Source organism: Corythoichthys intestinalis, chromosome 15, assembly GCF_030265065.1.
Source record: "Corythoichthys intestinalis isolate RoL2023-P3 chromosome 15, ASM3026506v1, whole genome shotgun sequence".
Classification (NCBI taxonomy): Eukaryota; Metazoa; Chordata; class Actinopteri; order Syngnathiformes; family Syngnathidae; genus Corythoichthys; species Corythoichthys intestinalis.
In genome coordinates this window covers 22,508,585-22,759,721 of record NC_080409.1, presented here as the reverse complement: position 1 = coordinate 22,759,721, position 251,137 = coordinate 22,508,585, and the positions used below count along the sequence as shown (strand labels likewise).

General features: G+C 38.6%; 3 protein-coding genes across 3 annotated transcripts; 2 read left to right on the top strand and 1 right to left on the bottom strand.

Moving 5' to 3' along the window:
• Positions 1–29,959: 29,959 nt before the first annotated feature.
• mrpl33 (mitochondrial ribosomal protein L33) lies at positions 29,960–34,875 on the top strand. Its single transcript, XM_057859709.1, has 4 exons — positions 29,960–30,102; positions 30,356–30,374; positions 31,634–31,740; positions 34,526–34,875. The coding sequence occupies exons 1-4, from the start codon at positions 30,081–30,083 to the stop codon at positions 34,573–34,575; spliced, it is 198 nt and encodes a 65-aa protein (XP_057715692.1). The 5' UTR covers positions 29,960–30,080; the 3' UTR covers positions 34,576–34,875.
• rbks (ribokinase) lies at positions 33,399–105,459 on the bottom strand. The gene is made up of 9 exons (XM_057859708.1): positions 105,406–105,459; positions 100,871–100,932; positions 88,035–88,167; positions 86,643–86,706; positions 85,629–85,691; positions 83,533–83,697; positions 69,237–69,328; positions 60,958–61,146; positions 33,399–35,217 (listed from the first exon to the last, which is right to left on the bottom strand). Exons 2-9 carry the CDS (start codon positions 100,930–100,932, stop codon positions 35,044–35,046), a joined length of 942 nt encoding a protein of 313 aa, XP_057715691.1. The 5' UTR covers positions 105,406–105,459; the 3' UTR covers positions 33,399–35,043.
• A 217-nt stretch (positions 105,460–105,676) lies between these two features.
• Positions 105,677–218,696, top strand: babam2 (BRISC and BRCA1 A complex member 2). The gene is made up of 12 exons (XM_057859411.1): positions 105,677–105,781; positions 106,111–106,266; positions 112,550–112,626; positions 116,830–116,924; positions 128,142–128,336; positions 137,319–137,393; positions 177,414–177,523; positions 203,234–203,333; positions 214,416–214,486; positions 214,607–214,689; positions 214,790–214,943; positions 216,583–218,696. Exons 2-12 carry the CDS (start codon positions 106,130–106,132, stop codon positions 216,644–216,646), a joined length of 1,161 nt encoding a protein of 386 aa, XP_057715394.1. The 5' UTR covers positions 105,677–105,781; positions 106,111–106,129; the 3' UTR covers positions 216,647–218,696.
• Positions 218,697–251,137: the final 32,441 nt, after the last annotated feature.

Below are 251,137 nucleotides of genomic sequence, written 5' to 3'. Positions count from 1 at the left end.
ATACAGTATTGAATTACTGCACTTTATTGTTGTCTGTCACTGGAGTTTTATTATCAATCCCATCCAACAAAATGACGGTCATATAGTCAGTCTTTTTTTTTTTTTTCATAAAAAAAAAAAAAAAACATAACATTGATGTGAAATTTTGTTGTTTAATTTTGCTATTAGAAATGTGGTCTTTTTTATATGTTTAAAATACTGTACAATCACACACAACAAATGATTACTATCGTATCGTTTTCACTCTTTATCAAACCGTATCGTTCTTGAACTGTATCGAATCGTATCGAATCGCTCAGCCGTAAAAATGTATCGTTTTTTAATCGAATCGTAACCTGTGTATATAGATACATATCGAATCGGCTTCATGCCAGAGATTCCCAACCCTACTTTTTATTCTGCTGTGAATTTTAATTATCTCTAGTAGTTCAAATGGATTGGACGTCTATCGCTGTCAATGCCAGCCAATGAGTTGAATCTATTTCAAATGTTTCATTGTTGCCTTTTTAGTGATGTACAGGATTTGTTTCTCATAAACATACATAAAATTTGCAATTCCCTTGGCTTCAATTAATACCAGAGACGGTGGTTAGAACAACAGAGGGCAGCAGTGTTTTGTGGAAGAGACTATCAGCGTGTCCACGTACACTAGAGGTTCTTCCCAATTTATTGCCTAGGACACAATACCGTATAATAAAAGCAAGAGGAAGCACAGCATGCTGCGGCTGGCCTCGTCACTGGCTTAATGTGGAAATGTTTCACTGAGAGCGACAAAGCCTTACCAGGGTTGCCAAGATGAATGAAGGCAGGTGGGCCACAGGGTGCTACTTCCTCTCTTTCCTCTCTTGGCGCTGGCATAATTGCTGACGTTGCCTAGCGACCGGAAGCATGGAAACAGAAGGTGTCACTTGTTACCTCAGAGCTGGATTTAGCAAAATTGTAAAATACCCACCAATACAACAAGAGAGGAAATGAGTTTCTAAAGATAAAACCATGCAAAAACAGCCATTTTTAACATCAAAAACAATTTCGAAAGTGTGAGAAACAACATGTGTCTCTCATCGACAGAGTTTGACTTTTGGGGCTGGGGAGGGGAGGGGGGTGGCGCAATATGTTGATGACCCCAAAACGCAGTGTCAGCAATAAAATTAACTTATAAGAATATTTATAATAATAAGTTGACAATGAGCGTTTTTTGTTTGTAATCATTCTTGAGGGGAATTCTAAATCAGGCTGCTTAGGCAATACTTTTCGCCAAGATCGTCATCCATTGAATTTGGTACGCGTGTCGTGCCAATGTGGTTACCCCAGTCAAAAACTGTATCCCTTGGGCAGAGCCATATGGAGGTAGATTTGTGTCTTTATTATTCAATTTTTTAAAAAGTTGCTTTAATAAAAAAATAATAATAATTTGAAACTCAAAAAACTCCACAAAAAAATGCAAGTGAAAGCTATTTTTCTTTGATTTATTTTTATTCTTTTTTATTTTTTTGATTGAAGTGTTTTTTTTTTTGTTTTTTTTTTCATTGAAGCAACTTTTTGATTGAAGTAATGTTGCTTGTGTTCGGGCCACATTTTGGCTAGGACATTTTTCTCTTTATTATTCAATCAAAAAATAAGTTGCTTAAAAAAAATATAGATTTTCAAAAAGAAAAATCACTTCAGTCAAAAAAAAAAATAAATAAAATTCCAGCCATAGAAAAAAGTTTATGAATGCGAAAAAAGATTTGCGATTGAAAATTTTTCATTTGAACACTTCATTTAAAAAGTTTTCTTTGATTTAAGCAATCCTTTTTGTGTTTGGGCCATATTATGGTTAGGACATTTGTGTCTAAATCATGCAATCCCCAAAAAGTTGCTTCAATCAAAAAATACATATATTTTTTCAATCAAAGAAAAAAAGTCATCTTTAAAAATATTTTTTTCCGAAAAAAAAAATAAAAAAAAATAATAAAAAAAAAAAAAATATATATATATATATATATATATATATATATATATATATATATATATATATATATATATATACATATATATATATGTGTGTAAATTAGGGGTGTCAAACGATTAAATTTTTTAATCGAGTTAATTACGGCTTAAAAATTAATTAATCGTAATTAATCGCAATTAATCGCAGTTCAAACCATCTATAAAATATGCCATATTTTTCTGTAAATTATTGCTGGAATGGAAAGATAAGACACAAGATGGATATATCCATTCAACATACGGCACATAAGTACTGTATTTCTTTATTATTACAATACATCAACAAGATGGCATTACCATTATTAACATTCTGTTAAAGCGATCCATGGATAGAAAGACTTGCAGTTCTTAAAAGATAACTGTTCGTACAAGTTATAGAAATTTTATATTAAAACCCCTCTTCATGTTTTCGTTTTAATAAAATTTGTAAAATTTTCAATCAAAAAATAAACTAGTAGCCCGCCATTGTTGATGTCAATAATTACTTACACAATGGTAATGGGTGCTGAAGCCTATAAAATCAGTCGCACCCAAGCGCCAGCAGAGGGAGCCAAAACTCCGAAAAACACAAGTACACGTTTCACTGTGCTGTCATTGTAATATGTTTGAGCGGGGCATTTGTGCGTTAATTGCGTCAAATATTTTAACGTGATTAATTAAAAGAATTAATTAACGCCCGTTAACGCAATAATTTAGACAGCCCTAATATTTATGTGTATATATATATATATATATGTTTATATGCAAAGCAAATGACTGTCTAAGGTGCTCGAAAATTCATTTCGACCAATTATGAAAATATTATGTTTTTGTTAATTTCATTCATTTTTGTTGCAGTTTTTTTGCTTTACAACTTTTATTTCTATATAAGAAAGTCAATTACATGCAATGACGTTTTTCGGCCACCAGACATTCCCCGCCCCCCCCCCCCCCCCTTAAAATACGCTTCTTAAAATCTGCCCCTAAACCAGAATTGGTAACTGCGTGGAATAGTTTAAGGAATAATGGAAATAAGACCAAAAAAAAAAAAATAGCAGTAAGCAGTGGAAGAATCTGATATGCAAGGATAACTAATTGCTTTTCTAATTTAAACACTGTGGTTGAAAAATTCTATCTGATCATATTTATTGTGTAACTTGGGTGGCCGTTAGTAGGAAAACTTTGTCATTGGTTCTCAATTGTTGCGATTTCACCAAATAGTGACCCCGACCCCCCCCCCCCCCCTTTTTTTTAAGAAAAAGTTCTAACAGTAAATTAAATGTATAGTACAGAAATAGTCTTTGACAATATAATGTATGTACTGTATATAACATTTTTCAATATATTTCCACGATACCTTTGAGAGAACCTTACTGACATACTAGACATACTACAGATAAAAATGACAACGGCACGCACAAAACTGCTTATTTTGGCAATGACTCAAGAAAATTAAGAAAACAGAGTGTTACAGTTTTAACAGTCTGTATTCATGTGTAATATATATGTTACACCAATCTGTGAGGCTGTTTAAAAGGAAGTTGCAATTATAAAGAAATATAGTTTAAGTCAGGGGTCAGGAACCTTTTTGGCTGAGAGAGCCATGAACACCACATTTTTTTAAATGCAATTCCGTGAGAGCCATACAATATGTTTAAAACTGAAAATACAAGTTATGTGTGCATTTAATGTAATTTCAACATTTTTAAAGTACAAGGGTTTGGCTTAGTCTCTGAATTATTTTTCATAACATTCTTATGCTGTTGCTAATCAATAATGAGTATTTCTTACCATTGATGTGACTTCTGGTGGTGCATGGTTTTGCTGATGGCTTTGTTGTCTGGTTGATACTTGGTGAGGTTAAGCTGCATGCAGGCGTTGAGAAACTTAGGATGCGCCTCTTTTCATGTTCACGAAGCGCCACGAATCCTGTTTTCCCCACCACGCAAGGAGCACCATCAGTGCACACCGAAAGAAGTTTATCCATAGATTTTTTTTTTTTTTTCTTTAGCGAACTCAGTGAAGGACTTGAATAAATCCTCCCCTCTTGTTGTCCCTTTCATAGTCAAAACCTTGCAATCATGCTGAATTGGTATATTGCTTACGTCTGTTGACTCTTCCAAAGCGTCCTTCACTCGCGTTGCCTCAATTTGATTTGATATCATGACGGTCTTATCCGAAAAGCCAAATTCCACTGTCAGTTATGCTGAAAAGTAAGATACTCCCCGTCTTTTTTTTCGTTTTACCATCTTCTCAAAAGTGTTTCTAAAATTAGCTGACAAACGTGGAAAACGAAACTAAAAACGAGGGAAGTGTACTTCACACACATGCGCACATTGGCCGCTATTTTCGACAACAAAATACGGCGACCCCACTTGCCTCATCTGCATTGCCTTGCAATTGATAGGCAAATAATAATATAGATAGACACAACGACACGTATGTTTGCCACTTTCCCACTAAAATTACTGCGAACCAGCTTTCTGGTCGCCGTTGGTAGTATACGGACAACGTATCCCATAATCACCCTGGGCTCACGCAGCCAATTGCATGGGACTTGGGGGAATCTAACTTACCACATCTAGGTTGCTATTTGAGGATATCTAGTGCAAATTGCGGGAGTGTTGTCAGAGTTTTGAAAAAATTAACATATGCAGCAAAAGTCACGTCTGCTCATTACTGCACAAGACCAGCGTATGACCGGTGACCGTCGCCGTTTCGCGTAATGCATAAAGGAGTATAACGAAACTTTTTATTTATTTATTTTTTTTTAATAATTAAAGATTTGTCTGCGAGCCAGATGCAGCCGTCAAAAGAGCCAGATCTGGCTTGCTAGCCATAGGTTCCAGACCCCTCATTTAAGTGATAACATCATTAACCTTGTCATGTTTTTTCACTCAGAAATTACATGTAAAGTATAGTTGCATATTAATAGTTCCATTAAAAATGATTATTAAAGTAACATTCAACAACAAATATCAATAAAAATATTTTCATTGACTTTGTTCTGTCTTCCTCCACAGGCATATGACTTTGTTTTTCAGATTTTTAATAATTCTCCATGATTAAAATAACCCTCGGCTGTTCGAAGTTACAAAAAATGACGAGCCAATAAAGTTTGTTGTGGTCACAAAACTTTATGAACCTTGTTAAAATAAGCCACATCACAATAATTTTATCTATAGAGCTCCCATTACAAAAGGAAAAAAACAGTAATACCACACAGTTTCTATTGTTAATAGCTTGCTTGCTGAGGTTAAAAACAAGGCAGAGTATAGGTGGGAGTGAGTTCTCTTTTTCCCATTTGTGTAGTAGGTGGAGACCAGCTCTGTTGATGTTGATATAATATTTGTGGGCACACAAATATATAAAAAAAAGCCAACTCGTTTATCTGTATAATTACTGTGCTTACGCCAACAGTTTAGCAAATTAATGTAAGATACCACAACCAGCAGACACTTCATTAGCCACTCAAATGACATGCAAAAAAAAAAATATTTATTTATTATTTATTTTATTTATTTTCCAAAGCTTATTTTGGAATAATTCAACAACAATTACGTGCTCATTCATCCGTTGTTTTTTTTATTATATAGTAGTTGTAGTTTACAGTATTATAGTATCGGTTTACTACTCTCATAGCCAAACATAAATTTTAGTGACAGCATGGAACATTTTGTTCTCTGTACAACATTTTTTTCTAAATAAAGACAAAGTAGGTGGGGTTGATGCCCCATATTGAGAGACTTCATCATAATATTTAACCCTTTTGGGCCACACCATTTTAATGTAGCAGACTAAAAATACACTTCAGGTTTGTGGCCTTAAAATCTTTTGTTGCATTTCTAATATTTGACTGTTAACTGTCTTTTTAAAATGATGCACTTACAAACCCTTTCCCTTCTTTGAAAGTGTTTTTGGGGGGCAAGGATCTGTATTTGCAGGAATCCTTGACTGCACTTGAGGACACTTTTATTACAATGCTATAATTTACAACCGTCTGTATTTTTTTTTTTTTAAATTGTGACCGACACTGCATCCGCCCTAGTCTTTTTGCTAAAAGTAATCGCAATGTAAAAAAAGAAATATTAATAATAATTATTATTTAAAAAAAAAAAAATGTGATCAGAGCGGTATAATTTTTTTTTAATTGTGTGAAATTCAGAAGCAGACAGAGTGTAATGCATTCATTTTGATACTAAAGGATATTCGTGTAAAAACTGTCGAGTGAGCACAATACTTGTAGCAAAGGTTAACAATAAGTCACGTAATTGATTGTAAAAGTACGTTTGAGTTTTTGAATTATCAGTTATTGGGCCAGTATTTCAATAGTACCATTGGCATACTCAGCCTTGACAAACAACACCTATTACGGACTACTGCAAGTTTTAGAATATAATAAACATACTTTTTATGTAATTAACGTACTAATCAGAGGTGCTGTTTGTTTGGTATTCCTTTAAATTAATTTATTACTAACATAAATACTGTATATTTAATACATTTTATAATTATATAAAAACAATGAATTAATTATTATCTTAGACTCGCTCGGCATGTTTCTGTTTTCAATGTCTGTCCTGTCTGTATTTTGTCTGAGAAGCGAGGAATGCAATTTCGATTCTTTTACGTGGCAATGTACAGTGGTATGAAAAAGTATCTGAACCCTATGGAATTTCTCACATTTCTGCATGAAATCATCATCAAGTGACACAAAAAACATCAAAAACAGTGTCTGCTTTAACTAAAACCACCCAAACATTTATCGGTTTTCATATTTTAATGAAGATAGTATGCAAACAATGACAGAAGGGGGGGAAAATAAGTAAGTGAACCATCACATTTTTATGTTTTGTGGCCCACCCTTTGGCAATAATAACTTCAACCAGACACTTCCTGTTGCTGCAGATCAGTCTGGCACATCGATCAGGACTAATCTTGGCCCATTCTTCTCTACAAAACTGCTGTAGTTCAATCAGATTCCAGGGATGTCTGGTATGAATCGCTGTCTTTAGGTCATGCCACAGCATCTCAATGGGGTTCAAGTCTGGACTTTGACTTGGCCACTCCAGAATGTGTATTTTGTTCTTCTGAAACCATTCTGAAGTTGACTTACTTCTGTGTTTTGGATCATTGGATCAAACTTTTAAAATCATTCTTCCATTAATGATTGCAAGTTGTCCAGGCCCTGAGGCAGCAAAAAAGCCCCAAATCATGATGCTCCCTCCCTCCACAATGCTTCACGGTCGGGATGAGGTGTTAATGTTAGTAAGCTGTTCAATTTTTCCTCCACACATGACGTTGTGTGTTACTCCCAAACAATTCAACTTTGGTTTCATCAGCCCACAGAATATTTTGCCAAAACTTCTGTGGAGTGTCTAAGTGCCTTTTTGTGAACATTAAATGAGCAATAATGTTGTTGTTTTTTTTTTCCAGACAGCAGTGGCTTCCTCCGTGGAGTCCTCCCATGAACACCATTCTTGGCCATAGGTTTACATATAGTTGATGTGTGCACAGAGATATTGCACTATGCCAATGATTTCTGTAAGTCTTTCGCAGACACTCTAGGGTTCTTTTTTACCTCTCTGAATATTCTGCGCTGAATTTTTGTAATCTCGTAATCTTTGGTGAACTCCCACTCCTTGGGAGAGAAGTAACAGTTTTAAATCTCCTTAGGCAGAGGGTTCACTTACTTAATCCCCCCTCACCCTTCTGTCATTGTTTGCACGCTATCCGGTTAAATGTGTAAACCTATAAATGTTTGGGTGGTTTTAGTTAAAGAAAACAGTTTTTTCATCTGTGTGATTTTAACAAAGATCAGATCACATTTGATGGTGATTTAATGCAGAAATTTGAGGAATTCCAAAAGGTTCAGATGCTTTTTCATACCACTGTACATGTGGAGAATTGACAAATAAACTCTTGAATCTTGAATAGGCCACCAGGATCCATTATCTTAGGTTGGGATCATAGGACGTTAGCATGAACGTGCAGCTTTCTGACGTGCATTTAAAGGCTTGAAGTGGTTTGAAAAGGTGTTTCCTGTCCGCAGTCGCTTCTTTCATTATCATACACGTTGGTCACCAGCTGTCCATGTTCTGTTTCATCACTCATTCTTGTCTCTTTCACAATATACTAATAATCTCCATCAGTCACTTGCCTTTACCTCATTCCATCCCTTTCCACTTCACTCTTGTTCAAATGCGTCCCCATAGATGCACCCAACCCCTCCTCCATCTACTCCTCTCTATTGTCCTCCATCGCTGCCTCCAACTCCAGTGCCTGCACAGCGGATGGCAGCAGCCCACTCAGTCCTCTCAGAGAGCAGAAGGTTTATCCACTCCCACTCAGCCTTTGCGTCATGGAACACAGTGAAATAGAGACAGATGGGAGGAGGACATATTAGCTGCCTGTTTTATAACATTACTTTTTATAATTCCATGGACATCTGGACTGTGTATGGTACAAGCGATTTTCTGAAGGGAACTTCTCCTTTTCTGATAAAGGTTTCTTTAAAAAAGTAAAATAAAAGTACACAAATAAATCAATGCATAATGTTAACACTGGTCCAATAGTTGTATCTTGCAGTTAGTTTTGTTGTATGTAATAAATTATTTCACAGTTCAGGTGAGCAAGCTTCAAATCACACTTCTACTTCCCCTGCCAAGAGCGTCACTATGAAAGCGTTGCTGTAACCATGGCAACCTGATACCCATCAGTGAATGACATCATACGTGACAAAATCACTCACATTTATGCAAGTGGAAAGGACAATTCACACTTTCACAGCTATTGCAAGTAACGCACAAATAGGTTCCTATCTTCTTTGGATGCAAATGAGGACTGCTCAAGATTCTGTTCTTATGACTATTTCTAAATGCATATCTCATAAATGGCCACAATATAATGCAAACAAGAACATTTTCAAATGCAAATACTGGATTAACATGTAAACAAAAATGTGAATAAGATTTATAGCAGCATGTAAACAAGAGATTATATCTCTTGTGAACAGAATATAAAAATGTCAAATCTGGGTCAGGAGCAAACAAGCAGTGAAAATAGTTTCACATTTCCCCAGAGGGCATTCACATGTTGCTTCAAAAAGGCCATACAAAAAAACACAGAGTCACAATAAAAGATAAACAAACGCCAATGAAGTTGGGATATTGAGTGAAATTGTCATGCCTTGAGCCTGGTCGTTGTCCAGGTTCTGTTCGCATTCTTCTCTACAATGCAAACAGAACCTGGACAACGCCCATGTCCGGGCAAAACTTTCAAGTCTGGATTTATGGAGGATAACTGGGGAAAATGGCGGCCGCTGTGTCTGACCACACTCAAAGTTGAGGACGTCGAGGACATCTACCTGTTCATTACGCTGATGGCTATGATTCTTCTGCAAAGGCTCGGAGCCCACTGGATTCGTAGGATCATCATGAAAGTGCTGGATGCCCAAAGAAAATCAGTGGAATTGACCACTACGGCCATGAGCACTATCAATGGAGTACACGCCAGCCTCAACAAGGCCTGTGATGACATATCACAGGTGAAGAACAACCTAGCTGCATCCAACATTGCCACAACCAGAATGGTAATGAAAATTAACACGGAGCTGCGCAACCTGAAGATGAGTGTTCGTCGGAACGCAGCAAGGAATGAGGAACGCGCCGAGGAATGAATCGACTAAAGGAGGTGGCGGACGCGGGCTGCCATCTGCCCTCAGCTATCCTCTATGTACTGGATCGAATCAACAAAATGAGCTCACACTGAACTATGAACAAATCTACCGGATCGAATCAACAAAACGAACAAATCGCGGTGATTGACAATGACTATTGGGAAGATGAACATTTACACAATCAAGGGGAGGGGAAAAAAAAACCAAAAACTTGTAATCACCAGACAATCTGAAATGTCAAAATTGTTTTTCGATAATTTGCGTCCTATGGTATACTGGGGACGGGATCTAATAAGCTTCGGCTTCTCCCGTCAGCCCTTTTCTTTTCGGGTTTAATTGAATGTAAACACAAATGAATGCTGTACGTATAGATTGTTGCCTGTCCACGCCTAAAAAAGGAAATAAATAAATAAATAAATAAATAAATGGGTTAGGTTTGTGCCCTAGTGTGTCTTGTAAAGTGATTATCCATTGATTTCACCTGTTGTGGGTTGCTCCTTGTGTCTTGACCAATCAGCTGCCTCTTGTATCAACCACCTGTGTCTCATTGTCTCGTTACCCCATGTCTGTATTTAACTTCCCCATGTTCTGTCTGTTCTTTTTCGGTCATTGTCACTCCGTGTGTCTATTCAAGTGTTGATCTTAGCGTCTTATCTGTTCTTGCATCAAGTCCTTATGTTCTGATTCACCCCTTTTAAGTAAGTTTTGATGCCTTTTTTTGATCACCTGACCTTTTGTTTGAAATAAGCTTTTTTGGACTTGTGTTTATCATCAAAACCATTTTGAGTTCACCTCCACCTTGCCTCGCCTCCCCGTCCCCCTGCTTTTGGGTCCTCCATGCAGCCCCCACGTAACAGAAATTAAATACAATGATTTTGTGAATTCTTTTCAACCTATATTGTTTAATATATTTTCATATACAAGTTATTTAATGTTGAAGTATTTGCAAACATTCTGGAATTTTGAGTTGGATGCCTGCAACATGTTCCAAAAAAGCTGTGACAGTAGCAACAAAAGACTGACAAAGTTTAGCAACGCTAATAAAACTCCTGTTGGGGCCATTTCATATGTGAACAGGTTAATGGGAAGTAAGTGAGTGTCATGTGTTTAAAAAAAAAAGGCTCAATAGAGTACCACACGGAACACGCCACCTTTGCTCATTGATATTCATGACGTTACCAACTGTTGTTAGGTGGGGTAAAGCTTGTGTTTGTCCCCCAGGCTAGATCAGTTGTTCTTAGCCTGGGTTCTATTGAACCCCAGGGGTTCGGTGAGTAGATCTAAGGGGTTCGGCGAAGGTGAAGAAAAGCAGAGCCCTATTTTTGTATGCTGATTGAATCAAGGCAAAATGGCTTTTTAAACCAGGTTTGCCCCCAATTTACAGGCTTAATCCATTTCTTTTAGATGCTAGTCCTTTATCTGATGGGAGGAGGAACTGGTTTTCTCATTGGGAGCTGAGTGCTAGCTTGCTAGTGCAGATTAGTTTTGAATTGGATAAAAAAATTGTTTTATTTTTTAATTCTGAATGGTTCGGTGAATTCACATGTGAAGCTTGTGGGGTTCGGTACCTTTAGCAGAACCACTGTGCTAGATGCAAGTAAATAGTGTACAAATGAGATGTTTACTGAGCTAAACTTACCAATTCTGTCCGAAAATGATGTTACTGGTGCCAAATTCACAGGTAAAGATGTGGAAGAACATACAAATGTTCAGTTAAAGAGATGGCTTGAGTGTTGAGGGCTGAAAAAGAGCTGAACTGATCAGAGGTGGCTTTTTTATCGACACCTTTTTCTTGTGTGCGTTGCCTTACACCACTGACAATGGCATTCTCCTGTTTCAACAATCTGTCCTTTACCACCATATGCCCTGTCTTTCTTATATATTATATGCTCTGGTTGTCTTAAGTCTTTGACCGTTCTTGGGGGTAATTTATTTATATTGCTATTTTTATGTAGCGATCGCAAATTCTACTCAGTGACATTCAACGAACACTTTTAATTTTTTCATTAATACCATATCTTAATTCTATTTATGTACACTTACCCCTTACTAAAGGGTTTAGGGTCATTCATAGTCAGAAGCAGCATGCTAGAAATAAGTAAAAATATCAAAATGGCTTACCTCTTCGGGGCAGGCTGCGGCAGGCAATGGATCAGTATTGTCATCTGTGAGGTCTTGGCCCCCAACAAAATGTTCACTGCATATCAAGGTGAATGGCTTCACCTTGCTGGCGTTAAACTGGTCTTTTAGACGTCCGCACAAGTATATCCATTGTTCTCATTCCCTCCGAGTTTTTGGCTTCGGGAAACATATGTAGAAAACAATTCTTCATATGTCGTAATGTCTACAGTTGTTTCTACAAGTTCCATAGCAGCAGTGTTTAATCGGCATGTTCTTGTTTTAAAGATTACCGGCAGAAAAAAAGCAGTACTAGCATGGGTTGTATGCAAGTGCGCTTCTATGTTGACCCCCTTCCGGTTCACGATGGTGACGTTAAGCAGCCTTGCGATTTTAAAAATAGTATTCGTGCGGTATGCTATGGTTCACAAACACATACCGGGCAATGTTCACTATTTTACAACATGTGAGCAAATAACCCAACAGTTTAAGAACAATAATATTCAAAGTACAATTTCAAGGAATTTGGGAATTTTAATTTCTCATCTATGGAGTATAAATCATGAAAGGTTTAAGAGAATATGACAAAATGTATACACACGGAGAAGCAAGCCAAACCCCCCCAAAAACAAACAACAACAACAACACAAAACGCTCATGACCTTCAGTCTCTCGTGTGGCGTCATTGTGTAAAAAATATTGGCACATGTTAGCAGGAATTCATTTCACATCTTTGAAGGCATGAATCCTGAAAGGTACCTACAGGTTTTGCTACATAGGCAACCATTCAACCCAATGCTTTTTCACCGACGCATTCATTTATTTCAGAAAGATATTGCCAAGCAATATTTTGCATGTGTTAAAACAGTGTGGTTTGTTGTAAAAGAATACTAGTATGTACATGACTCAACTGACAGAAAGGGAAACGCATCACAATTAGTGCCCTCAGTTCCTCACTTAATGACCGTTCTTAAAAGGAAAGGTGATATAACACAAAAGTGCTTGTCCCAGTTTTTTGGAAAGTGTTACAGGCATCAAATAACTGAATATTTGAGAAAATAAAGCTGCAAATGAGTCAGCTTTATGAATCATTACACTACCAATGACTCAGTTCTAGCCCCCCCTCCGAATAAAAATAGCGACAGTCCATTCATAACATACTCCAGCACCATCCATGAAGTAGGAGGAAGCTTTCTAACAAACACAAAAATGTACATCCTTGAACGTCCGCTGATCATTCAAACTCATTTTAGGTCTGCTTTTTTAGAAGCAATGAGATGCTTAAATTAAGCAGCATTGGTGCAGCGACTGGTAAGTGCAAGTCTCGACATTAAACAACATTCAGTGTCAATTTAAATTGGGTCATGTTTCACCCAAAACGAGGAAAAAAACTGATTTGAAATAATGTTTTGAACGATATCTATTCTTGAATAAAGCACATTTCTGACAAACAAGCTTTTTTTTTTTAGATTAAATACAATAATTTATTGCTTAAAATAAGGCTCTTAAGCTTATTTTCAGATAGCTATTTTTCTTCACATTTGATGTGGAAAAAGCAATAAATTCTTATTTTTGTCAACCTCTGGCATTATGTAAGGTCAAATCAAATATACAATATATAATCCGATTGTCAGTACTGCACTTCCTTCTATACAGCTTCAATTTACTGATTATACTTTAAACATGGCATTGTGCAATGTTTCGTACTGCCTCATCTGATTGTGATTGGGTATGATAATAACTAGGACTGTCGCGATAACAAATTTTAGTAGGCGATATATTGTCTCATATATTAGCACGATATGCGATATTATTGCCTGTTTTGTTTTTTACCTATTCAACCACAAATATAGTGACAATACATCCTAATAAATCACCTATTGAAATGCAATAAATTGTTATTAAATAAAACACAAACTATATTAAAATTTATAAATCAAATTTAAAAGAAAACACACAATGCATAATGAGTCATTTTAAAGCTAGTTCAGTGCAGAATATGAAATAGGTGAGAAACCCACAGTAATTTTCGTTTTCTGGCAATTAGAGCCCATTAAAAGTATTAATTTTATCCAAAATGACTGTCATCTTGTCCTGCAGTGTGCATGCAACAAATATGAAGCTAAATTATTATCATTTTTTACATCATATAATCATTGCCAATCAGATTTTTCATAATGGCTGTCATTTTAAATGTATAATTATTGTAGGATCTGAAGTATATACGATTGCCTCCAGAAATCTGAACATGACATAACTTTGAAATGTTCACCGGAAGTACGTTTGCTAAGCCACTGACCGTAAGCTTTACACTCAGTAAAAAGAAACAAAAACAAAATGCACTTCTCTTTCGTCATGGATGTTGTATCAGTAATAGATTATTTTTCTTTTGTTCGCATCGCTTGCAAATTTTTTAATCCAGCGAGTTTTCATGGTTGATGTGTCTCCTTTTAACTGCAATTTTACATTGTGGAGAAGACTGTCAATGTTTTACAGCAGACTAAAGTGGTTAGTACATTGTGTTTTTTCCATTAGCCTCAATGTAGCAATGCTAACATTTTACAATGTTTAATATAGAAGTGTTTCCTTATTTTGTATGAACTTTAATTCCACGGCGTGTTGATGGCCAATAAACATCTGTGAAAGCTACTGGAGTCTCATATGTAATCAACACTCAGGTGTGCTGAGTGCACGCAGCACACGCACGCACATACTGTATGTATGCACGCACGCACGCACGCACGCGGCAATAAATCGCAGCCTGGAAAATTACCGCCCTCATTTTTATTTACCGTGCGATAATTTGACTTATTGTATTTCGCGACAAGCTTAACAGCAACAGATTCATTTTTTGTCTTTTAAATTTTTTTTTTTTTTTACATTACCACAATGCAAATTAAATTCCCAAAATGTGAAGTGTGCAGTTTCTGCACTGATTGAAGAAATTTCCCTTTAAAAAAATCACAATGGGGCTTTGCTTTGGTAGATACAGATCTATCAGGTCACCGCTTCCTTTTTATTTTGGGATATTGATATATAGGAGAAATAATAATAAAGTTGAGGAATTTTACTAGATGGGCGTTTACATTGCCTTGCAAAGGTCCATCTAATAAATAAAGGAACAATAGCCATTTTGGGCAAAGTAATGCCATTTTAAAGGGCTGAAGCTATTTGCAAAACTAGAGAATGTTTATTGGGCTTCTTTTTCTTAGCTGTTTTGTACCGTTTATACATTATATATATACATATGTGAATGTAAAAAACGGTGCATCTTGAGTTTTTTTGCAGGTGCCCGGCTGCACTTGTCCAGGATTTCTGCTGACTGCTCTGGATCTAGGTTGTTGGTTTTCCGTCTTAGCATAGATTTGTCCATGTTTGTAAAGGATACAGTACATCTACTAAATCCCAGTGCAAGAGCTCTAACATAAATTTTGGTGAATTAGATAGGGACACTTTAGCATGGATGCCATACGGATTTCATTTATTAATGTAACAACACAGAGAAGCAAACCCTTAGAATGATTGTATAAATCCTTATTATCATTGTTATGGCAGTGATTGGCAGCACTGTGGGTGACTGGGTAGCATGTCTGCCTCACAGTTCTGTGATTAAGGGTTCGATCCCGGAATCCGTCCTTCGTGGGTCTGGAATTTGCGTGTTCTCTTCATGCCTGCCTGCGTGGATTTTCCAAAGGTATGCCTGTTTCCTCCCACATTTACAAAAAAAGAGGACACTCGGGCCGGCCTCAAGATACGTGAATTTTACTCGAAGTTCACTCAAAGGTGCCTATATCACTTAATATATTTAAAGTGTGCCTCCTCTGTCTGGATAGAAAGATTGTGTTATATATATATATATATATATATTAGGGCTGTCAAACGATTAAAATTTTTTAATCGAGTTAATTACAGGCGGCACGGTGGCTGAGTGGTTAGCACGTCTGCCTCACAGTTCTGAGATCAAGGGTTCAATCCCGGGCTTCGGCCATCCTGTGTGGAGTTTGCATGTTCTCCCCGTGCCTGCGTGGGTTTCCTCCGGGGACTCCGGTTTCCTCCCACATCCCAAAAACATGCATGGTAGGCTGATTGAACACTCTAAATTGTCCGTAGGTATAAGTGTGTGCGTGAATGGTTGTATGTCCCTTGTGCCCTGTGATTGGCTGGCAACCAGTTCAGGGTGTCCCCTGCCTACTGCCCATAGTTAGCTGGGATAGGCTCCAGCACCTCCGCGACCCTCGTGAGGAAAAAGCGGCATGGAAAATGAATGAATGAATGAATGAGTTAATTACAGCTTGAAAATTAATTAATCGTAATTAATCGCAATTAATCGCAATTCAAACCATCTCTAAAATATGCCATATTTTTCTGTAAATTATTGTTGGAATGGAAAGATAAGACACACGACGGATATATACATACAACATACTGTACATAAGTACTGTATTTGTTTATTGTAACAATAAATCCACAAATGGCATTAACATTCTTTCTGTTAAAGTGATCCAAGGATAGAAAGACTTGTAGTTCTTAAACAATAAATGTTATAGTTACAAGTTATAGTAATTTCATATTAAAACCCCTCTTCATGTTTTCGTTTTAATAAAATTTGTAAAATTTTCAATCAAAAGTAGAGTTAATATAATAATAAGAGGAATAAAAATAACAATAATAAAAATTGAGTGTCCAAAGTCTTAAGTTTTACATGTATTTTGCATAGCTATTTTGATATGGAATGCCAGTTCATTTTTCATTGTTGTTTAACTGTGTGTCAGAATAGGGCCTCATTACTATAGACTGAAGTGCTTTTCATTATTTTTTTGGGGAGAGATAGGAATATTATTTTTGTTGTGCTTTCACTAAACGATACTTACAGTGGGGAGAACAAGTATTTGATACACTGCCAGTGGGTTTTCCCATTGGCAGTGTATCAAATACTTGTTCTCCCCACTGTATGTTTGTTGTGAAGGAGTTGCCAATAAACGTCACAGTCCAAAGAATGCCTGTGTCCACTCGCCTCTACTGTATAACATATATTTGTACATATCTTACCCAAAATACAACAAGAGACACATAATTGCCAATTGCAATTTGCATTGCATTGTGAATACAGCATAAACGTCTCTCAACTACTAATTCTCCCACGTTTAGAAGAAATAACATGAGTATGGAACGGCGCTGCCCCCAAGCGGCCAGTGGCATTCTCTTCACTCTTAATGTCCATAAACGGCCTCATATGATGTAATCTGTTTGAGGCAATATGCGAGATGGTCATTCACCCAAGCGCCAGCAGAGGGCAGCAAAACTCCATAACAACAAGTGAGCGTTTCAGTGTACTGTCATTTAAATCTGTCTGAGCGGGACATCTGCGTTAATTGCGTCAAATATTTTAACGTGATTAATTTAAAAAATTAATTAACGCCCGTTAATGCGATAATTTTGACAGCCCTAATATATATATATATATATATTTATATATATTGCCGTACAGTATATATTTTATACTATATGGCAATATATATTTTTCCTCAACAGACTTTCAAAAAAATTCTCAAATAATAAAAACGCAAAAAATAATAATAATAATAAATAAATAAAAATAAATAAATAATGATAAAAAAATAATAATATAATGCAGACCCATGGAAATGTATGTGTGTATACAGCCTGTGACGGCGCACGCATGCGCAAATTTATATTCAAAGTAGAATAAAGGTAATTACTCTTTTGGGTACATGAGCATTTGATTATATACGTACTGACCGCAAAAAAACTCTTAACAACTGGGCAGGCTCTCTGGGAACACGTCACAGGCAGCACTGTATCATAGTATTCTGTGCTAAGTGTCGGTCAATTTTAACACACGCTAATTGTTAAGAAATGCTCCTTCATGCCAATTTGGAATTTCCTTTTATTAACATAGGTGACGGAACCCTGAGGCGTAAGAAACACAGCTGCTTAGAATACAATACTATCATTCAAATAAATACACAAACGCAGAACAATTACTAAGAGACTAATACAATATACTGTATCTCTGTGTACACGTACAACCAAATATACAAAAACACATGATCAACATTAATAGGAGATAACTTACAGATCCTTCCTTCGAGTGGATGGCGAAGAGTATAAAACACATGGACTTTTTATTAACAAAACAGAACCAGCGTGGGACACTGCCACTCAACACGGACCTCCTGCGCACCTTCAACTACCCTGCCACTTTTGCTCTGCCCAATTGCTTCTTCTGCGCTATATTTGTAATGCCAGTCATATTGAAAAACAATACAACAGCATAAACTACTTCTTCTCCCCCTACTAGTAGGAGCCACGTCAACGCAGTCAGGCACCGACCCCCAGCGGCCGGAGGGATTCTCTTCAAATTGGTCCTGTGAAAAATCATGAAAACAGGACTTTTTCATGAATTTATAACACCCGGCCGGATGATACGGACTGGATGTGAAAAGTGGACATGTCCGGGTAAAAGAGGACATTTGGTCACCCTACAAAAACATGCATCACAGGTTAGTTGAACACTGAAATTTGTCGTTAGTTGCAAATTAGCGTTGTAAGGTTGTTTGTTCATGTGTGCCCTGCAATTGGCTGGCAAACAATTCAGGTTGTATCTCCTGCTGTAGCCAGCTAGAAAAAGGTTCCAGCAACACCATAACTCTCTTAAAGATAAGTGGTATGCATGGTTTATAAGTGAATAGTTTATTATAATTATTATTATTTATTGTATAGGTTTCTAAATTATTCCTTCAAAATGTCAGTTGGTGTCACACTGGCCACCCTACTGCAAATTCTCTGGCTCTCTCCTAAAATCAAGACTTGACCCCGTAATTTTTTTACTTACTTAATATACAGTGGGACAAATAAGTATTTAGTCAACCACTAATTGTGCAAGTTCTCCCACTTGAAAATATTAGAGAGGCCTGTAATTGCCTACATGGTTAAAGCTCAACCATGAGAGACAGAATGTGGGAAAAAAACAGAAAATCACATTATTTGATTTTTAAAGAATTTATTTGCAATCATGGTGGAAAATTTGGTCAATACCAAAAGTTCATCTCAATACTTTGTTATGTACCCTTTGTTGGCAATAACGGAGGCCAAACGTTTTCCGTAACTCTTCACAAGCTTTTCACACACTGTTGCTGGTATTTTGGCCCATTCCTCCATGCAGATCTCCTCTAGAGCAGTGATGTTTTCGGGCTGTCGTTGGGCAACATGGACTTTTAACTCCCTCCACAGATTTTCTATGGGGTTGAGATCTGGAGACTGGCTAGGCCACTCCAGGACCTTGAAATGCTTTTTACAAAGCCACTCCTTTGTTGCCCTGGCTGTGTGTTTGGGATCATTGTCATGCTGAAAGACCCAGTCACATCTCATCTTCAATGCCCTTGCTGATGGAAAGAGATTTTCACTCAAATATACATACATACACTCTCGATACATGGCCCAATTCATTCTTTCCATTACACAGATCAGTCGTCCTGGTCCCTTTGCAGAAAAACAGCCCCAAAGCATGATGTTTCCACCCCCATGCTTCACAGTGGGTATGGTGCAATTCAGTATTCTTTTTCATCCAAACAGGAGATCCTGTGTTTCTACCAAAAACTTCTATTTTGGTTTCATCTGACCATAACATATTCTCCCAGTCGTCTTCTGGATCATCCAAATGCTATAGCGAACCGCAGACGTGCCTGGACGTGTACTTTCTTCAGCAGGGGGACACGCCTGGCAGTGCAGGATTTGAGTCCCTGGCGGCGCATTGTGTTACTGATAGTAGCCTTTGTTACTGTGGTCCCAGCTCTCTGTAGGTCATTCACTAGGTCCCCCCGTGTGGTTCTGGAATTTTTGCTCCCCGTTCTTGCTATCATTTTGACGCCACGGGGTGAGGAGGGAGTTGAAAGTCAGTGTTGCCCAACGGCAGCCCCATAACATCATTGCTTTAGAGGAGATCTGCATGGAGGAATGGGCCAAAATACCAGCAACAGTATGTGAAAAGCTTGTGAAGAGTTACAGAAAATGTTTGGCCTCCGTTATTGCCAACAAAGGGTACATAAAAAAGTATAGAGATGATTTTTTTGGTATAGACCAAATACTTATTTTTCACCATGATTTGCAATTAAATTATTTAAAAATCAAACAATGTGATTTTCTGGATTTTTTTTCCACATTTGGTTCTTTCATGGTTGAGGTTTACCCATGTTGACAATTACAGGCCTCTCTAATATTTTCAAGTGGGAGACCTTGCACAATTAGTGGTTGACTAAATACTTATTTGCCCCACTGTAAATAACTGTAACAAAAAAAAAAAAAAAAAAAATCCTGGCTGTATCTGCAGAGTGGCGATAAGTGATACTCAGGCTGGTAAATAAGCCATGGAAGATAGCGCTTGTGGAATAAGGTAAAAGTGCTATGAAGTGGGAGAGAGACAGCACAGCTCACGTCCGGAGTGGTTTCGGAGTGCTGAAAGAGTACAGAGGAGGAGAGCTGAAGCAAGTGGTTTCAACCTCTTTCTTAGAATCAGTCCAGAATGATGTAAGCTCCTTCACACAATCTGACAGCTGCCTGGTTACAGTGCTTCGCCTGTCTAATAGCATCCAATGCTCATTTCAGCTGTCAGTTCCTCCCACTGGGCGCATATGCTCATTTAAGACCCTTTAGATGAATCTTACTATTTACTGTTTGCATCCAATGTATGCACAAGTAGACAGGAATCTCATTTTAAGAAAAAAAGATGCAAAGTAACTCTAAAAGAAAAACACATTATCAATGTCTACAAACAGGACAATTTATATATATGTAGTTCGGACTGTAGGCGTTGGTGAGCCCAAACCATGTTCATTTCTTCATCGGTCTTGTGTTTTAAGGTTACTTTTGAATTTGTCCAATGCAAATGCTCTGGTGGTTGCATGAGCAGCCCTTACAACAGGGGTGTCCAAACTTTTTACCAAGGGGGCCAGATTTGGTGTGGTAAAAATGTGGGGGGCCGACCTTGGCTGACTTTACGTAGAACAATATATTCAAGCAAATTTTAGCAAGCCATTCTGTGTGTCACATTTGTTTTATTTTTTTTTTTTGTGCTGAAACGATTAATCGATTAACTCAAGTATTCGATTAAAGAAAAAAGATTTGAATTAAATTTTGCCGCTTTGAGTATTCGTTTAATTAAGGTGATACACTGCCCTCTAGTCTGCCTCATTTCACATGGCTGAATCCAGCTGCTCCATGTTAAGACTAACATAAGCCAAGTTTTTGTTTGAGCTAATGTTTTTTTTAATGCATTCGTAATTATTTAGTTTATTGGTCTATTTAGCAGTTTTTTGTTTTTTTGTGGGAATATGTGTCCGAACCATTTGTCAAGAGCATAGTAACAAAAAAAAGCGTTAGCATTTTATAACATTTAAGCTAGCAGACTTTTGCTATGTAAGTTAGCCATTTTTCTTTAGTTGATCCTTATTTATTTTTTATACCTTTTGAGGCTCAACTCAGGTATTTTAATCTTTCATGTTGCTTATCAGATTACTCAATTATTCGAACTAACTAATTCATCGATTAATCAACTACTAAAATAATCGATAGCTGCAGCACTAATTTATTTAAAAATTAATAATTTCAACAATCTCGCAACTGGCTTTTGTGGCGTTCTGCTGCTGTAAAATTAAACTAGCTTCAAGTTGCTTCAATTTCTTGCTACGTATCTTCCCTGAAATCTTGTCGTACATGTCAGCGTGTCTTGTTTGGTAGTATCGCCTCACGTTGAACTCTTTAAAAACACCGAACGTCACTTTGCAAATGAGGCAGACACAGTAGTTGCGTATTATGGTGAAGAAGTAGTCCAATTTCCACCTATCCTTGAAGCGTCGGCCGTCGCAGTTTTTTTTTTTTTTTTGACTTGCCATTTTAGAAAATTGGGACTAAAGGGACACACGGGGTAGTGTTACTTAGAGTGCTGTTGCCTTTTAGTGGGTAAATGAGGAGCAGCATTAAGTGTGTAAGCTACCTCATATGCTGGTAGCAGTACTGCTGACCAATATATTAAGTCTGTGTGCAGGCCAGATGTTAATGATTTTATGACAGAGGCTAGGGGCTGGATGGAATTTGACCACGGGCCGCATTTGGCCCCCGGGCCGGACTTTGGACATGTCTGCCTTAGAAGCTGGTCTATGGCATTACCTTAACTAAGCGTACTCAAGCCAGAAAGTTTGCTGTGTCTCTCAGCAACATAAAAGGTTGTTGAGGATGATCGACTACTGCTTCACCAAAAATTTATTTGGGCCGGTGTGGCATGGCATCCAACACCTGACGAATTACAGATGCGTTCTCATTTCACACTTGGAAGTGATTTGCGAGGATGTCCTGCAATATTCTCTGTTCAACTATTTATGACATCCAAGCCATCCATAGGTTTTGATGTTTTAATCTAGACTTTTTTTTTAATAGAAAATTTACAAAAACAGTTGTTTGGGGAATATTTAACGGTCCAACCCCCAAACAAAAGTTGTTACGATAATTTTTAGTTCAAGCCAGTGGCAGTTACTTACATTTTATTTTGTCATTCCAAACCCTCATATTTTCTTCCTTTTTTTTTTTTTTTTAACCAAGACCAGCAATCATGGAGTACGATATGTGGAATTTGATGTACTGTATACATGAAAATCAGATATATCAAATGGCGGCATCTTGTGAAATTTGTTAGCACATCTCTATTACAGAGCTCTGATAGTTAGTGTTGTAATCTAGCCTCCAGCCATCCTGTGAGTTTTTATATTCTCTCAATGTTGATGTTTTTATTTTCAGGTACTTAGGCTTCCTCCCAGTTACCTACAATTTCATTTTAGGACAATTCTATCTTGACTTGACTATTTGTGTGGAAAAGAAAACTCAATAAGAGGATGAATCTGCACTTCATTATTATTCAATTAGTTACATAAGTAGCCACCTTTGGCTAAAACACTCTGGAAAATCAGTTCATCATACAGCGTAATGATGAAGATTAAAAACTTTATTCCAGACACATGGAGGTCCATGACGCAGATACAAAATATAGGGTGACCAAATGTCCTTTTTTGGCCGGATATGTCCACTTTTTACATCTTGTCCGGGGTGTCCGGCGGGGTCTTATAAATTCATGAAAATGTCTTTTTTTGACTGACGATTTGCACGGAATACTACGGTACTGTGCTGCCTGTGACGTGTTCCCAAAAAGCCTGCCCAGTTGTTAAGACTTGTGTTCAATACGCAGATAATCAAATGTTCATTTACCTAAAAGTGTGATTAAGTCAAAAATACCTTTATTCCACTTTGGATACAAATTTGCGCATGCGTGCGTAGTCACAGACTGGCTTTATCATGGCGTGAACTGTAAATTGTCATTCACCAACAAACCTTCTGAAACTCACAGGCTATCGGTATGTACACTTGCTAAACTTACCTTTCGGCAACTGTTGACTTCTGTTGGAGCTTTGTGCAGGTGTGATCTGTAAAATCCCGTTTGGTGTCGCATCGTTACGCTGCCGATGATTGTAAACTTTTACAGCAATGTTTTTTTTTTGCCTTGGCTCCCGGTGCTAGCTGTCAGTGAAGTAAGTCGTGCAAGGCATTATGGGATATGTAGTTTTGAACTGTTGTGTTTGGAAACATGCTGGTTGAATTGTTTGTCAGTTTATTTCGGTTATTGTTTGTGTACAGTCTGGAATACTGAATGGGAATAATAATTGAGTGGGAATAACAATTTGTCAATGACAATTGTAGGGACAGTCTTGATGCTCCGGTTTAATTTACATTATTGTACTAGAAAAAGAAATGAGCTTTTTGTTAAAGTTGGACTTTTCTACAGAAGATGTATTATTAGAACATTGTTTCGGAGTATTTATTTGTACAGTAAGAACTGAAAAGACAGCTATTATTTTGTTCAAGAGTTCGCCAATACAGAAGATGCATTTTTTAAAAAATCAATATTTAATTCCAGTGTTTATTTTGTTTTGGTTTTTTTTGCGTGATTATTTTAGGAATAACAAAGCCTCTTTGGTAACCTCTGCGAATTTCTATTTGTGTCTTTGGTTATACAGCTATTTTTTTTTTTTTTAATATAAAACAAATTTTCTACCCAAACGGAGGAGGCACACTTTAAATATATTAAAGTGATAAGCAGAGGTGGGTAGTAGTAACGAGTTACATGTATTCCGTTACATTTTCTTGTGTAAGTTTTTGAGAAAAATGTACCAATCGGACGTAAGCTTGTCAGTTTGCCTTCACGCCAGCCTGTTCAATCATGTGGTGTCTTTAAAGCACCGTAAAAAATGAAGTATTTGATATAGAGCGCTGCCCTCAAAATGACTCAAAAGCGCGGATTTTAACCTCTATCCCAGTTTTTATTTGGCACCAATGAACCATGGAAAACCGGAGATATGATCCTTTTAATTTCAAAATCAGAATTATGAAGGAACTCTTCAATATTCGAACTTGGAACTATTTTCTCCACCAGAGGGCAGTCATGCTCTTTGGATGAATAATGCTTCCTTCAGGTATTTTTTTTTCTCCCGTCGAAATTCAATGATTTTTTTTTTGTATCCCTTTGGCTTAATGTGGTTATGTAATGGGTTATTGTACAGTATCATTATAACAATAGTCCATATAGATAACTTTGTGCTCAGAAAAAAACTATACCATTGTTTAATAAAAAAAAAAAAAATCCAACAAAAATATAATCAGTTACTCACAATGTTACTCATTACTTGAGTATTCTTTTCACCAAATATTTTTTTTTGCTTTTACTTGAGTACATTTTTTTGGACGACTACTTTTACTTTTGTAATATTATTTTGAAGTGACGCTACTCTTACTTGAGTAAAATTTTTGGCTACTCTACCAACCTCTGGTGATGAGGCATCTTTGAGTGAATTTCAATTGCGTACCGCACGAATGCTATTTTTAGACCGCAAGGCTGCGTGACATAACCATCGTAAACCGCAAGGGGGTCAGCATATTAGCGCACCCGCATACAACCAATGCTATTACTGCTTGTTTTCTGCCGGTAGTTTTTCAAAAAAGAACATGCCAATTAAACACTGCTGCTATGGAACTTGTAGAGAAATTGTGAACAATGGATTAACAAAAGACCAGTTTAACGCCAGCAATCTTTGCCCTTGGTCTTTTTGTATAGTAAGCCTGTTCATGCCTACAGGTAGGCTCTAGATTTAACAGCTTTACCTTTTCTGTTGTAAAGAAACACCCTTAGTAAGGGGGAAGTGTAAGTGTAAATTTATTAATAGTAGAGATGTCCCGATCCTATATTTGGATCGGATCGGATCGGATCGGACGCTGATATGGGCAAAAAAATGCGCATCGGTATCGGATCGGCCGAAACGGAAAAATTCAGATCCAGACTTCCGATCCAGTTTTTTTTTTCAAAGTCCAGTCCGGGTTTTACACCGATTTACATACTCCATTCCAGTTTTTGCTTCGGTTTCCCTAAAATCCGGTCCTTATTTTACGGCACACCTTCAACACACTACATTACCGTCTCCCAATTTACCGAGAGACTTTATCGGTAAAAATGTCAGCTGTGTGGAATCATTTCACCTTAAAGGACGACAAAGACGAAGAGACAGAGTGAAACATACTGTATGCCACAATAAAGTCAAGCGTGGTGGTAAAGCTGTAAGAAGTTTTAATACAACCAACCTAATCAAGCATTTAGCGAAATACCACTACAAACAATATAAGGCGTATGTTGAGGAAACCGAAGACAAAAAGAAAAAGGTCCTACGCAACTTACACTGGCAGAAACTTTTGCTATGCGTGACAAACTGGCACTCGACAGTCCCAAAGCCCAGGGAATAACAAGAGTCACTGCCGAATAATTCATTCTGGATGACGAGCCATTATCTTTCGTGAGTAAAGACGCACCATTCAACGCTTAGAACCACGGTACAACATGCCCAGCCGTCATTACATCCTTGAGCGATTCGGCCGTGGAAGATTCGAGAACGATTCACAAACATCCAAATTCCGATTATTGAAATATGTGGAGTAAAGCGGAACTAATACACAGCGCGGTCTTCGGGAAGCAATGAAAAACGGACTGCATTGCGTCCCGAGAGTAAACATCATGCTTGTCATAAACCCGGGTAATGCCAATGCTCAACTCATGGCTTTAGCTCAACTCATACCGCTGGAAAAAAACCACAAGAATACCTGACTGCTGCTGACAGCCGCTACAAACTACGTCAACATCGTTTTACTGTAGATAATAGATATCATATGTATATATAACTAGATGCAAAATGACAGACTCTAAGGCGTTAGCAAGATTTAAGTATGGAAAACTAGATGCGTTAGTAAACGGCCGCCATCTTAAAGCAGGAGACTTCCCTAGTAGGCTGTTGTGAACCTTCCAAGCGAACCTAATTAACTTTTTATTTAAAATACTCCTAAATCGGCAAAATCTTGACTTGAATCTATCTTCAAAACAGTTTTAAAACTTTCACATGTCGAAAGTAGACAGAAGGGAAATTATGGAATAACGGGAGCAATTTTAACAACTTTAACAGTTGATTCGCAAAATTAAATGAATGTAGTTTAAAGCTGCTGATACAGAATTGGGACTTGAGTATTTTATTTACTTTTTTAAAATGTTAACTTGATACTTATATAGTCGCTTATTTAAACCTGAGAGGCTTTTTATACAGTTATTGTAACTAATGAACGAAACATTAAAAGCATCTAATAGCTTGGGGGGGTTGTGGGATTTTCCACTGAGGCTGTTTGGGTGTTTTGCTTCTTTAAGACAGTTTACAATATTATCTGCACGTTTTACTGACTGACTATGCCATTTCTGTTTGTTATTTATAATGTTTTGTGTTTGTCATTGAATAAACAGGTCAGTTTCTTGTTACCAATCGTTGTGTGTTATTCAAACTCACCTAATTCAGCTGGCTAGTTGTTATCGAGAGTACTAAAACTCTTTTCAACATGAGTCTGACAACTAAGTAGGAGGCTAAATAACTTTAAACTTGAACACATGCTCAGATAGGCCGGTATCGGTATCGGCCAGTATTGGTATCGGATCGGAAGTGCAAAACAATATCGGTATCGGATCAGAAGTGCAAAAACCTGGACATCCCTAATTAATAGATTTAAAATGTATTATTAATGAAAAAATTTAAAGTGTTCGTTGGCGGTCAATAAGTAGCAATTGCATTCGCTACACAAAAATAGCAATATAAATGACCCCCAAGAACAGTCAGAGACACAAGACAAACTGAGGATATAGTATATAAAACAGACAGGGCATATGGTGGTTAAGGATATCTTGTTGAAACAGGAGAATGTCATTGTCAGTGGCATAAGGCAATGCACACAAGAAAAAGGTGTCGATAAAACAGCTAACTCTGGATCAGGTCGGCTCTTTTTCAGCCCTCGACACGCAAGCCATCTCTTAAACTGAACATTTGTATGTTCTTCCACATCTTTACCAGTGAATTTGGCACATGTGACATCATTTTCGGACAAAATTGGTAGATTTAGCTCAGTAGACATCTCGTTCGTACACTATTTACATGCATCTTTTTTTATTATTATTATCACTTTTTTAAATTTTATTTTAGAAACTTTATTTACACAAATACAAAAGAGTGGTGAACAATCACATACAATCAACAATTTACAATAAAAACAACAAAAATAATAAATAAAAGGGTCGGGGTTATTTTCAACACAAGCTGTATTGTTTGCAAAGTCTTTTGGTCCTTATAGCCTTGGGGTTCAAAGAGGAACTTAAATTGTCCAAATATAAAGAAAACATTTTTCCAAAAACAAAAAAATTGGTTTTTGATTTGCATATTTTACACGGTGAATATGAAATTTTGCCAAAATGAAAATAAGATTTATAACAGCTTCTTTTTATCTATTTCTGGTTATTCAGTATTGGATAGGCCAAACAAAATATGTATAAAAATTAGGGCTGTCAAAATTATCGCGTTAACGCGCGGTAATTAATTTTTTTAATTAATCACGTTAAAATATTTGACGCAATTAACGCACATGTCCCGCTCAGACAGTATTCTGCCTTTTGGTAAGTTTTACAGCAAGGTTTTTTGTGCTGTCTAACAGTGAACCCTTGTGGTCGCTTTGCGACATGGTTTATTGCTTTCTTGCCAGTTCAACATGGCTGCACAACGTCTCGGGCTGACGCCTACGTTGTAATGTTGTGCTTATATGATCCTTGGACAAGATTTGTCAGTAAGTATGGTTGTTGTAAAGAATGTACATATTATTTTAGTAAGCAAAATGTTATATTTTTTGTATGAGACGCTTTTTGTTTATGTTTAGTGAACCTGAATAGCGCGCTAAGCTAACGTTGTTGCTTATGCAATGCTTGAGTACTTTTTTTTTTGTAGTTTCACTACGGTCTAAAGAGGACAGTGGTTTGAGGCCATTTTATTAATAAATCAGATGAAAAAGGAAGAAGTCTGATTATTAAGGCGTCGTTCACTAGCTGTCTAGCTTTGGAAAAAGTAGACGCTTCGGAGTGAGGACAGCATAGACAGATTTAAATGATAGTAGAGTGAAATGCCCACTACAGTCCTTATGTACCGTATGTTGAATGTATATATCCATCTTGTGTCTTATCTTTCCATTCCAACAAATTATTTTACAGAATATATATATAATTTACAGAAAAATATGGCATATTTTATAGATGGTTTGAATTGCGATCAATTGCGATTAATTACGATTAATTAATTTTTAAGCTGTAATTAACTCGATTAAAAATTTTAATCGTTTGACAGCCCTAATAAAAATTATTTTCAATGAGGGCTCAACTTTGGGGTTGATAAAATTGTTCAGGTCAACTCAAAAGATGTGAGAGTAAGTACATTCTCAAAACAAATGGAAAACAGTTTCTTCTGCATTTTCACAAAAAGAACATAGCGTATCAATATTAATTTTAAATTTTACCATTGTTGTCTTTACAGGATAACACCTGTGAAGTATTTTGAGTGTGATTTCTTTAACTTTATTTCTTAATATATATTTTCTAGGCAAAAGCCAAGTATGTTTCCATTCAATGTTTTCGTATAAATTGTTCCATTAATAAATTGCTGCAGGTTTGGAAACTATCTCCCTGTGAAGAAGTCCTCTCAAATAATGTTTTGAGGCTTCAGAGCTTAAGAGTGCACATTTATAACCAATGAAAAAATACTATAGATAAAAGACAGGAGTGTAACAATTTCTACCTTTAGGAGAATTTTGTAATAGTCCTCGAGAGCCCTCTGGTATTGCATCAAACACAATAGAATATTCACGAGGTGTAACAACAATAGTATAAGCTGAACACAATTCTTGATATGTGAAAAGTTGACCTTCACCGTTCAATAATTGACCAATAAAATGTTATTTTTGATTGTGTTTATATATCATTGACCATGACATAGGTTGATTGTGGAATCCGGCCAATTTCACTGGTAACTTAGAAATGTTGTAATTACACCTTAACAATATTTCTAGACCTCGTACAGATTTAAAGATATGTGAAGTGATGAAATTCCATGTTGAGTTGGGATTTTTCCAATATAATTTAATCCATTTAATTTTAAACGATGCATTCAAAGAAGTAAAGTCTAAAGCGTTAAAGCCTCCTGAAGGTACATTATTTATCATAACATTCTTTTTTATGTAATGTATTTTGTTTTTCCAAATGAAATTGAATAAAATTCTGTTTATTTTGATACAGATATTTCTTGACACATCAAGCTATTTACATGCATCTAGCATGAGGGACAAACGCGAACTTCACCCCCCCCCCCCCCCCCCCTAGCAACAGTTGCTAACGTCATGAATATTAATGAGTAAATGTGACGTGCTACGTGCGGTACGCTATTAAAATTTAAGTATCCCGAGGCCGGGTCGAGTGTTCTCTTTTTTTGGAAATCAAAATATATGGTCTCCCTACGAAATACATTCAGACTTAAAACAAAACTGGGAAAAATGTAGACATACAAATGCCAGTACTGGAAAGTTTCAGTTTTTTTTTTTTTTAAATACAAAAGAAAATTAGTCTTCCCCGCCCCCCAACTTTTGTATTTTCCCCTTCATCCTCGGCTAAGATTAATTATATGAATACTGCTGGCTAAACAGTTCTGAGAAAAAGAAACGAGTAGCGGCTCGGCGGAAGTACAACAAACACTGACCCGGAAATAATATCTCAATGTGACTTACTCGTCTGGCTGTTCCACCAAAACAACATGAGTTAATACTTCGCGTTAAATTGCTGTTTTTCGATTCTTATCTGGTCAGAAAAATGTTTCTTACTTCGGTGAACTGTGAGTATTTAACGTTTATGCGTTACAGTTAAAGACAATCTTCGAGAAATAGCTAGTTGTGGTGCTAGCATTGTTGTTGCTACTTAATCAAGAGCAGTCGTAATTTGTAACCTTGTCTGTTTTATTTCCGGCTGTTCTAAAGTCACAATATGTAACATTAGCCCAAAAATAACTCCCAAACATAAACATTTAGCTTTTTAGGAATTAGTCTGTTTCTCCTCATCATTCATTGACATTCTCTTAATTTTTTCAGTGGCCAAGGCGAAATCAAAGTAAGTGACAAATAATCGTCAGTATTATTTACTGAGCAAGGCTACCATGCTAATGTTATGTTCAGGGGTGAAAGCGGCTAGAATTTTTTGCCGGAACTCCCCGACGTGAAGGTCGCCACGGAGCCAGAAATTGTATTTATTTATTTTTCATTCAAAATTGTATTTTTTCAATGATTTGCAAAATTAAAGTTGACAAAAACAGCAGTAACCCCAACCTCCATCTCCTAATTTTTATTTTCCCTCATTTTCTCACATTTGAACTACCTAAGAACATAGGATAGAAATTCAAATTGAAGTTAATTTTTTTTTTAAAATAATAAAGATATAAGTATCATACATTCAGAAAAATAAGTACCAATGACTATATTATTGAAAGTGAAATGGAATATATTTTGAAGATCGTGCAAACATTTTTTTTTTTTTTTTTAAATCATTAGGAAATGAATAATTTGGCTTACATAAATCAACAAATGTAAGTCCAAAGTGCACATTGACAGCTAAGATGTTCTGAACCTCTCCATCAGAGCAAATACAACTAAATATGATAAATAAGCCTCCTCAATTCTTTCGTTGCTCTTAAAGATTTTATACATTTTATGTTGCATTGCCCTTTTTTTGTCGCATCAATTCAACAAGCTTTATTTCTTTTTCTGCTGTTCCAGAAAACATGCAAATTTGAACCAATCAGAGCTAACCATCTCTGCTGATCACATGTCAGTATATCAGCCAATGAACGGATAAATGAGTCCAGGCGTTTTGCTTTGCTGCGTGCATTCGCGCATTGACGTGACTCATCATCGTCAGACTCCGATAACTGCAGCAGCTGGGGAAACCTCCATGCCGTCCGTGGAATAAAATCAATAATAAATATTGGTGGAAACGGATTACGCTACACAAACACTTTATTATGCTTGTTGTTAACACTTGTGTATGCAAAACTGATCTTGGAAGATTGTTTTCTTCTTGGAGCTGAACTGCATGTGTGGCAGCTTAGCATTTTATTTTTATTTTTTACATAGCGTTTTGACAGTTGTTGTCATATTTTCGGAATCAAAGCACCTTGTACCGGAACAGCATTCCGCCCCTGAATCTCATACCGGAACTGCGTTCTGGCCCTAAATCTTATACCGGAACTGTGTTCCTGACCGTTCTAGCCCACTTTCACCCCTGGTTATGTTATGTATATATATTATTATATATGTATTTATGTATTATATGTATTATATGTTATGTAATGTGTATTATGTGCCGTCCACCAGGACCATCCTGGTGCAGATGGTGAGCGCTGCGGGGACGGGCTACTTCTTCAACACCAAGAGGAACCGGCTCCGAGAAAAACTGGTGCTCCGCAAACATGATCCATTTGGTAAGTTGCGGCTGCACAAGAACCCATAGTTTAGCTTTGCCATCTCCGGAAAACAATAAATATTGTGTAGATCACGATTGAGAACATTTATGCGGTAGGGAATCACTGTGGCAAATAATGCACATTTATCCTCTGATGAAGGTTCAAATCTCTTATTTAGGAGTGGTGGTTGTGTCTTGAAAATGCAAAGTAGGAATTTTGTTGCCATATGTGACCAGGCGTAGCAAAATGTGTTAGAAGTTGCACAGAGAGATTCTTGGATAGTAAAATGCAAGTAATTAAATTTTCCGCTGACACCTATTTTATTGATTGAAAGTTCAATGATCATGGATTAAACATTTCAAAGTGTAAAAGGTACACCGCCAAGATTTCAGAAATTACAGTATTTCAAAAACCATTGCTTAAAGTTTTTCGTAAACTTGGCTCTAAGCATCCCTAACTCAATATGAAGATAAATATTCCCTTTCGCTAATATGGTACCCACTTTTATAGTTCTACATCATTATGTGCTAAAATTAACTAGGAAAAGTGTAAAGATTTTTCACGGTAAAATCATTAGCTGTTTGCTCAAATATACTGGCCTCTAATTAGTCTACTTTCTGGTATACGAGCCTCTGAATGATCTGTTCTTTGCCCGCAAGTATTGTGTGACACTGAATCCCCTTTCACATATATCTGAACGCCGTTAAAATCCTGGGATTAAACGGGTAGCCCTTGTGTGTGAAAGCAATTTCCCGGTCGACTGACACGGAGATTACTCGGACATTTAACGGGTCGCGTTTTAGTATTATGTCTGGGACTTTCGCGGGATGAGTCATGTGTAAAAGCACGCGTTTGATTCCCGGGTCACAGCTTGATAGCTGATGACGTAAATATCATGGCGGGTCGATAGTCATTTCACCAAGATCCCTGTGCTACCATACTTCTCACCAGATGGCTGCAGGCTAGTAGGCTCCGACATATCTCATTGCTCTGGAGATGCAACGAAAAACTTGCCATCTTGTCCAATAGGGCGACATACACCTTGCAGTTTCTTATAATCCAACATGCTTTAATAGGGATGACACTCTAGAATGTTAGAAAGGACACCTTTCTTGGATGTTCAAAATGGATTAAATCATTATGGAAAAGCATCATCAATAGATTAGTTTGTTTTCTCATTCACAAAAGGCTCTCGAAGTATAGCACAACTGCCATGTTTAGGCAATGTGTCTGCACTTAAGTCACTGTGGAGACAGGAATGATGAGTATTATATACAAGTGCACTTCCCATTGATTTACGTGCAAGAAAATTAACCACTGACTGTAGAAATTAAGAAATGAGAGGAGCTCTGAGAGAGCATACTTCTGCCTAAGCACCCAAATTCAAATTAAGCTCTGTGAACGTTGACCTCATGACTCAAACATTTAAACACCGCTTCCATTTCATATTACAGAACATATCCTACAAGTTTGATTATAATCCTTCATTCATTCTTGAGTTGTCTTGGATACATACATACTGACAAACAAACAGACTGACATACAGAACCAAATACATAACCACTGCCTTCTGTAGGTTTCATCTTCTGGCGGTGGTAGCAATACAGTTACAGTGGTATGAAAAATTATCTGAACCTTTTGGAATTTCTCACATTTCTGCATTAAATCCCCATCAAATATGATCTGATCTCTGTGTCTGCTTTAACTAAAACCACCCAAACATTTATTAAAGGTTTTCATATTTTAATGAGGGTAGTATGCAAACAATGATAGAGGGGGGGGAAAATAAGTAAGTGAACCATCACATTCAATATTTTGTGGCCCCCCTCTTTGGCGGTAATAACTTCAACCAAGACGCTTCCTGTAGCTGCAGATCAGTCTGGCACATCGATCAGGACTAATCTTGGCCCATTCTTCTCTACAAAACTGCTGTAGTTCAGTCAGATTCCTGAGAAGTCTGGCATGAATCGCTGTCTTTAGGCCATGCAACAGCATCTCAATGGCGTTCAAGTCTGGACTTTGACTTGGCCACTGCAGAATGTGTATTTTGTTGTCCTGAAACCTTTCTGAAGTTGATTTACTTCTGTGTTTTGGATCATTGTCTTGTTGCAGCTTCCATCCTCTTTTTAGCTTCAACTGTCTGACAGATGGCCTCAGATTTTCCTACAAAACATCCTGATAAACGTTTGAATTCATTCTTTCATTATTGATTGCAAGTTGTCCAGGCCGTGGGGTAGCAAAATGGCTCTAAATCATGATGTTCTCTCCACCATGCTTTACGGTGGGGATGAGGTGTTAATGTTGGTGAGCTGTTCCATTTTTGGCTGGTTTTAGTTGAAGCAGACACTGTTTTTACATCTGTTTGATTTTGACAAAGATCAGATCACATTTCATGGGGATTTTATGCAGAAATCTGAGAAATTCCAAAAGGTTCAGATACTTTTTCATACCACTGTACACAGAGACGAAAATACTGCTTGTGCCAAAACAAGGTCTGGAATATTTGGTTTGGGATATTCACATTTATTCAGCGTTGTCCTGGTCATTAAATCCACTGACGTCTTTGGTTTCCATGTTTTCGAGAGCAGCACAGCTGTTCTACCTACTGCTTCTTCTAATGTTGTTTGAGCATCGATTCATTTTCTCCTGCATTACTAGTTAGTGTGTCATGACAAGGTTTACACATGAGTAGAACAGATCTGGGTATTGATCCAAAAGCTCTTATGTTAGCTAATTTGGTTAATGTCAAGTTTTATTCACATCATTTATTTTCAACCAAAATTTCAACTTTTTCTTCTTACAGTGAATAAGCATGTCCTATTCTTTGAGAAGAGGAAGATTCGATCCATCTAAAATTGACTTCAACACAAGGACAACAAACCTGCAATGTTGAGAAGAAAACATCAGGGCTGGAACACTGTATTAGTCCCACCCCCCAAAAAACACTACAACAAAAAACAAACAAACTTGCATATGTGTAAAAGTACATATTGTAAATTGTGTCATTAATAAGTCAGTCATATTTTTTAATTATTCAACCACAATTTAAATTAGAACAATCTATAATCACATAAGTACATTACAATGTTAGTTGTGTGTTCATGTCACAAATTTACACAGCAAATCTATTCCAAATAAATGTATTCAATTAAATGTGTGTTACTTCAACTTGCCCAGTTGTACATTCAAATAATGTTAAGGTGATTTTGTTCAGTTCTGTTGGCACAGTTAAGTCATTAGTTCAGATTGCTCAAAAGCAGTACACTCATTAAAATGAGAGTTCATTTGTAAAGTGAGAGCCATCGGTAAAAACACCTGCTCTCAAAAGAGCTCAGCTGCTAAATCCCGTTTATGTGGATACGACGACTGTGTGCCCATGGCCTGCACACTCAAGGCAGCCACATGACCTGCTCTTCGGGCCACTTCCTGCAGTTCCATTTTGGGATAATGAGCCATGTAAAATGCTAGTGCTCCAATGAAACTATCTCCAGCACCCTGGGAAGAAGACATTGTGGAACAATGCTTTAGTCCAAGTTGGCCATCCTGCAAACACGTTTTTATGTATATGAACATTCCTTAAACACATACAGTAGAAAATAAATTTTGGTTTCAATCATTTGTGTTGCTATTCTAGGAAATTGGTATCTTACTGTACTTTCAGAACATGTCACCAGCAGGGGGTGCTCTGGCATTTGACCTTAAGTGCACACAATCGAACCATATTTTACCAGCTGGTTCAACCCTAACAGAAACACTTCCAGTTAACTGGTGTCTTCATTTACTTCATTGAATATTTGTGTTTAATTTATTAGCTGCTTTTGTAATCAGATTTCTGCATTTGGCCTTAAGTTGACGGATCCGAGCTGGGTCAATGTGTAAGGACAGAGCCATTTATCTACTAACAGATAATGCGCTGTCTGCACCCTGAAATATAAGTGCTGGGGGTGGCTGGGAAAGGATGCCAAGGGGGTGTGCTTATGGGAAAAGGCACAATGGCATGTTGTGACCTGCTCGTGTAAAACCGCAAATGCACCCCTTCAACTGATTCTCACAAGTCCTCCCCATTACTCATCACTTTGGCTTTCAAAAGATATCGCACTCTCTGGTCTGGAAAGCAGTGTCACCCCCACACCCACCTCAACTAGACACCATTCAACCTCAAAGTAACCCTCTCAAGGGCCTCACCAATGAAGACATTGTCAGTTCTGTAGGGATGATTCAGTGACGCGAGGCAAACAACTACAAACTCAACCGAAGTCCATAAGGTCACAGGGGTTGGGGCGGTCAGATTGGGGACATGCCCCGTGATTAGTGAGGTTCTGGAAACACTCAGCACCCAACAGAGCAGCTAAAGGGCAGCATTTTAAGGCAGGGTATGCAAATCAAGTTTCCAAAAGAAAGTATGGGTCCGCTCTCCTGGTCAGCTCAATGGGTGTGTTGCTCACGAATTGTTGAGATGCTGGAAAGAGTGAGATCACAGCACAAACATTTTACAGGCCCAATGGATTTCTATGTTGTGTTTGTCTCCTGTCTGGTAGCTGGGCTGACCCCCGACATAGCGCAATGTTAAAGGCATTGATGATGTAGCCTCAGTGGTTTGACTGAGGCCCCTCTCCATACATTTTGACTGTAACAGTGATGCTACTCATTTGTTGACAAAACGAGGTACTGTACTGCCAATTGATGACAAAAAAGAAGAAAATGTCCTTTAATTTGTCAGTTATGTTTTCCCTCTTGTGATTTACCAATTCCATTTTGGTGTGAATACTACTGCTGCTGCAGAAATCAATTTTTTTGAAGAGGTATTCCTATCATTTTATCCGTAGAAAATAATTTTGCTAAGTGTAAAATTACTGTTACTGCCTGAATTGAGTTTGCAGTTGGGTAAACACTTTTTCATTGAATCTAAAATATTTCTTAATTGTTAAACGTAAATGTGCTCAATGCCATCGGTTCTGGTTTTCATTTCAACCACATTTTTGCAACACACTTGACTTGTAACATTATCTAATCACTATTACAATTAATATACATTATTTCCTCACAAGACACTTAAAAAGTGGCGATAAATATAGTTTTAACAATTACAGACCAATTTCTCTGTTGCCCCAGTTTTCTAAAACTCTTGAAAAACTTTTTAATTCTCGACTACAAAAATTTCTGGAGAAACATAAAATAATAAATGAAGGCCAGTATGGTTTTAGAACTGGAAGAACAACCTCAATGGCTATGATTGAAGCAACTGAAGAAATCACTAATGCGTTAGATCAGAATAAATATGCAATTGGTATTTTTTGTGATCTAAAAAAAGCATTTGATACAATCAATCACCACATTCCGATTCATAAACTGGAAACATATGGAATTCGTGGGGTTGCAGGGAATTGGTTAAAAGATTATTTAAGCAAAAGGGTGCAGTATGTCAAAATGGGACAGTATACATCAAAACAACTTGGTATTGCTTGTGGTGTTCCTCAGGGGTCAGTGTTGGGGCCAAAACTGTTTAATCTATATATAAATGATATTTTTAATGTATCTCAATCTCTAAAATTTATTCTTTTTGCAGATGACCCCAATGTATTCTATAGTAGTAATAATTATAATGAGTTGGTTAAGGTCGTGAACAAGGAGCTAATTAAAATAAAAAAAATGGATGGATATAAATAAATTATCATTAAATTTAAGTAAAACCAAAGCTATGATGTTTGGTAGCTTTAAAACTAATCTTGATTTGCATGTAATTATTGATGGTATCGAAATTGAAAATGTAGATGTGAATACATTTTTGGGTGTCACAATTGACAGTAAACTGACATGGAAACCCCACATCAGACATATAAAAACAAAAATTTCCAAGAGTCTCTCAATTATAAATAAAGTTAAACAGTTCCTTGATGAGAACGCACTCCGCACTTTATACTGCTCTTTGGTTCTCCCATACTTCTCATATTGTGTTGAAGTCTGGGGAAACACTTATCAGAGCACGATAAATCCTTTAGTTACCTTACAGAAACGGGCCGTGCGGATCATCCATAAGGTCGGGTTTTTGGATCACACACATAATTTGTTTATTCAATCAAAGCTGCTAAAATTTAACGATCTTGCAAAGTATAATACCTCAATAATCCTCTAATGAAAGAACTCATAACTTGAGAGGTAATGGAGACTTCAAAATAACAAAAATTCGAACAACTCGTAAAAGTTTTTGTGTGTCTGTGTGTGGAGTGAAACTTTGGAATAATCTGGGAATGCAACACAAACAATGCCAAACTATCTACAAATTTAAAAGGTTATACAAACTTATGGTCTGGTCACAGTATACTGATATAAGGTTTTAATTACATCAATAAATTGTCTTGGTATGAGTGCTGGTTGTTTCTTACCATTGCTGGTATATTGTCCGTGACCGTTGTTGGTATAGTTATTGTTGCCATTTATAATTTGTTGTCCTGTGTTTGTGGCCTTTACCATTGTTGGTATGGTTTTACTTTCATTTACCATGTTGGTATGAATTGTTTTTGGTTTGGGTGTTACCTGTGGTAACTTCATCACAAGGAACAAAATTTGTTACAAAAATGTGTATGTGCAAAACTGTTTGGACTGATTTTTTGGTGGCCTACATTTTTGGAAGAAAGTACCAAGAATTTTTTGTTCTTAATTAGATAAGAATAGGGGTGGGATTAAATAAGTTTTCTTCTTCCCACTCCTTTTCAGGCATGTAGTTGATGCTACAATGTTACTTAGCTTTGCTGCTTTTTTTGTTACTTGATTATATGAGCTGTATACATTTGTTGTCTTGACAAGGAATAATGACCTGAAACAAACGAATGAAATGAAATGAATGAAATGAAAAGGTACCATAACATCTCATCTCTCCAGAGATAATGAATAAATTCAGATTTAACGCACTCTAGTGACGATGAAATGCGTAAAACCTGACCAGGACGGTTAACTTCACTGTTTGTGATTTTGGGCATCAGATTTCCACTTGTTTTTGTTTGTCTGACCAAAGTGTGGAAATTGGCAGTTACTGCAATTTAAAAAAATAATTTTGCACAATCCTGCTAACAAACAACGGGTAATCAGAACATTATCTCTTGCCCTTGAGTTTGTCAGGGTTGTTAAAATACTATTAACCGAGCCATGGTCTAAATATGCAACTCTATCCAAAATTGAAGTCATCTGACATCCACGCTCTCATCCAACCTTTGTCTGCCTTTAAACATCTCCTTCTCCAAGACGACCACGTGAGTGGATTGACTGCATGAAGCTCAACAAGGCTGACAAGCGTTGCCCCCATCAGCCCCACTGCCACTGCCCTCGACACACTTTGGTGAAGGTTAGATCTGGAGGCCTGTCAATCAAGTGACACAAGCGCTCGCCGCGGATGAGCAGTGATGCTCGTGCGGGTCGCCTCCGTCCAACGCTCCTTGACCTTTGTGACTTTCTTCTGCCTGCTCTCTGTTGGCACTCAGCCTTAAGTTTGGAATTATGATGGCAGATGTGATTACGAGAAGCTCACCAAAGAAAAAGATTTCTACACAATTTGATGGAGTTGCAAAGTGGAAATACAGTATCAAGTTTAAATGATTTGCTTAGGCAAAAATTTTTGCTCCAACATAAGTTCAATTGCGTTCACTTGGGTTTGGTTAAATTCATACCAAATACAGAAACTGTTGAACTGTTTTTTCTAAATGCAATTCTGAAGCAGAATGTCACAGAAATGTCTAATGTGCCTAAAATAGATAAAACTCTATAAAGACAAGTCAACAAGACTGCCCACACGTCCTGACTGACAAGTGTTATTGTAACAACACAAGCATTTGTTCTTGTAGACCCCCCTTGTGCCCCCAAACATATTTTTTCTCTAATACAAGGAAATGAAACTGTCTGGTTTCTTGTAAAACTCAAACTTGAACAAAATTTTCAGGGATTTGGGTTCAAGCCCGTCGACGGGGGGTTCGGGGTGACAACCGGGTAGGTGGTCCTGGGCCTCAGGACCATAGAGGCTGATTAAATATTATGTTCTACTGGATATATACTTAAAAAACCTTAGGATATTAAATATATAAAATATATATTTTTTCCTTTTTTTGCACAATGCCCCCACCCCCTCTGTCTTAGCAGAGAATGGTTTGACCCCGCTCTGGCGCACTCAAGGCTACACTACGTACGTGCCCTGAAGCGGGAAATTAAAATCTGTCATTGTTATAAACTTGTCATGGCAAGTCGTCATAAATCGGGTGCGCAGAAAAGAAAAGAGATGAAGATCATAGAGCTGAACGCAGGGGTTGCGTTAACTGAATATTTTCCGTCGTTGACCGTTTTTTTAAAACGGTGACGGAAAAAACTGAAGTCCATCCGTCATTTTGACAGGTTGCAATTCACACCCCAGACCACAGGGTGGCGAGTGAGCATATTAATTAGCTATTGTCTCTCTTGATGCATGACGTCGTTGGCCTTACTCGGAAAAATGTCAAGGCAACTCAGCGTCCGAACTAAGGCTACGTTCATAGTACAGGTCTTAATGCACGAATCCGATTTTTTCGTGTTTTTCCGACTCGAGTGAGGCATTAACTTGACGGTCTGAACGTGACAAGTCGCATAGAACGGGACCATTTCAAATCCGATCTGGGTCACTTTCGTATGTGGTCTAAATCCGATCTGGGCCACATTTTTCCAGACTGTCGTGGCGGTCTGTACTGTCCAGTCCCGCAAATCGGATTTCATGCAGCAATTACGTCATCAAAAAGCGAGAGACGGTACAGTAGGTACGGTAGCGATGCAGCTGTGCGTTATTAGCGCCTAGCTTGCCTTGAACACGGCTTTTTAGGAAGGGTCGGACTTGATAACAGTCATAAAAAAATAAAAATAGGTTTGAGGATAAGCCTGAGAATGATCGGTTTTCTCTCTGCTCCATATAAGCAATATTTCAACATTGCTTACACGGCCGAGAGTCGTAGCTAGGCGCTAATAATGCACAGCTGCCTGATGTGTGATGGCGCGGTGTGGATTCTCTGTTAAGCTTGTTCGGACAGAATATTAATTAAAGATGAATGAAAACTAAATACTATTGAATATGTCATTATTAACATTTTAAAAATTTAAGTGACAGGTAAAAAAAGATTATGACCGGATTTTTATGACCCTGTCAGTCAAAATGACAGACAACGAAAAAGTCTAGCGTGACCTCTGGCTGAACGAGAAAAAATTATGACGTTTTTAAAAGGGGGACAGAAGCCAGAGAATTAGGGCTAGAGTTGGCTATAGACCCTACCCACGTGACGTCACAACTCCTTCCTCCTGACTGATGCCGCCCAATTGTTCGTCAACACATCATGTTTACCTGTTACAGCTACGTACATTCCTCCTATTTACGACGTGTTTTTCTGCTCGTTAACATTAATAATCAAAATGGTGAAGGTGTGTGTGGCGGTCGGTTGCAATAACAGAGAAGATAGACGGAGAGACTTCAAGTTCTACCGGATTCCGAGAGACCCGGAGAGAAGAGAGCGAGATGGGCTGCTGCAATTCGACGAGAAAACTGGGCTCCAAACGATTACCACAGATTATGTAGTAGTCATTTTATATCTGGTAAGATGCATTTAATATATATTTAGAGGGTTTTGGGCTGACAACCACAATTAAGATCATTGCTAGGCTAATCGCCGACAACATACACGTATGTATGTAGTGAGAGTGCTATCGCTAAACCATATAAACATTAAAAGCCCTAACTCCATTGACAAACGACATGAAATACATTAGACTTGACAGTGGATGTTAGCAATAACAAAAGATTTTGAATTGAAAATTTCGTAACTCACCTTTCCAAGCACAAGATAGATTCCTGCCGAATTTTCGTGGACGAGGACCTGTTTCACCCAACCAGCAACAAAGTATTTATAAGCCTCCAAGCTCTTAAAGTTTTTCAAACTTTCGTGAGAATAGGCTGATTTTGTGTGGACAATATAGTTGTACATATCAGGGTAGCTAGCAGATGTCAGGCAAATACGGCGGAGACAGCGGGTCGAAAAACATCGATTTAGGCATCAAATATGGATCTGGCGAATGGATAAACTGAAGCTTTTCCACATAATGCCTTTTATGCAACGCATCAAGTGAGTTTACGGCATCCGAAAGCACTGGGTCTTCCATGAAATGCATTATAAATTGCTCGATCAATTGAGACCATTGATAATACAGACACAAAATGACGGACAAGGGGGCGGAACCATACAGCGAGCACGTGATTTTGTGACGTCGGTGGGTAGGGTCTATAGACGGTGATGTTGGTAAGTGAACAACAGCCGCTAACACTGAACGCATCGGCAGATCTACTATTTAGGCGAAGTAGACGATCGCCTTAGGCCCCCAACCAGTAGGGGGCCCCCAACCAGCTGCCCTAGCCCCAACGAGCAACGGCTTGGGCCACCGGAGCCAGCAGCACCCCCAACTATTCGTCATGTATAATTATGTCAGCATACCAAACAAACAGATAACAAAACAAAAAAGAAAGCCATTTGAATGCTGCATTTATATTACCCCCCCCCCCCCCCCCCCACACACACACACGCACTACAATGGACTGTTCCATGACGACGGACTGAGTATCAGTCGCTTAGCTTCATTTAGCGGCGTTTAGCATCGCTTAGCTCCGCTTGGCTGTTCGTTAGCTTGACTTACCTGTCCCGCGGTTTTCATGCCACTAAGCTCGCTATTTTTACAGCTCACTTGCTACTTTGCACGTCGGCTATCGTTTATTTCGAACACATGAGAGAACACGCTCTCCATGAGAGCCAAAGTGCACTGCAGTGAGGGAGAAGTTGAGAACCGGCCTCTAATGCCTCTTTTAACTTTCTTCTTCTTCACGCCGAACATAAAATACACGACAGCACACCCTGTGGCGAAACAATGTAGTACAGTTCCAATCAGTCAAACAATAACACTCAACAGCTGGTAAACAGCAAAAGCACGTCATGTTCGTCATATAAATAATGATTTCTGGAGTTAATCCCACATACTTCAGAATTAATATTATAATATGTTGAGTAAATACTACATAATACAGATTCAACACTAAGAATAGCTTTCAAATGACACTCTTCATGACAAATATGATTGGCAAGGAATAATTATTATACTATTATATATAGTCAGGGGTGCACATAAGTGGTCCGCATGCGCGCATGCGTACCGGACGTAGACAAACGCGCTGGCCCTCAACGACTTCCATACGCTTTTGCGTACCGATGGCTGACCACCGTATTTGCGGCGGACACGAGAAAATAACTTCCCTAAATGTCAAAGAGGCAGGCCACACTGAGTAATTACTTCCGTGTTCCCCCACCCTCGTCAAAAGACAGACAGACGACAGAGACGTCACCGGAGCTACCGAAAAAAAGGACTTTTGCTGAAAAGTAGGAGGTACCATGGCTAGAAGCAAATGATGCTCGCACGGAAATGCGGTACAAAATGTGCTGTGAGAATCCCAATGTCGCCGATAAGAGCAGCGCATTTTATGTAGGGTCAAAGAATTTCAGCCATCCAAACTTTGAAAAGCACGAAAAAAACAGAGAGCATGTGGCAATTAAGCAAACTATCGATGTCAAACAGGACCCCACTCGCCCTATGGACATGTGGCGGAATAGGGCGGAATAAAGGTAATGAACAGCGACATGCACTGACAAACGTGTTTTTGCTCGCATTTTACAAAGCTAAACATGCACGTTCAATAAGGTCTTATGAGGAGGACATCCCACTTTTAAAAAGGCTTGGAGTTAATGTGGGAGCCGCATAATGCCCTTTATTTTGAATTGGTGCTTTTTATTTCTTTACATTTCAAAGTAATGGCAATTTTGTTGTGCCAGTTGATGTTAATCAAGCATGAATTGTTAATATAATTAATTAAAGTTAATTGGCTCTAAGTAAAGCTTGTCATAAATTTATCGCATCAGGCGGGTTGGCTCTCAAGCTCAATGAGGACCAAGTCACATCTCCAGGTCCTCCTCTGAGAACCTGGGCAAAAAAATTATGTGCACCCCTGTATATAGTAGTATACTATAATAATATTGCTAGAATTTTTTTAAAGAATTGTTTTGAATAATGTTGGAAAGGCAAAGTCAGTGTTCTGAATCTGTTTACTTTCCATTCTTTTGCACTAGTAAATGCTATAAGCATTTAACCTCATTGTTTATTTGTGATCAAATATTGTTATTCACGTGATTACTTGTACTTTAATAATTTAAGTGTTCCAAAATAGTTTTGTGAATTAATAAGTGTCAAAAAAAAATTCATTGCTAAATTGGTAAAAAAAAAAGAAGAAAACTATTAGATTAGTCGATTAATCGTAAAACTAGTCGGCTGACTAATCAGGAGAAAATTTGTCGTTTAGGACAGCCTTAGTGTACCAGAACATATTTCCTCCCCCATGAAGAGGGCCCCTGGATATGTTCGCTTTAGGCCCCAAAATTGCCAAGTAAACTGAACGTTTACATTCGCGATCACCGTGACCAAAGCCCGATTCGAGTCTGTCACCGGCCGCTTGAAGCCCATTGAGCTGCGGTATGACAAGACATGCTGCTTGCGTTGAGCCAAGGAGAGAGAAGGTGATGGGAGATCAGGGATATACAGTGGTACCTCTACATCCGAAGTTAATTCATTCCAGGACCTTGTTTTTAAATCAAAATGGTCGTATGTCGAGCAGGATTTTCCCATAAGAATACATTATAATTCCATTAATTCGTTCCACAGCTGAACACCTACACTAAATCCTTAATGCTGCTTTTACTATGGCAAATAGCAATTACAAAGAGCAAAACAAATACATTATTAATAAAAATCGGAATAAAATATAATAATAGTAATAATAATAATAATACCTGTAAAAATGTAACAAATCGGGTTCTAATGTGGCAGTCGTATTTTGTGTGGTGTGCCTGAACGCACCGCAGGGCTGAAGGCAGAGTGAGAGAGAGCAGTTGAGATAGTATTCCTTTAACATTTAACGTCCTATTGTTGCGGGCTGTTGGCGTGTTCTTTTTTTTTGCACAAGTTCTGAAATAAATGATTAAAAACCTGATGAAGCTGGCGATCTCTTTGGCCATGGTTGTCACCTTTACTTATAAAGACTGGCAAACGGAGGTCGGAGGAGTATTGTCAAGCAGTTCACGGAAGTGCACCCCACGCACATATTTTTCCATTGGTAAGCCTCACCTTTTTTCTTTATTTTCACCACCTGCTTTAACATTCTTGGAACCCATGTTGATTTCTTTCACAAGAAAATCCGTGCGTCTTGCACGTGTGCGTCTTGCGGAAAAACAATGAAATTGAGACGCTGTCATAAATCGTCGTATTTCGAGCATTTCGTCGGATGTAGATACAAACGGCGACTCAAATTTTACATCGGATATCGAAAAGATCATGTGTCGAAGCGATCGATATGTTAGTCTGTGAGGAGCAGGTGAGCGAGGCTGAACAGACCGATCCGGCGGCTGGATTTATCTTGGGTTTACAACCCACTGTGTATCATAGCAAACACAGAGGGCAGGCAGGGGATGTTTAGTTATATTATTTTGTTGCTTAGCAGGCAGGGGATGTTTAGTTATACTATTTTGTTGCTTAGCAGGCAGGCATAGCACTCTCAGTTGTATTGTATTTAGCCTAAATGGGACAATAGATGGAAATTGTTTATATTGAGTCACATCACGTTACGGTATGTTAAATTTAACTGTCCATCTCAAATTAAACAATTTGAAAATTTACACTGTCATCGCTTGCAAAGTGTTAAAAGTACTGCCTATGTTGTCGTGACAAGCCGGTGGCAGGGGTAGGGGGGCCCTATAATGGTTTCTTGTCCCCGGCCCCCTGCAAGTCTGTTGACAGCCCTGTATGCATTATTATTTGTTCTGACAGAACACTGAAGTACAAGTATTTAAGTATCACTCTTTTACTAGAATAGCACAAAAAAGAAACCAAAACATTTAAATCAAGAAAGAACTCAATGTATTTTATAGCTAATATTCACTTAGGGAGTCCGATCACAAAATGTTCTGGGCTAGCAAATTTGAATGCAAAGAAAAACACTGGTACAGTTGTACTATGACAGATGCAGTCTTTGCCGCCGTGTTGGAGAGGGTGCTTAGCTGAAATGCATAGCTTTCGATGTAGCTGACATATTTATATGGCAGTTGTCAAGGTCTGCATTTTGCAGATGACACGCAACTCTACATTTCTGTGTCCCCACACGATTATAGTCCTTTAGTCTCCCTGAATAAATGCATTCATCAAATTAACGAATGGATGTGCCAGAATTTTCTCCAGCTAAATATGGGAGAAGTGATCATTTTTGGGCAAAAAAAGGAAAGGTCAAAGATAAGCACGCACCTTAGCACAATGTCACTTACAGCAACCAATCAAGTCAGAAACCTTGGCGTAATTATTGATTCAGACCTAAAATTTGATAGCCATCTATAGTCCGTCACTAAATCTGCTTATTACCACCTAAAAATATAGCCAGAATTAAGGGGCTTCTGACTCAACAAGACATGGAAAAACTTATGCATGCATTAATTTCAGTAGATTGGACCATTGCAATGGTGTATTTAACGGTCTTGATAAAATAAATAAATAAATAAATAAAAATCAGGAAGCTGCAGCTAGTACAGAATGCTGCTGGCAGTCTTTACAAATACAAGGAAATTGGACCATATTACACCAGTTTCGAAATGGTCACATTGGCTTCCAGTGAGTCAACGGATAGACTAATAAAATACTACTGCTTCTTTACAAAACATTGAATGACCTTGGACCAAATAAATGCTTGATTTATTGGATCCCTATGAAACATCTAGACCCCTAAGGTCGTCTGGAACCGGTCTCCTGTATGTTTCAAGAACAAGAACCAAGCAGGGTGAGGCAGCATTTAATAAGTTATTATGCTCCTCACCTCTGGAACAAATTACCTGAAGGTCTGAAGTGTGCTAAAACTGTTAGCTCCTTTAAATCAAGGCTAAAAACACTTTTGTTTATCACAGCATATTCATAACTGTCTACATATTTCAAACTTCAATTTATTTGCTTCTTATTCCTTTTCTGCTTTATTTCCATTTCTGATTTCAATCTAATGCGATTTTCATGTATAATTTCATTTCCTGTTTCGATTGCCTTTGTTTTAATGTTCTTTTGATTTACCGTATTTTTCGGACTATAAGTCCCACCTGAGTACAAGTCGCACCAGCCCAAAAATGTACAATGAACAGGGAAAAAAACCCAAAACATATAAGTCGCATTTTGGGGGAAATTTACTTAATAAAATCCAACACACAGAACAGATACTGTATGTCATCTAGAAAGGCAACTTAAAATATAAATACAACAGAGAACAACATGCTGAATAAGTGTACATTATGATAATGTTACATGATGCATGAACAACGAAATGTGAACGTGGCCGGTATGTTAACTAGGGCTGCAGCTATCGATTATTTTAGTAGTCGATTAATCGATGACGTAGTTTGTCGAATAATCTAGTAATCGGATAAGGAACATGAAAGATTAAAACACCTGAGCTGAGCCTCAAACGGTATAAATAATTAAATAAAGATCTATGTACAACAAAAGAACAATTGGCTAACTTACATAGCAAAAGTCCGCTAGCTTAAATGCTATAAAACGTTAACTTTTTTTTTTTTTTTTTACCATACTCTAAACAAATTGTTCGGACACATATTCCCACAAAAACGGCTAAATATACCCAGAAACTAAATTAGGAATGCATAAAAAAAAAAAAACATTAGCTCAAACAAAAACTTGGCTTATGTTGGTCTAAACATAGAGCAGCTGGATTCAGCCATGTGAAATGAGGCAGACTAGAGGGCAGTGTATCCACTCACATCAATAAAACTGAATGCAAACACTTTCAAATAAACCATTACAACGGCACAATAATTAAACGAATACTCGAAGCAGCAAAATTTAATTCGAATGATTCAGATAATTAGGTTAGTAGCTTCTTTAGAGTACCTTTTCATGATATGCTAATTTTTGGAGAGAGGGATTTTTGGGTTTTCTTGATTCTTTTTTGCCAAAATCATCAATATTAAAACAATAAAAGGCTTGAACTGCTTCAGTTGTGTGTAATGAATCTAAAATATATGAAAGTTTAGTGTTTACCAGTTCATTACAGAAAATAATGAACTTTATCACAATATGCTAGTTTTTTGAGAACGACCAGTATTGTCTTGTATTTGTACCTTACTTCTTCTGTTTCTTGTTATTGGTTAAACCTTTAGTCAGCATCACATCCAGAACGTAACAAAAGTTCCTTTGTCCTTTATCAATATGCAGCCATGTATTAACCAGAAATATTATCCCAAGTTTTCCAATAGCAATTCATTGCTAAATAAAATGCTGGACTCGAAAAATGGTTTCACAGAGGTTCAAGAAGCAACGACTGTATATCTCACCCTCCAGTGCTCTCGACTCCCGCCTTGCTATGACAGATGGTGCAGACTCCTGAAGCCTACAGCCTTTGTCAATGAAAGGCACCCTGGGGAAAGCAAAGACCAACTCAGGGGCGCCGCTGACTCATAGTGGCTTCTATGTCCGGAAGCTTGCAAACAGTCGTGGACGACTTTTCGGAAGTAACAAGGGAGGAAGCTCCACAGATCAAATAGATACCTAATTGGACCAATTAGCCAACTTGTAACTATGATCCATCTGCTGGTTTAATGTTTAACGCTTTTGTATTTCACACTAATCCGCTGGACTGCACAAGACAGACTGGAAATAAACACGGTCAGCATCAAGCTTGCTATACAGCAGTTGCACTGCACACGTGTAATCCATAAAAACAAGATGATGTGGCATTTTTTTCATTGTGTCATCTTAACCCAGACTGTGCTCAGAGCAGGAAAGCATCGCTCAGATGCTAATTTTTCCTTTACCATTGATTTCCAGGAAGAAATCATTCAATTGCTCCATGGTCTCTCCAGTTGTGAGCGAGAGAGAAGAAAGAAACTGTGACTAATTTGATTGTTGAGACCCACCGTGTAGCAGCTGTAATGTCTGGATTAGGAGGGGCTGTCTACCTTTATTAAGTCTTTTGGGGTGAAACTCCTGGGTGGAATAGAGGAGGAAGCTAAGGCCACCCAAGACCCAAAAACGTAAATGTGTGGGCCTGTGTTTTAGCTGCCTCCAAACTACCTACACAGAACAGCCAAGACTCTTCAGCTCATATTAGTCTAAATCATGCATATTCTGTAGATACAGTGCCTTGCAAAAGTATTCGGCCCCCTTGAATCTTGCAACCTTTCGCCACATTTCAGGCTTCAAACATAAAGATATGAAATTTAATTTTTTTTTGTCAAGAATCAACAACAAGTGGGACACAATCGTGAAGTGGAACAACATTTATTGGATAATTTAAACTTTTTTTAACAAATAAAGAACTGAAAAGTGGGGCGTGCAATATTATTCGGCCCCTTTACTTTCAGTGCAGCAAACTCACTCCAGAAGTTCAGTGAGGATCTCTGAATGATCCAATGTTGTCCTAAATGACCGATGATGATAAATAGAATCCACCTGTGTGTAATCAAGTCTCCGTATAAATGCACCTGCTCTGTGATAGTCTCAGGGTTCTGTTTAAAGTGCAGAGAGCATTATGAAAACCAAGGAACACACCAGGCAGGTCCGAGATACTGTTGTGGAGAAGTTTAAAGCCGAATTTGGATACAAAAAGATTTCCCAAGCTTTAAACATCTCAAGGAGCACTGTGCAAGCCATCATATTGAAATGGAAGGAGCATCAGACCACTGCAAATCTACCAAGACCCGGCGGTCCTTCCAAACTTTCTTCTCAAAAAAGGAGAAAACTGATCAGAGATGCAGCCAAGAGGCCCATGATCACTCTGGATGAACTGCAGAGATCTACAGCTGAGGTGGGAGAGTCTGTCCATAGGACAACAATCAGTCGTACACTGCACAAATCTGACCTTTATAGAAGAGTGGCAAGAAGAAAGCCATTTCACAAAGATATCCATAAAAAGTCTCATTTAAAGTTTGCCACAAGCCACCTGGGAGACACACCAAACATGTGGAAGAAGGTGCTCTGGTCAGATGAAACCAAAATTGAACTTTTTGGCCACAATGCAAAACGATATGTTTGGCGTAAAAGCAACACAGCTCATCACCCTGAACACACCATCCCCACTGTCAAACATGGTGGTGGCAGCATCATGGTTTGGGCCTGCTTTTCTTCAGCAGGGACAGGGAAGATGGTTAAAATTGACGGGAAGATGGATGCAGCCAAATACAGGAACATTCTGGAAGAAAACCTGTTGGTATCTGCACAAGACCTGAGACTGGGACGGAGATTTATCTTCCAACAGGACAATGATCCAAAACATAAAGCCAAATCTACAATGGAATGGTTCAAAAATAAACGTATCCAGGTGTTAGAATGGCCAAGTCAAAGTCCAGACCTGAATCCAATCGAGAATCTGTGGAAAGAGCTGAAGACTGCTGTTCACAAACACTCTCCATCCAACTTCACTGAGCTCGAGATGTTTTGCAAGGAAGAATGGGCAAGAATGTCAGTCTCTCGATGTGCAAAACTGATAGAAACATACCCCAAGCGACTTGCAGCTGTAATTGGAGCAAAAGGTGGCGCTACAAAGTATTAACGCAAGGGGGCCGAATAATATTGCACGCCCCACTTGTCAGTTTTTTATTTGTTGAATAAAAAACTGGGGGGGGGGGGGGGGGGGGGGCACAACATGCCTATTACCCCGAAACGCAGTGTCAGCAATAAAGTTAACTTACAAGAATATTTATAATAATAAGTTGAAAATGAGCGTTTTTTTGTTTCCCATCATTCTTGAGGGGAATTCTGAATTAGGCTGCTTAGGACAGCTATACTTTTCACCAAGATTGTCACCCACTGAATATGGTACGCCCGCCGGTGTTGTGCCAATGTAGTTACCCCCGTCAAAAATTGTATCCCCTGAGCGGAGCCACTGCAGTGCATTCAGGGAGGCGGGCACTGATTTGCTTGATTTCTGTGTTTTGGTGATGTAGTTATCTACGAGGTTTTAAAACATGGCCCATCCATAAAACAAAACCAAACAAAAAAAAAAAAACCTTTCTTTTCTGTCGTATAACATAACATACTAACTGAATGTGAAAAAAGGCAATGTTTTAATGTTTTACTCGTAAGATGACCTATAACTGTTATAACTGTAAATCCTGTATGGAGTTTCACCAGTTTAATAAACGTCGATTTCCAAAACATATAACTGTGATTCTTTTCTGGTTTCAATCAATTGTTTAAGTCAACATAACTCGTAACTAATGTGTGTGTGTGCGCTCCCGCAGCCAGGGGATACAATTTTTGACGGGGGTAACTAGATTGGCATGACACCGTTGGTGGCTCTGTTGTACAATTAGCTTCTTTAGTGGGGCAAATTGAAACTCCGCTTACCATTTTGGCGGCGCTCGCTGGCGTTTCATGGTCCACATTTTTAATCCTTGGTTCTTCCTCACTAGTTCTTGCTCAGTAAATTACGTATATACATATTGCCTCTTCAGTCCTCGGGTGGTTTTGACTAAGCAAAGCAAATGACTGTCTAAGGTGCTAGTCACATGATCTGTTCGAAAAATAATTTTGACCCGTTATAAAAATATTTTTTTTGTTGATTTCATTCATTTTTGTTGTTTTATTGCTTTACAACTTTTATAGACAATATTTTACCAGAAAACTCTTGATTTTAAAATCATATATAGGAAAGTCAATTACGTGCTATGAAATTTTTCGGCCACCGGGGGGATATGGGGGCTGGCCCCCACTTAAACTCTGCGTATGTTTCCAACATGTATTTTGTTATTATGTTGTTCATTATGTCTGTATTAAGAAAATTGATGTTGCTGTCCAAATATAGTTTTTAGGGATTGATGACAATGTTTTGTTTAATTCAACTATTTATTTATCTTAAAATTGAAGTTGTCTTTCGGCTGACATTTGTCTTGTTTTAAATGACAATGACATAGCTTTGTTATTAGTTCTTGGTAAATGGATATTTAACTCTTTTAAAAAAAAAATTGCGAACCTTCATTTATTTGTATTTTAATACCACAGCTTTATAAAAACATTCAACACAACCAGTTTCTCTTCTATTTTTAACCTGCTTTTGCAGAAATTTCCTTTAGCCACAGAATAAGAACACCCTCAGTGCTCAGACATTGCAGTAGCTTACAGTGCGGATGGCAAAGAACCTCAAGTGACTCTTTGTGTTAGAATTGAAACACTGTACCGTAAAAGTTTAAGATCAAATCATTGAAAATGAGACCGACAGAAAATAAGCACTGGTGTCGAGAGGATTAGTGAACACTTTCAAACTTGCCACCACTGCTTGGAAAAATATCAAGGCAGTAATAACAGAAGAGTTAAGCATAACCAAGAACACACTCTTTCCCGAACAGGGTTAAAAGAAATAGTAACCAGATAACAACATGGTATTTTTCCCCCACTCCAGGAAAAGAGCAAAATGCCTTTACTGGAAGAGGGATTATTGTGTCTAAAAGAGTTAAACACCCCCAAAGTTATAGGCCCATCAAAGAACAAAAAGGCCGGTGTGAATGTGCGTGTGTGTTTCTGTGGTGAAGGAGGTGGGGGGAATACGTAGCAGGCCCAACCACAGTGAGGTTTGCGCAGTTTTCTGACTGATGAATCAAGGCCCAAAAGGTGAGTCACCGGAGTAGATGGTGGTGGTGGGAGGTGGTGAATAATAAGGGCAGTCATTTGTCTACATCACAATGCAGAGGTTAGAGAGCCCCCAAGAAAGCGACCTCTTGCCATTAATGATTTAGACAAAACAGAAAGACGTGGCCACTTAGCAAAATATTGCCATGTCACCACTTTTTCCTTTATTCATCACGTTTTCATTTATTTATTTTGAATATTTGCAGTATATATACTGTATACGCATATACCAGATTAAAAAGAACTGCAGAGAGCTGGGGTTTTTCTATGTATGCAAGTGGCTGGCGATGAGTCACGAAACATGGTAATTATAGCACAATAAAACTCTCAATAGAGAAATGACTCAGTATCAGAACCAATTACACAAACAATTAAATAGCGTCGTTTATGTACCATTAAAAGTGTTAAAATGAAACAGGAAACAAATAATACACGTCTCAAATGACACACCAGTGCTAAAAACAAGCCGTTGTTTATGTTGTTGTGAAACAACTTGAGCATTTCTTGCTCTTATCAAAAATTATGATCACGGAAACTTATTCAACCAAGTTCTTCATGGTAACCTCACGCAGAATCCCAATTTTTCCCGTTTCATGAATATGATAGTTCAAAATAAGTATGTGACCTGGATGATATTCGTCAATGTTGGAGTAATTGTGTTTAACAAATTCACCCATTTATACTGCTACATTTTAATGTTTGAGTTACAACTCACGTTTAAACTTTGTGGTTTGTGATATACAGTGGGGAAAATAAGTAATTAGTCAACCACTAATTGTGCAAGTTCTCCCACTTGAAAATACTAGAGGCCTGTAATTGTCAACATGGGTAAACCTCAACCATGAGAGACAGAATGTGGGAAAAAAAAAACAGAAAATCAAATTGTTTGAGTATTTGGTCAATACCAAAAGTTCATCTCAATACTTTGTTCTGTACCCTTTGATGGCAATAACGGAGGCCAAACATTTTCTGTAACTCTTCACAAGCTTTTCACACACTGTTGCAGGTATTTTGGCCCATTCCTTGATGCAGCTCTCTACTAGAGCAGTGATGTTTTGGGGCTGTCGTTGGCCAACACGGACTTTTAACTCCCTCCACAGATTTTCTATGGGGTTGAGATCTGGAGACTGGCTAGGCCACTCCAGGACCTTGAAATGCTTCTTACGAAGCCACTGCTTTGTTGCCCTGGCTGTGTGTTTGGGATCATTGTCATACTGAAAGACCCAGCCACGTCTCATCTTCAATGCCCTTGCTGATGGAAGGAGATTTTCACTCAAAATCTCTCGATACATGGCCCCATTCATTCTTTCCTTTACACAGATTTGTCGTCCTGGTCCCTTTGCAGAAAAACAGGCCCAAAGTGTGATGTTTCCACCCCCATGCTTCACAGTGGGTATGGTGTTCTTAGGATGCAATTCAGTATTCTTTCTCCTCCAAACACGATAACCTGTGTTTCTACCAAAAAGTTCTATTTTGGTTTCATCCAACCATAACACATTCTCCCAGTCCTCTTCTGGATCATTCAAATGCTCTCTAGCGAACCGCAGACGGGCCTGGACGTGTACTGGCTTCAGCAGGGGGACACGTCTGGCAGTGCAGGATTTGAGTCCCTGGCGGCACATTGTGTTTCTGATAGTAGCCTTTGTTACTGTGGTCCCAGCTCTCTGTAGGTCATTCACTAGGTCCCCCTGTGTGGTTCTGGGATTTTTGCTCACCGTTCTTGTTATCATTTTGACGCCACGGGGTGGGGTTGGGGCTGGGGGGCAGGGGGGGGATCTTGCATGAAGCCCCAGATCGAGGGAGATTATCAGTGTTCTTGTATGTCTTCCATTTTCTAATAATTGGTCCCACAGTTGATTTCTTTACACCAAGCGTTTCACCTATTGCAGATTCAGTCTTCCAAGCCTGGTGCAGGTCTACAATTTTGTCTCTGGTGTCTTTCGACAGCTCCTGGGCTTGGCCACAGTGGAGTTTGGAGTGTGACAGACTGAGGTTGTGGACAGGTGTCTTTTATACCGATAATGAGTTAAAACAGGTGCCATTAATACAAGTAACGAGTGGAGCCTCGTTAGACCTCTTTAGAAGTTTGACCTCTTTGACAGCCAGAAATCTTGCTGTTTGTAGGTGACCAAATACTTATTTTCCACTCTAATTTGGAAATAAATTCTTTAAAAATCAAACAATGTGATTTTCTGTTTTTTTTCCCACATTCTGTCTCTCATGGTTGAGGTTTACCCATGTTGACAATTACAGGCCTCTCTAATCTTTTCGAGTAAGTGAAGTTGCACAATTGGTGTTTGACTAAATACTTATTTGTCCCACTGTAATTGCAATCGCTTTTTTCAAACACCTCCTCAAATGAGCAGATTGGAAATCACACCGAGCCCTATTCGTACTTCCTGCCCATCTCACGAGGAATTTTGTGGTTCTGACAGAGTGTTGCCGCATATATTGAGACAAATACAAATAATTTAGCCGTGTGAACAATTCCTCTTTATCTGTCATTTCCTATTTGCTATGGCCACCATATAGAGGCACCCTGTTAAATTGTTAAGTGTGAAAGGTCGGTCTCCTTGAGCTGTTTGTCGGTCATTTTTTCCCTTCTTTTATCTCTTTCGCCTCCAGAGGCCAGCTCCACAATGCTCCTGCAGTTATGACTGGCTAGAGGCCTTCCGAGTTAGCCTGACCTCCAGCCTTGACATCCCATCGATGTGGCACCTGCCTGATGTGCGCAAGTCGGTGGGAGATGGATGGCGCAATGCATCCGCGTAAAGTGTCTTATGAAATATTTTGTTTTGGGAGAAATTCACAAACATTTTGGGAAGAGGAATTTATTGTATTCAGGCCTATTACTTTACGCTTGACTTAAGCTTAACTGTAAATAGTACAAAATGTGTACATTTGCGGCTTCTGACAGTGGGGCGCCAAGCTCTGTGTAATTGTGGACGAAATAGCGACGCTTCCAGTCATTGAAAAATGGAGGAGTGATTTTTTCCAAGTCCTAAAAAAAACTTTTACTGACACACCCACTTGTACAATGGGCATTTAAAGTGAACACTTTAAATTTAAATATTGAATAAACAAATTCCAATCAGTCGCATATTATTGAGAATTCAGCTGTTTGTAGAGTCAAGTCAAAAACTGACTAAAATAGATTAAAAAAGGACATTTTGAGGATTTTTTAAAACACATATTGTCTTTTAAACATAATAAAATGATTATCAAAGGTTATTGGAAACATATATGGCGGAAAACACAGACAAGACTGAAATAGCAGTTTCTGCTCTTGCACCCCTCTTTAAATTGCTGTAGTTTAATCCAAAAGAACTGTTGTGTTTGATAGAACAATATGTCTATATGCTGCAATAGCAGATTCATGGCGCATTAAGCCCCCAAACTATTTTTTGTCTGTTTTACCCTGGGATCCCCGTTTACGTCGCGCAACTGCTTTTGTTTCAACCCAGCCATAAAAAGGTAAGTAATTATATTTCTTATTCAAAATATCTGTCATTTTTAGCTTAGAATCATTAATCGATGTCTAATATTTCGTATATTTTTTTCTTTTTTAAAAAAACGACTTTAAAAATTATTTACTCGCATATTTTAAACTTTTAAACAAGTTACGTCACAATGAAAAAATAAAATGGTGTCTGTAAATAAGTCACGGATATCTACCTGATAACTATGGCTTAATTGTATTTTTTTTCTTACTGTCGCATTTCCCCCCGATATGTTAGATGATAAATAATCGATCCAAACAAAGAAAAATTGGAAAAAAAAAACGTTTAAAAGGGCAAATATATGAAAAAGAAAATCTCCACCACTCGTTGATATCTGCGATTTCTGCATCGGGACCCTTGTTATATTACCATGTTTCACCCATAAAATCCCCCCAAAATCCGGCTGTATTCATTCACAGCTGTGTCTGGACACTCAGTGATACATTCTACATGCAGTTTTTGGATCGAAACAAGGTAAGCACGCGATAATATCTCGTTAAAATCATGGGGTCTATAATTCTGCTCTCGCGTGCTCTCACCTCCAGTTAGGGTTTTGCTGTTTAAAAATGAATTAAAAAAAAAAAAAAAGGCCAAAAATTTTCTTCCCCCAGAAAATTGAGATTTTAAGCTTTCCAATGATGCATCACACATGCATATAGGGCAATTTTGAAATTTGGCCAAATTGGGGGTCTCAGAGCGGAACTTCAAGTCACCTGAGTGTTTTCCGCCATGTATACACACACACACACACACACACACACACACACACACACACACACATATATATATATATATACATATATATACACACACACACACACACACACATATATATTATATATACACACATATATACATATATACACACACATATATATACACATATACATTCACGCACACACGCACACCCACACACCTACACACACACACATATATATACACACATATACATACACACACACACACATATACAGTGCCTTGCAAAAGTATTCGACCCCCTTGAACCTTGCAACCTTTCGCCACATTTCAGGCTTCAAACATAAAGATATAAAATTTTAATTTTTTGTCAAGAATCAACAACAAGTGGGACACAATCGTGAAGTGGAACTAAATTTATTGGATAATTTAAACTTTTTTAACAAATAAAAAACTGAAAAGTGGGGCGTGCAATATTATTCGGCCCCCTTGCATTAATACTTTGTAGTGCCACCTTTTGCTCCAATTACAGCTGCAAGTCGCTTGGGGTATGTTTCTATCAGTTTTGCACATCGAGAGACTGACATTCTTGCCCATTCTTCCTTGCAAAACAGCTCGAGCTCAGTGAGGTTGGATGGAGAGTGCTTGTGAACAGCAGTCTTCAGCTCTTTCCACAGATTCTCGATTGGATTCAGGTCTGGACTTTGACTTGGCCATTCTAACACCTGGATACGTTTATTTTTGAACCATTCCATTGTAGATTTGGCTTTATGTTTTGGATCATTGTCCTGTTGGAAGATAAATCTCCGTCCCAGTCTCAGGTCTTGTCCAGATACCAACAGGTTTTCTTCCAGAATGTTCCTGTATTTGGCTGCATCCATCTTCCCGTCAATTTTAACCATCTTCCCTGTCCCTGCTGAAGAAAAGCAGGCCCAAACCATGATGCTGCCACCACCATGTTTGACAGTGGGGATGGTGTGTTCAGGGTGATGAGCTGTGTTGCTTTTACGCCAAACATATCGTTTTGCATTGTGGCCAAAAAGTTCAATTTCTGTTTCATCTGACCAGAGCACCTTCTTCCACATGTTTGGTGTGTCTCCCAGGTGGCTTGTGGCAAACTTTAAACCAGACTTTTTATGGATATCTTTGAGAAATGGCTTTCTTCTTGCCACTCTTCCATAAAGGCCAGATTTGTGCAGTGTACGACTGATTGTTGTCCTATGGACAGACTCTCCCACCTCAGCTGTAGATCTCTGCAGTTCATCCAGAGTGATCATGGGCCTCTTGGCTGCATCTCTGATCAGTTTTCTCCTTGTTTGAGAAGAAAGTTTGGAAGGACGGCCGGGTCTTGGTAGACTTGCAGTGGTCTGATGCTCCTTCCATTTCAATATGATGGCTTGCACAGTGCTCCTTGAGATGTTTAAAGCTTGGGAAATCTTTTTGTATCTAAATCCGGCTTTAAACTTCTCCACAACAGTATCTCGGACCTGCCTGGTGTGTTCCTTGGTTTTCATAATGCTCTCTGCACTTTAAACAGAACCCTGAGACTATCACAGAGCAGGTGCATTTATACGGAGACTTGATTACACACAGGTGGATTCTATTTATCATCATCGGTCATTTAGGACAACATTGGATCATTCAGAGATCCTCACTGAACTTCTGGAGTGAGTTTGCTGCACTGAAAGTAAAGGGGCCGAATAATATTGCACGCCCCACTTTTCAGTTTTTTATTTGTTAAAAAAGTTTAAATTATCCAATAAATGTTGTTCCACTTCACGATCGTGTCCCACTTGTTGACGATTCTTGACAAAAAAATTAAATTTCATATCTTTATGTTTGAAGCCTGAAATGTGGCGAAAGGTTGCAAGATTCAAGGGGGCCGAATACTTTTGCAAGGCACTGTATATATACACATAAATATATATATATATACACACACACAAATATATATACACATATACACACATAAATATATATACACACACACACACACACACACACACACATATAGATATATTTGTATGTATGGTATACGTTTATACAGCAAAACCATAGTGTGAGGTGAGAGCACGTGAGAGCACGCGAGAGCAGAATTAAAGACGCCATGACTTTAACGAGATATCGTCGCTTACTTACCTTGTTTCGATCCAAAAACTCCATGTAGAATGTATCACTGAGTGTCAAGACACAGCTGTGAATGGCTACAGCTGGATTTTGGGGGGATTTTATGGGTGAAACATGGTAATATAACAAGAGTCGCAATGCAGAAATCGCAGATATCAACGAGTGGTTGAGATTTTCTTTTTCTTATATTTACCCTTTTAAATGTTTTTTTTTTCTCGATTTTTCTTTGTTTGGATCGATTATTCATCATGTCGGAGAAAATGCGACAGTAACAACAACAACAACAAAAATTAAGCGATAGTTATGAGGTAGATATCCGTGACTTTTTTACAGACACCACTTTTTTCATTGTGACGTAATTTGTTTAAAATTTTAAAATATGCGAGTGAATAATTTTTTTAAGTCGTTTTTTAAACTATTTTTTATTAATCATTCTAAGCTAAAAATTACAGACATTTTGAGTAATAAATATAATTAATTACCTTCGTTTTATGGCTGAGTTGAAACAAAAGCGGTTGCGCGACGTCTGTAAACGGGTTTCCAGAGTAAAACGGACATATTAAAAATAGTTCGGGGGCTTAATGCGCCATGAATCTGCTATGGCAGCATATAGACATATTGTTCCATCAAACACAACATTAGTTTTGGCTTAAAATACCGCAGTTTCTTTTAAAGAAGAGTGCAAGAGCAGAAACTGCTTTTCCAATCTTGTATGTGTTTTCCGCCATGTATAAATGAGAGGTTCTGTACTCTAAACTCTAAAGGTTTATCTTTTAAAGGACTAGTTGCTAATATAGTTCTGGGGAAAAAAACAAAACAAAACTACTATATATTTTTTCAATCACAGTAAGTGATGTGGATATTAATTTACTTATATTCATTACTTTTTACTAATATACAAGCTGCTTTAAACTACTACTAAGTAGAGATGTCCCGATCATCCCGATCGATCGGGTCCGATCACGTCATTTTCAAAGTATCGGAATCGGCAAAAAAATATCGGCCACGCCTTTTTTTAATATATATATATTTTTTAATTAAATCGTTTTCTAAATGTATTAAACGTTACAGACATAATATGTTACACTCATCCATAGTCTTTAGTTTAGGCTTAAGGTACTGATAACAGCGGTAATTAATTTTTAAAAAATGTATCATGTTAAATATTTGATGCAATTAATGCATGCGTTGCACTACCTACTCACGCATTGTCGCGCTCAATCTGTTATGGCGCAGTTTTACCCATTTAGAGGGATAAAAGGGAGGGTAAAATCAGTAGAGTTCATTTTGGCAGCCTTTGGAACCTTTTTTTAATAGGCTAAAGCCTTACAATCCCTCTCCCTACAACTAGAAATATCATGGGAAGCAATGTAGGGAAGCAAGGTAGCAATTGATCTTTTTCGTAACACCTTATGTTATTTCCCAACGCAGAGAAAATATATCCATTGGTAGCACTACGCACAGTCATGGGTCCACTTCCCATCATGCATTTGGGTTGAATGGCTGCAGTATCATTTACTGAAAGCTCAACAAATACACTAGATGGCAATATTTAGTCACAATATACAAAGTCACAAGCCTTTCTATCCGTGGATCCCTCTCACTGAAAGAATGTTAATAATGTAAATGCCATCTTGAGGATTTATTGTCATAATAAACAAATACAGTACTTATGTACTGTATGTTGAATGTATATATTCGTCCGAGTTTTATTCATTTTTTTTCTTAATGCATTGCCAAAATGTATATGATCGAGAAAAATTATCGGGAATGATTGGAATTGAATCGGGAGCAAAAAAAAGCAATCGGATCGGGAAATACCGGGATCGGCAGATACTCAAACTAAAACGATTGGGATCGGATTGGGAGCAAAAAAACATGATGGGAACAACCCTACTACTAAGTAAAGTCGAATGCAAAAATGAATCATAGGAAAACTCATTTCCAAATGCCATTCAAATAGGTGTAACCGCATATAGTGTGCAATTAAAGCTATCTAATAATAAATGAATATCTTACTCTCAACACTACTAATATTATAAATTACAATGTGAATTGTATATTATAATTTGGAAGGCTTACTTGAAAGTAATTCTTAGAAGCAGATGATCAGAGGAAGTCACACATTATGTTCGTAATTATGTGTCATGCTTACTGTGGTGTCTACTGCAGTGACTGGCGTTGCTGGAACATGTTTCGAGGTAGACTCTTGTGCTTTGAGCACCACACATCCTTGGGCTCCCAAGGTGATAATGACTGTCCTGCATCCTCGCTTTAGCAGCTCCCGGCCGGCGTGATTCGCCTCCTCCACGTTATTTACTGATGAACCTGTCAGCAGCTCAGCCTGGATGAAGGCACAAGACAAGAAATGTTTTAAACTTGTTTTGAGTTCAAATATGAAACAATTGAAGTGGAACAGTGAAGGAATTCATATGGCATTTAAACTTGCATTTGCATTGTTAATCTAGTGCTTATTTGATTTCTATAGTTAATCCCTTTTATGTGAGCCATTCTTGAATGAGTCATCTTGTAATTACACCCTGGGTGCAATCAGACAGATTTGTCGTCTGAGATTTTCTCAGTTTGTTGGACTGTGATATTTTGTGGGAATGGCGTCCAAGTGTGTTGCTGCATCTGGCTGAAAACTGACTAAATACCTACAAAGACAGACTGAGATTCTAAATATGCAAAATTTGGAAAACCCTTACAATTCTTTCAGAATAAGCGATACACAAATGTGCCATTACAGTTTTCTATATCAATGTAATTGTGTAACACACACTTCAGACAACCTGAAAACAACAAAAAATTATGTAACTTTTTAAATACTGTATATTTTTATTTTTTTATTTTATTTTATTTTTTTAATTTGTTTTGCTCATTCTAAATGGTAACGGTAAAGTAAATGTGTGGCAATGTTTTACTTAAAATCCACATCAGTGATGCATTTAATTGTGGACAAATATACTGTATTATAAGAGGAAAGGGTTTTTTTGGAGTAACATAGGCTTTTTTTAAGTGACACTAACTATTTTATAATTGTAAACTCGTGTTTCATAAATTAGCATTTAAAAATATTGGTTAATATCTAATAAAGAAAATAAGGAAGATTGTCATGCAGGCAGTCTTGATAATAAATTGCTAAAAAGCAATTCATTTGGACACTTTATGTTGTGGAACAAATAGCAAATGTGGGTTGTATCGAGACTGCGGGGGAGGGGGGGGGGGAATCACAATGACTCAAAGAATAATGACTCAAATATTGTGTGCGAACACATTAAACCAGAGGGGCAAAAGTACAAAGAAGTTTTTAATGATTTTTGTATGTTTTGTTTTTTTATAACTGTAAATGTTAGGTTTTGTGTTTGGTTTCTCCTTGTGTGACTTGTCCCTGTGATTGCCCATTGATTTCACCTGATGTGCCTTCTCCTAGACTATCCTCCTGTGCTCACCTGTTCCTTGTTGTCTCGTTACCGCTTGTCTGCTTGTGTGTATATAAGCCCCCATTTTCTGTTCACTCCTTTGTTGCGTCATTGTCAATGTCTATGTCCGTCTTTGCAAACTTCAAGTCCGTTCCAAGCCCTCGTGTACCAGTCCCTCTGATTTAAGTAAGTTTTGTTTGAATCTTGCCCTTTGATCCACAGTCCTTTTGTTTGTACTTTGTGCCTTTGGTTAGTTATAATTAAAACGTTTTTTTGAGTTCACCTGCCTTGCCGCTTTTGTTGCCCTGCAATTGGGTCCACACAACCTGCCTTGCCTGCCCGCGTCCCTGACAGAATGACGCAACCTCTAGTGGACCCAGCTGGAAAGATTCATTTTCGGCCGGCACGTCGACACCCTCAACCCACCCACAGACCACAACGCATTTTTTTGGACTCTGATTTTTCAGATTTTGAGGAGGATCACAATTTATATGACCTCCTCTATTCTGACTCTGACTCCGACCCAGATATTTTCTCCATGCCCTTTTCTTCACCCTCTCGGTTTTTTTCAGGCCTCCCTCATTCCATACCACCCAGTCTGTCAATGAACCCTGTCCAAAAGCCTCGGCGATCTCGTCCACGCCGACGTCGTGGGCACGTCTTGACGGCTCGGCTTCCCGCGCCGACTCCCCGCAGTCAAGTTCCTCCCGCGCCGGCTCCACGCGGTCAAGTTCCTCCCGCGCCGGCTCCACGCGGTCAAGTTCCTCCCGCGCCGGCTCCACGCGGTCAAGTTCCTCCCGCGCCGGCTCCACGCGGTCAAGTTCCTCCCGCGCCGGCTCCACGCGGTCAAGTTCCTCCCGCGCCGGCTCCACGCGGTCCTGTGCCTCCCGCGCCGACTGCACCAACACTCCTGCGACCAAGCTGCTGTCCCGCCAGCAGATTCCTGCGACCAAGCTGCTGTCCCGCCAGCAGATTCCTGCGACCAAGCTGCTGTCCCGCCAGCAGATTCCTGCGACCAAGCTGCTGTCCCGCCAGCAGACGACCAAGCTGCTGTCCCGCCAGCAGACGACCACGCTGCTGTCCCGCCAGCAGACGACCACGCTGCTGTCCCGCCAGCAGACGACCACGCTGCTGTCCCGCCAGCAGACGACCACGCTGCTGTCCCGCCAGCAGACGACCACGCTGCTGTCCCGCCAGCAGACGACCACGCTGCTGTCCCGCCAGCAGACGACCACGCTGCTGTCCCGCCAGCAGACTCCGAAGTTCCTGACCCTCGCCCCGACGATGCTGCTCCTCGTTTCCTGCCACAACGTGGCGGTATGGACGACCGAGCACTACCTCGTCTGGGACGCCCGCCTGATCTGCCCGTGCGGTCACCCAATGTCTGGCGCCCCGGGCGCCCTCCCGATCGACCCGTGCGATCGGCCCACGTCTGGCGTCCTGGACGCCCGCCTGACTGGCCGTGACGGGCTGGTGTTGCTCCCTCCTCCGAGCAACCTTCTGACTTTTTGTTTCCTCGGGACGTCTGGGATCCGTCCCTTGAGGGGGGGGGTACTGTTAGGTTTTGTGTTTGGTTTCTCCTTGTGTGACTTGTCCCTGTGATTGCCCATTGATTTCACCTGATGTGCCTTCTCCTAGACTATCCTCCTGTGCTCACCTGTTCCTTGTTGTCTCGTTACCGCTTGTCTGCTTGTGTGTATATAAGCCCCCATTTTCTGTTCACTCCTTTGTTGCGTCATTGTCAATGTCTATGTCCGTCTTTGCAAACTTCAAGTCCGTTCCAAGCCCTCGTGTACCAGTCCCTCTGATTTAAGTAAGTTTTGTTTGAATCTTGCCCTTTGATCCACAGTCCTTTTGTTTGTACTTTGTGCCTTTGGTTAGTTATAATTAAAACGTTTTTTGAGTTCACCTGCCTTGCCGCTTTTGTTGCCCTGCAATTGGGTCCACACAACCTGCCTTGCCTGCCCGCGTCCCTGACAGTAAACCTATTACCTTTGCACTCCCCCTTATGAGTTTGTAAACTAAAGATTCTTAGATTACACTGGAATTGTTTTATATACTATTTGAAAAAGACATTTTGTATCATAAGTATTATTCATTTTTTGTTACTGACTTTTAATGTCAGTGGGCACAAAAGAACATGAAATGATATTATTATAATAAATTGTATCTATATTATAATTAGGGTTGTTCCGATCATGTTTTTTTGCTCCCGATCCCGATCGTTTTAGTTTGAGTATCTGCCGACCCCGATATTTCCCGATCCAATTGCTTTTTTTTGCTCCCGATTCAATTCCAATCATTCCCGATAATTTTTCCCGATCATATATATTTTGGCAATGCATTAAGAAAAAAATGAATAAAACTTGGACGAATATATACATTCAACATACAGTACATAAGTACTGTATTTGTTTATTATGACAATAAATCCTCAAGATGGCATTTACATTATTAACATTCTTTCTGTGAGAGGGATCCACGGATAGAAAGACTTGTGACTTTGTGTATTGTGACTAAATATTGCCATCTAGTGTATTTGTTGAGCTTTCAGTTCAGTACTGCAGCATGCCCCAATGCATGATGGGAAGTGGAACCATGATGGGAAGTAAAACCATGACTGTGCGTCGTGCTACCAATGGATATATCTTCTCTGCTTTGGGAAATAAGGTGTTAAGACAAAGATCTATTGCCACCTTGCTTCCCCACAGTGCTTCCCATTGTATTTCTATTCATAGGAAGAGGGATTGCAAGATTTTCGCCAATTGAGGAACGGCTTCAAAGGCTGCCAAAATTCACTCTACTCATTTTATGCTGCCTTTTATCGCTCTATAAATGTAAAACGGCATCATAACAGACTGAGTGCGACAATGAGTGAGAGGGTCGTGCAGCATATATATTAATAGGGTTACATACTTCAACGTGACACATTTTTTAATAAATTAATTGCCGCCGTTATCGGGATATTTTTGATAACCCTACGTTAAGCCTAAACTAATGACTGGATGAGTGTAACATATTTATGTCTGTAACGTTAAATACAATTAGAAAACGATTTAATTAAAATATATACAGTAAATATTTTTAAAAAAGGCATAGCTGATATTTTTTTGCGGATTCCGATACTTTGAAAATGACGTGATCGGACCCGGTCGATTGGCAATTATAATTATAAAAATCGATTATAATCATTCAGTCAGTGTGATAAAAGGAACACATTAAACAGCGCAGTTAATAATTCCCTTAGGAATTTCAATCACAGTAGGTCATTGAGAATGATAAGGCCGTGAAAGTCCTGACAATTGTTAAACAGAATGTCTGCCTGGAGCAATGACAGTTACATTTTTTTTTTTTTTTTTTTAAAGAGGATCACACTAGTGGAAAATTAAAAATGAAACTATACAACGAAGCAATACACACCCAGACCAACTGTACTGTAGGGCAACTGAAATTTTCCCAATGGTGCTTCCAAAGTCACTTAAGTTCAGAGGCCACACTGACCCCAATTTTATCTCTAAATGGCCAAACCAGCATATTTGTATTCTAATAAACTATAAAGACCAACTTGCAATTTTCCCAATTTCTTTGGTTTTTGGTTCAAATACTGTAATTATATACAATATTAATTTTAATTATTATAAGAAAACAAGTCTATTAACATTTTCTTTAATGAGATACTGTACACATTCACAGTAACAGCAAAATAGAAGCTTAAATCTATATCAATTAAGATGCATTTATGAGTTTAGGTGAGTTTCAGGGTTTCCCTTTCAGAGGTCACCACACTGAGTTATAACTTGTTTGGCACAGTTTTTAAACTGGATATCATTCCTGACGCAAGGCACCCATTTTAATTTGTGGGTTTTAGCAGTAAGTATCTTTTTCTTTTGTGAGTTGGGCTCATGATACAACTCCAGGTTCGTTTTAGCAGATATAATCCTGAGATGGATGTGAAAGACGACATCGGCCCTCTAATAAGTGCTTTAACATCGTATGTAGGCTGACGATCAAAGGGTGCCTGTACTTTGTTTTGCTTAATCCCTGCCATGCCCCCCACCCAACCGCCATCTGTACCGGGGTACAGTGAGACCACACATGCAAACACACCTGGACGATGTGCACGCCAGATAACCTCGCGGGTAAGGGTTCACGCAGGATGACACTAGTGTCAAATGGCAGTCTGTGGATGTGATACTTCATATGCTTTTGTGTACTGCTAAAGTGAACAATGACCTTGGTCAAGTTAAAAAATAAACTACAGTGTATCAGTGCTTTAAGAGCCTGTAGCTATGCAGTTTTAGTCATCGGCTTCACACCAGGGCATTAATCGAATCCCCCACTTCGATCCCGCTGTGTACAAGCGTAAGACCATGATTAAGTTTCTGCCTATCTTTGTGTGTCAGTAAATGCTCTTCTACACACGCATGCACGCCCCTGCGTGCACACACCCACACACACATGCCTTTGTTATAATAGAGGTATAATTAAAGGTGTTTACACAAGAGAATATATGGTACTGATTAAATATACTGTTAGGTGGATGCTTTTATACTAGACTGTAAATTCAGTTAAAAAAAGTGAAAAAAAAAAACCCAACAACTTTGTTTAGTGTTTTGGATTTTTCTTGTATTGTAGGCTTGCTTTTTAATACCCTAAAGAACATTAAGTTTATTTCAAATTGATGTTGACCTAAACTCACTTACAGTAGATCCAATAAAAGGGACACCGAATAATATGCTACGGTTTGGCTCACTCTGTCAATGAGTTATTGATATAAAAAAAAATGCTATTATAAAAAAAATGCTATTATAAAGTATATATATAAATAATTGTTATTGTAACAGTAGTGAGCATTGGTGTAATGCAGGGGTGGGCAAACTATTCCACGCAGTGGGTGCGGGTTTTCATTGCAACCCATCAAGAGGACACCTTTTCACCAATTTGGTGTCTTACAACTGCAATCAGTTGATTGCTGTCAGGCGCTTCTTATTTCCCCGGACCCCTCATTGGTTAAACTGCCTGTGCTGGATCAGTTGTAACAAAAACCAGGACCCACTGCGTCCCTTGAGGACTGGTTTTCTCACCCCTGGTGTAGTTTGTATATTGGTGTTGTCCTGCTACTCTCAAATAAAAGGGTACAGTGAGTACATACAGAGGAACTATATTTTATTGACAGCTATGTGCAAGGATTGTAAATGACTTAAGTGGTATACAATGTTGTTTTTGTCATTCTTCTACAAAAATACCAAATATCAAACAAAATAAGAAGAGCAATGAAAAACGTATTACAAAAAAATCTGAAATTTAATTTTGAGATCTGAATTTAAATTGTGAATGTAAAAAAAATATTGACCAAATTCGCAAACCATTACATTTAATATAGAATCAAACCATTCAGGTTCTGTTTTTCAATGTACCTCTGGTGGTTGCCCCTTATTTAGACCATCACCAAAACAGGGTGAAATATAAATTGTGGTTGAAATTTACAGTGGTATGAAAACGTATCTAAACCTTTTGGAATTTCTCAGATTTTTTCATAAAACCACCATCACCACCATCATCACCATCTTTGTCAAAATCACACGGATTAAAAAAGTGTCTGCTTTAACTAAAAGCACCCAAACATTTACAGGTTTTCATATTTTAATGAGGATAGTATGCAAACAATGACAGAAGGGGGGAAAATAAGTAAATAACCCATCACATTTAATATTTTGTTTATTTATTTTGAGTATTATGCGCTGAACTCTTGGCGTCATCTTTGGTGGACGGCCACTCCTTGGGAGAGAAGCAACAGTGCCAAACTCTCTCCATTTGTAGACAACTTCTCTTGACTGTTGATTGATGAACATCCAGATGTTGAGAGATGCTTTTGTATCCTTTCTCAGCTCTATACAAATCAACAATCCTTGATCGCATATCTTCAGACAGCTCTTTTGACCGAGCCAAGACGGACATCAGACAATGCTTCTCAATAAGACAATTCTTACCAGGTGTGTGTTTTATAGTGGTCAGGGCAGCTTTGAACCACTCATCAGTGATTGGGCACACACCTGACTTGAATTGTTTGGCAAAATATGGTTTCAATTGCTCCTTAAGGCTCCTTAGGCAGAGGGTTCACTTACTTATTTTACCCCTTTATGTCATTGTTTGCATGCTATCCTCATTAAAATATGAAAACCTATAGATATTTGGGTAGGTTCATTTAAAGCAGACACTGTTTTTACATCTGTGTGATTTTGACAAAGATCAGATCAAATTTGAAGGGTCACATACTTTTTCATACTACTGTATTTGGTAGTTCAGTGTTGCTCAGTTTTCCACTTATTCAATGGCATAAAATGATACTTGCCATTTCTCCCTTTCATATCTAAACACCTGGCCATACACCGTTTTTCTGCTCTGCAACACTACATCAAATAGCAGTTCACATTAACCCCGAAGGGGTGGTTGACTCAGCCAAAGAGCACATCTGCCCTGTTGTTGTTGTTACAATGATTCCCAGCAAAGCACACCCACTTTCACTCATCTGTCAGCATCAGACACTTAAGACTTGACGTACCGTGACCGTAAAAGGTTGCAGAATCTGATTCCTATCGTCATACCAGAATGTTTGCATGTATGTCTATAGGACACAGTAGAGCTATTGATGTGCTGCCAGAGGTCATGATAAAGGGGATACTTTATTTGTGAATCACTGTGGAAAGGTGTGTGTAATGGGCTTTCAACTGCTCAAACCCGTATTTCGTTGTGTGCATGCAGAACCCAGTGCCACACAGGTCAATGCTGATAATGAATAAGTTACATTTCTAAAATCTTGTAAGACTACATGCTCAAAGGATAACCAAGTGAGAGCTTGCCAAACACAATGAATTTGTCAAATTTAAAGAGTATTGTGGTTTTTCTAAGTCAGCTTTCAATGATTGGCCAACGATAGATAATGAATGTAAATTACTTAAAAAAAAAAAAAAAAAAAAAAAAAAAAAAGCTCAGTGTTTGTGTGATTCATCACCTCAGACTCATTGCAGCAAAACACATCAGAAAGTCGATAGAAATCAGGATCTAAATTGGGGATAGCCGGCGCCGGGTTGAATATTGTAGTCACTGCAACAAAAAATGAGTCAGTCATTAGTGTTATTGGTATTACAGTGATCCCTCGCTACTTTGTGCTTCAAATATAGTGTGGTCCATCGTTTTTTTTTTTCTTTTTTTTCTTCAATTAATAAAACAAAACAGTATTTTATTCAAAAATGGTAATATACATGAATGTATACATGTACATATCGTAGTTTTATATCTATCTCATCTATATCATAATTATTACATTTTCGGTGTTAAAAAAACATTTATTACAATATATGGTAACACTTTACAATAAGGGTCCCTTAATTAACATTAGTTAATGCATTTTAAGACAATAACTAATGCTTAAGTAACATTACAATTAACAATTGTAACAATTACATTACAATTAATATAATTGCTTAGCTAACATTTATTAATATATTAAATAACATATATAGGCCTATATAGGGTTAGGTTTTTTTTTTTTTTAACTTAAGCATTTATAATTTCCTAGTTACACACATTTGCTACACTTTACAATAAGGGTCCAAAAAGCATTCAGTAAAGGTTAAGGGGTGGGGGCACTTAAGCAATTATAATTTCTTAGTTAAGGGACACATGTGCTACACGTTACAATAAGAAATTATAATTGCTTATGTTCCCGTCTCTTAACCTTTATTAACCATTACTGAATGTTTTTTGGACCCTTATTGTAAAGTGCAGCACATGTGTCCCTTAACTAAGAAATGATAAATGCTTAAGTTCCCCCCACTTAACCTTTATTAACCATTACTGAATGCTTTTTGGACCCTTATTGTAAAGTGTAGCACATGTGTCCCTTTACTAAGAAATTATAAATGCTTAGTTAACAAACCCTAACCCTAAACCTATATAGGCCTATATATATATTTTTTAATTTGACCAAACCATTAGTTACTGTCTGGTTAAGCATTAACTAATGCATTAGATAATGCATTAACTGATGTTAATTAATATATTAATAAATGCTAGATAAGGGATTAAATGAACTATTGTCATGTTACTTAAACATGCGTTATTGTCTAAATATGCATTAACTAATGTTAATTAAGGGACCCTTAGTGTAAAGTGTTACCAAATATACATATATGTGGGGGAGGGGTGGTCCCCATTAACCGCGAAAAACAAGGGATCACTGTATCTCACATTTTCAGCAAATTTAGACAATCAATATGAAGTATACTTTTATTTTTGCATACTCTAAGGGGCATGATGCTTTTGAGACATTTTTCTGAAGCAAGGTAACATAATGTGAGTAGATTCGAGAAATGGGACTTCAGCAGTGTCAGCAATGGTTTAACTGTTGCTAGAAGTGGTTAAACAAATTAATTAGAATTTTTCTAGAGCTTTACTATCAAGGTGGAAAATGACCTTATTTACAGTATACTGTAATTTCCATGGAAGAAGACATCAGAAAGTACTGCTTGTATTGCTATAAAATTAAATGAATGAAATAAGCTTTGGAAAAAAATGGCTTGGAAAATAGCATTGGATTTAACCCTTGCATTCCCCAGGCAGTGTATGTCTAAATGACCTTATAAAGTCCAAACATATCAATACGTGAGTGAAATCTATTGTGACCATTTCTGGGTTTATGTTGATGAGCACAGCGGGGAGAAATTTATAATCCTCGGTGTTTGTTGAACACCACAGTCTGATGCATATTCATGAGCAACAAACACTAATGCATATAAAGCAAAGATTTCTCTGTATAAGTGAGGATAAACCCAGCTTACCGAAGTGATTTAATTCTTATGCCGCATGATGCAAAATAAAACCTCATTCATCTGCGTTTGCACGTCAGTGTTAGGAATATATGTATTCTGGATGGCGATATCAAAGTCAGCTCTTTAAACATGTGTACTCAGTTTGTGAATGTGTGTGTTTGCGTGGGCACATTGGAGAGCATCTGCGTGGGTTTGCATTAGGCTTTGGCCACCTGGCGCTTTGAGGTAGATTTTGGGTAAAAGTGGAAATAAGGCAATGGCTACCATTTCATTCCACACAATCACAATAATCAATTTAGAGAAGCCATGCACCATTTTCAAAATTCTTGGAACAGTGAGGGTGACAGGTGTGTCAGTACACTTATTTATTCAATAGCAAAGCTTAATGTCTTCCTTTTCAGATTTGGTTTTTTTCTTTGAAGAGTACATTATATTAGTTGTTAAAATTCAATGCACTTTTATGGAGGAAAAATGACCAAACCCAACCAGGAAAACCAGCTTGAAATCAATACTCAGTCTTTTTTCTACAGATATGTTTTCTTTCACTTTTTTTTTACTGCCCTTGACAGTGATACACGTTTTTATTCGGGACGGCTAGCATTAAATGATCACGTTTCAGTGCCACTGAAGGTAATAGACGTCCAATCTACAATGTATCACAAAAGTGAGTACATCCTAGGGCTGGGCGATATGGCCTTAAACATGTATCACGATAAATTGAGCAGATTTATCTCGATAACGATAAATGACGATAAATTCGCCCAAGCGTACTGTTATATAATTTGAAAATCTGAATCAATGCATGAAATACAGATTAACTGTTTCTTGTTGATTTATTTACCAGCATTCAATTTCATATACCGTATTTAACAATTGTACATGCAGTCTAAACATTAAGTTTATAAAAATGTATCGTAAGCAATAAGAATTCAAGTATGAACATTTATAACAGCGTGTATGACTTGAACAATGTACATTATCAAAATCAATATGCCTGTGCAAACATGTCATTGTAACACAAATGACTTGCAGCTTGAACAGTACACTTCAAAAAGACAACTTATTGTTAATGGCTGCTGTGACATAATTATTAAATACAAGTGTTTACTTTATGGTTTCAGGGTCCCCCCCCCCCCAGTGCATTTTTTAATAAATGCACGCACAAATGAATCCCCAAACAAACAGAGAGACACACACACATTAAAGCTATATTGATCTTTTTCCAATGAAACGCTTAAGATTTTATGATAGCAATAATGACACAGAAATAAGCACATACAGAAAAATAGCTGGGGCCATTTCTCGGTCATTATAAGTTTCGCCGTTGGATTGTACTTTATGCTGAATGCTTTACCATCACAAAAGCTATCAGAGGAATCACACACAGACAGATACAAAATAACGCCACATAGTAGTTGCTAGATGCTGTCCGTGCCCAATCCACTCATTAAGTTCAGCCGTTTCGACAAGGTTAGAGCCGCTATCCGACTCCATCACGTTCATTTGTAGCGTTAGCCGCTAGCTAGCATTAGCCTGGCTACCAGTAGAAAGCCACGAAAGCACCATCTCTGGAAATCGTGAGAACAAGGGAGGACAGCGGGTGAAAGTCCGTCTGGATGCCACCAAGAGTCTACTAAATGTCGGGTGAAAGTTTGGTGAACCTCCCTTAAGCCACACTCCATCACGTTTTGCTTGTAGCGTTAGCTGCTAGCGTTAGCTTACCAGGCCTTTGTTTGATTGGCTTCTTGATGATCACGTGACTCTCTACGTAAGCCCATTGACTGCTTTCTTAAAGGGGAATGAACATAGATGAACAACAGAATCAAAGCGGGATGAAAAGACTATATTTTCTTGTTTTATTAATTTACCGAATTTACCGACATGGTCAAAATTACGTCGGTCATCGTTAAGAATTTCGGTGACGGTAAATTTTCGGTTTACCGCCCTGCTCTAGTACATCCCTCGCATTTCTGCAGATATTAAGGTATACCAGTATGTTTTCATAGGACAACACTGACAAAATGACACTTTGGCACAATGAAAAGCAGTCTGTGTGCATCTTATATAATAGAGTTAGGGCTGCAGCTATCGATTATTTTAGTAGTCGATTACTCGATGAACCAGTTACTTCGAATAATCGAGTAATAGGATAGGGAACATGAAAAATTTAAAATACCTGAGCTGATCCTCAAACGGTATTAAAAATAAATAAATGAGGATCTATGTACAGCAAAAGAACAATTGGCTAACTTACATAGCAAAAGTCCGCTAGCTTAAATGCTATAAAATGCTAACTTTTTTTTCCCAATGCTCTTAATAAATGGTTCAGACTCATATTCCCACAAAAGATGGCTAAATATACGTAAAAACTAAATTACGAATGCATTAAAAAACATTAGCCCAAACAAAAACTTAGCTTACGTTGGTCTTAACAGGGAGCAGTTGGATTCAGCCATGTGAAATGAGCAGACCAGAGGGCAATGTTTCCAACCTAATCAATGAACTAAATTCAAAATAAACCATTACAACGCCACTTTAATTTAACGAATACTCGAAGCAACAAAATTTAATTTGTATATTTTTTTCTAATCGAATACTCGAGTTAACCGATTAATCGTTGCAGCACTAAATAGAGTTAATTTATTTTTCTCTCAAAATAACTCAAAATATAGCCATTAATATCTAAACCTCTGGCAACAAAAGTAAGTACGCCCATTAAAAACTACATACATCCCTAAATGTCTAAATTGAGTACTTCTTGTCATTTTCCCTCCAAAATGTCATGTGACTCGTTACAGGAATGCTGTCAGCATTGCTTCAGAGATTGAAGAGGTGGGGGTTCAGCCTGTTAGTGCTCAGCCCATACGCCGCACTCTACATCAAATTGGTGTGCATGGCTGTCACCCCAGGAGGAAGCCTCTTCTGAAGACGGTACACAAGAAATCCCGCAAACAGTTTGCTGAAGACATGTCAACAAAGCACATGGACTACTGGAACCATGTACTATGGTCTGATGAGACGGGCGGGCTTTCTGTAACGAGTAGCATAACTTTTAGGAGGGAAAATGACAAGCAGTACTCAATTTGGACATTTAGGGATGTACGTAGTTTCTATGGGGTGTACTCACTTTTGTTGCCAGGGTTTAGATATTAATGGCTATATTTTGAGGGGAAAATAAATTAACTCTATTATATAAGCTGCACGCAGACTACTTTTCATTGTGTCAAAGTGTCAGTTTGTCAGCGTTATCCCATGAAAAGATATACTTAAATAATAACTTAAATGATGGATTGGACGTCTATCGCCGTCAATGGCAGCCAATGTTAATTTATGAAATAAAATGAAGCCGTTTTAACAGGTGGAAGTTTGTTAATCTGTTTCCTGATTTTGAATGTTGTAAGAGTTAAAATGCTAATGTTACAGTGTGGTTAATGTAAAACTATAAAATAAGTAGCCAATGGTTATTATTAACATAATACCACCCCTACGCAGTTTCTCAACCAATGACTTGACAGCTAGGATGTCTGAATTTCCAGCCTGAAATAACCAGTTTGAAGTGGCTGCCAAAGTAGCATTATGCCAAAAGCTCAGCATACCTTCAATGTTCGCACAGTATTAACAGCATTAGCTTTTAATATATTGGTATTGTAATGTTTGGCCAAGTCAATGTGGGTGTCGGGAAGATTTGAGTTTTGGCATCATGCACCACAAGGCTACATTAATTGAAAAGTGGAATTTGTAAACTGGGTGATGTTTAGCATTCATCAGAAAATACAATGAAATACTCATGGGTGATCGCTTTGAGGGCGTTTAGAGTTGGGGGCCCAAGATTGAGTCGTACACGACTGTTACCGCAACAAAGACTGTTAAAGGGGACAAGAAAGTTTGATCATACACCAAAAATATAATATGCATGGGCAGAAACTTCAATGGTTAAAGTGTCTGTGCGGATCGGTTCGAACACAAACCTGCACCCACATCGGCCCTTGAAATTTCATAAAGGCAATTGAGAACTTAAAAAAAGATTGTAGAGATGAGGGGGAGCACACTTGATCTCCTTTCACCACCAACAGTAGGTAATCTAAACTAGGGGTGTAACAGTACACAAAAATCTCGGTTCGGTACGTACCTCGGTTTTGAGGTCATGGTTCGGTTCATTTTTGGTACAGTAAGAAAACAAAATGCCAAATATAAATGTGTTAGTTGTAGAGGTGTGCAAAATTTCCGATTCTTAGATTATTCGCGATTCGGCCGTGGAAGATTCGAGAACGATTCACAAACATCCAAATTCCGATTATTGAAATATGCCAAGTAAAGCGGAAGTACAACACACTCAGAGCGCCGCGCGGTCTTCGGGACGCAATGAGGAATGGAGCGAGAGTAGCTAAACATCATGCTTCTCATTTCCTGGCCCCTCGGGTAATGCCAATGCTCAACTCACAGCTCTAGCTCAACTCATGCCACGAGATAAAAAAACACAACAACATACCTGACTGCTGCCAACAGCTGCTACAAAGTACATCCACATTATGTTACGGTAGATATCATTTATATAGGACTAGATGCAATATAGATTCGGTAGCGTTAGCAGCACATCTACAGAAAGCTAGATGCGGGTGTAAGTAAAAGGCCGCCATCTTAAGGCAGTACACTTCCCTGCAAGGCTGTTGTGTCGAACATTCCAAGCGAACCTAATTAACTTTTTATCTAAAATACTCCTAAATCGATAAAATATTGACTTGAATCTATCTTTAAAATAGTTTTAAAACTTTCACATGTCGAAAGTAGACAAAAGGGAAATTATGGAATAACGGGAGCAATTTTAACAACTTTAACGGTTGATTCATAACATTAAATTAATTGAATGTAGTTTCAAGCTGCTGATAAAGAATGGGGACTGGAGTTTTTTATTTACTGTTATTTTTGTATATTTGTTTACTGTTATATGTTAACTTGATACTGAAATAGTAGTTTGGTTTAGCCTGAGAGTATTTTTGAACAATTTTGGAACTAATGTACAAAACATTAAAAAAAAAAAAAAAAAAAAAAAAAAGGAGGGGGGTGCATCAATAATCGTTTTATAATCGAGTCGGAGCCTCTGAATCGTAATCGTAATCGAATCGTTAGGTGCCCAAAGATTCCCAGCTCTAGTTAGTTGTTTATTACCCACTTTTGTGCTTTCAACAATAGGAACATTAGCCTATACAAAGCTAGAATTCTGCTCAAAAAGTAGCGGGTATTTAAAGATAATCCAACAACAATTTCCCTTTAGACCCCGCGTATTGGTCAGCTTTCTTTCTGAAAGAAAGAGAAGAAAAAAAAAGAAGTCCTGTGCTAAAGAGAAAAGCAATCCCAATGACAAAGATTTTAACATGTATTTTACATATGAAATGTCTCAATGAATCATTTTTTTTTCTTATGAACGGTTTTCAAAAGCTTTATTGGTGGATTTTCTCAAGTTAAAGCGCCACACAGAAATTAATAAATGTGATTGTGTCAGCAGGATCTGTGTATTATTCTTATTATTTAATTACAGGTGTTTTAGCTCATTTCAATTTATTTTATTAAAATGGGCTATTATTTATTTAAATGGGCTATGATTTATTTTATGATGTGTTTGTATTTTACAAATGTGATGTAGTATTCATTTATATTGTATATTTTATGTAGTATAACTTTAGTTCCTATGTGAATATTAGTTCCTATTTGTTTTGTTGGGGTAGGAGGGTTTTGTATTAAAGACGGGGGGCGTGTTGGTTGTTATTATTATAGCAGAGAAGACAACTGTAAATCAACAAAGACAACTCAACTGTGCCCCGATCTACCACTCAAGAGATCTGATGGACTCAAAAAGTGGGTTACGATTGCATATGAGTTTGAAAATCGAACGGATCCACCGTATTTTTACACGAGTGACTTCCGGTCTGCCCGGTGTGCTAGCTAGTAGTATTGACGCAGGAGGGCCGCGTCTCGCGTCAAATAATAAACTCTGCCGTTTTTTTCGCGTGCATCGCGTTTAGCCGCTTCTGGGACGCGTCTAACATGCGGCCACAGTACGACTGGCGTGCATTGGCTGATTGACTTTAACGGCTGCGTTTCACTGCGTTCTCGCGGCGGCCACGTTGTCGCGCCGTTGATGTTTCTTACTGTCCTACCATGTTGGTCCTCATTATAGTAGAGAAGATGGAGTAAATATAATTTACAAAAAGAAATTGTAGCCCGATCGACCCACAGCCTCGAAAAGTAAGGGTTACATTACGTCAGAAACATGTTCGGTACGCCTCTGTTCCAAACCGAGCACCAAGTACCGGAATCGTTCAATACGAATACATGTACCGTTACACCCTTAATCTAAACACAGCTAACTAAGCAAAATTAGCATAATCTTAATTTTAATTCCAAAACTGCTTCATAGTATCCCATTAAATCGTAAAAACTCAGACACTAGTTATGTGAGCTTCACAATGTTGCAAAATTTTCGAACCATTGCAGATTTTTGAAGTGATCAAGTGTAAACTATTGTTAAAAAAAAAAGAATAAGAATTGAGTCAGAAGTATTGTAAACAAATGTTTTGAGTAGTTTTGTCATTTGTTCGAAATCAGGGAATAAAGAAAGGAGTGTCAAAATGTTATCTTCCTCTATCTGTTCCCGTACCTCCCATCTGTGCCGTGATCACAGTGTTTGCACCGAGCGTGATACTGTATTTCCAATGCTGCTGGCAGATATATGAGTCCGGCGCTCATGAAGTGTGCATGTAATAAGCTACTAAGGGACAGCTAAAGATGGAAGCTTATCAATATGCAGGAAAGTGTGGCTTTTGTGAAATACACAGACACATGACAAAATCTTTCTATCCGATGTCGACATCAGATTACGGGGAATGTCAGTCTCAGATTTTCTCAGTTTTCAGTCTCATTTTCTCTCCAGGTGCAGTGAAACCACATTAAGTTTAGCATGTAAACAGAGAAGCCCAGCTGCTGGTACAGCTGTTGAAATTCTGGGATGCACACTAACTGAGTCATGTCTGCTCAGCTAATCTTTGTATGTGTCATAGGCTGTGTCGGAGGTGTGGCAAATAATGGAGGGAAAAGCTTAGTAGCAGAGTAGTTAAAAAAACAGCCACTTGTTGCTGATTTAAGAAAACTGGGGAATGGAAACAAGAAGCTGGATAGTATACACTAGTGAGTCATCACTAAGTACCTAAAAGGGTTTTAAGTGGCACTAATAAAATCTGGTGTTGAAAAATGCAAAGGGAAGAAAGTCCTCTGGTTTAAATTTATGTCATTCCTGTTTAAGTTAAACAATATACACTATATTAGTAAAGTCTTGTTTGTAAGTTACCAAGACAATTCATTTTGAAAGCTGGCATTTAAAGTATGTACTGCCGTGACAGACATTTGCATAATTTGAGCAGTGCTTCATCCTTTGCGTCATTAAGTCTTCACTGCAAAACCCATTAACATCCATTCTCTCCAGAGAATTCCATTTACGTACTACCACGGTGCCACAACGTTGAGGTGGCATCTTTGCCAAACTCATTCACTCGCCTCGTCTCTCTCCTGCCACATGGTCGGCCTGATCACGTGGTATGGTAAGCAAGAGGGAGCTCAGTGAAAGAGTGTGGCATTCCGCGTGGCCATCTGGGTAGCCCATCTGCAACACAGTTATGGTTCTGACGTTTTCGTTCTGGCATTATGCAGCGATCGATTACTAGCGACAGGCCCTGATGAAAAGCTCCCAGACGTCTTTATGACGCCGAGGGCTTCTAAGAATAGGATTCTGTTGAAGATGACAAATTCTCTAACCTGGTCATCATGACACGGAGGAAAGAGACTCAGGAAAGCAAACAAGTATCCTGGTGGTGCGATTGACGTACTGTATGTATTTGCAAATGTCAGACGTGATTAGAAAGAAAACAGTTAGATAATGGAAGACACGTTAGGCTTCTTTTACCCCATAATTTATAACACTTATTCTTGCTCAGATGTAAGTCAATCAAAGTATTTTATTTAGTGGAGGAAGCAGTTCATCCGGTCTTTTTGTATGTTTTTGGCACATATCCCCTGGACACCTCATTGGCTACACTGACCATTAAGTAAACTGTCGTTAATCAGACGGTAATGCTTTTAGCCACTTAATTATTATGTTACAAAGCAGAGGGGTAGTAGTATAGAACTGCTGGCTCATTCACCCGTCTGTATTTAAATTTACAAAATATTCACACTTGAAGGGGTTGTCAGGCACTCCAGAGTCAGAAATATCTGTATTGAAAAAAACAGAAAAGTACATTTCTCATAATACTAGGGATGCAACGATACAGTTAAGTCATGGTTGGGTACAATTAGGGATGGGAATCGAAATCCGATTCCAATTTGGAACCGGTTCCGAGTGTTTCGAGACCTCGACATCACAATGAAAAAGCCTTAACGATCCCTTTAACGATCCCTGAAAACGCATATTGCGTCGTGACGTGTCTTGTTGTCCAGACGCATCAAACTAGCATGCCGCCAAGAGCCACTCGCTCCAAAGTTTGGCTACACTTCACCAGGAAAAAGGGTGAAAATGAAAGGTTACGATAGTTTAGCACGAGCATTGCCGCCGTAAAAAAACAATGACAGCACGTAGGTTCGAACGCTCGAAAGCGTGTCTTCACTTCACGAGGAAAAATTACAACAAAGCGACTTGCAGTCATTGCAAGGTGGAGATAACTGCATCGGGAGGGAATAGACTGCAATGTCCTCACCGAGACGCTAAGGCTCATTCCTGACTATACAGCTAGCTAAACTCCCAAATGACGATGCAGAAGACGTTGGTATAATTTGCTGACTTTATTCAACCATCACTTGAAACTAAAAATAGAAATGAAACAAATCAATTTGGTCCCCAATAACAAACAGGTTTGCATCAACGTAAATCAGCGATGATTAGCTGCTAACACAGTCATAACAAACAGTTAGCATGCGTTCGCTAGCATTAGCACATCGTTTAAACCACTACACAACTGGATTTAAGTGTCCGATCGCGAGTGGAAACACACAACAACAACACAGAAGATGATACATACAGGTGTTGCCTCTGTAGATATTTTACAAACATTAACAAAGAACGTAGGCTCGTGGCAGTGTTTCCCTTTCTCACTAACTTGCTTGGATGCAGCATTTCTTCTTCTGCGCGTGTAAGCGCGTTCTGCTTGGCGTGAGGAAGCGCAAGGGCGCCACCACTTGAGTGTGAAAGCGCCAAAAAAACTAAAAGGTGCGCATTTCAATATACTGGTAAATAAAAACAGGGGTCCCCAAACTACGGCCCGCGGCTCCATATTTGGTCCGGCCCCCTGAACAATTCCAGAGAGCATTTTGAATTGTTTTTGTTTTTTTCTCCCTCAGTAGTGTTATTTATTTCCTGGCCTTTTTCAGTGAATAACTCAGAGAGGGTTATTTGGTTATTATCTATTTAATTAATAGTGCTATTTTTATTTATTATTATTATATTATATTATTATTTTAATTTTATTTACTTTTGTTCTGTGAAGAATCCACAGAGGGTTATTTGATTATGGCTTTCTAAAAAAAAATATATTTTTTTTTACATTTACGCACTCCTGCAATCGTCACACTTTTTCTGTTACAAACTGACCCCGGCCTCTCATCAGAGAAGGGAAAAGTTGTGTGGCCCTCACAGGAAAAAGTTTGGGGACCCCTGCTTTAACACATATTGCAAAAGGCAGAACAATGACCTATATGCCAATATATACCAATATTTTTTATTTCTTTTAGAAAAATGTTTCAGTAAAATGTTACACATTCTTGTGCATTTGCCACTTATTGCCACAGTTAACATTAAGGCTTTGGGCCTCTTTTGACCTTGTTGTGAGTTTGTAAGGTTGTGACTTCTGATTAAACAAACTCGATGCCAATCAAAATGTTTGTTCTTCTTTTTCCCGAAATTAGAATCGAGAAGAGAATCGATAAAGAATCGGATCGTTAAGCAATATCGATAATGGAATCGGAATCGTAAAAATCCTATCAATTCCCATCCCTAGGTACAATTTTTGATACGAGGGACACGATTTTCGATTCGATTCAATACATTTAATGCAACGAAACAAAAAATACAAGTGTTATTATTATTTTTTTTTTTAAACGTTTTTTTATTTTGCTTCAAGCAAAACTAACAATGCCATCATATAAACATGTATTTTAGTGCATAATATTTGTGTGCTTACTTCTTACTGATCTGAAGAAATTTTGTGTAAAAGTGCTGAGAACAATCTTTACTGTTTGTAAAATAAGGCAGGGCACATTGTTGATTACTACAGCTCTTTTAGCAGCTATGTTTACCACACGACCAAAACATCCTATTTGTGGTCCAAGTACATCTGTATTACATACTGAATTAACAATATTTGCAGCATTATTTATAGTCACTGGTATGGATTGATTCGGCCTGCTTAACTTCCATTCAGTCATCGCGGTTTTTAATTCATCGATGTAGTATATGGACTACGCGTCCCATTATCACTTGGGCTCACACAGCCAATGGCATGGGACTTGGGGGGATCTAACGTAGCACATCTACGTTCCGTGTTGTCGGGATATCCAAAAAGTTAACAATCGGCACAGAAGTCACGTCTGCTCATTCCTGCACAACATTTTACAATCGACTTTCATAAACAGGACGAGTTTGAAGTACAGCGCTCTTAATTTGTCACTCATTGTTCATCATGTAACTGTGAAATAGCTCTCTGTGCCCCAGGGTGTTAAGCTGTCTGGTATCAAACCGAGGCTATTCATAGTAGCCAAGTCGGTAACACTATATTTGCGGGCATTGGTGTACATATCCGTAAAGTCAGTCTTTGTTAAAAATGTACGAGTGGGAATAGCACATCAGCAAACCCAAAATGCTGCCACACAACTAATCTGTATGACATTGAAGCTGGCAAGCCGCCTACTTAAGCTTCTGTCTTTCCTCACTGAACCTCGTGCGCCACGGCTCCCGCGAACTTAAGGTAGTTTAGGGGAGGAGTAGAGGGGGGGCTGCTCGCAGGGAGGAGTCTTCTCATAGCTCCAAAATGGCAAAGAGGTGCCCGACATTATAGCGAGAGAGACCACACAAAAAAAGTTCGGAAAATACATTTTGGGAGCTTTTTCAATTGGATCGATTGTTTTTGCGTATTGAATCGAAGAGGGCGTATCGAATGGTTCAATATAAACCGAGTTTTGTTGCATCCTTACATAATACCATAATTTTCAGACTAAAAGACAGTAAGACCCCCCCCCCCCCACACACACACACACACACACACACTTTGAACCCTGCGCTTTATGGTGTTTCCTTTTTGTGGATATTTTTACAGGCTAATGATCTACATGTCTTTTGGTCACCGATACCATTTTTTGGCCCCGATACCGATACCTGGCTGTGCAGTATCGGCTGATACCGATACCACCCCGTTTATACATATATATATATATATATATATACATACATATATATATACATACATACATACATACATATAATTTTTTTTCCCCCCAAAGAGCTACATAATTGGATGTGAAATCATTGCTATCAAGGCTTTGTCAGGCTGTTGCTTACCTTTGCAAAATAGGAAAAAGACTAGTACAAAGTATAATACTAGCCCAACAGTATGAAAGTAAAATAAATTCATAATAATAAACTCTGAATGAACTGAGTAAACTTTTTTAAACCTCTCAAAGGCCCCTTATTTCTTTTTCTGAAAGGTGGCAACCCTACTTTGGAAACAGTTCCCAAATTACTGCAGTATTTCTTTAAGTAACAAACAAAGTTGACGTAGTGAACTGACCAGAGATTGTTGCACCGGTCCAGCGCCCTTCCTCTGGATAGCAGTCATGCTCTTGCAGGCTCAAACTCGTTGTGTTCGTTAACGTTTCGTCTTCAAATGTTTTATCAGGTTCGAGGTATTGAAACTGGCCCATTTAACTCCACATCTCGAAACTTTCAGGCCGCAATTCTTGCATGCAGCCATTGATTTTAATCGACGGGATTTCTATTTTGAAATATTTCCCGACCGCCGCCATTGCTCCTGGTTTATTTTTCCGTCATGTGATAAAGCAGCCTTGTGATTGGTGAGGAGTGGCTATTGGCCCGTTCTCATTGGTTTGGAGCAGGCCAATAGCGATAGCTGCTTGGTGTTCACGTGTCATCACACAACACAGAGACAGAGTGTAGTGAGCGCCAGGGGAAAAAAAAGGCTGCGGTCAAATGTTATAATAATGGACCGGTAAATGGTATCGCCGCCGTCTTTGTTGGTACTCACCGATACCAATACCACCATTTCGGGCCGGATCGGCGCCCCCTGCCGATACTAGTATCGGTATCGGTGCATCTTTAGTAAATGGTACATCGTACGGTATGTTCCCCCGACACGCTGCTTAAATCTGAAAACTCATTATTTAAAATCAATTAACCCTACATTACAGGAGACATTTACTGACCTTTATTCTCTTTAGCCATGTGCAATGCCTGCAAAGACATTTCTGGTGCAATCTCAAGCTGGCAAACCAGTACTTTTGCAGAACGGATAGCTGGAAGAGCATCCCGAAGCTCGTTCTTGGTCAGCAGCATATTGGCACCAGCCACAATCACAATGGCATTCTGACCTGTGTGTTGATAACCACATGGAACAACAACTTAAGAGTTCACAGACTCTCTGAAATTTGAGTTATGTGACATAAAAATAGTGTTGACTGGATTTCCTGCGCATTTTGGCCAGTCAGATCAGATGGATGTAATTTTGTTATCGAAGTGAGGAACATGTACAGTGATATTCTTGTATCGAGCCATCTGTGTTCCAGTTACTATAGTGAAGAACAAATTGATTGCATTTGTGTAGGTGTACTCTATAAATACAGTATAACCTTAGTACCCATAGATTTGAATTACTTTACCCATGCGAAAATATTTTTCAATTTCCAGGACATACATCCAAACATCCATTTTCTATTGCATCTGCATTTTTAACATCATGGGAACTGGACCCTATCCAACATGACTTCTGGCTGAATGTTGGCGTCAGTCAATAACTGGGCACATACAGAGGAAATAATAGGTCTACAGTACATGCTAATGCTAAAATACCTTGCTTATTTTCATTCATCTTCTGCACTACTTATTTTCATGACTGTCACGGGGGCGCTGGAGCCTATCCAAGTTGAATATGGGCAGGGGTAGGTTACGCCCAGAACTGGTTGCCAACCAATCACAGGGCATATGTGCACTGAGCACTAATAATGTGTAAACGTTAACCTGTAAACTCAATTGAGAAAAATATTTGAGAGGGAAAGTGAAAATAAACGGCTGAAAAATTGTAACGACACACATGTGGTTATGTACAGAATTAACTGATCACATTTACATTCATCCTTTAGCTTGATGTTGATTCGATCGATACATTATTAACTCTATGAGTAAAAATGATTATTTAGTTTATTTTGAGTACTACTGACGCCATAAGATTGAATTGCTCTGCAAGACTCCAGCACCCCCCGCAATAATAGTGAGGATAAGAGGTATGGAGGATAAATGAGCGAAATTGTATTAATTCATTTCAAACAGTACGTTCTTTTAATAGAATAGCATTGCTCTTGATTTTCAATCAGATTTGAAAGCCATGGAAAAACAAGTGTCAGCATTTTTCCTTTAGTAAATTCTTCAAAGCAGGCCAATACAGACAAAGTCTTCTGTAGTAATCGGCACACAGTTACACATGCTGAAATAAACATGATTTAGTATAATAGTAAATTTAAAACAATATATTTTGAGAGCGATATTACTGATTACAATTCTGAATACTGCAATAACTACTTCGCATTATAAATATTATAATTCTTAACAGGGTAAATGAAATCAATAGCCAGGTAGACAATCTATGGTTTATTTCCTCACGCACAGTAGAAAGTAGTTATGCATGAAAAAGACCCTTAAAGATTGTTTACTGCGGTAAAGCTCAAGGAGACCATTGGGGAAAGAAATCTGGTGCTTGAGAATATCATGAAGAGGATGTGAGCTATTGCCAATGATGGAAAACAGATTGGTTGGTTACCTCTCCTCAAACATCTCCAGTCAAAGTGTTAAGCGCTACTAACTCTTACCAGTGACACTACAATATTATATAATTATTATTAAGTGTATGTAATATGTAATAAAAGATTAAATGCGACATTTGTGTGTTTCAGCATTTCATAAAGGCAGAATTGTTTGGTAACATTCAACCAATTTTTTTATATGTGTAAAGAAAGGAAAAATGGCTGATACTGCAAATGTGCTGGATTTGGATGACATTTTTACATTAGTTGACTTTATTTGCAGTGGATTTCTTGACATGAGGTGTTGAGGATATGTTATAGTACAACTGTAAACTTTAATATACTGATATTCATGCTTGGATCACTTCTATGTGTGAGAGTGTGTTAACTGATGGTAAACTTAGTAGGAGTGTGTGTATGTGCGTGGGAAAGTGCTTATGTACTTATATTGTAAGTGCTTTAAGGATCTCAGGATTTGGGTAATGACTGGATTTAAAAACTCTTACCTTCATCGGTGACAACGATCGAGGCAACACCTGTAGCTGCACATGAGGTCTGTCCAACAAAGCCTAAGAAATTCAGAAATGATAAGCGAAAGCTATACCTCATTGCAGCGTTGTAGCAATACCAAGATTCTGACTTAAATTCTATACTTTGTTTAAAATACATTGATGCTGAAAAAGGATACCAGGAGAAAAAAAAACACCATTAATGAAAATTCCTAAGAATTAAAACAGAAGCTCATCATTTAAACACAAAATGATTCTCTTGCAGCTGCTGAGATTTATAGGCTTCACTATATACTGCAACGCATGCTCACACGCACACACCCGCCCTCACAATTAATAGCTTTCTCATCAATTAATCGTGATAAACCACGTTTGAATTATGACCCAAGATTTTAGAGATTTCAGTCAAAGAATCAAATTATGGAAACAGACATAAATATTGTTAACAAAGTCAAAAAAGCTATCTAGTACATAAAATTGATCCTGTTACTGTATATTGGACTGCATTCCTTTTTTACCGTATTTAGTTAGTATTACATTTAAATTGACATTTAAATCCATGCTTGACAATAGTTGGAGGACGAAATGCAGCTGCGTAGTTGGCAACGATGGCTTATCTTCAATGAAAGAAATTTACCTTAAAATTATTCACACTCGTTTGGCTTTTACTGAAAGCAAGTTCTGGTGAATATGTCACATTCGCTAACCTCTCACTCGACAAGGTAGTGAACAATTTTTACACAGGGTTTTACATGTTTGTAGGATGTGTAAACCAAATGATTTCATAAATAGCTGAAGCAAAAAGTTATCACAAAAGTCACAAACCTCTAATCTGCACGTGCACTCAGTGGGAACAAGTTAAAATTTAATTTCACAAAAGATATTTAGGTGCAAACTTTTTGGAAAATATACATTGCACCGAACAATTAAATGAAAGTAGAAATGTAAACTAAAAATTGTGCCTTCTTATGTTATCATAAAGAACCAAATTTGGCATGGAAGCTTTCTTACCTGTGTGAACGCCATTGTCCTTGAAATTCTGAATATAACTGTCTCCAAAGGAGTCTTTACCAACCTAGAATAGATAGAAGACAAAACGATTAGAACAAGGAAGGTGTCAAGCAGGGTCAGACTTGGTTAGCGGCAACGTTTGAAAAGTGTATACTTTAAATCTCAGTTGGGTTAGATTTTCGTGTGCCCTGCCAGCATACTGGCATGGTGCCGCCGCCGAAAATGAGCAAAAACGAACACACAAAAGTCAACAAAAGCACACACGAGCAAACACACGACCAGCTGCGCCAAGCCTTGAAGACACGATTACCCCGCCTTTACGCCTCTTCATGCCCACCTCGCTTCATTTTCCTTTCTTCCGTCCACATCTGTAGCTACTTTAGGTTATGGAAGGGGTCCCCACCTTGCCCTGAGGCACCTACTTCTAACCCACGCTTTCCAAAAAACATGCCAAAATACGAGTATTCGGAGCTGTCTGTGATGATGGGTTGGGCTGGTATTGGCTGCTTGGCCCCCATTCTCTTTGAAGAATGGCCTTCTGTCTTGGATGTTTTTGATAAGCCAGGATGTCTATTTTTGGGTTCTCCCCATGCCCGGAGAGCTCCTTCTGCACTGGGTTGTTATCGATCGGGCCTCTTTGTTCTAACAGAGGTGGGGCTCCGGTGCTTTAGTGCTTGGGTTGAAAGGCCACACGATGCTTACTGATCGGAGACTTTGGGTTGAGTCGTATGGGAATACACTTGTTTGAAGGCGTGCAAGAGTGGGTGGCGTATGCACGCAGTCTGGTATTGATCAAGAGAAAATGAGACATGGAGAGTTTAGGGCGTAAAATGAAAGTTTTGGGAGTTGCTAAAAAGTTGTGCTACAGTATCTCTGAATAGCGTACTAAATATTTGAAGTGTATATGCAGTTGAAGTCTAAGATTCCAGTTGTAGTATTGTACAGAGGTCTGAGCAGCCATTCACTTTGAAATTCACACTTCATTAATGGCCACGCAACTGCAATGGTGAGCAGTCGAGTAATAACTGAACAAAACAACAACAACAACAAAAAAACAAAAGTGAAAAATAGCTAAGTGTCATGTTTGTCTTGGATCTGCTCATCTGTTCAGTAATAAATAGGTTATTACCTAGGTCATAGATATGAAGGAAGCAAGGACAGCCTCACAAATGCCATAAGACCCAAATAGTGAAAATACATTTCTAATCTGTACCTTCATCTAGATCCTAACAAAAAATGAATTTCAACAATGACTAGGAATTTTTAAGGATTCATAAATGCACAATAGTTGTATGCATTTATCCTAATATTTTCTTGTTTTACAACGTTAAAATTATTACTTTGGTCACATAGATAAACAAAAGCAGCACAGTTGTAAAGTACTGTACATACCTTGGCGACCATTGCAGTTTTAGCTCCCAGTCTTGCAGCTTGTATGCATTGGTTGGCCCCTTTTCCTCCGAAGCCAATGAAAAAGTTATGACCATGGATGGTTTCCCCTTCTTTAGGTAGCCTTGGTGACTGGCTGACAGTCAAAACAAAAAATATTATTTTAAATGTACATGACTTTACTTTTTCCAGATATTACAGTTACATTTATTGTGTAGTAAAAGCCACGGGGTTCATTAGACTGGTCTACAAAATTTTGTAAAATATCTGCTTCAGACCTAAAAAGGGCTAAATCGTACATGCTGTGGTGACATGGATTAGAACATAAAAAGATTTTAGTGCTGGTTGGCTAAAGTATTCAAGATATCTAATGTTAAAGTTTAAATACAAAGGTACATTGGTGTAAATATATCCATTTTACAAGTTGCTGCATTTGACATGAGATGGAAATATGCCACCGCTTATGAAATGTGCCTAAATTAATGGATTTTGTCCGCTTCCAAATCTCCAGGATTTATGCAATACATTGAAAAAAAATATTATGTCAGAATGCCTGCCTACATGATTATATTGTTCATTATTTTTTAGCTACATATATTTACCATTTCAATTAATACCCATTTTTGCCTAAATTGCTTGGATTGTAACACTTCTTTCTGTTTTGTCTCAACCTCGTAATTTTCTATTACTTTTACCCTGCTTTTGTGTTTGTTAATTTGCAATCTATCTGTAATTCAGCATCCTCAAACGTTTTGAAGCTTGAAATAAAATGTATTATGATTACTATTATTATTATTATTATTATTATTATTTCGGCCAGGTACTGTATCTCAAAAACTATAGCCAATTAACAGTTTGACTTCATTTTTCTTTTTCAGTGATCCACATTTTGTAAGGTCTCACTACTTTTATCCAGGAAGCATTTTGCTTGTAGACCAGTGTTATTTACTGGAATGTAGGGACACAGTGTGTGTGCTATCATTAGCATATATTTCAGGATCAACTAATTCTCTATTTTACTAGTTTTTTGGTGAAATTGGTAGCGAAAAGTATTTCTTTTAACACTTAGTAGAAGGTAATTCATTCTCATTATTTCCTCCTTCCTCACACGCACTGCTATGCAGAAATCAGTCAGATACACCCAAGCAAGTGTCTCCACATTTGCCAAATGATGCAACAAGCAACGCGTTGAGTGGATGTCAAACTTGACACTGGCAACAGCAGTACTAGTTGACTCACCAAGGTTATCTGAAGTAATGCCTCTATTCTCAAATATAATTTTGCCACAGGTGGGTGCCCTCCTGAAAAGCTGTCTGTCCTTCTCCAACCATAGAATGACAGGAAGGTGAGTAATATGGGCAAGAGACAACAGTGGAATCATGCTGTGCGTCAAGTCGTTGTGGTTTGGCTTTAGGCCAGTGGTGCCACAGAGTCAAAGGATCTGTGGTTGGTAAAATGTTGTCATTAACTTGTTTTCCCATCTGTTACTGGACTTTATTTCAGATCTCAGTATGTGTGGGTAATTTTTTTGGAGGCAGGTGTGGTATACACTGTTACAGTAAATTCAATCAATCCCTACATTTCCAGTAACTGAGACAGTGAGAACACTACAGGTTGCTGTAAATGCTCCTTTTGCAATAGTGTATAAAAACAACTGTCAAATGTTACAACAGGATGTGAGGTCCGCAAGGCTGCAATGTGTTGAGAAGGAAACTATACAAAGACTGAACATTTTTATCCCCTGCATAAGCTTGTTTACTCATTTTTACCACCTGTGTCGCCACTGTGAGAGCCCAGCTGAGCACATTATATATGAAACGAATTTCCCGTCAGTCATAAAGGGGCCACAGGAAGTTTTGCGCTCTAACAAGAAATACTAAACGAGATCTGGCATACTGATGCCTCCGTAGCCCTGAAAAGAAATGCTGATTGCTTAGGAGTCTCTTGGAAGATTCAAATTGTAAGGGTTGAGGTTGTAATACAGTACTGTATACCCAAAATGATATTTGAGATATAATGTTCAGGGTCATGCTAAAATATACATTAGATGATTAAAATGACTAAATTTGATGTTTTCATTGATTTAGTGGCTGGTAAACTTAATATTTTGTCACTCTCTTAAAATCTTTAAAAGTAATTTTTTACCATAACTTTTGTAAACTGTTCATTAATATCAAAAAACGATTTAGTGGTTTATTCTTTAATTTTGCTGAAAAATCTGGGAGAAAAAGACTGAAGCAATTATTTTAAGAACAAATCAGTTTTTGATAATGAGATACATTTCAATTTATTGTGTGTATGAAAAGTCTCTGACTACCTTCTGAAGCGAAACAGGTAAAGCACAAAATCACACATAAACACGTGCATCCGTCAATTTACAGAGTACAGTACTATGGTGGTTCCAGTTCCACACATCCACACTGGACTTTGGAACTTTGGTGACTACAGTATTGTAACCAGAAAGGGTCTTTTTCCTTGGTTGATCAGAATATAAATATATTATTAAAGTGATTCATTATTGCTGAACTAAGTCTAAATAAGTGTTTTTTTATGATCTACAAGTGAGTCATTTTTCAAGTCATTTTTTAAAAATGTATTTTTGATACCATAAGGACTGCAATTAAAAAAAAAAATATATATATATATATATATATATATATATATACGTATGTATGTATGTATATATATAATACAATATGCTCAACAGTTATAGTACAAATTTCAAGTGCTTTCTAAAGCACTCTTCAAAGTAGACAGTTGTGGAGGAAAGGTTCGCGATCCTGTCTCAAGCAAATGACTATTACACAGCACGATACTACATTGGACCTCTCATTTGAGTGCGCTAACAACAGTACGGTCTAATGTTACCATGACAACCAGGGGACCATTATGCTGGCGCTAAAAGAAAATTCAAACCTGTACATATATCTTCATATACCTGTATATAAAAGGGGACCATTATGCTGGCGCTAAAAGAAAATTCAAACCTGTACATATATCTTCATATACCTGTATATAAAAATATATGTCTATATATCCACAAGAATATATATAATAGTATATATAAATACAGTGGGGCAAATAAGTATTTAGTCAACCACCAATTGCGCAAGTTTTCCTACTTGAAAAGATTAGAGAGGCCTGTGATTGTCAACATGGGTAAATATTGAATCACGAGAGACAGAATGTGGGAAAAAAACATAACATCACATTGTTTGATTTTTAAAGAATTTATTTCCAAATTACAGTGGAAAATAAGTATTTAGTCACCTATAAACAAGCAAGATTTCTGGCTGTCAAAGAGGTCTAACTTCTTCTAATGAGGCTCCACTTGTTACCTAGTATTAATGACACCTGTTTTAACTCATTATCGGTATAAAAGACACCTGTCCACAAACTCAGTCAGTCACACTCCAAACTCCACTATGGTCCAGGCCAAAGAGCTGTCGAAGGACACCATTGACAAAATTGTAGACCTGCACCAGACTGGGAAGACTGAATCTGCAATATGTAAAACGCTTGGTGTAAAGAAATCAACTGTGGGGGCAATTATTAGAAAATGGAAGACATACAAGACCACTGATAATCTCCCTCGATCTGGGGCTCCATGCAGGATCTCACCCCGTGGCGTCAAAAGGATAACAAGAACGGTGAGCAAAAATCCCAGAACCACACAAGGGGACCTAGTGAATGACCTACAGAGGGCTGGGACCACAGTAACAAAGGTTATTATCAGTAACACAATGCGCCACCAGGGACTCAAATCCTGCACTGCCAGATGTGTCCCTCTGCTGAAGAAAGTACATGTCCAGGCCCGTCTGCGCTTCGCTAGAGAGCATTTGGATGATCCAGAAGAAGACTGGGAGAATGTGTTATGGTCAGATGAAACCAAAATAGAACTTTTTGGTAGAAACACAGGTTCTCGTGTTTGGAGGAGAAAGAATACTGAATTGCATCCGAAGAACACCATACCCACTGTGAAGCATAGGGGTGGAAACATCATGCTTTGGGGCTGTTTTTCTGCAAAGGGACCAGGACGACTGATCTGTGTAAAGGAAAGAATGAATGGGGCCATGAATCGAGAGATTTTGAGTGAAAATCTCCTTCCATCAGCAAGGGCATTGACGATGAGACGTGGCTGGGTCTTTCAGCATGACAATCATCCCAAACAAACAGCCAGGACAACAAAGGAGTGGCTTCGTAAGAAGCATTTCAAGGTCCTGGTGTGGCCTAACCAGTCTCCAGATCTTAACCCCATTGAAAATTTGTGGAGGGAGTTGAAAGTCCATATTGCACAACGACAGCCCCAAAACATCACTGCTCTAGAGGAGATCTGCATGGAGGAATGGGCCAAAATACCAGCAACAGTGCGTGAAAAGCATGTGAAGAGTTACAGAAAACGTTTGGCCTCCGTTATTGCCAACAAAGTGTACATAACAAAGTATTGAGATGAACTTTTGGTATTGACCAAATACTTATTTTCCACCGTGATTTGCAAATAATTTTTTAAAAAATCAAACAGTGTGATTTTCTGTTTTTTTTTTTTTCCACATTCTATCTCTCATGGTTGAGGTTTACCCATGTTGACGATTACAGCCCTCTCTAATATTTTCAAGTGGGAGAACTTGCACAATAAGTGGTTGACAAAATACTTATTTGCCCCACTGTATGTCTGAAAACACACACAAAGCTGAAAAAGCAGTTTCTGCTCCTGCGCCCCTCATTAAAATAAACTGCTGTATTTCAAGCCAAAAGAACTGTTGTGTTTGATAGAACAATATGTCTATATGCTGCCATAGCAGATTCACGGTGCATTAAGCCCCCAAATGATTCTTAATTTTTCCGTTTTACCCTGGGGAATCCCGTTCACAGACACTGCGCAACCTCTTATGTTTCAACCCAGCCATAAAAAAAGAGGCAAGTAATTGTATTTCTTATTCGAAATGTCTGTCATTTTTAGCTTAGAATCATTAATTGATGTCTAATATCTAATTTGAAAAAAAACGACTTTAAAAAAATTATTCACTCGCATATTTTAAACTTTTAAACAAATTACGTCCCAATGAAAAAAAATAGTGTCTGTAAATAGGTCACGGGTATCTACCTCATAATTGTCGCTCAATTGTTTATTTATTTATTTATTTATTTTTTTTAAACTTTCGCATTTCCCCCGATATTTTAGATGATAAAAAAATCGATCCAAACATAGAAAATTTGAAAAAAAAAAAAAAAAAAGTTTAAAAGGGTAAATGTATGAAAAAGAAAATCTCGGCCACTCCTTGATGTCTGCGATTTCTGCATCGCGGCCTTTGTTATATTACCATGGTTCACCCATAAAATTCCCAAAAAGTCCGACTGTGGCCATTCACAGCTGTGTTTTGACACTCGGTGATACATGCTAAACAGGGTTTTTGGATCGAAACAAGTTAAGTACGTAATAGTATCTCGTTAAAATCATGGTGTCTTTAATTATGCTGTCTCATGCTCTCACCTCCAGTTCAGGTTTAGGGGTTTCCTTTTTTTTTTAAATGCCCTCCTGTTCAAAACTTTTCTTCCCCCAGAAAATTGAGATTTTAAACTAAGCTTTCCAACGATGTATCATACATTCATATCGGACAATTTTGAAATTTGGCCAAATTGGGAGTCTCAGAGCTCAACTACAAGTCACCTGAGTGTTTTCCGCCATATATATATGTACAATATCCCCCACGCCCACCACACACACACCCCTTTAAAGCCAGTAAAAAAAAAAAAAAAAACATTTGTTATATACTTGTCAATAACTATGCAAATCAATGCATGAGCCCATGCAGCGTATACGCACTCCCCACAATACACTTCTTCCTGTCAAGAATTTGTTTAGGTGGAGTAACATTCGGGTCAAGGTGAATATTTCATTTTATTCCGGCCATTATCCTTGTCTGCTTGGGGTCCACTTCTCAGCTTATCCTAACGCTAGAGGTGCACGATAATTATCAGTTCGATAATTATCGGTCCGATAATAGGAATTATGAACTCATCCCTATAAATCCAATAACATTATATGTTATCGGGCCTATTGATAATATTTTTGGTGTCGGATTGGGATTTGGATGTGCATTTGTTTCCACTCCTGTTTTGCCAGTATGCAAAGGCTTGTTACTGTTCTAGAAGCCGTATTTTTCCTTCACTGAGTTATAAACCTTACTAGGCAATTAGCAAATGTTTGTATTTTACAGAGTTACGTTTAGAAGTTATTGAGAGGTCTTTTGGTTATTGATAAGCTTGCTGTTCTGTAATTGCCAGGTTAAGGAAGTTGTTTCATAGACCAAGACAACAAAAGTCTCCTCTCCTGTTGCACCAAATGTTTTATCTGCTGACAAAGCACGATACCTGTTGGGTTTCTGTTTGTTTTAGATCAGTGTTCATTGTTCAGGGGAGGCATCGTCAATGATATTGACTGATTGATATACATTAAAAAAATATATATACTGTATATTATCGGTTATCGTATCGGTATCGGCCTTGAGGAGCAGGAAGTTATCGATATCGGTTTCAAAAAATGGATATTGTGCACCCCTACCTAACGCTATCATTTTCCAGTTCTGGTGAACCCAGCTTCTCGTAAATTTTGCTCGCCTACTTGCATATTTTACGATCCTGGTAATTTTTACTGGCAATTAAACATTCAATCGTGAATATTGAAGTCATGAGTTTCCTCCTCACTCCGAAAGCATTTCATGGGTTATTATTCAGCAACAAATCCTTAATATCCCAAATCCCAGATATTTGGGTACAAGAATATTAGCCTATCCAGGGTTGTCAACATGTTTACTTGGCCTTGCGTAACCTGGTCATTGCCAAAAAAAAACAGGTAACGAAAGAATTATTTGCTGCATGTAAACATAGCTTGGCAAGTGTGGGCTGGTTATTTAAAGTTGACGCTGACAAAGTGAAATATATAACAACATTCACACTCTGATTAGCTTTTGACTGTTATGGCAGTGCTTCTGTGTATTGTAATCCAGTAATTTCTTGTGAGAACATCTGTGCTACAAATACATTGGTGGAGGCAGTATTATGAAATGTAGCCGAAAAAGTAAGGCATATTTATTTGGTTGGCACAATTTAACACAAGGTAATTCAAAAATTCAAAATGCTTTACATGACATGAAAATTAGCAAGACAGAAGCCCCTTATTTCTGGCTATATTTTTAGGTGGTAATGGGAAAATTTAGTTGTGAACTTTAGATGGCTGTCGAAGTTCAGGTTTGAGTCAATAATTACGCCATGATCTCTGGCTTGATTTGTTGCTATCAGTGTTGGTGAGCACTGATCTTTGAACTTTTGTTTTTTTAGCCAAAAAATTATTACCTCTGTCTTTCCTTCATCTACCTGGATAAAAATCTGGCACATCCATTCATTGATTTGATGAATACATTTACTCACTGAGACTAAGGCACTATAGTTATGTGGGACACTGAAATGTAAAGTTGTGTGGCATAAGTATAGTAGATGATGTTTTGACATCACAATCAGGTCGAAATCTGAACGGCTTGTTTCCACACATTTTTTTGTTTTCATAAAATGTTCCCAACTCAACATCAATTGAAGCCTGGTCATGCAGGAAGAGGCAACCCCTCCAACTGTGGTCCATTCTCAGTGTTTCTTCTTTTTTACCCAGATGGGTTTTTGAGTTTTGATTTAAGGGATAATGCCATTTTACTGTCACCTTTGGGCATTGGAGACCCTTTGAGACTCATTCTTAAAATGATGAGCAAGACATTTTTGGCCCCATTTGGAAATTTGCCTAACTTTGGTACAACAACTAATGTTCTAACGTTACCCTTTCAATGAATTACTTCACAATGCTTTGATGTTTTTTTTTTTTTGCTGTGAAAATGAATTTGTTAAACAATAATGTGATAAAGTTTTTTAAATCAACTTCTACTGTAAATACAAGAATTGATTTGCGTTTGAATATAGTCTATTATTTTCTGAGTACAGAGGAAATATGAATGTGACTCTGCAAATACTGTACTCTCTAAATACACCATGGTAAGAAAAGCTTTACTTGCCCAGCCTCTTCTGTAAATCCATGTCCCCCCTGTTGCCTACACACCAATAAAATGTTAACAACGAGTTCATAAAGTCTCAATAAGTGGATTTTTGATGTTGAAGTTATGGTAATGGTGTTATACCTGTATAACGCTTTTCCACCTTTCAAGGTGCTCAAAGCGCTTTACACTACATTGCCATCTACCTACTGGTGATGGCACCAGGAGCAATGTGGGGTTCAGTATCTTGCTCAAGGATGGTTGGGGGACAACTACTCTACCACTGAGCCACGCCATATTATGAAAAATGTACTATATCAATAATTGCTGATCTGTATGTAATCTAGTCACATTTGATGTCAGTGCAAACCAACAATATTGGGAAAGGAACTGGACTGCAAGAGTTGAAGACTAATTCTAATGCCAATACTTTTACATTTTGTATGCCTTTTCTTTCTTTCTTTCTTTCTTTTTTATTTATTTATTTATTATTATTATTATTTTTTTTAAATAATGCTGTTAAAATTGTAAATTATGTAAAATACATTTTAAACAAGTCGAGAAGTCTCTACAGTGAACTTTGGCAGTAGGGGGCGCTGTACTTCTTTAACAATAGGTTAGACTCCTGGCAGACTCTGGCCCTCCTTTTTCTTCTGCTCCAGCAGTGATGGCCGTCAAACAAGTTTTTATGGCATGACCTTGTGTATTTGAGAGGAACAGGGACATTTATTTATGCACAGTATTTGTATGTATTTGTGTATCTGTATTTGCAATATATATGTCAGTCATTTGCAGCGACACGCATCTACTGACTTTTAAGGACAACTGGATTTTCCACTTCAAAGCTATGCATATCACTTTGAAGGGCTTGAAATATATTCCTGCTAGCGCTGCTATCCGCTGTCTGACCTCCATCTATAAAGCCCCCCCCCATGACACGCACCTACTTTCCCAACACAGGCAATTTCCCGTTAGCTTATTACAGTTCTAACTGCTGTTCTTGGAAGCAAAATATGTGGCAAATTTGGTAGTTAATTGTTAGAAAAAAGTTCTTTAATGAATTATGGTTCATAACACTCACCTTAAAGATTTTTAATTACATCTCCTAAGATTGAAAAATATAACATTATATAGGAGAAATGTAGGTCATCAGTTCGAGACTCCTAAAGATGACATTTTACCACATGAGCTGATGATCCTGTCATTCCGTCCAAAGTTGACTAAAAACATTGAGGGTGACAAACTGTTTTCAACTACGAGTAGCCTAGCCTGTGACTAACAAAATGTGGGAAAAGATCCTGTTTGGCTTGGAAATCTCACCACTAAGAAGGATGATGCAACTTGAACAGTTTAGGACATACAGACATAATAATTAGGTACAATCTTTAGATCTTCAACCCAACATCATCTCTCAAAGACCAGAACAATTATTTGGTCTCTGTAAACATTTGGACTGTCTTGGACAATAAATCTTACAATAGCAGCTGGCTATTAACTAAAGACTGTTTAGAAGTACTGTAGATCTCTGCTGACAATTATTTTTAATTGATGGCTCCAAGGTTGTGAAGCAGAAATATATCATTGATGAATGTTGTAGGCTTTTAGGACAAGCAATGAAAATCCAGAACAGAAGCCATAACTAAATTTAAACTACTTCCTCTATTTTGTGGCGACAGGAGTCTTGATGGAAAACAGCTAATCTTTTCCACAGAACAAGTAAAAATAACATTGCTGATGGAAAGTTGCAATTATTCTTATTAATAAAGGTTCTTAATGTTAAGCTTGAGAAGTAATTAAGAGCAAAATAAATTGCACCAAACCTGGTGATATGTTGTGCTACCTTTATTTGCTTTTATTGTTGAAGGAAAAAATGATGTTACCGTTATCCAACATAGTATATGGCGGAAAACACAGACAAGACTGAAAAAGCAGTTTCTGCCCTTGCACTCCTCTTTAAAAGAAACTGCTGTATTTTAAGCCAAACCAACTTTTGTGTTTGATAGAACAATATGTCTATATGCTGCAATAGCAGATTCATTGCGCAATAAGCCCCGAACAATGTTTAATTTGTCCGTTTTACCCTGAAAACCCCAGTTTACAGACGTCGCGCAACCGCTTTTGTTTCAACCCAGCCATAAAACGAAGGTAATTAACTATATTTATCATTTAACGTCTTTCATTTTTAGCTTAGAATCATTAATTGATGTCTCATATTTCATTAAAAAACTACTTTAAAAAATTATTCACTCAGATATTTTAAACTTTTTAAAAGATTATGTCACAATGAAAAAAATGGCATCTGAAAAAAGTCACGGATATCTACCTCATAACTATCGCTTAATTGTATTTTTTTTTTGTTACTGTTGCATTTTTTGAAAAAAAAAAAAGTTTAAAAGGGTAAATATATGAAAAAGAAAATCTCGACCACTCCTTGACGTCTGCGATTTCTGCATCGCGACCCTCATTATATTACCATGTTTCACCCGTAAAATCCCCCCAAAATCCAGCTGTAGCCATTCACAGCTGTGTCTTGACACTCAGTGATACATGCTACATGGAGTTTTGGGATCGAAACAAGGTAAGTACGCGATAATATCTCGTTAAAGTCATGGCGTCTGTAATTCTGCTCTCGCGTGCTCTCACCTCTAAATAGGGTTTTGCTGTTTAAAAAACATTTTTTTTTCCCCAAAATGCCCTCCTGTTCAAAATTTTTCTTCCCCCAGAAAATTAAGATTTTAAGCTTTTCAATAATGTATCATACATGCATACCGGACAATTTTGAAAGTTGGCCAAATTGGGTGTCTCAGAGCGGAACTTCAAGTCTCCTGAGTGTTTTCCGCCATATATATTTTTAAAAGTTAAACATTTTTGCCAACGATAATATCAGCAACCTAAGCTTATTACTTTTCTGTACTTCATTTGACCTATTAAAATTAAGGACGGCGCATCTGAATCCAATACAGTGGAACATTACGCATAATAAGGTCATTTGGCCTTGTTTTTTTTTGGAAATACTTAATATTATTGTTACTTCATGAAATGTGATACATTCATTAAAATGTGTGCTCTACTGTAAATAAAGTGTTCATATTCATAAAACAGACCCAGTACAAAAAGTAAAAATATATACATATGAGAAAAAAAACAAAAAAATATGCAACACACAACCTACAGCAAACAGTGCTACCTTGTTTTCTAGTGTGTCACAGTGAATGTTTTTTTTCCCAGTTATATTACCTCACTTGTTTGTTTTTTCTTTTCTTTTCTTTTTTTTTTTTTTTTTAAATTTGTGCTAAAGCCAAAATCTGAGTTAACTTCAAATACATTGCCACTCAGGGGGAAAAATACAAATAAAAAAATAGGAGCCACTGTCTGATGTAATTTTCATATGTTTATTGAGAGGGACTAACAGTCAACACACAAATACTAAGTGAAAATACTCGCGTGGAGTATGGAGAAGACACACCACACAAATCATGTGGTAAACGGCCAACTGGACTGACTCACTCACTAAGCCACGCCACTTAAAGGCCCACATCCTCACACAAATGTGCCACAATGTGTGCATGTAATTTTTGGCTTATACATACTATGAACTGAGTTTATTTCTTAAATTATATTATTTTATTTGGTCTAAAAGGGTTAGGGTTAACAATTAGAATTGCTATTGTCATATATGAGCGTACACTAAAAATGAATTACTGTCCGACATTAGTGTATAATGTATTTAACGTATACTCATAATATATAGAAATCTTTTAAAAGAAAGAATAAAATAATCTGTATATACAAAAAAAAATCACTGTCAATTCTTTCCTTGTATTTCGAAAACAACTACTTTTCAGGAAATGGAACCAAAAAAAAGCCACCTTGATTGTGTTACGAAAAACATTGTTATACATTGTATTATAGTTAACTTAAATTGTTGCACAACATCAACACAATCCGTAATCATGTTCAATCGCGAGTTTAACTTACTAAGAAAAAAAAGCTGCTGATTTATTCCGTAGTGATTGAGTAGAATATTCCAGACAACAGTGCCCATCAAACTTTGATTAAAGAAAAGGCTTTTCTACTTAAGAAATGTTTTCTTCCCATGTTATTTCAATGATCTGAAAGCCATTAGTGACAAAATAAAAAATTATGAGGTGACTCCAAAGTTCAATATGGGGAAAAAATAACCTGCTTGTGAAATCACAGTAACTACCTTCATAGCTGATGTGTTTACTTTTGTAACAAAGCATCTACAGCTAGTGGTTTTTGACAAAACAGAGATACTCAAACATATTCAATCCAACTAATTGCACCTGTATATTTTCTTGAAAAAATGGACACCTTTAGATTGACTGGGAATAATTCCACAAGGTTCCCAGGAAGTCGAGGGGTGATGCAGTTATACCACACTTTTAAGAGGTTAGCTCACAAACTATTTCTAACAACTGAGATTGTTGTATGAATTGCAATAATAACAGGTCATATAGTGACTGAACTCTAATCTTGATTTGTGAAATGCTATGAAATCTTTGGATATACAAAGTTTCGGCCTAAAGTAATAGCACATACAGTTAGTGAATGAAGAAAAATTAACTTACTCACAGAAATTACAATTTAACCAATATGTTTTTTTCTGCATGCCTACACTTTAGAAGTTGATGAGTTTTGTATTACCTTTTATTCTTATTACAAATTTAAGGACTGTTATATGTTGTATTTTATAAGGCAGTACCGTACTAAGATACATTCAACCATAGCCACTAGCCAGTATTTTTTTTAATTATGGGGCTGGGTTTACTCTTTACTTACCTGACCAAGTCAGTCATGCAAGAACCAACCACTATCACTTGAAACGCCTCTTCAGTCATCATCTGATGGGACACATTTGTGTTATTTTGGCTAAAATTGTTCCATCAAAATCATATGTTTCATTTGTGAATGATAACATGATCAGTTATTACTGCTACATTCGGGAATATTAGAATGTTTATACAGCCAGACTTTTTGTTCTTTTTTTTTTTGTAATAATTATAATAAAATAATAATTGATTTCTGGAGATACAGAATTTCAGGTGAGATAAGAAAACTAGTGTCTCAACAGCCAATGAACCTAAATTGATTGATATAATATCCTGCAGCGGCCTGTACATGAAAGGGACTAGAGATGAACAGATTATCGGCCAGATACTGAGCTTTTTGAAGCATACTGGCCTTAAAAAAAAAATGGCCACGAATAGATCAATTAAAAACTTTGATTTTTACTTCGACACAAGAAGAAGTCTGCAGTAGCTGACATAATAAACACTGGCAACCCAGGACTACCTCTCGTCTTTTTTTGTTTGGCATTTACAACAAAGGAAGGTAGGTAAAAAAATTAACATTTCTGTTATACTTTATTGAAATTAAGGAAAACTATTTACGCTACAATATTTTAGGGAGCTATTTAGCTGTTGATATTATCAATTTTATTAATTTTTCGTACCACTTGTCCTTACAAGGGTCGCGGGGGTGCTGAAGCCTACCCTAGCTAACTACAGGCAGGAAGCAGCGTACACCCTGAACTGGTTACAAAGTTCCTTCTCCAAAGTATCTCTCATGGTCTTCCTAGTCCAATTTTAAATAATTAGCATCTGCTCTGAATAAAACTAAAATAAACAAAACACATTGGTCTATCTCACGGGATAACAAATAAGGTAAAAATACTCTTCATCATTGGCTGAGTTGGAAAAGATCCAGTCATGTTGGTGTTTTACATGAGTATGTGTAAGTGGGGTGAGGGTGGGGGGGCCACTTCTATGCTAGATGACATGAACACACCGCAGCCAAGAAAAGTCTTTAATTAATTCAATCCTCTGCTTGTATCAGAGCTAATGCTAGTGTGTTAATCTCTTTAAATCTCTTCCTCGGCAGTGGAGGACTTGGAAAGCCTGGCCGCTGGCTGTAGGATTCTTTACTTGCTCTTTTTCCACATTTCACAACATATTGTCTTTTCTCTACACGCAAGTAAGTGTTAGAAGCAACCAATGATTCTACTGCCGAAGAATATCCTCAGATACTCATTGTCCAATCATTTTCAACTAAGATTTTTTTCCCCTGAATTAAATACTGATCCATCAAAGCTGACCAGCTTCATCTAAAATTCATAAGGTTTTCCTTATCCGCAGGCAAAACGGCATCTCTGCCAAATAAATGATTGTAAACAAACAAGACAACCATTTTAGCAATAGTATTAGAATCTAAGAATACTTTGTAATTTGCTCTATTATGGTTACAAAATAAGTTGAGAACAAGTAGACTAATAAATAAAGAAAATTATAACAAGATAGTTCTTGTCATTCTTTTTTTTTTTTTTTGCCATTGTCTCTTTTGGCATTATTACAATAATATTGTTGTTTGCTTTTCAAACTGTTGGGGGATATTTTAGACCAGTAGGTCACAGGCTCAAACTAATTTAATCTCGTGTGTTTGGTTTCAAGTGCAATATGCGTGCATAGAAATTATGGTCCGTTGAATTTCATTTAATTGAGTCAAAAGTGAAAGAAGGCAGCACAGTGGACAACTGATTAGCACAGGGTTTAAACCCAGGCTCTGGTCTTCCCATGTGCAGTGCACGTTTCCTCCGATCCTGTGTGGGTTTTCTCCGTGTACTCCGGTTTCCTCCCACATCCGATATGGTATGTTAACTGAACACTCCAAATTGTGTATATGTGTGATGTGAGTGTGGATGTTTGTCAGTCTATTTGTACCCTTCAAGTGGCTGACAACCACTTCTGTTGTAATAGGCTCCTGCAACTCTCGTGAGGATAAGTGGTAAAGCTAACGCTATGGAGTTGTAAATTAAATACCAGTGGTATAAAGAGTATTATTATTATTATAAAAAAATTTACAGCTCATGATGGAATTATAAGTGGTAAGGAAAGCTTACTTTTTGAAGAAATTCTGAAACTGAAAGGGCAAGACAACACCTCGCTTAAATGATATTCATATAAAAGGAGCTGCGCAAAGTAAAGAGTATGAAAATTGTGAATTTCTTAGACTTCTGATAATGGGGAATATAAAATTTTAAACACAAAAAATTACAATTTAAGGGTGAAGCCATTTTGTTGTGTCACATATACTACCCACGCATATACACAGTAACTGACTGGAGCACAGGGACATGTTAAAATGGGTATTGATGACATAATGAGAAAGGATGGGAAATTTGGATTACTTACATTTGATTAGCTAAAATAGTGGCTTTTATTTAATGTTCTGACACGCCTCCACAACATCGCGTGGACATCGGGGACAGTGCCTCTGGATTAGCAGACCGGGGTGGTGGTCCCGCTTTTTAAGAAGGGGGACCGGATGGTGTGTTCCAATTATAGAGGGATCACACTCCTCAGCCTCCCTGGTAAAGTCTATTCAGGGGTGCCAGGGAGGAGGGTCCATCGGGAGGCTGAATCTCTGATTCAGGAGGAGCAGTGTGGTTTTCGTCCCGGCCGTGGAACAATGGACCAGCTCTAAATCCTCGGCAGGGTCCTCGAGGGTGCATGGGTGTTCACCCAACCAGTCTCCATGTGTTTTGTGGATCTGGAGAAGGCGTTTGACCGTGTGCCATGGGGAGTCCTGTGGAGGGTGCTCCGGGAGTACGGGGTACCGAGCCCCTTGGTAAGGGCTGTTCGGTCCCTGTACGACCGGTGTCAGAGTTTGGTCCGCATTGCCGGCAGTAAGTCGAATTCGTTCCCAGTGAGGGTTGGACTCCGCCGAGGCAGGCCTTTGTCGCCGATTCTGTTAATAATTTTTATGGACAGAATTTCTAGGCGCAGCCGAAGCGTAGAGGGTGTCCGGTTTGGTGACCTCAGCATTGCATCTCTGCTTTTTGTAGATTATGCAGTGCTGTTGACTTCATTAAGCCGTGACCTTCAACTCTCACTGGAGCGGTTTGTAGCCGAGTGTGAAGCGATTGGGATGAAGATCAGCACCTCCAAATCCGAGACCATGGTCGTCAGTCGGAAAAGGGTGGAGTGCCCTCTCCTCTCCCCCAGTGGAGGAGTTCAAGCATCTTGGGTTCTTGTTCACGAGTGAGGGTAGGAGGGAGCGGGAGATTAACAGGCGGATCGGTGCAGCGTCTGCAAAAATGCGGACTCTGCACCGGTCCGTAGTGGTGAAGAAGGAGCTGAGCTGAAAGGCGAAGCTCTCGATTTACCAGTCGATCAACGTTCCTACCCTCATCTATGGTCATGAGCTGTGGGTCGTGACCGATAGAACAAGATCCCGCATACAAGTGGCCGAAATGAGTTTCCTCCGCAGGGTTTCCGGGCTCTCCCTTAGAGATAGATGAGAAGCTCGGTCATCCGGGAGGGACTCTGCGTCGATCCGCTACTCCTCTGCGTCAACAGCAGCCAGCTGAAGTGGCTCTGGCATCTGGTTCGGATGTCTCCTTAACGCCTCCCCGGAGAGGTATTCCGGGCATGTCCCACCAGCAGGAGGCCCCGGGGAGAACCCAGGACATGCTGGAGAGACTATTTCTATCGGCTGGCCTGGGAACGCCTTGGGATCCCGCCGGAGTAGCTGGTTGAAGTGGCTGGGGAGAGGGAAGTCTGGGGTTCTCTGCTAAAGCAGCTGCCCCCGTGACCCAACCCCGGAACAAGCGGAAGATGATGGATGGATGGATTATTTAATGTTTTTCTCCACTGTACAGAAGAAAAATAACATTCTGTGCCTTTTCTTCTATTTATTGGAAAAAAACAAATCTTTCCGCTGTGGTGGACATGATAAAGATGTTGTCTTTTCGTGACTAGTATTCAATTAAATTGAATTTGTTTTGCATTTCTTGGTGATTTAACAATGAACAGAAGCTAATTTAACAACAAACTAAACCTGTTGCCCAGTCATTATTGATGTTATTTAGCATGATTTAATTATTATTATTTTATTTATTGATTGATTGATCACTTATTATGTTAAATTATCATGCATCAAAAGTTGCTCTGTGAAACAGACGTCAAACAGACTGGAAATTAGGTCACTCCTCATTTGCGAAATGAAAACTATGCTGTGAGTTTGTGATTTCAAACGTCGTTCACTTTAAAAATCCGCTAATTATTGCAAGGTTTAGTCTGACTTTGGAATTTAATGATTTGTCACTGGTACCATACTTCATGAGTTTGGATTTAGTACCTCAGCATGCAGATATAATAGTACTGTAAATCCTTAACCAAAAAAAGTAGTATACTACTAGACTATTACGCAGAATAAGTGCCAGTAGTAATGTGACAACCTTAGAAATATGGTAACCTTGTGTAGATAAAACAACGACAATATTTATGAATGCAACCAAACTTACAAAACACGTTTACCTTTTCTGATTGCAAAAGAAGATGATGCAGGGCGAAGTACGTCGCTAGAACGGTGCTAATTGACAACTACAAAAATTATGCCTGAATGATATAATTGAGTGTTCAACGAGCTTACTCATTTTTTCTGACAAATAAAAATCTTTAAAATAAATTATGTCACTAGCTGTGAAAATTAAATGTGTTTATCATGGCATGTATGTGGACTTGGGAATTATTGCTTAGGTTTTTTTTAAACAGGCATTATGTTAGACTACTAAGGAAGGTCTTTTGATAGGACCTAAACAGAGTGCACCCGGAACTAATGCAGTATGAAGTAAACACAGAAGTCAAAATTTAAGATTTAAAGAAGACAGACTACATTTCCAGCTTTTGACAGGTAATATTATTTACACAACATGAAAGTTGAATAAAAAAAATAAAAAAAAAAGAGTGCGTGTTATATAGAGGAACATATATTCATTTAAATCTTGATACTCTAGAAAGTCATAAGCCAAAATGCTAACAACTGTCCTCTTGGATAAAACCACTCGTTTCTGGAACTGTGTCAATAAATAAATGACTAATGAAACTACCAGAATGATTTATTTTAAACCTTCACCGTATTCGTATGCTGAAATCTTGTCCGTCAGACATGTTTTTAAATAGTGCACTTTTAAGACCAATCAGACCAAACACATTTTTATATTGGATTTTGCCTATTTTCAGATTCCTTAAGGTCGATGCAATGAACAACATGTCGCCGGAAGTTGCACTGCACAGGATCTCACCAGAGTTGCGACCCTTACTGTGTAGTGTGGTGCGTAATGGCCGTGTGGGACTCGACGCCACTAATTGCCTCAGAGTCACAGACCTCAAAACAGGGTGAGGGTTAGTTTTGAAGTGTTGTCACAGATTCCTTCAAATAGTAATTTAATTACTGATTACTGATTAAGCCTCAAAGAACTAATCTAGTTACTTCACTGATTACTTCATTATCAAAGTAACAAAGTTACTTTAAAAGTAATTTATAAGTTACTTTTTACCAATTTTTCTCCCGTTGCCGCCTCAATGTAAGAATGACAACAGAAAAAAGTAATCGCATGTAATTGAGTTTTCGGTAATTGAATTTTAAGGGGAAGATTAGAATTTTTCACACAATGCTTAAAGTGCATGTGACACGAAAAAGCATGTTTATTTCATAATACACGCTGTATTTTATGCTCCTGAATGATATGGACCGCTTGGATGCGTGTGGAAGCGATCGCTATATTTATTTAGTTTTTTGAATCCCGCGCCATGAAAATGAGTGACTTCCTGCTTCGGTCTTGCATTGAGGAGGAGGGCGCTGTGACGTGTACGGGAGAGTCCTCTTCACTATAAAGCCGTACTGTTGTGTATGAGGACTAAGGATTCAGCAGATTTTTCGGATTAATATGTTTATTTTTCGCATCACGCCAGCCAAACGGCTGCAGAAAAATCTTGCTGTATAAGGGAGAGGCGTGTGCGCCTTTTTGGAGTTTCAAAAGGTTCCCATTCACCGTGATATAGGGCTGGGCGATATGGCCTTAAGTACGTATCACGATAAATTGAGCAGATTTACCTCGATAACGATAAATGACGATAAATTCGCCCAAGCAAACTGTTATATAATTTGAAAATTTGAATCAATGCATGGAATACAAATTAAGTTTCTCATTAAATTTATTTACCAGCTTTCAATTTAACAATTGCACATGCAGTCTAAACATTAAGTATTAAAAAAAATCTTGTAAACAATAAGAATTCTTGTGTGAACATTTATAACAGCTTGTATGACTTGAAAAATATCATCACTTGAATTTCATTAAATTCATTCCGCATTGTTATACACTAGATAGTGGCATACGTTTAGATATTTAGAATAGATACAAATACGACACATCCACCCGCCCCCCAGAAATTATACTTAATTAAAAAATAAAATGTTTCACAAACCTTTCCTTTCTTTTATTCAGCTCAATTATTTACATCTTATGATTTTGGAAATCCCTACAGTATGCAATAAATAATATTCCTGTTCCCAAGCACTGTGCTTACTGTACTGTAATTTTTACAAAAAATAAACAATACATAGTTACTCCCCGTCATCTAGGACGAGCCACTTACAAGACTAGCACTGTCGTGTTTTACAAATATTGCTTTGAACACATCTTCACAGACAAAAGCAATGACACAGGCTTAAAGAGGTCAACTTTAATTGTGTAAATCACACTTAATAACGACACGATCTCCTGGTTGAAATAGACGACATCCACTTAATTCTATTGAAGATATGTAATGCTGAGGCAATTTGTCAACTTTACTTTTAAAAAGAAACGTGCACTGTTTATCCAGTAGATGGGGCTCTTGCAGTGTGTCAAACAGTGATTCAATTTAGGGCAATTGTCTTAAAAGTGGTTCATTGTTTCAGAAAGCCTCGGTTTTTCCATCTCTATCTGGAACCCGTCAAGAGTTTACTTAATGTCGGGTGAAAGTTTGGTGAAGCTAACTTAAGCCCGACTTCATCCCGTTTACTTGTAGCGTTAGCCGCTAGCGTTAGCTGCTAGCGTTAGCCTACCGGGCTTCTGTTTGATTGGCTTCCTGAAAACCATGTGACTCCAAACGTAAGCACACTGTCTGCTTTCTTAAAGGGGAATGAACATAGCCGAACAACACAGAGTCAAAGCGGGATGAAAAGACTATATTTTCTTCTTTTATTAAATTACCGAATTTACCGACATGGTCCAAATTACGTCGGTCATCGTGAAGAATTTCGGTAACGGTAAATTTTCGGTTTACCGCCCTGCTCTACCGTGATATTGGCCAAAACAAGCCCTACTACCGTGGGAGCATTGGACTTACGAGGAAGTGAGTAAAAATCTTGTTTTGTATTATGTCAAATACAAATACAGCGATTACAAAGTAAACACGACAAACTTTCTTTAAATAAAGGACTTCTTACGTTTGATCATTGATAGACATGTAAAAAGCTCTCCTCATGCACATTAGCTGCACAACAACTGCAGCCGCCCTCCTCCGGGGAACGAGCTGTAAATGGCGTACCGCAAGCAACACATCACTTCCGCTCATTAATATTCATGACATTAGCTACTGTTGCTAAGTAGGGACAAGCCACCGTTTGTCCCTAATAGGAAATGAATGGAAATTGTGTACGAAGGAGATGTTTACAGAGCTAAACCTACCAATTCTCTCCAAAAATGATGTGCCTGGTGCCAAATTGACTGGCAAAGATGTGGAAGAACATAAAAATGTTCAGTTAAAGAGATGGCTTTAGTTTCGAAGGCTGAAAAAAACGAAAAAAACGAGCCGACCTAAGCATAGCTTTAGCTTTTTTTATCGACGCGACTGACAATGACATTCTTCTGTTTCAACAAGCTGTCCTTTACCATCAGCCCTGTCTTTCTTATATATCCTCTGGTTGTCCTACGTCTCTTACCGTTCTTGGGGGTAATTTAGTTAGCTTTGTGTAGCGATCGCAAATGCTACTCAGTGACAGCCAACGAACACTTTTAATTTTTTCATTGATAACACATCTTAATCCTATAATTTATTTACACTTCCCCCTTACTAATGCTGTTTTTTTAATATATATAACAGAAACGGTAACAGTGGCAGTCAGATACCTTTGTAATTCTTTTCAGGTCATTCATTGTCAGACAGAAGCAGTGCGGCACAACGTTAAGCTAAAAAAATAAGTTAAAAATATAAAAATGGCTTACCTCTTTGTCCTCTGAAAGACCATGCCAACCCAACATAATGTTTACTGCATATGAAACGTGAATGGATATCGCCGAGCTGGTGTTAAAGTCCGCGCAAGTTGATTTGGTCTTCACATTTTTTCCTCCCTAGTTTTTGGTTTCCGGAAACGTATGAAGAAAACATCCTTCATGTGTTGTAATGTCTAGAGTCGTTTATACAAGTTCCAAAAAAGCAATGCGTGATCGGCATGTTCGTTTTTGAAAGATTACCGGAGAAAAGTAGCACTAATTACGTTGGGTCTATGCGAGGGCGGGTCTATAATGTCCCACTTCGGCTTTACTTCCGCTTTACGATGCGACGTCACGGTCTAAAAATAGCCTGCGTGCGGTACGCCATTGCTCTTCGCCGGGCGGTTTACCGATCCGCGAAGACAATCGACAACCCAGTCGTCATGTCAAATAATCCGAGCTAGTTATGTGTGATTTTCCGCTTCAAAGACTTTGAAACATCAATCGGTTCGGGTTAGCATGTCGGCTAGCTGTCACGCCTCTTGGTTTGTTTACATTCGCCGAAGCCGGGGACGGGAAATGACATATGTCCGATTTAGGTGTCATAAACTATCGCTCAGGAGGTGCGACAGTAAAGGTGAAGTCGACAGTTTTGACCATTCTGGAGTAATTTTGCCATGTCGTCCTGAATAAGTGCATTTTTATTATTTCATATTCCATTTAGCACAAGACTGTTGTCATGATCATGCCATTTATTTAGCAGTTGGGGAAAATACTTGGATAAAAAGAATATCCTGTAAAAATATTGAAGTAAAGAGACAGAAACAATGACATTTTGCAGATCTCTTCGTCGCGTTTTCCTCGTTGTGAATAGTTCCCCCTCGACGGGCTGACTGGTCCTTCTCAAGCCATTTATTTAGCTATTGGGGAAAAATACTTGGATATAAGTATATCCTGTAAAAATATTGGAGTAGAGAGACTGAAACAATGACATTTTGCGGCTTTCTTCGTCACGTTTTCCTCGTTCTTGAGTAATTCCCCCTCAATGGGCTGTATAGTAAAACCGATGAGCCCAGTCTCCCGCAGACGTCATCCACCTGTTGGGGACGCTTGAGCCCTATAATGGTAGGTGTGGCTAACCGGCAGATTAAAAGACTAACTTCTCGTCATCTGCGCTTTGCTAAATTGTTGTATATAGTCGAATTGTCTCAAAATATGATTCTAATTCACATAATAATGCTATTTAAGACTTTTTTTTCTCCTGTCGTATGCTCTTTAATCTTCGATTAAACGGAGGTTTAATTAGTCAATGGAATTAATTTCAACCACCATTGACTCGCGCAAGCTAAGCCACTCCGGAGCCCTGAAACTAACAAATAACTGAAAAACTACATGGAATTTCTTGAAATCAACAAATCAACTCCACTGACTAATTAAACCCCGCTAACTGGAAGATTACGGGGCCGTTTACATGGTGACTCTCCGAGAATACGAAAAATTTCAAATTTGCATTTATATGGTTCCGTCTCCATTCGAACAATGTCGCAATTCCGCATGAAAACTATGTAGTATTCATGCCAGGCCATAGGGGGCAGTGCAGATTCACAAGAAGACAGCGAATGATGCACTTTGACCCCACCAAGCTCCTCAGCCCGGAAAAAAACATGCCCGCCCACTCCAAGCAATGTTTTTTTTTTTTTTTTTTTTTTTTTTTGCTCCAAAAGGCACAAAAATGGAAACATTCAACATATTTAAATTTAAAAATATTATTAAAACAGTCAATTAAAGCCAACGTTTCGTCATTTGCTGTTTTTAATGTTTAATAGCACCGCTGTGCTCGCCCATGTGACGCTTGCGAGTGCTCACATCATCGAAGCGAAGTCGGTTTCCATTCAAATGAATGCGCTGCGACCCCCGTAATCGAATTCTTCTACTTTGGAGGCAGGATTCAGAATTGTTCGTCTTCGCCGACACCATATGCACGCAAGGCCATTCCGCTACTCAGTCATTGCGTCTTGGTGTCGCAGAGTCACCATGTAAACTGCCTCTAAGCCTAATGTAATAAATTCTGAATTTTGGGATAGGGTTAACAGCATATCAGTAGTACCAATGTTAAGCAATGCAAATTGATTCCACAATAATTAACAACACACAAATACATTTGCACAGTGCAATACACAAAGGTGGGGGGGCGGGTGCTGATGCGCGCGCACAACCCGGAAGTACCCTGTACACAATCGCGATTAGTTTGGCGACAAAAGGTGGCAGCAACTAAGCACTTTACAATCACAACACACAACACATCCCAAAGATGCTAAACGAGCACATTACCTCACGGCATTAATTGGCAACACGAATACGATGTATATCATGCTTGCCAACTTGGAGCGATGACTGCCCGTCATTGCAACGGCAAAGCTACGAAACGGCCGCGCATGTAGGGAGTCCAACCTAACGCTGCCTGATACCTTCCAGAATGAATGAAAAATACATTCATTCATGGATGTACACAGATCAACATTCCCTCACACATCTCAAGACTTGTCTCGAATGTGCACCCACCTGGCCCACGCCTTTTTAAGTCCCACAACATTTAGCGCATGTGACTCGAGACCAAAACAGGAAGTAAGTGTTACGATGGAAACACATACCGGGAACTTTTCTAGCATTTTCTATTAGAAAATGCTCTTCGTACATGACTAAAATTGTCTTCATTCTACATACATTATGAGGCAATAATAAAATATTAATGCACTAAGGAAACTAACTTTGATCAGATTACTGATTTAGAAAAAATGAACACGTTAGATTACTTGTTACTGAAAGAAAGTAATTAGATTATGCATTACTGACAACACTGGTTTTGAACATACCAATAGGTCTGACAATCATTCATTAAATGACAACTCTGGTAACAGTGTTCTTTGAAGGACTATAAGTGTGTGATTTTTGTAGCTTCATATAATTTGTTTTTCGACTTCTTTCAGCATCCTGCTGAAGTGTGAATAGAATCATTTCTTAATTATTATAATAATTATACGTAACGATTGCCTCAAAACATTTCTTTTTTTAATGTTAATTTTCTCTCCAGTGACCAATAAAATGGGTTAGGTTTCATGTCTCATTTGAGGGATTTCTCAGAAGTTAATTCACTGTCTTAAGACCAAGTGACATAATGTTGCTAATGTAGTCTAGAGTAGATTTTCATTGAGGTTTAGACTGTACATGCTTCTCTCCTTTTATTTCCTTGGCCTAGCATTAATTAGTTATGGGATGAGTAAGTGAGTAAATGTATTTTTAAAATATTTAATTCAAGTAAATCGTGCTTTACACACCATCGGCCATTAAAGAGTGTTCATTAACTGTTTTGTTCGATTTTGCTCACTATCCTGCTGTATTTTTTTCTCTTCCATATCCAGATGTACATCTCTGACCCCTGGTCCTTGCTGTGATCGCTTCAAACTTCACATCCCTTATGCGGGAGAAACCCTCAAATGTAAGTTTGAAAAATTACCATACTGATAGGTGAGCTTAAACAATTGTGTCATGCTTGACAGTATTCACTTTATTTTAGATGGAGTGTTGGAAATACTGTACATATGAGGTGATATATGTGACCCTCCACACAAAATGAGTCGTTAGTTATTCAGAGCTCCTGAGAAAAGACAGAAAATTAAGTGATATAAACATTTTCAAGGTGATCTTTTCGTCTTTAAATGTCCCATATATACTGTTCAGAGAAAGCAGCATTGTTCAATTTTAAATTTGACTTTGACGATGGTCAAATCAATGGGAATGGCATTTATGGTTCAGGTCTGGACATTAATGTATCAAGATCTTTTTGTTGATGAGGTTCAGTGACACATTTCAGAAAGAACACAAAAAAATGACGTAAAATAAAATAAAGACGTTTAGGGCTGCAGCTATTGATTATTTTATTAGTCGATTAATCTATGCACTAGTTAGTTTGAATAATCGAGGAATCGGATCAGGAAGATAAAAAAACAAAATACCTGAACTTAGCCTCAAAAGTTATAAAAAAAATAAATAAACGAGAATCAAAGTACAACAAAAGAATAATTGGCTAACTTGCACAGCAAAAATCTGCTAGCTTAAATGCCATTAAATGTGAACTTTTTTTTTATGCTCTTAACAAATCATATTGTCACAAAACAAACAGCTAAATATTCCTATAAATTGAATTACAAATGCATTAAAAACATATTAGCTCAAACAAAAAAATACTTTATGTTGGTCCCAACAGGGATCAGCTGGATTCATGTCATATAGCCATGTCATGTATCCACCCAATCAATAAAAATAAAGGCAAACACTTTCAAAACAAACCATTACAACGCCACTTTAATTTAACGAATACTCGAAGCAGCAAAATTGAATTCAAAGCTTTTTTGTAATCGAATTACTCAAGTTAATCGATTAATTGTTGCAGCATTAATGACGTACAACAAATGTACATTATTTTCCTCAGTATGTCCTTATAATGTTTGCCAAATTTGGTGGTTGTCCAACTCAAGAAACATGCTGGTTTTAATGCCAAAAAAAAAGATTTTAAAAAATTGGGGGGTCCAATTCCAACCATAGCCAGTACAGCTATTCGTAATTTGTATGACCAAGATGGAATTCACCTCAGAAATGCTAGACAAAGTTTTATGCGCAGTTTATATTAAGATTAATGTTGATTAAAGTGATGGGAAGGCTTAAGTTAGGAAAAATTAAGCATCTGCCTATGATCCCAAACGTACATCATCATCTGTGAACAGCTGAGGTAATGTCATGGTTTAGGTTCAGATGAATTCTTAAAGGATGGGCTTATAAATGTCATTTGACACTCAATTGACATTTTACATGATAAATTTCACATGATGGTAAGTTAATGTAGGACACTGCAAAAACACTGTGTGTATAACGGACTGCTGCAAAGACATTCACTCGGCATGTGCCGGTATGATATTCTGACGGTATGATAACCTTAAGCCAACTTTATTAGGAAACTATGTGGACTGTTAGGACTGGCCAAGAGGATACATTTTGTAGTACTGGTTAACAACTGTGGGGGGTTGATGCCTCCAAAACCAACACTAATTGAAGAGCTCTATATTATGTTGAAAAGCATCACTACAGATAAATGCAATGGATGGTGATGCAAATGGATCAAGGCATGATCCAGCTAAACATTTTTATAGACTTTAGAATTTAAAGTACAAGACAAGGTTTTGATCAAATGCATCTCAGTGGAAAGGATCTCGTTTAGAAATATAAAAAAAAGTTGAATTTGATTTTTATGATGTATACTAGAGGAAAAAAACATCAGTAATTGACAATATTTGTAGAAAGCAGGCAAAATTGCTATTCTCTGACATTTTTGAAATGCCAGTAGTGTTTTAGCCATTCAAATGAGAGTACTTCATTATTATATTATTAATTATTGTCTCGTCTACGCTTCACGCATTGGTTACCCACTATCGTATACATATCTATTGGAGAAACAAGCTTTAATGGCATCGCCTGAATCCTACACGAAGAATGGAGAATTCATTATTATTATTATTCATTATTCATTGTATTTTGGGCTTTCTAAACCAAGTTCGATTATGGGCAACCATTTACCATATTACAAAACCTAGTTTTTATTATGTCTACATCAACATGATTTTACTCTGTACTGCTAACAAACAGGTAATCCCTTCATCAACCCGTCTTCTATACTGCTTATTATAACAAATTTCACAAATGTATGAAATTATTATGTAAAAAATTACATTAAAATTACCAAATTAGTTTGATTTTGGTTACTTTATCCAGGCAAATATCAAATTCGTTATTAGTGGTCTGATAGTGAAGCAGAAACTAACCTGTCTTTATACTGTCATGGTTTTTGGAAGCTGTGTTTAATTCTCTGAGACGTGTAGGCTGCAACTTGTAAGTAAACAAAAAACAGGCCATTGGCATTCCTTCGTAGCACGTGAAAGCTCTGCAGCTGTTGTACGTTCCTGTGCTTTGGCCTGAGGATGAATGTTTGTTTAATCAAGGATGCAGGGCTGCAGGTTGGTGTCTGCCAGTTTATGGGCCATTCCTCTCCTAGCGTGCCAAAGCGTGGTAGAATTAGGACAGATTCATTCAATTCAAACTCTCCGCTCCACCACTTTGCCTGGTACCACAAAAAATAATTAGTGCCTTTTCCTGCACTGTACATTGTAAGACACTACGAACTGCTTTGGTACCTTATTGACAGGTTTTGACTATATGTGGCGCAGGGGATAGGCCCTCCCCTGTACAGATTAAAGGAGAAAATAAAATGGATGATAGCATAGTCCATTGAATCCGACATTTTTACCTGGATCGATTCCAGTATATAAAGTGTAAAATAGGTGTGCTCCTATTCAAATTAATGTTTTATTATACAAAATATACATATTTTAGTCTTAGGTTTTTTTTTCTAACTTCCACATAACTTTTTACACCTGGACTACTTAATAGGGATCCTATTTTTTTTTTTTTTTTAAACCTAAAATCAAGCATGGAGGTGGCAGCGTCATACATTGGCAGTTTTTTTCTTCAGCTGGAACTATGTATCCTTATTCAAGGTGGGGGAAATTATGAGCAATTCAACATACTACTCAGTGTTGGCGCAAAATCTTATGAGTTTTGCTCACACGCATGAAAACCATATAAAAATGCTAAACTTCATTTAATCACATCTACTTCACAAGCTGTGTGCTGACTCCCATTCAACATGAGTTTGAAGGCGAATGATAAATTTTGAATCCAGCGACATCCCCAATTATACGAGAGAGTGTAAATTTGTGCTACATTTATATTTGCTTTAAAATAAGAATTATGTTTTTAACTTTTACAGAATTTCGCATTTATGTTTTGAAAGCAATTAATTTTGTTTAATTTTTTTGCATCACAATGATCGGTCATTCCATTAAGGTTGTATAGACAATTTTTTTCTACTGCATTTCTTTCTGACTTCCAGAAACTTACAAAATATGCTCTTTTCTGTTTGACCCTCCTCCACTGGAAATTTCCATCTATACATTTAAAATGGTTTCTTCCTGCTGTCGCCCGAGTCACCAAAAAAGCAGAACTTAACAGTCTTTTAGCACATAAATAGAATTGTGCAACATATCAGAACACCATGATCCCGCATCTTCAACATGTTATGTGATCGGAATGGCGATGGCCTCATTTCCTAGCTGTGAACATTTGCAGGTATTCTGCAAAATTATCTCAACATTTTTAGTTCATGAATATATAACATTATTTATGTAGGTTTACTATTTTTGGTGGTTTGTAGTTTAATTATACGTGGATGACATTGAGAATCTTCACTCCTGAAGGTCAAGTCGGTTCATTACCTTAGGTGCGTGAATCAATTTTTTTTTTTTAAATCCTTTTCATGCAGAAAACTGTGTTAACAAGACATTTATGTTAGACTCAGCTATCATGTATGAATGGCCCTATTTTGTTTTGGTTTCAATGTCAAAACCATCCATCCATTAATTTTTTTGTACTGTAATACAACATTTAGGAACTTGATTGCCCAATCGACATAACTGAAACAAGAATTCTCTGATTACAACATTAACAAATTCTCCTGAACCCCAGATTAAATCATTTTTGGTCTTTACAAGTAATTATTAAACTAATCTGTTTTCATCTTTTTTCCCTCCAGGGGATATTATATTTAACGCCCACTATCCAGAACTGCCCCCAGATTTTATTTTTGGGGAAGATGCAGAGTTTCTGCCTGAACCTTCAGAATTACCAGTGAGTATCCATCCAGGTGCTTCCTCATGCTCACCCATTTATTTGTGTCCTTTTTGGTGCCCCTCAGTTGGTAAGATGGCTTCGTCCGAAGTGGTATCAACACCATTCTCTTTTGTATTATACACTGCATTGTACACATTAGGATTGCCACCAGTCCCTTGAAATAAGGAACGGTCCGAAATTGGGAATTAAATGTTCTGTATTGAACTGCTGCGGAAAATAAATGAATAGATACATTTCTATGCATTTTAGGAGTTTTGGGGATGTCCCTTTTTTTCTCTGCCTGCATAGCTTTGGGCACGTGGGGGGCATCCCTTATTTCTGAAAGGTGGCAACCCTAGTTCACATAGTAGTTCAAGAATTTAGCAACTAGCATAATAAAGCAGAGTGCTATTGATATTTTCGAACTGTTTCGATAAAGTTCTAACGAAATCAAGTATTTCGGAGTTTGATTTAGATAACCCTATCCCAAAATTATAACTTTGCTTCTAACATCACATTAGAATTTTGAATTGCGCAGTGGAGCGGTTTTTCAGAAATCCAATGCCATTGTTTATTTGTATTCTCTGACTGAGTTTTTAACACTTAATGTTTGACATTCATGTTTTAAACTATTTATATCGAAAAATTCTAACTTTTTAACAAATTCTATCACTTTTAATGGCACCAATAATACATTGGAGTTTGCTAAATATATTTTGCCGCGGTCCATTTCCCCGGCGAATAGCAGAGGCCAACTGTACAGCCGTTATACTTTTTAGTATTTGAAGCCAGACCCGTGTAGCTATCATTGTTATTTTTACAGCAGCCTAGCATAAAGCAGCTAAACTTCCCCGCTTGTGTCAGAGTCTGGGAGGAGAGGGGAGTATTGCTCACTGTCTCATAAATCCAGCTGTGCATATAAGGGGAAGTACCGCTGCTGAGCCAGTGCTTGGCAGCCCTTTGCGTGTTGATTTTCTCACATACAGTATATTTCTGCAGTTTTCTCTTCATATGTTTGTAATTTTGCTGCCAGAGCTCTTCTTGTCTGCCTTTTCCCCCCCTGTACATGTTCAGTAAGTGCACTCACCCTTTAATTTTTAAACCCCAGACTTCCCAGAAAATTAGTAAAGTCCTCTCCACCCAAACAAAAGACAATGCGTCCTAAGGTGTTTCATTATTTTAGCCATGCATACTCCTTTTCACCATGCAATGTTAGTGACGGTGTTGACATAGCTGACAGGGAATTTGTTATGTTGATTAATGGCATAATTTCAGTCACCGATGACTTTTTGTTGGTTGTTTTGATATCATGTAAGCCATGCATCTTCTCTACTGCTTATCACAAGGGTCAAGGGGGTGCTGGAGTTTATCCCAGCCTACTATGGGCAGGAGGCGGGTTTCACACTGAAGTGGTTGCTAGCCAATCGCAGCCATACTAACCACTCCATTTTAATTTGATTAGGCTTGTTTCATTGTGGATTTTAAAAATATGTATGTATTTTTTTACTGATGGAGCAGAATTGTCATTTGTGCGTCTCAGGTTCCGGCAGATTGTTGGTGATGATTAATTTGGAAAAGCTCTTTAATGAGTTTCCCAGGAAGGAGCGGGTCTAGTAGTAGGTTATCTATTTTGCCGCTATAAAGAAGTTTGTGTTTTAAAGAAAAGATACTTCCATAATTAAGGCTACGTCTACACTAGGACAGATAATGGCCTCGCTTAAACGTGTAATTAGTTGGACTGTACGGCATGTCAGCTACACTAGTATGCCTATTATCCGGATTGGTTGTTAGACGGATAATGTAGGCGGGTAATATTACCCGCCGCTTAATATGGACTGCTATCTCCGTACAACAATCAGATACTAAGGAAGTGACGTCATGCCGTCGCCATTTGTAGTGCGACATGACGGCATCATAAACAATGGAGGCGGACGATCACTATGTGGCATTCCTGCTCCTCTTTTGTTTTCCACACATTTTTTTTGAACCTTCAAACTACGTATTAATAATATGCTTCAATTCATTGCCCATTTGTGGTCCTCCCATCGTGGATGACGCGGAGATGAGCGTTTTTTTACAGAGCTCGTCTCCTGCGTTATTTTCGATCAGCCAGCTGCGGGGCTGGGCCCTCCCAACTCAATGCTGACCGAACATGAGTATATAAAAATACTGTACGTAGAGGAAAATTAAACCCCGAAAAGTGACCCACGTGGTACCCCCAGTCAAAGAAGGGCGCGATCACTTTTCTTCCATGACATTTCTGCCTGTCAAAACTGTCGCCACTTCCAGGATTGTGACTGTTATGCACAAGTACTCCTGGTTGCGGCTTCCAGGAAATATACGCAGAGCCACACCATATGCTTCTATTTGTTATTTTCCAAGTGGTGAGAGCGCAACTGGACATCGATTGTAACATCCCAAGTAACGATGTCAGGCTTTCGTTGTTTTAGGTGGATGGCGAGGTAGTGTAAAGCGCTTTGAGCGCCTTGAAAGGTGGAAACGTGCTATATAAGTATAACACCATTTACCATTTTCTAAAAATTTATTTCAATCACAACTCGGCGGCTGCTCGTGAAATCTGAGCGTGCTCTCCCTTCACTCTCGCTCATGTGTGATGCGTTCAATTGCGTTCATGAAAAAAAACAGTGATCACAAAATAATGCCAGTCTAGAAGGTGTAGTAATTTTGAAATTTGCCGCCGGCGAGTAATGAGTTTCCGGTTCAGAGGTAAACCGCGCCGGCGTACCTTGCAGAAGGGGGGGGGGGCTTAAACGCAACTTAAACATAAGTGTAGACAGGTATAAAAATAGTTGGCAAAATACCCTGGAGAAAATTATCTGTCCTAAAATGAGATAGGGCAGTCAAACAAGTATCTGGCTGAGTGTTTATATCAGTCTCAGTTATCGGCATATTCTGCCTTTAGTCTAAAATGCTGGTGCTCACCTCTTAGCTGGAAGAAGGTGCACCACATTATCCAAGTTATGGCCTCCCTCCATTGGCTGCCTGCACATTTTTAGATTCTGCTTTTTCCCCTTAAATCTCTTAACAGTCTTGCCCCTAGTATCTGGCAGAGTTGCCCTATCCCTGTAACCTTTGCCGGTCCCTCAGACCACTTGTTCCTGGAGATTCCAAACTAAATAGTAGACATCAATTAATGATTGTAAGCTAAAAACGATAGATATTTCAAATAATAAATATAATTACTTACTTTCTTTTTATGGCTGGGTTGAAACAAAAGCGGTTGCGCAGTGTCTGCAAACGGGGGTCTCCAGGGTAAAATGGACAAATTAAAAATAGTCCGGGGGCATAATGCGCCATGAAACTGCTATGGCAGCATGTAAACATATTGTTTTATCAAACACAACAGTTCTTTTGGGTTAGAACACAGCAGTTTATTTTAAAGAGGGTGCAAGAGCAGAAACTGCTTTTTCAGCTTTGTGTGTGTTTTCCGCCATATATATTATTTATTACCCGTCATCTGCAAAAATAACATTCACTGTTTATTTATTTATTTTTTCTATGCTTTTTTATTATTTTGAGTCTGTCCGTCATATTGTTTGAAAAGCTTTGTTAACCTGAAGTGACTAATATTAATAGCTGTAAAATGTTTGATTGTACTGAATGGGTGTCCACCTAACATTTGATACTTAAATAAAGTGGCCATTGTCAGATAAATTCGCACTAATGCTATAACTGCCAGAAAAAGAAAACATGTATTGATTTTTTCCTTTTTTTTTTTTTCGTTTCCATTGACGTCAGCTTTTTACATCATGCTGTCCAGTAATAGCGCTTCGTGGGTGAAAGTGTTTTTGTGAGTTTGACATGATGTTAGCCTGAGATTTTTTTTTTCTCCCCCAACTTTGTTTATTCGAACGGTTTAGTGCTTTACCTTAATACGAATGATACAGTAGATAATCCAGCATAATCAAGATGATATTGTCTTAAAAAGCGCAAGACTTGATACTTTTTTTGTTTTGCTATCAGTCTTCAACTGATTGCCGTTCAACCAAAAGTCCCTATTCAGCATTACATGGGTGGAGGAGTGTGACGAGGATTTTGGGAACAGAGAGGTGAACAGAGAAGAGGAAATGACAAAGACAGAGACAGGAAAGGAGGGGGGGGGTGTACTGCAATACCAGTTAAATCCCTCAACTAGAAGACTCTTGCATCATATTAGTTTTATTAATTCAGTTGCTGACACTCATAGATTTTTTAATGTATATTAATCCAGGATTTTTATTTTTTTTTGTTGCTGTTAAGAAACAAAGTCAAACACTCTATCTGAAGTTTGACTGATTATGATTAGTTTGATGACCTCTCTGGATTGCATATGATGACGGACTATCGTATCATGTTCATAATGTTTAGTTGGGTAAAATACTGTATTTGCTCCCTTCTGGTCCTCTGTGTAATCCAATTACACCACAAATATGCCAATGAAAACCATGCGTACATTTAATACTGATCAAGCTGGATAATCTATGTGCTCACATTTTGGTTGAAAAGCGAACTTTCATGTGGGCTGTGTCATATTTATGAGTATGTCTAAGATTGTGTTTAAAAACAGCAGCTCCACTTACCTTATTCTCAATATTTATTTTTCCTTACTTGTACAATGCTGCTACCTCTCTGTCCCTGTTTTATGAAGCGTCATTTGTCAAGTCTAGACTTGGTTATGTGTGTTGGCACTAAATATTTTGGGAGTTTCCCAGCAGCTTTTTTTTCCAGCTAGTGTGCATATAGCCAAGACTTGGGGTTTGCCCCAATGGCCTCTCTAGAATGCGCATCAACATGTTTCCACTTATCGGTCCTGCAGTCCTTTGAGATTTAGAGGCAAGCTCTGTCTCGCTAGCATGGTTTTATTGAACAGTTTGTGGTTGTTGTTTTCTGGTCTTGAAAAATTATTGAAAGGATTTGCTTTTTTTGACTAAATCAGCTGAGCCTGAGACTAATCAAAATCATAAACCTTATTTTACCTTATCTTCACGAGGGTCGATAACACTGAATTTGTTCATTTTTAATCTGGATTAATGACGCTCCATACAGTACTGTATAGCCTCTTAGTTATGGCTGTATTGAATTAGTTCAAATTTCATATTGGATTGCTGCATGGAATAACATTTTTTTAGCCAATGCATAAGTCCAGATTTTAAAGGATGAAATGCATGTTTTATGTGTTCTAAATAATGTCTCAGAAACACAAAACACAATACAGACTTGAGAGTGTATTTAAAGCGATCCTCTATTTTTAAGACAAGTAATTGTTAAAAGATAAATGTTAGTATGAGTTATAATAATTTGATATTAAAACCCCTCTTAATGTTTTTGTTTTAATAAAGTTTGTAAAATTATTTTAAGTGATAGGTCGCCATTCTTGTTACGTCGCAGTGCGTGACGTCACCGGTCCCGTTGCCGAAATTCCAGCGTGTCACTCGTTAGCTTTCCCAACATGTTGTCAGTTCTACTCTTCCTATTTCAACCAGATCTGAAAAGTTAAGAGCAGGACAGCACTGTCGGTCATTCACAAGATGAGCTTCAGGGGAAAATGCGTGCAGCAAATACCTGATAAGACAAAAGTTGGGCAAAACTGGTGATGCGAGAGTGTATGCTGTTTGGAACTCCGGTTTTATTAGCAGATATTCAAGGTAAGCATATTGCGTTTTCAAACTTATCCCAATATAATTATGTAGATTGTTAGCATCCAGAGCTGTCGTGTTCTTTACATACAGTACAGGCCAAAGAGCACACCTTGTGTAATCCATGTCTTGTACATTGTAACGCGTGGTAGCTATGATACATGTATGAAAGTACCAAAAAGGGGAGAAGCTTCCACTTATGCACATTTATTCACAAAAAATAATATTTCCACCTTGACCACTCTTCACTCGGGAGCTCAGCAGTACGCAAACACGCGTTCCCTGACGAACTCCAACATAGTTGTAACGTCCACGTCAGAGTCACTGTCGTCACTGTAGCGTGCCATAGTGCTTTAATTATTTAGTATGATTTGGGGAAAACTCCCACGAAGAATAGTCAACATAAAAGATAGCAATAATAATCCAAATCCGCATTTTTTACTCACTCGAAGATCCAGGAATTAGACTGGTCCCATGGCAATGTCGCAGCCGCGATCAGGCCGTCGATTCCACAAAATAGACTGATCCGAAAAGCCGCTGTGGGACCGACGAATCAAAAAAATTGACAGATACGAAACCAATATTGCAGACGCGGTGGGACCGTCGGATCCAGAAAATAGACGGATCCCTTACTTGACTGAGGATCCAGGAAAAATGTTCGGGCGCCAGTTGTAACGCGTGGTGGGAAGGATACGTGCATACAGGGACCAAAAAGGGGGAGAAGCTTCCACTTATGCACATTTATTCACTAAAAATAATAATTCCACCTTGACCACTCACTTCACTCCCCTTGTTTCCATTTGACTGGAAATTGCATCCAAAAGCAGCACATCGTGGCATTTTACTTCGCGAGTTTAGGCAGCAATAAGCAATTGTTGAACACGCTACACATTTGGAAAGATCCCAATAGGTCGTCACTGTGAGCCCGAAAACCATGGCGCCAACTAGCGGACAAAATATGGACTAAATATTATAAAATATTGCCATTGATTTAACATTTTATGTGTTTCTAACAACATATTGTGGTACAAGAGAACAATTGTGGTTTATTAGAGCCTACATATATTTAAGTTAGAGGATCACTTTAAAACCGTTTCCAGTACTTTTCAAGCAGGTTCATTTTTCATGCTTTATAGGTATGGATATATAGAAATCTACACATATAATGCCATATGAGATGAAGGTGGCTGACCATTAAATAAATTAGTGGTCGTCGTCTGAATAATTTGTCTGTGACACTACTAGTATATCAAAGACGAAACGATAAAAATCTTACTTCCTTAAAATGAACACCGTCATTGTAATTTACCGGTGATCTGAATGATCGCTATGATTTTTTAAAAAATCCATATTGTTATCATAATTATTCATCAGGCTAGGGACAACATCTGTATTTTTATTGTTGTACTTTTAAATAAACTGTTCAAATAATTTTCCCTTGGAACTTAAAAAATAATTATTCTCACTCTAGGATCAACGATAGGAGGAAAGTGTCTTATTTTACATTAGTTGCTAAAAATCTGAAACATCCAGACTATGGATGCTGAGCCATTTCGAGGCATTAACTCCTCACACAGATCTCATCTCCAATTTTTGCGGTACAGGTTATTTTTATTCTCTCACCAATACATCCGCTTGTTATTTAGGCACCTAATGAAGCCTAAACCATGTGCTCGCACTGTTGTGGTTGGCTGACGTTGTGGAAGTTTCCTGATAATATGTGTAGTAAAGCCCGTATTTGATATTAGCCGATGAGCAATTTATTTTAATTGTGGCTGCCAAAATAAGGCGTGGTTAAAATACGATTGAACTAAAGGCAATGAAAGGTGACCTGCTTTTCTATGTTAGATGACTTTCTTGACGAATCCAAATTGCTCTTCGATTAAGAGAACTTCTGACACTGTTGTGTTTTTGTTGTGTGATACAATTTTTGTAGGTTACAGCTCCTAACAGAGCAATGTAATGTGTAAAATGTGAGGCCAATCCAAGAATTCTTTCATGGAGAGAAGGGAAACACGCTACCCTCTGCTTATCTTGCTTGCCAAATATTGGTGAGTGCTTCCTAGCTGATGGTACAGGTCGTCCTTGGGTTCTGTTCTAACAATGGACCTCAAATGGCCTTTAAAGTTGGCTCACACTATAGTGTGCCAACTGGAGTTACCACTTCCTTCCTGCCTAAGTGAATAATGTGTTCCAGGTTTTAATGGAGTTTGTTATTGGCATAACTCACTAACATGTCTGTGAATACTTTATGCAGATGAAGTATTTTTTTGCAAATTGAAAAGCTAGAAGTAAAACACAAATATAGGACAATCATCCCTGAACGTACAGGTTCAATAATTGAAGTGGTAAACTAGTTAATTTCTGTCAACAACAAGAACTGTGTTGGACAAAAACTGCATAGATCACACTGAAAAAAACACTGGCTTGAGAATGCCAAGTGTCTTAAACACATGACAAGAGCAATTTAGGATGATCTTAGACTTGGCAATCTCTGGGGGCGAAACAGGGTGTGAGCCCACTCTTGAATTAGAGACTAACTGAGATTAATTTAATACTTGGGAGTTGTTTAATGCCTCACACTTTCAAGTCAACAGCGATTTATTGGATCAGGTTGCCAGCATCTATAAAAATCACATTCAAGACATAAAAACAAACAATTTCTGTTGGCCTATATAATTATCTTGGGTTTTCAGATGCCAGTCCCTCTCTTATTGGCCTGAGATAAATACTGGATCAGGATGGTAAAGGGGGATGGCACAGAAAGACATAATTCTGTCAACTTGGGTCTATTTAGTGTGAAAATACCAAATTTAGATTTGCATTTGTTCTTAATGCGATATGCTGTGTTCCTTAACACATGCAAACCTAACTCAAATTACACACTTTTAGTTTAGTTTTGACTTGTTAGTTCGTCGCCCATTCTGAGATGAAGGGTTGAAATCCTGGGTTTTCTGCGGATACTTAAGTTTCCAGGTGCACCGTCTCCTGCCCATAGTCAGCGGATAGTTTCTAGTACCCTCGTAGAATGAATAGTTTAATGCTGTTGTGCAGCTCTTCTTACCTTGAATCATTTTTTTTGTTCAGTTCTGGTTCATTTCCACATAAATAGTTTTGTAGTATCAAGCCTGCCTTTTCATTGGCTTTGGCCTACTTGCCTAAACTCTTCAGTGTTTCTCCCCCCTTCCTCCTTCACCTCTGATCCCGCCTCTCCTCCTCAGTGTAGATCCACTGATATTGTATGTCAGAATCCTGACACAGCACTTCCTTAGTCTCTCCTCCGTTTCAGCGTGCTCCTGCCTCGGGGCACTGACCGCCTGTTTTGGACAATGCCCATCCTTGTTTACATCACCTCCTCATTTCGGGAATCCCGGCATTGCTGGTAACCACTGGTGGATGAGGACGATGAAGTCACTGTCTCTGTTTAGCCTGCCCTTGCCATTGCAAGGGAGTTAAGTCACTTCAGAACAATGAACGCTTTCTCCATTGGTCTAATATGTGATGCCAGGCCAATAGAAAGGGAGTCAGTTGTTGAGACCATCTAACCAAGGTCATCATTGTCACCAAACACCTATGTGTTATTCATATTCATTTATTTCCGGATTAAGCTATTGTTTCAGAAATGACCAGAGGTCTTTATTTTTTCTCATTAAGGTCCTATTGATTTTAACCTGTGTCTTGTATGTTGACACAAGGTTCAAATGAACTCGACATTGCTGTTAGATCATGATTGTTGGACATTTGTTGTTAATTACTAGTCTATTACTACTTCTTTTTGGGTTTGCACATCAAAGCCATCAATCGGTCTGTGTTAAATGGCAGTTTTTAGAAAGAGTGGAGGAGGTTCAGTATCTAAAAATCATCATTGTTGCAAGTTGAATGTTAAACTAATATCTTTTAAGATGCATTAGCTTCGCTAGAGTGTACAGGCGTACTTGGAACTAAGAATTCTGTATGTAGCATTTGTGCTCACATACCTACTACAGCACTTGTATTGTGGCAGTGCAGCATCCCAAATTTCTTCATTTACAGTATATGTTATGCATTTGCAAAAGCAAGTTTTTTTTTCCAATTTATTTTTTTGTTCAAAGACAGTAGTGAACATGTACTATCATTATGATAATGTTTTGTTTTTTTTTACACTTCCAAAATGCAAAGAACAATGCTGTTTTTTATGGTGTTTTTATTTTGGAAGTATATCTTAGAAATAAATTAGGGGAAAAAACTGTTCCTAGGTAATCCTTCTCACAAGTGTAGCATATCATACCATGGTATTATTTTCTTTGGGTGATGAGCAGTGTTGTGTTTGTGTCAATCATAACAGAACACAATCGTCTAAAACAGGGGTGTCCAAACTTTTTGCAAAGGGGGCAAGATTTTTAGTGTGGTAAAAATTTGGGGGGCCGACCTTGGCTTACGTTCTTTACGCAGAACGATATATTTAAGCAAATTTTAACATGCCATTCTGTGTGTCACATTTGCTTTATCATTATTTTTAATTAATAATTTCAACAATCTCGCAACTACCCTTTGTGGCGTTCTCCTTCGACTTTCGGGCTCTTGCGAAATACTGCTGCTGTAAAATTAAACTAGCTTCAAGTTGCTTCAATTTCTCGCTACGCATCTTCCCTGTAATCTTGTTGTACACGTCAGCGTGTCTTGTTTGGCAATATCGCCTCACGTTGAACTCTTCAAAAACAGCGACTGTCTCTTTGTAAATGAGGCAGACAAAGTTGTTGCGTATTTTACTGAAGAAATACTCCAATTTCCACCTATCCTTGACGGGTCGGCCGTTGCAGTCAACTTTCTTTTTTTTTGTTGATTGTTGCCATTTTAGAAAATTGGAAGTAAAGGGTCACACGGGGTAATGTTTTATAGAGTACTGCTGCCTTTTAGTGGGTAAAGGAGGAGCAGCATTTAAGGTGTAAGCTACTTCATATGCTGGTAGCAGTACTTCTGACCAATTTAAGTCTGTATGCAGGCCAGACATTATTGGTTTTATGACAGAGGCTGGGGGCCGAATGAAATTTGATCATGGGCCGTATTTGGCCCCCGGGCCGGACTTTGGACATGTCTGGTCTAAAAACATAGTATGACACATTTTTCCATATTATGTGTCATGGTCCAAATAAAAAAAAGATTGATTTTTGGGCCACTAAAAATGGTGACTTCTATTAAAATGAGATAAAGTGTGACTGATTAATTTTGAATACAGCCACAGCCACATACACAAAAAAAAAAAAAAAAAAAAAAGAATACAGCCACATTCCAGTTATAAATGGTTATGCACACCTGTGCAACCTGATTATTTTACAAATTTCCTAAATATGTATTAGTAAGAGTTCTTTTTGTGGAAAATACATCCACTTCACTGGTGTGGCATATCAAGTTGGTGGTTGTACTGCATCTTTACTTCACATACTCATGGTGCCCAGACTTTTTCTTTCTTTTCATTTTTGACAAATAGGAACATACTGTATAGTGACATCAAAAGTTTGAGCATACCGAGGATGATTGTATATTGAGTCAGAAATTAAGGTTGGGGGGATGGGATTCTGAAAACTGATCTGATTTTAATTTTAAGTTGTGTCCTCCTCAGCATTTGGTCCAGTGGGATGCCGGAAACCCAGACAGTTTGCTTCAGCTTGTCAAGGAGCTCATCCAGCAGTACCACCTCTACCAATGTCAGCGTCTCCGTGAAAGCTCCAGACTTCTCTTTGAGTATGATAGTCTGCTAGAGGATCCTAACTATGGTCATAATATGGAGATATATGCTGGACACAAGAACAGCTGGGTAAGGACAATTTACACAGAACAGCAAGCGCAACAGCAACTTTAGATTCATTTGCCCACGACATTAGGTTGAACATTTTTTTAAATCCTATTTCACAGCAAATTAAATTATTACAACTGGATTACAGGAGTCACAATGCTAATAACATTCATTATAGTCCTAGTCAAAACACTACTGTAATCCTCAATTTTACTTATATAGCACCTATTAAGAACAACCGCAGCTGCAGCAAAGTGCTGAATATAAATGTTACTCTTCTATAAATGGTAAAATAAATAATATAGGACACAACATATACTGTATTAATAAAACACAACATGAGAAAGAACTCGAGTAGCAATTAAAGCAAAAGGAATTAGGGATGTCCCCGATTCGATCACGTGATCGGAAATCGGGCGGAGCGCACCATTTTTCAGACAATCGGGTGAAAGGATCTGTTTTTTAATCTAAAAAGAATATATATATATATATATATATATATATATATATATATACATATACACACACACACACACACAAATATAAACCCTAACCCTATATATACAGTGGGGAGAACAAGTATTTGATACACTGCCGATTTGCTGGTTTTCCCACTTGCAAAGCATGTAGAGGTCTGTAATTTGTATCATAAGTTCTCTTCAACTGTGAGGGACGGAATCTAATACAAAAAAACTGAAAATCACGGTGTATGATTTTTAAATAATAAATTTGCATTTAATTGCATGAAATAAGTATTTGATACATCACAAAAATCGAACTTAATATTTGGTACAGAAACCTTTGTCTGCCATTACAGAAACCAAACGTTTCCTGCAGTCCTTGACAAGGTTTGCACACACTGCAGCAGGGATTTTGGCCCACTCCTCCATGCAGATCTTCTCCAGAGCCTTCAGGTTTCGGGGCTGCTGCCGGGCAACACGGACTTTCAGCTCCCTCCATAGATTTTGTATCGGGTTCAGATCTGGTGACTGGCTAGGCCACTCCAGGACCTTAAGATTCTTCTTACGGAGCCACTCTTTAGTTGCCTTGGCTGTGTGCTTTGGATCGTTGTCATGCTGGAAAACCCAGCCACGCCCATCTTCAGGGCTCTCACTGAAGGAAGGAGGTTGTCAGCCAAGATCTGGCGATACATAGCCCCATCCATCCTCCCCTCAATACGGTGCAGTCGTCCTGTACCCTTGGCAGAGAAGCAGCCCCAAAAAATGATGTTTCCTCCTCCATGTTTCACGGTTGGGATGGTGTTCTTGGGGTTGTACTCATCCTTCTTTTTCCTACAAACACGACGAGCCGAGTTTAGACCAAAAAGTTCAATTTTGATCTCATCCGACCACATGACCTTCTCCCATTGCTCCTCTGGATAATCCAGATGGTCAGTGGCAAACTTCAGACGTGTCTGGACATGCACTGGCTTCAGCAGCGGGACCTTGTGTGCGCTGTAGGATTTTAATCCATGACGGCGTAATGTGTTTCCAATGGTTTTCTTCGAGACTGTGGTTCCAGCTCTCTTCAGGTCATTGACCAGGTCCTGCCGTGTAGTTCTGGGCTGATCCTTCACCTTCTTCATGATCAGTGATGTCCCACGAGGTGAGATCTTGCATGGAGCCCCAGAACGAGGCAGATTGACCGTCTACTTGAACTTTTACCATTTGCTAATAATCGCTCCAACAGTTGTTACCTTCTCACCAAGCTGCTTGCTTATTTTCCTGTAGCCCATCCCAGCCTTGTGCAGGTCTATTATTTTATCCCTGATATCCTTACACAGCTCTTTGGTCTTGGCCATTGTGGAGAGGTTGGAGTTTGTTTGTTTGAGCATGTGAACAGGTGTCTTTTCTACAGGTAACACGTTCTAACAGGTGCAGTTACTTCCGGTAATGAGTGGAGAACAAGAGGGGTTCTTAAAAAAGAACTGAGAGCCGAAATATTTACTAGTTGGTAATGTATCAAATACTTATTTCATGCAGTTAAATACAAATTCATTATTTAAAAATTATACAATATGATTTTCTGGATTTTTGTATTAGATTCCGTCCCTCACAGTTCAAGAGAACTAATGATACAAATTACAGATCTCTACATGGCTTGCAAGTGGGAAAACCACCAAAATCGGCAGTGTATGAAATACTTGTTCTCCCCACTGTGTGTATATATATATATATATATATATATAAGGGCTAAAACGTGACAAAATAATTCAGAAATACAATGGCATTTCCAAAAGAAACAAAAATGTATACGTTTTATACTCCGCAATACTCTCGGGGAAAAAGCAGAAGAGGACGTACTGTAAACAGTACAGTAGTGTAACATGTTTGGAATGTCTGTTGAACTGAAAGAAAAAGACAATGTCTGGGTTCGGTATTTCAGATTCTCAAAATCAGGTGACTCGAACTCTGGTGCAAAATTATACGATTAGGACATCCCTAGAAGGAATTTAGATTTTAAAATTGGATACAGAGTGTGCTTTAGTGATACGCACTGAGAGGTTGTTCCATAGTTTTGGACTAGCAATAGAAGAAAAACTCTCCTATAAGTTTCTGCCTAGACTTGGGAGTCGGGACCCTCAGGAGCAGCTGGTCAGCTGACCTGAGTCATTTGGCAGGAGCATGAGGATGGAGCAAGATAATAACAGGCAAGACCTGTTAGAGTTCTGAAGACAAAAAGCAAAATCTTAAAAGGACTAAAAGCTGAAAGTGGAAGGAGGCCAGAACAGGAGTTATGCGCTCCTTCTCACATGTTTGTGTTAAGAGGCAGCATTAGACTGATACTGCATTGGAAAAAACTTCACCTTTGCCAGCAACTTCAAATGAAAATATCGTGTATTTGTTGCTCCAATTTAAAATCACTGTCTATTAGGGGTGGGCGATATGGCCTTAAACACGTATAACGATAAATTGAGCAGATTTACCTCGATAACGATAAATGACGATAAATTCGCCCAAGCGGACTGTTATATAATTTGAAAATCTGAATCAATGCATGAAATACAGATTAACAGTTTCTTGTTGATTAATTTACCAGCATTCAATTTGATATATTTAACAATTGTACATGCAGTCTAAACATTAAGTTTATAAAAATGTATTGTAAACAATAAGACTTCAAGTATGAGCATTTATAACGGCGTGTATGGCTTGAACAATGTACATTGTCAAAAACAGTGTACATTGTCAGAATCAATATGCCTGTGCAAACGTGTCATTGTAACACAAATGACTTGCAGCTTGAACAGGACACTTCAAAAAGACAAATTTATTGTTAATGGCTGCTGTGACATAATTATTCAATACAAGTGTTTACTTTATGGTTTCAGGTCCCCCCCCCCCCCCCCCCCAAGTGCATTTTTTAATAAATGCACGCATACATGAACCCCCAAACAGACAGACAGACACACATTAAAGCTATATTGATCTTCTGCAAATTAAACACTTAAGATTGTATGATAGCACTAATGACAGGGAATTAAGCACATACAGAAAAATAGCTGGGGCCATTTCTCTGTCATATTATAGGTTTCACCGTTGGATTGTGCTTTAAGCTGAATGCTTTACCATAACAAAAGCTATCAGAGAAATCACACACAGACAGATACAAAATAACGCGACATAGTAATTGCTGGATGCAGTCCGTGCCCAATCCACTCATTTAGTTCAGCCGTTTCGACAAGGTTAGAGCCGCTATCCGACTCCATCACGTTCATTTGTAGCGTTAGCCGCTAGCGGCCGCTAGTGTTAGCCTGTGGCCTGGCTACCAGTAGAAAGTACTGAAAGCAACATCTCCGGAAATCGTGAGAACAAGGGAGGACAGCGGGTGAAAGTCCGTCTGGATGCCACCAAGAGTCTACTAAATGTCGGGTGAGAGTTTGGCGAACCTCCCTTAAGCCACACTCCATCACGTTTTGCTTGTAGCGTTAGCTGCTGGCGTTAGCTTACCGGGCTTCTGTTTGATTGGCTTCCCGATGATCACGTGACTCTCTATGTAAGCACATTGACTGTTTTCTTAAAGGGGAATGAACATAGACGAACAACACAGAGTCAAAGTGGGATGAAAAGACTATTTTCTTGTTTTATTAATTTACCGAATTTACCGACATGGTCAAAATTACGTCGGTCATCGTGAAGAATTTCGGTGACGGTAAATTTTCGGTTTACCGCCCTGCTCTACTGTCTATTACAGGTGCACGATAATTATTGGTCCTATAATTATTGGTCCGATAATAGGAATTTTGACGTCATTCCAATAAATCTGATAACATTATTATTAGACCCGATAATATATAATATTTTTGGCATGGTGTCGGTGGCCTGGGATGTGTGCGTTTGTTTCCACCCCTGTTTTGCCAGTAAAATGTATCAGTGACTGTGTGTGGTTTAGGAAGAGGGATTTTTGCCACAAATCAATCGCTCCCTTTCTTTGATGTAACCTCAAGCGACGACTTGCTAGTAAACAACAAGCATAGCATCAGTAGTGTGGGATTTTATCAAGTTGTCAGTGGAAAGTGCTTCACTTGCAATTTGTAACAATTGTAAAACCGAAGTTCCATGAGGAAGGGAAAAAGGTGTCGAGCTACACTACATCCAACTTAATAAGCCACTTAAAACATCACCATCGCTTCAATGGCATTTTAAAAGAGTAGAAGGACGCGCGAGCTGCGAATGAAGCTGCCCATCCAATTCCAAAGCAAGCTAAGAAAGCCAGGGTTGCATCTGTCAACGAAACGTAAATGTCTATCTGCCTCTTTGTCCTAATAAGATGATGCTGGTGAAATGGCAATTGCAAAAAAGCCTCATGCCTTATTGAAAATGGGTTTACTCACTGTTGCTTATACGGGTTATTAAAGGGCAAGCCATTAATCCTTTTTGTTCTCCAATGTTTTTGATATTGAGGAATGCACTTTCACTAAATTTATAATTTGTTTCAGTGCCTTGGTTATTTACTTTTTGATACTGTGAAGAGTCTTAATGCACTTTTTGTTTATAAAGACATTTACCTGTCAGTATTTCTTTGCTTAAATCCTTGCCTTGGCTAATGCAAAGTTTTGTTATTGTTCTCGAGGCCATATTTTTCCATCACTGAGTGATGAACCTTATTACGGTAATTAGCAAATGTTTGCATTTTACAGTGTTACGTTTACAAGTTAATTAGAGGCCTTTTGGTTATTGATAGGCTTGCTATTCTATAATTGCCAGGTTAAGAAAGTTGTTTCATGGACCAAGACCACAAGTCTCCTTTCCTGTTGCACCAAATGTTTTGTCTGCTGACAAAGCACAATATGTGTTGGGTTTATGTTATTTTTTTAGTTCAGTGCTCATTGTTCAGGAGAACACATCGTCAATGACATTGACAGATTGATTGTGATTGACTCAAATTATATTTATTTGAAAAAATAAATATGGGGACTTTATTTGAAGGCTTCTGTCTGTGTCTTTGTTCTGTTCAGTATAATAATGTTCATGTCATCATGAAAACTGGTTTGGTTAAAGGCAAATCTATGCTGAATACATTTTAAAATTCTATAAATACTAGGGGTGTAACAGTACACAAAAATCTCGGTTCGGTACGCACCTCGGTTTTGAGGTCACGGATCGGTTCCTTTTCGGTACAGTAAGAAAACAAAATGCAAAATATAAATGTGCTAGTGGTTTATTACACACATTTGTGCTTTCAACAATAGGAACAGTAGCCTATACAAAGCTAGAATTCTGCTCAAAAAGTAGCAGGTATTTAAAGATAATAATCCAACAACAATTTGCCTTTCAGACCCCGCGTATATGTCAGCTTTCTTTCTGAAAGCAAGAAGAAAAAAGAAGTCCTGTGCTAAAGAGAAAAGCAATCCCAATAACAAAGATTTTAACATGTATTTTACAAATGAAATGCCTCAATGAATTTTTTTTTCTTATGAACGGTTTTCAAAAGCTTTATTGGTGGATTTTCTCAAGTTAAAGCGCCACACAGAAATTAATACATTTAATTTTGTAAGTAGGATCTGTATATTATTCTTATTATTTAAATACAGGTGATTTAGCTCATTTCAATTTATTTTATTTAAATGGGCTATTATTTATTTTACTATGTGTTTGTATTTTACAAATGTGTTGTAGTATTCATTTATGTTGTATATTTTACTTTAGTTCCTATGTGAATATTATTTCCTACTCGTTTTGTTGTAGTAGGAGGGTTTTGTATTGAATATGGGGCCGTGTTGGTTATTATTATAGCAGAGAAGACAACTGTAAATCAACAAAGACAAGTCAAATGTGCCCCGATCTACCACTCAAGAGATCTGATGGACTCAAAAAGTGGGTTACGATTGCATATTAGTTTGAAAATTGACTGGATCCACCGTATTTTTACACGAGTGACTTCCGGTCTGCCTGGTCTGCTAGCTAGTAGTATTGACGCAGGAGGGCCGTGTCTCGCGTCAAATAATAAACTCTGCCGTTGTTTTCGCGTGCATCACGTTCAGCCACTTCTGGGACGCAACACGCGGTCGCACTTGTGACTGGTGTGCATTCGCTGATTAACTTTAACGGCCGCGTTTCACTGCGTTCTCGCGGCGGCCACGTTGTTGCACCGTAGACGTTTCTTACTGTCCTACCGTGTTGGTCCTCATTATAGTAGGGAAGACGGAGTAAATATAATCTACACAAAGAAACTGTAACCCAATCGACTCACAGCCTCGAAAAGTAAGGGTTACATTACTTCAGAAACTCGTTCGGTACACCCCCGTTCCGAACCGAACGCCAAGTACCGAAACGGTTCAATACGAATACATGTACCGTTACACCCTTAATAAATACTTTCGTTTATCGTATCGGTATCCGCCTTCAGGAGCAGGAAGTTATCGATATCGGTTTGAAAAAAATGAATATCGTGTACCCAGAGGTTGCGCTAGAGTTTTTCATTGTCTGTCATTTTGACTGACAGGGTCACAAAAATCCGGTCATAATCTATTTTTACCTGTCACTTAAATTTTTAAAATGATGATAATGACATTGTGGTGACCTTTTGTTTGGCATAATTCACCTTCCGTACTTGTGTGTCCATTATGCCGAGCGCGTTAGCGGCTACGACACAGTCACGTGACAGAGACACTTAAGAGCCGCGCTACAGCGGCTGGACGAAGCAATTCGAGCTAACGAGACTCTTAACATTGCATACCGCTTCAACATATTCAATAGTATTTAGTTTTCATTCATTTTAAATTAATATTCTGTCCGAACAAGCTTAACAGAGAATCCACACCGTGCCATCACACATCAAGCAGATGAATATGTAACTTTTTCTCCGCAGTGACAAAAACAGCTGACTGTGGCCCCAGTAGGTAGGTAGCCTACCATATGTAGCATATGGAACAATGAAATTAACAGTTCACCTGCTGTGGCCTGAACGTAGTTTCACACCTTCCTCCTGGTGCGCATGGACTTGAATTGCGTGCCCGCTTGTGCAGTCCCTCTTTTTTCACCTCTTTTATCAACACCATCATCGTTTTGGGGGTTTTTGAAGAATCTTCGGACACTCAGTTGCCTTGACATTTTTCCGAGTAAGGCCAACGACGTCATGCATCAAGAGAGACAATAGCTAATTAATATGCTCACTCGCCACCCTGTGGTCTGGGGTGTGAATTGCAACCTGTCAAAATGACGGATGGACTTCAGTTTTTTTCGTCACCGTTTTAAAAAAATCGGGCAACGACGGAAAGTATTCGGTTAACGCGACCCCTGCGTGTACCCCTACTGTCTATCTTAAAATCCAAGTTTGATACCAGGGAACGAATTCAATAGGAAGCTGACTACCACTGGGACCAGCACCATTACTTAGGTAATCTTCTCATTAAAGCTTTAATGTCTTGATATGTGGCACATAAATCTGTCTGATGCCATCATAGTAACGGAGCGAAAGCCTGTACCCTCTCAAGATGGACCCATGGGGCAAAAAAATGCAAAGGAAAGCAGCAAAATACATAAGAGAAAATTTGACAGCCTGAACAGTGAAATTAAACTGATCTCGCCAAGTCTGGTGCATTTGTGAAATAGATTACCACACAGTTCCTTTTCATTCTTTTATTTTTTTGCTGCTTCCTAAAATGCTTCATTTTGGAATTTTACCGCGAGGATCCGCCTTTGCTGGCTGAGGAAACACCATGAAGGCTGACGAGTTTTCTTGGCTGCGAGGAACCAAGGAGCGTGGAGTCTCAGACGGTGAAATGTGTGGTCTTATTGCTAGGAGATCCGGTCTGCAGGCAATCAGCAACAGCGGACTACTGATTGGCTCAGAATTGAAACACGTTACCGCTACTTACGTTCAAAATGTCGAAAATCAATGTGTCCTGCAATTTAAAGTAGTTGTGGTTCATCAATGCACAAGCCATTAATCATAGCTCATTCATGTCAAGCGAGCCAGCTAGTGGCGGAGATGGCTCAGCCAAGGTTCATAGCTAGTCATTTTGGGCTCCTCCAAATCATATTATCACAAGAATTGTACTTCTTCGATCAATGTGCTATAAATTGTGTTATCAAATTTACACCATATCACACTGCACTAATTGTTATGTTGGTCCTGCAGAACTATCTTGGCTTAGTAGTGCTTTTAGATCTATAATTATTTGACTCCTCTTTGTCGCTGTCAGTAACAGTTAGAAATGAGTAATATTTTAAGCCACATGTCAGTTCTCTTGTTCTATGCTCAGACTTCTGTCATGCTTTTTTTCAATTTTTGTGGAACCTCGATACAGTGCTATTTCAGACTGAGCCAAATACATTACAGCATTAAAGTGTCGTTTTGTAGACACATAACATGAATTGGAAGGATTTGCTTTTAAAACTAATCTTTTTTTTAAGACTCCTGCTCCTTTTTACTTTAAACAACATAATTGTCTTATGGTGTGACCCCAACATAGGGTCTTTTTGAGCCACATCTGAAAAATCCAGGCACAAGTGTGACATTGCTATTTCATGGTTTCCTGTTCTGATTTTTTCTTTACAGACAGGGGAGTTTTCAGCTCGCTTTCTTCTGAAATTGCCTGTGGACTTCAACAACATCCCAATCTATCTACTGAAGGTAATTAATTGAATTAATATTGAGATAAAATTATTCCTCATGATCACATACCATACATTTTCCACATCCTCACTTTTATTAACTCATTCATTGCCAGCCCTTCCATTAAACGTTTAGATTTTTGACGAATACTGCCATCAAAGGCAGTGAACGAGATGGGGTGTAGTTAAGATGTGGTGCAACTTGCTGTTCCTACATACTGAATGTGTGTTCTTATGCTTTGCATGGGTGAAACCGGTAAAGGTCGTATCTGTTTAAAATTAATTTAATGCTATGTGTATGAAAGTGGACCCCGGTCTTAAGGGGCTGAGAGCTGACTAATCAGCAAGCAGTCACTCCTGATCTGCTCTGAACTCCGTGGTGTCTGGAGGCTTCTTTTCTCTCTCTTTTTCTCTTTCTGTCTGTCTCTCTTTCTGTTTAGGTCTGTCTGTCTGTCCCTGCTTCTTTTCCAGTTCTCTACCTCTGTCACTTTTCTTGTCATTGGCTGCCTACATGATGCTGGAGGCTTTAGCTCTGTGGTTTTCTATCAGCATGACCTATATTTGTTTCGGGAAATGTTGCTAAACATATGGCAAATAGCCGCAATAATAAGTCTCAAACCACCCTTTGTCCCTAAATATCTCAGACCTTGAGTTGCGCTAAGAGCCGGTTCTCTCTCGGTCCCTCACATTCACAAGGCATGGGTTGATTATCCAAACTCATATTTCAGAACTGGTCCTGAAATTATTTTTGTCTACCTGCATATTTTAAGGAAAGTTTCTTACCTCATCTTTGCAGTCAACTCACTCGGTGACATTATTATCATTTTTCAAATAAGCTGCCACTTGCTTTACAGTACATTCAACAGGTTTCGAGGGAAATCATTGGATAACGAAGGCTTTCTGTCTATTATATATACTGTGTGGTGGATTGACACATAGTTTGTATAAAGTTACTAGATATAATATCCTAATTTTTTCTAAATGACTATTATATGTAACATAGAAACACATGTGTTTGACAGCTGTGGTAGGCATACTGTACAATACATAGTTTTTATACACTTGGATTTTTAAGCTTTGACCAGCGTACTGGAAAGTACTGGTAATGAAAATAAGCATCCACTCTATCCACCTGCGCAATGTAGAGAGCTGTATAAATCAGAACAGTGATCCCTCCTTTTTCGCATTTAATTGTTACCAGAGCCCCCCGCCACAATTGAAAAACCCTGAAGTAGGGTTTAATTACTGTACCTGCGTGATGCTTGGTGGAACTTTGCACAACTCCTGGATGTCGTGTAGGTCCACTCATGAGCGAATAGAGTGTGTAATGGGGTTATGATGGTTTATTTGTGGGTAAAAAAAGAAGTTACAATTTCCCCAGAGATTTTGGAGGCTTGTAGCTTTAGGTGGTCTCAAAGTTGTAAAATGGTGACAAGTACCACTGATAATGACTCCAGAGGTCCAGGAGGTGTCTGGAAGGCACCTCCTCGTGAGGTGCTGGAGGTTTGTAGCGAGCTTTGGGTGCTGTCAAAGCGGGTAAAAATGGTGAAAAGTAATGCTGAATATCCTCTCGAAGACCCTGGGTGTGTTTGGCGGTTACAGAGTGCTTCATTTTCGGGTAAAAATGTTAGAATTCCCTCGGAGTTTGTGAAGGTTTGTTGCAGGGTTTGGGTGCTCTCAAAGTGCGTAAAAATGGAGAAAAGTACCACTGAAACTTGTTGAAATTCCCCCGTGAGACTATAGCTAGAACAAGGGAAGAGGCTGGGCGAGGCTGCCTACACATCGCAGCCAATCAGCTCACGAGATAAATCCACTCTTAATTTGTTCTATGGTTTGATAATCAGTATAAAGGAGGCTGCAATAGTCAATTAGCTCATGGGATGAATTGGCGGTCTCATCGGTTGGAAACGCTGCAATGGTACTTATTGGTGCCTCTAATGTGTCAATCTCGCAACACTTGTTAAATTAATTATATCAATGGACCGATTTTAGTAATCTAACTTTGCGTATCCTATTTATGGCTTTGAAAAGGAATTTGACGGGTATACTAGGCGATGTCTTAATAGAGAAGCTAGTTCTTGTTCAAGGGATTGACAACTATAGGTGCCACGGTCTACACTGATTGATTATTAGCAAACTAGCGATTGAATATAATGCTTTGTCTGAACAGAATATATTAACAACACTCAGTTTACAAAGGTTGGCAGCAGAGCGCATTAGCTCACCTCATCCATAGGTTTTAGTATGACATTGGCCTTTCCTTTGTAGCTACAACAGATTGAACTCTTCTTTGAAGGCTTTCTGCAAGATGTGGAAGTGTGTATGAATTGTTCGACTATTTTTTCAGAAAAAATTTGAGAGGTTACAAACTGATGTTAGGTGAGAATCCTTGCTCTCATTTCTGCTCTTATGAATACCAAAGATGTTCTTTCAAGTTGAGGTCAGGGCTCTGCATGCAGGTTAAGTTAATCTACACTAAAATGTATGTAATGTAATGTGTCTTTTTCCAAACATTGAAACAAAGAACTGTGGAATTTTCCTAAATACTGACACATTTGATGTTCTTTTCACTGCGCCAATATTTTGGGACAATTACATTTATAGCACTTCAATGGCCTGTTTTGAAGTATTTCATTTGATTTGTTAGTGATTGTACATCAGATAGAGGTTAGTACTCACACATATGTTTTTAAATGTTATCCAAAACTTAATTATCCATTACTATCATGAAAAAAATCCAGAGCTATTAAATAATCCCAATGAATGTTCAACAAAATGATGAATTAATATGTTCTTTAGTTTCTGATATGCCAGTTAACCTACGCTTAAATACATTTCCCTATCAAAATTTAAATGTCCATACCAAAGGACAATAGGCTTGGGACTAACGCAGAAATGTGTTTAGAGATGGGCAATGTTACACCGGTAGTGATTGCTTGGATGTGTTCAGCGGCCGCAGAGCTGTGGAGGACAACTGCTACCTGGAGCAAAGCATTTGTATGGTTTTCCCTCTCACCACAGTGGACATGTTTACCTTCCTGTGTCTACTGGAAAGCCTTGGGCTGGGGGAAGGATTATAGTTGACTTATTATGTTAAGGGAGGCAGTCTGTCAAGGCCAAAATGAAATAGTTCGGAAGATATAGAGAGCAGACATGAAGGAAAGCTAGTGAGCACACAATAGATGTTGGCAGTTTTCTTTGTATCGAAAGGGCATGTGGGCCTTTTGGCCATTGTTGCATTGTCTCCTTTTTTATAGTACCTTAACCTCTTGAGTTGTCAACATTTTTACAAATACCTGTACACTTTTCACGTGTTTATATAGCGTAGTTGCGCGATACAAAATCTTAGTTTTTATTAACATTTGGGTTATTCCAGAATTGGAGAATTGGGCTGGAAAAAACAAGCATTCACTTTTCTTATTGTCTACTACATATTCATCATCGATTTAGGGGTACAGAAGAGCCAGTGCTAACCTAAGTACAAGCCCAGAAAGAGCACGAGCTCCAGCTCTGTGGAAAAGAGGCATTTGGGACCATTTGTAAGCTCAGAGGTTACTGATTTTCGATGAGAGGCCACGTCTTATACTGTATAGCTTTTTCTATGTTTCTATATGCAATTCCTTGAGGAAGCACTCATACAGAGAACTTAGTATGATTAACCTTAGCTGAACTATTACTCTAAACAGAGCTTTTTTATGCATGATTTGAATTTTTACACGTTACTAAAATGGCAACATTTAAACCTTTTGACCTAACTCTGTTGCAGAGATTGGTTATCATATCACTGTTGTGAAGGGTTCAAACAGTATGCATCACCAAAGTCATGAGGTCACAGGAGTAATACAAGAGGGTGATCAAGTGGGTGTTTCATTCTGATTAAAAAAAAAATCCCATCCCACTAAGTATGCATGTTAAATTCTGTAATGTTTAGTATTGTGTGTTGCAAAAGAAAACGTGAAACGAAGTACATTTACAAAAACAATAGACATGTAATGAATTCATCCATCCATTTTTTAGTGGTTCTCTTGTTATGACTCATGGTTAGCCTGTTCCAGCTGACAGCCGGGAAGAAATAGATTATAGGCAGTCCCCGGGTTACAACGTACCCGACTTATGTGATGTCGACTTTACGATGCCCGAGTCTCGTCCGCCATTCTGTCTCCTGTCCTTTGTTTTTTTTTGTTGTTTTTTTTCTTTTAAGTAACGTAAACAGTAACTAGTTCTTGCATGTAAAGATCCCCTCCTCCCCCAGCAGAGTTGCCACTGTCCTGCAGTTCCTGACGGCATCAGTTCCCACTTCCTTGTTCTCATGCTGCTGCTGCTGCTTCTGCTGCTGTTTCACCCCGGCGCGGACTCCGATAGCAAGTCCCCATCCATTTTTTTTTTTTTAGTTCGGACAGCGGGCTCGCGATAAGAGAGCTGGCGGCCAAGATATCCCCCATCTCTCGCCTCCCTACTCTTTTCACAGCGTCCTTTTCTCTCAGCAAAGCGACTCACTCGCGAATAAAGCCCGAATAGTATATATACAGTGTGTGTGTGTGTGTGTGTGTGTATGTGTATATATATATATATATATATATATATATATATGTATATATGTATATATATATATATATATATATATGTATATATATATATATATATATGTATATACACTCACCGGCCACTTTATTAGGTTCACCTGTCCAACTGCTCTTTAACACTTCATTTCTAATCAGCCAATCACATGGCGGCAGTTCAGTGCATTTAGGCATGTAGACATGGTTTAAGACAATCTCCTGCAGTTGAAACCGAGCATCAGTATGGGGAAGAAAGGTGATTTGAGTGACTTTGAACGTGGCATGGTTGTTGGTGCCAGAAGGGCTGGTCTGAGTATTTCAGAAACTGCTGATCTACTCGGGTTTCACGCACAACCATCTCTAGGGTTTACAGAGAATGGTCCGAAAAAGAAAAAATATCCAGTGAGCGGCAGTTCTGTGGGCGGAAATGCCTTGTTGATGCCAGAGGTCAGAGGAGAATGGCCAGACTGGTTCGAGCTGATAGAAAGTCAACAGTGACTCAAATAACCACCCGTTACAACCAAGGTAGGCAGAAGAGCATCTCTGAATGCACAGTACGTCGAACTTTGAGGCAGATGGGCTACAGCAGCAGAAGACCACGCCGGGTGCCACTCCTTTCAGCTAAGAACAGGAAACTGAGGCTACAATTTGCACAAGCTCATCGAAATTGGACAATAGAAGATTGGAAAAATGTTGCCTGATCTGATGAGTCTCGATTTCTGCTGCAACATTCGGATGGTAGGGTCAGAATTTGGCGTCAGCAACATGAAAGCATGGATCCATCCTGCCTTGTATCAACGGTTCAGGGTGGTGGTGTAATGGTGTGTGGAATATTTTCTTGGCACTCTTTGGGCCCCTTGGTACCAACTGTGCATCGTTGGAACGCCACAGCCTACCTGAGTATTGTTGCTGACCATGTCCATCCCTTTATGACCACAATGTACCCAACTTTTGATGGCTACTTTCAGCAGGATAAAGCGCCATGTCGTAAAGCTGGAATCATCTCAGACTGGTTTCTTGAACATGACAATGAGTTCACTGTACTCAAATGGCCTCCACAGTCACCAGATCTCCATCCAAAAGAGCATCTTTGGGGTGTGGTGGAACAGGAGATTCCCATCATGGATGTGCAGCCGACAAATCTGCACCAACTGTGTGATGCCGTCATGTCAATATGGACCAGACTCTCTGAGGAACTCTTCCAGCACCTTGTTGAATCTATGCCACAAAAAACTGAGGCAGTTCTGAAGGCAAAACTGGGTCCAACCCGTTACAAGCATGTTGTACCTAATAAAGTGGCCGGTGAATGTATATATATATATATATATATATACTGGACTGTCTCAGGAAATTAGAATATTGTGTATTCTAATTTTATGAGACAGTCCTGTATGTTGGTGCTATCGTCAACTGGATGTACAGTATATATATGTATATATATATATATATATATATATATATATATACATACAGGACTGTCTCATAAAATTAGAATACACAATATTCTAATTTCCTGAGACAGTCCAGTATATATATATATACAGTGCCTTGCAAAAGTATTCGGCCCCCTTGAACCTTGCAACCTTTCGCCACATTTCAGGCTTCAAACATAAAGATATAAAATTTTAATTTTTTGTCAAGAATCAACAACAAGTGGGACACAATCGTGAAGTGGAACAAAATTTATTGGATAATTTAAACTTTTTTAACAAATAAAAAACTGAAAAGTGGGGCGTGCAATATTATTCGGCCCCCTTGCGTTAATACTTTGTAGCGCCACCTTTTGCTCCAATTACAGCTGCAAGTCGCTTGGGGTATATTTCTATCAGTTTTGCACATCGAGAGACTGACATTCTTGCCCATTCTTCCTTGCAAAACAGCTCGAGCTCAGTGAGGTTGGATGGAGAGTGTTTGTGAACAGCAGTCTTCAGCTCTTTCCACAGATTCTCGATTGGATTCAGGTCTGCACTTTGACTTGGCCATTCTAACACCTGGATATGTTTATTTTTGAACCATTCCATTGTAGAGTTGGCTTTATGTTTTGGATCATTGTCCTGTTGGAAGATAAATCTCCGTCCCAGTCTCAGGTCTTGTGCAGATACCAACAGGTTTTCTTCCAGAATGTTCCTGTATTTGGCTGCATCCATCTTCCCGTCAATTTTAACCATCTTCCCTGACCCTGGTGAAGAAAAGCAGGCCCAAACCATGATGCTGCCACCACCATGTTTGACAGTGGGGATGGTGTATTCAGGGTGATGAGCTGTGTTGCTTTTACGCCAAACATATCGTTTTGCATTGTGGCCAAAAAGTTAAATTTTGGTTTCATCTGACCAGAGCACCTTCTTCCACGGGTTTGGTGTGTCTCCCAGGTGGCTTGTGGCAAACTTTAAACGAGACTTTTTATGGATATCTTTGAGAAATGGCTTTCTTCTTGCCACTCTTCCATAAAGGCCAGATTTGTGCAGTGTACGACTGATTGTTGTCCTATGGACAGACTCTCCCACCTCAGCTGTAGATCTCTGCAGTTCATCCAGAGTGATCATGGGCCTCTTGGCTGCATCTCTGATCAGGTTTCTCCTTGTTTGAGAAGAAAGTTTGGAAGGACGGCCGGGTCTTGGTAGATTTGCAGTGGTCTGATGCTCCTTCCATTTCAATATGATGGCTTGCACAGTGCTCCTTGAGATGTTTAAAGCTTGGGAAATCTTTTTGTATCCAAATCCGGCTTTAAACTTCTCCACAACAGTATCTCGGACCTGCCTGGTGTGTTCCTTGGTTTTCATAATGCTCTCTGCACTTTAAACAGAACCCTGAGACTATCACAGAGCAGGTGCATTTATACGGAGACTTGATTACACACAGGTGGATTCTATTTATCATCATCGGTCATTTAGGACAACATTGGATCATTCAGAGATCCTCACTGAACTTCTGGAGTGAGTTTGCTGCACTGAAAGTAAAGGGGCCGAATAATATTGCACGCCCCACTTTTCAGTTTTTTATTTGTTAAAAAAGTTTAAATTATCCAATACATGTTGTTCCACTTCACGATTGTGTCCCACTTGTTGTTGATTCTTGACAAAAAAATTACATTTCATATCTTTATGTTTGAAGCCTGAAATGCGGCGAAAGGTTGCAAGATTCAAGGGGGCCGAATACTTTTGCAAGGCACTGTATATATATATATATATATATATCTTTTTTTAAAGCCCTAATAGTCATTGAATATAACAATATTTAACACAATGTACCTCACAGTATCTTGCTTTTTACTTTATCTTATTAATATGTCGTATAATGCATGTTTTTGGACAGTTATTTTGAAGTTCAGGGTGTATCTTAGGGTACTTAAAGGGTTAATTCCAATTTACGCAGAAATTTGGGTTCCATCGCCAGCCTAGGAACGGAAGTTGTTCGTAACCCGGGGACTATTTGTATACACAAGACTGGTTACCAGTCAATCACAAGACAGTGAAGGTAAAACAAACATTTACACTCATATTCACACTTATGGCTAATTCGAGGTTTTCAGTAAACATCCATGACATGTTTGTGGAATATGGGAGGAAGCCAGAGAAATGAAAGTCCACACAGGAGTGGGTGAATATGTATACTGTGCTAACCAGGTAACCTGATTCTTTACCGTTTCACTTGTAATAACTTAGATTAATTTTTCATATTCTGTTTAAACAGATAATGCTATTTTTGGTTTGGATTATTGCATTGTTCCTTTAGAACGAGATCGATTTTCAAAAATTACCAACATGCCACAGCTGCTGGTACCTTGTTTTCCCAGTTGCCACACAAGTGTTACATCTTTCTCAACCACTTACGGAGCTTCCGTTGCTGGGAATTTTTTTTGTCCAGCTATTGTCCCATTTTGTATGACAGTTGAGCTTTTGGAGAAGTCGTGGCTGAAGATAAGCTATTTCGTCATAAGTCTTTCACAATTCTTTGCACAGGCAAACCTCAAAACCAAAACTTCAGTGCACAAGAAAAAAATGCAGAGTTAAAATATACAGAGGCTTTCCTAGCCTCCATAGTGCCCTGGGCGACAAGACGCTTTGGCGCCACCCCTAAAAAAAATTAAAAATCGCAAAAAATCCAACGGTTGACCCACAAAATACAACGCATGAAGTGTCTTAGCACAACCCAGCAACCAAAACACAGTATTTGCTAAGAATGTTACATTCATTGTCACAGTCAAACCAGTTGAAAGTGCGCAACAATAAATATATGCTGGAGAATTTTTTTTTTGACATCACAAACATTAGTAAAATATTGTAGAAATAATAAAGTGTGGAAGATTCTACTTGTGTCTCTACTTGAGTTGGCTCAGACAAGTTGACCACTACAGGGGCTTCAGTTAGAGAGCACAAGAGATGAACTCAAATGCTTTTTTGGGTTTATGTGAAGGTGTGCATACATATACACACATTTGGTATCTGGTGAATAACATACAGACATATAGTCAACATTCACAGACCTCTTAATGTGTTTAGCTTATTAAACATTAAAACCAAATTATTTTAACTATAAACCAACTATAGTGAACAATTGCACGCAATCTCTCTTCGACTACATTCACTGCTCGCATTAATTATTTTGTTATGACCAGGGGTGCACATAATTTTTTCGCCCAGGTTCTCAGAGGAGGACCTGGAGATGTGACTTGGTCCTCATTGAGCTTGAGAGCCGACCGGCCTGATGCGATAAATTTATGACAAGCTTTACTTAGAGCCAATTAACGTTAATTAATTATATTAACAATTAATGCTTGATAAACATCAACTGGCACAACAAAATTGGCATTACTTTGAAGTGAAATGTAAAGAAATAAACATAAAAGCACCAATTCAAAATAGGGCATTATGCGGCTCCCACATTAACTCCAAGCCTTTTTAAAAGTGGGATGTCCTCCTCATAAGACCTCATTGAACGTGCATGTTTAGCTTTGTAAAATGCGAGCAAAAACACGTTTGTCAGTGCATGTCGCTGTTCATTACCTTTATTCCACAACTTGTCCATAGGGCGAGTGTGGTCATGTCTGACATCGATAGTTTGCTTAATTGCCACATGCTCTGTTTTTTTTCGTGCTTTTCAAAGTTTGGATGGCTGAAATTCTTTGACCCTACATAAAATGCGCTGCTCTTATCGGCGACATTGGGATTCTCACAGCACATTTTGTACCGCATTTCCGTGCGAGCATCCTTTGCTTCTAGCCATGGTACCTCCTGTAGCCACTTTTCAGCAAAAGTTCTTTTTTTCGGTAGCTCCGGTGACTTCTCTGTCGTCTGTCTGTCTTTTGACGGGGGTGGGGGAACACGGAAGTAATTACTCAGTGTGGCCTGCCTCTTCGACATTTTGAGAAGTTATTTTCTCGTGTCCGCCGCAAATACAGTGGTCACCCATCGGTACGCAAAAGCGTATGGACGCCTTTGAGGGCCAGCGCGTTTGTCTACGTCCAGTACGCATGCGCGCGTGCGGACCACTTATGTGCACCCCTGGTTATGACGCTAACTGTCTTAGCCCATAAAAAACAAGCTAACAACTTTGAAATTACTAGTGTGAACGTTTAAAAAAACAGTGGACACAAAAACTAAGTTTGCAACATAAAAGTGCCGCTCTAAATAGGAAGTAAATTAACCAAACTGTTAAACTATTGAACGACTTGAAAAAATGTTTACAGAAAGAATACATATACATTATAAAGTTTGTTCAAATATTTGAGTTAAAAAAGAAAAAGACTCTTTGCACATTTAGATCAAAGTCAACACTAGGTGAGTAACACTGTTAACTGATCCAATCCCCGGTCCCACCTCTTTCTCCTTGTGGTGTTGCGTGCAGACAGTAACTACGGTCTGCAGGGGGCGTCATTGCAACACTAGAGGCGTCAATTAAAATAGTAGACAATTACTGCGACGTCTGCGATTTGCCTCCCCAAGTGACCGCCCAATACGCCTATGGCAGGAACCGCTACTGTATAAAAATATACCCACATATCGTTCGTATGTACAGTCAGTTCCTTAAGTAATGTGAAAATCTTCTCATGTTTGTATCTTCAATTACCACCACAATGGATTTGAAACAATATGTGCTTCAGCTGCCGACCCTTAGCTTTAATTTGAAGGAAATCGTATTAAGTTATTGGCTGCTCAATGTTCCTCCAAGTGACCATGTATGGTTCCCTAGTGTTTATTGATGATTTGACTGCTAAATGCTTAAGTACCTGTTGCTACATAATTCAGATGGACAATGATCTTCAATATCCAGCAAAATCAACCTGAATTCTTAAGGCATCAAAGTTATATGGTATGCAAATTTGAAGTTGGTCACCTGACAATTTCACTTGCTAAAGGCAAAACTGGAAAGGAAAGGAAAGGAAACTTGCCCCAAAAACCAGCAGGAAGTTAAGACGGTGACAGTAGAGTACCACCAGTGATGAAATCCAACCAATGGTAATGTTTATGCGCACCAGACTTTAGGTTGTAATTGATCGGGAATGATTTGCAACAAAGTATTGAAAGTGCAAGTTTGCGTTTTGATTGTTAATTTTTTGCATTACTTTTGGTCTTACATGGGAGGCAAAAAGGCACACAGTTGCAGTTCCTATACTGTTCACTTGATTTGGATGTAAATTTCAATAAGTCAAGCAAATCTTCATTATACAGCAGTTTTCATTAATAGAATTTTACTCGAATGTTTTTACATTGATTAAAATCAACACCCTTTCCGCTACTAGTCCACAACAACACGGAAAAACACTCAAATCTCATTTTTCACAGTTAAAACATATATTGTCCCTTTCATGTCAATATCATTGTTCGTGCTGTTGTGAACCATACATCAAGCATTGAGTCCTTGCACCAATATTTATGAACCTGACTGTACACATTTCTATGGACATGCCACTATGTCAGATGGAATTGTGACGCATAATAGTTATGGCTACTGGAGCATGTCTTCTAAACCCATCATTAAGGTTCTGTTACGGGTGTTATTAAATCAAATGTCAGTCAGTCATTGCAGCCTTTTTTTTTTTTTTTTAACATGACACACACACAACTTTACATTAAGACTGTAATCATACGCATATCGAAACTGAATTAATTGATCTCAAAGTACACTTCCAGTTCTCCTCCCAAATTACTGACAATGAAGATTGTTATATAATGGTAAAGGGTTTTATTGATGATAAGGATATATTACTTTTGAACATTTATAGGGCCCCTGTTAATGACAAATGACTGAATAAAAAAAATTTATGTGTACCGAGACATCTGGAGTGCTATTAAGGACTGCGATATTAGCCCACAATCGTCACTGGACTCCTCTAATGTGTTGAGGAGGATTTCACCTGAAGCTGTGTTAAATAAACTGTTAATTGAATTAGGCATGGAGACGTGTGGAGGGATTTGTATCCACATGAAAAAAGGTTTTACATTCTTCTCCCCTCCTCTTTCAACATTTTGAGGTTGGATTATTTATTTATGTTTAACTCTGATAGACATAGGGTAATTGATTGTGATAAAGGGGTCAGAGACATCTCTGATCACGTTGAGGTATATTTGATCTTGCATTTGGATAATAAAAGAAAGGAGAGTGTCTGGAGAACCAACACTAGCCTCCTATAATAAACTCGCACAATTTAGAACACTGAATGGTGTGATGCCAAGTAAGATGTTAGATGGAAAGAGATGGACCAAGCAGAAATCCATCCTCCTATCTCATCAATACTTAGGAATAAAGTAGTACGTGTCTCTTACCGGAGTAAAGTTTCAACCTGGACGATAGTGCCATTAAAGGTCTGTCTTGGTAGTAAAAGATAAGACTACTGAGAAAGATGTGAACGTTTTACGTTGGCCAGCTTATGACACACTTTACTTATACCACTGGGAAGGAACTTTGACTCCTTCCAACAACTTGTAAACAAATATAGTCTGCAGAAGACTGATTAGTTTGATTTCTTCAACTACGCCACGACCTTAACACAAACATTTCAAGCAAACGTGAAAAATATCCAATCATTAATATCTTTGTGGATGCATGAAAATGAACACTTACTAAAACAACTGATTTCTCAGACATACAGTGGGGCAAATAAGTATTTAGTCAACCACTAATTGTGCAAGTTCTCCAACTTGAAAATATTAGAGAGGCCTGTAATTGTCAACATGGGTAAACCTCAACCATGAGAGACAGAATGTGGAAAAAAAAAAAAAAAAAACAGAAAATCACATTGTTTAATTTTTAAAAATGTATTTGCAAATCATGGTGGGAAATACGTATTTGGTCAATACCAAAAGTTTATATCAATACTTTTTGTTATGTACCCTTTGTTGGCAATAACGGAGGCCAAACGTTTTCTGTAACTCTTCACAAGCTTTTCACACACTGTTGCTGGTATTTTGGCCTATTCCTCCATGTAGATTTCCTCTAGAGCAGTGATGTTTTGGGGCTGTCGTTGGGCAACACGGACTTTCAACTCCCTCCACAGATTTGCTATGGTTTTGAGATCTGGAGACTGGCTAGGCCACTCCAGGACCTTGAAATGCTTCATACGAAGCCACTCCTTTGTTGCCCTGGCTGTGTGTTTGGGATCATTATAATGCTGAAAGACCCAGCCACGTCTCATCTTCAATGCCCTTGCTGATAGAAGGAGATTTTCACTCAAAATCTCTCGATACATGGCCCCATTCATTCTTTCCTTTACACAGATCAGTCGTCCTGGTCCCGTTGCAGAAAAACAGCCCCAAAGCATGATGTTTCCACCCCAATGCTTCACAGTGGGTATGGTGTTCTTTGGATGCAATTCAGTGTTCTTTCTCCTCCAATCACGAGAACCTGTGTTTCTACCAAAAAGTTCTATTTTGGTTTCATCTGACCATAACATATTCTCCCAGTCCTCTTCTGGATCATCCAAATGCTCTCTAGCGAGTACTTTCTTCAGCAGGGGGACACGTCTGGCAGTGCACGATCTGAGTCCCTGGCGGCGCATTGTGTTACAGATAGTAGCCTTTGTTACTGTGGTCCCAGCTTTCTGTAGGTCATTCACTCTGTCCCCCCGTGTGGTTCAGGGATTTTTGCTCACCGTTCTTGTTATCATTTTACGCCACGGGGTGAGATCTTGCATGGAGCCCCAGATCGAGGGAGATTATCAGTGGTCTTGTCTGTCTTCCATTTTCTAATAATTGCTCCCACAGTTGATTTCTTTACACCAAGTGTTTTACCTATTGCAGATTGAGTCTTCCCAGCCTGGTGCAGGTCTGCAATTTTGTCCCTGTTGTCCTTCGACAGCTCTTTGGTCTTGGCCATAGTGGAGTTTGGAGTGTGACTGACTGAGATTGTGGACAGGTGTCTTTTATACCGATAATGTGTTAAAACAGGTCCCGTTAATACAGGTAACAAGTGGAGCCTCGTTAGACCTCGTTACACAGCCAATCTTGCTTGTTTGTAGGTGACCAAATACTTTTTCCCCACTCTAATTTGGAAATAAATTCTTTAAAAATCAAACAATGTGATTTTCAGTTTTTTTTTTTCCACATTCTGTCTCTCGTGGTTGAGGTTTACCAATGTTGACAATTACAGGCCTCTCTAATCTTTTCAAGTAGGAGAACTTGCACAATTGGTGGTTGACTCAATACTTATTTGCCCCACTGTATTTAACATTATCTGGGATGAAAAAGCTGACCACTATGTATATTAAGCTAAGGTGGGAGAGGAATGCGGGAATAGAACTGTCTGATGAAGTCTGGTTAAATATTAGTAAAACCTTGGCAACCACGTCTATCTCTGATTTATGGCGTAAATTTCTTTATCACAACAAGAGGAAAAAATCCTGAACATGATAAATTTTGGGGGAATTGTGGATGCTCGTCTGTGATAACTTCCATATCTTCAGGATCCCCAATATCTCCTCTTACTGGAAAGATGTAGTGACTGTTGTGTTTTGTGTTTTTGTGTTTAAAATTGGAAATGAGTTTTAGTATTTTTTATTTTGGTAACATCCAGACTGGACTCACAAAAGACAGTAAACTTTCAGAGTTAGTCACAGAAGTTCCCATTTAGTTGGATAGTAATGTAGGGCCTTTAACTCAGCCTGAGCGAGGATTCGAGCAGCATTGTGTTTTTGATTAGATGGTTTCTGGAAGTTTACCTAACAGTTAATCGACGCTACCAAATGCTAACGCAGCTAATCAGACTCCATGATCCAGCCAAACACCTAACTGACTCTGCCTTATGTATTTGATTGACTGAATACAGTTGATTGTGCTGGAAAACGACATTATTGTGCTGAAAAATGACATTATAAAATAAAAGGCTATTGTGGAAAAAAGACATTATGAAACAGTAAAAAATACTTTGTGAAAAATGCATTTTATCTTGAAAAAAAAAAATGTATTACCAAAAAATAAAAATTATTACCTTATTTTACATTTTATGGTCCTTATTACATATTTTTTCTATTATTTAAAAAAAAGGGTATTTTATTTCAAAATGTTGTTTTTATTTATTAAATTATGAGTCTTAGGTTTCCCACTACATGGCTCTTTCTTTTCCTTTTTTCTTTCTTGGTCTCTGTGTTCTTTCACGTTATTGTTATTTTTGAAAACAAAAAACTCAAAACGGTCTCTGTGTTCTTTCACGTTATTGGGTGATATTGTTATTTTTTTAAAACAAAAAACTCAAAACAAGGTTTAAAAAAAAAAGACAGGACCATATTAGCAATATATACCTTTCTCCTATAAAAAGCTTGGTACTTTAGCGTGACTGTCAAGAGTTTGTCCCAGAGCAAGTGGTTATAATTTGTGGCCTTGCCGTCCCCTTGCACGGTAAACAGTGACTCAGAAGATCAGGAATCTTGAGTCTTAAATGCTATAAAATAATTGTAGGGTCATCCCAAATGTCCCTATGTCTTTCGTTACCTCAGCTCTACATTTTCTATCGAAGCCACACAAAAAAAGTTTTGTTTCCCCTGCTGAAATTGCAGTTTAATGTTTACTACAGACCTCGAGTCTGTTCATTGCAGTCATTACTCACCAAACAAAGATGATTTGTCCCTCAAGTGCATGTTTACTGTTGTTGAAAAACTCCACTACAGATGTTTTTCATAGTAATGGCAACTTTTTAAATTGTCAAGGAAAGTTATCCTCCAAGTTTACTCTTAAGTAAAACGTACTACGCAAAAAGTAATCTTCAAAATATCTTCTCAACCAAAATGTTTTTTGATTTTAAAGCACATGTTTGGCAACTGTTAAATTTTTGCTAAAAAAAAAATCCAATTTCCACTTTAATTGATTTAAGATTCAGTTTAATTGTAATTTTTCAGTTGAATATCAGATACCTCTTTTATTTGAGTATCGTATTTTTGGACTATAAGTCGCACCTGAGTATAACAAGTCGCACCAGCCAAGAATGCGCAATGAAAAGGAAAAAAAAACATATACGTCACACCGGAGTATAAGTCTAAGTATAAGGGAAATTTATTTGATAGAATCCAGCACCAAGAACAGACATGTCATCTTGAAAGGCAAATTAAAATAAAAAATACAGTTGGGAACAACAGGCTGAATAAGTGTACTGTATGCTAACATTACATGACGCATAAACAACGAACTGAGAACCTGCCAGGTATGTTAATGTAACATAGAGTTAATGAGATAACTATAGCATACAGAACATGCTAACAAGTAACAATCATATAATAATGTGTTTATAATTTCACACATAAGTCGCTCCAGAGTATAAAATGCACCCTCTGCCAAACTAGGAAAAAACAAAACAAAAAAAAAAACTGCTACTTATAGTCCAAAAAATGCGGTAAATTCATAAAAAACATACTATTATTCAAATGTTGATATATTTGGTTTGGTATATTTGGTTCACTAAAAAAAAAAAGATTTTTTTTTTGTTTCATTGAGAAAATATTTTATGTAATTTTAGAGGTACATAACTTAAAAAAAGAAAGAAAGAAAAAAAGAAAGAAAGAAAAACAAAATGAAATCCCTATCACTAGCGCATTCTTCTAACATTGCAGATGTATAAGGCATATTACATATTTTCAGAATCTATTTAAATTTACTATTAATACTAACTCTGAAACTTAAAAGCTCTGTTATAAATAAACTGGGGGAAAATTAATATACAAGTTTCATTCAATTTGATTTCATAGTGCTTTTGAAAGTCTTGTTTCTGAGTGATGGCGTGCCTGTTTAGCACTGTGACATGGCATTTAGTAGGAAAGCAAGTTGCCCAAAAGACATCGTCAAGTAATTGCCAGTTTGGGCTTCACTAATGCAGTGTACGACTGAAATCTGAAAAGGCCAGCCAATGCTTCCACGCAGATAAACAATTATGTGGGTTTTTAATGGTAGATGTATTATAGCTTGGTATACACTTGAAGATGAATTTAAATGTCACACATCTCAGAAACAAAATGGCAAGTGAGTGTACAATGTATTTTATTCTAAATATCTGATTATCACTTTATACTGTTGCCCTATAGTATTACTGAATAGTGACATATTTTTCCAGCGCCCTCACTCCAATCCAATATTTAAATATCAGACACTGTCCAGTAAACCACTAATGGCAAATTTAAAGGGACACTCCAGTAGAGCCCAACATTAATACATCTATTGGATCAAAGAGGATTGTTAACAAGCCCACCAAATTTGAATTAATGTAAAGATGCTGACTACATTTAACAAGGCTTCAAAATGGGGGGGAAAAAAGGACGGCGCATCAAGTCTCAAGCACTGTATGTGTGTCCGCTGAGTGTTCTCAAACCATGCCCCGCTCAAGTGCCAAATGCCTACTTATTACTAGGCCTGAACGATATTGGGAAAAACTATCATTGCGATTTACTAGTACGTATATTGCCAAGGCTGCACGCTTACTTTTTGCATTGGTTGCATTAGTGTCACCTGACTTTTTTCTTGAGGTTCAACAGCACAAAATGTAGGTGAACCTACATTTTTCATTGCATCACCTTTAATGCCATACTTTTAATCACTTTCCATAACATTCATATAATTGCTTCATTCATCCATCTTCTGAAACACTTATCCTCACTAGGGTCACGGAGGTGCTGGAGCATGAAGCAGAAAAACATGGATATATTTTTTAAATTAAAGACTCAATCCTTTCCACCCGATTCCTATCCTCTGAAAAATGGCGAGATCAGCGCATTTTCCGATCAGACAATCAGATCGGGGACATCCCTAATTTATATATAATGCCGTTTAATCCACTGGAAATAAAAGGGATCCAGCATTTAGATCATAGCGACGTTCCATCAATATATTGTGCAGGCCTACTTATTACCATAGCTTGTTAAAACATAGATAATACTTTGTTTAGATGTTCCACATCTCTACAGAACTCACCTACCATGCCAGTGAAGCTTTGTAAGCGCAACAAGAAGTACCTCTCTCATCAATGGGGTTTAGCAAATGCAACACATCCCACTGGTTACTTTCAAGTGCACAGTTATGTTATAGAAAGAGTACGCCCTTTATTAGTTTTTGCAGTTGTTGCCATACAGGTGCTAATAGTTGTTGAGAGCAACAAATAAAGGAAAAAAACTGCAACCTGCGTTTTATTGGAGACTAATAGTAGCAAACTATTTTTTTTATTTATTTCCACTGACGTTTTGCTATCAAGTGATATTTGTTATTCCGGTCATTCGATTACTGTTGCAAATCAAGTAATACCTTTTCTCAGTGTGCCTTCAATGACCTAACAGCCAGTGTGACACTGACAGACATGCTATCACAAAAGCTGTATCCTGAGGAGCAGTCAGTCATTTTCTTTTGCTTGCAGTTGTGACACTTGACTACTGCTTCTATAACCTCCCCACATGTTAAAATGAAATGCAACAACATAAAATGTATTACTTGACCATTCCTCCACTTCCCTCTGCTTTAACAACAAGGTAACTGCCTAAATGTAATTTAAACGTACTTTCTTCCTCTTCTCCACATCTCTTATTTTACATTCATTTTAAGAAATGCAGGCTTGAAATAACAGTGAATAAATAAATTGAACGTTTACTGAGACCTTACAGAAGTTTTTTTTTTCTATCACCCAAAAATGTAGATAACGGACTCCTGTGACACTATAGGTGAAAACAATATAGTTAAAGGGGAACACTGCAAGAAATGGTAAATTAGAGTGATAAAAATTATTTGATTTATCTGTCTGTCTTGGATAATTGATCGATTATTAAACATCTGAAATTATTGTGATAAATAATTAATCATTCTGAAACATTGTTTTGTTGAAAATTGCCACATTCTTTGGAATTACTGCCTCCGATGTTCAAGACTCCATAAAAGTAGACTAATTGAATTTGTGTTTTGTCAAAATAACCAGGGATATACTACCAACATGGCTCCCTGATACCAAAGGTCGCGTCCTACGCCTCTCTCCCTTTAGGATTTCGATTCACATTCACCCCCGCCCCCAAAAGCCACCCACTCTATTTCTCCACATGAACATTCCCACCTACCTACCTGAGTTTGAAGCCCCTGCTGAGCATCTGAGTATTCTCAGAGGAGCATCCACTCCACCACCCCCCTTTCTTGCTCTCCCTCCTCCATCCCCAGCACCCTTCTAAACCCCCAACCCACCCCCAGCCCTCACACACACACACAAACTCACTTCCCCACGCCTCCACAGAATTACTTCCATCTGGCCTACTTTCCGCCCTCGCTGTATATCAAGTTGTACAATGCATGCTGTTTTTCTGTAACACCTTCAAATGCTCATCCTCCTATATCTTTTTTTTCCTTTTTCTTTTGAGCTCATCTGGTTTTCCTTTCCCTCTGAAATATCTACGTTTTCTGAACATAATTTTCCCATCTCCAATCAACTATATACTGCCACATAAACCACATTAAATCCTATAAAGTATTTTAACTCTACATACAGTAAACCCTAACCCCTAGATGGTATTTGGAGTAGAAATTATTTTCTATTTATACCTGTGTGGATGAAACCAATAAAGTCATCGTATTTTTCTAAGATGGGTCAGCAAGAGACTGCCTGTATGTTCCTCAGCTGTTGACAGGTGGGCTTTGGCCTCCTCCAGATCGATGTCCAGGGAGCTCTCAAACAGGAGTATCCCTGGGACGAGCCATGGCTGTGAGGTACATTCGAAGTCTCGATGATCAACGTTTAGTCATGTTTCACATGAGTTACTTACGGCGAGCTTTGTTCTTCATCAACTCATGAGCTGAGTGATCCACCGCTAAAAGTGGACAAGATATGTCGGCATGTTTTAGAAGCTCTGCTGAGGCTTTCGTGCTGTTTGTATTACGGAAGGAGGCGTTCCGGACAAAGGTAGTGCTTCAACGTTGAAAATACAGATTAACGAGTTGCATCAGGTTTTGTCAACGGCAAAGCGCCTCCAATCAATATAAATACCTGTATGTCATCGAATGTTATGTTTTGGTTTATTCGAGAGCTGACATTTTATATGTAGGAGTTTATTGAGTTCATCAATAAAATACATTGAGGAGATTTACCGGAGATTTCAATCTCTTCCGTGGAAATTAAAACGGTATGCCCAATACAGGGTGAGATCCAGAATGTTACAGCTCACCTGTAATTTTCTTCACGGCCGCTAAATGTTACAGTTAAATAGTACATGCCACACAACATACTGCCACTACTTGCCTGACTGAATGTTTACATTTTTTTCCAGCAATATTGTTTATAAAACAAGTGGATCAATATATGTATACTTAGTTTTATATTTCATGTACTGCACAATATGTTTTTTTCTTTCCTCTTTTTTAAAATAATAATTATAATATTATAATAATAATATTTGTAATAAGGGTGTAACAGTTCACGTATTCAAGATGTGTTGAACCATTTGGGTTTCGTATGTTTGGTTCGGTACACTTGCATACCATTTTTTGTTTGTTTGTTTGTTTGTTTGTTTTATGCATTTTTTCCTCCCCAAAAATATTATTAGCGAGAGCTAAGCTCTGCGTCCGGAACCAAAGTCCTGCGGGAGTTTTTGCATGGGCATTTTAAATGTCGGACACTATTGATTATCACAATTGACACTAATGGCAAATGACATCATGACAATGCAAGATAAAAGCCTGAGCTAGAAGACCCTCCTACTTTACTACTTTTTGGCCCCCCGTGGCTGGACAGTGGCAGCCCGATCTGCGCTTTCGGCAGAAAAAGTGGATGTGTGCATCTTTATTGCAAAAAAACTTGGAGAATTACATTTGTTTCAGAGTTTTGCTTGATTCTAATTTATAATTCATAATTATAATTCAGATCTTGTTGTTACAATTTTTCCCCAAATTATTTTGTTTTGAAAACACAGTGTAATTTATTTGAAATATCACCTGAATAGGTCACATTTATTTATCTACACAAGTTTACATTTTTGAAAATAAAAGCATTTGTTTTTCCTGCCTTTTTTTCTACTGAAAGTTAACCGTATTGCACACTTCAAGAAACCGAACGAAATTACATTTTAGTGTACCGTTACTCCCCTAATTAGAACCACAATGTTTCACAGTGTTTTGAGATTGCAAATATTACATAAGAATGATTCTGTAATTATGATTTTTACATGATTTTTGCATTGATATGCTTGATAGACAAGTTTCCTGAGCGAAAATTGGGCGGCGTTACATTTGACATTTTCTGCTACGGACTTCTGGTTTAGACAGAACAACATGAAGTGCGGCTGAAGAAAGCAGTGTGTAGACAAAGTTAAAACTGCAAAATCAAACCAGAGGAACCCATGGAATCTCCAAAAGTGGTTTCCGCACAGCGTAGAATAGGCTCCGGGACTTTCTGTGCCTTTGGAAATGGAATGTTTTGATCAGCGACAAGCTACAGGATGTGGCTCGCTGCTTTAAACCTAAAGGATCTAAAAGATTGTATGTTTTTTCTTATCACCTCATTGATCGTTTCTAGACAAAAGTCTTACAATCAGTGCAGCCTGTGTTAACATGAGATGTAGATTGATACGCTGGCCATTTGAGTGACCAAAATAAGGCAAAGTTACAAATAATATTACAGTTGCCGAATGGAGAAGGGCTGGAGAAGGGCTGACACAGATTATAGTTATGATATTGAGCTCATCACACATGTACATACCTGTATAAACACAAACAGTATGTCATTCTTTTTTATTGCAGATGTTGAGCGGAATAAAATTTTTGGACGACATGATTCCATTTCATTTTTTATTTACAACAATTGGTGCATGTGCAAAACAGGTCAATAAATCACAATTTATAAAATTATTAGGAAAATATAAACGAAAGTAGATCATAAATCAAGCCTTCCATCATCAAGGTAGAATGCACCTGGTCTCGATATGTGTCCCTCTACGTACAGTTGTCTTCCCTTGGCTAACAGCGTTTTCACCTCTAAACAAACGAGCAAAAAATGTGAGACTTGCATTTACGGTAAAAAGTCTGTGTATGGCTTGTAGTGTGTGTTTTTGAGTGTGAGTGTCTTTGTTCCACATCTGCCTTCATGAACACAAAATTCCTGTATTCATGGATTAGGACACATTCAACTTTGTTGATGTTAAGGCACTGGATGCCTCGGAGCTTTTCAAGTCCCTGATTGCGTTTCCATCCACTGCCATTAAATCAATTAAATACAAAAATATTTTGGTTGTGGCGACTCTTGGCCATTTCTTCATGTTGTCCTCCTATGTCGTGATGATAACAGATGGAAGCAGCATTTCCAGATTGTCTTTTTGAAGGATTTTGATGAGTAATGCCACTCCAGCTCCATTGTTGTTTTGACAACGTGTAAAACAGAAGTCGCGAGCAGTTAAGCGGAAGTACCTCGGAAACTTCTCTATAACTGCTGATTTTAGTAGTGTTCACTTTTCTGCAGTAAACTGGACCCAACCTAAACTTTACCTACTCATGTTTTAAAAGGTCAAAAGTTTTAATGCCACCTCTGTTATCTTAATTTGCCTTTGAGTAACTAAATCTTAAATAAGTTACAAAATACATATTTGCACTATGGTGATCCCTTGATTATCGCAGTTAATCGTGACCAGAACCGAACGCGTAACGTGAAAAACCGTGAAGTAGTCCCCCCCCCCATTTTAACATACTTTCATTTTTGTGTATATATAATATCAAAAAGTGTATATAAAACCCTATAAATGCACCATATGGTATCATTAGAACATTAAAGAACAGTTTGAAACGTAAAGAAAATAATAATATAAATAACATATAAATTGTCAAATAATACGTACTGTACATTTATTCCCTCACTCTCATGATATGTGGGGGGGGGTGTGGGTGTGTCTGTAAGTGTACATTAGTGCTGCAATGATTATTCGATTAACTCGAGTATTCGATTAGAAAAAAGGATTCGAATTTTGCTGCTTCGAGTATTCATTTAATTAAAGTGGCGTTGTAATGGTTTATTTTGAAAGTGTTTGCATTTAGTTTTATTGATTTGGGTGGATACACTGCCTAGTTTGCCTCATTTCACATGGCTGAATCCAGCTGCTCCCTGTTAAGACCAACATACAGTAAGCTAAGTTTTTGTTTTAGCTAATTTTTTTAATGCATTCATAATTTAGTTTTTAGGTATATTTAGCCATTTTTGTGGGATATGTGTCTGTACCATTTGTTAAGAGCAATGTAAAAAAAAAAAAAAAAAAAACCCTTAGGGTTTTATCGCATTTAAGCTAGCGTACTTCTGCTATGTAAGTTAGACAATTGTTCTTTTGCTGTACATCCCTTATTATTTTATTTTTTATACCGTTTGAGGCTCAGCTCGGATATTTTAATTTTTCAATTACTCAATTATTTGAACTAACTAATTCATCAAAGTCGACTACTAAAATAATCTATAGCTGCAGCCCTAGTGTACATACATATATAAATGTAATTAAAGTGTACAAAATATGTTTTTAGAACTTTTATATATGTTTTTTAAACAACAATGCACCGAGGGCGTGAAAATTGAGCTGCGAAGTAGCAAGAGATCACTGTATTTGTAAAGATTTTTGTAAAATAACCCTGGAGGAATAAAGTCTCTCGCACCTCCACCCCAGCCACATAATTCACAATATCTAGTCTTTAAACTGTATGTCAAGTATACTGTAGTAGCTGCACAACGACGCACATGCTTCATCAGAACACGTTTACACTATGCATATATGTGTTTATGTTACGCTGGATTCAATGAGGTGTCTCAGTAAATTAAATTATTTGTTGAGTAATGTCATTGAGTTCTTATAAATCCCAGTTTAGGTCTGAAGTTTAATTACCCCCAAACAAGGGGCAAGTGGTTGCTTTGGTCCAAAACCCTGAATAATCTCATTAACGGTTCAGTGGGACAAAAACACCCTGCAACACTGTCAGCGAAGTATGAGTAATGCAATTACAATTATTGCCTCGAGAAATACCACTATAACCAAACTATTCTAAATCTCATGTTTTCAGCATAATGTCTGCAGTGATCTCCATCAGTTTTTTTTTTCTTTTTTTTTTTTTTTGTCTCCAACGATGGATTCCGTATGACATCAATGCTAGATTGCTTATAAAACATTTTTTTAATCTGGATAAAGAGACTTTTTTTCACTATGTGAACACTGGTCAGATGCAACTTGTACCAATTGTAATGAGAGTAAACATACGGCAGCCAATCATTCACTCCCTGAAACACATATGCATGTCATATTCCTCATGCAAGTGATCATACTTGAGTCATCCTTTGTGGCCAGAAGCCCTAGAATCCCAGTCTTTGCACATGTATAGACAACAAAGGCAGTGGCATGCTATTAGTGACACATTTGTGGCACTTGGCCACAGTCACTTTCATGACTTGTTTAGTGAAATATTATCTCCTTGCATGTCAATGACACATCCATTGGTCATCTTGTACTTGTTACAAAGAACTTTGGCTTTGTTCCAATCTCCATCCATGGTATATTTGACAAAGAAATAGTTGACATCAATGCTATAATCATTATGCCATTTTCCAGGTTTTTTAGAAAGGAAAAACATGGCATTACTAGTTTGTACTAGTTATACGGGCACAAATTATCACTCATGCATAACGTAGGAGAATTCTGCAACAAGTTGAAAATAATTTTCCAACCATTGTAAAAAATATTGTTTTATTTATTTTTGGTTCGGTTTTGAAGTTTCTGTTTGACTGTGAGGTAATAGTTACTAACAAGTTTGCAATAATAATCCTGCTCTTGCCACTGAGTAATTCCTGTTGATCTCTTCAGTGTACTTCCCGATACACGTTTATGCTATTTTGCCACATCATGCAAACTGTAATTACATTTTTCTAAACAAAGTACCATATTGTAATGTACTTGGTGTACAGTGTTTGGTTCATCAACACACCCCTCACACAGTACTTGGAACTTTTATGTTGAGGTATGTTGAGTTATTCACCATGACTCAAGGTGGAGCATTTGTTTTTCTGTAATCCATTGTCCATTGTGTTCATGACAGAATTAATCCTTGGCGGTGGCTGCAGCTATGAGACAGACTGGTTAATCATCTACCAAACTTGTCACACCACAGTGTAAAGTCAAAGTATGAGATGAGGGTTTGTCTAGAAGGAGTGTTCGAGAGAAAGGAAGACAGGCGCAGAAAAAAAGCAAATACTTCAGATGAGGACGTTAGGTCCTCTTGGATATGCGTGCCATTTGGGTTGTGGTGATTTCTGCTTGCCCTGGCATGTTTTGCACTTTGAGTTAGAGGGTGCAGGATTGTCACGGTCCCTGGAGTGCACCACCGCCCTACTCCTCCTCTCACAAAGAGCAGTAACACTACGTCAGTAGCTATCATTTGGTTAACTTTCTTTCTCAATCAGAAGATTTCATGGCCAAGAAAGGGTGTTTTGGCAGCTTTTACCTTGACCTTGAATCTCTTGCCTTTGAAGAGAAGGAAAAGAAACACAACTAGCTAGGTCAGGCAAGTTTTCACCGTTGAACACTGAAGAAAACATAGGTGTGGGATTTCTGTGCCTGCACAAGCTGTAAAAAAGAAAAATACAGTGCTCCGAAAAATAAGAGAAAGATGTTTTAATTAGAGTATAGCAATCTAACAGTTATCCCATTTGGGGTATGGATCTGGTCAGTTAAGTATCAGAGGGGGTTATTAATCAGTTTCAACTGCTTTGTTGTTAATGAAATCAACAACAGGTTCATCAGAAGGGCAACAATGACACGGGCCCTAAAACAGGAATAGTTTTTCAGGTTGAGGCCACTGATACTTTTTCCCCTCTTCATCTCTTTTGGCTGTTTTTTTTTTTTTTTTTTTTTTTTTTTTGACTGACTGACTTTGTACTACTGTAGTTTCTAATTTGGCTTAGAACAACATCTCTTCTGTCAGAATAACCCTAACCTTGATGCTACAGAGATTGCCCAAGTAGTCTTAACTCCTCCAGGATGGCACATCAATACATGTACTTGCAATGTTTGCTGTGTCTCCCAACAAAGTCTCAAGGGAATGGTGCAGATTCCAGGAGACAGGAGAGCTGGACAGGGCCATAGAAGGTCCTTAAACCCTCAGTAGGATCGGTGTCTGCTCATTTTCGCAAAGAGGAAAGGGATGAACTGTTAGAGCACTACAAAATGACCTACAGCAGACCACTTGTGTGAATGTTTCTGACCAAACAATCACAAACAGGCTCAATGAGGGTTGCCTGAGTGGCCGAGATCCTGTAGTGGGCCCTTTGCTCACTGCCCAGCACGGCAGAGCTTGATTGGCATTTGCCATAGACCACCAAATTTGGCAACTACGTCACTAGTGCCCTGTGCTCTTCGCTGATGAGAACAGTTTCAACCTGAGCACATGCGACAGACGCAGAAGGGTCTGGAGGTGCCATGGAGAATATTATGCTGCCTGCGACATTCTTCAGTATGAACAGTTTGGTGGTTGGTCAATCATGGTCTCGGAAGGCATGTTCCTGGAAGGACGCATACACCTTTACAGGTTAGATAATGGCACCCTGGCTGCTATTAGGTATCAGGATGAAATCCTTGGACTCATTGTCAGAACCAACGCTAGTGCGGTGGGACCTGAGTGACTCCTGGTCCACGACAATACCCGACCTCATGTGGCGAGAGTATGCAGGAAGTACCTGGAGCATGAAGAAAATGATACCATTGACTGGCCCCCACGTTTACCTGACCTACACCCAATAGAAGACCTCTGGGGCATTATGTTTAGGTACATGCGGCACCACCAGGTTCCTCCTCAGACTGAGAACCTTGTTCAGACCTGAGAGAAGATCCCCCAGGAAACCGTCTGTTGTCTCATTAGGAGCCTGTCGTTGTCAGGCATACGTACTAGCACATGGGGGCCACACAAAACTGAGAATCATTTGGAGTTGCTACAATGACATTTTGGCAAAATCAACAGGTCTGCTGCATCATTTTTGAACTTTCATTTTTGGGGTGTTTGATTTAGCCATTCTATAGAGTGATTATTTTCATTTCTATCAAATTATGTGGCATCATTTTGTTACTAATACATATCTTACTTATTATCAGGAAAGATATTCAAGATCACCACCCCTATTTTTTTTCCCCCATTTTTTTCATTTCAGTTATTATAATTCAAACACAACATATCATTAACCATCCAGTGAATCAATCAGTGCTACACCTGCAACATCATATCTCTAGGAAAGGTCCTTTTTGCTTGCTGGTCATATTTTATTTGAGAAAAAGGCTTCTTTATCGTATGAAAACGCAAGTAATAATGCACTGCATGTTTTAGCAACTGGCGTAGTGCAGAAGGTTAAAATATATAGTTGTAGGAATAGAACAACTTTTGTTGCGTAATGATTAAAAAAATTCTACTATTATCACAGAAATTCTGTTTAAATGTAGTTGTGAGGCCATTGTCTTGAAGACTAAATAAGATAACAGCAATCCCTTAGCTGTACATTTATTTTTTTTTTTGTTTTTTTTGTTTTGTTACTTTGATCATTTAAATTAAGAATTGCACTCGATATTTTATTCAACCGCTGCAAATGGGTTTTCCCATCAAATTGTGTAGCAGGTTCATTCAAATGGATGTACATTTAAAAGGAAACTGTGCCATATGCTACCTGGAATTTACAGTTGCAGTTTGTTTGGAACATTTCGATTAAATTGATTAATTGTATTGATCACAAATGATTAAAGCAATGTAATCCCTCCCCAAACCAAAAATAATAAGTCTTAGTCACGTTTTCCTATTTAATGTCAATTTCTCATTTTAAAGAATGACATCCATATTCGTACTGGTGCATTCAGTGCTGGCCAGAAGCTGAAGATGTCCTTGCACAACAGCTATGCTGTCATTCAAGCCACCTCATTACATCAGGCATGACATTTAAAGTTGGGCGAAGAAGGCGGACAGTGTCTTTACCTCCTCCGTTCTAGGCCTGCAGTGGAGCCCCTGTGTTGCCTCTATGGGTGAGTGTGTATTTGTGTGTTGTGACTTTGGCCAGGCTTGGTCTGGCATAAGGACAGCTGTCACATCTCCAACCTGTCACTTGAGACACAGAGGAGATGCCAGAGGCCAGGGCATCAGGAGACACAAGGACGGACACAGGAAAAAGAGGGCTGTGTGTGTGAAGGCATGTGTCTCAAAGACTAACAGGGAATGGAAGACGTGGGGTGGCGGCCGTGAAGGGGTTGTCCGGGAGGCACCCTCTAACCTTGATGTCCACACAGTACTGCACATTATTCACCCACCACTTTCTTAAATCCAGCCCTTGAGTAGTTGAGTCACGTTCTTTCAGGGCAGGTAGTAAATACTTCTTTAACATCCAACCATCTCCCCTGCAGGACACCCTGTATGTTTTTCCTCCCCATGCACTGACCAAAAGCTCAGTGCTCATTACTCTCCAAAGAAAAAGTTGTCTTCATCAAGGGTCTGCCTTTGGACTAAGACTAAGCTTGTTTTCGTTGTTTTTTTTTGTTTTGTTTTGTTTGTTCATACTTACATTTGACATGAACAAGCAGCAGATGTCCTCTTGCACATTTAGCTATAAAGTAGTCCTATTATACATTTTTTGTCCTCGCAAAACTATCTGTCCCAAAGACCGTATGGTTTGCATAGCCTTGATGATTAAGGCAGCAGTGGTTTTGAATTTGAATTTTATTTTACAAAAAATAACCAGACCACAAAATCAATAAATGCTTTGATTTTATATATCAACCGTGGAGGCATGACTTCATCACTAAAGCTCCTTTCCCACACTCTGAAACACCGGAAATTTACCGGGATTTAACCGGGCAGCAGTTGTATGTGAAAACAATTCCCGAGTTGACTGACACAAAGATTACACGGACCTTTCACGGGTCGCGTCTTGGTATAATGTCCGGGACTTTCCTGGGAAGTGGTGTGCGTGAAAGCAAGCGTTAAATTCCCGGGTCACAGCACGATGGCTGATGATGTAAATATCATGGCGGACCCATCATCACTTCCTCTTTCTTCGCAGTAAGATGAAAGGTGGTGAACAAACATCGCAATTATCACCATAGCAAGCTAGAAATTGCTAAATTAAACTGAAAACATAATGAAATTAAGTTGCTTCGGGATAGTAGAGCCAAGGAAGAGAGTCCATCGTCCAGCTTATGAAATTTGTGGTTTATTTTGTTGCAGATGTTAGGGTCTGATTCTGCGGAAAGTTGTACTTCAAAGCAGAAAACAACGGATGGGCGCGTTCAAGGGTTTATTGATATACAAACAAAAATACACGCGATCGCGGAAAAGGGGAAATAACACAATGGGTCAGTGACAGTAGGTCGAAGGGGATCAATAATACGAACCAAAGCGGTAGGCAGAGGGCCTATACGACAACAGAACAAATACTCAAATACCAGCACAACATAGGGGATTTCAAAACAATGGCGGCAGAGGTGTCGAATGGCGCCCAGCAAGTTAATACCTCGACACGCTTCTCTTGGATGGCCTGCGCTTAAATATATCTTGATGAGCTTGAATTGGCTGCAGTTACAATGTCGAGAACACACCCATAAATGGCTCTGTAAAAAAACACAATTTGACCAACATTGTGACAGCCGAGGCCGACCACAAATGACGTTAATGTCCGGGTTATAGAATCGCACCAGTAGCCCTTCCCGCACAGAGAGCGCCAGTGGGCAACACGGGACAAGTGTGTGAAAGTGTCCAACCCGCGCAATTCTTGGGACATCATTACATGCGCGAAAGCAATGACGCGAGTAAATCCCGCGTCACCTTACACAGGAATTTTCCTGGATATGTGTGTGAAAAGGGCTTATGCCACACCTACAAGATACAATGGTACTTCTACTTACGAAATAAATTGGTTCTGGTAGTAGTCTCGTAACCTGAAAATTCCGTAAGTAAAGACAGGTTTTCCATGTAAATGCCCTAATCCGTTCCGAGTACGACTGAAACGCCACATTAAATTTTATAATCGGTGTAAAACAGGAATAAAACAAAAGCCAAACCCATTTGAATCATTCCATATACCTAACCTAACCGTTAATACCTATAATGAAGTAGATAGTAGAAGATAATGCAAAGGAATAAACCATATATATATACAGTGGGGAGAACAAGTATTTGGTAGTGTATCAAATACTTGTTCTCCCCACTGTACATATATATATATATATATGTGTGTATATATATATATATATATATATATATATATATATATACATATATATATATATATATATATATATATATATATATATATATATATATATATATATATATATATATATATATATATATAGACCCTACCCACGTGACGTCACAACTCCGCTCTCCTGAATGGTACCGCCCACTTGTCCGTCAAAACATAGTGTTAACCTGTTACGGCTACGTACATTTCTCCTATTTACGGCGTGTTTTTCTGCTCCTTAACATTAATAATCAAAATGGTGAAGGCGTGTGTGGCTGTTGGTTGCACTAACAGAGAAGATGGAAGGAGAGACTTGAAGTTTTACCGTATTCCGAGGGATCCAAAGAGGAGAGCAAAATGGACGGCTGCAATTCGACGTGAAAACTGGGCACCAAAAAATCACCACAGACTATGTAGTAGTCATTTTATATCCGGTAAGATGCATTTAAGATATACTTAGAGGGTTTTGGGCTGACAAATAACCACAATTAAGATCATTGCGAGGCTAATCGCCGACAACATACGACGTAGTACGACATAGTTTCAAATTCAAGATGTTTGTGACTTCCCTTTTTTCCACCATCGTTATTTTTTGAATAATATTTAGCTGGTACCAAGTGAAAGAAACTGGCCTCGTCTACGGGGCTGACAAATAACCACAATTAAGATCATTGCGAGGCTAATCGCCGACAACATACGACGTAGTACGACATAGTTTCAAATTCAAGATGTTTGTGACTTCCCTTTCTTCCACCATCGTTATTTTTTGAATAATATTTAGCTGGTACCAAGTGAAAGAAACTGGCCTCGTCTACGGGGCTGACAAATAACCACAATTAAGATCATTGCGAGGCTAATCGCCGACAACATACACGTATGTATGTAGTGAGAGTGCTATCGCTAAACCATATAAACATTAAAAGCCTTAACTCCATTGACAAACGACATGAAATGCATTAGACTTGACAGTGGATGTTAGCAATAACAAAAGATTTTGAATTGAAAATTTCGTAACTCACCTTTCCAAGCACAAGATAGATTCCTGCCGAATTTTCGTGGACGAGGACCTGTTTCACCCAACCAGCAACGAAGTATTTATAAGCCTCCAAGCTCTTAAAGTTTTTCAAACTTTCGTGGGAATAGGCTGATTTTGTGTGGACAAGATAATTGTAAATATCAGCGTAGCAGATGTCAGGCAGACAGGGCGAAGACAGTGGGTCGAAAAACATCGATTTGGGCATCAAATATGGATCTGGTGACTGTATAGAACGAAGCTTTTCCACATAACGCCTTTTATGCAACACATCCAGTGAGTTTACGGCATCAGAAAGCACCGGGTCTTCCATGAAATGCATTTTAAATTCCTCGATCAATTGAAAACAATGCTAATACAGAGACAAAATGACGGACAAGTGGGCGGAACCACACAGCGAGCACGTGGTTTTGTGACGTCGGTGGGTAGGGTATATATATATATATATATATATATACACCCTAGCTTTCAAGTGAGGCGATGTCCTCTTCTTTCACGGGATCGAAAATGGCGTCAGCTTTATGGCTTACTAATTTCTCGGCAATTTCCTTTTCCTTAATCCAAATGAGAAGTCTCTCCATCTCATCAAAAAACACTTCATAAGAGTCATGAAACGCGAGGAGGTCTGTGCTCTTTTGATGAAGGCGTCGAGCCCACTATAGACCCTACCCACGTGACGTCACAACTCCTTCCTCCTGACTGGTGCCGCCCATTTGTCCGTCAACACATCATGTTTACCTGTTACGGCTACGTACATTCCTCCTATTTACGACGTGTTTTTCTGCTCGTTAACATTAATAATCAAAACGGTGAAGGCGTGTGTGGCGGTCGGTTGCAATAACAGAGAAGATAGACGGAGAAGACGGAGAGACTTGAAGTTCTACCGGATTCCGAGATACCCGGAGAGAAGAGAGCGAGATGGGCTGCTGCAATTCGACGAGAAAACTGGGCTCCAAACGATTACCACAGATTATGTAGTAGTCATTTTATATCTGGTAAGATGCATTTAATATATATTTAGAGGGTTTTGGGCTGACAACCACAATTAAGATCATTGCTAGGCTAATCGCCGACAACATACACGTATGTATGTAGTGAGAGTGCTATCGCTAAACCATATAAACATTAAAAGCCCTAACTCCATTGACAAACAACATGAAATACATTAGACTTGACAGTGGATGTTAGCAATAACAAAAGATTTTGAATTGAAAATTTCGTAACTCACCTTTCCAAGCACAAGATAGATTCCTGCCGAATTTTCGTGGACGAGGACCTGTTTCACCCAACCAGCAACGAAGTATTTATAAGCCTCCAAGCTCTTAAAGTTTTTCAAACTTTCGTGAGAATAGGCTGATTTTGTGTGGACAAGATAGTTGTACATATCAGGGTAGCTAGCAGATGTCAGGCAAATACGGCGGAGACAGCGGGTCGAAAAACATCGATTTAGGCATCAAATATGGATCTGGCGAATGGATAAACTGAAGCTTTTCCACATAACGCCTTTTATGCAACGCATCAAGTGAGTTTACGGCATCCGAAAGCACCGGGTCTTCCATGAAATGCATTATAAATTGCTCGATCAATTGAGACCATTGATAATACAGACACAAAATGACGGACAAGGGGGCGGAACCATACAGCGAGCACGTGATTTTGTGACGTCGGTGGGTAGGGTCTATACCAACAATAATACCGAACTGTATTTTTGCCTCTCGTATCCTTATACGTTTTACTTAACAAGAGGCAGTATTTTCCTGTTGAGGCGTGTCGTAACCTGAAAAGTTTTAGTTTGTAGAGACTTCGTAAGTGGATGTACCACTGTGCACGTACAGTATATTATTTTGGCTGGAATGTGAAAGGTGAGCTGCTAAACACTATTACTAAGGGTGTGAATCTTTCACTCATAAAGCAATCCGATTCATGTCTCGATTTACAGTTAGTGGTCCGATTCAGAGACAATTACAAAAAAATAATAAATGATTCTAACTAGAGATGTCCCGATCGATCGGGTCCGATCACGTCATTTTCAAAGTATCGGAATCGGCAAAAAAAATATTGGCCATGCCTTTTGTTAATATATATATATATATATTTTAATTAAATGGTTTTCTAATTGTATTTAACATTACAGACATAATATGTTACACTCATCCAGTCTTTAGTTTAGGCTTAAGGTAGGGTTATCAAATTTATGCCCATAACGGCGGTAATTAATTTTTTAAAAATGTATCACGTTAAATATTTAACGCAATTAATGCATGCGTTGCACGACCCACGCACACATTGCGCGCTCAAGTTGTATTGGCACCGTTTTACCCATATAGAGAGATAAAAGGGAGCGTAAAATGAGTAGAGTGAATTTTGGCAGCCTTTGGAGCCTTTTTTAATAGGCTAAAGCCTTACAATTCCTCTCCCTACGATTAGAAATATCATGGGAAGCAATGTGGGGAAGCAAGGTAGCAACTGATCTGTTCTTAACACCTTATGTTATTTCCCAACGCAGAGAAGACATATCTATTGGTAGCACTACGCACAGTCATGATTCCACTTCCCATCATGCATTTGGGTTGAATGGCTGCAGTATCATTTACTGAAAGCTCAACAAATACACTAGATGGCAATATTTAGTCACAATATACAAAGTCACAAGTCTTTATATCCGTGCATCCCTCTCACAGAAAGAATGTTAATAATGTAAATGACATCTTGAGGATTTATTGTCATAATAAACAAATACAGTACCTATGTACTGTATGTTGAATGTATATATTCATCTGAGTTTTATTCATTTTTTTTCTTAATGCATTGCCAAAATGTATATGATCGGGAAAAATTATTGGGAATGATTGGAATTGAATCGGGAGCAAAAAAAAGCAATCGGATCGGGAAATATCGGGATCTGCAGATACTCAAACTAAAACGATCGGATCGGGAGCAAAAAAACATGATCGTAACAACCCTAATTCTAACCGATTTGAATTTCCAATTCGGCTCAATACATAATGACAATTTAATCCCAAATACTTTGTTACTGAGGAGAAAAAAATAGAAAAACACAAATATTAATTTCAAAAGCGTACGTTTTTCAAAGTTATTATTTAGTGTCGAAGAGAAAATAAGGGTCAGGTCTAATGAACATACTACATTCAGACAACATATAAGCCATTACAATTTACTTGGGGAAATAATTGACATTATTAAATACAAAACGGGCAAACTGGTGTGCCTCACTTAAAACATTTGAAAACTATTCAAGTAACATTAAAGAAAATATAAAAATGACAAAGTTCTTTTTAAGTTCATTCTTTAACTTGATATTCATTTGATGCACACACTTTGGGGCAAAATGTTGTCTGGAAAGTTAGCTTGAGTGTCTTTATAACGTCCATAAAGCTTCTGCTTTCAACTACGCAATGTGGTTGCAAGTCTCTTGCAAACGAGCGATATACTATGCCGTTATTACCTTGGACTTTGTCGGGTTATGGCTGCATTGTGGTTGGAAAAAACTTGTTTTGAAAAAATCCAAATGATTTCCAAACCTTCGATTAGAGATGTAGGTGTAGGTTTTATCCGTGTTTTCGCCCAATCCATTGCTGGTGACTATGCACGCTCACTCACGCACTCCAGCTACACTGCTGGCATCAGTACTCCTACAGGTAAAACCAATTCATTGCTGTAAATCCGGGCCATCGGTTAGTTCGTAGTGCTTTTTTACTAATCAAGGTGTTCACAGACCTATAACCGATTCAAATGAATTGAAACAGCTATAAAGGGGTGTACTATGAGGGCAAATCTACTTATGTATTTATTGTACGAGTTGTATAAACGTTGATTTCAATAATTCCCTGTGATTATTGCAGAAAGATTCTCAAAATGAATAACACCTTATTCATCTGTTTCTTCGCTTCTTTAGAAGCATAAATACATATTTCAGTAGTATTTTGCTTTCTAACTGAACTTACTAATCAGATTTTAAACTTTTAAACCAAACTGATATTATAACCTAGTAGGATGTCTTATTTTCACAACAAAGCATCTTCCTTTTACTTGGATTGCTCATAAAACATGTTGCAACGTACATTATGAGTATCTTGCTTTGAGATGAGGTTTGAAACTTCATGCAAGCCTGTGAGGATCAGTGGGTCGATGTGTACAAAGCTGACAAGAGGCCGAGTGGCCTTTACATTAAGTTTGCTTCTCATTTTATTCAACGATGTTGGTTTTGTGTACTAATCAAGACTAAAATAACTTGTACTTAACTTGGTATCGCAAAAGGTGGAAAGGTTCAATACAGACAACTGAGTGAATGCAAGTGCAGGAGACAGCATGCTAGAGAGAGAGAGAGAGAGAGAGACACACAGAGAGACACAGAGACACAGCAGCATCTGAGCCAAAATAACCCAGTTTTAAATTGATTTTTTCATATCGGCTGGTCGGTTAAAAGAAAGGGAAAAAAAGGCTGATATCGATATACATTAAATTTCCAAATATCAGCGCCAATGATCAGCCAGGCTGATAATTGGTCAATCTCTAGTATAGACAGTAAGTCATTTGCCATGATCAGCTGCAACCAGTTGGGATGAAATGGTGTGTGGCATACTGAATCTTATGAGTGAACATTAAGTGTCCTAACCTTCACTTAACCCCTAACACTGACTCACTGAACCCCTGGGGTTTGATCAAATCCAGGTTAAGAACCACTCTAATGCTACATTCTGATATCATAAATGATTGAAGAAAGGATTCTCTGTTCAACCAAAAGGATTTGTGTTAAACTATATTGGACCATCTGGAAATTGTAGTCAACTGTCTGTGTCTTGCACTTGTACCCTACACAAGTTGTGCTTCCATACACAATACATAAAATGAGAATGGAAATGGCTGAATGTTAAAAGGCTACTTGTAATTATTTTTTTTAATTATTTGACTGATTCAATATAACTTATGGCATCTCTTTGCTTTCTGTTGAACAAGATGAGTCTGACTAATTCCATGAAAAGGCTCTCCCCTCAACAGCTTCCTTCTTCTGACTGTATTGCGTGATAGTCCCATGAAGACTATGTACAAGTTGCCCCATGTTCCTCCTCTGGCCTTCTCACCTTTCTGTTAGTTCTCATCCATCTGTGTTCCATGTCCCAGTAGAATAAAAAAAGGGCTCTATTAAATCACCTTTAAAGACAAAAACAGGACTTGACAGCTACAAACTGGAGCAAAATAATCTTCTCCCAAACCTCACAAACCACTGCAGCCCCACATTTCATGCCTGTTCCTATCTGTCCCATATCGTCAGCGGCTGAAGCCGCCGGCGCTGCTGTGAGACATAGAGCAGCCCTTGTTTACTGATGCAGACTATATTGATGTGAGCTGATTCCATCAGCCGACACTTTTGGATGCCACACATTCTGCCATCTTTTACTGCTTCCTATGTTTTTAGCCCCAAATGTATCTTCAGCAATAATACACATTTTCTCACTAAACAAAAGGGCAGCTGATATTATGCAGATAAAAAGTCTGTGGCCACTACTTTGTTGCTTTGTTGCTGACTACGATAACTCTTAATTTTACAGTGATCATTTTGACATGGAAGAACTAACAAAAAGATAATGCATGCCTTCGCGAATCTCGGCGGTTGGGGAAAAAACACATCTTTTTGACTTAACTAAAATTTTATGCTACTCTCTGATAGTTACCACACCAGCTGTCTCCTAAACTATTAAATGACATCTTCTTTTATCGAAATTTTTAAATGCAGCATTTATGTAGCAAAGAGCAGCAGGCATTTCAATTGTACGCATTATGTTTGGGTCGCTGAAGTATGAAAGTACCCTGCAAGTGCATTTATATTAATTCATTCAATTCTTTCTCTGAACCGTTTATCCAAACGAGGGTTGTGGGGGTGCTTGAGCCTATCCCAGCTAACAATGGGCAGGTGGCAGGTTACACCTCAACTGGTTGACAGCTAGTCACAGGACACATTGAGACAAACAACCATATACGCACATACACACACACACACGCACACACACCCACACACGCCCACACACACACACGCACACACACACCTACGGACAATTTGGAGTGTTCAATCAGCCTATAATCCATGTGTTTGGGATGTGGTAGGAAATAGAAACAGAATACACAATGAAAACCCGTGCAGGCATGGTGAGGCCGGAGCCGTCATTGAACTAACATTCTCAAAACTGTGTGGTGGAGGCCGGAGCCGTGATTGGACCAACATTCTCAAAACTGTGTGCTTGACGCTAACAACTTTACCACCATGCCACATGATTACATTAATGACCACAAATGTTCGCAACCAAATGCAAGTTGGCTGTGACTCGAGATGCATTTGGCAGATGAGGTCGATTATATTTTTAGAATCCACCAATCACCAAGCCCCAAAATTAATGAACCACGTGCATTTGTCTGGCGCAATCCTCTGTAAAATATGAAGTGTCTCTTTTACCCTACGTTCTAGGTAGTAACCTTTTATCCCCCCCAAAAAAACAAATTTTGCTCTGAACTCGAAGGCTGTCTGTTGCACTTATCTTTTTGAAGCAATACCTACAGGGTACCGTGGGGTCTTAAAAACTGGGAAAAGTCTTAAATTTGATAACCGTAAATTAAGGCCTTGAAAATGTCTTAAATTTTGTTTACAATTTCATCCTCAAACGTCTTAATTTTTCCCTGTCTTATCTGTGTGATAAAGCTGATAACTGTATAATAGGTAAACTAACAAAAAAAGTATGGAACGTTGTGTCGTAAAATTATTTTTCATTTTCTACAACTTTATCGATCTCTGACCGATAAATGCACAGACTTCCGCGTTTTCGAAAATGCAGCATTACGTTGGAGCTTTACGTACAGTCAATCGCTGACAAGCTGTCGTCGTTGGCGCAGCAACTTTGGGATGTGAAAGTGCAGATTTAACCCATTGTGGTTGAGTGACTCAAAATATGACTGAGTTCAGGCTGTAGCAGGGAATGATTGGGAGGCTCGGTGCAGCCTGTGCCATAAAAACTTCAAGCTCGGCACAATGGGACATATGGCCTTGGAGTCACACATGAAGAGTGCTAAACATTTAGCATGCTCAACAGCTACAATGAAGCAGGAACCCATATCTCAGTTTCTGCTCAGCTAACCCGACTCTAACTTCAACAGTCACCTCTGCTGCCAGACGCACCGAGCCCTCTCAGCCAGGTAACATACGAGATCTTTGTGGCTCGACGCCAACTCTTAAGGCAGAGGTGACGTGGACACTAAAGACAATATCAGACCACCACTTGTATTCCTCAAATGACAATATAAGCGAGCTCTTCAAAGTCATGTTCCCCGACTCTGAGATCACCACTACTTTCATATGTGGGAGCAACAAGACTGCCTACATTACTATGTTTGGTTTGGCCCCTTTCATCACGAAACAACTGACCGAGCAGTTCAATAACCCGTCTGGATTTGTGGTCATATTTGACGAAAGTCTAAACAAAAGTACAAAAACTAAACAGCTTGACATTCATTTACGCTACTGGGTTGGTGACTGCGTGATTGTTACTTGGCCCTGTATTATGCTGTTATTCTTAGTTGTTCTGACAGATTCTTTTGCATTATTACATAAATGTATGCCAGAATAGGTGCGAGATTGGTCTTGAATTTCATTGGATGTGGTCTTGAAAAGGTCTTAAATTTGAATGGAAAAATCCTGGGGGAACCTTGTACCTAAGATGATTACATTTTGAAGATTCATTGTATCATTCCTATCCAATGTACTTCACTTAATACATTTTTAAATAAATTAACTTCTTCATCCACCTTGTCAACCACATTTTTCCTCAAGTTGAAGATTAGTTTGGTTTTGTGATGAGCAGACAAAAATCTTTCCAATTAGTTCATGAGGCTGATCACATTGGGACACAGTTCACTTAAACAGGTTAACAGTATTTTACACAGTATTTTCGACCATCATGTATGGTGGTTAGATTTCCCTCACCATGGTGAGCAGCAGCAATTATACCAACTGGATGAGTTCAAACCATCTGTAAGACATTTGATTATCATTGCAGAGACTTTGTCAAGGGAGGGAGAGAGAAAGCCCATAATATTTGATATGAAATTGCACTAATGACAGTGCCTGAGAAGTGGCCATGCTCTAGGAAATGTATCACACAATGAGAAAGTCAAACCTCTGAGAGGCAGCCGAAGGTTTTAGCACGCAGCTCCGGGTGGCCTCTGTTACCATCTCACACATGAGTTGATTGGTGCTTCCAGTCATCAGCTCAGCCTCATGTTGCAGATGTTGAAACTAATGTAGCATGAAACAAAACAGATGTTTCTTCTGGTGTCTTTCCTCTTATCCTTTTTACTGTCTATGATATTTTAGCACCTAAACAATTGTTTTACTCATACAGTACTGCATTTGTTCATTTAGTCAAGAAACTGTGCTTTGTAATACATGGACCACATTGCATACGATAACTGTTACTAATATCTTTTTTAAACAGAAATGTGATATCTCACCATCAGTATAACGAGACAGCCCATACTTTGTCTGGCACATGAGAGCTTCAGCCTTAAGCAAACGCATGATGCAGATGTTCTCACAAGTTTTTTCTCTGATAAACATGATCAGTGCCTCTATTTAGGTTTGGCGATGTCACCTCTGCTTAAATCACACGCATAATCCTTTGTGCAAAATTGATAGGTGCATCTCTGTGGGTTAGTGATCAAGCGATGCCTCTGCGTGTAAAAACCTTTGTGAGTGTTCACTTTTTTCTTTTTCCTTTCCTAGGATACTGCACTGGACCCTGGAGAGCATGTGGCTCTTCTGTCTGTGAGCTTTGAGGATGCAGAGGCAACTCAAGTATTCCCCAAACTCTACCTTTCTCCAAGTATTGAACAGTAAGTATTACATTTGCAACCTAGGCTAATGTGCTTGCATTTTTGCTAGCAGTATTGTATTGCACTCAGGGTCAGCAGTCCAGCACAATGGTGAATTTGGTAACAAAGTGAAAAAAACAGATTGAAGCAGAATGGAAAAGTTGGGGGGGAAAAATGTTGGGTGTATTATTTGACAGAAGAGTCGCTGATGATATTTACGGAGTTGGCTTGTTTACCTGCCCATTGACAGCTGAGATAGGCTCCAGCATATCCGCCATGACCCTTGTGAGGATATTCAGTATATATGAATGAATGACATCGATACATGTTTTGTGTAGGAGCTTGTTTGATGTATGAGAGGTTAGTTGCAGATCAAGAGTGCAAGTGCAGATGAAATGCAAGTTCAATTTGTGTGTCTATCCAGTTTCTTTGTGCGTACGTGTGTGTGGGTTTGAAAGAGAGAGACTGAGGGAGAGAGCGAGCAAGAGAGAGTGAGAGAGCCAGGTATAGGCCCACTTTGACTCCAGGGCCCAGCGGTCTGGGCTTTCTTGCACAGAATAATCTCAACCTGATGTTTATTTACAAGCACACGCCCCGTCGCACCAGGTTAACAGACTTCTGCCCCTCCTTGTTTGCCAAACTCCATCCCCCCTTGCTCAGAGTTCTTTCGTTTCCTCTCTGCCGCCTGTGTTTTTTCCTGCTCCGGCATTCTTTTTTTTCCCCGATTCATATTGTCAGTTTCTTCTCCTTCTTTTTGTGGCCATCCCCATGTGTGACCAATTAGCCCTCACCTTACATACACGCATACATTCACAAATACTGTCAAATTTGTCAACCTCAAGGCCAAGTGGCTAGATCTGGCCGACCACATCATTTGGTCTGGTCTGCGAAAGCAAATTTTGTCAAATCCCTGATTGTGCCACTTTATCTATACATATATAAATGTTGAGATATCACGTTGTTTATACCAATCTTAAATTTGTTTAAAAAATATATGTGTGTGTATATACATTTATATATATATATATATATATATATATATATAATCTCAATTTTCTGGGGGAAGGAGAGGAGGGCATTTTTTAAAAAATAAATTTTTTTAAACGGCAAAACCCTATCTGGAGGTGAGCGCACGCGAGAGCAGAATTACAGACGCCATGACTTCAACGAGATTTTATCGCGTACTTATCTTGTTTCGATCCAAAAACTCCATGTCGCATGTATCACTGAGTGTCAAGACACAGCTGTGAATGGCCACAGCTGGATTTTTTGGGGATTTTATTGGTGAAACATGGTAATATAACAAGTGTCGCGATGCAGAAATCGCAGACATCAAGGAGTGGTCGAGATGTTCTTTTTCATATATTAACCCTTTTAAACGTTTTTTTTTTCTTTGTTTGGATCGATTATTTATCATCTAACATATCGGGAAAAATGCAACAGTAATAACAAAGAAAAAAAATACAACAAAGCGATAGCTATGAGGTAGATATCCGCGACTTTTTTACAGATGCCATTTTTTTTTTCATTGTGACATAATTTGTTTAAAAGTTCAAAATATGCGATTTTTTTGAACAAAATATTACACATCAATTAATGAAGCTAAAAATGACATTTTGAATAATAAATATAATTCCCTTGTTTTCATGGCTGGGGTTGAAACAAAAACGGTTGCGCAATGTATGTAAACGGGGGTTTCCAGGGTAAAACGGGCAAATTAAAAATAGTTCGGGGGCTTAATACGCCATGAATGTGCTATGGCAGCATATACGGTAGCCTTAATATTCTATCAAACACAACAGTTGTTTTGGCTTAAAATAACAGTTTCTTTTAAAAAGGAGTGCAAGAGCAGAAACTACTTTTTCAGTCTTGTATGTGTTTTCCGCCATATATATATATATATATATATATATATATATATATATATATATATATATATATACAGTGCCTTGCAAAAGTATTCGGCCCCCTTGAATCTTGCAACCTTTCGCCACATTTCAGGCTTCAAACATAAAAGATATGACATTTAATTTTTTTGTTAAGAATCAACAACAAGTGGGACACAATCGTAAAGTGGAACAACATTTATTGGATAATTTAAACTTTTTTAATGAATAAAAAACTGAAAAGTGGGGCATGCAATATTATTCGGCCCCTTTACTTTCAGTGCAGCAAACTCACTCCAGAAGTTCAGTGAGGATCTCTGAATGATCCAATGTTGTCCTAAATGACCGATGATGGAAATGGAAATGGAAGGAGCATCAGACCACTGCAAATCTACCAAGACCCGGCCGTCCTTCCAAACTTTCTTCTCAAACAAGGAGAAAACTGATCAGAGATGCAGCCAAGAGGCCCATGATCACTCTGGATGAACTGCAGAGATCTACAGCTGAGGTGGGAGAGTCTGTCCATAGGACAACAATCAGTCGTACACTGCACAAATCTGGCCTTTATGGAAGAGTGGCAAGAAGAAAGCCATTTCTCAAAGATATCCATAAAAAGTCTTGTTTAAAGTTTGCCACAAGCCACCTGGGAGACACACCAAACATGTGGAAGAATGTGCTCTGGTCAGATGAAACCAAAATTGAACTTTTTGGCCACAGAGCAAAACGATATGTTTGGCGTAAAAGCAACACAGCTCATCACCCTGAACACACCATCCCCACTGTCAAACATGGTGGTGGCAGCATCATGGTTTGGGCCTGCTTTTCTTCAGCAGGGACAGGGAAGTTGGTTAAAATTGACGGGAAGATGGATGCAGCCAAATACAGGAACATTCTGGAAGAAAAGCAGTGCCTTGCAAAAGTATTCGGCCCCCTTGAACCTTGCAACCTTTCGCCACATTTCAGGCTTCAAACATAAAGATATAAAATTTTAATTTTTTGTCAAGAATCAACAACAAGTGGGGCACAATCGTGAAGTGGAACAAAATTTATTGGATAATTTAAACTTTTTTAACAAATAAAAAACTGAAAAGTGGGGCGTGCAATATTATTCGGCCCCCTTGCGTTAATACTTTGTAGCGCCACCTTTTGCTCCAATTACAGCTGCAAGTCGCTTGGGCTATGTTTCTATCAGTTTTACACATCGAGAGACTGACATTCTTGCCCATTCTTCCTTGCAAAACAGCTCGAGCTCAGTGAGGTTGGATGGAGAGTGTTTGTGAACAGCAGTCTTCAGCTCTTTCCACAGATTCTCGATTGGATTCAGGTCTGGACTTTGACTTGGCCATTCTAACACCTGGATACGTTTATTTTTGAACCATTCCATTGTAGATTTGGCTTCATGTTTTGGATCATTGTCCTGTTGGAAGATAAATCTCCGTCCCAGTCTCAGGTCTTGTGCAGGTACCAACAGGTTTTCTTCCAGAATGTTCCTGTATTTGGCTGCATCCATCTTCCCATCATTTTAAACATCCTCCCTGTCCCTGCTGAAGAAAAGCAGGCCCAAACCATGATGCTGCCACCACCATGTTTAACAGTGGGGATGGTGTGTTCAGGGTGATGAGCTGTGTTGCTTTTACGCCAAACATATCATTTTGCATTGTGGCCAAAAAGTTCAATTTTGGTTTCATCTGACCAGAGCACATTCTTCCACATGTTTGGTGTGTCTCCCAGGTGGCTTGTGGCAAACTTTGAACGAGACTTTTTATGGATATCTCTGAGAAATGGCTTTCTTCTTGCCACTCTTCCATAAAGGCCAGATTTGTGCAGTGTACGACTGATTGTTGTCCTATGGACAGACTCTCCCACCTCAGCTGTAGATCTCTGCAGTTCATCCAGAGTGATCATGGGCCTCTTGGCTGCATCTCTGATCAGTTTTCTCCTTGTTTGAGAAGAAAGTTTGGAAGGACGGCCGGGTCTTGGTAGATTTGCAGTGGTCTGATGCTCCTTCCATTTCAATATGATGGCTTGCACAGTGCTCCTTGAGATGTTTAAAGCTTGGGAAATCTTTTTGTATTCAAATCCGGCTTTAAACTTCTCCACAACAGTATCTCGGACCTGCCTGGTGTGTTCCTTGGTTTTCATAATGCTGTCTGCACTTTAAACAGAACCATGAGACTATCACAGAGCAGGTGCATTTATACGGAGACTTGATTGCACACAGGTGGATTTTATTTATCATCATCGGTCATTTAGGACAACATTGGATCATTCAGAGATCCTCACTGAACTTCTGGAGTGAGTTTGCTGCACTGAAAGTAAAGGGGCCGAATAATATTGCACGCCCCACTTTTCAGTTTTTTATTTGTTAAAAAAGTTTAAATTATCCAATAAATGTTGTTCCACTTCACGATTGTGTCCCACTTGTTGTTGATTCTTGACAAAAAAATTAAATTTCATATCTTTATGTTTGAAGCCTGAAATGTGGCGAAAGGTTGCAAGATTCAATGGGGCCGAATACTTTTGCAAGGCACTGTATATATATATATATATGTATATATATATATATATATATATATATATATATATATATATATATATATGGTAGCTTTTGTTTTGACTACCAGGTATCATTAAATTTGCACATACAGTGGTACCTCGACATACGATCGCTTCGACATCCGACGTAAAATTTGACTCACCGTTTGTTTGTTCATCCGACGAAATGCCCGAAATACGACGATTTATGACAGCGATGCAATTTCATTGTTTTCCTGCAAGACGGACACACGGTGGATTATCTTGAGAGAAATCAACATGGGTTTCAAGAATGTTAAAGCAGGTGGTGAAAAAAGGAAAAAAAGGTCAGGCTTACTAGTGGAAAAATATGAGCGTGGGGTGCGCGTCCGTGAACTGCTTGACAATACTCCTCCGACCTTCGTTTGCCAGTCTTTATAAGTTAAGGTGACAACCATCACCAAAGAGATGGCCAGCTTCGTCAGGTTTTTAATCATTTATTTCAGAACTTGTGCAACACAACTGCCAGCAACAACAGGACGTTACAAGTGAAAGTAATATCTCCACTGCACTCTCTCGCTTTGCCGTCAGCCCTGCGGTGCGTTCAGGTACACCACACAAAATACAACTGCCACTTTAGAACCCAATTTGTTACATTATTACAGTTATTGTTATTATTATTAATATTATTTTATTATTATTCCGATTTTTATTCATAATGTATTTGTTTTGCTCTTTGTAATTGCTATTTGCAATAGTAACAGCTAGGGTTGTTCCGATCATGTTGTTTTGCTCCCGATCCGATCCTGATCGTTTTAGTTTGAGTATCTGCCGATCCCGATATTTCCCGATCCGATTTCTTTTTTTTTTTTGCTCCCGATTCAATTCCAATCATTCCCGATAATTTTTCCCAATCATATACATTTTGGCAATGCATTTAGAAAAAAATGAATAAAACTGACGAATTTATACATTCAACATACAGTACATTAGTACTGTATTTGTTTATTATGACAATAAATCCTCAAGATGGCATTTACATTATTAACATTCTTTCTGTGAGAGGGATCCACGGATAGAAAGACTTGTATTTCTTAAAGGATAAATGTGACTTTATATATTGTGACTAAATATTCCCATCTAGTGTATTTGTTGAGCTTTCAGTAAATGATACCGTAGCCATTTAACTGTTCTGCCCAAATGCATGATGGGAAGTGCAACCATGACTGTGCGTAGTGGTACCAATTGATATATCTTCTCTGCGTTGGGAAATAACATAAGGTGTTAAGAAAAAGATCAATTACTACCTTTCTTCCCCACATTGCTTCCCACGATATTTCTAATCGTAGGGAGGGTTTGTAAAGCTTTAGCCAATTAAAAAAAGGCTCCAAAGGCTGCCAAAATTCACTCTACTCATTTTACGCGGCCTTTTGGCTCTATATATAGGTAATACGGCGCCATTACAGATTGAACGCGACAATGCGTGAGTGGGTCGTGCAGCGCATGCGTTAATTGCGTTAAATATTTTAATGTGATCATTTTTTTTTTTTTTATTAATTACCGCTGTTAACGGGATAAATTTGATAACCCTACCTTAAGTCTAAACTAAAGACTCTGGATGAGTGTGACATATTGTGTCTGTAACGTTAAATACAATTAGAAAACAATTTAATGAAAAAATTTCTATATGTTAAAACAAGGCATGTCCGATATTTTTTTGCCGATTCCGATACTTTGAAAATGACGTGATCGGACATCTCTAGTAACAGCAGTATTTATTAAGGATTTAGTATAGGTTTTCGGGCTGTGGAACGGATTAATGGAATTATAATGCATTCTTATAGGGAAATCCTGCTCGACATACAACCATTTCGACTTACAAACAAGGTCCCAGAACGAATTCACTTCGTATGTAGAGGTACCACTTTGGTACATCCATGATGCACATACTCTGTGTTGTAATATATCGTAACAATAATATCACAGTACACAAGTCAAGCTAATGATGTCAAATTGTATCGAATACAAACCTGTATTAAAAAGTATCCCTTTCAAAGCATTGTAATTTGCGATTTTGATTGCCACTACCAGCAATTTTTTTTCAGTGGTAAAAACTGAATTATGCAGAAGTGCAATATATTTCATTAGTTTTAATAAATTGAGCATTATAATTTTTGTAAAGACTTTCTTCTCGTACAGCTACTGTATGGGATCTGATTAGTGTGCAGCTGTAGCTTATTAGGAGGCCAGTTTGCATTTATTAATTACTGCCTGACGAACAGCAAACCTTCCGGTTTTAATTAGATGCATATTTTTGGCTTGTGTTGCCTGTACGGGGTTATGCCCTATTTAAATATGCATTTTGCTATCACTTGCAACATACATTGCATTTATGTTACTTTTTTTGCTGTAATGCTCAAGCCTCTCCTCCTCTTCCAGTTACATGAGGAGATGAGACAGAAGGAGGCTAAAGGCAGTGTGGTGCAGCGTTTGAACTGAAGAGCTCTGGCGCAGGACTATGAAAAAAGGGTGGTTGACGGTGCTGAAGCAGGGGGTGATAAATGAGAAAAGCAACAGTGCAAATGCAGAAGCTCCATAGTAGCACTTGGAGCCAAACTCATTTGCCATTGCCACCCTCCTCTTCCTGCTCAATGTTAGCTCTTTCTCTAAAGACATTTGCACATATGCATATCAAGGCCCTCTCTGAATATACCCAGTTACATGCTTTGTGCACCTTTTTGTCAGCTGTGTGGGAGTGTGTTAATTCATGACCTGAGGCTGCGTCTTCACTGTTGTTTAAAAACAAATGATTGCATGTGTGTACGAGTTTGTGCATGATTGCATTTGCTGTTATTCATCATGGATGCTCCTTAATTTCACATGGGAATGCAAGTTAGCCCGCCTTTTACCATACATGTGTTTATGCAAAAATTTTTTGCCCTGTTAGTTTCCCTACATGTCCTTGCTGACCCTGTTTAGTCTTGTAGCATGCTCATTATCTCTACATTGGCTCTGATGAAGAGGAAAATGTCTGTCTGCTGTATTTTTTGGCAAGGTTTTAATATCACAGCCATATAGAGCATTTTACCCAGTTGTCGTAAATAGTAAATTATGAAGTTTTATTTCCTTTCGTATCTATCGTATCATCTTAGAATTGTTTAAATCAGTTCTTATTTTGTGGATTTAGAAATCTAGTGTTTTGAACGGAATATTTTTTTCATAGCCACGATGATCAACTAATAATTATTACAGTATACTTACTGTCCAAATTATTGGTTGTAGGTGTGTGCATCATTATTCCCTGGCATTCACCCTCTACTCGCTTTCTGATTGCCAGTTAATTGATTTTATTTATTTATTTACCTGATTTGTATTTCATATTTTTAATTTACTTCCCGCCTTATCTTTCTAACCACCTCTTTGCCTTTTTTTCTATGTCTGCAGCCTGCTTCCTCTCTAGCCATCTCTCTCCATTTTCTATCACTCTCTTTCCTTCGCTGATCCCTCTGGCTGATCCTCAAAGGGAAACGACTGAGTGAGTGGGACTTAAAAGCAAGAAAAGCGCTCTGCTCTATCCAGCAAGGTCGCTCACTCAATGGAATCACAGTGAAGAAAAATAATACTATATACAATATACATATATATATATATATATATATATGTACATACATACATACAATCAATGATTTATTTTTAAATCAACACGCCAGAGAGGAGAGCGTTTCCCTTTCTCTCATTTTGTCTACCTTCCATCTCTCCATTTTTCTCTTCCTTCACTCCTCGGTTGTTTGATATCCTACTGTCATTCTTTTTCAGTTGGGGCTTGTATCTAAGAGCTCTGAACAAAACTTGTATGCCCCCTTGAGCTACTGCGTTGTACCTATGTTTCTATTCCCACTGGCTCCCGCTTTCTTCCTCTCCCTCACTATATTTTCTTCCCGTCTTAAAACAACCCGTCTCTGTAATGTTTTCGGCCTCACAGCAAGGAAAGAAAAAACATGTTTAAGTGACCCGATAAACACCCACAGTTTTACCGGTGCTGCATTGTATATGCAGCTCGCTCCATTATCTCTTTGATGGGACTGTATGCGTTTCTTTTTCTAGAACAAATATTGATTTTTGAAAAGTCAACAAAAAATGCACATCGCTTAAGTTTCTTATGTTATATAATGTTTATCAACTGCTCATAAGCAAATAGGATGTTAAATGCCAGAGTGTGTGCAGTTGGGGATAGGTAGGGAAAAAAAGCTTTTCTCCTTTTTATTTATTTATTTATTTTTGTTTTGTTCCCAACATAAATGTGCCAACAGTGGTGGCTGCTTTCTGAGGGAAACTCCACATTGACCCATGGAACTTCACACATAACGACTTTTTAGTTTGCATCCTATGTCCAAAAAATAAATATTTATATAGAGGTCCAAAACACCAATCTATGCACACTAAAATGTCAAATATGTTGATTTCCAAAGCTCTTTGCACAGTGGTTAAAACAGACAAAACCCTGGGGGGTTGTTGCAATAGTTGTACCCCAAGGATGGAGATCAACAAAAAAGTTCTCAAAAAATAAACGTCCTTAACAAGTCACAAAAAAACGTGGGGATCATGGGTTACTCACTTAGATTAGAGCATTTTCTGGATTGACAAGGTTGTTTAGCTTTTTCTGTGTTGTATTTGTGTATGTGTGTATGTTAATTAAGAACATTGAGATGCTAGCCAAAGCATGTAAAATGGACATCATAAGTTATACGTAACATCCACTTTTTTTTTTTGTTTTTGTTTTTTTTTGTTCAAGTATAATTGTGCCCCAAGATAGGTAGGCTAGGCGATTTTCATGACGTCAGTGACCTCAAGCACCTTATGAATAAATTACAATTAATATTGTGAGCCAGATCCTCCTGTCAAATTGGTGTCATACGTCCCTAGATATCCGTTTTGATGAATGGAGAAAGAAAAATCTCAACAGTCAGTCCAAATTTTTTTGAAAACCTTACAAGAATAGAAGTGCAAAGGAGAAACCAACTCATTTTGTATAGATGTCATATTCAGATGATACGATGCTTTTGTATTGACAGAGCATTAACGTTCAGCAGCCATAATTAAGACTTCATCTACACCAGGAGGGATAACTTTATCCCGGTTATTTTGCAGACTGTTTCTTTATACCTGTCTGCACTACGTTTAAGGTGCGTTTAAGGCCCCCCCGTGCTTCTGCAAGGTACTCCTGAATTTAAAGAGCATACGACAGGAGAATAAAAAGTCTTAAATAGCATTATTATGTGAATTAGAATCATATTTTGAGACGGTTCGACTATATACAACAATTTAGCAAAGCGCAGATGACGAGAAATTAGTCTTTTAATCTGCCGGTTAGCCACGCCTACCATTATAGGGCTCAAGCGTCCCCAACAGGTGGATGACATCAGCGGGAGAATGGGCTCATCGGTTTTACTATACAGCCCATTGAGGGGGAATTATTCAGAACGAGGAAAACGCGACGAAGAGAGCCGCAAAATGTCGTTGTTTTGGTCTCTCTACTCCAATATTTTTACAGGATATTCTTTTTATCCAAGTATTTTTCCCCAATAGCTAAATAAATGGTTTGAGAAGGACCAGTCAGCCCGTCGAGGGGGAACTATTCACAACGAGGAAAACGCGATGAAGAGATCTGCAAAATGTCATTGTTTCTGTCTCTTTACTTCAAAATTTTTACAGGATATTCTTTTTATCCAAGTATTTTCCCCAACTGCTAAATAAATGGCATGGTCATGACAAATAACAGTCTTGTGCTAAATGGAATATGAAATAATAAAAATGCACTTATTCAGGACGACATGGCAAAATTACTCCATAATGGTCAAAACTGCCAACTTCACCTTTACTGTCACCAGGCATGAAAATCTCACCTTTCGGTGAAATTCGCCGTTTTGAAGTCAAAAAGGGCGACCAACGTGAATTGCGTAGATCCGAGGAGAAATTCTTTTTGGGAGGGGGGGGGGGGGGGGTCGAGAGGTTTTATTTAATTATTATTATTATCATCATGTGATTAACTTAGTACGTAAACTGAGCACTTAAGAACACAGTCAGCAAATCCTTCTAGATGCTTCGCTGACGAGAACCAATCATCAGCCCAAGCTGCGTTCCATTATTCCAAACGCGCGCACTCCTTACACGTGTACATGGAGTGCTCGGAGAGCCTTCGGTTGCATTGCAAAGCAGCGAAAACAAAAAGCAGGCCTTATCCACATCGGGGCAGACCAGAGCGCAGCATACACACTTGCCTGTATTTGCCAGCAGATTGAATTTGGTGAGTAATGGTTTAAATCGTTTTCACGTTTTGCGATATAAAAAAGTTACTGCCATTCGTTGCAGCTTGCGTTGAACACTGCCAGAGCTAGCCAAATCTCCCATGAAAAAAAATAGCTCCCGTTAAATTGGCGTCAAGCTTGTGTATTTAGCGGTAATATAAACGAAGAAACACACTGTTGAGTCAAATTAAGCGGCATTCTCTCGGATGGAGTGGGCGCCTCACATCGCTCCCGTCGTCTGCCGGAGACGCGTTATTTTGAGCTTGGATTTGAGCTGACGGCCGGTGTCGGCACAACAGCGGCCCGACGAGTGGTGGGAATGAGTCCTGCTTCTTAAAGCTTTTCAGAAATACAGGGATCCCTCGTTTTTCGCGGTTAATGGGGACCAGAACCCGCCGCAATAAGTGAAAACCGCGAAGTACCGCCCCAAACCCCCCCCCCCCCCATTTTTTTGTGCGTGTTCAATGCATTTATTCAGATTTTACATTGGAAAAAAGATACATATATATAAGACATGTTTTTTCACTTTTTTCACCAAAGTATCATTTATAAATGGTTTTCAAGCACTTCAAAATGTAAGAATTATGATAAGTTTTAAACATGTTACTGCCCCACCAAATTATTTTTAAACAAGAATAAAGTAGTTAGAAAATGCTTGGCTTTATTAAAAGCTTCATAGTGAGTCTACTCAAACCCTCTCAGGCTTTGGTAAACGGTGATTGGCACATGTGCAAAGTTTTTCTTTTTATATATATTTTTTTGTTTGAAGCAACTTATTTGATTGAATAATAAAGACACAAATGTCCTAGCCAAAATGTGGCCCAAACGCAAAACATTACTTAAATGGAAAAATTTGTTTCAATCAAGAAAAATAGTTTTCAAATGCTTTTTTTGTCTCAAATTTATTATTGCAATCAAAAACTTTTTTTTTTTTTAATTGAAGCTACTTTTTGGGATTAAAAGTATATACTGTATTTTGATTGAAGCAACTTTGTTTTTGATAGAAGTAACTTTGTTTTTTGATTGAATAATAAAAACACAAATCTAACTCCATCGTTATTGAGTGAGAAAGAAATTAAGAAAGCTTTAAAACTAAAAGCCACCGGGGAGTCTGTTTGTTTTTTTAAATATTTATATTTCATTACATAGACATGCGTCGTAGGGAAGGGAGATTGAGGGATAAAAAAAGGAGTTAGATGAGGCTGCTAAAGGCAGTGGATACCTCATCAGCTGGGTGAATAGCAGACCTGGTAAGAACAAGTTTGCAAGGATAGTCGGGTATTAAATCCAATTATGAACACAATTACAATGTTATTTTTCTATAAGATTTTTATGTCATTGCTTTATTAATCATTAGGTGCTAGAGTTGTTAAGTATGGATAATAATGAAATAATAGTTTTAAGAAAACTGTGCTGTTGGTGGCTCAGTGACCATCTGATGTGGTTTGTTCTCAGATGAACAAGTTAAAGAAGGAAGTTTTGATGCAGACTTTGAAGGAAGAAAAGAGGCAGACTGACTGAGTCACAGCCAGAAAGTGTTGATGACAGTTTTGATTTCTATTCACTGTTGCCCCCTCCCAATTAAAGTATGTCACAGTCGCAGCCAATTATTATCTAAAGCTGGTTAAAATTTAAGTTATGTTGTTTTAAGGTGTATTAACCCTTTAACACCTAAGCCTATTTTGGCCGAATTTGCATGCATTTGATGTTGCCTTTATATTTCAAAGAAAAAATTGTTTACAATAGCCAAATTGGGTCCCTTTTTTCAGGACACCTTGAACTTCATGTCTGAACTGTTGTTTTCTTCACTGACCAATTATAATCCACATTTTGGACCCAAAAAGACAAAAAAATCCCAAAATCTTTTTTCAAAATTTGTAAAGTTGGCGTCCCATTGACAACCAAACATGCTCGACCAACCGTTTTGAAGCTTGATAATATTTATTCAACTTGTTAGGATAAACATTCAATAGAAAAAAATAAGATTGAATAGTTTTATGTTTGACAATTCAACACAAACAGCAGGTATGGTCATAGGCGTTTTTGGCCTTTACACATACTATGGTCAAAACAGGCTATATAGTGTGCAAAATAGTGAGAAAAAAATGTGTATATATCATCTAACACAAAAAGGGTTTGGAAGATATCGCTTTGTGAAGTTAGGTGTTGTACCCATCACCTTATCAAAAGTATATACGTACATGCAATCAAGCTTCTCGCACGCACATCTACGTAAAAATTGAAAAGATTATAGTGAAGAAAAAATATATATAACATTGAAAAAAAGTATTTTAAAAAATATTGACAAGTAGTTAAATTTCTTGGATTTTTCAGGCATGCGACCCAATAAAGTTTTTTTTATTTATTTATTTTTTTTATTTTTTTTTTTTGCGCACTCAATAAAACTTCTTGAACAGGTCACGGAGCTGCGTCACACACAACGTCACACAGCCTACTCTTTAGCGCGCTGCTGTCACTTCTACTCGCCGAGACGCCGATTCATCAGAGGAAAACAACGACAAATACGTCTCATCTTCTTCCTTCAGTTAATGAAATAATGCATTAGCTTGTGCTAAATGTAGTTTTAGATTCATTCTGCACGTTTCAAAGTCGCTCGCTCAAACCAACCGGTGTTGTGCATTTTTCGTCACGTCACCGGCCGCTACTTGCTTCGCATGCCTCCCTTTCAATAGTTGGCGCCTCGCTCGGAAATTTATTAAAAATGATCACATTCGGTTCGTCCTTCCTGACATCACAACGACTCTTGGGATAAGTAGTATTTTGTGCAGCTTTCGCTTTTGAAAAAGGACAAGAAATGATGACAATGTGGAGATGGATACATGGTCCATGCAGCGTTTTAATGTATATTTATGAGTGCAATAAAACTATAAAATTCAAATGACATTATCTCCCGTTTTTCTCAGCCGATTGACTTCAAATAAAAACTGGTGTGGACATCAACTTCCGCACTTTCAAACGAGACCAACCAGCAGCACGTGGGTGATGTAATTACAGCGTGACGAAGCTTCAAAGACGATATGCGTAAACGCGTCGCTGCCGACACGTTCGGTGTTAAAGGGTTAAATACTTGTTCATGTGCTCCTTTTGATCTACGAGCACCCGCCCCTCCACCGGTCTCTGCATGGCCCTGCTGAAACACAGTGTGGGTCGACAGAGCTCAATATTTTGTTGGGGTCTACAATACAGTGTACTGGAACATATTTCCTCCACACCCTTCTCACCTTTTTAACCCCTGACCCATTTTCACGCCTGGTCACACCTCCCGAACGATATTTTATGACACCTAAATCGGACATATGTCATTTCCCTTCCCCGGCTTCGGAGAATGTAAACAAACCAAGAGGCGTGACAGCTAGCCGACATGCTAACCCGAACCGAGTGATGTTTCAAAGTCTTTGAAGCGGAAAATCACACATAACTAGCCAGGATTCTTTGACATGACGACAGGGTTGTCGATTGTCCTCGTGGATCGGCAAACCGCCCGGCAGAGAGCAATTTACAGCTCGTTCCCCGGAGGAGGGCGGCTGCAGTTGTTGTGCAGCTAACGTGCAGCTAATGTGCATGAGGAGAGCTTTTTACATGCCTATCAATGATCAAACGTAAGTAGTTCTTTATTTAAAGAAAGTTTGTAGTGTTTACTTTGTAATCGCTGTATTTGTATTTGACATAAAACAAAACAAGATGTTTACTCACTTCCTCGTAAGTCCAATGGTCCCCCAGTAGTAGTGTTTGTTTTGGCCAATATCCACGGTGAATGGGAACCTTTTGAAACTCCAAAAAGGTGCACACGCCTCTCTGTCATACAGCAAGATTTTTCTGCAGCCGTTTGGCTGGCGTGATGCGAAAAATAAACATATTAATCCGAAAAATCAGCTGAATCCTTAGTCCTCATACACAACAGTAGGCTGTATAGTGAAGAGGAGTCCTTCTCCCGTACACGTCACAGCGCCCTCCTCCTCAATGCAAGACCGAAGCCGGAAGTCACTCATTTTCATGGCGCGGGAGTCAAAAAACTAAATAAATATAGCGATCGCTTCCACACACATCCAAGCGGTCCATATCATTCAGGAGCATAAAATACCACATGTATTATGAAATAAACATGCTTTTTCGTGTCACATGCACTTTAATGGAGCAGCCTCATGTATTACGTAATCATACGCGTGGTTTACCTCTGATCCGGAAACTCATTACTCGCCGGCGGGAAATGTCGAGATTACCACACCTGCTAGACCACGGGTCGGGACCTCCGTTTTGTTAGCTGTTTTTTTTTTTTTTTTTAATTGTTAATGCATTTGAATGCGAGAGGGAGTGTGAGGGCATGCTCAGCTTTTACGAGCAGTCGTCGATTTGTGATTGATATAAATCTTGAGAAAACAACAATGGAAGCCTTACATCGTTACTCTGGATGCTACAATTGTTGCTCAGTTGCGCACTCCCCACATGGAAAAAAACAAAGTGAAACATGGTGTGGCGCTGCACATATTTTCTGGAAGGGTAAACCATAACCAAGGCACATGTACATAACAGTGGCTGAGACAGGCAGAGCTTTTCAGCACAGCCATTTTGTGAGTCTCACTCTCCTGGAAGTGGCGTAAGTTTTTACTGGTGAAAAAGTCACTTACACTGATCGCACATCTCTGTGACTTGGAGTACCACGCAGTTCACTTTTGTGGTTTAATTTTCACCTACGCATTTTTTATATACTTTAGTTTGGTTGGTATTGAGTTGGTAGGGATCAGCCCCGCTGCTGGCTGAGCTAAGACTTCACTCTCAAGACGAGCTGTGTACACCCATCTCCCTTCAATACGCAAAGGGAGGACCACCAATTGACCCCGAATTTAAGCATATTACTGTACTGCAACGTACGTTTGGAGGTCCAAAAAAAATGTGTGAATGCACCATCAGCTCATCATAGCTCGTTCATGTCAAGCAAGCAGGCCCATTCCACATTTAAAATTAAGGGTTGGTGGAAAGCCAGTTGCACTTATCAAGAACCAAATATGGCTCGCGAGATATAGACCCTACCCACGTGACGTCACAGCTCCGCTCTCCTGAATGGTACCGCCCACTTGTCCGTCAAAACATAGTGTTAACCTGTTACGGCTACGTACATTTCTCCTATTTACGGCGTGTTTTTCTGCTCCTTAACATTAATAATCAAAATGGTGAAGGCGTGTGTGGCTGTTGGTTGCACTAACAGAGAAGATGGAAGGAGAGACTTGAAGTTTTACCGTATTCCGAGGGATCCAAAGAGGAGAGCGAAATGGACGGCTGCAATTCGACGTGAAAACTGGGCACCAAAAAATCACCACAGACTATGTAGTAGTCATTTTATATCCGGTAAGATGCATTTAAGATATACTTAGGGGGTTTTGGGCTGACAAATAACCACAATTAAGATCATTGCGAGGCTAATCGCCGACAACATACGACGTAGTACGACATAGTTTCAAATTCAAGATGTTTGTGACTTCCCTTTCTTCCACCATCGTTATTTTTTGAATAATATTTAGCTGGTACCAAGTGAAAGAAACTGGCCTCGTCTACGGAGCTGACAAATAACCACAATTAAGATCATTGCGAGGCTAATCGCCGACAACATACGGCGTAGTACGACATAGTTTCAAATTCAAGATGTTTGTGACTTCCCTTTCTTCCACCATCGTTATTTCTTGAATAATATTTAGCTGGTACCAAGTGAAAGAAACTGGCCTCGTCTACGGGGCTGACAAATAACCACAATTAAGATCATTGCTAGGCTAATCGCCGACAACATACACGTATGTATGTCGTGAAAGTGCTATCGCTAAACCATATAAACATTAAAAGCCCTAGCTCCATTGACAAATGACATGAAATACATTAGACTTGACAGTGGATGTTAGCAAGAACAAAAGATTTTGAATTGAAAATTTCGTAACTCACCTTCTGAGCACAAGATTCCTGCCGAATTTTCGTGTACGAGGACCTGTTTCACCCAACCAGCAATGTAGCATTTATAAGCCTCCAAGCTCTTAAAGTTTTTCAAACTTTCGTGAGAATAGGCTGATTTTGTGTGGACAAGATAGTTGTAAATATCAGGGTCAGGCAGAGACGGCGAAGGCAGCCGGTCAAAAATCATCGATTTAGGCATCAAATATGGATCTGGCGACTGTATAGAACGAAGCTTTTCCACATAACGCCTTTTATGCAACACATCCAGTGAGTTTACGGCATCAGAAAGCACCGGGTCTTCCATGAAATGCATTTTAAATTCCTCGATCAATTGAAACCAATGCTAATACAGAGACAAAATGATGGACAAGTGGGCGGAACCATATAGCGAGCACGTGGTTTTATGACGTCGGTGGGTAGGCTCTACAGGTCCCCTGTTCTAATAAACTAAACTGTAAACAATGGCTGTGGAAAAGAAAAGAGGAGCATGAATGCCACGTGTTTATCGTTCGCCACCAATGTTTACAATGCCGTAATGCCAGCCTAAAAATGATGATGGCGCGCTCCGTGATGTCACTTCCTTTGTATCCGATTATTATACAGTGACACCAGTCTAAGTTAAGTGGCAGGTCCGTAGTTTACAACATTACACGGCCCCCTCCCCCGTGCAAGAACAAATACGGAGAAGAGGTACATTAATGTAGCCGAAATGCCATATACTGTAGTCTTTGCGGAGTAATTTTCCTTAGCAGGATTGCTGATGTGGTTCCTGCAACAGCTATCTTCTGAGCAAATACATTGATCTTTTACTTTTACCTGATTTTACCATGCCCATGAGATGAGTTGGATACATTTCTCCTTCTATCCTTCCCCCAGAAAACCTGCTGCATTGCATAAAAGAATCGAGTGGGCACCGTCTCTGCCCCCAAACCAGATTTAGGAGCCCAGAAAACTCAACACAGAGAGACAGTTTTAGGCTGCAGTGCACTAATGTTTGTGTATCTGCATTTGCCTTTAGGTGCCGGCTCGCATGTTTGTGTGTTCTGGATGCCTGCGTGTATGTGCCGGTGTGTGGGTGAACAGTTTGTGTGTCCCTTCTCCAGAGTCTGTCAAGGTCCTTTATAACCTTTGAAAATCATTGTAACTTGATCAAATATTTTCCAAGGTTTTGACACAGTTTGAAAATTGCCTGTCTGATCAAATAAATTTAGTGCTAACCTGCAAGCCCATATGACAGTACTCAACACCATTTCTGGTACTCGTCTCAATCTCAGCCACTCAAGGCACACCAGCATGTCACTTTTCCTCCACCTTGTCTCCTTGAAAACTTCTGGATTTTTCTATTTTATTTTATGGCACTTGCATGGGGAAAAAGCATGTCTTTCCATACAATCATTTTATAGAATGCCATTGTATTTCTGGATTATTTTGTTACTTTTTAGCATTTAAAAAGTAAAAAAAAAATTAATGAATTAGACCTGAACGATATTAGAAAAAAATTAACATTGCGATATACACTCACCGGCCACTTTATTAGGTACACCTGTCCAACTGCTCGTTAACACTTAATTTCTAATCAGCCAATCACATCGCGGAAACTCAGTGCATTTAGGCATGTAGACATGGTTTAAGACAATCTCCTGCAGTTCAAACCGAGCATCAGTATGGGGAAGAAAGGTGATTTGAGTGACTTTGAACGTGGCATGGTTGTTGTTGCCAAAAGTGCTGGTCTGAGTGTTTCAGAAACTGCTGATCTACTGGGATTTTCACGCACAACCATCTCTAGGGTTTACAGAGAATGGTCCGAAAAAGAAAAAACATCCATTGAGCGGCAGTTCTGTGGGCGGGAATGCCTTGTTGATGCCAGAGGTCAGAGGAGAATGGCCAGACTGGTTCGAGCTGATAGAAAGGCAACAGTGACTCAAATAACCACCCGTTACAACCAAGGTAGGCAGAAGAGCATCTTTGAACGCACAATACGTCGAACTTTGAGGCAGATGAGCTACAGCAGCAGAAGACCACGCCGGGTGCCACTCCTTTCAGCTAAGAACAGGAAACTGAGGCTACAATTTGCACAAGCTCATTGAAATTGGACAATAGAAGATTGGAAAAACGTTGTCTGGTCTGATGAGTTGATTACTGCTGCGACATTCGGATGGTAGGGTCAGAATTTGGCGTCAACAACATGAAAGCATTGATCCATCCTATGAACGGTTCAGGCTGGTGGTGTAATGGTGTGGGGAATATTTTCTTGGCACTCTTTTGGTACCAATTGAGCATCGTTGGAACCCCACAGCCTAACTGAGTATTGTTGCTGACCATGTCCATCCCTTTATGACCACAATGTACCCAACTTCTGATGGCTACTTTCAGCAGGATAATGCGCCATGTCATAAAGCTGGAATCATCTCAGACTGGTTTCTTGAACATGACAATGAGTTCACTGTACTCAAATGGCCTCCACAGTCACCAGATCTCAATCCAATAGAGCATCTTTGAGATGTGGTGGAACGGGAGATTCGCATCATGGATGTGCAGCCGACAAATCTGCACCAACTATGTGATGCCATCATGTCAATATGGACCAGACTCTCTGAGGAATGCTTCCAGCACCTTTTTGAATCTATGCCACGAAGAATTGAGGCAGTTCTGAAGGCAGGCTATACTGTATGTATATATTTTCCCCAAGTGGAAGCTTCCATGATCCTAATAAATTTAATAATTAAAAAAATATATATACAGTACTGTGCAAAAAGTCTTAGGCAGGTGTCCTGCCTACTGTATACATATACATATATATACACACACACATATATATATATATACATATATATATACATATATATATATATATATATATATATATATATATATATATATATATATACATAGTGATCCCCCATCTATCACCTGATGAGATCGTGGAACAGTTCGCAGAGTGCTCAACCTTTACAGCAACACGATTGCCTTGTGCAGGCAATGCTTTGCATATGAGTAGATTTAAGGAGAAACAAGTAGGGGAGGAAATGCTGTATTTTTATGACGTGCATAGCTCAGAAAGCTTAAGCATGTGCCAAAAATGTGACGGTCAAAGATCAGCACTAACATTGCCGCAATGTCACTTACAGCCACAAATTGGCATAATTATTGACTTAGACCAAAACAAGACATCTAAAGTGAAAACATATACAGTATATAGCCAGAAATAAGGGGCTTTTGTCCAAACAAGACATGGAAAAACTTACCAATGCATTCATTTTAGTAAATTGGAATATTTTAATGGTATAGTTACAGGTCTTAATTAAAAATCAGTCAGGAAGCTGTATCTTATACTGAATGCTGAGTCCTTACAAATACCGGGAAACTGGACCATTTTACACCAGTTGTGAAATCGTTACACTGGCTTAGACCAGAATAGACCATAACATACTACTGCTGGTCTAGAAAACACTTAATAGCCTTGGGCCAAAATACATGCTTGATTTGTTGGACCCCTATGAAGCATCGAGACCCCTAAGGTCGTCCGTAACCGCTCAGCTTTGTGTTCCAAGAACAAGAACCAAGTAGGGTGAGGCAGCATTCAGTTACTATGCCTCTCACCTCTGAGACAAGTTACCTGAAGGTTTGAAGTGTGCTCAAACCGTTAGTACCTTTAAATCAGGGCTAAAAATGCTATTGTTTACCACAGCATATTCTAAACTGCCCTTATACTAAGTTATATGACTTGCTTTTTATTCATGTCTTTGTTTTATTTATTTTTCCTGTTTCAATTGTTTTTATTTTCGTGTAGTGTAAAGGCCTTTAAACTATCTTATGTTGAAATGTGCTTTATAAATACATTTGTCTTTCCTTACCTTAAACTTATTATGCTTAATAATCAAGCATCAACAAAAAAGTATTATATATGTTTTCAGCTACCTGGTAATTTTCATCAAACGGAGTTAAGCGTCTATTATTATTCTATGGTTGCCAAGGACACTTCCATTTATGGGTGCCACTTATGTTAGTGTTTCTGGTCTATGGGATGCCAAACCATGAACTGACTTCCCCCAGTCCTCCCACAATTAAGGCCAGTAGCCACAAAGATGATTTTCCGATAATAATTTTAGTCTTTGAGGGAAAACTTTACTTCGTTTTCAATCGTTCATTCATTCATCTACTGTGTCTCTCTTCAGCTGTTTATGGGCAGGAGGCGGCGTATACCCTGAACTGGTTGCCAGCTAAGCACAGTTCACATATACACACACATTCACATCTATGGATAATTTGTTTTAAAGCATACAAAACTTCCTATTTTAAATAGGAAATATTATTTATGGAACTTGTGTCCCACATCATGCACACACCCTGTTAATACAACCTTTTTTGCAGGGTAGAGGAAGAAACCAAGGAATCACATGTTACACTAGACTTGACATCATCAGACAATTATCCAAATGAAAGAGTCAATTAAATTTATGTCCTCTCTTCTTTTTTTCAGATATTACTTGTACAAAAAAAGCTACAAATTTCAATAGCATTATCTAAATTCATACAAACAAAGACTCAGTTTTTAGAGGGAAAAATATCACATCGGAACACTAGCAAGGAACACCTTCAAAGTCTGTTTAAATGTACCTAATCGAACTCTTTTATTTCTCTATGAATTCATTCATCATCATTTGTGTACAGTGTAAGTTCTACTGGCGGGGGCACACGGTTTTAGTTTAGAAAGAAGTAATCTACAAGGAAATGTAGCTGCTTTGAGAGGGCATCCGAATTTCCTTTGCGTTATCTTTCACATTGGTTGATTCATGATTCATGTCTGCCACCTTTGCAACTAAGCTTTTAACTGCTCTCACACTGTCACTGTATACACACATATCACACACACAAATCCTCCCATAAACAAGCAAGCTAAGCCTCGTCACCATCCACCTGAGTCACAGAACATAATCTCTCTGGTTGATGAAGTCACAGGCAACCCTGTCACATTGAGCATGAGTGTGTTTGTGTTTGTTTTCATATGTTCATGCACATTGCTACTGTAAATATGTCATACAGTAAGCCGCATTGCTCAGAGGGGTCGTGTAAGGCACCCGGCCTTTGTGCCTGGTGGTGAAAGCCATGTCACCAGTCAAGTTAGGGTTAGGCGGTGGAAAAGTCAAACAATTTTGTATCCACCCATTTGTAAGCACTCAAGTGGACTAGGGAATATTTTTATTTACCAACCAAGACACAGTGAAGAGAGCAAATTAAGGTACCATATATTAGTCTCATCTGAGTGTTCCCTAACTAACCTAACACACATTTCACACCGGAATAATGCAGCAACCCTCCTACTCAGCCACCGTGGCTTTGTGTGTCTTTTCCAAACTCATACCCCCCCCCCCCATTAACTGATCTGTTGTAAAGATGAGGACAACGTCAAGATTTGGATTTGAAAGGAATGTCTTTTGTGACACCAACCCTGAAATATTTCTGACACACTTCATACAGCAGCGACGCAACTAATTATCTGTCATTCGTGCTTGTAAAAGATTGTAATTGAAATATTTTCAACTGTTTAAAGGTTAATCATCTTTATATGCAAATAGATGACAAAGCTGCATATTGAGTGGCCTAGGGGCAGTTTACATGGCGACACGAAAACGCAATGACTGTGTTGCGGAGTGGCCTCGCGTTCGTATGGTGTCGGCGAAGATGGAAGGCAAAGACGCAAACCTTGGTATCCTGCCTCCAAAGTGGAAGAATTCGATTGAGGGGGGCTACCTCCGCATGCATATCAAAAGCTCCCGTGGCGCGGGACCACGCCGATAACGTCAGCACTCGTACACGTCACATTGGGTGTGCGCAGCGGGCTACTAAACATTAAAAAAAAAAAAAAAATGGCAGAACGTCGGCTTTAACTTACTGTTTTTATAATATTTTTAATGTAAATATGTTGAATGTTTCCATTTTTGTGCCTTTTTGAACAAAAGAAAATGCCATTGCTTGGAGTAGGTGGGCAATCCGGGCATGATGTCTTCCAGGCTGAGGAGGTCAAAGTGCATTATTCGCTGTCACCTTGTAAATCTGCACTGCCCCCTAGGGCCTGGCATGAATACTACATCGTTTTCATGCAGAATTGCGACATGGTTCGAATGGAGACGGAACCATATAAATGCAAACATGAAATTTTTCGTCTTCTCGGAGAGTCACCATGTAAACGGCCCCTTAATCTCTTTTAATAGGTCCCTTTAATAGTTAATGCTACAATGCAAGATCATCAAAGTATCAGTTTATAAAACAGGAGATCATCAAAGCATCAGTTTGTAAAACCGGAGATCACTATGGCAATGACGTGACCATTTTAAACATCAATTTTGCCCTATTCCAAAATTACATGTTGAAATTACAGATGATTCTCCCAATTTGCAGCCTCAAAATGACGTGATGATTTAAGGAACTCTTTTTAAACTGTCAGTCATTGATTTGTGTTGTAATTAGAAGCAGTTTAAGTGTGTAAGTGTCACTTTTGATTCTCTGGGATCTAAAATGTTGAAGTTGAAATGTTGACGTGTTGATTTTTTTTTGTCTTTTTGATGTATTGAATTAAAAGAAAAAATGATTTTTTAAACATTACAGTTCAGAGAATGTACGTGAATTGATTTTAGTTCAAGTCTTGGATTCTGTTGAACTTCTGTTACTTGTTCAAATGGTCACTAATTAGGCTCTTTTTGAAAGAAGGGTCTAAAAGCAAATCATGTAACCCTTTGACACAAATGAGTGATGAAAAACTGCTGTGTATTTTGTTCCTAGGTCTACATTTCCATTTGAATGATACAACGCTATTCTTAGAACTGTGGGTGGATAGATGGGCATTATTTAGATTTTCCCTTTCAAAGGCTTCTCTTTTCACTGCTGTGAGCAATTTCCAATCGAATGTTGGTTGGTGTATGATAAAATTCACAGGCCAATGGTAATTACTTGCACAAAGCCTATTGTAAATGCATACTGTCTTTGAAATCCTTCAGAAAAGACAAAAAGCCTCTTTATACCAGAATGCACGATTGCTTTTTTAAAACACCCTCTGAAGACTGAGGTTAAACTACCGTGCATGGTGTAATGTGATGACGACTTGACTAAGGAGCAGAGGAGGAACCAGCAGATTTTGACAAAGAGGAGTATTCAGAGTTGCATCAACTCCAGTCAAAACTATGAGTCTAGTCACCACTGACCTTTTACTGAACTGTATTCCAACTTGTTTCCCATAAAAATTTGGGTCGTGACTGTAAGGTAAAACAGATGATTCTGTGCTCCACCTTCCTCCCTATTACTCCCACTATCATAGTTTTAGATATTTATGCAGTTCTTTAGAACTGATTTGACCTCAGGATTTTGCTGACTCAAGATAAGAAAAATGTGGGAAAGTACTATGATAGACCAATGCATTACTGATCGTGGGGAAGTCGTAGGATCATTTCTGACCTGTGAAAAGGGGTTACTCTAATTGGTTAACTAATTAATAAAACTAATGGTTAATTAACTAATTCATATTGGGGGGGGGGGGCAAATACAGTATATCCCATGTATATGCAATGTGACATTTAGTGTAATGTTGCAGGGTGTTATATTTATACAGCCTGAAATGGATTGTTAACCACAATAGTATTTTTTGCTGCTGCTGTGCTGCTGCTGCTAATGCTGCTTTAAAAGTGACATATAATTTCTAAATGGCCTGTGACAATCCTTCTATAATGAAGAATATGATGAAAATAGAAAGCAGCAGCAGAAAATGCATTAAAAGCCAGTAAGCGGCTCTTCCAGACCTTTAACTCGTCCTCTGGGTATTCCATTTTTATTTTGCCCTAGAGGAGAGAAAAATGAGGGACCACCTCGGTTGGTTAGTCATATGGGAGCTGCAGCAACAGAGTTTGTGATTAAACAGGCATGGACTAATCGCTAATACAGTAGAGCTGTGCTACAAAACAGATATGATTTCTGTACAAACAGTGAGTGAAGGAGAATAAAGGTAGAAGCCTGAGTTGAGTCGTTGATCGCTCAGTTTTTGTCTCCATTGCATAACACTTTGTTCTGTTGAATGGTCAGCAAAGGTCACCTGCTCTCCTAAATAGGAGTGGGAACCTCTTGGTACCTCACGATACGATACGATTTGCAACACTTTGTTCTGTTGAATGGTCAGCAAAGGTCACCTGCTCCCCTAAATAGGAGTGGGAACCTTTTGGTACCTCACGATACGATACGATTTGCGATGCAAAGCTCACGATAACGATGATCTGACGATATGGCGATACAACGATTATTGATACATTTGTACAATATCCTAGAATGATTTTCTGACCAACTAATAAACAGAAAAACGAGCTTCTGCTGTGAATTGGAATGAGTTTATCACTAGTAGACGTCCAATCCCTTTGAAATGGGAGGGTGGCAGCGAATGAACATTCGTTTATTCGCTGCCATCCCTCCCACTTCAAACGGATTGAACGTCAATGGCCGTCAGTGGCAGCCAATGCCAGGCAATGAGGTAATTTAGGGCCATTTAAGGTCATTTACCTGTTGATTTTTCAGTTACTTCTTGTTGATTTTGGGGTATTTTATGGGTCACTTCCTGTTTATTTTGAGTTACAGAACTAGAAGTGACCTGGGAATCACCCAAATAAATAAGCAGTGACTCAAACTCAACAGGAAATGACCTGTAAATGCCCTAAAATGAACAGCAAGTGACCTGTAAATGCCCTGAAAATCGGACTCAATGACTGTGAATGCTCTAGCTTTGAATGAACAAATGTTCCCAGTCTAAATGGATTGGGCGTCGAGCACCGTCAGTGGCAGCCTTAGCGTTAACTGAGACACTATTATGGTGGAAGATTTGGTAGTAACTTGATGGTTCTTTTTTTTTTTTTTCTTTCTTTTTTTTTTTTTTTTTTAAACATTGACACCTTTTTAAAACGATATCTCGATTCTTGACAGGAGATTATCGATAACCTTTTGGGATACAAAGTATCACGGTATATCACCATTTTGATATTTTGTCACACCCCTACTCCTAAATATGAAGTGTTCTGTCCCTTTTCTTTCAACAGTGCCCTGGGAGGTGCCTCTGCACTACATATTCCAGCATTCCCCAGTGGAGGATGCTTGATTGACTACGTCCCACAGGTGTGCCAGTTACTCACCAACAAGGTAAAAAAAATGTTTTAACTGTTCACAATTTGTTCTTTTTTTCTTTGGCAATCATCACTAAACATGTAAAATATCCATTTACTGTACTTGAATTGAAGCAAAATTGTTATGGTGAATATATACGTGCTACCGTGATACCACAAAATGTTGTGCCCAATCAAGATTGTTTTTTGTCAAGTCCATGTTTTTGTTGATGTGTGTTTGTGCATCCATGCACGTGTCCGTCATCTGGCCATGTGGGTGCTCTGGCCAACATCCACAGGCTGTCTGAGCGCTCCTTGCGCTTTGTAGGTTGACAGGTAGGTCTGCCGTGTAGACTGGATGTAATGCCATTTATCCTGAGGGGAAGGCAACATGCATCTCCACCCTCATCCCATGCATAAACACGCACACACGAAGTGAAAGTTGCTTACGCTGAAACCTTTCCATTTACCTTGGTTCCTACATGTCCTTGAATGAACTGTGTCTTGTCGGCTGTTAAAGACGGACTAAAGTCGTTTTCCAATATTTTGAACTTTCATGCATAAGATAGATCGAGATGGGAGTGTGGTTTTTAATTTGATTGCACGTTTGCAAGTGAATTAATTCTGCAAAAGCTAGGTTTTCAAGTTGGTCACGGTTTGACGTCACACCAGGCCTTATTATTTACCTTTCTACAAATATCGGGAGCGCTAAGCAACTAAGAGAAGGCATCTAGATGTTGTCACGTCCTGGTTCTGCATTAAGCATACAATATATAAATAAAGCATCATTTAAATTAGGGCTGTCAAATTTATCATGTTAACGGGCGGTAATTTTTTTTTTTTTTTAATTAATCACGTTAAAATATTTGACGCAATTAACGCACATGGCCCGCTCAAACAGATTAAAATGACAGCACAGTGTCATGGCCACTTGTTACTTGTGTTTTTTGGAGTTTTGTCGTCCTCTGCTGGTGCTTTGGTGCGACTGATTTTATGGGTTTAAGCACCATGAGAATTGTGTAATTATTGACATCAACAATGGCGAGCTACTAGTTTATTTTTGGATTGAAATTTTTACAAATTTTATTAAAACGAAAACATTAAGAGGGGTTTTAATATAAAATTTCTATAACTTGTACTAACATTTATCTTATAAGAACTACAAGTCTTTCTGTCCGTGGATCCCTTTGACAGAAAGAATGTTAATAATGTTAATGCCATCTTGTGGATTTATTGTTATAATAAACAAATACAGTACTTATGTACAGTATGTTGAATGTATATATCCGTCTTGTGTCTTATCTTTCCATTCCAACAATAATTTACAGAAAAATATGGCATAGTTTATAGATGGTTCGAATTACGATTAATTACAATTAATTAAGTTTTAAGCTGTGATTAACTCGATTAAAAATTTTAATCGTTTAACAGCCCTAATTTAAATATATGCGTGTAAATTTGTTGTGGTTTAGTACAATACATTTGTCACAAGACCAGTTTCTGGCTTTTGGGGGGGACACCTTACTGCCCTGCGAACTCCTGGCCCCGTCGCTGATTGCAGTATAGCCGGCCGAAAGGCACTTTGACGGGCTAGTTCGCTGGTAAATGTCGGCTTCTTCGCCTGTTTCTCAATTGTTTTTTTCTATCGTTTTGCGTTGCCTCCTGTTATCTGCAATAGGACGATGACCTCCTCCAAACTTGATGCGCCATGTTAGTGTGTTTGCATCAAGTGAGTGAATGATTTATTTAAGGAGAAATGCCTGAATTAAATTTTATGAAACCGCCTTTGAGGCAGGAGTGTCAAGTGAGTGAATGCAGGTAGTCCCCGAGTGATGACGTACCCGACTTACGAGATTTCCTACAGCAGGCTCTTGCTACTGTTGATGTGAAAGTGCATGCCTCTACAATCAGAAAGAGACTTCACAAGTTTAACATTCATAGGAGGTCTGCAAGGAGGAAACATTTGCTCTCCAAGAAGAACATGACGGCCAGACTGAAGTTTGCCAGAGTGAATGTAGACAATCTAAAATTGAATTATTTGGACACCAGAACAGAGGAGGCGTAAACCCAATACAGCATTCCAGGAAGAGAACCTCAGACCAACTGTGAAGCATGGAGGTGAAAGTGTCATGGTTTGGGGATGCTTTGCTTTAGCAGGACCTGTCCAGCTCACGATCACAGAATCCACCATGAATTCTATCAAGTATCAGAGGGTGCTTAAGGAACATGTGAGATCATCTGTGAAAAAACATTAAAGCTGAAGCAAAACTGGACCCTGCAACATGACAATGACCCAAAACATACCAGTAAATCCAACAAGGACTGGTTGAAAAGGAAGAAATGGAGAGTTCTGGAATGGCCGAGTCAAAGCCCAGATCTTAATCCCATTGAGATGCTGTGGGGTGATTTGAAACGAGCTGTACATGCAAGAAACCCCGCGACCCTCGTGAGGATAAGCGGTTCAGAAGATGAATTATATAAATTTTATGTAGAGTGATTAAAAGTACGGCCTTAAAGGTAATACAATGAAAAATGTGGGTGCGCCTACATTTTGAGCTGGTGCACCTTAAGAAAAAAGTTAGGCGCACCAGTGCAACCAATGCAAAAAGTAAGTGTGGAGCCTTGGCAATGTAGTATCTCACAATGTTATTTTTTTTCAAATATCGTTCAGGTCTAATTCATTAATTTATTTTTTTTTACTTTTTAAATGGTGAAAAGTAACAAAATAATCCAGAAATACAATGGCATTGCCAAAATATACAAAATTATATACGTTTTATACTCCGCAACACTCCCGGATAAAGTGGGAGTATCGTAAAAAGTACATTACTGTAACGTGTTTTGGAAATAAAAGCAAAACAAAAAAAAAACACTTTTTTTTTCGGTATGGGATCGGGACTCTTTATCGGCAGATTCTTTAAATCAGGTGACTCTTACTCGGGTAGAAAAATATGCGATCAAGACATCCCTAGTCATAACAGTGAATTGCTGTGTTGCCAATGAGTTCCCAAAAGAAATGGAATGTAACATGAGTCTCATTTACGTAGAGATCACATATAATTAATTGCTGAACATGAAGATCCGGCATTCATCCGCATTTGCCGTTTGAACAGAACCTATCAAAGGCAGGATATTGCTACGTATATCTGTGTGCTTTCACAAAGTGGCACGGCATCCTGCAATCAAGTAATTATATGCAAGACAATAGCAGGCTCAGCTTCTCATGTGCCGCATAAAATACTTCATTGAGATTGTTACACAACCACAGTTGCTTTGAACATTAGAAAGCTTCACGTCTACCCTTACATGAGACACTTTACTGTCCATTACTGCGCTCTTACTACATTCCAGGGCAGGTCGATTTTCTCGTGACATTCCACCGAAGTGTCATTTGTACTACTTAAATCTTAAATTGAACAAAAATGATTTTAAATAAATTAACAAGTAACAAACACTGCCAAGCTTGTTGTTGCCTGAGATCTCAACATGCTTCAAATGTGCACATTTCACCAAGCCTTATAAATACTAACTCCACTCCATATCGTTTCAATTTCAAAGTTGACATAAGACTGCAATGTAGTATATTGCTGTGAGCTATTTGCTTTGCATGGTGAATTTTTAACTGTGGATCCAGTTGTTTTCTTTTTGACTCTTTTTATGTCTGTTTTGCTCCCATCGGTGTGTTTTTTGTTGTTGTTAAGGGGGATATCGTTCCTTTATCTGTATTCAGAATTTTGCTGTCTTGTCTGTCCTTATGATCTGCCCACCTGTGCCTTCTAGCCTTAAAATTCAAGTACGGTAGTTCCTCAGTTTCTGTTCACTTTCATTTTATTGTTTTTAAGATGCTCTCTGTTCTCCTTTTTTGCCTCTTAGCTGAGGATTATTTGTTTTATCTAAAATAATTCAGGTTTTCGGGATAGCTGTCCATCTTTTCCAGTTCACTTACCACCATCAGTCTCACGTAATCACCTTCAGTAAAAATGTTTCTCGCATGATCGTCGACTTAAGATTATATATATATATATATATAATATATATTAGGGCTGTCAAACGATTAAAATTTTTAATCGAGTTAATTACAGCTTAAAAATTAATTAAGCGTAATTAATCGCAATTAATCGCAATTCAAACCATCTATAAAATATGCCATATTTTTCTCTAAATTATATATATATTCTGTAAAATAAATTGTTGGAATGGAAAGATAAGACACAAGATGGATATATACATTCAACATACGGTACATAAGGACTGTAGTGGGCATTTCACTCTACTGTCATTTAAATCTGTCTATGCTGTCCTCACTCCGAAGCGTCTACTTTTTCCAAAGCTAGACAGCTATTGAACGACGCCTTAATAATCAGACTTCTTCCTTTTTCATCTGATTTATTAATAAAATGGCCTCAAACCATTGTCCTCTTTAGACCGTCGTAAAACTACAAAAAAAAGTACACAAGCATTGCATTAGCAACAACGTTAGCTTAGCTCGCTATACAGGTTCACTAAACATAAACAAAAAGCGTCTCATACAATAAATGTAATATTTCGCTTACTAACATAATATGTACATTCTTTACAACAACCATACTTACGGACAAATCTTGTCCAAGGATCATATAAGCACAACATTAAAACGTAGGCGTCAGCCCGAGACGTCGTGCAGCCATATTGAACTGGCAAGAAAACAATAAACCATGTCGCAAAGCGACCACAAGAGTTCGCTGTTAGACAGCACAAAAAGCCTTGCTGTAAAACTTACCAAAAGGCAGAATACTGTCTGAGCGGGACATGTGCGTTAATTGCGTCAAATATTTTAATGTGATTAATTTAAAAAATTAATTACCGCGCGTTAACGCGATAATTTTGACAGCCCTAATATATATATATATATATAAACAAAATACCCCAAAATTAACAGGAAGTAGCTGAAAATCCACAGGTATGTGACCCTAAATGGCCCAAAATTACCTCATGGCCTGGCATTGGCTGCTACTGACGGCCATAGACGTTAAATCCGTTTGAACTGGGAGGGATGGCAGCGAATGAACATTTGTTTATTCGCTGCCATCCCTCCCACTTCAAACGAATTGAACGTTTACTAGTGATAAACTCATTTCACTTCACAGCAGAAGCTTGTTTTTCTGTTTATTAGTTGTTTTTAGAATATCCTAGAATGATTTCCTGACCAATGTATCGATAACCGTTGTATCGCCATATCGTCAGATCATCGTTATCGTGAGCTTTGTATCGCAAACCGTATCGTATCGTGAGGTAGGTACCAAGAGGTTCACACTCCAAGTACAAACATTGTACAGTAAATGGTTATGTATTCAATGTGGTCATGGGTTCAGGCAAATAAGAATACCTGCAGAACAGATCACCTGTGTGTTGCATCATTCAAAGCTGGAGACTGCCACAAGAACAAATTACATCGAGGTGGAAGTGTATTTTTTGTATTTTTTATTTTTTTTAGTATGGGTTTGAAAGTTAGTCATCGTCACTTCCCTGGAGGCACCCCAACATAGATGAAGTCAAGATAAAAAGTTGTTACACCCCTGTCTGGCAGGTTTTTGTGTTTTAAAATAATGACTTTACCATTTATGTCACCTGTAAGCCATATAACCGAATTGAAACACTCTTTGACAAAAATGTTACAAAACTGCCTGATTGCGAGGACATCTGTGCACAACCCTCTTTAGATCACCACGCAGCTGTTCGATCTGATTCAGGTCAGGGCTCATTAAATGATTTTAAAACAAATACCTGTAGTAAGAGTGCTGATTTGACAAAGTCTGTTCACTCAGACCTTCACTGAGGTCGGGTGTAAATTTAGATTATCTGATGTTATTATGATGAGGATTAGAGGGAGAAAAAAACTTTCTCACCAATGAAAACTCTATCGAGTGCAAGCAGGTAGTAGTCTACCACTAAAAGCCCCATAAAACAGCACCTTCTTGTATATATTTCCCTGACTATTGTTATTTTATTTTGATTTTTTTGCTCTTGGAGAACCGATTATTGCTAGTTGAAACCTTTTACGCACACCTCCTTACTACCTCTGGAAATAATTATAAGCGTAGTTTGCTCGCTAACGTGTTGAGCTCTGTCGTAAATACCAGATAACTCAAATTTGCCTCTGTTGGCACTTAATACTCAGTAGTAGTATGGCCCGGGATTGCTGGGCATTCAACGACACATAAGAAACCTTGAAAATGGACAGCTGAAATTTAAAAATGATTTTAACCGGAGGATACAAAAAAAAAAAAAAAAAAAGTAAATAGGTGGAAAAATAAGGTTTACTATTGAGATTATAATTGATCATTTTAGTGTTGTTTCTGGGGTTGTTCCGGTCATGGTTTTTTGCTCCCGATCCGATCCCGATTGTTTTAGTTTGAGTATCTGCCGATCCCGATATTTCCCGAGCCGATTGCTTTTTTTTTTTTTTTTTTGCTCCCGATTCAATTCCAATCATTCCCGATAATTTTTCCCGATCATATACATTTTGGCAATGCATTAAGAAAAAAATGAATAAAACTCGGACGAATATATACATTCAACATACAGTACATAAGTACTGTATTTGTTTATTATGACAATAAATCCTCAAGATGGCATTTACATTATTAACATTCTTTCTGTGAGAGGGATCCACGGCTAGAAAGACTTGTAATTCTTAAAGGATAAATGTGACTTTGTATATTGTGACTAAATATAGCCATCTAGTGTATTTGTTGAGCTTTCAGTAAATGATACTGTAGCCATTTAACTGTTCTGCCCAAATGCATGATGGAAAGTGCAACCAACACTGTGCAAAGTGGCACCAACTGATATATCTTCTCTGCGTTGGGAAATAACATAGGGTGTTAAGAAAAAGATCAACTACTACCTTTCTTCCTCACATTGCTTCCCACGATATTTCTAATTGTTGAGAGAGGGATTGTAAGGCTTTAGCCAATTAAGAAAAGGCTGTAAAGGCTGCCAAAATTCTCTCTACTCATTTTACGCTGCCTTTTAGCTCTATATATATAGGTAAAACGGCGCAATTATAGATTGAAGGCGACATTGCGTGAGTGGGACGTGCAGCGCATGCGTTGAATGCGTTAAATACGTTCACGTGATTAATTTTTAAAAAATTAATTACCGCCGTTAACGCGATAAATTTGATAACCCTACTTTAAGCCAAAACTAAAGACTCTGGATGATTGTAAGACATTTTGTCTGTAACGTTAATACAATTAGAAAACGATTTAATTAAAAAATATATATATTTAAAAAAGGCATGCCCGATATTTATTTGCCGATTCCGATACTTTGAAAATGACATGACCGGACCCGATCGATCGGGACGCCGATTGATCGTGACATCTTTAGTTGTTTCCAGGTTTAAGATTGTATATCTTATATCATCAACTACTTAAAGTATTTGTCTAAGTAATTGTTTTACATAAATGGTAAATATAATTTTAAAAAAATCAACAAATAGTTCAGGGGGGTTTTGTTATTTCCTGAAAAGTCTGGGGGGAAAAAATGACTTAACCAGGCGATTTTTTTTTAAAGATTTCAATATACAATATATTATGTTGTTTTATTTATCCGGAGTGTCATGGGGGTGTTTCTCCCAGTCACAGCATTGTTGACATTCTGGACAGGTTCACACTAAATGCCTCTCAAGTTGTATTTTTCTTGTATTTGCCCAGTGGTGAAAATTAACGCTAAACCCCAATTTTTTTTTTTTCGCAGTGTCATTGATTATGATAGATATCTAATCAAGTGGCTCTTAAAAATTAACTTATTGCTCTGAGTTTATCACTAATAGATGTCCAATCCATTTGAACTGGGAAGGTGGCAGCGAATGCCCTCCTACTTCAAATGGATCGAATGTCAAGCGCCGTCAATGGCAGCCAGTGAGTAAACAAGGAAAAGGCGCCTGCAATATTCTCTATTATCTAGTTTATCATTAGTACACGTGCATTCTTCTGGGTGTTCCAAAATGTTTAACCCCATTTCTTAGGCCAATAATTTTGACAATTTTTGTTGGAATGACCTCAAATTTTCACAGCTTGTATACAAACGTTTCAACTTTTTGTGTGCAACGTTCGGCATGTCTATATTTTCAGGTAAGAAATGCCGTTCACTTCAAAAGAAAATGCATTTTGCGTGTTAGAGTATGCTCGGACTCAGTCACCGAAGACAGTGCCTTCTTCACAAATTTTGCAAAGAAGGCACCAACTAAACAACAAAACAGAGAATTACAGCTGCACTGGAAACTGTTACCGAAGACATGCTACAGCGAGTTTGGCACGAGCTTGAATACCGACTCGACGTGTGCAGAGTCACAGGCGGCGCTCAATTGAACATTTATGAAAATCTGTCATAGAGCCAACAAATATTTGTACTTTTCTCTGTAAATTTAACCAATAAGACTTATGACCTTCAACATAAAGTGTATTTAATTTCATTAAGATCCATCGAGTAATTTCCGAGATATGGGCATTCAGAATGGGGTCAACCATTTTGGAACACCCTGTATTTAAAGTGGGAGGGTTGGCAGCAAAAATGAATGTTCATTGGCACCCATCCTCCCAGTCTAGCAGTCTAGCTGACTGGCGTGGTCAGTGGCCACCAATGAGTTAACAAGGAAAATACAAAAGTATTCTGCATTCCTATGAAGAGTACCGTATTTTTCGGACTACAAGTCACACCATGAAGAGGGACAAAAAAACATAAGTCGCACTGAAGTATAAGTCGCATTTTTGGGGGAAATTTACTCGATAAAATCCATCACATAGAACAGATATGTTATCTTGAAAGGCAATTTAAAATAAAAATACAATAGAGAACAACATGCTGAATAAGTATACAGTATGATAATGTTACATGATGCATGAACAACGAAATGCAAACGTGGCCGTTATGTTAACGTAACATAGCTATTAAGAGTTATTCAGATAACTATAGCATAAAGGACATGCTAACAAGTTTACCAAAGCATCAGTGTCACTCCAAAACACCACAATAACATGTGAAATGATATAATAATGTGTAAATAATTTCACATATAAGTCGCTTCATAGTATAAGTCGCATCCCCAGCCAAACTATGAAAAAAAACTGCGAATAATAGTCTGAAAAATACGGTAGTGCAAAATAAAATCTACCCCATGACAACAAATTTGTGCAAAAACAAATAACTGACTATCAACATTTTTCCAATAAATATCATATCCGGGTACAACAGTTCAGTGTTGATACTTTTCAATATACCGTATTGGCCCGAATATAAGACGGTGTTTTTTGCATTGAAATAAGACTGAAAAAGAGGGGGTCGTCTTATATTAGCGGTCTGGACATTATACCCATTCACGACGCTAGATGGCGCCAGATATCATTGAGGCGATGTTCTGTCATGACAGATCTCGGCTACTCTCAAGTTTAACCAGTTTGCATTATTTTATTGCAATCTTTTTCTTTATTCAGATTTGTTTGAAGACTACAGTTACAATTAGACTTCACTTTGATGGTTAATGCAGTTATTGCAATTGTGTTGTTTTATCACAATAGATTGGTTTATTTACATTTAGAAAAACCAGAAGCCATTCATTTACGAATATGATTGCACTTCAGTTTACATATTTAAATGTTCAGATATTAAGATTTGTGAGGCAAAATAACATGCCTTTTCTCTCAAATATATTGTTATTATCATTTGTTTCAGATGTACTGTAATTTATTTTCTGTATAAAAATTAATTCGGTGTTCAAAAAGTCTTTTTTAAAAGTTGAGTCTTGAAAAAGAGGGGGTCTTCTTATAATCAGGGCCGTCTTATATTCGGGCCAATACGGTATTTATAATCTTATAAGAAAATTCCTTAAACATGGTGAATTGCATGTTACTGTTTAATTTGGTGTTCAGTGTTCAACATGTTTTGATATGAGGATTTAGGAAGAAATCATGTCATGTTAAAGTCAAATAAGACTGAGTTAATTGAAGCCTTTTATTCCGTAGTAGGGCTGCAGCTAATATTTTAGTAATTGAATATTCTACTGAAAATTCCATCGATTAATCGAGTAATCGGATAAAACATTTTTTTTTTGTTTACGTAAAAAGCAATTGTAAATATACATGAGAAAACAAGACAATTCACCTAATATTGAACCATCTTTAGACAATCAATGTCTTTATTGTAGATGTGTAGACAGTTTTATTATGTTTTTATTTTACACCCTCATCACTCTACAGCGCTGTTTTTACAGATTAAATAAAGCCTGTATGAACGACACGTTAGCCACGCATCGACAGTATAGTCATAATTAATAGAAACCTAGCCCTCCGCAAGGCTAACGTTACGTTAGCAAGGTACAGTAACAGTTAATCTTATTTATTAGTGCTACGTAACGTAATTCTACCTTGTCTCGAGTATCGCTCCTTCGCTGTCGAAGTAAACCTTCAGTGGATCAAGGGCTAGGCGGGTGGGTTGTGCGGTGGCGCCCAGCCCGGGTTTCAGGGGCGATGATCGGTCGCGGGGTCCAGACGGGGGTGCGGAAGCGTCTGCGGGGCTGCGTGTAGCCGGGGGCCGGGCGGGGGTAATGTCATGCAAGCGCTGTCTTAATGTGAATACATGAAACAGTGTTCACCTTGGTCTCCGCTTGAAATGCTCCCAGACATTTGACATTTTCTGCTTTTTCTTGGTGCCTTTCGCTTCGCTTTCGTTGGCTTTTTCGTCGTTACCTTTATATTCATGCGTGGTTGAAATCAAATATATCGGCTGCTTCTCCCTTCTTCCTCTACGCACGTGACGTCAGCGCATTGTCCCGCATTAAAAGTAGTCCAGGCAAAACGTCATCCTTAGAGATGGCAAAATTAAACGATTCCTCGAGGCGGAGAAAGTGCTTCAATCAATTTTTAAAATCGAGTTGCTCAAATTATTCGAGTAATCGTTTCAGCTCTATTCTGTTGGTGAAAATGTTTTCATGAATGTATGTCTATAGTTGTACTGTGAATGCGGTCGCTTTTACCTGTTGGTTTCAAATTACACATTTTAGACAAATGAGATATCATTCATTCTCCTCTGTTGTTGCCATTTTGCTTTTCAAGTAATGCCCCTGTTTTGTTGTGTAAAGGTGCAGTATGTCATCCAAGGCTACCACAAAAGGCGGGAGTACATTGCCGCATTCCTCAGCCACTTTGGAATGTGAGTGAACAAGAGAGGATCACGTCCTCTACTCAAGGCTTCAGCGGCCAGTCATTTGTCTCTGCCTCTAATCTTTTACTAGACTTCATGGTGTATATATAATCAGTGTGTGTGTTGCAGGGGAGTGGTGGAGTATGATGCCGAGGGATTTACAAAGCTTACTCTTCTACTCATGTGGAAAGACTTTTGCTTCCTAGTACACGGTAGGAGTAGTACAAAAAAAACATAGCAGCCAACTGTGACACTATTACCTCCACAACATGTTTTTCTCAGTACCTTCCCTGCACCTTTTGTCCTTCCTAGTGGATCTCCCACTGTACTTCCCAAGAGACCAGCCCACCCTCACGTTCCAGTCCGTGTACCACTTCACCAGCAGTGGGCAGCTTTATTCTCAAGTGCAGAAGTCATATCCTTACAGCCCACGCTGGGATGGCAATGAAATGGCCAAGAGAGCAAAGTAAGAGCAAATGTGATGAATTCCGATGAGGAGGGGAATTTACACTATATCTGACACTTTATGTAGTGTACTTGAAGAGCAGTCAAAGTTCTTTGCATGCATGGTTATTATAGTTCTACAGTTAGGTTCTTTACTGTTCATAGAGTTTCATCGTCAGTGCTCTTCAGCTTGAAATTATTATTCAGATTAATTCAATAACATTTTAAGAACAAGAATATTCCCCAGTGCTTATATGAATGTTTCCTGGCTGGTACTGTGCTCTACTTTGCCTGTTGTTGAGGACCATGACCAAGGGCGTAGGTTTGGTCTGAACATTGGTAGGGACGATATAACAGCATAACCTGCATGTAAACTTTTTGCTTAGAAAGGGACATTATTAAACCCAAACAGTTTGGGTGAACGGGGGTCAGGGCAACATTTCTCATGAATATGAACCTAATTAATTGATAGGCCGAATGATCAATGCAAAAATAAATCTGTTTTGACTTATATTAACTTTCATGTGTATTGGTTCAGGTGATACACAGTTTGATTCAAACCTTTGTTTTCGAAAACTACTAAAAAAACATTCTTGAAAACTTCCAGAATAAATTTCTGGATTTTATTAGCAAATTCAACATACACAATAAATAAAACCTCTTAACTGTCCAGGAATGCAAAAAAATAAACATATGTCTTTAGACCACTCAACATTGTCTGTCTAAATGGATAAATATAACTGAAAAAAACTCATAACGTTAACAGTAGAAAACACATACAGGACATTTCTCTTTAAGCAGCTTCCCACTCGAGTTTTGCAGGTTAGCATGTTTACACAGTTTAATGTTATGCTAACTCTGATGCAGGTCGGACTTTCGGTAGCAAAATTAGTGATGTGTTTCCCATGTCCACAACACTGAAGTCTTTTACATCCCTTACAGTAGCCGCTGCTGGCTGAAAAAAAAAAACTTCTAATACCCCTCCTCTTCAAAGGGGTCGAAGGAAGCGGCATGTTGTCGACATGTTGTATTTTCGTCGGGGCTGTTTGGGTGTGCATGTGTATGTATGTATGTGTGTGTGTGGGGGGGCATGTCATCAGCCAATCAAATGTGCATATGAGGTTAAATAGTATAATAACGGTCCAGCATTCAGCAAGTGAAAAGGGGTAAATGTAAGTCTGAAAATAATGTAAATATATCACTTAATAATAGTAGGGTCAAATCAATCCTTAAAACATAAAAAAAGACTATCTAAATTACCTTAATAACTGAACTCATTATACAATACAAATAAGGTTGCCTGAAAGTTAATGGAGACAATTTGAGGATCCTGAAAAGTTGGAAGTGTTATGTCCCTACCGTCCCTATGCAAACCTACGCCCTTGACCATGACATTTTAAATGGTATCCCTCACTCTAAAAACTCAACTTGAACATTCATAGGGATGAACAATGTCCGCTGTACCACCTTAGTAATCAACCTTAGTGAGGTGCAATTGTATAATATGTTGTATTTTTATATGTGTATTTATGTAAAGGACACGTATAAAGTGTTCAATTCATGTTTAAAATAATAATACTTCCACAAAGAGGGCCGTTTCCTTTCACCTTGCAAGTTTGATATGCTGTGATATTTCATCTCTTTTTCCCTCTCTACACCAGGGCTTACTTCAAGACCTTCATCCCGCAGTTCCAAGAAGGAGCCTTTGCCAATGGCAAACTGTAATTCCCTGGGGCTCGATTGACATGCCTGTGGTCCTGCGAATGTGTTGCTACACGCCATTGCGTACCTGTGTGCACGCATGCACTGCCACAAAGAAGGGGCAGAAAGTCAGCAGCATATTCCACAAAGTTGCTCTAGTACAATTTACAAAAACTGTACTTTAATTGTAACTTACTGTATTGTATTTGAATATTGTAATTTCTCATTGAACTGATATGTTATTTTCAGCACATCCACTATGTGAAAACAAAACTTTTTTCTACTCACTTGAGAGAGTTACTAAATTCTAATGCGAAAACTGAACAGACGATGTAGCCATTTTTTATGTTAGCAGTACAGCTTGAATGAAATACGCAAGCTGTAAATTTTCTCTCCTTTTTGTCTGGCACTGTCCATATTGTCAAGATGAGATGACACCCTAGCACTGAGGGATCCTGCTGAACAGGTTCTAGCTGGTCGTGATACACTTTTTTTTTTGTTGCTGTTATTTGCTGGTTTTTTTTTTTTTTTTTAAATACGAATTCTGATGATATAGTTGTCTATAAACTCTCTTCTCTTTTGCTCACAATAACCATCAGTTGTTTTTCATGTTGTTATGATCTCTAGCATTAATGATGGAGGGTGATGTGATAGAGAAAATTCTGTTCAGTCTCAGATCAGATAGAGTGGTACCTCGACATATGATCGCTTCGAACACACGATCTTTTCGACATGCGACGTAAAATTTGACTCGCCATTTGTTTCTACATCTGACGACATGCTGTAAATACGACGATCCATGACAGCGCCGCAGTTTCTTTGTTTTCCCGCAAGACGGACGCATGGCAGATTTTCTTGTGAGAGGAATCAACGTGGGTTTCAACAATGTTAGTGCAGGTGGTGAAAAAAAGGTGATGCTTACCGATACCATTGACATGAAGATAGATGTGACAGGAAAATATGAGCGTGGGGTGCATCGCCAACATCATCAGGTTTCTAATCATTTATTCCATCAACTTGTGCCAAGTGTCCCCCGCAGCAAGTAAATAAAGTGAAAGTGGAACTAAAAAGGCACACTATCAAGTCAGCCATGCGATGTGTTCAGGTACACCAAGCAAACACATTCGCCACATTAGAACCCGGTTTGTTACATTATTACAGGTATTATTATTATTGCTATTATTATTATTCCGATTTTTATTCATAATGAATTTGTTTTGCTCTTTGTAATTGATATTTGCAATAGTAACATCAATATTTATTGAGAATTTAGTGTAGGTTTTCGGGCTGTGGAACGAATTAATGGAATTATAATGTATTCTTATGGGAAAATCTTGCTCCACATACGACCATTTCGAAGTCCTGGAACAAATTAACTTCGTATGAAGAGGTACCACTGTATTTGATGGGCTTGCCTATGCCTTTATGCACACAATGGGAAGGATAAAGGCCTACCAAAAACTGTCTCCAAAAAGTTAGAACCATGAAATTGTTGAAAATCAAATCTCATTGACATCTCGACAATACCAGTAGTTACTGCACAATGTGCTTCTGTCTCATTTAAGAGGTAAGTTACACTAGATCAGGGGTAGGGAACCTATGTCTTGCAAGCCATTTCTGGCTTTTTTGATAGTGCATCTGGCTCTCCTCCAACCCGTAATTTCAAATGTGGAACCAGCCGGCTCATTTGACATGAACGTGCTGTGATTAGCTGATGGTCCATTCACACATTTTTCTTGGACCTTCAAACGTACGTCACAATATTATGTTTCAATTCACTGCCCATTAGTGGTCCTCGCGTCACGAATTGCACAGAGCTGGACGTAAGTACAGAGCTTGTCCTGCGCCTTAAATCTCTGCTTAGCCAGAAGCAGGGCTGGCCGCTCCCAACTCAATGCCGAGCGATCTGGAGTACATAAAAATGCGTAAATTAAACAGCCAAAGTGAACTGCGTGGTACCTCAAGTCTTAGAGGTGCGCAATCAGTTTGACTTCCATGACTTTTTCGCCTGTCAAAATTGTCGCTTTCCCTAGTTGCGGTTTTACACTACCAGGAAATAAATGCAGTGCCACACCATGTTTCTGTTATTTTCCAAGTGGTGCGTCTGCAACGATTGTAACATACAAAGTAACGATGTCAGGCTTTCGTTGTTGTTTTCTAAAGATTTATTTCAATCACAACTCGGCGACTGCTCATAAAAGCTGACCGTGTCCTCACTCTCCTGCATGATGCGTTCCACAATGATCACAAATCCGACTCGGACAAGCTGGCAACAGAATATGTAATTATATTTATATATACAGTGTATAGACACACACACACTGTATGGCTCTCGTAGAATCATATTTTAAAATATGTTGGGTTTTTGGTTCTCTTGGTCAATAAGGTTCCCGACCCCTGCACTAGATAATGTCATTGATTTATTCTTGACTGGTCTTGCTACCATAAAATTTAGGCACAAACGCTAATTGGCAACTTCAAGAAATTGTCTAGTGTACTGTTGTTACGATCATACGCAGAATTTAAGGGGGGGCCGAGGGGCCTAGGTCCTATAAAAGTTTGAAAGAAATTTTAAAAATTAATGAATGAATTGAACAAAAAACGATTTAAAATGTTTTATAATGGGTCAAAATTATTCTTCAAACAGATCATGTGACTAGCACCTTTGACGGTCATTTGCTTTGCAAAGCCAAAATCACCCAAGGACCGAAGAGACAGGATGGATATACGTAATTTTTTCAAACCTAAGCTTTCAAAAGTGACAACAACTACTGAGCAAGAACCAAGGATTGAAAATTTGGACCATGAAGCGCCAGAGAGGACCGCCAAAATGGTGAGCAGAGTTTCAATTTGCCCCACTAAAGACGCTAATTGTACAACAGAGCCACCACCAGTGTCTTGCCAATGTAGTAACCCCCGTCAAAAATTGTATCTCTTGGCCACGGGAGCGCACACACACAAGTACATTAGTTATGAATTATGTCAAACAATAAATTGAAGCCAGAAAAGAACCAGTTATATATTTTGGACATTGACATTTATTAAACTGGAGAAACTCCATACAGGACTAGAATTACAGTAATAACAGTTATGGGTCATCCTACGAGTAAAACCGTAAAACACTACCTTTTTTATGTTCAGTACGTATGTTACGTTGTACGACAGAATTTTTTTTTTAATGGATGGGCCATGTTTTAAAACCTAGGAGATAACTACATCACCAAAACATGGAAATCATGCAAATCTGTGCAACGTATTGGCTCCGCCCAGGGGATACAATTTTTGACAGGGGTAACTACATTGGCACGACACCGACGGGCGTACCATATTCATTGGATGATCTTGGCGAAAAGTATAGCTGTCCTAAGCAGCCTGAATTCCCATCAAGAATGATGGGGAAACAAAAAAATGCTCATTTTCAACTTATTATAAATATTCTTGTAAGTTAATTTTATTGCTGACACTGTGTTTCGGGGTCATCAACATGTTGTGCCCCCCCTGCCCCAAAATTCAAACTCCGCCTTTGGTTACGTTGCTAAAATTTTTAACTCAATATCGATATTACAAAAAATACCATTAAAGAAAAAAAAATTTTTTTTAATGAGCTCTTTCAGTGTCATCGACGATTATAGTTTTCCAATTATGTGGCTCTTAAAAACTCAAATTTGATAATGCCATGTGTCAGTCCTCCCAGTCAAAATGGATTGGACACCTAATGCCGTCGGTGCCAATGAAACATGAGCATTTAAAGCCAGTCCTCCCAGTTTAAGTGACTTGGACGTCGACAATTGCACGAGTCACAAGTAAGTCCCGAGTCTTACCTGTTGTGAGCAAGTCCAGTTGAGCCTTGAGGTCATGTCGAGTCGAGGCGAGTCACAAGGTTGTAAAGACGAGTCGTTTAAGGTCAAAATGTTGTCGAGTCAATTCGAGTCACAGGTTATTCAAGGCCTTCAACATTGAGGGAAACCTTACTGCAAATGTAAGTCAATGTAAAAAAAAAAAAAAAAAAACTGTATAGTCTACAGGGAACAAACCAGCATTAATGTGTTCCAAGTGGATCACTGGCAGGTGAGAAACAATCTACGATCCAAGTTTTTCGAGTCAGCTTGTCGAGTCTCGACTCATTGTCTAACAACTCGAGTTGAGTCTGGAGTTATTGCCTCACAAGTCCTGTCAATTCTCGGACCCTCCCAGCTTAAACCGGTCAAGTCCGAGGCTGTGTTTTTTTAGCTCAAGTCCGAGTTCAGTTGCGAGTCATCAAATTTGCGACTCGAGTCCAACTCAGATGTAATCGTTGTCGGTTAATAACGTGAAAATTTTTCTCTACTAGCTGAAAAATATCCCCATTGCAAGGGCGTAGATTTGCATAGGGAAGGTAGGAACATGACACTACCAACTATTCAGGAAGCTCATACTGTCCTTACCAACTTTTAAGCATCCTTACTGGCATTATGTCATGAGTTCAGTTATAGGCTATAGGTAATTTAGATTCTCTTTCCATATGTTGTATGGATAGAATTGACCCTATCATTATTAAGTGAAATTACTTTCATTATGTTAAGGCTGACATTTACCCTTTTTTCACTTGCTGAATGTGCCAGTCCATTTTTTTCCCCTCAAACACACGTTTGATTGGCTGATGACATCACCCCCCCCCCCACACACACACACACACGCACTCACAACCCAGACAGAAATGCATGATGTCGACAACATGCCACCTCCGCCACCCCCTTCGAAGATGAGGGATATTAGAATTTTATTTCAGCCAGCAGCAGCAAAAACTGTAAGTATTGTAAAAATACGTCAATGTTGTGGAGGTGGGGAACACCACTAATTTTGCTACTGAAAGTCCGACCTGCATGAGAGTTTGCATAACATGTAACTGTATGAATTTGCTAACCTGCAAAATTCGAATAGGAAGCTGCCTAGAAGTGTCCTTCAGTATGTTTTCTACTGTTAACGTTAATTGCGAGAAATGTAGTGAACCGAGGTTTAACCCCTTCTCCCCAATTTTCATTTTTGTTTTATTTATGTGGTCTTAAAGCAGCCCAAAGGAGTTTTCATTTTTTGTTGAGTTTGGTTGTGTTTGTGGACAAAAGCAGTAGTGTTTTACCTGAAGGAAGGTTCCATTTTTATTTATTTTTGGTATTCCCTATCGAAGACGTTTTTTCAGTTGTATTTAATTTCTTTATTTGGACAATGTTGAGTGGTCTTAAAACAAGTGTTTATTTTTTTTCATTCTGTTCGAATATTGCAATTTTAATTTGATAAACAAAAAAACAAAAACAAAAACAGGCATTTCTTCTGGAAGTTTTCAAAATGTTTCTTTAGTAGTTTTTGATAAAACAAAGGTTTGAATCGAACGATGTATCACTTGAACTAATACATATGAACGTTAGTATAACTCAATACAAATTTATATGCATTTTTTGCATTCATCATTTAGCCTATTAATTAATTAGGTTCATATTTGTGAGAAATGTATCCCTGATCCCCGTTCACCCAATCTGTTGTCCCGTCCCCAGCAAAAAGTGTACATGCGGGTTATGCTGTTATATCAATGTTGAGACCAAACCTACGCTCTTGCCCCATTGGATGTGTCCTCGTATTAGCCTTTCAAGCAATCAAACATACAGTGGGGCAAATAAGTATTTAGTCAACCACTAATTGTGCAAGTTCTCCCACTTGAAAATATTAGAGAGGCCTGTAATTGTCAACATGGGTAAACCTCAACCATGAGGGACAGAATGTGGAAAAAAAAAACAGAAAATCACATTGTTTGATTTTTAAAGAATTTATTTGCAAATCATGGTGGAAAATAAGTATTTGGTCAATACCAAAAGTTCATCTCAATACTTTGCAATGTACTCTTTGTTGGCAATAACGGAGGCCAAAAGTTTTCTGTAACTCTTCACAAGCTTTTCACACACTGTTGCTGGTATTTTGGCCCATTCCTCCATGCAGATCTCCTCTAGAGCAATGATGTTTTGGGGCTGTCGTTGGGCAACACGGACTTTCAACTCCCTCCACAGATTTTCTATGGGGTTGAGATCTGTTGACTGGCTAGGCCACTCCAAGACCTTGAAATGCTTCTTACGAAGCCACTCCTTTGTTGCCCTGGCTGTGTGTATGGGATCATTGTCATGCTGAAAGACCCAGCCACGTCTCATCTTCAATGCCCTTGCTGATGGAAGGAGATTTTCACTCAAAATCTCTCGATACATGGCCCTATTCACTCTTTCCTTTACACAGATCAGTCGTCCTGGTCCCTTTGCAGAAAAACAGCCCCAAAGCATGATGTTTCAACCCCCATGCTTCACAGTGGGTATGGTGTTTTTCGGCTGCAATTCAGTATTCTTTCTCCTCCAAACGCGAGATCCTGTGTTTCTACCAAAAAGTTATTTTTTGGTTTCATCTGACCATTACACATTCTCCCAGTCCTCTTCTGGATCATCCAAATTCTCTCTACCGAACCACAGACAGGCCTGGACGTGTACTGGCTTCAGCAGGGGGACACGTCTGGCAGTGCAGGATTTGAGTCCCTGGCGGTGCAATGTGTTACTGATAGTAGCCTTTGTTACTGTGGTCCCAGTTCTCTGTAGGTCATTCACTAGGTCCCCCCGTGTGGTTCTGGGATTTTTGCTCACCGTTGTTGTTATCATTTTGATGCCACGGGGTGAGATCTTGCATGGAGCCCCAGATCGAGGGAGATTATCAGTGGTCCTGTATATCATCCATTTTCTAATAATTGCTCCCACAATTGATTTCTTTACACCAAGCGTTATAACTATTGCAGATTCAGTCTTCCCAGCCTGGTGCAGGTCTACAATTTTGTCTCTGGTGTCCTTCGACAGCTCTTTGGTCTTGGCCATAGTGGAGTTTGGAGTGTGACTGACTGAGCTTGTGGACAGGTGTCTTTTATACCGATAATGAGTTAAAACAGGTGCCATTAACACAGGTAACGAGTGGAGCCTCGTTAGACCTCGTTTGAAGAAGTTAGACCTCTTTGACAGCCAGAAATCTTGCTTGTTTGTTGGTGACCAAATACTTATTTTCCACTCTTATTTGGAAATAAATTCTTTAAAAATCAAACAATGAGATTTTCTGTTTTGTTTTTTTTCTCCACATTCTGTCTCTCATGGTTGAGGTTTACCCACGTTGACAATTACAGGCCTCTCTAATCTTTTCAAGTAGTAGGAACTTGCACAATTGGTGGTTGACTAATTACTTATTTCCCCCACTGTAAAACAACTCATCTGGCGGTGAGCTGAATAAATATTATTTATTTATGTGTTCATTTTATGTTCAAGGACAAGTATTGTTCTTGCAATTTTGTAAAGGTATACTTTGGTTTATATACTTAAATCCACCGAAATGAGGGACTGTTCTTTTCAAGCCCTCAAGTGCATTTGTTTAATAAGGAGCCATGGCGCTTAGGTTGAGTGTGCGTGCGCTTGCACGCGCGTGTATGTGTGGGCACATGCCACGTGAGGCAGAGTGTGTGTGCTTGCTTGTTTTCATCATTAAATATGAGGGTCATAGTTAGGGGTCCCTCCTGTCCTGAGGGGCAGCCTTTTGCTATATTTATTGTTGGTAATGCAGCAACTGTCAAGTCCAATTGAGACCTATAGGCTGAATGTTTGTGGGGCATTTAATAACATCAAGGCGCTTAGTAAAATAATTAAAAAGCAAGATTCTTTTTGTCTTTTTTACTGCCCCTCTCCATGTTTCTTCTTCTAACCTTTGCTGACCCGGTTAGAAAACATTGCTTTTGTCAGCCGAGGGATGAGCTGCTCTTCTTCCCTGAGAGTCGGCTTCGCCACCGGGAGGGGAGTTCAGAGGGGGGTCAGAAGAATGGGTGCGATCTTGAAAGAGTAGTTCAACTTGACAGTCAACTTTTTGCAGTTTTGCATTTAGAAGCTAGTGCCTAATTTGCAATACTAATGAAGGTCTGGCTTGATAAAGTCCAGAACCTGAACTTGGTAAAAGTCAATCCAGGATTTACGTTGGATAAAATATCAGAGAAGTGATTCAGGTTTTAACAGTTCTTTGAATACAGACTGACATTGTGCTGGGAGAAGTTTATCGACCTAGTTAATTTCAGGGTGGGGTGGGGGGGAAATACATTCTCTCTTAAAGTTCATCATGGAGTTTGATGTTGAGCCAAGGTGACATAATCCCGCTAAGTAACTTGTAAACAATCCCCTGCAAAGTGTCTTTAATTATGTCACCTTTGCAATGCTTAAGTCACATTTACTTAGCCTTCTTCTCTCTAACGTGAATCCCTTTTATACAAATTAACGTGGCATCATGTGCTGTAATGATCCTATGAAGGTGCTGTTAAAGTTACCTTTGAAGATGCCTCTCAGCCCCCTCTGATCACAGTGCAGAGGTCTGCCAACCCTCCAAGCTAATACTTCACAAATCCACTAATCCAGGCGCCTTTAACAGATCTCAATGGCAGTCGGATGGAATCATTAAAGGCCGGAATAATTAACTCGGGATCTTTGGACGCAGCCTGATTAAATTGATGAGCGTGTGCGTCTCTGTGTGTGTGGTCAGGCAGACTTCACGCGTTGCTGGGCCAATAGACACCATTTCAGACGCAATGAAGGATGCAATGGTCATTTGCCCCTTGAAGGTTGAACGGGTGATTTTGCAATGTTTCGTCCTTGCATTGGGAGTCCTCCTTTGCTGTTGCATGGCTTGAGGTGAGAAGGCTTTCATGCTGGTGGAGGGACACTTGAGCTAACCAAAGCTACGGTTGATTAATGAGTGATGTTGTGCACCCCAGAAGCAGGTGTTCTGATAGCTCAAGGGAGCAGGCGAACACGAACATTAGCATTAGATGAATTTTAAGTGCACTGGTGACAGCCCTCTAAGCAGCTAGCTTGGAGGCAGTAAGGACCTGCCAGCCTGAAGTAGTGACAAGTGTGTGAAACAGGATCACTTAAAGCTCAGGATTGAGCACCATTTCGTGCAACGGCATCGCTCACCGCCACTTCACCTCCATAGTGGGGTTCTAGGGCTCATTCTATGACACTGCTCAACCTCCCATTAGGTAGAAGTATACTTTATAAATGAAGCATAATCCGGGTTGCATGGCCGTGCGATTTTAAAATTGAGATCAAAGATTGGGGAAAAAAATCGATCTGTGTGATCAGCTGTGGAATATTCAATCGACCATACAGTGAGTAGCAGAAGTACCGGTATTTGCACCCCTTGTGATTTTGCAAGTTCACCCACTTAGAAAATAGGTAGAGGTCTGAAATTTCAATCATAGATGCATTTCCTTTCATAGAGACAATCTAGGAAAAAAAACAGAATTCACATTGTGTGATTTAAAAATATATATAAATATTTGTAATTTACAGTGGTTCATAAGTATTTGTACCCCTGAGAATCAGTAATAATTATGACACTCAATGAATTGTCAGTCTACCTTTAAAAAAGTCCACTTTTACCCAATGAGTAACCACCCACTCACCACCCGTTTGCGCTCATAATTGTCACCTGTGCACCCCACAGTCAGTCATAATCCAACTGTTACAATGGGCAAGACCAGAGAAAAAAAAATTTGAGCTCCACAAAGCTGGAAAAGGCTACCACACAAGTGGAAAGTGGCTTGGTGATAATAAATCAACAGTTGCAGCAATTGTTAAAAAATGGAAAAGGCTAAACATGACTGATAATCTACCTCGGACTGGGGCTCCATGTAAAATCCATGTAAAAAAGTGAGGGCTCAGCCTAGAACTACACAGCAGGAGCTGGTCAATGACCTGAACAGATGGATGCACAGTTTCAAAGGCTACTGTCAGTAGAACACTGCGGTGCAATTGTTTAAAATGAATGCATTGCTCAGAAGGTTCCCCTGTTTAAAGCAGTACATGTGATGGCCCGTCTGAAGTTTGCCAGGGACCATCTGAATGATGCAGAGGGGTCGTGGTGCAAAGTCATGAGGTCAGATGAGACCAAAGTAGAACATTTTGGTGCAAGCTTTACTCGTCGTGTGTGGAGGAAAAAGAAAGAGGAGTAGTACAATTTCAAGAACACCATCCCCACTGTGAAGTGTGGGGGTGGAAACCTCATGCTTTGGGGCTACTTCTCGGCAAAGGGGCCAAATGCTTTAGGTGAGCCTAAACCCACCGCCACAGCTCAACATTATTACCATCAGAACAAAAATAATTGAATTATTTTCTAGAAAAAGCACGAATGTATGACTCGTATCATGTATTTGCATTTTACACACACTCTCTTTCTCAGCACAGACAGTTGCCAGAGAGAGAAAAAAAAACGTTTAACCGCTGCTAGGCACTCTAAACACGCTGGCGTTAACGCTCGTAGCTGGTGGGAAACGTTCATGACAGTGTTAACTAACTTTCAATTTTGTAGAAATGCGAAATCATATTGAATGTACTGCCTTCATGGCAGCCACCCAACGCAAACATGTTTTACATGTCACTATGCCCTTCGCCTCTAAGCCGCGGACGTTGGTAACGTTTCTGTAGCCGAAGTATTCCCATACCAGAAATTTTGTTTTCTTCGACGGGGGGAAGAAAACTTCAGGAGTTTCACCTCCTCCAGCCATCGTGTAGCACAGCTGACTCACTGACACTGAGCAACAATTGGTGGGGGAGTGTTGAGCCTTGCAGCTGCAAGCGAAGGATTTCTCCATGCATTTTTGGGACATAAAAAAATACCTAATACCTTAGGGACGGTATGATGGAAAATTTTTGAAACTTTGTCATTTTCATACCACAGTATACCTTGAAACCAGTAATCGGCACACGTCTAATCTGGACTGAACCGGGTCTGCTCATTGTCGTCATGCTTTGTCTTTGCCAGTGCGAAAAAAGGTCAAGAAAAAAAGCTTTAAAAAATACTGGGATTGTTCCAGTAGATGCTTACTGATTTGAAGTCTGTCAGGCTGTTGCTGAGATCTATGGTGACATCTTTTTTTTACTTAAACGATGTTGGAATTACAAACTGAAAGTCCCTGAAGGGATTCAACTGCTGCAGGGAAGACTTATGAAATGCTAACCGAGACAGAGGAGAAGTTTGTGAGTGAGAATCCCTGAATCACCTTAGGAAGGTTAGATGATAAACCGCAGCGAAGGAGGTAATCAGAGGGAAACTAGGAGCGTCCGAGGGGCCTGAATCTGTCGACTTCTTCTAGATTATTTACTATTTTGGGCCCCCATCACTGCGTCCGAACCCTTCCTGAGCTGTCAGCGTCGCCCTATTCCATTGTTAAATTCCTCATTTTGATTTCATTTCACGAGAAAAGACAAAGAGTGGCCACGTGAAGGAGGAGGCTGCAATCACCAACTCCAGTGACTGTGGGGTACTTTGTGTTTTGTCTGCATGTACAAATTTACAAATTCAGAGTGACATATGGGGAATTGTACTTCCCTCCCTCATCTTTTACCCCTCACTGAAGAACAGCATGTGTGTGTATGTGTGTGTATCTTTGAGGAGGGGTGGATTTCTGAGGCTATGTAGCATTTGCCATGCAGCGTAGGGTTGTTGATGCGAGCCATGTTGAGGATGATGGAGCTGAGAGGCTTAACTAATTTTGGAAAGAGAGAGCAGGAGGGGGTGGGATTGGGGGTCTTTTGTTGCTGTCTGTTTGATCTGGGAATATGAAAAAAAATGGCCCAGAGATGTCATGAAAATGAGAGAATTACTGCTCGCGTCCTTTCCTCTTTTTTTTAATCAAACTGAAGTAGAACAGGAAGTCTAATGCACTCTCAAGTCAATGTGAACACACACACACACATCATATTGCTTGCAGTTAATAACTGAGTCTAGCTTAACCCTAATGGTTAATTGCTAATTAGCCCTCATACATGAGAAGCCAGGAGAGCAAAGCTAAGCTGATCAAATTGCTTTTCACTCTTGTACCTTTTACAGTAGCTTTTGCTGTTTTGTCTGCATGTGGTACAAGATGTGATTTTGAAGATGGAAGCCAGGAAACGGGCAAAGGGAGGATCTGTCCTCATCTTACCCTTGTGTATGATCACACTCACTTGGTTCTAAAGGTGGGCAAACTATTCCACAAAATGCCTTCTCCCAATTGAGTTAGTAACTCAGTTACCTTAATGTACAGTGCCTTGCAAAAGTATTCGGCCCCCTTGAACCTTGCAACCTTTCGCCACATTTCAGGCTTCAAACATAAAGATATAAAATTTTAATTTTTTGTCAAGAATCAACAACAAGTGGGACACAATCGTGAAGTGGAACAAAATTTATTGGATAATTTAAACTTTTTTAACAAATAAAAAACTGAAAAGTGGGGCGTCCAATATTATTCGGCCCCCTTGCGTTAATACTTTTTAGCGCCACCTTTTGCTCCAATTACAGCTGCAAGTCGCTTGGGGTATGTTTCTATCAGTTTTGCACATCGAGAGACTGACATTCTTGCCCATTCTTCCTTGCAAAACAGCTCGAGCTCAGTGAGGTTGGATGGAGAGTGTTTGTGAACAGCAGTCTTCAGCTCTTTCCACAGATTCTCGATTGGATTCAGGTCTGGACTTTGACTTGGCCATTCTAACATCTGGATACGTTTATTTTTGAACCATTCCATTGTAGATTTGGCTTTATGTTTTGGATCATTGTCCTGTTATAAGATAAATCTCCGTCCCAGTCTCAGGTCTTGTGCAGATACCAACAGGTTTTCTTCCAAAATGTTCCTGTATTTGGCTGCATCCATCTTCCCGTCAATTTTAACCATCTTCCCTGTCCCTGCTGAAGAAAAGCAGGCCCAAACCATGATGCTGCCACCACCATGTTTGACAGTGGGGATGGTGTGTTCAGGGTGATGAGCTGTGTTGCTTTTACACCAAACATATCGTTTTGCATTGTGGCCAAAAAGTTCAATTTTGGTTTCATCTGACCAGAGCACCTTCTTCCACGTGTTTGGTGTGTCTCCCAGGTGGCTTGTGGCAAACTTTAAAGGAGACTTTTTATGGATATCTTTGAGAAATGGCTTTCTTCTTGCCACTCTTCCATAAAGGCCAGATTTGTGCAGTGTACGACTGATTGTTGTCCTATGGACAGACTCTCCCACCTCAGCTGTAGATCGCTGCAGTTCATCCAGAGTGATCATGGGCCTCTTGGCTGCATCTCTGATCAGTTTTCTCCTTGTTTGAGAAGAAAGTTTGGAAGGACGGCCGGGTCTTGGTAGATTTGCAGTGGTCTGATGCTCCTTCCATTTCAATATGATGGCTTGCACAGTGCTCCTTGAGATGTTTAAAGCTTGGGAAATCTTTTTGTATCCAAATCCGGCTTTAAACTTCTCCACAACAGTATATCGGACCTGCCTGGTGTGTTCCTTGGTTTTCATAATGCTCTCTGCACTTTAAACAGAACCCTGAGACTATCACAGAGCAGGTGCATTTATACAGAGACTTGATTACACACAGGTGGATTCTATTTATCATCATCGGTCATTTAGGACAACATTGGATCATTCAGAGATCCTCACTGAACTTCTGGAGTGAGTTTGCTGCACTGAAAGTAAAGGGGCCGAATAATATTGCACGCCCCACTTTTCAGTTTTTTATTTGTTAAAAAAGTTTAAATTATCCAATAAATGTTGTTCCACTTCACGATTGTGTCCCACTTGTTGTTGATTCTTGACAAAAAAATTAAATTTCATATCTTTATGTTTGAAGCCTGAACTGTGGCGAAAGGTTGCAAGATTCAAGGGGCCCGAATACTTTTGCAAGGCACTGCAAGAATAATTAACAAGGGCGTAGGTTTGGTCTCAGTATTGGTAGAGACGATAGAACAGCATAACCTGCATATACGCTTTTTGCTGGATACGGAACATTAATAAGACCAAAAAGATAGGGTGAACGGCGGTCAGGGCGACATTCCTCACCAATAAGAACCTAATTAATTGATAGACTAAATGATTAATGCAACATAAATCTGTATCGACTTATACTTTCACACTGCAAATTTACAGCATGACGACTTAATATTTTTTCCTAAATCTAGTCGAATAATTTTCTCCATCTTGTTTTGAGTGTTAAAGTGCCTGTGACACGAAAAAGCATGTTTATTTCATAATACACACGGTATTTTATGCTCCTGATTGAAATGGACCGCTTGGATGTGTGTGGAAGCGATCGCTATATTTATTTAGTTTTTCGAATCCCGCGCCATGAAAACGAGTGCCTTCCGGCAACAGTCTCGAGTTGAGGAAGAGGGCGCTGTGACGTGTACAGAGGAAGGAGTCCTCTTCACTATACAGCCGGACAGTTGTATGAGAAGGACTAAGGATTCAGCTGATTTTGCGGATTAATATGTTTATTTTTCGCATCACGCCAGCCACGAGGGAGAGGCGTGTGCGCCTTTTTGGGGTTTCAAATGGTTCCCATTCACCGGTGGATATTGGCCAAAACAAGCCCTACTACTGTGTGACCATGGTACTTACGAGGAAGTGAATAAACATCGTCTATTGTATTATGTGAAATACTGGGATCATTTTAATATGTAGGTGGCTTGCATTGTTTGGCTGACATGCTCCCTGTCCCCTCGGCCGGCGACCGACGGCTTGTCGCACATCCCCCCGCCGGGAGAGCACTATACTCTGCTTATTCCCCTCTTCATGTGCCCGGTGTTCTGTCAAATTTTCCGACCGATCAGAAATTGAACGTTAAGTCAAAAATAGCCACTAATACAGCAATTACAAAGTAAACACTACAAACTTTCTTTAAATAAAGGACTACTTACGTTTGATCGTGGATGGGCATTTAAAAAGCTCTCCTCATACACATTAGCTGCACGTTAGCTGCACAACAACTGCAGCCGCCCTCCTCCACTGTTAACTACTTCGCCATGTAGTAAAGCATTATTTTGCCATACTCGTGTTGACTATTTGGCAGCTAAACGCTCCTCCGACGTCGGCCGGTTTGTTCGGCGGTCATTGTCCAGCTGCTTCCCCAGCGAGCTCTCCTGTCCGTAGTAGCAGGGGAACGAGCTGTAAAATAATCTCCGCCGGGCGGTTTGCAGATCGGCAAAGACAATCGACAACCCAGTCGTCATGTGAATTGGTCCGGGCTAGTTATGTGTGATTTTCCGCTTCGAAGACTTTGAAACATTACTCGGTTCGGGTTAGCATGTCGGCTAACTGTCACGCCTCTTGGTTTGTCTACATTCTCCGAAGCCGGGGAAGGGAAATGCCATAAGCCCGATTTAGGTGGCATAAAATATCGTTGGGGAGGTGCGACAGTAAAGGTGAAGTTGACAGTTTTGACCATTATGGAGTAATTTTGCCATGTCGTCTTGAATAAATGCATTTTTATTATTTCATATTCCATTTAGCACAATACTGTTATTTCTCATGGCCATGCCATTTATTTAGCTATTGGGGAAAAATACTTGGCTAAAAATAATATCCTGTAAAAATATTGTAGTAGAGAGACTGAAACAATGACATTTTGCGGCTCTGTCGCGTTTTCCTCGTTGTGAATAATTGCCCCTCAACGGGCTGCATACTAACTCAAATGAAATCGTGACTCCGCTGACGTCATCCATCTGTTGGGGTCGCAAGAGCCCTATAATGGTAGGCGTGGCTAACCAGCAGATTTAAAGACTAATTTCTCGTTATCTGCGCTTTGCTAAATTGTTGTATATAGTCAAATCGCCTCAAAATATGATTCTAATTCACATAATCTTATTTAAGACTTTTTTTCTCCTGTCGCACGCACTTTAAAGGCTATTTAACAGATTAATGCGTAAGATTCTTCCACTTACTTTTAGTAAATATTACTATTTGTTCTTAAGCCCATGCATCTAAAAGTCATTTTTTTCACCTAAATCAAGAAAAAAAATGCTGTCAAATAATGTTTTGAACAATATCTATTCTTGAATTAGGAACATTTCTGACATACAAAGTTGTTGTTTTTTTTTTTTTTTAAGATTAAATATACAAACGTTTTGCTTAAAATAAGTCTGTTAAGCTTATTTTCAGCTAGCTATTTTCATTTCAAGAAATCTGAGTAAAATTTACTTGATACACAGGCAGATGATTTCACTTTTTTTCTTGTAGATTTACACTGAAAAAAGGGAATTTAAGTTTTTTTTTTCTTCCAGTGTGTCAACAAAAAGCCCCTTTGGGTTGCTTTAAGACCACATAAATAAAATAAAAACAAAAACTGGGGAGAAGGAGGTAAACCTTGGTTCACTACATTTCTTACAATTTAATTAACGTTAACACAGTAAAAAACATCCAGGAAGATATTTTTCTCAAAGCAGCTTCCTCCTCGAGTTCAAGAAATTCGCAGAGATTAATGGTATGCTTACTCTGATGCAGGTCGGACTTTCAGTAGCAAAATTAGTGGTGTGTTACCCACCTACACAAATTGACGTTTTTACAGTACTTACAGTGGCTGCTGCTGGCGGGAAAAAAAAATTCTAATATCCCTCGTCTTCAAATGAGGAGGCGGTTTGTTGTATTTCTGTTTTGAATGTGTGTGTGTGTGTGTGTGTGTGAGGGGGCAAGTCATCAGCCAATCAAACGTGCATGGGGGGGTTGTCACATTCAGCAAGTGAAAAGGGGTCAGTGTAAGTCTGAACATAATGAAATTAATTCACTTAAAAATGGTAGGATCAATTCTATATCTGAGTGTTTACGATGACACTCGCCATGCTAAATGCTAATACTAGCGAGAAGGCGAATGCCATGGTAACGCTCAGAGCCACCTAGCATCGCGTTTGCAACAGCGTCAAAACCCCTTCCCTCCTACCCACTCCCGATCTGCTCTGTGTCTCTCAGACAACACGTCGCGTCATTCAACCAAATTGCAGTAACGCACTAACGCTCCCCTCAGTAACGGTAACAGCGTTGCAAAGATGAGAAAAGTAATAAATTAGATTATTCACTACTGAAAAAAATAACGACGTTAGTAACTCCGTTATACTCTTTCGTCGTTATTAACAACACTGCTTACAAGTGCAATCAGTTGATTGCAGTCAGGTGCGTCTTGTTTGTGCTGAAACCTCATTGGTTAAACTGTCTGCGCTGGATCAGATGGAACAAAGACCAGGACCCACTGTGGCCCTCGAGTACTGGTTTACCCACCCCTGTTCTACAGGTTTTATGGGACATTTAAGGATATCCTGCAAGTCATTTTCTATGGAAAGCATACAGCTCACTCTTTAGGGTCTTTCAGGCGCTTGATTATCATTGAAACAAGACTTTTGTTTTACAAGACTTGGATGAAAATAAAGAAACAAGTTAATAACCTTTGATCATTAGGAGGGAATCAGAACATGAATTTATACTGTGGTCAGGATAGACAAACAGTTTCCTTTTCAGTGTCATATGCGATCTGTTCCACAAATACCAAAATGTGAAAATTATTTTTGATATTTTAGTAGGACAATACACTTTTGTTGTTATTGTTGCTTTCTGCTATTCTTACCTAAAATTGGTTAGTTTGTTTGGTTTTTGTTATTTTGTCTAAGGCAGGAAACACAGACAAGACTAAAAAAGCAGTTTCTTCTCTTGCACTCCTCTTTGAAATAAACTGCTGTATGTTAAGCCAAAATAACTGTTGTGTTTGATAGAACAATATGTCTATATGCTGCCATAGCGATTCATGGCACATTAAGCCCTCCCAAACTATTTCTAATTTGTCCGTTTTACCCTGAAAACCCTCGTTTACCGACATCAAGCAACCGCTTTTTTTTTCAACCCAGCCATAACACGAAGGTAATTAATTATATTTATTATTCAATGTCTGTCATTTTAGCTCAGAATCCTTAATTGATTTCTAATATTTCATTTAAAAAAAAAAAAAACGACTTTAAAAAATTATTCACTCGCTTATATTAAACTTTTAAACACATGAGGTCACTATGAAAAAAATGGCATCTGTAAAATAGTCACCGATATCTACCTCATAACTATCGCTTAATTGTATTTTTTTTAAATTTATTTATTTTTTGCTACTGTCGCATTTTCTCCGATATGTTACATGATAAATAATCGATCCAAACAAGAATAAATTAAAAAAAAAAAAAAAAAATGTTTAAAAAGATGTGAAATGTGAAAAAGAACATCTCGACCACTCCTTGATGTCTGCGATTTCTGCATCGCAACCCTTGTTATATTACCATGTTTCACCCATAAAATTCCCAAAAAATTTGGCTGTGGCCATTCACAGCTGTGTCTTGACATTTAGTGATACATGCTACATGGAGTTTTTGGATCGAAACAAGGTAAGTACACAATAATATCTTGTTAAAGTTATGGCGTCTGTAATTCTGCTCTCGCGTGCTCTCACCTCCAGATAGGTGAATGGAGATTAGGGTTTTGCTGTTTAAAAAACATTAAAAAAAAAAAAAAATGCCCTCCTGTTTTCTTTTCATCCCCCAGAAAATTAAAATTTTAAGCTTTCCAATGCGTGGTCTCAGAGCGGAACTTAAATTCACCTGAGTGTTTTCCGCCCTAATTAAACAAAATTTAGATTGATTTTTTTTTTTTTTTTTTAATTATAAAATAAAAGAATATTTGGAAGACTCAATTTCACGAATGCATCATCTTAGAGTACTGCAGCTTGATAAATATTTTTGTAATTACATGAATTCATTACATTCATCAATTACATGAAGTTTTTTTTTACACCTATAAACTAACTGGCATCTTTTTTAGAAAAGAAATGTGAACCTGCAGACAAAGGGCACACGCCTTCTGTAGACAATTTCCCTATATTTTGGTTTTCTCCGTGTAAATCTTAAATTCTTTCTTTCCTCGTTGTGGATTCTCACTCCAATAGACCAGCCCTGTCTTCTCCCACCCCTCCGACACCCCCACCCCACGCCCCATCCGCCGCTACCTGTCAGTCTGGATCAAGGTGCTGTCGGTTCAGCTTGTCAGACTGAGGGACGTGTTCTGATCGGCCGTGGACACTGATAGACCTGTCAGGTGAGATGACAGCCACAAGTGGAGACGCGCACCGACAGGTACATATAATGTGACAAGACTCCTCCAGCCTTCCACCAACACTGCTCCCTCCTCCTCTCCTCGCCTTTCCTTTCCTTCCGAATAATAAATTGAAGTTAGGATGAGCTTGTTTGCTGATGAGTTGCGGGAAACTTTTGATCTGAGAACATGTGATAAGACCACGTGACTCCAGCATCAGTTTGGTATCCACTTTTTTAACCCTGACAAAAGGAAGCATTCAACATTATATATGCCATCTGAAGAGATGCTAAATTAAGTAAAAATCTTGGAAAAGCTTGGGGAAGTTATTGGGAAAAAGTCAAAATAATACTTGATTGGTTTTGTTTGAAATTTGCCATAATAACTTGGAACTTGCATGCATTACACTTTGTTCATTCGCCCCTTAGGGTCAAAATATGGGTTGGACATCTAGCACCATCAATGGCGGCCAATGAGTTACAGGTACTCACTTTAGAATGATAAGGCCATACATTAGCAATGAATTTATTGGGCAAACACTTAACACAAGTTAAATAATTAGTGAGTTAACATGGAGTTATCTCATTAACTTTTGCAGCATTAATACTAACGAAGTGCCAAAAAATCGATTTTTAGATGCATCGCGATTCGACACGTGACGATTCGATTACGATTCATAAATGTTCAAAAATGATGATTTTCCCTATTAACTTTAGGACAGCCGCTAGTAGCGGAATGAAATTCAAGACACGTCGGCCGCCCGGACACCTTTAACAGACGCACGCAAACGTTATGATGGATGCTGCTGATTACTGAGCGAGAGATTTACTCCTTTTCAAAAGACTCGAAAATAAATTTGTGTATGAGACAGGCAGGGATCAACCCGGCGGTCGCGCTTTGGGTCCTCTTCTATACGCAAGTTATTGTTTAGAGTGAGAGGGGAAGAGAGATAGTTCGTTGCTCCTTGTCTTTCAGTTGTCCAGCAGTGGGTTCAAGTCGTGTTAATTGGAAAAATGTTTTGCTAAGTCCCATGTCCTTCTATCAGAGGTGAGTACACGAACCCTCTTGTACTGTTAAGCTTTTATTATTGTTGTTTTTGAAATGTTACTAGTTAGCGCCAAGCGCTATGCTAATTAGCGACTTCGCTAACATTAATTTCCATGTCAAGTTGTGCGTTGGTTGGTCGTGTGCAAAAGTTATTCCAGATGCAGAACGTTCAAAACCATGATTAAGTACAGCGGTAACACTACACACATGCTAACTAGTACAGAAATCTGTGAAAACTCTCACTTTCATCAAAAAACTCTCATTTCTAAAGACACTTTGTTTCCAGAAAATGTGGAATTCATTCCACCAGTGTAAATTTCATTTCATTGTATTGTTCAGAAAAATACGTAGGCCTACTGCCTTTGAAACAGCTAATGTTTTTGCACCTTCTTGTGAAAAACAGCATTTCATGGTAAGCTGTGTGTCGTAAAGGCACGTTGAGAATAAGTAGTGCCTTTAAAATGATTAATGTTTTTGCACTTACTTGTAAAAAAAAAAGAAGCAGTTTAAGGGCAGCTTTTTGTTGTATGGGCATGTTTCCATCGTTCCTGTTGAATAATTAGGATATTTTAAATATATAATGGACATAAATCTGTTTGCCTACTTTATGTACTGTAATGATAATAATAATGACTGCATGATAATTGTGATCATCGTGATCATCGTCAATACCGTGATCATCGTTCAATAATTGAATCGTAGCACCCTGAATCGTAATCGAATTGAATCGTGGGGGTGCCCAAGATGGCACACCCCTAATTAATACTGTACATATATGAACGTTACATTTGAAGGATGGGTAAACCTTCTATATCTATTGTATGTATACAGTGATCCCTCGTTTTTTTCGCGGTTAATGGGGACCAGAACCCGCCGCAATAAGTAAAAAACTGCAAAGTAGCGGTTTTATTCAGAATTAGCATTAGAAATAGATACATATAAGACATGTTTTTTCACTTTTATTCCTAAAGTATAATTTTTAAAAAAGTTATATATATATATATATATATATATATATATGTCAAACGATTAAAATTTTTAATCGAGATAATTACAGCTTAAAAATTAATTAATCGTAATTAATCGCAATTAATCGCAATTCAAACCATCTATAAAATATGCCCTATTTTTCCATAAATTATTGTTGGAATGGAAAGATAAGACACAAGATGGATATATACATTCAACATACGGTACATAAGGACTGTATATGTTTATTATAACAAAAAATCAACAAGATGGCATTAACGTTATTAACATTCTGTTAAAGCGATCCATGGATAGAAAGACTTGTAGTTCTTAAAAGATAAATGTTAGTACAAGTTATAGAAATTTTATATTAAAACCCCTCTTAATGTTTTCGTTTTAATAAAATTTGTGAAATTTTCATTCAAAAAATAAACTAGTAGCCCGCCATTGTTGATGTCAATAATTACTTACACAATGCTCATGGGTGCTGAAGCCTATAAAATCAGTCGCACCCAAGCGCCAGCAGAGGGCGGCAAAACTCCACAAAACACAATTAACATGTGGGCATTTCACTGTACTGTCATTTAAATCTGTCTGAGCGGGACATGTGCGTTAATTGCGTCAAATATTTTAACGTGATTAATTTAAAAAAATTAATGACCGCCAGTTAACGCGATCATTTTGACAGCCCTTTGACAGTCGTCTCCACAACAACACAGATGGCGAACAGGAGAGCCGAGAATATATTCCAATCCACGATAAAATCAGTTTTAAATTACCAAAAACACATCGACACGAGTTATTGAAAACAGTCTGTCTCATGCTAGCCATGTTGAATAAACTCCGCTCTCCTCGTATGCTTACTTCCGCGTGCAAGTCCCTCGTCCTGCCCTCGTCGCTTTACTAACGTCATGCCCGTCCATCGCTGATTGGTCCACTCCGATGTCTGTTTGCTGTGGCTTGCTCCGCCCTGGAAATTGTATCCGCTGATTGGTGGCCAGACTCAATAGCTGGAGCAGCGGTGAGTCTGGTGGACCAGGCTAGATGTTTGACACATTTTGAAGCTTTGGCTTATAAGCGTCTGTGGCAAGATCAAACATTAAACGTCTGTCAATCATCGTTAACTTTAATAAGCAACTTCAGGACACTGCCTGACAAACAAAGAGCAGCAGGCTGGAGAGTGAGACTACATGATATACTCAGCACGGCTCATCTGTATTTATTTATTTTTCAATTGATAAATATCCGCGTGATGTTTGAAGTGCGAAGTGGCTAGGGATCACTGTACTTATATATAAATGGAACTTTGTCTATGTGTGCCTGTGTGTGTTCGTGCCATATGGTCTCCGAAACAGCTGAGCAGATTTTGACAAAATTTTACACAGTTGTACTTTATGTTTCTATGAGTGTTCTTAGATGGGTTTGATTTCCATTTGGCCTCCATTTAGTGCAGAAAATTAATTTCGTACTCCAAAAATGACCCCAGAAAATCCCTGGTTGTGGAAGCAACAGCGCCATTTTTTGTATAAAAGACATGTCTCTTGCTACTGCAATGTCGCAAGTGGCTTTCAAACTTTGTGATTCCATCTACAAATTTAAATGTGCTGTGATAATATGTTGTGGCTTTGAGTACTCTACAACAAGATGCTAGATTTAAAAAAAAAAAAAAAAAAGTTTTCCAGAATATTGACAAGGGACTCATTTCAGCTGGATATCTTAGTCTCTATAAAGGCGAGTTTGTGTGTTCGTGTTTTATGGATGCTGAAATGGCTGGGCGGCTTTCGACAAAATTTGACACAGAGTTGTACCTTATGTGTGTTCTTAGATGGGTTTGATCTCTTTTGGCCTCCATTTAGTGCGGAAAATTAACTCCAAACTAAAAAAATTAGCATGGAAAATGCTAATTTTCACTTTTTCGTGCAAGTAGCACTAGTGCTCTGTCGATTTGCGGGGTACCCATTCATCAGAACACTGGGCCGTACTGCTCAATAAATCCATCCAGCATACATTAAAAAAAAATCATGGAGACGCCCTGATTTCGAGGTTTCTGATTTTTTGATTAAACAAACCTTGGCCCCAACAACCCAGCACAAGTAGTCTGTTCAGCAACGCCGGGCCATAGAGCTTCTGTTGTCTACTCCTGATAAAACATCTGCAGCAGGCATACTAATCTCAGAGGCAGCCATTACTTCGAAGCTGACAGTTTATTTTCAGTACATTTAAACCACACCTGTAACAGTAAATTCCATCTCCCCTCATAGAAATGGTTTAAGCACATGTAAATTAACTTGATGGATTTGTAAAATAACATACATGTATTGTAGGTAATCCTTGCTTCTGGCTACCAAGTTTGCTTCCTTATCAAAACAAATCATTAAAAAAAAATTTTTTTGGCACATAGTAAAAAAACTAAACTAACGCGCCATAAATTGTTGTTCATGCACCCGCAATAGTAAAGGTAATTAGGCAATTTAGAATTTTTAAACATATATATATATATATATATATCAGGGGCCGCGTTAACCGAATATTTTCCGTCGTTGACCGGTTTTTTAAAACGGTGACGGAAAAAACTGAAGTCCGTCCGTCATTTTGACAGGTTGCAATTCACACCCCAGACCACAGGGTGGCGAGTGAGCATATTAATTAGCTATTGTCTCTCTTAATGCATGACGTCGTTGGCTATTCTGTCAGAATATTGTAGCGTCACCGGGGTCTGGCGGCGGCACCGTGATTGACACATCAACGCGAGGTTCTTATTGGTGCACCCGGTGTGCCAGCGCGTCATCCAATTGGTGGACTAGATTGCCGCCTGTGTATAGACCCCAATCACATGACGTCACAACTCCGCCCCCCCTGACTGGAGCCGCTATATTGTGTGTCAGCTCGTCGTGTTTACACATTACCGCTACGTACATGCCTCCTATTACGGCGTGTTTTTCTGCTCGTTAACATTAATAATCAAAATGGTGAAGGCGTGTGTGGCGGTTGGTTGCAGTAACAGAGAAGACAGACGGAGAGACTTGAAGTTCTACCGTATTCTGAGAGACCCGAAGAGGAGAGCGAGATGGACTGCTGTAATTCGACAAGAAATCTGGGCACCAAACGATCACCACAGACTATGTAGTAGTCATTTTATATCTGGTAAGATGCATTTAATATATATTTAGAAGATTTTGGGCTGACAACCACAATTAAGATCATTGTGTGACGTTGGTGATTGGGGTCTATATAGTTGCCTCTTTTTCTCTGGGGGCGGAGTTGTTGTTTTGTTGGTGTTGTTGGCGGTAAGCAGAGTAAAAAGAGGGAAAAAAATACCATGACTTCCGTGTCTATTACAATATTAATTAAAAATGAATGAAAACTAATTACTATTGAATATGTCATCATTATCATTTTAAAAATTTAAGTGGCGGATAAAAATGGATTATGACCGGATTTTTATGACCCTGTCAGTCAAAATGACAGACAACGAAAATGTCTAGCGCAACCTCTGATATATATATATATATATTAGGGCTGTCAAAATTATCGCGTTAACGGGCGTCAATTAATTTATTTAATTAATCACGTTAAAAAATTTGACACAATTAACGCAGATGTCCCGCTCAGACCAATTTAAATGACGGTACAGTGAAATGCTCACTTGTTAATTGTGTTTTATGGAGTTTTGCCACCCTCTGCTGGCGCTTGGGTGCGACTGATTTTATAGGCTTCAGCACCCATGAGCATTGTGCAAGTAAATATTGACATCAACAATGGCGGGCTACTAGTTTATTTTTTTGATTGAAAATTTTACACATTTTATTAAAATGAAAACATTAAGAGGGGCTTTCATATAAAATTTCTGTAACTTGTACTAACATTTTTCTTTTAAGAACTCCAAGTCTTTCTATGCATGGATCGCTTTAACAGAATGTTAATAATTTTAATGCCATCTTGTTGATTTTTTGTTATAATAAACAAATACAGTCCTTATGTACCGTATGTTGAATGTATATATCCATCTTGTGTCTTATCTTTCCATTCCAACAATAATTTACAGAAAAATATGGCATATTTTATAGATGGTTTGAATTGCGATTAATTGCGATTAATTACGATTAATTAATTTTTAAGCTGTAATTAACTTGATTAAAAATTTTAATCGTTTGACAGCCCTAATATGTATATATATATATATATATATATATATATATATTTTTTTTTTTTTAATGGCATACAGCCAAGTCTGAATAAAGAGTTACAAGTATGGTTTCTCTTTGTGCATCAGCCCTTTCATGCACTTTTTTTTTCTTAACCCCTCCAAGTCAAAAATGGTTTGGACGACTGACACCGTCACTGGCTCTGAAGCATTCACAGCGAGTCTTCCCTGTTCATTAATATAGTTTTTATTCACATAACAAATTCATAAACAAAATTATAAACGGTTTTGTCAAACATTTGAATATACAAAGTTTATTCTCTTTTCCTTTACAGTAAAGTTCAACTCCATGACCTTTTATAGATGCCCTGAGAAAATTTAGAAAGACTTTAATATAGAGGAAAAAACGGGCAACATCCCCACGGGCTGCCGTGGATGTCGGGAACATAGTGTAAACGTAGCATAATGGGCGACGGGCAGGCCTGGAACTGTTGTGAGCTGGGAGGCTTAGAGGAGAAACATCTTATTAAGGGTCATCATGTGGCAACAAAATGTTTCTTTGCTCATAGGCTGCTGCAGTGGGAAAATAAACCTAATGACCTCATCTGAGCCTCAAATGTAGGTTTCAGTATTTCTGCGCCATCCAGCAGCGGAAGCAGGCATCATGTCCCATGAGATGATGAAAGAGCAAGGTTCTATATTGTTGTAGTTTTATCATCTAAAGACTCTTTTAATCCAAATGGCCGCAGCGGAACAGTTAAGAAAAACATCCAATTACCTGTGCTGCACACACAGCACCTTTGCAATCTCGTCTGAGTGAAATCACAGGCTAAAAGGTACGGGCTGGTGCTACAATGGAAGGAAGTGTGTCGCAAGCACACGTGCACCTTAAAACAAAGGAAAATGGAAGTCAGCTCAGAGAGAGAAATAGGAAATATTGAAGAATGTGGAAGGTAGAAAACGTGGACAAAAAAAGTCGGATGGGAAATTGGGGGCACTTCTGAGCACAGCACTGCACTGACACACTAGGCGGTCAGCATCACCACCTGCAACGTGCGTGTAAACAGGACCCTAATGTTCCATTTTGGCTTGTTTTTCGCAGGAGAAAACCTCCCCACGACCAATATTAGACACTGCGGGGTGCAAACGAAACTGGCTTCCTGAACGGAATGAGCAATAAACCTACACATTGCACTTTCTCAGTTTTGTTTTCCATCCGCTTGGCTCACAACAAGTGAAATAGCATTTGACAATGACGTGTCCCAGTGCAGCCACAGTGCACACACAATAGGCAAGTTCTTCTCCCACTGTCAACACTGTTGTCAACGTAATTTATGAGCATGTTGTTCTGAGGGCTATTTCGTTTGGAATGTTAATGGGTTTTGGTTGGGTTCTCCTGCATTTAAATCAGTTGGGTTCTGCAGCTCAAATTTTCAAGCAAACCAGCTTGATAAGTAATAAAATGAATACAGTGGTACTTCTACATGTGAATTTAATTCGTTCCTGGACCTGGTTTGTAAGTTGAAATGGATGTATATCGAGTGGTATTTTCCCATAAAAATACATTACAAGTCGATTAATTCGCTCCACAGCCCAAAAACCTACACCAAATCCTTAATAAATACTGCAGGTACAATCAAAAATAGCAATTACACTTAACAAAACAAATAAAATTATTAATACAAATAGTAATAATAATATAACAATTATTAAAGATGTCCCGATCGATCCGATCACGTCATTTTCAAAGTATCGGAATCGGCAAAAAAATATCTGACGTGGCTTTTTTTAATATACTGTATAGATATTTTTTAATTAAATCGTTTTCTAATTGTATTGAACGTTACAAACAAAATGTCTTACACTCATCTAAAGTCTTTAGTTTTGGCTTAAAGTAGGGCTACCAAATTTATCGCGTTAACGGCGGTAATTAATTTTTTTTAATTAGTCACGTTAAAATATTTAACGCAAATAACGCATGCACAGCAAGACCCACTCATGCATTGTTGCGTTCAATCTATAATGGCGCCGATTTACCTATATATAGAGCTAAAAGGCAGCGTAAAATGAGTGGAGTGAATTTTGGCAGTCTTTGGAGCCTTTCTTGAATTGGCTTAAGCCTTAAAATCCCTCTCTCAATATTTAGAAATATCGTAGGAAAGCAATGATGGGAAGAAAGGTAGTAGTTGTATCTTTTGTATCTTTTTCTTAACACCCAAAGTTATTTCCCAACACAGAGAAGATATATCAATTGGTGCCAATACGCACAGTCATGGTTGCACTTCCCATCATCCATTTGGGCATGGCTACAGTATCATTACTGAAAGCTCAACAAATACACTAGATGGCAATATTTAGTCACAATATACAAAGTCACATTTATCCTTTAAGAATTACAAGTCTTTCTATCAGTGGATCCCTCTCAAAGAAAGAATGTTAATAATGTAAATGCCATCTTGAGGATTTATTGTCATAATAAACAAATACAGTACTCATGTACTGTATGTTGAATGTATATATTCGTCCGAGTTTTATTCATTTTTTTCTTAATGCATTGCCAAAATGTATATGATCGGGAAAAATTATCGGGAATGATTGGAATTGAATCGGGAGCAAAAAAAAAAAAAAAGCAACCGGATCAGGAAATATCGGGATCAGCAGATACTCAAACTAAAACGATCGGGAGCAAAAAAACATGATCGGAACAACCCTAATAATAATGTAACGAATCGGGTTTTAATGTGACGGTTGTGTTTTGCATGCTGTTCCTGAACGCACCGTGTGACTGATGTGAGACTGGAAAGGTGCGTTAGAGTGGGACGCTTTTACTTTCTGTTTTAATGTACCGTTGTTGCGGCATCGGCTACTGTGTTGCACAGGTTCTGAATTAAATTATTAAAAAAACCTGACGTACCTGGCGACTTCCTTACTGATGTTGCAATTATAATAGTAATGAGAGTCGTCCTCAAGATCGTAGACATATTCCGGTCGTATCGTTGAGCCAGTTCACCATGCTCATACAGTGGTACCTCGACATACGATCGCTTCGACACACAATCTTTTCGACATCCAACGTAAAATTTGACTCGCCATTTGTTTCTACATCCGAGGACATGCTCGAAATACGATGACATGACAGCACCGCGAAGTAACGCACGGCGGATTTTTGTGTGAGAGAAATCAACGCAGGTTTTAAAAAGGTTGGTACAGGTGGTGAAACAAGGAAAAAGGTGACGTTTACGTTAAATGATGATGCAAATTATAGAAAAATAAGAGCGTGGGGAGCGCATCCATGAACTGGATCAACAATACATCTCCACGGTACTCCTCCGACCACCGTTCGCCAGTCTTTATAGGTTAAGGTGACAATTATTATTGTGGTAACATCGCCAAAGAAATCGCCAGCTTCGTCAGGTTTCTAATCATTTATTCCATCAACTTGTGCAACGCCTACTGTCCCCCGCAATTGACGGTGTTCTCAAAAAAAAACAAAAAAAAAAAAAAACATTGAAAGTGAAAGTAAGCTTTCTCTATGTCACGTCAGCCAAGCGGTGCGATCAGGTAAAGCAAAAAACGTCCGCCACATTAGAACCCGATTCATTACATTATTACAGGAATTATTATTATTATATTATTATTCTGATTTTTATATATAATTTATTTGTTTTGCTATGTGTAACTACCATTTGTAGTAGTACAAGCAGTATCTATTAAGGATTTAGTGGAGGTTTTTGGGCTGTGGAACGAATAAATGGAATTAGAATGTATTCTTATGGGAAAATCCTACTCGACATACAACCATTTCGACTTACAAACAAGGTCCTGGAACGAATTAACTTCGTATGTATTTTTCTATCATTTCCTTTTTAATTTCAATGGTAAACATAACCACTTGCACTAGCCTTCCTGGGAACCATGTTGATTTCTCTCACAAGAAACTCTGCCCTGCATCCATCTTGCGGGAAAACAACTAAATTGTCCGCTGTCATAAATTGTCCTATTTCAAGCATGTCGTCATAAGTCGAGACAAATGGCGAGTCAAATTTCACGTCGGATGTTGAAAGGATTGTATGTCGAAGCCATCGTATGTCGAGGTACCACTTAATTTCTTTGTAAAAGTGTCACATCACTGACGTAAATCCTAATTAATCTGATAGTAGAGGTGAGAGGATCACATGAGGCAATTGGATTGGAGTTTGGTTACCAGATGAGGATGAAGGCATTAATGGGTCCCTGCTAAAAGCTTTAAATAGCTTCTTTGGAGAGTCCTTTTCGCGCATCTTATCATGCTTGCATATGACCATGTACTGTATATCCTGAATGATGTGTGAATAAACTGAACTGAATAGATTGAATGAAAGGAAAAAACACTCTCCAAACAGCATGTTTTAACTCCATCCAAAGATGTTTAATAGGGTTTAGATCAGGGCTCTGAGAAGGCAACTTTAAAATATGCCAATGTTTTGTTCTTCGTCATTTTTGGTTGTTTTTAGCATTTTGGGTTGTTATTACAGTAATTTTCAGACTAAAACGCTACTTCTTTCCCTCATTTTGAATCCTTCGGCTTATAGCCCAGTGCGGCTTATTTGTTGGTTTATTTAGGTTAATAGGCAACACTTTGACAGCGGTGTCATAACACTGCCATAAGACTGTCATAATTATGACATGATACTGTCATGGGCATTAATGAATGCTTATGACAGAAGTCATTAAGTGTCATCCGGAAAATTATGTCACTGACTCAATTTATGTCCAGCTCTGATCTTTTACATCCATTCAAAAGTGAGATAATTTGCCAGATGACACGAAATAACATCTGTCATAAACATTCATTAATGCTCTGGCAGTGTCATGTCATAATTATGATGGTCTTACGACAGTCTTATGGCGCCACTGTCGAAAAAAGTGTTACCAAAAACCGTAACTAGCAATTAAGTAAACAACTGGAACAGCAACTGGAGAAATAATTAGCACAGACCATGAATGTTGGTTGTTCTTAACATCTGTAGCACTGCAGTGCATGCTAGGAGGCATGTTGGATGACAAGAGTGTTGACAGCAGGTGGTAGCAGAGGTTGACTGTCTCCCCAAGGGAGCAGTGATGGCCAATTCAAGCTTTTTGAGGCAATGAAGCGTTGTAGCAATTAGTTCAAAGCTTCATGGTGGTTCATTTGGTCCTATGACAGTCTTATGATGTCGCTGTCAAATAAAGTAATATCAGTTAATATCTTTTGGTGTAAGTATCCCATAACAAAGTGAGCAAATGATGAAGAAATGCCGTTTTCGTATCAAATTTGGTGGGTGGCGGCCTATAGTCAGTTGCGCCTTATTAGGCTCGAGCGTTTACGTCACAGCAGCACGGGATCATGCGAGATTTGCGACAACGCAACCATTGCGGAAGCATCACGGGACATTTAAACTTAGCGGCAACCAAAGATGGAAAAAAGTAAGGAATACTTGCCAGTTCGATACAGAGACAAACTTGTTACCACGGCGAAGGACAGATATGTGAGCAATTTTAAGGATGTGAACAATGTTGACCCTCACGAGCAAGCCGAACACAAATGGATTAAAGATGTCGACAAGCTTCCACCACTACGCGAAATGGACATCATGCTGTATTTAGTGTTTGGTATATGTTACTACACTCATCAGCAATTCCGAAACTACAAATCGCTACAAAGCTACGAACAGTTTTGCTGCGGATGGGTGCAGGATCTTCACTTTATGACCATAGCAAACGGCAACACATCTTTCTAGCAAAGGTAGGCAATGTGTGTTTACATTAGTCTGTGACCACGGATGTACAAATCTTTTGCTGCATAAAATGTAGCCTGTGTACAAATTCTTTGCCACTCTCTCACGTCAAAATATTACAGCTTTTTCATTTAGCAACGACATGAATTATGTCTTATGAAGACAATGCACATGTATGCATGCTAGTTGTTTAGCTTTAGCAATAGCTAACAACAGGCCGACTTAGGGCGTAAAGTTACTGAAATTTGCGTAAACAAACGAAATTAACTTACCGGAGTGGAAGTGCATAGAGCAAACTCAGTGTGTAACTGGAGAATCAAACGTTATGCCCTTCCTTCTGATCGAGGCCACCCATGCCATTCTTCGACGTTTGGTAAGTTCAGATATGAGCTTTCCCTCGCCTTTTCTCCATGTAGGGATCCGGAAGAAACTCAATGGTGTTCCGTCGAGCTGTACATTCTCCTTTCTATTCGATCGGTTGTTGCAATTCTTTACCGCACAATAATTTCCAACCATTTTTAAAGAGCGACCTGTGTTGAAATGCCTCATTGCTTATGTTTCTCGCTTCCACAATGGCGATAGCGGCGGAAACCTCGCGAGTGCCACGTCATACGCTCGAGCCTAATAGTCCGAGAATTAAAATAAAGACCCATGACCTGCGACTGTCAAAAGCTTTCTGACACTGGGCAGCGCATTTCCCTCTCGAATACTTACCTTGGTAGTTTTGAGATTTCACTGTACCCTGCAAAAGATTCAAGACATCCTGCGCCAGATGTAGCAGAGAATCCCCAGAACATAACAGAGCCTCCTCAATGCGTCACAGTGGGGCTTATTCAACATTCATTCTTTCATTCATTCATTCTACGTCTCTTCAGTTTGACATCCATGTTCCAACTGTGGCCACATTCAGGGAGGTTGGCTACAAAATGGTCACAAATTTCTGAATATGAGCAACTGAAGTTACAGGGAGATCAACCTGCACGGTGATGGCTCTTATAGCCTTTCACGTGCTCGTCTATAATTTTCTTTTTGATCGCCAGAGACAACTCTCACTCGCTTTTTCTGGTCATCGTGTGGGTGGTACACAGCATGCCACCGAAGAGCAGAGTGACTAGCAGTACTTGTTACCCTTTGAATAGGCCAACTGACTGATTACAAGACACCAGAGATGCTAATTAGAGGGCACACCTTGGATGAGCACGTCCCTATGGTTAAATGGATTTCAATCATTTCTTGGGGAACCATCAGTTTTGTCTGATCATAGAATATTTGAACTACTACTACGTACCTGTAATTTACCATATGTAGATCCTATTTATGTTCTATACTTTTGCTAAAATTGAGATTTGCAGATTTGTTTTGTTTGTATAGTCGTTAGTGTTGTTTGGACTGATTGAGTGCTTACTAGACTCTTCAGACTAGAGTCTTCTTTCTGTGATTGGCAGATTTGAATGCAGACTGCCGAACTCTTTTAGTGCCATTGACAATGACAGATGTCCAATCATGTGGCTCATAAAAACTAAATTAAAACTTTGAATTACTTTATCAGTAGTAGAAGTCCAGTCCATTTGAACTAGGAGGGTGGCAGCGAATGAAGGAATGCCATCCCTTCCACTTTAAATTGACTGGACATCTATCGGTGTCATTAGCAGCCAATGAGTAAACAATATCAATTTCCACATTTTGTACGTGGAACACACGTGAGGCTGTAATTGAATTTAACAGAGTTTTGAGATACGGCAAATATTTTAGCATTTAAGCAATAAGTCATCAAAAATAAAGCAGCATGTAGATGGGAGGGAACAGGCGGTTGATCTTCTTCATGGGGTCGACTCCTTCATTGCGCCCATTCCTTCCAGCTCGATGAAGACTTAATGTGAGTGTGGAAAAGTGGAAAATTTAATTAGGCTGCCAAAGGGGGTTTGTGTCACTTGGCACGAGCCGTCCCCTCGGTCCCCACCCCCACCTACTACTACCATACCACCGTCGGCCCTCCCCTGACTCCCTCGTCCCCTTCAACTCACCCTTTGCCATTTTTTTTTAACAATTTACCACAAGATGCCTGTTGTTTGTACCTCTATTAATAATTCCCATCCGTATTCCCTTGGGGATATGACCCACTGGTTCACGGAAGCAGGTAGACTGCTAGAACATCAACTCTTCCCAGCCGCACTCAGGCAACAACACACAGTTTACCATGTATATAATGCGCATGGCTGATTATTATCTCAATGTCTATTATTCAATAGTATCTTATAATCTATGTTAGATTACTGGCAAAAGTTGGTTGAAATCATTGTTTGTATTATTAGTAGTAGTATTCAAAGATGCTTCTTTTTTCATTTGAAGGCTCTGCCAAGATGCAGCAGACCAAACATAAGCTCATTTGTCAGAGACATGTCTGAACATTTTTTTTTTAATTTGTGGAAATGACCTAAAATATTGTTGTATAAATGCCAGCACTGTATGTGGTGGTAACACTTTTCAAATTAAAATTAGTCATATGGTTCCTTGCCTTTTTCATCCATTTATATGTTTTTATTTCGAGTTCCTGTTTTGGTTTGGTTTTGTAACTGATTCAATGTGACTTTTATATATCATTTTTTTGTACAGTGGGGCAAATAAGTATTTAGCCAACCACCAATTGTGCAAGTTCTCCAACTTGAAAAGATTAGAGGCCTGTAATTGTCAACATGGGTAAACCTCAACCATGAGAAACAGAATGTGGGAAAAAAAAAAAAAAACAGAAAATCACGTTGTTTGATTTTTAAAGAATTTATTTCCAAATTAGAGTGGAAAATAAGTATTTGGTCACCTACAAACAAGCAAGATTTCTGGCTGTCAAAGAGGTCTAACTTTTCTAACGAGGTCTAACGAGGCTCCACTCGTTACCTGTATTAATGGTACCTGTTTTAACTCATTATCGGTATAAAAGACACCTGTCCACAACTTCAGTCAGTCACACTCCAAACTCCACTATGGCCAAGACCAAATAGCTGTCGAAGGACACCAGAGACAAAATTGTAGACCTGCACCAGGCTGGGAAGACTGAATCTGCAATATGTAAAACGCTTGGTGTAAAGAAATCAACTGTGGGGGCAATTATTAGGAAAATGGAAGACATACAAGACCACTGATAATCTCCCCCGATCTGGAGCTCCATGCAAGATCTCACCCCATGGCGTCAAAATGATACCAAGAACGGTGAGCAAAAATCCTAAAACCACACGGGGGGACATAGTGAATGACCTACAGAGAGCTGGGACCACAATAACAAAGGCTACTATCTGTAACACAATGCGCCACCAGGGACTCAAATCCTGCACTGCCAGACGTGTCCCCCTGCTGAAGAAATTACATGTCCAGGCCCGTCTGCGGTTCACTAGAGAGCATTTGGATGATCCAGAAGAGGACTGGGAGAATGTGTAATGGTCAAATGAAACCAAAATAGAACTTTTTGGTAGAAACACAGATTTCCGTTTTTGGAGGAGAAAGAATACTGAATTGCAGCCGAAGAACACCATACCCATTGTGAAGTATGGGGGTGGAAACATCATGCTTTGGGGCTGTTTTTCTGCAAAGGGACCAGGATGACTGATCTGTGTAAAGGAAAGAATGAATGGGGCCATTTATCAAGAGATTTTGAGTGAAAATTTCCT

Coding starts and splice junctions, on each gene's coding strand:
- rbks (XM_057859708.1), bottom strand. CDS start 100,932: ATGATGACTGAAGAGGCGTTTCAAGTGATAGTGGTTGGTTCTTGCATG. Junction 85,692..86,642: donor GGACAATGGCGTTCACACAG/GTAAGAAAGCTT, acceptor TGAATTTCTTAG/GCTTTGTTGGACAGACCTCA. Junction 69,329..83,532: donor CATGGCTAAAGAGAATAAAG/GTCAGTAAATGT, acceptor TTTTTGTTGCAG/TGACTACAATATTCAACCCG.
- babam2 (XM_057859411.1), top strand. CDS start 106,130: ATGAACAACATGTCGCCGGAAGTTGCACTGCACAGGATCTCACCAGAG. Junction 112,627..116,829: donor TGCGGGAGAAACCCTCAAAT/GTAAGTTTGAAA, acceptor TTTTCCCTCCAG/GGGATATTATATTTAACGCC. Junction 137,394..177,413: donor TCCCAATCTATCTACTGAAG/GTAATTAATTGA, acceptor TTCCTTTCCTAG/GATACTGCACTGGACCCTGG.
- mrpl33 (XM_057859709.1), top strand. CDS start 30,081: ATGTTTCTTACTTCGGTGAACT. Junction 31,741..34,525: donor CCGCAAACATGATCCATTTG/GTAAGTTGCGGC, acceptor TTCTTCTTACAG/TGAATAAGCATGTCCTATTC.